We start from the raw sequence: 209,395 nt of genomic DNA, 5'->3' as shown, positions 1-209,395 counted from the left end.
CAGGACACGACATCTTCGCCGCATGCACGCCTGTGATCTTAGTTCATTAGCTATTACTGTATTGTAAGTTTTTACATATGGTATAACGCTGCACTGGTGCGGTGGTGTAGGTGCGGGGACTTTGTTCTGTAATTTTCCCTTCTGCGTGAGTTTCGTTGTTGAGGCGCAAGCCCCCCTTGGCCCCTCGGCGACTGAGCTTCTTCCTGTTTACTTCTTAATATTTTAACTATCTTGCTCGTTACAAAGTCCATATGTCATATTGGTTACCCGTCGTTTGTTAGTTTTATAGCGTGTATCTATATAAAATTACATATGTATTATAATCGATTACTGTCGTTATTCACCTAGAGTACAATAGCGATTGTTTATAAAACATAGTTGCTATTTGCTTAACATTATTAGAATCGCGCTGCTGCGAATATTCTTAGGTGTTTGTGTTATAACTATCTTAACAGATTTAGGGTATTTAATAATTTGATAATTCATAGCTTTAGAGCAGGTTTACATGTGTGCTTTTTGTATATAATTCTCTTCTGTAATTGTTAATTCTTATATTGATATAAATCGGCTTGGAAGCTTCTAGAACGTTTTCTTTATACTTGTTGGTTGCCTGTCATTGGGCGTTGCCACGTACGCATCTTTGAGTTTAGTGCGAGTTGATTTATCTTTGCTCGTTTTGCCGGTAAGTTTCCTAATGTATTCTCTAGGTGAAGCTCTGTATGGCTTCACATTGGAGATCTGCATTGCCTTCAAAACGTTGCGCGTGTTGCCTACAATACGGCGTTACGGAGGAAGGTATAGCTCATGCTGGATAATTAGTATTCACGGTTTTGAAGGTTTTGCAGTCTCTGGTTTTATGCGTTATTGCAGCAGTGCTATCTTTACATTATATTGGTTATACATTTATCTATGGTTATACAGTCTTCTATACTCCAGGCTATATGGTAAAGCGTAAGTTGCTTATAGTATAGCTCTCAGCTTCGAATGCACAAATGGCATTGTCGAGTGCTATATGATAATTGGATATAATCGTGTTAGTTAATTATAGTGTTAATATGATAGTGATATATAATAACGTATAATAATATTATAGCTCTCTGTAGTGCGAAGATCTCGTAACATGGTTTTTAAGCCTTGGTTAGTGAATTTCATAGTTAATTCCATCTAGGGATATTCCAAATAGTTAGACAGTTGTTTTAATTCCTTATGGTTACCAGATTCTCGTACTTCGAGTTTGGTTAGTTGATAAAAGTAACATGCAGTAATAATAGTCGATAAAACATACGGACGTTCCGGTCGGATGTTACACTACTGTCCCATGATACGGAAATGACACGCACGGAACGATCGCCGGCAAATTGCGATAGTTCCCTTTAGCGCTGAATTTGAAATGCGCTGTGATTGGGTGTCCGCACTTCCGGGCCTGTGCATTCCGTGTCATAGGAAACCCGATGCTGACAGAGACGGAATCGTATTACTCACACAAGCATATGTATTGTTTACATGCTTACGTTAGGCTGCAAATAAGAGGTTATGAATATGAATATTCTTGAATTATGGGTTAGAAATTGGGTAATATTAGGTCAAACGTGACGAAAGTTTTAATTATTTCCACTTCAACACAACTACAACGAACAATTAAATAAATGAATTTCGTATTCTGAAGAATTTTATACTTACAGGACCTGACGAATTCATTTTTGTCTTTTGTTACGCACCCACACTCACACAGATACAGATGACAGCACAAGCTGAGAAACCACGACACAGCCTCTCGCCGCTGTCATCCGTATAATCTCAGATCTCGTACTCTCGCACCTCTCGTTCTGGTTTCTCAGCTTCTGTTATCTGCTTCGCCAGCCATAGACACATACAACACGATTAGAAATGAAACAAAAGTCAAATAAATAAAGTTAGCCACGGTGCATGAATCAATGAACATTACTATACGTACACTTGGGGATATTGAATCTGAGACAGTGTTCCCAACCTTGACAGACTAAATTATGGTATCAGGGCCGTAAAATTATGGTACTAACAAGAAACTTATCGTACTTTTGTTTACTTTCAATAAAAACCACAAAAAACTTCAATTTATGCATTTTTTTGCCATGAATATCAATAAATCGGACTATAAAGTTTATTTACGTTACAGGTTGAAAGACTATCTGTCAGTACTAAGATAATATTTAGGGAGGTATGTTCTCCTCCAGATGGCGTGGTAGGTACCATCTTGGCTATCACCCTCTGGGGGCATGTGCCACAAGTAAGGGACCGGGATCCCGGTCCTGCTTGAACAGATCTCCCACAATATTATCTTATCATTACTTCGTTTCTCGCTAGTATCGCTGCAATTGTATGTAAAATGAACGTCTACACTCTCTCTTTCTTTTTCAACTTATACCATACATTTTTTTACAATTTGCATATGTTGTTTTCATTTGGTCTGACGAAAATTATCGTAGATTTGCATTATATTGTACAAGCGTTATGCTACATTGTACGTACACCAGAATGCTACATCTACGACAATTATGGTACAGTTGGTAACGTTGATCTGAGACGGTTTAATTTTTACACAAGACAGTTATATTGGCGACACAGAGAAACCTACAGCGCCATAGTCGGCTGAGCGCGAAACAAACTCAATCTTGATAAACATAACATAACCCATGACCGTCGAATCTAACCTTAAAATACCGCGGGGATCTGCCTCCTGACACTCACCACTGCTCGCGTTTTGTCCCCGTTTTTGGAGTTTACTCCTTAAGAAACGATTTGAGTTGTAGGACCCGGTACGGAAATTATATGAGGAGTAAAATCAAGTGTAACTCGAAAACTTGAGGCGTTATAGAAAGAGACAAACATATATATTGAACGTACAAAAGAATGAGATGAAATACATTACACAGCGTATCCTATACTTGGGGTCTCCTCTTTGTGCGGTGCTTTGTAGTCTCACTGTATAGTTCATTACCTCTGGTCTGAGAGGTGAATGTGTACGTATGTTTGTACGTGTGTTTGTGTGCATGCGTATGAATTTATAAGACGTGACGTTATCACGTCAAAATATTTGAAAATATGGAAAAAATTGATTTAGATGATAAAGAAGAAGAATCCGAAAAACACATGGATGCGGTTAATTGGTAAGCTTATCGTTTACATTTATGAATAATATACATTTCAAATACGAACAACCAGATCTTACATTTGGTGTTTTTATTATTTTTGATTAATTGATTTAATATATTTTATATTTATATGTATATTAATTTCATTACTTATATTAACCCTTAGCGGCACACATTTTTTCTCACTTACTATCGACTTGAATTTTGTAATCAAGGGTTTCTGGGGTCGCTGATTACGAATCTGCACTCAAAATTTGAAAATTCGAGATAGCGGATTCAATATGGCGGACCAAACGTGCAAGAACTCGTTTGACGAGAGCGAAAGTTGGTACGAAGGGGTTTTCAAGGTCGCTGATTACGAATCCGCACTCAAAAGTTGGAAATTCAAAATGGCGGATCCAATATGGCGGATCAAAACGTAAAAAGTCGTGTGACAAGAGCGAAAGTTGGTACTCGGGGATTTCGGGGTCGCTAATTACGAATCTGTACTCAAAAGTTGGCACTTGAAAGTTTTCGGAGTCGCCAATTACGAATCCGCACTCAAAAGTTAAAAATTCGAGATGGCGGATCCAATATAGCGGACCGAAAATGTAAAATGTCGTTTACCGGGAACGAAAGTTGGTACTCAGGGCTTTTTGCGGTCACTTATTACGAATATGCACTCAAAATTTGGAAATTTTTGAAGTAATATAAATAATCCGAATAATTATAGATATATGTTTGATTCTCTTATCATTTTGGAAGATGCGTTCATTTACCCTCTTTTTCTATTCGATATATATCATAATTATCGTTCGTAAGGAGTAAACTCCAGTCGTGCGTCGGAGCTGACACACACACTTTTTTTTTTAGTTCCTCTACGTGGCGCTAGTAGACTTCTGACACGCTCGCTGCCCTCGATGACCGCGCGCAAGATTGTCAGACAACTACTAGCGCCACTAGTGGTGGAGATTGGCGGCAGAATCGAGGGACATTTTGCGAACCACTTTTAGCGGCGTGTGTTAAGGGGCTGGCGGGAATAATGATTTGCTGAATTGACACGTTAACAACGGTCATGGGTTATGTTATGTTTATTGGGATTGAGTTTGTTTCGCGCTCGGCCAACTAGGTAGGTTTCTCTGTATTGCCAATATAACTGTCTAGTGTTAAAAATTAGCCCTCTCAGATTCATTGTCCCCAAGCGTACGTATTATGTATGTATCTATGTGATCATTTTTTTTGTACAATGATTTGTTTGGAACGAGTTACCGGATGCGTTGACGGAAGAATACAAAGATAGTCACCATTATGGGCTTTCGTGTGACAACCGTAAATCGTCGCGCGCTTGCGCCCTCTGAGGTGTTACAACGGCAGAGTCGGGAACTTATTGCAGAACATCAGAGTTACCGATCACGACATGATGCTGGTTGCGATAACCGCGATAACCTTCCGAGCAGCCCCCTGACACTCGCCACTGCTCGCATACTAAAAAGTTGTACGCGTTTTGTCCCCGTTTTTAGTTCCTCTACGTGGCGCTAGTAGACTTCTGACACTCTCGCTGCCCTCGCTGACCGCGCGCAAGCATGTCAGACAACTACTAGCGCCACTAGTGGTGGAAATTGGCGGCAGAATCGAGGGACATTTTGCGAACCACTTTTAGCAGCGTGTGTCAGGGGGCTGCTTCCGAGTAACACAGTCTTCGTAATGGTAAGCCCAAGTCAATACTTAGCCTGTGTGTACTTACCGAGTTACAGCGTTACCGACTTGTCGGCCATGCAAGAAATTAATAATGAGATTAAGATTCTTCCAAAATTTGTAGCAAAAACGTGATTTAATTAAAGTATAGGTACCCGGGAAAAGAATGTATACGTGGATCATGAATAATAATATAATAGATCAGATGTCATAATGATGCAGAGACCAAAAAGTAAATATTCATATGCGATCTACATATAATATTGTTACAAAGGGTGAAATCACCCGTTTTGCCCCCTCTTTAATGATCTAGTAGTCATCATAGATAAAAGACGTTTATAAACCTCTTATGTCTTTCAAAAGAATAAGGTTGCTGCGTTAACCAAAATTATTGTAAAAACAGTCTTGTTTCAGACTTTAAACGAGAAACAAATATTACGCAATTGAAGCATTTTCACAACATTTTATTTACGCTCTTGATTTTTGACTTGATAATTAAACTCGCGGATCCATATTTATTTTCGTAACGTCAAAGAACGTTACAATATTAATATATGTGATGTCAAAAAAATTTGAGAGTAACTATTAACATATCATGGATGCGGTAATTTTGATTGAGATAAAATGAGATGCTCCGTATATGAGACAGTATTTAACGCAGTGTTCTGACTTAGAGGCCAAAAAAAGGTGATTGTCGGTGGTTTTATTTTAGATAAGGAAATAAAGAACGAAGCTTCTTAAAACTTCAGGTGTATTTTAACACATGTTTGACAGGTTCGAGCAAAAATTTCGTCACCAAATTGTTGCAAAACGGCACCGTTATTAATTAACCCGTTGATTGAAGAATATACGAGTATCTTTAGTCAACGGCTGACCATTAAAGGACCTCGCCGCTAGAGTCTGGAATCGGCCGGAAAGTTAGAGTGCGTATTACGTGTCTGAAATGTAAAAACTACAATTATTTTTAATTGCCACATGATTTAATTATCTATGTCCTAAAACAACCCGAAAAAGAACTGTGATATTATATTAATTGTCGAGCTCGAACGTAAAAAGTGACGATTTTTACAAAGAAAATTCTGAACGAAAAGTAACATGATTATTTTATTACATGAGTATATGTCAATTCAAAATAATTTTAGTTTTTACATTTCAGACACGAATTACGCACTTCATCTTTCCTGCTACTTCGAGATTCCAGCGGCGAGGCGCTTCAATAGTAAGCTAATAACTTCGCCATTTTGTGACAATTGATGATAAAAAAAATTTCTTGTAGATTCCAAATGTGAGTTAAAATACACTCGAAGATTTACGAATCATCGTTGTTTCTCTGCCTATCAAGAAAAAAAAAAATAGCCGACAATCACCTTTTCCCTTAAAAATTATCGTATTTATTGATATGTGTACTTTTTCCGATCTTTGGTTTGGCAGCACTTGAAGAACTCGGTTTTCACTTTGAACCGACATAGAAGTTATTTTTTCTCGATTATATGATTTTATTATTGACCTTTCTTTATTGTTACATAAATATTTAGGTATATGTATAGTTATTGATTGCTTTCAGTTTTCAACCATTTGTATACAACAATAGTGCAAAATAAATCATTATAATCAACTATTTTCATGTAAACCAATAATAAAAAGCACCCAGGTACCGAAAGGCGGCTATGGCCCTCAGTTTTTGGTGAGTCACCGAGCTGTTTACTTTGTCAGTGGACACGAGAGGCCCATGTGTGTCTACGGAAGTATAAAAACGTGAAATTTTTTTTGTTTGTGTGCATTATTTGGGACTTCAAAAATAAGTACAAGTTTGATATATAAATTACACGGGTCAACACAAAATTTTACCTAGACTTCAAAGTATTAAATTTCGATTCTTTAGTTCGTAATTAGACGAAAAAAAAATATATCGCATGAAAAAGTTTGCTTTTGTATTTAGGAGACCAATTGAACGATATTTTTCAAAATCTGTGGTTTCAATTATCAATTAAAGATGCAACCATTTGAATAAACATTTTTATTATTTTTATTAAGTTTTACTATCAAAATAAGTTACAAAAAAGTAGAAAATAATTCAAAAGTGCACGCTTTTACTTTTCTTTTATGTTCGTGAGTAATTTCTCTTGATAAACCCCAAATATAGTCTCCCATCATGTTTTCATTGTATTGGCCTCGATAACGTTGTTCGAAGCTGAAAATGTCCTGATGAAAACGTTCTCTTTGCTCTTCTGAATACGCTCCCACGTTGTTTTTAAATTTATCTAAATGAGCATGCAGCATATGTACTTTTAATGACATCCTGCAACCCATGGCCTTAAAATTTTTTAGCATATCCTCAAGTAGCTTTTTGTAGTTTTGAGCTTTGTTATTTCCCAAAAATCTAGAAACGACTACTTTGAAACTGTTCCAGCTCACTTTTTGAGTACGATTCAGCAACGTTGGAAATTTTTCATCGGCGAAAATCTGTCTGATTTGCGGACCAACAGAAACCCCAGCTTCAACCTTCGCTTCTGATAACTTCGGAAAAAATTTTCTCAAATATTTAAAAGCTTCCGACGTTTGATCCAGCTTTTTCACAAATTGTTTCATCAACCCCAACTTAATGTGCAAAGGCGGCATTAACACTTTTTCCACTTCAACAATCGACTCAAATTTTACATTTTGTTTTCCAACACAAAATTCTGTGTGAATAAGCATTCTTACTATTACTATTACAAAAGCAAACTTCATACCAGAAAAAGGTATTTTCTTTTTGCTTTTGTTCATAATTAACCAAAAAATCATAAAATAAACTTTAGGACGAAGAACAACATTTTTTTGTAGAGCCGTGTTATACTTATAAAAAAAATTGTACGTATAAAAAAAATTGTTTTCAACATTTTTTTCAATTTATAAAATTAGAGACGTGATGGATAGAACAGAGGTAGTACGACAGCAAATGTTGCAAGAAGCGCCTGAGGAGGATTTGTTTGGTGCTTGCTCCTCAGACGACGACGAGGACTACATAATTTCGCAATTTTCACTCGAAAAAATTGTACTTTTTCAATTATTCAAATAATTATACTTTTATAACAATTTCATAATGCTATATTTTTTTTCCTCATCTCCTATATGTCAAGTAACATATCGGGTATTATTACTTTCTTCAATTAATTTCATTAAAAGTTATGATTTTTTAAGTGAATTCGTGAATTTCTCGCATTTTGTTTCTATTTCCATTAATTAAATAACAATAATACAGATTGATTTTCATCCATAACCCAATGCATGCTCTCTTTCTACAGATCTCAAACTACTCTCTTGAATTTTTTCAGATTTTTTGAACAAGCCTATGTATGATAAAAAATGGTAGGACACCGAAGACCCATGTGTGTCTAGGGAGGTGCGCAAATTATAGTGTGTCTACGGAGGGTTGAGGAGTAAACTCCAAAAACCCAACTAAATTGATCCACCAACACCATAACATATTATTGGTGATGTCTATCTGTGCCTCTTGAAAAACATGTTGCACCATTTCCTAGTTTGACCTGAGTACGGCGCATAGGATGACAACATGGTTAAACACTGACAGGCTATTCCCGCCAGATCGAGTGAACCTTACGCATGTGACGTACGCCGGTGTGAAATTCGCTAGTTTTCGGAATGGCCGAATTACCTGTGACTCGCACAATTTCTCCCTCGTATTTGTCGCACGGACAACAATCTCGTGCCCCTCTCTTCGTCCCCCATCAATGGCTAGCGGAGGAGAGACGCAAAGCACATGGCATACGATGTATGCATGTATATTACATGTGTGCTGCGTCGCTTACACTGCTGTATATATCGTGACAAAGGGTGAAATCACCCGTTTTGCCCCCTTTTAATGATCTAGTAGTCATCATAGATAAAAGACGTTTATAAACCTCTTATGTCTTTAAAAAGAATAAGGTCGCTGTGTCAACCAACATTATTGTAAAAACAGTCTTGTTTCAGACTTAAAACGAGAAACACATATCTTGCAATTAAAGCTTTTTCACGACATTTTATTTACGCCTTTGATTTTGGCTTGGTAATCAAACTCACGGATCCATATTTATTTCCGTAACGGCTAAGATCATTACAATATATATCAGTGGTCGCTTATAATCGCGCAATTTCTCTCTCGCACCGGTCGCGCGGACAACAATCTTGTGCCTCTCTGTCTCTCCTTCGCGACAATTGGAAGAGCCGATGCACCCCCTTAATTAAATTGGTGGATCGATCCATGCTTTGAAAAAGAAACACAAAATTAAGAAATCAGAGTTTTTCAATTTACAGTTTTTGTGGTAATTGTTAGTGGAGTAGTCAATATCGACGTGATGTAAAAAACGCTTTGTAGTGTGGTTTCACGATAAAAAAACCTGACTTCCAATAAATTTTCAATTGAAATATGATACTGAAATTTCGTATCTTTTTGATTCAGGTAACTGTAAATTACCCATATAAAGTCATCAAACTATAAGTCAATAGATGTAGATAGATGGGACTACAAACTTCTTACGTAATTGATAAGGTTTCCCGTTATTTGAGAAAAATTGATTGAACTGAAATTCGAAGTGTCTTTGATATTGATCATCGGACATTTGACTCCTATAACCAAGAAACGTGCATGACAACGTATTACTGACAATGAGATATTTGCAAATTTTGTGAACTATGCAGCAAAAATCTTTCATCGTAACTTTAGCTCTTCCTAGCTGAAACAACTCCCATTCTCTTCTCAAGGTACTTTAAATTCAAAAGATATATTTATGAACGTGTACTGAAGTTCACGGTGTAGCATATTTTTTTTTTTTTTTGAAGTGAAAACTTCTTTAGCGGCACTTGGCACTTTTTTAGATAGGTACAAAATGTTAAATTCGCGTCAGATCCGTAGCCTGATCGAAAAAGCGTAAGACGGATGGAGAGAGGGTAATATCCCCCTCTCTTTCTACCGTACGGCGAAAATATATGCCTGTTCCGTCTGTCTCGTTTAAGTGGCGCTGGGCGCCTGCGCGTGTGTGTTTGTACTACAGCCTACTACGCGCATCCACAGATGGTGACTGCTGATGTGTCAATCTTTTGCATACTTGTGAAATTCTTGTATATGAAGTGCTTAAAAGATTAAAATGGAAGAAAGTGTATTTATTAACGAAAAAAGGGACGAAGAAATATCGAAAGAAATTAAGTGAGTACTTTATAAAAATATACATATGTACCTACACATTATAGATGTAATATTTGTAATATGTTGATACTTTATAGTGTTAACCTATATATACGCGCGACAAATTTTAGCGGCATATTTGAGGGAAATCGTTTCTTTTTTAATAATACATTAAAGCAATGCGCGCGTGACTTATTAGTTCTTGATATTAGGAGTATCAGTTGTGATACTGACCACATTGGCTTATCCAGTGCTTTGCTAAACGAGTGTAAACACGTGTATTACGTATAAAATCATAAAAAATACGATACCAAACAAATAATTTCAAATGAAAATAAATAAAATAAAATAATAAATAATATTCGTTCCTCAGAAAAACAAAAGAAAAAAAGGGATAAAAATCGAAAATATCAATGTGCATGGCGTCAGCGTAGAAAAAATTTGAAAAAAAAGATTCGAAGGAAGAAAAAGAAGAAGATAAAAGAAAAAGACATCGTGAAAATCAAAGGGCATATTATTTATGTAATATAAATTGTCATGTTTGTCTACGATAGCGCAATAAATGAATATTGTATTTTACCACATACATGATAGTACTTTTATACTGATTAATAAAACAATTCGTGCGAAATTATTCCCTAACGATTCCAACATTATCAAAAATGCACAACGTTGATGTTTAAGTTTTCATTTCTGCCGGCACTCCCGGAGTGCAACCCGTCCTTTTTTTTCTTTTAATTCACTGTAAAGTATATCTGCCATTGGTTTTTGTAAATCGTGCATGGCATCGATGCATTCTATTTCTTTAGGAGTCGGCGGATTTATAGTTGAAAAGCCATCAAAGAAATTTTCTAGTAAACTTTGGTCGCCGTGATTGATCTAACCCCAATGATGATGCGAAGGTATGCATTGTCCTTTCACTTACGATGAAAACATTATCGGTACTTAACAATAAATCTAAGAACAGCCGAAGCCAGTCAACAGATTTGGAAAGAGGTAGTTCTGCGCAGGTTCAAATAAATTGCAAATCACAGACTGCTTGGAGTCAATTATTACTTTATGAACTATTGTTGTACAAATGAGATATTTGCACATTCGCATTAGAGTGGTTCTTAATTTGGATACGGAGAACTTTTTATCGTTCTGCACCCTAACACTATACCCCATTCGTCGTTAACAATGTGTTTAGAATCTATCCCTGCTACAACAATTATGGTAATCAGAGCACCACCTAGCTTGAATTTTTCTTATCTAGGGTTGATATTTTGGGATTGCGAAATTTTACTTGTTTATTGGAAAATCTAAACAGATAGCAATTCATCACGTTTTTCAGATTCGGTATATTATGTAACAAATTTTGTGAGCATTTTTCGATAATCAATTTAAATTTTGCGATAATCACAAATTTTGATTTACCTGAAAATCAACCATTAATGGGGAAAATCCACGCCAATCCATGTAACACATTATTTTGTTATGATTTGAAACAGTCTTGGAACACAATTTTCTTACTTCAAATTAAAGCCCATTCTAATTTGCATACAATAGTAGTTATATAGCGGGCGTTCTGGCTCAAACTGACTTGCCGACCTCATAGGGTGCTGCAGGACGCGCCTCACCCGTGGTCGGTTTGTAACCGACTGAGCGTCAGTGTGTTACCGACCTAAGCTAACCTGACCCAACCAATGTAAACATCAAGATGACTGATCAGCCTGCAAGATGGCGGAGTAACCCGCAAGATGGTTGACTGACTTGCAAGATGGCTGACTGACCTGCAAGATGGCTGACCAGCCTGCAAGATGGCGGACGAGATGACGGAGCATGTAGTTGGTGTGTTACCGGCCTAAGCTAACCTGACCCAACCCAATCTAACCTAACCCAACCAATGTAAACAACAAGATGGCGGGAGCAGGATGGCTGACATGATATCGGAACAGGTTGCTAACCTAACCCAGCCCGGCCTAATTCGTGTGAACAACAACATGACGGGCAGGATTGCAAAGCAGGACGACAGGGCGGTATTGCAAAATGGCTGGCGGAATATACCGTTTCTAAAATAATATTTTCAGCATACTTCGAATACATTCTTTTGTACTAATTGACCAGATGGCGACACGCAATTAGATAGGCTGGGAATGTTGATGATGACCCGTAAACTTTCACGTGCAAGAATTTATTATGGAGGAGGGTGTGGTTGGTATATAAATCGCGAGCTTATTCAACATGCTATATTGTTTTCATAGTTTTCCTATTGTGAACTGCAGTATCCATAGTACGAGAAATTTATAAAATCTACATCGAACGTGATGGATCAAAATAAAATCAACCTCGTCTGTCGCCTTGAAACGTTACCCAATAAGAGAATATCGGATCTGGAGGTTGGGAAGGAGTACAACGTGACGGGGGTAAGGCGCGTCAATACTTAGTACGGCAGGAGTATTCTGCTCGCGCTAAATGAGCAATTCTAAATATTTTTACCCCCTAGAACCGTAAGTCTCATGGAAAATGATGTCGCGCAATTCAACGTAATGCAGAAGACGATAATCGAGGGCATTCTACGTATGAAATACCATGGGAGCGAATACAAAAAATTTGAAGTTTTGTGCGACGGATGAGCATAGTCAGCAAAAGCGTAACAAAAAGATATCCCAAGAATAGTATGCTCTCTCGGGGGAAATGTTAGCTATTAGTCGGTGTCGCTCATGGCTTGGAAACTTGTTTCCCCCCACACTTTTCATTGAAATTCCCGTAGCATTGGAAGTAAAAGCGAACGTAGCAGAAACCGAATCGTCAGTCTTGCATCAATATTCATACAAGAAAAATCAACACTGTTCCAACTTGCAATATGGAGATGATTATGGAAATTCAAAGTTTCGTTAGCCTCAACGATAAATTTATACCCAAGGAACTTTGCATCATGAACATAAACTCATCGGGTTTGAGTCGGATTCTCTTCAAACCACCGTACGCTTGGACAGATCTACCGACTGAACACTAAGTTACTAACGCTTGGCTAATACACGAACGTTTCAACGGGATACAACTGTGCCTTCGAAAATGTTCAGCGGTTGAAGAAGTGGTATGTCAAGGAGTGCACGGGGTCTCTCGCGAGAGAATCCGACTCAAACCCGATGAGTTTATGTTCATGATGCAAAGTTCCTTGGGTATAAATTTATCGTTGAGGCTAACGAAACTTTGAATTTCCATAATCATCTCCATATTGCAAGTTGGAACAGTGTTGATTTTTCTTGTATGAATATTGATGCAAGACTGACGATTCGGTTTCTGCTACGTTCGCTTTTACTTCCAATGCTACGGGAATTTCAATGAAAAGTGTGGGGGGAAACAAGTTTCCAAGCCATGAGCGACACCGACTAATAGCTAACATTTCCCCCGAGAGAGCATACTATTCTTGGGATATCTTTTTGTTACGCTTTTGCTGACTATGCTCATCCGTCGCACAAAACTTCAAATTTTTTGTATTCGCTCCCATGGTATTTCATACGTAGAATGCCCTCGATTATCGTCTTCTGCATTACGTTGAATTGCGCGACATCATTTTCCATGAGACTTACGGTTCTAGGGGGTAAAAATATTTAGAATTGCTCATTTAGCGCGAGCAGAATACTCCTGCCGTACTAAGTATTGACGCGCCTTACCCCCGTCACGTTGTACTCCTTCCCAACCTCCAGATCCGATATTCTCTTATTGGGTAACGTTTCAAGGCGACAGACGAGGTTGATTTTATTTTGATCCATCACGTTCGATGTAGATTTTATAAATTTCTCGTACTATGGATACTGCAGTTCACAATAGGAAAACTATGAAAACAATATAGCGTGTTGAATAAGCTCGCGATTTATATACCAACCACACCCTCCTCCATAATAAATTCTTGCACGTGAAAGTTTACGGGTCATCATCAACATTCCCAGCCTATCTAATTGCGGTGTCGCCATCTGGTCAATTAGTATAAAAGAATGTATTCGAAGTATGCTGAAAATATTATTTTTGAAACGGTATATTCCGCTAGCCATTTTGCAATACCACCCCGTCATCCTGCTTTGCAATCCTGTCTGTCATGTTGTTGTTTACACGAATTAGGCTGGGCTGGGTTAGGTTAGCAACCTGTTCCGATATCATGTCAGCCATCCTGCTCCCGCCATCTTGTTGTTTACATTGGTTGGGTTAGGTTAGATTGGATTGGGTCAGGTTAGCTTAGGCCGGTAACACACCGACTACAGGCTCCGTCATTTCGTCCGCCATCTTGCAGGCTGGTCAGCCATCTTGCAGGTCAGTCAGCTATCTTGCAAGTCAGTCAGCCATTTTGCGGGTTACTCCGCCATCTTGCAGGCTGGTCAGTCATCTTGCTGTTTACATTGGTTGGGTTAGGTTAGCTTAGGTTGGTAACACGCCGACGCTCGGTCAATAACAAGCCGACTACGGGTGAGGCGTGTCCTGCAGCACCCTATGAGGTCGGTAAGTCAGTTTAAGCCAGAACCCCCCTATATAACTACTCACAATATTTTACGCATACCTGTTGCAGCAAAGTAGCGATGCATAAGTTGAAACAAAAGTATTCCAAATCACCATCACATATGTACTCACACTCGCGTGCAATATTTACCTGTCCTTTCCACTTCAAATCTAACCGCTTGTCCGTGTCACGACTCAAAAAAGATCTGCTCTGTATCTATGTCTATTTTCTACTGTTGCGAAATCATGTCTGTCTATCATTTATGCGTTTTCTCGCCTTGTAAATAATCAGCTGCTCTCTCACGATATAGATCGTATCACTTTGTATCATCATCAATAAAGCATCCTTTATTGATAGTTAATCAGAATCAATTTTAATCTTCATCCCGCTTTCTCGCTATAGTCATCAATCAATAATTTGCGGATCTTACGTCAACGATCCAGTATCTTCTACTTCTTCTTCCCAGTGGCTATTCCCCAATCGAGGATGTGCCAAAGTACTCTTTAATTACCTCTGGTATCTCCAGGAGTTTCAAACGTGGGTTGACTTCATCCATATATATCCGGTTATGGTTGTTCCAAAGTGTCGTCTCTCCACTCATGGGTTTGTCTTGGTGAAGTTAGACTTGTGTGGTTGGGTTCGGAGTAAGATCGACGAAACACACAAAAAATAAAAAAAATAAAAACACATGGTTGCATTAATTATTTGAGAGACGTTGGTTGATTACAGGTTTAAATTGTTTTTGATAACAATTCGGCCAAAACTAGGATAACGTGTGTTGGATGTTTTAAGAATAACATTTGCAGATCAGAGCCGTAAATGATATTGTTTTTCCGAAAGAAATCTTTGAGTTTAACTCTAGGAAGATTAAAGTAGGGACATTCCCAAAATAGGTGGTTCGGTGATACGACAGGGTGACTGCACCGGCACGTCTGCGTAACCACCAAGCCCATTCTGGCTAGGTGCTCATTAGCATTAGTATGGTTTGTTTTTATCCAATTCATTTGTGCAATCTTCCTTCTATCGAGGATTAAGCCATTGAACCATGGCTGATTAGCAAATAGTCCCGCCACTGCACAGTAATTAACACCTTTATGGCGGCCTATGCCGAGGATGCTAGTTTGTGTTGATGACATCTTGGCGCTTTTTGAGAGATGTTTAATGTCAGCTCAAAATTTTGTATCGTCAAATTCGGTTGGCTGATCCCCTACCGACCTAGTGGCACGATCAGCTAATTCATTTCCTGATAGACCTATATGGGAAGGGATCTATACCAGGATGCACTGACCCCCGAATTCCTGTATTTGGAATAGTTTTTGTTTTGTGTTAATCAAGATTGGGTTAGTTCTATTTTTCATCAGGGGGTGTACCAGAGCTGCGATGACAGAGAGTCTGTGAGAATTCGAGTTTTGAAGTTCTGACCTTAATTAGGTCCAGAGCTTTGGAAATGCCTAGAGCCTCTCCCGAGAAAATTGAAGTTACCATTGAGACCATAAAGGAGAGGCCGTCCGTCGTCCGGGGGGACCACCGCTGCCGAAACTTTAGGTGGTGAAGAGATTTTGGAGCCGTCACAGTAAATTTGAAGAAAGTCTGGGAAGTCGGACTGACAGATCAACTTTAAACTTATGGAAGGAGATGGATCTTTTTTAATGCAAAATCCAGTGGAGTTGTTCGTGTCAATTCGATTAAAGATAGCCGGATATTCCAGGTCATAACAGGTGGGAATATTGGAGGATCTGATCCAAGACGCAGTGCTCCTTATCGAGGACCATATCTTGTAGACATAGGATCCCAGGTAGATGGGATTCTGCCCTTGCTTATCAAGCAAAATCTCCATTAGTTTGAGTTTGGGAATGACTAAATTGCCCTGACAAGAGTAGGTTCTGAAAATATGTACCTGTACCGATTCTAGTCTAGACAGATAGCATTTGGAGGCGTTACTAAAAAATTGGGCCCCCCAATCCAGGAGAGCTCTCACAAATCCCTTGAATACTATTAACATGGTTAAGGGATGGCCTCCCCATGTAAGACTCGAGATAGCCTTTAAAACTGAGACAGCTTGGATGGCTTTGGCCCTATTATATTCGATGTGAGTTGGCCAAAGGAGCTTCCTGTCCAGGTGAACGTCTAAGAATTTCACTGAAAGTCGATTGTGAATCGTGGAGTTGTTGAGTTGAATGCTGATTGGTAAGTTACCAAGAAGTCTCCTAGAGAACACGCAAAGTTGAGTCTTTTTTGCGTTAACCGTTAGGCTCTTGTGTAGGAGCCAGGGCTTTACGGAATCTAGGAAAGCTGAAATTTCATCTACGGCGGCCTGAAGTTCTCGGTGGGAGGAGTATATTGTCACATCGTCAGCGTATGTGAGAACTTTAGTATTTGAGCCTATATTATTAACCCTCCGCCGGCTATTCATGACGATGTGGTCATATCTGACTTTGGCACGTCCTGGTATCTCGGGAGGGGAAAGTGGATGTGGCTTGGGACCCGCACCCAAAAAAACTTCACGGCGTTATACGCTCATACGGGCAAGCACGGTAGTATGCGTCAGGACCTTGCGAAGTTACGACCGTTTGAATTTTAAACGTGAACGAATTCGTCACCGATAGCCGGCGGCGTCATTTTTTCGACTTTTGAGGTACGTATAAAATTCATATTTTTTCGTTGAAAATCAAAGCTTCCTCGAAATCCAGGAAAACGCCAGCAAGATATTCCTTTTTTATGAAGCTATTGTATATATCAGTTGCGAGAATGGTGATGTTGTCATTAACCGATTTTCCTCTTCTAAAGCCGAAAAAGCACTTCGGCAGTATATGACGGTTTCCTGTCCACCAAAGTAATCTGAAATTGACTATTCTCTCTAGAGTTTTATGAATGGTTCAGGAGCGGGAGATTGGTCTATATCCCTTAGATCCAGGTTTAGGCAAGAAACATACTATATAGTGAGACCAACCTACTGGGAATTTGCCCAACTTAAAAATTGGGTTGAAGAGGTAGAGCAGATAACTCAGCCCTTCCGGGGGGAAGTCGTCTGAGAATCTCGCTTGTGACTAAATCTATTCCCGGAGACGATCCAATTTTGGCAGCCTGTACTGACCAAGACAGCTCCTCTTGAGTAATGTCTGCGTCTAGTGTGTGATTGTGGTTTCCGAACTCTGTAAGAAAGTAGTTTTCGGATGCAAAAGGGACGGAGACCTTGCTGAATGCCGATGCTGTATCTTCATCGTCTGGATTCTAAGTGAGGACCGTCTTGGGAAGGTAGAACCTCCTTTTGAAGGCCTTGATTGACCCCCAGACCCTATCAAGGTCAGTCTACGGGCCAATCGAGGAGCAAAATTCTCTAAAACTGTTTCCTTTAGTTTCCCTAAGAAAATTTTTGACCTCTTTATCTATTTTATTGTATGCTTCTAGATTCTCCTCAGAGGAGTTGTTCCTGAAGCGCTTGGCCGCCAATCTTCTAGACGCCACCTTATTGGAGCAATCCTCAGTCCACTAGGAGGCAGCAGGAGGTGATCCTTTCCTCAAAGGAAAATCATGTGGGTACCTCCCTCCGGATGCCTGGAGGGAATCGTACATACATAGATTCAAAAAATTGATTATATAGCGAGTCTAAGTTGTTTGTCTCCCTGGATATACCTTTAAGCTTAAGGGTGAGGGATTTACTAAAGGTAGTCCATTCGACTTTGTTGAGGTCAAGTTTTTTCCTTCCTTGAAATCTATGGAGACTGACTCCGCCCCAGCAAGTGTGGGTGGGGATATGGTTGCTGCCTAATGGGTCTTCCGTTACTTGCTAGGAGATGCCCGTAAAAAGCGATACTGGGACAAAACTCAGGCCCGGGACACTGCGTTTGTTGGGTTCTGCGTGGATTCTAGTAGGTGATCTATCATTTAAGATGATGAGATCGTTATTTTGTAACGCGTCCAGTAAGAATTTCCCATCTTGGTTCGGAAGTTTACTCTCTCATGCAGAATGATGTGTGTTAAAGTCTCCGCAAACAAGGAGGTTTTCGAATTGAGTGAGGGTTGGAGAAGTTCCTTTCATTCTGCGCGCGTAAGGAATTTATTAGGAGGTCTGTATATGTTTAGGATATGCAAGTGTGTACCTGAAAGTTTAATTTGGACCATATCCCATTCCGGTTTTTCGGGCAGAGGGAGATGGTCCAGTCTTTGGTAGAATATTTGTTTTGAGATGAGGAAGGCCATACCACCACCCGAAGTGGTGGGCGGCCTGTCCCTCCTCAGCGTATTGAAGCCTTTACATATTGTATACTAGTAGTTAGTTGTCTGTCAGCCAAGTTTCTGTAAGGCAGATAATGTCGAAATCATAAATAAAACCTTCAAGCTCGTTGACCTTGCTAGTGATACTACGGCAATTCCACTGTAAAATGTTTAGAAAGAGTACAATTTCGAAAATTTTCACGTGAGTTAAAAAATTAACGACGGAGCCAGGAATCGAACCTGGTATCTGGAGATGCTTACTCCACTAGACCACCTAGCCGCCATAATGTAATGTATGATAATACACACACATTAATAGCCACATATAGATGTCTCATGTGCACATATCAACAAGTCACATACACAAGTCTTTAGATGTGCCTCTCGCGACGAATTTCAAATATATATGTAAAATGTTTAGATTGTTATTCATGTTGGCTGTGGCGTTGTCGCCTAAATAGCTCCTCTGAAGCTTTGATATTTGCTATAATTTGGTCGGAGATTGGGAATTCGTCTGCGGTTCTTTTACACATGAAGTTGGTGAAATCGCCCAGGAAGTTTCGAATTTCGATCTTCACCTAATCCCTCATTCTCATTTCGGATTCTGAGATAAATGGGATGTCCTGAGATATGTCGAGTAGGTACTCTATGGGGGAGTCAAATTCGTCAATTATCTCAACAGGAGTTAGTGTGGTTAAAATTTCACTCTCGACTGAGGAGGAGGTAAAGTTGCATATAGGCGTTACTCGGAGGAAGAGTGTTGGTCTGCTTGGCTACACTTTTCGTTGCACCCGCGCTGCTCCTATGTGCAGTTGTGGACTGACATCTGTTTGGATCGGATGTGGAGTGGAGAAAAAAGGGAGATACTCTTTACTGTTGAAGAGATTGGACTGAGCGGGGGGATGATTGAGTAGTTTGGATGGCATTACCAATTTGTCGAATTTGTCATGGACAACCTTTTTTCCCTTAATAAAGATTGGGCAATTTCTGTCCAAAGCCCTGTGTCTTCCCTCACAGTTCGCGCATCGAACATTCTGGGGGGACCCAGTAAATTCACACTGTCTCTGGTTGTGTAAGCCGCCGCAATTCACACATCTGCTCTTCCCGGGCACTGGGCTTCGACATGACCAAATCTCAGGCACTTCCTACACATTTTGACTGACGGTAGATATGGTATCACGTCTCTGATATTTAAGAAGATCGCTTGTCGGGAATGGTGACGCCACGAAAAAAAACTTCAATACGGGACGAATGTTCACGTCTAGTACCGCCATCTTCGTCCCTGAATATCCAGCGGATTCTCTCTATGTGCGGAAATTCTGCGCCTGTGTCTCCCAGAATGTCAAGGTTTTCAAGGATTTGGTCCTCTGTGAGGGATGGGTCCACGCCCCTGACTAAACCAACTTTGTAAATACATCCATCGAGTATATAAGCCCCAAGAGATGGATAACAGATTAATCCCTCGGTCGAAAAAAAATTAGCATCCTCGACATTGTTGAAGAAGACAAGTTGAAGAAGACAAGTTATGACAGATAATTCCGGAAGATTTGATGCTGGAGACGCCTTTTAGAAGGCCACTGCGCTTAATTGCTTTTGCGAAGCTCATAGGATGTATTTTACCAGCGTTGCCCCCTTGCCTGTCAAAAACTTAAACGAGAAGTGGGAAGCAATCTCCCTGTCTGTATGGTCAGAGCCCACAGGTAGCGGGGGGTCCTAGGGACATTTTCTGACAGTTACGATTGGTATTGCGTCGGCTGCTCAATTAGGCGGTAACTGCCAGCTGATAAAATTCGAACGACTTGACGCACGCGCATAAGGTGCGCACCTTCCTCATGGACACACAGTATATGTACGCGCGGACACAGCCTTATTACCCCGCCAAGCGCTGTTGGCGTGCTTCTTCACTCTCGCTAGCTTGCGTGGTTCGCACCTTAAAATCATAAACTTTGGCTTAAAATTACTTTGAAACGGTACGGTGGAGCGTACTAAACTTGTCAGCGAGGGTGGTTTCAGTCACCGTGTCCTTTATAACACACTCGGTTTTCATAATGATTCTAAGAAGCATGTTCAAGAAATTTACCAAAATGTCAATCTTGAGTATGTTGCCGGAGAATAAAGGATGAGAATCACGTGTTGAGAGTTGAAACATTGACGAGGAGTTTTTCGAGATTGGCATGGCCAAGCTCACTTGGAGTTCAAGTAAAATAATGTAATTGAAGAGAATATATTTTTTTAGAAGGATTGTAAGGATACGCATTTGGGGTAGAACTATCTTAAACATAAATTCCTATGTGTGAATATAGAAAGTGTTCTTCCTCTTCGAGACACAACTTGTAAGAATGTCTGCAAGTGTAAATTCCTATAGTACATAATATACGAGCTGATGTTTGAAGCGTTATTGCACATACGTAATTTAGCCCCCGTCGACGAAAAAATACACGTATTAGTCCAGTCATCTTAGTCAAAATAAGGTAAGAATCACGGGATTCGAGCTACCCAGCTGTATACTTGTATAAACTTTTATTTTGACATCCTAAAACCTGTCTCAAAACCTACATATTGTAAGGTGTCCGCGTCTGTCAAAAATTAAGGTCAAAGGTCACAAAAATCGATTTTTTGGACATTTTCTGCAAATATCTCGTTTCCTTTGGGGTTTACGCTATTTGTATTCCTTACAGAGATAGAGGGCACTGAGCGCGCAGTGTTTAACTATGTAGCGTATCATTTAAGGTCAACCGGCAGTCCCGATCAAAAACACGCCTCATAAAGTTTACAAATTATTGAGAAATATATAATTATTAATAATTTTAATTTTTTTAAATATTACATTATAATTAATAACTTTTTTCATTAATTCATAAGCTATCTATTCAATAACATTTATAACTTATAACCTATTCATGTTATTAAAAAATTATCAAGGCAAATACTTTAATTACATTTTAATTATATTCTCATTTACACTAATTACATTTTAAGCAGAAAATAATTTAGTACATCTTCTTTGAAACCGCAAACTTTTAAATTCTTTCATAACGTTAAAAATTGTACCTGGGAATTATACGGACCCCTATTATACAGTACAAACCTTTCTATTTATAGCCAGTAGGGACAGATGTTCAACTGTATTGTATAGTTACGACCGTCTTCTTTTTCAAGGACCCACTTTCTACTAACTTCGGTTATTCGTTAGTTTAGAATCGTATCTTGGTAACTACGGACGTAATATTTCAAGAATTATGGCTGATTTGTGTTTTATTTCTATTTGTAATAACTCAGATTCGGAAGGTGAATCATTAGTTGAAGTAGTGCACGGTTTAAAGACTTTGAGAAATGCAAGTATCGAAAGAAACGATGGTCTCAGTGATCGTTTAAAATCTGTAACCTCTGTAAAAGTGCATGAAAACTTCCGAAGTGTTTACATTAGTAAATACTGTATTCAAGCGGCAAAACATCTGTACCACGTAAAAGACGAAGTGAAGCGTTTGATTTGGAGAATCTGTGTTTATTTTGTCGTGAAACAGCTGATGAGACTGCAGAGATAATGAAAAAAGAAAAGTACAAACGCAAAATAAAAAAATTGCGCACTCTTGACTTTAAAGAATCTATTATCAAAAAAGCAGAAGAACGTGGTGATGATTTCGGAGAAATAGTAAAAAGTTGTGTACTTTTTCATCATGATTTGATTGCTGTTGAAGCTAAATACCATGCTCCTTGCTTCACAAATTTCTCAAATAAAGTATCATCATCATCGCCTCATCAGGAACCTCGTCAAGATAATCAAGTTACAGAAGCTATGCTTGAGATTTTTAATTACGTAGAAAATAATAACGATTCACAATTCACACTAAAAGAGCTTAAAGATGTCTTGACAGGGTATGTACCACATGATAAAGCTATTATTTCAAGACTACAACAGAAGTACTTAACCGATATAATAATTACGAAGAAAGTAGGTGCTTTTACTATCATTTCTTTTCGTGATGCACACGCCAATATTTTATCGAAAGCTTGGTACAATAGTAAAAAAATAGATCCCAAAGCAGAAAGGCTGAGAATTGTAGAAGCTGCTGCCGCTATTATCAGAGAAGATATCCGATCATCCGTGGTTGAGACCAAAACTTATCCACCTCCCAGTAAGATGTTGGATGATGTTAATCAAGAAATACCAAAAACTTTATTGCATTTCTTAGAAGAAGTCATCGTCAAAAACAGGAAGGGAAAGGTTGATCATCTGAAAACAAAATGCACTTTAATAAGTCACGCAATAATGGCTGCCATACGGGAACGTTCTTGACGAAGAAGAAAATCAAAATTTGAACTTATAAATGGATGGAATTTAATTTTTTTAATAAAAACATTGATTTGAAATTTATTTCTTTTTTGTTTAGTTATTTAAGTTATTAGTATAGCTTTTATTAGAATTAAAATATAATTTAAGTATTTCCCTTAATAACTTTCTGAGTACACAAGCAGGTAAGTGTGATCAAATACATTGATACTTAATTAACAATAGATAAGCAATGAAAAAAGTTATTAATTATAATGTAATATTTAAAAAAAATTAAAATTATTAATAATTATATATTTCTCAATAATTTATAAACTTTATGAGGCGTGTTTTTGATGGGGACTACCGGTTGACCTTAAATGATACTCTACATAGTTAAACACTGCGCGCTCAGTGCCCTCTATCTCGAAAACGATTCAACGTATAAAAAAACTTTTGAGACAAAAGTTGTAGAAAATTTTATAGAGCTATCAGACGAAGCTGAATATTTAGAAGAATGAAATAAAAATGAACACCTTATTTAGTTCATTGAGATTTCAGTAAACAGTACTGCACGTGCACAATACTTATCTCCTTCGGAGGATATGTTCATATTGAATAAAGGAAGAGCGCTCGCGTGTAAGAATGGCGAATCTCGATCCAGAGATAAGGTATTAGACCCCTGTACTCAGGCCCGAATCCAGGACAGATTTTCGGGGGGGGGGTAGATAAGTGCGGTAAAAGGGGGAGGGGAGGGGGTACAAATGAAAAGAATAATCATGAATGTTTAAGCTCATGATATATTTGAAACTTCATTTCACAAAAGTAATATAATATACGTAACATAGTGATTTTCAGAGGTATATTTTATTTACATATATTATTCAATAATAATACCATTTTTAAGTTAATCAGGTACAATATATTATAACACTTTGAATGTTTTGTACTTGCACAGCATATATATAACAAAAGTTATTCATCAAGAAAATAAAAGAGATTATGTTATATGAAAATAGAATATTTTAAACATTTAACTTTTAAAATTATACATAAAAATATGTGTAATAAAATCACCAGTTCATTTTATTTACAACTTAAATTCTAGTCTGTGTTCTCTAATCTGAGCATACATATCAATAACATTTTTCATGTCTATTATGTGGTCATAGTTAATGCCAGGTGCATCAGTGCAACTCCTGTTAAGCGATCTCGGCCCATTGGAGATCTCAACCATGATTTTAGTAATCGAAGGCAACTAAAATACGCTCTGCAGTGGCATTAGAAATCGGAATTGTTGCAAAAAGTCGTTAAAAAAAGTGTATGTAAGGGTGAGTGTGTTTATCACACATGGATAGCAAATCTAATATTGTTTGCAACCCTGAGTTATTTTCTCTTGATATATTAATTTCCCAACATTCCAATTTTGTTGCGAGCTTCCTTTTAAGCTTATCAGCGGACTGATTGAAAAATTAAACGTACATTGATGAAATGCATGGAAATTCCGGTTGGTTTTGATTGATTGAGATTAATTCTGATTAATTCAGAATAATTTCCGTCCATTCTGCTTAATTCAAATCAATTCAAATTACTTTGAATTCTTCAAATATTTGTTTTTAATTTTATTCAATACAATTAAACCATGTAATGCAATTCACTTCCAGTAAATTTTTATTAATCCGTGTTAATTTGAGATAAATTGACATGCCATTAACAATTCGCTTTTATTCATTAATATTATTTTTTTATAATTAAAACAAGTTGAATGGTTATTTCTTGTAATGAACTTACGAAAAAGTAATGCCAGCATTCATGCTATTTAAATTGAAAATTAAAATAAAAAAAGAAAAGTTTTTTTCTATACCTAATTGATCATTTGAATGAAAAATCGATTATTATGGAAGCCTAAAAAAACTATTACTCACCTACAATTTTCGAATTTGCATTCTCTACGAATTTTTCTCGCGTAAAAATATGACTTCTTTATATCTATTTGATATTCGGCCGGGTCCGGTCTAAATGACTTAATACAGGAGTGTAATGAGTTACACTTACAAACAAGCCACGATTACACACTGTCTCCAAATATGCCTCTTGCGACGAATCCTTTAACTTCTACAGATACACGGCACACGAACCAAAACAAATTTCGAATACAGGTGATGAGAGAAATTAATGACATTGTAGTCAGGCGGCTAGGTGTTCTAGTGGAGTAAGTCTCCGGTAAAACAACTCTAGACACCAGGTTCGATTCCTGGCTCCGTCCTTAATTTTTCAAGTCACCTAAAATATTCGAATTTGCATTCTACATCAATTACTGTTGAATATGGAATTTTTGCTGTGCTTAGTGGGGGTACAGCGTGAGTCAGTTAGGATTGAGCGCTCGAATAGGTAAGATGTGTTATGTTTTACGCTTTTCTTTCTACTGGCGCGTTGCGATTGCACCATCTTTTCCGTGTTCGTTCGTGTGTGTCGAATTTCTTTGTCCGCGTAGTTTTAAGGTTCGGGCGGGTCTAGGTTGGTTGTGGGGGCACGGTTCAGCCTCCGGTGATCTGAGGTTATCCGTTCCCGGGGCGAGCATCGACGCGGTGACAGATCTCTTACCCGAGCACCTCAGCGTTGGATCCCCGAGACGTCGGGACCGCTGTTTGCAAGGCTGTGGGCCATCTGGGACGCTCCCCGTTACCCCGCTTCCACGTGACCGTCGGAAGTTGCGGCGTTTTTACTTATCTGTATTTGGTAAGCTAGTTTTATGTTGTTGAATGATCATTCCATTTAATTGATAAGCAACGCACCTGCTAATTTATTGCTCTGTACTCTATCCATTTGATTTGTGTCTAATAAATATTTGATTTGCTTCGGCTTTTCCCTCTATCCCGCGAGAATTTTTATGCCGAAGCAAGCATCCTTTATTTCTCGTGAAATTGTGGGCTTTATTCATTCGCCCTCTCACTCACTCATCCCATCTCGATTAGTGTTAGAGAGAACTCTTATTAATGATTAAACATCCGCCATCAGCCAGTGATAGTCTTGACGTTCTTGTGATACGTATAAGATACGTATCCCATATACATTAACAACCGGGTTACGATTATACGTGAATCGGAGTGACGTACTTACAACCTATAAATATGACTGATATACTCATACAAATATCCGTCTCAAAAAACTTCCGACAATACCTGCTAGACTCGGTTAATAAACGTCAAAAATAATGTTTACGTGGCGAACATTCTGAAGAGTGTTATCAGTGCTTGATGAACGTTTTCTAAACTTATGGTTTATACTCTTTCTCACCGTTTATCATACTATCGTGTGTTTATTGGGATCAACCTCCTACTTTCAGTCCACCTTAGTCTCGTTGTCACCAACACTCCGCTTTCACAAATAACCTAGAAAGCAAGTATTCCGATTGAATCTACGGGATAAGCCGATATTTCAGGTTCCCTAAATATCTGTACTCCAGGTTATTGACTATAGGAGTTAACGAGATATGAGTGGAAAAATCAATTAACGCGTAGTTATACGTATTCGTACGCCAAATGCGGTAAACGTTACAGAAACAGGCCAGCAGGATTGCTATTTTATAGTCTGCCATTAAATGACCCTGCCCGTGTGTTAACATGGCTAATAAATATCGGTGTGTCTCATTTAGCTGAGAAAACCGAGGTATTCGATCGAAATCGAATCTGCAGTATGCATTTTGATCGCGATGCTTTCTTGCCAACCGGTCGACTGAAAAGTTACGCAATCCCGATTCCGTTCAAGCCACGTCCGACCGCGAGTAACAGCACAAAACCTGCTGCTGTCTTCCGCGCAAAACGGTGGGCACGTCGGGCCAAGTCTTACCTTCAGGACATAAAAGACCAGGATCGCAAAATCGCTCAGCGTCGGAAAAGGAATGAGACGCTGTAAGCTAAGTTAATCGCGACCAAAACTAATTGTAAGCTTCGGCGTTGCGAAGATAAGTTGCAGGAAGGCAAACTTTCTGATAATAATCTTATTGTCGCCATAAGACAAAGGCTCGAAGGTTTCGTGCTGACCTTCGTACTGATGCAGTTGTTTCATGTATCAGGCGCGTCCTATTCAAGTGTTACGTCCGGCGTATTACTTCGGCGTACCTTTTTCGAAATCACAATATAACTAGGACTCTCAACACGTGAAGTGTTTTTTTTCAAAATTCCAGTTCAACGCTGTAACGAAAGCTACGGCCATAGATAACATTAAAATCTCGTATAGCCTAAACCGGCGAGTTCCACCCCTCCTGGCAAAAGTCACGTAGAGACCAATAATGATCCCTAGTATAATGTTCAACTTTGTTTCTTATAACTGGTACCAAGAACTGAGACGAGGGACTGCTGAATTAGCATCAGCAGCGCTCAGCCTGGAAATACCTCTCTTTTTAAGCCAAAATTATCATAAATAATTAGGATAATCCATTAACTTTAGAACCACCAAATTAAAATAAATTATCTGTTAAGATGTACGGATGAATGCGTGAGGATTATACTAATATACTTTTTGTCAACATCTTAAACGTATGGGCGACGAGATTGAGAATAGTCAGAACACCGTCGAAGCACTCGGAGTAACGCTGACCATGTGGATTCTCGCACTGGGAGGTCGCCCTCGCACCTCATTGGCTAATTACCGTTACAACTTACTGCAACTGCAGCTTCTTGGATCCTCAGACCCAAGAAGCCTTGTCTTTCGTCTGTCAAGTCGCGAAGTGCGTGGACGTCAACCCGTATTAGCCGTCTCGAGCAATAGTAGTGTTGGAAAATCTTCATTGGACCGGCCTAAAGTCTCGCACTAATTCGTTAAAACCCAGCATTCAGTTTATTCTTTCAACTGCAAGGACTCACTACCTCCTACGTTTCAATCTTTACTGTTCTTTACTAAATCTCATTATTTCGCAGTAGTATACCAAGGGGGGTTCTGAGTACAAACACCTTCTTTACCGACCGAGCCGCTCCGCGCTCGGCGGACGAAGAAGCGATCGAGTACGGTGGGAAGATTTGGAATCAGTTTTCGAGAGGAGAATTCGTAATCCGTCACCCACTTTTTGAAATTGTTGAAATTTGACTGTCAACGATTTCAGAATTCCAATTGTAGTCAAAATTCTTGTCTTCTCCCCGATCGTTGAGGCATTGTTGTTGCGTAAGATTGTATTCAAAAGCCTGATATTTTGGATTCCGAATCGAATCCATTTCTGAATCTCTGCTGTTGATGATGATTTGTCCAAGATCTTGTACGCCGATTCCATAATATCAATCAATCTCAAACACTTCGCGGATTCCATCTTGAGCTTTTTCCTCACGTATACTTGACAAGTTGTGACTTAATGATCGTTTGCAGTGATGAGCGTCCTTTTTATAGGGCAGCTGTACGTATGTTTGTGTATGCGCGCGCACCTTTTGGCATTCCCAGAGCGATAGTAACCCAACACCGCAGATCCATGGCTTTGAATGTACCGCGGCTATCGGTCGACCTTGTATATCAAACCGACATCCGATTTTGGAATGTCACGTGGTTGATAACGTGGGAAAGCAATGTGGGGGTGGTTGATGTTACACATCAGCAGTCCTACCGTGGGAAAAGAATGCGGGACGGTAAAAAAGTTTTCGCCCCTGCTGCGCCCTCAAGCCGGTACGGCAGACTGTGACGTCATCGCGGAAAAGGGTTTGAGTCTGGGGAGAATGTCGCAAGTCGGTACGGCAGACTGTGGCGTCATCGCGGAAAAGGGTTTGCGTCTGGGCTGCGCGGAGCGGCTCGGTCGGTAAAGAAGGTATTTGCACTCAGAACCCCCCTTGGTATACTACTTTTCGCGAATAGACATTTTTATAATTATTCCATTTTCGCTGATTAAATCAAGTTCTGCCCTGATTCAAAACAAAATCAGGTAATACTAAGTACTTATAATAATAATCATATAAATTATCATTCTAATTAATCGTTTCAATCATTTTCAATCTATAATATGGGGCTTTCCACGTCAGATCGACCTACCCAAAAACCTGACTCTCTTCGAATTTGTTTAAACTTCGTGAAAACTTTCTGTAACTCGAGATGGTTTGTGATTTTTTTAGATTTTTACTCGACGACGTTAGCATTCGGTATAATGTGTGCGGAAATTGGAAACGTCCGAAGTGTAATTAAGTATTACTCGAAAACTATTGATTGTATAAAAAAAAGTTGCGTACGAAAAAGTTTTAGTTTTGAGTGAACTTCAACAACAAATTATGCAAAAAGTTGTCGGGATCGCCGATAGCCCGTAAAAGCTCAAAGAATATTAGTTTTTGAGATTTGTTAAAAGCGGCATATTTTTTCCGACCAAAATTTCAGAAGATGTTCGTTTCTTACTGTTCGAAAACTTCTGTAAACTTCATCATAGGCCGGGATCTGGTTTCCAATCTATAGCTTTGTTACGTCTGTGGATGTCGTTTATTCCCGAGCGGTAAGGAACAAACGGATTCGCCTTCGCCTTTACGTCCGAAGACAATCAGAACTTGGGATAGGGTTGAATAATTTACAATTGGTGAGAAAAGTTATACGTAAGGTTGTTGAGTGTTGGAAAAAGACTTGATCGTATCGAACGCTGAAATAGGAATGCCATGAGGTCAAGAGGATTAGATGTAAGGTGTGCAAAATGGTGGAGAATAGAAGTAGTACAGTCGGCAAAAGGCGAGTGGCATGAGCCAGAATGGAAATAGGAGGACAGGAATGAGATCATAGGGTTACTGTAAGGATTGTGCGAGAGTGACGATATGAGGGAGACGTGTGGCGATACGCCGGACGTAACAGCCCCCCCCCCCCGCCCTCCTTGAAGGAAACATTCGTTGAGGTATGGCGAGCGAATGTTTAGAATGAGAAGTAGAAGGGGATTGGATAGCCGGAAAGGATTGACGTCACTGGTTATAATGTGTTGTACATAACTTTGTAATGTGTTTGCTTTACAGTGAGTGAGTGAAGCTTACACTTGCGTGTGTCATCGTATCATTATAGATAATTAAGATGGTTCATGATATGCATATGTGAAAGATGTGAGTAAAATAATTTGAGAATGTATGATTATAAAGTGAATATGTTTATAGCGATTCAGTTTGAAACGTTGGATATTGAATGATACCTGGATATGACAATAGATGTGTTCTTACGAGTATGTAGTTACATAGCGAATTAAATTTAAAGATTATTCGAAATATTTACCAGTACGAATTAGATATTTGAGAATTAATTCATGTGTGTTTACAAATTGGGTTTATACTAAAGGAAGGCAATGCAAATATTTATTGAACATGAGCTTAACCTAGGTATAGGTTGTGTGACATGGTACTACCAAATGCACGTCACAATAAGCCCCAAATAAGCGGAGCGGGGCCGAACAGTGCCGCGCTCCGCGCTCCCACGAAATAACCCGAAACCGTGTGGCTTGATCACGCGGGCGAACACTCTAATATCGGCGACGAAAGAGAACGGACAACCCCTACGAAAGCGAGAATCGAGAGAGAGAGAAAAAGACACGAGGAGAACAACGACTTGAAACTACAACCGGACTACGACGCAACACCTAGGTGCATCCACGAGCTGATAAAACGTTAGACGCAGCTTTTGAAAAACGATCTGCCGATCCAGTCGACACTCCTTTTCCCAAGAACCATTCCTTTCCACACCCACACACACCTACCCACCCCCGATAATTGTAGGTATAATTAATCTTAAGCGTTGAACGCTGATCGACCAGGGTGTGACTGGTTGCCACGCGGGATTATACATTTTGTTACCCTAGATTTAAGCTTGCTTGTTCTACAATATTCTACAAGATGATTCTACAATGAACAATGATTCTACAAGATTCACAAAGTTTTACCTCTAAACATCGAGTCTCACTCTCGCTCACAACCCCGTGTCTCGTCTTCTTCATCCTCATTCCCTACACTCGTTTCGTGCAAGGCTTACGCTCCGTCACAAATTGGTTGGATTGTCATTTTAGCGTTATTATGATGATGAATATTCGGTATAGAAGGTAGTATATACATGGTTTGATGGTACATGGAATGATTTTACGATTGAGCACCTAGGGCTATTGCGCGTTTACGCGGGTTAGTATACTTATTTCTAGTTTACAATGTTTCTTAAAACTACCAAGAGAATTTAAGGGGTTTTGTAGGCAGTGTAGGATTTATTTTATTTGATGCAGGTATGGTTGGAGTTGGCTTACGTGCTAAGTATATGGTAATGTAAATTTTTAAATAGGAGCGTAAATGCATGGCAAATATTGTCGTATAAGAGCCGGAGGTTGGCTAAAGACGACAACGCGGTATATGCTATGCACTGTGGCACAGTAGCCATAGTGGTGAGGTGTTAAGGTCAGTCAAGCATCCCGTAATCTAACCACGGAGAACGTGCAAGGTCGTCGTTAGCCGATAGCGCTAGCCTGGCCGGGGATTGAGAGTAGGGCCTTGGTTTTTGAGACTATTGGGTAAGCTCAATGTTTTCAGGAAACATGTAAGAATGTGAGATAATGGGTACAGCAGGTCTGGTGAAATGGCGGGGCTGCGATTGCCTTGGTTTCGAATTTTTGTGGCATTTACATGCGACACACAATTTCAGGATATTGGGGAACAACGAAAATTTTTAGATCACGTATAAGGAGGCAAAAGCGATAAGGGGCATACGGGCGTAGGTAAGGTTGTTCGTGAGGAGGTATGTACCTTGACGCGCGCGATGGCGAGTACTGATGTCAGCGGCTTGTCTCTCTATCTCGCGAAAAGTTATACCAGTGGCGGCTAAGTCATGGATGTTAACATGCGAGGTCTTCCTGAATTGAGGAATAGATACCATTGATAGATTGGTCGAAGTGTTTGAATTGAGATTTTTGTAGATTGCTTGCACATCAAGATGGAAGTCAGGAATATATGAGTTGGATTCGATTGATTGGAAACGTCTGCTAGTCGTCAGAGTCGTCTTTCCAGTCTGTCCAGTGCACGTGTTATTAAGACGTGTGGTGCCGGCGTCTGAAATCAGGACGCGGTATGTGAAGTCGTTGGGACATAAGATATGTAGCGTTCTGTTTTGGAAACAGAATAGATTCATGAATTCAAGTTGGTCAATGCAGTCCACTACGTGCTCATGTCGAAGTTTGTGGTTGCTAATTGCGAAAGATTCAAGTATAGGTCTACTTCGCAAAGTTTATGGTTTTCGGTATGGAACAGAGGGTGGTTTAGTCTGCATATGTGGATGTTTTGAGTTTGGATGCACTTTGAAAAGCTGAGTTCCGATAATTGGAGGTACGATGCGCGGTTGAGGGCTACCGCTACGTAGTCGCTTGCGGGCTGTATTAAGGTAGTAGTCCGGTGTGACGACCGAAATTTAGACGTTTTTTCATGATTTTTTTTTAAAAAGTAAATAAAATGCTATCGTTTTAAAGTTTTTACATGTTTTTATTGGTGTTTTGAAGTATATAAAAAAATTTTTTTAGAGTTAATTTTACAATAATTTGTTTAAAATTTTTGACGTCAATATGGAGTCCTCAAAGAAAAGATGAGTTGGTTCGGGGAAACACACAGCCTTCCAAGGTCATCTGAAATAAAAAATTCAAAGAGATTATTATTCTGTAGACTTCATTTTAGGTCCCGAACCTTAAATATACATAAAAATAAAAAAACAAAAACAAAATGGCGGACTTGTGAAAAAAGTTCTCAAAATATAATTTTTTTTCTTCATAAATTGTTTAAATAAAATAGTTTATAATTAAAAAATTAAATGTTTTAAAGGTTCGGCATCTAGATATGTGTGTCTAGAATAACGGGTTAAATTTTTAGCTAAATCGGTTGAATAGTTTTGAGTCAGTGATTCCCCGAACTTTCGAAAACATGGTTTTGAGAAAAACGCTTTTAAAGTTTTGACAACAGATTTTTTTCAATAAAATTATACTTACATTAATCAGCTATGCCTGGTGCATAGAGCAGTCCTTCCGTTTCCTCAAAGTTGTCATTTTCAGCAGCTTTTAGAGCTCTACGTAAAGTTCTGGCTTCTTTGGAGTTGGCTTTTTAAGCACAATATTAGCAACAGATTTGACAGCGACGCTTTCATACACACGCTTTCATACACACTACGGCGCGCTCTCTTATTTTAGCTATAACTTTAAGAATAATTAAAATTTATGTCTGAAATTTTTATAGCATATTTTTAAGATGTTTTTCTTCCGAAAAATGTAAAAAAAAAAAAATCGATTTTTTGAACCCGTCACACCGGGCTACTACCTTAACGCGAATTTGCTATCTCCCGAGTCGTATATTTGTTTTGCAGGTATTGAAAGTAGGTGATGAAGGTTAAAAGCGTCATTATTTAATAACGGGGTAGTTATGACGTAAATCAGTCTTGGTTCGATGTAAGCAATGTCCGAGCTCGACATTCTAATCAGTTCTTCAGGGTAGGTGGCGTCCATAGGTATTGGTAATTCAAGTTGGGAATTGAAATTTTGAATGCGTTGGAAACTGGATATGATCTGTGTGGGGACAGGACCTTTGGGTAAGCGATAAAATTTTATGCGAACAAGATGGCGTCAACTAGGTTATTTAGATGTATTTCGAACTCGTTCATGTATACATCTAGCTCGACTAGACGGTTAATGAGAGCTATTGCGAATTTGTTATTTGATATTTGAGCTTTAGAAGTAATTCCCTGGTTCGTAAGTATCATGAGTACATCGTCATCGTTACGACCATGCTGTATAATGTTATCGGGTTTATTTTTATACATTCCGAGAGTTGACTGTACAACGTGTTTATGTTTGTTAAATAGTGTCGCTAAGTGTTTTGTGTCATTATATAAGTTGTCAATTAGATCGTTTAAGTATTGTCCGTCTTCTGCGTCTAGCGTCCTGAAAAGTGATTTTGTGATCGCGCCTATGAAGTTTACGGCACCTCGTTTGTTGCGATGTGTTACGAGTTTAGCCAATTATGCATGGGATTTGCTGTTGAAGCGGTGGCCTATCAATTCTTTTATGTGAGGTATTTCCTGGACGAATTTAATCTCTGAGTCAACATGCGTATATGGTCACCTGTGTTGCAATGATTCTGTGTTGCGGTACATTTATTACGAATTACGTCTAAATATTCGGAGATGCGATCCAGTTCCTGGAACATTTTACTGAGGTCAATAAAGTTGATCATTCTCCATTCCTTGTTAAAGGTCCGAAGGTTTCTTAGTTGTTCGAAATAGATACCCGGATTTGTTTCGATTCGCTTCATGGAGTATGGTACTGAGTTATCAGTGCATTTATCAGTCATGAAGGACCTGTAATAATACGTTATGAAAATACGGTCTGATTAGGATTCGGTCAACCAATCAATTGTGGAGCTGTCAATTACTACATTATCGATGTTTGGTTGTTCATGATGCAGTGTCGTGAAATAATATTTTGGGAGTAGGATGTGCGCGACGTGGCGGGGCGATTTTAGAATCGAGAGTCGGGCTTGATTTACAGTAACGTCAGTGTGCTGTATTAAGTTTATTCACGTGGACTACTTTTGTCTTGTTATTCGGAAAATATATTTCGCCATTGATGTCGTTGACGATACGTTTTATCTAGTACGGTCCTTTGTAATCGTCTCAGAGTTTCGTTTTGGTCTCATTGAGTAGGTAAGCTTGTTGACCGAGAACGAAGGTACGAGGGCGGGAATGCCTGTCATAGTATGTGTCAGATTTGTGTTTCGCTGCTGCAGGGTTTGCTGTAGCTCGTCTGCGGAGCTGTCGTAAGAAATTACCGGTGGAGGTGACGGAGGGGGACAGAACGAGTGATTGGAAGGTGAGAAGGGTGGATTGTAAGAGCGTCTCTTGGCAGGGAGAGGGAATGGCGGTGGGTCTGACTTACAAAAGGTCAAGGAAAGTTCTAATTTGGCAGATTTGTAAAGTTCGGTGTCCTAATTAATATTCCGAGTTTGCGACCTTGAGCGACCGCCGCTCGCGCCACCATATTGGAAAAATGGTACCAAAAACCATTTTTTCGAGAATATCTTCTCTTCAGTGCCACCTAGGTCAAAAATAGTTATTAGAAAAATCATAGAGCATGCAATTTCCTGCAACTTTTGTATGAAATATTTTTTAATCAGATGAATAGTTCACGAGTCACAGCGGAGTCAAACTCAGCACATTTCTATAATTTGCAAAATCGCTACATTTTTTCTCGAACTTTCAGTAAATACCGATTATTTAATACGTACTATCGTTTTTTACTCATTTCCGCACCACCATGAGGTAGAGTGAGAGGCGCGTTTTTTTTTTTTTAATGTGGTATCCCCAGTAGGCCTAATCCACGATTCATTATTTACTCATGTCTTTTCTTCCGTTTCGATGCCCTAGATGGTCCAGGCTCGCTCATATCAATAGCTTCTTGCGAATTTATTCCCTCCTCTTCCGAGTTTTCATCTTCGTTGTCTTCTCCGATTTCCTGTGCCAATAATTTCGCAACGTTCAGGTCTCTATTCACGTCGTCGACGTTGTCTTCTTCTTCTTCTCCTCCTGAGTCCGCAAAAATATCTGCGCTGTTTTCACACGCGTCTCCGTGACAGCATGTGCAGATAACAGAACATTTCAAGCCCGTTTTCCTACACCCACATGCTCAACCGCACCCCTTCTCAACAACTCGTCGTCGTTCTTCCTATGGATCGGTTTTCTTGCTTTCGTTCCACGAGTTTGTAAGAATTTTAAATCCTGTGTTCAAAAAGCAGACAGCCGTGGGTCTTGAGGCTGTTGTTGCTATAACAATGTCGTCGCCATATTTTTGAAGTAACCTTGACTTCACTGTTCTGTTATCCGGGCGGTAATCTCCTTCGATTTGATTCATCAGCTCGTCAATAGAGAACTGGCATTCTCGGAGTTCTCTTCGAGATAAGAATAGATAGCTTCCATTGCTTCATCTACATTTGTAGCTGGTCGATAACCTCTTTTTTTTCCAGATGGTGGCGGGCAGTAAAATTTTTTCATGCAGGAATTATGATATTTAGCAGCGACCGCGACTAAATCGGAAACGTGTTGAACGCGATCAATTATTGTTTCACCCCATGCATCACTCCGGTTTCGAGCTAATGTTAAAATGCTGTCTTTTATTGAAAGTTTCTGAACATTATAAATTATCTCTCGGTCACACAAGCGAGTGCTTCATTATAAATTCATCGGTTATTTTTTCATTGCATAAAAAACAATGTTCCTTGAAATTGAACGTTGGCACAACCGACCTTAATGATGTTGACGGTGACGGCGAGGGAGCAACTTGGCTTCCTCGACGTATCGATGCAGCAATTAATTTCTCGTTTGTGTATTGTTTTCGGCAGGTGTCGTGCACAGCCACAGAATTCAAGTTTCTTAAAAAACCTTCACTTTTACCGTCATTTCGTTTCACACTTGAATCGCGGAAAGTCTTTAAGCCTCTTTCTTTCACAGTCACCACAGCACCTTCATTCAAACTTTTTTCGCACACAAAACAAATATCTCCTGGAGCAGCCATAATGGATATACTCAGCTTGGCGTCTACCATGATACTAACACACTAACGTATTTTCCCCGAGCATGGACAGCAGATGTTCGTAAAGATTGGGGTCAGAGAGAAGGGTCTTTTGTATTGGCCCCAACCGTAAGAATTTCTGACCTGCTTTAGATGACCTGCGAAGCTGTTGGATCGACTTCATTCCGAGCGGTGCCGGATGAACTGTTGTTTTTCAGATCGTAATGTTAATGTCAGAGCATTGAATATATAATGGATCACGCGGCTACGGATCTCCAATCTAGTTTTTCCAGTCCGCAGCCTAGTCTTGCAATTGATATGGATTTTATCTTGTTTTCCAGCAAAATATTCTTCAAATTGGACAGGGTTTGGAGGAGGTCTTCTGGAGTGGGTTTGTCATAATATTTTGCTTTAATTACCAAGTTGTATATGTACCTATCACCGTGTGGAGTCGGAATGACGTTGGTAACTGCCGGGGAAAATTCGTTTAGTTGGGTTCGGTTTAAGATTTTTCGTTGCGCTAATTTTAAAGCAACACTTTGCGATAATTTGCAATCAGCTGATGTGCAGTGGGCTAAGTTGTCGTTCTAGTCGAATAAGTCGGCATTTATTTCGTTGATATTGACGTCGCGTCTTAACGGCTGGTACCGTTCGTCTAGCAAGAAGTCGGCGTATGTGGTGTATTATAGTATTTTGATTTAGAACATCTGGACAGTCGTTCGTCTGAGTCTGCGTCATAGCCTTCTGAGTCGGAGTCAGGTGTCATCAGGTCATCGGAATTGTCAGGTATTTCAGCCTGGTGTGCTAAGTTCGGTCTTTTATGCGCTTCCGAGTTACTGGAGGTATAAATTTCTCGACTACGTTTGACTGCGGGATCGCGGGAGCTGTGTTGCGGGTAGAGGACTGACAACATGAGTGCATCGTCGTCAGAAGATTCGTTGCCTGAAAATCGGAAGATTCTGCAATAACTGTAGGTTGTGGGTTGCTCCGTTTCTTACGAGGAACCGGATTGCCTGATTCGTCGATATTCAATCGAGTTCGTCGAAGGTATTGGTGTGCGTCTTTCTGTCTTTTGAAAGTCTTGTCGGTTGCAGTGTTTAATTGCGTAAGATCGGATTGGTCAAGTGTTGGTACTTGAAAAACTTGCTGAGATGTGTTGTGAAAGGATCTAAAGTTACTTGATGTAAGGTGTGCAACTACGTCAGAGTCAGTAAGATCGTAGTTGCGTACGTGTAATATGTCAGCTGATCTGGTAGCGTCAGAGGTACAGTCGTGAAGGAAATTTTCGAACGTGAGGGGTTTTGTTTCGCGACAGGCATTTAAAGGTGTGACCCCCTTGAGAGGCCCATCTTGCTGAGTAGGGATGTTATCTGGGATCATATGAAACGTGTGGCTGTTTTCATTGGTGTGAGTTTGGGTCTTAGAAATTGTGTCCATTGTCTAGATGGTAATACCGGTAGGGGGTAGGGGGTAGTCGTTTTTTTTTTGTTGTACGCGGTACTTTTGGTCTATCAACGCTATTTTTTTCTAGATTTATGTCGGCACCTGTATCAACTATGAATGTCGAATTCTCGTATAGTTTAGGGGCATTAATTTGAATCACTGGTGGTTTATCGTCTATTGATCTTGTGATGAGGACATGATTTGATGCACTGAACGCTGATTGTTGGTGCCGCCGGGAGAACGCACGGGCGCCGTTAGAGTTTAAGGAGTGTTCGGTCATTTTCTGATCATTGTCGCGGTTTGAAATACGGTTGGCATTATTATAGGCGCGAATTCTACATTTGTCAATTACATGTCCGAACCTTCTGCAGTAATTACAATAATGTTGTTGACTACGGTCTTGTCTATAAGTATCGGTAAATCTGCAGTCTCTGTGTGAATGAACGGTTAGTTTACATTTTATGCAGAATTCTTTGGAAACGTGGCGACATTTCGCGGCCGAGTGAATTGAATGGCTACAAGATTACCAAACTATGCCAGGCTGGTCACTGGTTTGGTTTTCGGATGTTGCTAGTTCGTATGTAGCCGGCGCGAGGGACGGAGGAGAGTAAGGTAATTGGATTGCAGTGGACAGCAGAAACGGAGATGGCAGGGAGGTGGTGGGTGATGGTAATTCTGAGGGTAAAGATGATGTCGGAGGTAGAGATGCAGATGGAAGGGAAGAGGCCGGTGACGGCCACAGAGGAGGAAGATTGGCCGTACAGGGCTGACTAGCACTTGATAGTCCCCGCCTCATCAATTCACGGTCTTCACCGAAAGCAATTTCTATTGCGCCTCTGAGTGTGGTTAGTTAACCGATCTACTCTCCCGCCAAAAACTAGAACACTCTTGTATAAACCTTGCTTTATGCTGCCTCCCATAAGTGTAATATACATGTCGCTTATACCGTTAGGAGTCTGGAAAGCTTGTTTGAGAATTTTAATACTATCATCTACCGTGGTGAACTCTTTGCCATGTAATACTGTTTCTGCATCTCCCGTCATTTTGAACAAGATCTTTTTCGCAAATATTTGTTTTCCATTCGGTTTTACGAGTGAGTTCGCATGTTGTATTGTGAGGACAAAGTTGTATATTGGGATGTAATGCCCATTGAAGGGCTGAACCCATTGCATAGCGTCTTTGGCTAATACGTATGACATGTTATCGTCTTGGGTGTCAGACACCGTACTTAATTGGTTTTTAGAGATTTTGCGTCAGTGAGAAACGTAGGTCAAATTAACAAGATAGATTATAATAAACTTACAGGTGGATGCAGAATGAGATCACAAAAAAACATATGGTCCACTGGCTGTGAGGCTTGTAGATTGCTGGTGTAGCTGTCCTGGGGTTAGTGCGAAGTGGTGTCTCAGGTATGCGGTGTCGAATCGTCGATGAAGCAGAGGTAGACGTCATGAGTTAGTTCGTGGAAGATGGGTGCCTCAATGGGTCTCGTACTTGGTGCTCGATTGATTCGTATTGTATCGTGCTTGGCTAGCGATAGTACCTATGTTGAGTATGCATCAAGCTGCGATGATGACGTGATAAGGTTCTTTGCTTGTTGTCAACTAGTTGGTTATTCACGTAGTCACGCCGGGAGATTTTCAACTGTTGCTGTTGTTGATGTCGGTCGTTTTGATGTCATTTTCGAATATCTCGAGTGCTTATCGGCCTGTTGTCTGCCAATTGACGTGTATTTGGTAATAAGTCCCGTAAGATTTGATTACGATGACATAGGTTCCGGAAACCGAAGACCACCGCTGGCCACCAAGGTTACGTCCGTGGACGTCGTGTATTCCCGAGCGGTAAGGAATAAACGGGTTCGACTTCGCTTTTACGTCCGGGGACAACCACAAGTTGGAATAAGGGTTGAATAACCGTTTGGATGTTCGAGATGTCAACTATATATTTGTTTGAAGAATTTGTGGAATAGTTTAAACGGAGTGTGTAGTTCACAATATCGGTAAGGTAAGTTATACGTGAGATTCTTGAGTGTTGAAATAGAATTGATCGTGTCGAACGTTGGAATATGAATGAATACTGAGGTGAAGAGGAGTAGACGTAAGGTGCGCAAAATAGTGGGAAATAGAATTAGCAGTCAGCAAAAAGCAAGTGGCGTGAGCCAAAATGGAAATAGAAGGACAGTAATGAGATAATAAGGTTACTGTGAGGATTGTGGGAGAGTGACGAGATTAGGGAGACGTATGGCGATACGCCGGGCGTAACAAACTTTGAGAAAAAAAATGTGATTGTTTGAAAAAAATTCAATCACGTTAATTTTATGCCCAAAATCCCCAGGCACTGTGAAACTAAGTAATTACTAGAGACCGGAGGCTTTTAACGGTGTATAAGAAAATAATACAAATTTTAAAGACGTTTTGTTTCGCAGTTTTATCTCTCTACATAATAATTGCTCCTATTTCTGATAAATAATTTTTTTTATACGCCCTTATGGCATCTCGAATGCAATATTAATTTAAAACAAAATAAATAATTTGTGAAAATGATGCTATTTTCCAAAGCTCCCTTACTTCCACGGACTGCCGCGCGTGCTAACTAACACTGCCTCGGTACCCTGTAATTCCCCCTCCCGTGTTCTTTCCGCTATAGCGTGCATCTGATTGGCTACTTATTTTCATTAGTGACTAATCATCTATGGGTCAGATGCAAAAATGGCAGAGGAGTTTTCGTTTCAGAATTTTATTTCCTATTGTTACGTCCGGCGTGTTGCTCGGGCGTACCTTTTTCGAAATCACAATATAACTAGGACTCACGTGAAGTGTTTTATAAATTCCCTTTCAATGCTGTAACGAAAGCTACAGCCATAGATAACATTAAAATATCGTATTGCCTAAACCGGCGAGTTCCACCCCTCCTGGCAAAAGTCACGTAGAGACCAACAATGATCCCTAGTATAATGTTCAACTTTGTTTCTTATAATTGGTACCAAGAATTGAGACAAGGGACTGCTGAATTAGCATCAGCAGCGCTCAGCATGGAAATATCTCTCTTTTTAAGTCAAAATTATCATCAATAATTAGGATAAACCACTACCTTTGGAACCACCAAATTAAAATAGATTATCTGTTAAGATGTGTGGATGAATGCGTGAGAATTATCTTAGGATACTTTTTGTCAACATCTTACACGTGTAAGTAACGAGATTGAGAATCGTCGGAACACCGTCGAAGAGCACGAAGTAACGCTGACCGTGTAGATTTGGGCGCCAGGAGGTTACCCTCGCACTTCATTGGCTAATTACCGTTGTAACTTATTTCAACTGCAGCTCCTTGGACTCTCAGGCCCAAAAAGCCATGTCTTTCGTCTGTCAAGTCGCGAAGTGCGTGGACGTGTACTCGGATTAGCTCTCTCGAGCAAGAGTAGCGTTGGGAAATCTTAGTTGTGACCGGCCTAAAGTCCCGCGCTAATTCGTCAAAACCGAGCATTCAGTTATTCTGTTAGCTGCAAAAGACTCACTATCTTCTACATTCCCGTCTTTACTGTTCTTTACTAAATCTCATTATTTCGCGAATAGAAATTTTTATGCCATTCCATTTTCCTCAATTAAGTCAAGTTCGGCCCTGATTCAAATAGAATCAGGTAATATTAAGTGCTTATAATAATAACCACCTACATTATCATCTTTAATTAATAATCGTTAAAATCATTTTCAATATATATATAAGCCGTGAGTGAATCAAATTGACTGTTTCAAACAATAGCTTTCGATAGTAGAGTACCGTTCTAAATTCACAAAGACTAAGTGCCCGACGTTCATCATCGTTCGGATTCATCAACCCTTCCGATCTCAAGGTGAGGCTTTGCCCCAGAATTCTACGGACACCGACCTACATGACCGACGGCTCTCAATCTCGCCGAACTTCGCAACTAAAGATAAGTTAATTCGAGTAGTCTTCTTGAACATCATTCCAAATTTTGCATAATGTCTTATTAAACAAAAACAAGTGGCAAGCTTCACTAGCCACTGTCGAACATCGAGTATTGTTTTCTGAGAGTATCAATATAGGTTTTCTCATAGAGTTCCATAGCAAAGTTGAGCAAGATGGAATTGGCGCCTAGCTCCAGATAATAACCTTGGCTATTCAGAGAGACACGCTCCTGTCTACAGCTCGGCCCCCAAATCATATTTTTGCAAGCTCAAGTCAGAGCTAAATAACGCATATAATTCTACGGATCGACTGATCCGTAGCGTAGAATTGGATTACTAACATAAGTTACATTCAATCTAAAGAGAGAGATACCGTATAATAATAACTGACCAGAAGTAGAAATAATAGTCGTTCAGGATAGATGTTTTTGACGAGCATTATATTTAGTTATATGTTATTCATGTATTATTAAAATAACCCTACGTTTTGAAAGAAGCGTAAGCGATCGGATTCAACTAGTTCTACAGCTTCTCTGTATTTGAATATGAATTCGTCCGTCGCGACGCGTCGCGTTATCTATATTTAAATTCAGACATTTTATGATTATTTGGTTTTTCTTTTATATTTTGAATTTTATGTTGAACGATAACCTATCCCATTCCACCATAAATTAGCCTCAGCCATTTAAACAACTCTCACAGACCTATATAGGACTAGGCAACAACGTACCCACATTACCGGCTTATCGAGAGGTAAGTCTTTCTTAGTTTTAATTTTTATTCATTGTCGTTACGTGGGAGCATCTTTGATTATTCATTAATCATTAACCACCATCGCTCTGTACACTCTCACCCCCACGTAACACTATCAAATGTAAAAAATCTGACCATTTCTTTATAGACACCCTGTATATAGGAAAGAAGTTCGTGACCAGGAGGTAGATTGAAGATGAAAGGTTCGTCGAAATTCCGGTTAGGAAGAAGAAGAATTTAATAGTTGAAAGACGTGAATATAAAAAATCGACGTTTCGGCCGGGCCCTGCCGACCATCCTCAGGAATAAAATCTAAATAATTAACAAAAAATAGGATGCTTCAACACAACAATTCAGAGTTGAGAGCATGGAATATGTTTAAAATACAATATTTGTTGTTTTACAGAATTAAGTGAAAATTAAACAGTTGCACGAAACTGTCAAAGTGACAGTTTTAGGTTACGTGTCAAAATTTTGAAGATAGGTTAATCAGAGGAAAAATGGTTTATGAGAAATGAAAATATGTCAGAAAATGCTTATTAATAATTTGGAAAATGGAAATGGGAAAAGATTGATTAATTTTGAAAAGATTACTCACAAAAAATGACGACCAGTACATGCTTAGGTGTTGTTAGTAGTACAGCATTTCGGACGGAAGTGAAGGTTAGCGGGTATCGATCCGTAAATCTATGTTGTTGATCACGTGTGAACTTGATCTATGTTCGAAAGTCATGGAGTACAAAGGCAGTGACCAATCGGAGTAAGGGGCGCCAATGATTTGAAAACACGATAATGTAAACTAGAGAATGTTAGAGTATAGGTGGCTAAGATGTTCAATATCTGTACGTTTGTTAACAGAGTTCCTTTTGTTCTTAAAGATATGTATCATTTCTTTGATGATGCGTTTATACCAGTTCGGTTCTGTAGCAAGGGTTATAGAGTTGTTAAAATCGAAATTGTGACCTAGGGTCAAAGAGTGATCTGCTAAAGCGCATCTGTCAGTGACATGGCATTTGATATTAGAACGATGACCAGAAATTCTATTTTTTAGGTGTTGTGACGTTTGTCCAATATAACTCATGCTACAGTCTCGACATGGTATTTTATATACACAGTTGATTTTCTCTAAATTAGGAGTAACAGATTTAAGATGAGAAAAAAGAGACAGTTTGGTAGTATTAGATATTTTAAAAGTAATTTCAATTCCCTCGTCATTAAGAATTTTTTTGATTTGGCTAGATAGATTTTCTATATACGGTATAGAGATAGAGTTTTTAAATTTATCATTAACATCAGTTGGATTGTTGGAGTCTACATTCCAATCAATCGAGTTGTACATTTTTTCTACTCTATACTTTTTGATATCATTGATGAATTTGATAGGGTAGCCATTGGCAGTAAGAGTTGTTTCTACAAGTTTTAAATTCTTTTTAAGGAATTGAGGGTTTGATATTCTAAGGCAGCGATCGAACAAGGATATGGCGACAGATTTTTTGTGTTTGATGGGATGGTGTGAGTTGAAATGAATGTATCTCCCAGACCAGGTTGGTTTATGGTGCCAATCTAAGATTATGGTGTCATTGTGGTTGATTACCATAGTGTCTAAAAAACTGATTTTACCATCTTTTTCCAACTCGAAGGTGAATTGGATACGTGGGTGAAAGTTGTTAAATTTATTAAGAAGGAGTTGTAGATTTTCGTTTTTGACACACGTTAAAATATCATCGACGTACCGATAGTAAAAAGGTAGGCTGAAGGGAAGATTTGAAATGATTTTTTTTCAAAATGTTCGAGTACCAGATTCGCTACTACTGGGCTAATCGGTGAGCCCATTGCTACGCCAAAAATTTGTTGGTAGAAATTATCTTTGTAGGCGAAATAGCATGAATCTAAACACAGTTTGGTGGCGGCTAGGAATTCTTTTTTATTAATGTTAGTGTGACATTTCAAATTGGGCCAGTTTTTACTGATGATCGATATTGCTAGTTTAGTTGGAATGTTGGTAAACAGTGATTTGACATCTAAGGATACTAACAGGTGATCAGGCGGAATTGTTTTTCCCCTGATTTTGTTTACAAAGGACCAAGTGTCCTTGATGTGATAGTCTGATGTACCTGTTATGTTTGATAAGACACAAGAACAAAATCTCGAAATTTTATAGGTGGGGGAATTGATGTTAGAAACAATCGGTCTGAGAGGAACAGTTTCTTTATGAATTTTTGGTAGAAAATAAATTTTGGGAGGAAGAGAGTTATATGTTTTGAGGTGTTTAGCCGAATTGGAATCTATAAATTTTTTCTGTTGCCATAGACTTATCATATCGTTGACTTGTTTTTGTACTTTTAAAGTGGGATCACGAGAGATAAGATTATAGGTAGTCGAATCATTAAGGATATCTTGGCATTTTTGTTCAAACTCCATCTTTTCCATGACGACTGTAATGTTACCTTTGTCGGCATCGGTGACCACTAGGTGGTTATTTTGTTTTAAAAATTCTTTGGTATGTTTAACCTTGGAAGTTATTTCAAAGTGAGAAGTGGGAGGATTTTTGCCAAGTTTGTTGCCAATGAGTTGGCTAATATTTGATCTTACTTTATCTTTGGTGATTCCACTTTTGTTAAAAAGAGCTAATTCTACGCTGCTTACAATATCATCAATAGGTAAATTAATATTATTAAATGGTAAACCATGATTAGGACCGAGTGATAAGGTATCCTTAATTTCAGAAGGTAACTCTGTCTTAGATAGGTTAACTAACCAATTATTATTGTGAAACTCTTTAGGAGTATGTATAGATTTAAGTTTGTTAAATTTTCTAATATTATCTGTCTTAATAGCATTAAATAAACGATTGGCCTTATTTATATCCAAGTTGAAGTTTTTATAATCCAAGTTTGTGAAATGGTTCGAAAAGAAAAAGTTGATATTATTATTAAGTTCTTGGATTAACAGCCTTTCCTGTCGATAACATGTTTCAGATTATGTATTTAGATTTTATTCCTGAGGATGGTCGGCAGGGCCCGGCCGAAACGTCCATTTTTTATATTCACGTCTTTCAACTATTAAATTCTTCTTCTTCCTGACCGGAATTTCGACGAACCTTTCATCTTCACACCCTGTATATTCAAACAGTTGCAGTCAATCAGTGGAAACTCAGCGACCTCGGCTGATGTGGCCCCGAGTGGCTGGGGACCGAAAAATAGCCCGAAAAAAAGGAAGTCAAACTAGACATGACAGAAACAAAGGCGTCAGCAGTTCTCGTGAGTGTGAAAATTGAGACGTTTGAAGTGCTACGAAAATTTTCCTCAATTTTCAAGTTGCAGTGAGTTATAGCTTTCGATCATGCAGAAAATGTAATTGTAAAAAGGACGAAGCGCGAACGCTCTTTGACCGAGTTTCATTCAATACAGCATGGAGAGTAAGTGATCGAAATTAGCAAGCTAGCGTCTCTTCCCTATAAAAAATATCCTACACAAATCTCGCTGTCGGATTATGTGTGACATTTGTGACTGAATTCTATTCCCCTTTTGTGTACGACCCGTGTCGTACCGGTGTTACTGCCGTCAACGATTTCGTTCAGATTCCGTCTGCAAAATTTTTCATCTTCGGCTTCTGGCGGTCTCTGTTCGGGAGTTTCCGGAATATGCCAGGAATTTATTTCGCCCGGGATTGTGTCGTATTCTGTTCGTGAATGTCGCGCATCCAGATCGTGTAGCACGATTCCTGTCGGACCGTATACGGAATATGGCAGGAATTTTGTTAGCGCGGGATCGCGTCGGATTCTGTTCGGTAAAATGACGCATCTGGATCGTCCTGGTCGTGTACCGCGATTCCTGTCGGGTCGTGTACGGAATATGCCAGGAATTCCTTTCGCGCGGGATTGTGTCGGATTGTGTTCGTGAAAGTCACGCATCCGGATCGTGTGCCGGCCATTCCTGTCGGATCGTGTACGGGATACGGCGGTATACCTACGTGGTCGTATCCTACCCGGTTCTGTCGAGTACGTTACCGCCCCGCATTCGGATTGTCATGCAAATATTGCGCAACGATTATATATGTATTTATATGTTTATTCAAACAGAGAATTGAGTGATAATTGATAACAACAAATGGTAAGAGGAAGCGTTAACGTTATATTATATTTAATTAGACGTGCGTTACGCCTGGAAGCAGCATTGAGACTGATCACACGGCCTCTCGCCGGGCTCGGCGACAGTGCATATGAAGTGCATAATCGCGTAATTTGAGCACTGCTGCCGATAAGAAAGCCAAGCGCATAAGGCGGGCTACGCTGCATGATAAATTTTGTACTCATCTAAATGATCCCCGGCATGTTCCTACGAGAGGATATAAACTGTTACATTCCATTAGAAATGTTCCAGCTCCATCACATCCCCCGACGAAGACAAAGGCGCGTCTCTGCGGCTTCTGATTTCTCGTAGGATTCTTTCGTTACGTTTAGCCTGTGTCTCAATCCTGCGTTTTAATTTCCTTCGTTCTACTACTTCCAAAGCAGAGGGATTCCTTTGGCAACAATATCCGGCGAACGCCGAAATATAGGTTGGTATATTAAATTTCCACAGCAAGAGTAGAATAGACAAGACGGATATCGTTCCAGAAACGGCAGCTATTGATGGGATCCCTATACCTTTGAAGTTAGCCCATGTATTGTTGACCCGAAGGGTCGCTTCGTTATTCGCGAGGACACTCTCAAGGTCTAAAATGGCTTGTCCTTGATCCTTGAGGGTATCCAAGTTAATCACGTGATGCAATACAATTTCCCGGCCTGTTACAAATTTGTTTAGCGGGGAAATGGTATCTGCATGTATTTCTGTTAATTGAAAAGTCACATGTTCTACGATTAATTTGACTCGCGTTTTCAAAGTTTGAAGTTCGCAGCTCTGATTCGTGGTTATCAGGGATGGCTTGGTGATTTGAATAATAAAAGTCTGCATTGAAGCGCATGTTATGGTTACCTCAATTGGCTTCGAAGGTAAGATTATTTGCGATCCCTGCGTTCTTATGTAAGCAATATCTGTGACGAGAAAACGACTCAGAGTGCATCCTCGTGGTATGGGATCAGTTATTTTCTCACAAAGTTCAATAGTATCGTTGCGATGTCCCACATCGCGGTAATCACCAATGAAATAATCGGTTATCTGTTTCAGTTGAGAAAATGTGACTTCTCTTATAAAATTCTTATGTACTAATTTCAAAGCATATGTTGGGTTAAGCGTTACATAAGTGTGATTTATTCTTACGGGTACCGGGGTATTCTGAATTATTACCCAAGGTTCCTTTTCTAAGTAAGGCACTGTGAGTATATAGATAAGTTTGCCTTTATCTGTGGTTATAGTTAAATCACTTATTTTAATAAACTTCTCGTAATTTTCCTCTTTAACAGGTATTAGTGTCTTTTTGTCATTGGCGTCGAAAGCTTGAAGAGCTGTCATAAGCTCCTTTGGAGTAAAAAGGGTGTTATCGATGATACCATGCCTTCCTAATAGCACGGCAGTCATTACCAGGTCGATTAGTCGATGCAGTTCCTTAATTTCAAATAAACTTAGAGTTATAGCTTCCATGTATTCCTGATAAGCAAGCGTTTCGTTACCTTTTATTTTTAATGATTCTAATTGTCCCCATACAGTTTCCAATGAGTGTTTAAGTTTGAGCTGATTTGTATTAAAGATATTAATTTGGACTTGATTGATGTGCAAGGACTTGGTTACAACAAGATTTAGAGTGTCCGTTACATGTTTTAGTGAGGCTAGATTCCCATTAATTATTTCCAAATCATCCGCGTCAGCAGTTCCATAGATTGATTTTTGGATTGTTCCTAAAAAGTTAAACATTCCTCTTTTCGATCTGATGTTTGGCGTGAGATAAGATTTCCTTAGGGGATACATTTCATTTGCCAGGCCCGTCAGAAGGACATGTTTTCCAAATACCGCCACAGCTTCGCGCGAGGCTTCGTAAGTAACATCGCTCGACGCGAGCGCTTTCAGAGTACTTGTTTTGGTTCCGTGGGATTGAGATTCCCTTAATTTAGAGGGGCGGCGCGTCATTTGAAGAATAGGCGCACCCAAGTCTAAAATGACTTCCAAAATATTCTTGTGTGACGAGGCACGGGCAAATTCTAAATCTAAAGCGTCCAGGGCGGACTGGGCGAGGGATCGCTGACCAGGGTTCCAATGGTCCAGATAGGTATCCCGTATCGTCTGGAGGCCTCCAAGTTTGTCGTGAATGTCGAGTAATGGTTTGGTGAACCCACTTGCGTCAATGGATTGGAATATCTTCCATCTTTCCTGGTACATGTATACTTTGTCCACTTCCTCCTGGAGTAAAGTCCCATTGATAACTGAGACATCGAAGTAGGCTAGGGACAGACTGCTATACCTATAACAAAAGAAACTAAGACTCTATTCCGTGGAGATCCAATCGTTACCCTGAACCCGTTTTAGTTTAATTCTAGGGATTGGATCGTTTTCCCTTGGTCCGGTGTCGTATTCGTAGTACGGTTTGGTATTATTCAGATGGGTCTTCCAATAAGACGGTGTGGAATCATCCGCGGTTTTCTTGTAAGTGATATTTCCTTTTTGTTCGTTGATCTCGACGACGACGAATGGTCCATTCCAAATCCTTTCCAAGGCGTTCTGTCGCGTATGGTTCTTGATCATTACTTTATCTCCCACTTGATATAAAAGAGTTTGTCGTCGTGTTCTTTGGTCCACTTGTTTTTGGTTTTGCTCTTTGGATTTGGTAAGCCAGACCAGAGCTTTCTCGAACCGTTCCTCCCATTTTCGTATCCACAAAATTTTCTTACTAATCACGGTTTCCAATCGGTTTTCGCGGAAACCGTCAGGATTGTTGGCTTCGTGACAGATCATGAGGTTGTGAGGCGTTTCACCTGTTGATTGATGAACGGAAGTGTTATAGGCACGTGCCATTTCTATTAAAACCTTGTCCCAAGTGTGTATTCTCTCTTTGCAGGCAGTTCGAATATAGTCTTTCAAGACACTATGCATTCGTTCTATAGAGCCGTTCGACTGCGGGTCATATGCAGTTGTGGTGATATGTTTGATATTATAGTGTTCGAGAAAGGAATCGGTCAGCTCGTTACAAAACTCCTTTCCCATGTCCGTCAGGATTACTTTGGGGCACCCGAAGTTACCTATCCAGTACTCTGATAGAGCCTTGATAACTTCTGTCGCGGTTTTGTTCGTAAGTGGGGCACATTTAATGAATTTAGTTATTGAATCCTGCATCGTGAGGATATATCGGTGTTTATTCCAAGATTCGACCGGAGGTCCGACGATATCTATTGAAATTTGATCGTTAGGTTTTTCAGCAAAGGTTTCGAAAAGAATAGCGGGTGATTTCATATGTATCCTTTCCTTTTTATACATCTGACACGTGGGGCATGCCTGGATAAAGGAATTGATATCATTCTCCATACGTGACCATACGGCCGTTTCTTTTACTCGGTCAATTGTTTTTGCTAGGCCGAAGTGTCCATTGATGTCGTTGTGAGCGCTGGCCATGATTTCTTTCTGTTGCTGTTTGTTAGGCACATCCTTTCCTGTCAAGCAAAATGATATGTCTGCACCTGAGTCCTGACGTATCCTCTTGAGATCTTCGATGATCGAATTGGTTTCTTCTTTGGTGGTTTTCTTAGGGTCAATCCAGAAGTATATTTTTTCGTACCTTTTCAGATGAATGTAGTTTCTGAGTTTCTCACGTCTATCAGTCTGATTCTTTGGTATAATCAGGGTGTTGTCGGAGGCATCCTTTTCTTCTAGGGTAATCTTCACCCATTTGCCGTCCTCCCATTTTCGATTTCGGTTGGGATCGAGTTTCATGTGAGATTTTGTCCTGCCTGTTGTGGGTGACAATCTCTCGATGTCAATGTGGCGTGCGGCAATACGGTGGACCCACTTGGGATTCCTATCAATGGGTGTGATTTCATATAGTCCCTTTTCCAATTTGGTGAGTTTTCCGAAGATCTCTTCCTTTGTGCGAAAGACTCTAGATAACTCATCCGCTACTACGTTACTTCTTCTCGAAACATGTTCTATCAGGAATGAGTATTCCTCCAATCTTAGTCTCCAACGCAGCAGGCGTTGACTGGGGTGTACGCAATTTTTCAGCCATACGAGTGCACGATGATCGGTGCGGATGATGAAGGGTTTATCTGGTGTATTGAGCAAATATACTCTTAGTCTCTTGACGGCCCATACAACAGCAAGCATCTCCTTCTCTGTCGTGCTGTAATTCCTTTCCGCATCATTCAGGGTTCGAGATAAGAAATATATGGGGTGGCCGTCTTGAGATAGTACCGCTCCGATTCCATCGTTTGACGCGTCGGTGGTTACGACGTATTGTTTAGCTGGGTCTGATCTCACAAGTATGGGTGGTGTGACCAACTTTTCTTTCAGGGTTTCGAAGGCTTCTTGGCAGGCTGCTGACCAATCCCATGGGGTGTCCTTTCTTGTTAACCTTGTTAATGGTTTCGCTAACATTGAATAGTTTTGTATGAACTTTCGGTAATACCCCGTCAAACCAAGGAAGGATCGAATCGTCTTAACGTTGACTGGAACGGGTAATTGTTGTATCGCTCTGGTCTTTTCCGGATCTGGTTTGCTTCCTTCGTCAGTGATGACATATCCGAAGTATCTCACTGCAGTTTTCATGAAGGCGCACTTCTCTGGCTGGAGTTTCAAGTTACATTGTCTTAAACGCTGAAATACGGTTCTTACATTTCGATGGTGTTCTTCCTCCGTTTCACCAAAAATTATTACGTCATCAATGTAGACGCAACAGATCTTCTGATTCAATCCTCTCAGCGCATCGTTCATCATGCGTTGGAAGGTCGCAGGAGCGTTCTGTAATCCGAAAGGCATTCGTTGGTATTCGAAATGCCCGTCGGGGGTTGAGAAGGCAGTATATTTCTTGGAGTCAGTAGCCATGTTGATCTGGTGGAAACCTGCGGCCATGTCGACAGTAGTAAAGAACTTGGCCCTTCCCATGTGATCGAGTAAATCCTCGATTATTGGTATCGGATAAGAATCCTGAACGGTAAGTTCATTAATCTTCCTGAAATCGATCACAATTCTATACTTGGGTTTTCCGTCGGGGCCCGGTTTTTTGGGTACAACCCAAACTGGCGAGTTGTATGGCGACTCGGATTCCGTTATTATTCCTTGTTTCAACATTTTTTCTACTCCCTCTTTTACAACCTGCTGGTGCAGCTGTGGAGCACGGAAACTTTTCACATTTACAATGCGTTGGGGGTCTGACAACTCGATGCGATGTTCAGTCATTGAAGTTCCATTGACTATGTCTTCCTCCTGTAAGGCAAAGATATCGCTGAAATCCTGAAGAATACTCCAAATTTCTTTCTGGTACTCCTCCGGTAGGTGTTTCAAGTCGACAGTATGTTGGAGCGCCTGCTCTCTTTCATCACGTGGTTGTTGCCATACACCCGGGGTTGACATACTCTTCACTCGGTGGACTTGGACGTTCTCCAGCCCGAGCTCGATATCTTCGTCTTCAGCGGTGGTGATGATTCCATAAGCCGTACCATGATTGTTCGTGCGTACAATCTGCACCGGGATATTTTCCATAGGTATTCCGTCTTTATAGACCATGCGTAACATGAGATCGAGATTCTTTTCGTCGGTATCGATGGCAATTTTGTTCACCGAATTTGGTTTAAATCGAATTTTTCGGTCGCTACTAAGGTGGTGTATCTTATTCTTCAGGGTGAGCGTCGAGGCATTCAACTGGAAATCTCGCCTCCTCATAAACGGGTTTCCCATGATTCCATCTTCTTCGTCAGGCAGATAATCGTCTGGTATAATGACGAATTCGTCCTTTAGCCCCATGTGACTTATGACAGCAATTTCATTCGCGGAATTTAGCGCTTTGCCAGTCTTAAAGGAAATTTTGCGTTTGATAATTGGACAAATTTGTTTATCCGATGGATAAATAACCTTCCGTTTTATGAGGTTTATTGATGCACCTGTATCGACCATAAGGGCTACTCCTTGCTTTGTTTCTCCAAATTTTATTACAGCGCACTGTAGTAACCCCTGTGAAACTGAACATACACGGGCTCCTGTTGGCACTCGTCCTCTAGTTCGTCCTCCTGTCCCTTTATTTCCTCTTCCTCTGACTGGAGTTCCTCTGACGTGCAATTGACTTGGTCGTTGGGCGGTTTGTCTTTGAGGCTGGCGTTTTGAAAATTTGCGTCTCGCTTATTGCTGTTAGTATTACGGCGTTGATCGTTTTGTGGTCGGCGCGGAGCGTAGCAGTTCCGGCTGTAGTGTCCTCTGGTTCCGCAATTATGACATACTGCTTGTTGTTCATGGGCGGTCCGATGTGTGTTACAGGTGTGGCATTCACATCTCTGGAGTTCTTTATCTCCGTCTTGTTCCGCTTCATCGTGGTGGTGGACAGACGCTGGTGGTCGAGGAGTTGACCTTGGCGAGTTCGTCGAGGTTCTTTGTTGTACCTGGAATCTTCGCGTATCTGATGCGCTGCCTGGCCCGTAAATTTGGGACTTGTTCCAAAACGTGGGTTTCGAGGCTGTGTCGTTACTGTTCATCAGCTGTTGTTGATGCATTCGGAAATTCAATTCCTCGCCTTCGGCTTCTTTCGCGGCCTTCTGGGCTTCTAGTAACTTGAAGTACTGACGGTTTTTGACTTGATGGAATATCCTCGGATTAAGTCCGTACAGATAGTACTGGCACACTCTATTTTCGAGGTCTTGAAGATTAGGATCGATGTTCGCTCGTAGTTGTTGATTCGAGAAGGCAGCTACGAGGTCTTGGTAGATCTGATTGAATTTGAGATTGTAGGCGTCCACAGTGTCGCCCTTTTGGCCTGTTCTGCCAAGCTCCATTTCCAATGTGGTGGCACTTTTCTCGACAATAACGGCTGATCTTATGACTTCGAGTAAAGTTGGGATTGTACGAGGTCTCCTCTGGTTGATGGTCTTCTGAAGAGCTCCTCCTGTCTTCAAGCTGATTACCATGCTCAAAAACGGGAAACGTTGGGTTGGCATAACTACCATATCGGCGGCCTTTACTTGCATGATCCAAGCGTGTACGTCTTCGCCTGCTTTTCCTTCCAGTCTGCAATCAATCATCTTGATGGCTTGAAACGCGGGTAGGAAATCTTGGATGGCATAGGGCTCGTCCGCTGGGCGATTTGGTTCTCCGGGGTATCTTCCGGCAGCATCGGGGCGTAGGCTGACATCATTCAAGTAAGCTTCTGTTCGTACATACGGGCCTGGGTCTCTTGGATTCCGAGGGGGAAGCATGTCTCGGGGTGGCGCAGTTGCCGGTAGTTGAATTCTTGTTTGGTTTCTTCGCGCGAGTTCTTCAATGTTCCTCATTATCTCTTGCTGTTGGCGTAAAGCTTCGGGATCACTCAGCAACTGGGACATACTGAACGTCACAGTGTCCGGACGACGATGTGGTAAAGTAGCAGACATTTCCAAGGCTCTTCGAAGTTCATCCTCTTCTTGCTGTTCTAGACGACGACGCGGGACGTTGTTACGGGTATTGCTACCAGTACCTTGTGGGATTTCGGGATCCGTCGGACCATTAGGCCACTGTGGACTAGGCCTTGGTGTAAGGCGTACGTTCGGCATCCGTGATAAACGTCGGCTTTCCTCGAGAACGCGTTGCAGTGTCGAATCCGTATCCGACAAGATATCATGGTTTACATTGGCTCGCGCGGTGGAGAATCGGTCGTTTTCTAATGAGCGATTTTGGTGAAGGATCGGTATTGGCATCGCATTTATACCTTGATGGTCCGAGTCTGAATTGGCTGCGGAGCCCACCTCATTGATGCGCGGTGTCGGTGGCAGCAATCGGTTTTGAGCGAGCCCGTATAATGCCGAGTAACGTGGTGGGTTTGTTATGGTTGAGGGAGCTATCTGAGTAGGACCTTCCACCTCTGATTCAACGAGACGCGCGGTATCTAGTTGAATTCGCGGTATCGCTCCGGTATGGTTTCCGGGCGGTCTCAAAATATTAGAAACATTCGGATCATCGCTAGTTGTTAAGCGATAATAGTTATTGATTGCTTCTCGATTGGTATTACTATTTGCAAGAGCTTCCTCTTGACGGTTTTCTTCGGTTAATTGGTTATTCGGTTGTTGCATTTCCTGAAACATTTGGTTGGTGACGCTTTCAAGCGTGACTTCGGGACGCGGAACTGTTTCAGAGTTTCGATTTATTTCTACATTATTGCGACGAATGAAGTCGTGTTCACGGCGTTCTTGATTTCTCAATTGAATAAAACGGGTAACCTCTTCTATAGGCAAATCTTCGCGGCGAGCAAGTTGACGCGCAGTTAACCTCTCTCCGTTTAATTGCTCTAGACCAAGACGGGATCTGCCTATTGCAGTTAAATCATTACGTTCGGTGGCTTCTTGTAGCCTATTCACAAGCTGAGTCATTTGGTTCGTCAAATCGCAAAATCTCTCTTCAAACCGGGATTCAGAAGTGACGGATTGTCCATCTTCCGTAGTCTCAACAATAGTGGGAGGTACTGCCGATCTCCGGTCATTGTTTTCGTTCACGTCCATTGTGAATTTATTTTTTTTTTTTTTAAATTTACCTTGAGTCAAGCTTTGACTTTATTTATTTGAATGATTCAAGTTTGACCATCAAATTCTTAGTTTCGATCACAATTTGTCCTCCGATAAGTTTATGGTGACTCGAGTAAGTAACAAAATGCTTGTACTTACGCTAGGAGTAGCCAAATTGAGGTGCGAAGCATCACACTCGAAGATCGTGGTAGCCGTCGGTACGAGGCTTCGATTTCCTGGAGTCTCTGACAGGCACCGGGGGCAAGAATATAAGAGCGGTTCGAGTCTGAGTGTCCTTATTCTCACTTCACTTCACTTAGATGGTTTAAACGCGAAGTTTATTGTATCTAAGGAGTGCAGAATTTTATACTTGCTTCCTTTCCAATGAATACACAAGTTCACTATGGGAATTGTCCAGTGTAGAATCAGGCGGTCTACACTCAGTCTCTGGTTATCAAGCGGTCTACACGCAGTCCTTGATTGTCTACGCAAGGCGGCCTTTCACTCTATCCCTTGCTACGTACAATTCGTAATAATTACTTATAAACGCGTAGCCGAAGGTTCGCGCGTGAATTTATTGGGCTTATGCACTCACTTCCAAAGTTCGTCACTATGATCCGGCCGTTTGATACGCGCGCCGCGTTCGTTGGTTTAAACCGGATCCTGGCAAGATCGCCAAATTTGTCATGCAAATATTGCGCAACGATTATATATGTATTTATATGTTTATTCAAACAGAGAATTGAGTGATAATTGATAACAACAAATGGTAAGAGGAAACGTTAACGTTATATTATATTTAATTAGACGTGCGTTACGCCTGGAAGCAGCATTGAGACTGATCACACGGCCTCTCGCCGGGCTCGGCGACAGTGCATATGAAGTGCATAATCGCGTAATTTGAGCACTGCTGCCGATAAAAAAGCCAAGCGCATAAGGCGGGCTACGCTGCATGATAAATTTTGTACTCATCTAAATGATCCCCGGCATGTTCCTACGAGAGGATATAAACTGTTGCATTTCTGTTTTGTGTTTCGCTGGGTTCTCTGGGGGTAGAATAAAGGAGGCGACACGTGCGTGCGGTTCGAGTGTGCTCGATGGGAATGCCGTGGGCCGGCCAACGCCCTAGCGCCTAGTGACCCTTTTGTATACCAGGTGGCGCTCGAGCTCCGGTCCCACAACAATTTCATTAGAAATGTTCCAGCTCCATCACAGGATTGTATCCGGTGCGAATCTGGAAATGGGGTGGGATATGGTATACAAGTAGGTTATAATATTGCGCACGATATACATGATTGGCGTAACACGTATACAAAATATTTATTAAGATTACACATTCCCCGAATGTCGATACAGCTGCACAATAATCTTTGCATATATCAGTCTTAACGACAACAGTACTACATCAGTCTAATTACTGCAAACACCGAAGGTCTATAACATTACGACTCAAAATTGCTTATTACAGTATTATCACATATATGAAGTCACGTATATATCTAACAAAACACCATAAACCTTTCTCCGAATCGTTACAAAGAAATGTGAAACATTCATCTTTCAACTCGTGTGTAAAAATATTAATATGTAAAACTTCATATAAGGTTAATTTGTACGGATATTAATACTGAACGTAATCATAAAGATCTGATTAAAACTACAATAACACAATATATTTCTTCAATATCATTATCAGCTGTCTTTCGATTACCATATGATTTGCAACATTTCACATTAAACTAAAAGTATCGCCGTACAGGCATTTCAAACAACAACAACCCCGTATAAAAAATCCGATACAGACTGTCGGATCTCTGTCGGATTCGACACAATTCGACACAGATCCGCTACATTTTGTACGTGTGCCGGAATTTTTATACAGCGAAACAGCTTGACGTTACGAAAAAAAAACACGCACATTGTTTATTATGTTCGGCGACACTTTCGCATATTTCCTGTACCGACGCGTCCAGCATTGTTGTGACTAACGCAACAACGCCTGTAACGGCACGCTCGACCGCCTTTTGTACCGTCCTTGTTGACTGATCGTCGTCGGCCATTTTGTGATGTACCCACGCCGCGCATACCCGAAAACGAATCCTAATTTATCTCGGCAATCCTTGTGAAATTGCAGATATACTTTATCGTATTGCGCGCATACACCTCTTAGCTTGTTAACAATCTAAACCGTGTGTTTTTATGTTCAATCACAAATCACACCGAAACCAAGATAATAACCGCCGCGTTCCCCACGCGCTACACCACGCCACGCCGTACCGTACGAATCTCGATAATAAGCCTTTGCAACGGCCGGGGTGATGCCAGCGTGACAACTACACTGTAAATAACCCGCCCGCACCGGTTTACAGAACGATTGATCAAGTTTTTCTACAAACACTCGCAATTTTTTGCAAAATCACCGCTGTATGTAACCGGCCACTGCCGTCGACGCACGACGCGAAGTATGTCTAGACGCAGCCGCTCATGTTTCGATCGCCACGCCTCAAACAGGCTACTTGCGTACCGTGGCCAGAGAGCCTGCAGCGCGTATGTACCGCGCCCGGTAAAGGCACAAAATGGCGGTTGAGCGGTACGTGGTGTACGTTAAGCGTTCGAGCATGGAGACTAGAGTAAAGTCTCCATGTGTACGGGGTTAACATTCGTGCGGCCATTTCAAAGGCGGATGCTTACGCAATTTTGTAATATAGATGTAGTGACTCGCGTATTTGTAAGAGAGCATTTTTCACTCGACCTGTTTACGTTTGGTATTAGCGACAGAAGTGTGTGCGGTGTCGTTATATGTATATTGACTGTTGTTTGCTGTTTCTTCCCTGCTGACGGTATCCGACAGAAATGTGTCTGATCTTTGTCTAAATCGACACATTTCAGACACAATTTCCGAAGCGGTCCGGAATACGCTAGACAAGGACAGAAGATCGTGTACGGATCCTAGTCGGACCTGTCGTGAACGAAGTCGGCACGCGGCTCGACGCCCGAAATTTTTTAAAGTCCAAATCATCAAGTCTGTCGGACCGTGTCCGGTTTCTGTTTCCGCGCCCTTATTATTCTCAAGTTCTTAATCCAAATCATCGAGTCTGTCGGAACGTGTCAGGTTTCCACTCCCGCGTCTCGATTATTTTCAACTTTTTAGTCCAGATCGTCCAGTCTGTCGGAACGTATCCGGTTTCCGTTACCGCGGCTCGATGACCCTAAATTTTTCCAAGTCCAAATTATTGAGTCTGTCGGAACGTGTTCGGTTTCAGTTTCCGCGTATCGACGACCACAATTTTCTAAGTCCGAATTATCGAGTCTGTCGGAACGTGTCCGGTTTCCGTTTCCGCGTCTCGTCGACTAAATTTTTCCAAGTCCGAATCATCGAGTCTGTCAGAACGTGTCGGGTGGGTGCAAGTTAGATTGAGGGAATAGGTCGTTTATTAACACACATCATAATTAAACAAATCAGATCATACGTTTATTATCGTTATACTAGGCTTGTTACAATAAGTATCGGTGTCATTCATTAAATATACATATGTTTACGCACAAGAACCAATTGGTATATAATAATGTTTTAAGAAACAATAAGCAACAGTCAATATATAACGACACCGAAAACACTCCTGTCGCCAATACCAAACGGATACACGCTGGAATCGTCTGTGTGAATGCCTTTGTCAGCAGCTGCCTCCTTCGAATCAATTGTAACCGTCCGCACGAGTTTTCACTTTCACTTCGCTTTGTTTGCGCTGTATGGACGCGCCGACGTACCGATCAACCGCCATTTTGTGTCCTTACCAGGAGCGATACATACACGCTGCAGGCTCTCTGGCCACGGTACGCAAGTAGCCCGTTTGAGGCGTGGCGATCGAAACACGAGCGGCTGCGTCTAGACATACTTCGCGTCGTGCGTCGGCGGCAGTGGCCGGTTACATACAGCGGTGATTTTGCAAAAAATTGCGAGTGTTTGTAGAAAAACTTGATCAATCGTTCTGTAAACCGGTGCGGGCGGGTTATTTACAGTGTAGTTGTCACGCTGGCATCACCCCGGCCGTTGCAAAGGCTTATTATCGAGATTCGTACGGTACGGCGTGGCGTGGTGTAGCGCGTGGGGAACGCGGCGGTTATTATCTTGGTTTCGGTGTGATTTGTGATTGAACATAAAAAAACACGGTTTGGATTGTTAACAAGCTAAGAGGTGTATGTGCGCAATACGATAAAGTATATCAGCAATTTCACAAGGATTGCCGAGATAAATTAGGATTCGTTTTCGGGTACGCGCGGCGTGGGTACATCACAAGATGGCCGACGACGATCAGTCAACAAGGACGGTACAAAAGGCGGTCGAGCGTGCCGTTACAGGCGTTGTGGCGTTAGTCACAACAATGCTGGATATATGGATAATAAACAATGTGCGTGTTTAAGACTTTTTCAAGTGATGATTTTGATACGAGTTTAATGATTAAAGTTCAACATATTTGATTTCATTATTCGTAACGTCGAGTTGTTTGTTGTTTGAAATGCCTGCATAGAGTAAAAAAAATCCGACACAATTTGTCGGATCTCTGTCGGATACGACACAATAGGACACAGATCCGCAACAAAACGTCGTATCCGACAGAGATCCGACAGATTTCTGTCGGATTTTTTTAGCAGGGTTATTCCATTGTCGACGGTGAAAGACTTATCCGAGTTGGCTGACGATAGTCAAAGGCCGATATTCCGAAAGCTCGAAAACATCCGATAATATTGCCATCTCGACACTACATAACGATCATTAAGAAGCTGATCATTAAGAAAGGACACGTCCGGCTGCAGCAGTGTGGTTCGGAGAACTTATTGTGTTCGCTACGATCCAAATACTGGATATTGAGTGGTAGAAGAGAAGCAAGGAAGGTCAAGAGTAGTTACTTTCAATGCTTCCGAAGTAAACCAAAGATTCCAGAAGTCATGATGGGAGATCGACCGAGCGAGCGTGTTCATAGATACCTAAGACCGTTCACTACGACAGGCGTAGATTATGTAAGGCCACTGCAAGTACGAGAAAATCGTCGACGTGGTAGAGTTCACTCTTCAAAGGCGAGGATCGCTGTGTTCACCTATTTCGCTATAAAGGCAATTCATTTGGAACTCCTCACAGAGTTAACGACAGAAGCGTTTTTGGCAGGTCCACGGAGGTTTGTTGCTCGCAGAGACATTTGCTCGAAAATTATCTCCGACAACGGTACTAATTTTGTTGGAGCAGCGCAACAATTGAAAAAAGTATTCGAGTTTTTGAAAAACGAAAACAATGTGATATCAAAGCATCTCTCTCGACAAAAAACTGACTGGAAGTTCATTCCACCCAAAACACCGCATTTTGGTGGTTTGTGGAGGACGGCCGTCAAAGCGACAAAACGATATTTAAAGACGGTTACGAAGGGCATGGTTCCCACGTTCAAGGAATATTACACTCTCTTAGTCGAAATTGAATCAATCTCTAGCTTCTGACCATCGACTCCAATATCCAATGATCCTAACGACTTGACAGCTTTAACTCCAACCCATTCCCTCATAGGGGACACACTCGTTTTACCCGCACAGCATAACTTATTGAGCGCGTGAGTTGTTGCAATGGGAACACCTGCAAAAAGTACGTTAGCACTTATGGAAGCGTTGGCACTAAGAGTATTATTAGCAACAACTGCAAAAACAAAACAAATGGTGGACAAATGGCGGAAACTTCGAGACTGTAACACTATTCCTACTAAAAGAGAACCATGTCTCACCACTTCGATGGAATCTTGTGCGCGTAGAAACAGGGTGGCGACAGTCAAAACTGTAGAAGGAAGCTTTAAGCGGCCAAGAAGCTCTGTTCGCTACCGTTTGAAGAAAATTAATTATAAGCGAAAATATTCTAATTTTCATTTAATTTTATACTTGTAAGTTTGTCGCCTGGTCACCCAAACTTATCCGCGGAAACAACAGACACGCCGAACGGGTTGCGGGAGGGGGAGTTAATAGTGGACACCGCGGAGCCCTCGCCTCGGACAGTGAATGGAGTGGGCTACAGGCGCTCGCCTGTTCACTAGCATTATAGTGAATGCTCCGTAGTGTATATTGTATATTGTTGTTCATTGTTGTAAAATTTATTAAGCCTGTATTTTCAATCATCAAAACCGACATTGTTGTTCATTTAGGTAATTAAGAACTGCACAATAAGTGTTATTATTATTTATGTAATTATTTGTGATTGGTGGTAATATAATGTTTTAGTGTCGTTTTCTACCTCAACACAAGTCGTTGGGACTCCGGAATTATTATTTCCGCACCCTTTTTTAAGTTATAAGAACCTTTATTTTTATGTTTATGCCAACGAGGTTGAAGTTTTGTTTGTTTTAAAGACGCTTAGCTTGGTTGAAGAAGACAAAATTGATACAACACTTGTTTCAATTAATGTGCATTACTATTGAAAGAGTATCTTTGACGGGGGGCGGCGTGTCGGCGAGTCCAGCGCCTCTCCTGGGAAAAAAGGTAGTGTAAGAACAAGATGACAGGAAGGAGGATGTAATTGATTGAAGTCTCTTATATATTTAATCAAAATTCAGTGTACATCAACCCGAACAGTTGTTCTGAGGCAGTATAGTTACGAAACGCAAAACAATACTTGCAGGGGTTCAAGAAGACAATGATATGATCTCAAAAATATGGAAAGAAACTTTTTTTTGAAATGGCTTTGCAAATTTGAGATTATTCAGGGAGTCTTTGGACGAGTATTTTCAATACGAATTGAGAGATTTAAAATAAGCTAGTACTTTGCTCGGTGTTTCTCGGCTTGTTCCTGGAAGTACGGAAATCAATTGCGTTTTAACTACGGTTCGAAGTTGCAGAATACATAAAGGCGTGGTGTCCACGCCTTCGGACCGTGGACAAATTTATTTTATTTATTTTATTTTATTTAATAATTACTTACATTTAAGCACAGAACTTGTGGCTAGCTAATTTTGCACGAAGGAGAGGATTCTAATTCTACGGAACGGGCGGAAAAATGGTAAGCTCGTGTTCAATGTGAACAATAATTTTTATTATTTGCGTATATACAATGTGTGTACGCATCGACGATTGTGTATACAATACCCACGAGTCAAGCTCGCGACCGGGGCATATCGTCGATGATACGGGGCTTACATCGTTAGGTTTACATTGTGTGGTCGAAGGCTTCGACGCTCAGCACGATGTTTAAATTAAAGAATAAATTTACATTTTATCACGCATATAGAATACCACGGAGATCCTTAAGGCGTGAACACGTGGGAAAATTATTCATAGAGCTCAAACTCCAGAAACCGTCGATTCTCATTATACCAGACAGCTGTACAAAATATTACGTTCTCATATACCAAACCCACAGGTATCATGTAAACTGTTCAACATAGCGACTTAACCGTAATAATGACTTTTGTGTAGCTGAAGAGGAAACCAATATTGCACCTTGTATAGTTGAAGGAAATCATACTTGAATGATCAACAATCATCACCAAAATCAGATCCAACACTAAATTGTGTTTGTTCTGTGGGATACGGAGGTTCGTTAAAGGATACAATTCACATTTTGTTTCATTAACCTGGTATAAAAAATAAGCGTGTTTGGTGAGACAACAATAGACTGGATCGTTGACGTAGGATCCGCGAATTAGTGATGAATGACTATAGCGAGGAAGCGGGATGACGATTGAAATGGATTGTGTTTAATTATCAATAAAGGATACTTTATTTGAGGAAGATACAAAGCGATACGATCTGTATCGCAAGAGAATAGAACGAACACTCAGGATTTACAAAGCGAGAATATACATAGATGATATGCAGACATGATTTCGCAACAGTAGATAATAGGACAAAAGATACAGAGCTGATTTGTTTTGAGTCGCGACACGGGCAAGCGGCTCGATTTGAGGTAGAGAGGACAGGTAAATATTGCACGCGAGGGTGAGTACATATGTGAGGATGATTTCAAATGGCAAGTGAAATGCGAATATGATGAGTGCGAAATACTTTGGTTTAAACTTATACGTTGCTACTTTGCCGAAACAAAGGTTTACGGTTTATTCAGTATTCATAAATGGAAACTATAGTTGTAGATTACTAATATTACCCTCCTTCTGAATTTATGGATCACTTATTAATATATTAATTTTGTATTCCGATGTTCTGCACATAAATTTGCCCTTGTTATAGTGGTGAAAAATATCGTAGAAAACTGTTTTTCCGGTTTATTTTCAGATATTCAAATGATTCCGTCACAAAAGTCGCAACTAATCCTTAACAATCCTTATCAATCAGTATGTAGGTACCCATACCAATCAATATAATGATTTTCGATATTTCAGAATATAAAAATGATATAGTATTAGTAACTGAAGGTGCGACTGTAACTGCTGGGATTTCAACCTCAGGTGCAGGTAAATTTATAGATTAAAAAAATATATATATTGTAACGTTTTAGGCGTTACGTTAATAAAATATGGATCCGCGAGTTTACTTATTATCGAATCAAAAGAAATCAAGAGCGTAAATAGAATATCGTGAAAAATGCTTTTAATGCAAGATACGTGTTTCTTGTTTAAAGTCTGAAACAAGACTGTTTTTACAATAATATCGGTTGGCGCAGCAACCTTATTCTTTTTAAAGACATAAGAGGTTTATAAACGTCTTTTATCTATGCTGACTACTAGATCATTAAAGAGGGGGCAAAACGGGTGATTTCACCCTTTGTAACACTACTCCCCCCCGAGGAAAAGAGTCGTCCCGACTCGGGAAAGATAAAACAATTTCAAAAATAGTCTAGTAGTCAGTGCTCAAAGGTGAGTTGGAGCTGTGGCTCTAAAAATTTAAGAACTCCCTTTTTTACTATCTGGCATTTGCCCACAGTCTCAAGGTAAACCACAGAAAACCTTGAGCAGATAGTTGAGCGTTAAATAATCTCAAAAATTTATGTGCCATGTTTTATAAAGGTTAGTGTTATTAAGTGTTATGTGGCTTCATGAATTCAAAGTTATCCGCAACGGCCCAGATTGATGTCGGGAAGAAATTCAATCTTCTTCATGAAGGATCATTCCGAAACAGGTTCAGATGAAAACATCGAACCGGAAACCGACAATTCCAGGACCAAATAAGATGAAAACAGACTTCTCTTCATAGGAAATAAGGAAATCGTGGGGTGACTTCTTTAGAAATAGTTCACCCTAGAGTTTTGGAAGGACAAATGTGAGTGATGGTATAACAATTCAAATTCACTAAGTGAATTTGGGAGAATACTTGAATAAAATAAATTGAATATGTATTCAAAAGAAAAGAAACGATCTTATCTGAATTATTTCTGCGTCCTTCTTCAAAATAAGATCGCCAGTCATCCTCAGGAATCGGGGAAGATTGGAAGGAAAAGGCTGTGTCAAATAACCTGAAAAAATGCTCACAAAAACTGACACTTAAGGTTAATAAAATGTGAAAATCAAGCAATCGCTCATCGACCTCGAAAAATAATCGTGGCTCTTTTCACATTAATAAACCAAAGCCTATCCAACACAAAACTCGATTCCAGAAAAGAAGTTTCTAGAAAGAAACAACCGAAGAAAACAAATCTCAAATTGATTAGCAACGCAGAAATAACAAATCATTACAAGAAAAGTAGTCATTGAAGACAATCCTTATACAATTCCGCCGAACCACTCAAAAGCACACATCATGAACCCAAACTCAAAAGAACATATTTCCCTAAATGCGGGAGCATTATCACGCAAATGTCTCCCGGGTAATATCGAAGATCTCTCAGAAAAAGAAATCTGTGATTTTCTTGATTCAAAATGGGAAGAAATGTCATGTGGCAAGTTAGAAGGATTTCAAGAAAAAGGCAGAACGGATTATTCTTGCGAATCTTGCTTCATCCTCCAGTAAGTTCATCATATCGAATAACACAAATAAATTATAAAAAAAAAAAAAAAAAAATAAAAACATTTTTTTTTAAACAGCTCAGAACCCAAATTACTGGACCATATAATATCCTTTCACCTCACATTCCACGAAGAAAAGGCTAAATGTTGGATCTGTGGCCGAAGTCTGTTCATTGCAAAAAGAGGGACGAGTGGGTGCAATGAATGCGAAAAAGTGAAAGAGGAAATTAAAAAAATTAAAAATGTTACTCGTTACTTTCTTTTTTAATTATATTGATTGTTAAAATTAGAATAAAGTTTCTTATTGAATAAATCTCTTAAACGCCAAACAAGAAATTTCTCTAGCCTTGTCCGTGTGTCATTGCAAAACAAAAACTAGAATAAACTTGGTCGGCTGTGGATTCTGCATTGATAACCAAAACAGGAGCCGATCAAGAAGAAAAGGTTTGTTTTACTAGCCAATCTTCATGAACCTCATGGATAGTTCTGAGCAGCTCTAAAGAAATATTCGATTCTTCCTCACGAGAACGGGAACTAACTCGAGCAAAAGAAGTTTCTGGGGAAACTCGCAAATAAACAATCAAATCTACTCTGAGCTCAGACGAGCGAATGAGAAGATCAAAATTTTTTGTCAATAAATGAGATTCGAAGTCGCGAAAATTACCTAACCTTCGACGAGCTTCTACAAAACAATTGCTACTGAATATCGATCTTTCCATCACCTTTACAGGCAATGAAGTCGTCTGCAGATGTCTGTCTAACATAACCATTTGAGCGAAATGCTGAAAATAATAGCAATAACGATCTGGTGAATAAGAATTCTCGACCTCGTATGTAATATATTGTAGTATTGGTGATCGGTCAAATAAGAAAACGTAATTTTAGTTAACGTTTCGACCCGAATATGGGCCCTCCTCAGAACGATTTATTTAAAAACTGTCAAAAAAACAAACAAAAGGAAAATAGGACTTAATCAGATAAAATTGGTACTAATAGTAATCGGACACAAATATTGCAGATGTAACATTCTCAGAGACAATAAACATTGTTGATAGTAAGACCTTATGAATAATTGTGATAAGGATGTTTTTTGGTGTTATTTACCTTTTAAGTTAAGTAAGTGTAATAAGATGTAGTCGATTTCACCATTACAATTGGCGGAAACAGTGTTCTTTTTAGTGACGGTAGACAATGTCACTCTTCCAGTAGTTTTTTTAGTAGGAGTTAAAGGTTGGTTGTCATTTATTTAAAAAAATTAAAGAACTATGTTTTTTTCACAGTCAATATGTCATAGTGTTAAAAGGTTATTAAAGAAGGTCAATTAGCAATGAAATTAATTCACAGGTGTCAATTAAGTGGAGGTAAGCTCTTTATAATTAAAATCTACATGTCTAACGAAATATTGTTGGTTGAACCAATTGGGACAACAGGTGAATAACGACTGATGGGGGAAAACAAAATAATCCAGAGTGAAGGTGAACATATTATAAACATTATACAGAAAAAAAGATAAATATTTGGTACGAAAGGTTATGTAGAAAGAACTGTAAAAGGAGACTAAATAATAATTTTTTTTAAAAAAATAAAAAAATTAGTTTAGGTTAAACATTGTTTGTTGTGTGGGCAGAGATTAGAGGTTTGTAAATATTGCTTAAATGTTCAACGTCTTGTCTGAGATTTACCGTATTGGTATGACCTACAATGTTGCACATTTCTAAAAGCAATCTTCTGTAATAATTTTGTTCTTCACAAAGGATGTTTGTGTTGTCAAAATTGAAAGTGTGTTGTTTATCAATCCTATGTTTCGTTAGAGCTGTATGCCGTTCATCTGTCTCATGTATATTACGTTGGTGTTCCCTAATTCTGGTGTTGAGATGTCGACCCGTTTGACCTATGTAGACTTGATTACAGTCCTTACAAGGTATTTTATACACTATATTTGAACGTTTGCATATGGGGATCTTATCCTTACCGGTATCAAAAACAAGTTTTAGGTCTTTTGAATTTTTACCAACAAAATTTACATTATATTTATCGAATAAACGATTGAGTGACTCGAATAGGCCGGCTACATATGGAACGGGGATATATGTAGTAGCCGGTCTATTGTTATCTTCGACAGGAGCAGAGTCAATATTATGGTCAAGTATGTTGTTGATGTAGGAGCGTCTCTTATTAATTTGTTTTTGTAATAGTCCATGAGGGTAATCATTAGATCTTAGTACATTGTATATGAGCTCCAAGTTTTTTTCCTGGAACTCTGTACTAGCAAGTTTTATAGCTCTATCAACAAGGCTAATAATGGTGCCTATTTTGTAGGACAAAGGATGGTGAGAGTTGAAATTCAGGTATCTCTGTGACCATGTTTTTTTGTGAAACCAATCTGTCTTTATATTATTATTGCTGTGTATCAGCAAAACGTCTAAGAAACTGATGGTATTGTTCATTTCTATTTCGATAGTGAATTGTATTCTAGGATGATACCCGTTAAAAATATTAAGAATGTGATGTATTTTTTCATTTGGAACGGCAGTAAGAATATCATCCACATATCGAAAGTAGAACGGCAAATTAAAACCTAGATCGTTTATGCAAGAGGTTTCAAGGTCTTCCATGACGAGGTCTGACAAGATTGGGGAAAGGGGAGATCCCATAGGTAAACCAAATTGTTGTGCATAGGTCTCGTTATTAAATTTAAAAATTGCGGAGTCAAAGCATATTTTTAAGGCTTTTTCTAGTTCAATCCTAGGGATTGGGATCTTATTTTCTAGAGTAGCCCAACGGTTGTTTATTGCACGTAGTGCGAGAACTGTAGGAACATTCGTAAACAAAGAGATTACATCTAAAGATATTAACGTGTAATTGTCCGGGATAATCAATGTCTTAATTTTATCGACTAATAAAAAACTATCTTTTACTCTCGAGATGGGAGGTTTAATATTAGTGGTGAGCCATGAATTGATAGTTTTGGCTAAGGTATATGTCGGGCTATTAACAAAAGAGACAATTGATCTTAAAGGGACATCCTCTTTATGAATTTTTGGAAGCCCATATGCGCGTGGAGGGACACTATTGTACGTGGAAATGTTTCGATGTAGATTTTTTGTTATAAGTTTAGAGGTAAACCAATTATAGCTGAGCTTATTCACCCTGTTTTGTAGGGAATTACACAGATCATATCTAGAAACTCTATACGTAGTGGTGTCAGAAAGCTGTTGTCTCATTTTTTTCATTATACATGTCTTTGTACATAGCAACGGACGTATTACCTTTGTCGGCTTTTAAAAACATTATTTCCGGGTTATTTTTTTTAAAATTCATGGTCTCACGGATTTTTTGATCGGTGACATAATTATTTAAGTTGTTTTTGGGGTACTTAGGGAAACAAAGTACACGGTTGGTAAAATCGGATCTGGCTTGGTTTCTTAACTCATTAGGAAAACTTGTGATTTTTTCTTCAAAATTTGAAATAAGGTTGAAGACAGGAAGATCACGTTTGTTATATGTGCGACCGAAATTTTGACCTAATTGTACTATTTCCGTGACGTTTTCTGGAATAGGAGTATCAGTTAGATTAATTAGCCAATTTTTTTTGGTAGTTTGTCCAATTGAATAAAATTTTTTTTGTTTGTTCAAAGATTTTTTTAGAGCAAGTAAGTTTGTGAATTTTTTGATATTCTTGTTCTTTATGGTAATAAATTTGTTGTTGAGCATCCGATTTTGTGATTCGAAAAATTTGTTTCCCAAAGTACTACCAAGTTTTAAATTAATTATTTCAGAGAGGTAACTCATAGTTCTTTCGGAATTGATGATGTATGTGTGTAGATCATTGATTTCTAGTTTCAAAAGAGAACTTTGGAACTCAGTTGCGAGTTGTATAGCTTTTGTTCTTGATTTTGGCAAATTAAAAAAAAATGTTGTCTAAGGTATTATTAGAGAATTTTAGGTGCTTGGGTGTTATTCTTCCATTCTTACAGCGCAGTAGGAAGATACGGTGGTTCTTCATCCTATTCAATTTATCAGCTGTCTTGATCCAGCGTCGTAAGTGACCAGCTGTAGTTTTTCCATGTATACGTTCGATGTTTTGAATAAAACCCATTATAGTTCTCTGAAGTAATCCAATTTGTAGATATGATGAATAAGAATTCTCGACCTCGTATGTAATATATTGTAGTATTGGTGATCGGTCAAATAAGAAAACGTAATTTTAGTTAACGTTTCGACCCGAATATGGGCCCTCCTCAGAACGATTTATTTAAAAACTGTCAAAAAAACAAACAAAAGGAAAATAGGACTTAATCAGATAAAATTGGTACTAATAGTAATCGGACACAAATATTGCAGATGTAACATTCTCAGAGACAATAAACATTGTTGATAGTAAGACCTTATGAATAATTGTGATAAGGATGTTTTTTGGTGTTATTTACCTTTTAAGTTAAGTAAGTGTAATAAGATGTAGTCGATTTCACCATTACAATTGGCGGAAACAGTGTTCTTTTTAGTGACGGTAGACAATGTCACTCTTCCAGTAGTTTTTTTAGTAGGAGTTAAAGGTTGGTTGTCATTTATTTAAAAAAATTAAAGAACTATGTTTTTTTCACAGTCAATATGTCATAGTGTTAAAAGGTTATTAAAGAAGGTCAATTAGCAATGAAATTAATTCACAGGTGTCAATTAAGTGGAGGTAAGCTCTTTATAATTAAAATCTACATGTCTAACGAAATATTGTTGGTTGAACCAATTGGGACAACAGGTGAATAACGACTGATGGGGGAAAACAAAATAATCCAGAGTGAAGGTGAACATATTATAAACATTATACAGAAAAAAAGATAAATATTTGGTACGAAAGGTTATGTAGAAAGAACTGTAAAAGGAGACTAAATAATAATTTTTTTTAAAAAAATAAAAAAATTAGTTTAGGTTAAACATTGTTTGTTGTGTGGGCAGAGATTAGAGGTTTGTAAATATTGCTTAAATGTTCAACGTCTTGTCTGAGATTTACCGTATTGGTATGACCTACAATGTTGCACATTTCTAAAAGCAATCTTCTGTAATAATTTTGTTCTTCACAAAGGATGTTTGTGTTGTCAAAATTGAAAGTGTGTTGTTTATCAATCCTATGTTTCGTTAGAGCTGTATGCCGTTCATCTGTCTCATGTATATTACGTTGGTGTTCCCTAATTCTGGTGTTGAGATGTCGACCCGTTTGACCTATGTAGACTTGATTACAGTCCTTACAAGGTATTTTATACACTATATTTGAACGTTTGCATATGGGGATCTTATCCTTACCGGTATCAAAAACAAGTTTTAGGTCTTTTGAATTTTTACCAACAAAATTTACATTATATTTATCGAATAAACGATTGAGTGACTCGAATAGGCCGGCTACATATGGAATGGGGATATATGTAGTAGCCGGTCTATTGTTATCTTCGACAGGAGCAGAGTCAATATTATGGTCAAGTATGTTGTTGATGTAGGAGCGTCTCTTATTAATTTGTTTTTGTAATAGTCCATGAGGGTAATCATTAGATCTTAGTACATTGTATATGAGCTCCAAGTTTTTTTCCTGGAACTCTGTACTAGCAAGTTTTATAGCTCTATCAACAAGGCTAATAATGGTGCCTATTTTGTAGGACAAAGGATGGTGAGAGTTGAAATTCAGGTATCTCTGTGACCATGTTTTTTTGTGAAACCAATCTGTCTTTATATTATTATTGCTGTGTATCAGCAAAACGTCTAAGAAACTGATGGTATTGTTCATTTCTATTTCGATAGTGAATTGTATTCTAGGATGATACCCGTTAAAAATATTAAGAATGTGATGTATTTTTTCATTTGGAACGGCAGTAAGAATATCATCCACATATCGAAAGTAGAACGGCAAATTAAAACCTAGATCGTTTATGCAAGAGGTTTCAAGGTCTTCCATGACGAGGTCTGACAAGATTGGGGAAAGGGGAGATCCCATAGGTAAACCAAATTGTTGTGCATAGGTCTCGTTATTAAATTTAAAAATTGCGGAGTCAAAGCATATTTTTAAGGCTTTTTCTAGTTCAATCCTAGGGATTGGGATCTTATTTTCTAGAGTAGCCCAACGGTTGTTTATTGCACGTAGTGCGAGAACTGTAGGAACATTCGTAAACAAAGAGATTACATCTAAAGATATTAACGTGTAATTGTCCGGGATAATCAATGTCTTAATTTTATCGACTAATAAAAAACTATCTTTTACTCTCGAGATGGGAGGTTTAATATTAGTGGTGAGCCATGAATTGATAGTTTTGGCTAAGGTATATGTCGGGCTATTAACAAAAGAGACAATTGATCTTAAAGGGACATCCTCTTTATGAATTTTTGGAAGCCCATATGCGCGTGGAGGGACACTATTGTACGTGGAAATGTTTCGATGTAGATTTTTTGTTATAAGTTTAGAGGTAAACCAATTATAGCTGAGCTTATTCACCCTGTTTTGTAGGGAATTACACAGATCATATCTAGAAACTCTATACGTAGTGGTGTCAGAAAGCTGTTGTCTCATTTTTTTCATTATACATGTCTTTGTACATAGCAACGGACGTATTACCTTTGTCGGCTTTTAAAAACATTATTTCCGGGTTATTTTTTTTAAAATTCATGGTCTCACGGATTTTTTGATCGGTGACATAATTATTTAAGTTGTTTTTGGGGTACTTAGGGAAACAAAGTACACGGTTGGTAAAATCGGATCTGGCTTGGTTTCTTAACTCATTAGGAAAACTTGTGATTTTTTCTTCAAAATTTGAAATAAGGTTGAAGACAGGAAGATCACGTTTGTTATATGTGCGACCGAAATTTTGACCTAATTGTACTATTTCCGTGACGTTTTCTGGAATAGGAGTATCAGTTAGATTAATTAGCCAATTTTTTTTGGTAGTTTGTCCAATTGAATAAAATTTTTTTTGTTTGTTCAAAGATTTTTTTAGAGCAAGTAAGTTTGTGAATTTTTTGATATTCTTGTTCTTTATGGTAATAAATTTGTTGTTGAGCATCCGATTTTGTGATTCGAAAAATTTGTTTCCCAAAGTACTACCAAGTTTTAAATTAATTATTTCAGAGAGGTAACTCATAGTTCTTTCGGAATTGATGATGTATGTGTGTAGATCATTGATTTCTAGTTTCAAAAGAGAACTTTGGAACTCAGTTGCGAGTTGTATAGCTTTTGTTCTTGATTTTGGCAAATTAAAAAAAAATGTTGTCTAAGGTATTATTAGAGAATTTTAGGTGCTTGGGTGTTATTCTTCCATTCTTACAGCGCAGTAGGAAGATACGGTGGTTCTTCATCCTATTCAATTTATCAGCTGTCTTGATCCAGCGTCGTAAGTGACCAGCTGTAGTTTTTCCATGTATACGTTCGATGTTTTGAATAAAACCCATTATAGTTCTCTGAAGTAATCCAATTTGTAGATATGATGAATAAGAATTCTCGACCTCGTATGTAATATATTGTAGTATTGGTGATCGGTCAAATAAGAAAACGTAATTTTAGTTAACGTTTCGACCCGAATATGGGCCCTCCTCAGAACGATTTATTTAAAAACTGTCAAAAAAACAAACAAAAGGAAAATAGGACTTAATCAGATAAAATTGGTACTAATAGTAATCGGACACAAATATTGCAGATGTAACATTCTCAGAGACAATAAACATTGTTGATAGTAAGACCTTATGAATAATTGTGATAAGGATGTTTTTTGGTGTTATTTACCTTTTAAGTTAAGTAAGTGTAATAAGATGTAGTCGATTTCACCATTACAATTGGCGGAAACAGTGTTCTTTTTAGTGACGGTAGACAATGTCACTCTTCCAGTAGTTTTTTTAGTAGGAGTTAAAGGTTGGTTGTCATTTATTTAAAAAAATTAAAGAACTATGTTTTTTTCACAGTCAATATGTCATAGTGTTAAAAGGTTATTAAAGAAGGTCAATTAGCAATGAAATTAATTCACAGGTGTCAATTAAGTGGAGGTAAGCTCTTTATAATTAAAATCTACATGTCTAACGAAATATTGTTGGTTGAACCAATTGGGACAACAGGTGAATAACGACTGATGGGGGAAAACAAAATAATCCAGAGTGAAGGTGAACATATTATAAACATTATACAGAAAAAAAGATAAATATTTGGTACGAAAGGTTATGTAGAAAGAACTGTAAAAGGAGACTAAATAATAATTTTTTTTAAAAAAATAAAAAAATTAGTTTAGGTTAAACATTGTTTGTTGTGTGGGCAGAGATTAGAGGTTTGTAAATATTGCTTAAATGTTCAACGTCTTGTCTGAGATTTACCGTATTGGTATGACCTACAATGTTGCACATTTCTAAAAGCAATCTTCTGTAATAATTTTGTTCTTCACAAAGGATGTTTGTGTTGTCAAAATTGAAAGTGTGTTGTTTATCAATCCTATGTTTCGTTAGAGCTGTATGCCGTTCATCTGTCTCATGTATATTACGTTGGTGTTCCCTAATTCTGGTGTTGAGATGTCGACCCGTTTGACCTATGTAGACTTGATTACAGTCCTTACAAGGTATTTTATACACTATATTTGAACGTTTGCATATGGGGATCTTATCCTTACCGGTATCAAAAACAAGTTTTAGGTCTTTTGAATTTTTACCAACAAAATTTACATTATATTTATCGAATAAACGATTGAGTGACTCGAATAGGCCGGCTACATATGGAATGGGGATATATGTAGTAGCCGGTCTATTGTTATCTTCGACAGGAGCAGAGTCAATATTATGGTCAAGTATGTTGTTGATGTAGGAGCGTCTCTTATTAATTTGTTTTTGTAATAGTCCATGAGGGTAATCATTAGATCTTAGTACATTGTATATGAGCTCCAAGTTTTTTTCCTGGAACTCTGTACTAGCAAGTTTTATAGCTCTATCAACAAGGCTAATAATGGTGCCTATTTTGTAGGACAAAGGATGGTGAGAGTTGAAATTCAGGTATCTCTGTGACCATGTTTTTTTGTGAAACCAATCTGTCTTTATATTATTATTGCTGTGTATCAGCAAAACGTCTAAGAAACTGATGGTATTGTTCATTTCTATTTCGATAGTGAATTGTATTCTAGGATGATACCCGTTAAAAATATTAAGAATGTGATGTATTTTTTCATTTGGAACGGCAGTAAGAATATCATCCACATATCGAAAGTAGAACGGCAAATTAAAACCTAGATCGTTTATGCAAGAGGTTTCAAGGTCTTCCATGACGAGGTCTGACAAGATTGGGGAAAGGGGAGATCCCATAGGTAAACCAAATTGTTGTGCATAGGTCTCGTTATTAAATTTAAAAATTGCGGAGTCAAAGCATATTTTTAAGGCTTTTTCTAGTTCAATCCTAGGGATTGGGATCTTATTTTCTAGAGTAGCCCAACGGTTGTTTATTGCACGTAGTGCGAGAACTGTAGGAACATTCGTAAACAAAGAGATTACATCTAAAGATATTAACGTGTAATTGTCCGGGATAATCAATGTCTTAATTTTATCGACTAATAAAAAACTATCTTTTACTCTCGAGATGGGAGGTTTAATATTAGTGGTGAGCCATGAATTGATAGTTTTGGCTAAGGTATATGTCGGGCTATTAACAAAAGAGACAATTGATCTTAAAGGGACATCCTCTTTATGAATTTTTGGAAGCCCATATGCGCGTGGAGGGACACTATTGTACGTGGAAATGTTTCGATGTAGATTTTTTGTTATAAGTTTAGAGGTAAACCAATTATAGCTGAGCTTATTCACCCTGTTTTGTAGGGAATTACACAGATCATATCTAGAAACTCTATACGTAGTGGTGTCAGAAAGCTGTTGTCTCATTTTTTTCATTATACATGTCTTTGTACATAGCAACGGACGTATTACCTTTGTCGGCTTTTAAAAACATTATTTCCGGGTTATTTTTTTTAAAATTCATGGTCTCACGGATTTTTTGATCGGTGACATAATTATTTAAGTTGTTTTTGGGGTACTTAGGGAAACAAAGTACACGGTTGGTAAAATCGGATCTGGCTTGGTTTCTTAACTCATTAGGAAAACTTGTGATTTTTTCTTCAAAATTTGAAATAAGGTTGAAGACAGGAAGATCACGTTTGTTATATGTGCGACCGAAATTTTGACCTAATTGTACTATTTCCGTGACGTTTTCTGGAATAGGAGTATCAGTTAGATTAATTAGCCAATTTTTTTTGGTAGTTTGTCCAATTGAATAAAATTTTTTTTGTTTGTTCAAAGATTTTTTTAGAGCAAGTAAGTTTGTGAATTTTTTGATATTCTTGTTCTTTATGGTAATAAATTTGTTGTTGAGCATCCGATTTTGTGATTCGAAAAATTTGTTTCCCAAAGTACTACCAAGTTTTAAATTAATTATTTCAGAGAGGTAACTCATAGTTCTTTCGGAATTGATGATGTATGTGTGTAGATCATTGATTTCTAGTTTCAAAAGAGAACTTTGGAACTCAGTTGCGAGTTGTATAGCTTTTGTTCTTGATTTTGGCAAATTAAAAAAAAATGTTGTCTAAGGTATTATTAGAGAATTTTAGGTGCTTGGGTGTTATTCTTCCATTCTTACAGCGCAGTAGGAAGATACGGTGGTTCTTCATCCTATTCAATTTATCAGCTGTCTTGATCCAGCGTCGTAAGTGACCAGCTGTAGTTTTTCCATGTATACGTTCGATGTTTTGAATAAAACCCATTATAGTTCTCTGAAGTAATCCAATTTGTAGATATGATGAATAAGAATTCTCGACCTCGTATGTAATATATTGTAGTATTGGTGATCGGTCAAATAAGAAAACGTAATTTTAGTTAACGTTTCGACCCGAATATGGGCCCTCCTCAGAACGATTTATTTAAAAACTGTCAAAAAAACAAACAAAAGGAAAATAGGACTTAATCAGATAAAATTGGTACTAATAGTAATCGGACACAAATATTGCAGATGTAACATTCTCAGAGACAATAAACATTGTTGATAGTAAGACCTTATGAATAATTGTGATAAGGATGTTTTTTGGTGTTATTTACCTTTTAAGTTAAGTAAGTGTAATAAGATGTAGTCGATTTCACCATTACAATTGGCGGAAACAGTGTTCTTTTTAGTGACGGTAGACAATGTCACTCTTCCAGTAGTTTTTTTAGTAGGAGTTAAAGGTTGGTTGTCATTTATTTAAAAAAATTAAAGAACTATGTTTTTTTCACAGTCAATATGTCATAGTGTTAAAAGGTTATTAAAGAAGGTCAATTAGCAATGAAATTAATTCACAGGTGTCAATTAAGTGGAGGTAAGCTCTTTATAATTAAAATCTACATGTCTAACGAAATATTGTTGGTTGAACCAATTGGGACAACAGGTGAATAACGACTGATGGGGGAAAACAAAATAATCCAGAGTGAAGGTGAACATATTATAAACATTATACAGAAAAAAAGATAAATATTTGGTACGAAAGGTTATGTAGAAAGAATTGTAAAAGGAGACTAAATAATAATTTTTTTTAAAAAAATAAAAAAATTAGTTTAGGTTAAACATTGTTTGTTGTGTGGGCAGAGATTAGAGGTTTGTAAATATTGCTTAAATGTTCAACGTCTTGTCTGAGATTTACCGTATTGGTATGACCTACAATGTTGCACATTTCTAAAAGCAATCTTCTGTAATAATTTTGTTCTTCACAAAGGATGTTTGTGTTGTCAAAATTGAAAGTGTGTTGTTTATCAATCCTATGTTTCGTTAGAGCTGTATGCCGTTCATCTGTCTCATGTATATTACGTTGGTGTTCCCTAATTCTGGTGTTGAGATGTCGACCCGTTTGACCTATGTAGACTTGATTACAGTCCTTACAAGGTATTTTATACACTATATTTGAACGTTTGCATATGGGGATCTTATCCTTACCGGTATCAAAAACAAGTTTTAGGTCTTTTGAATTTTTACCAACAAAATTTACATTATATTTATCGAATAAACGATTGAGTGACTCGAATAGGCCGGCTACATATGGAATGGGGATATATGTAGTAGCCGGTCTATTGTTATCTTCGACAGGAGCAGAGTCAATATTATGGTCAAGTATGTTGTTGATGTAGGAGCGTCTCTTATTAATTTGTTTTTGTAATAGTCCATGAGGGTAATCATTAGATCTTAGTACATTGTATATGAGCTCCAAGTTTTTTTCCTGGAACTCTGTACTAGCAAGTTTTATAGCTCTATCAACAAGGCTAATAATGGTGCCTATTTTGTAGGACAAAGGATGGTGAGAGTTGAAATTCAAGTATCTCTGTGACCATGTTTTTTTGTGAAACCAATCTGTCTTTATATTATTATTGCTGTGTATCAGCAAAACGTCTAAGAAACTGATGGTATTGTTCATTTCTATTTCGATAGTGAATTGTATTCTAGGATGATACCCGTTAAAAATATTAAGAATGTGATGTATTTTTTCATTTGGAACGGCAGTAAGAATATCATCCACATATCGAAAGTAGAACGGCAAATTAAAACCTAGATCGTTTATGCAAGAGGTTTCAAGGTCTTCCATGACGAGGTCTGACAAGATTGGGGAAAGGGGAGATCCCATAGGTAAACCAAATTGTTGTGCATAGGTCTCGTTATTAAATTTAAAAATTGCGGAGTCAAAGCATATTTTTAAGGCTTTTTCTAGTTCAATCCTAGGGATTGGGATCTTATTTTCTAGAGTAGCCCAACGGTTGTTTATTGCACGTAGTGCGAGAACTGTAGGAACATTCGTAAACAAAGAGATTACATCTAAAGATATTAACGTGTAATTGTCCGGGATAATCAATGTCTTAATTTTATCGACTAATAAAAAACTATCTTTTACTCTCGAGATGGGAGGTTTAATATTAGTGGTGAGCCATGAATTGATAGTTTTGGCTAAGGTATATGTCGGGCTATTAACAAAAGAGACAATTGATCTTAAAGGGACATCCTCTTTATGAATTTTTGGAAGCCCATATGCGCGTGGAGGGACACTATTGTACGTGGAAATGTTTCGATGTAGATTTTTTGTTATAAGTTTAGAGGTAAACCAATTATAGCTGAGCTTATTCACCCTGTTTTGTAGGGAATTACACAGATCATATCTAGAAACTCTATACGTAGTGGTGTCAGAAAGCTGTTGTCTCATTTTTTTCATTATACATGTCTTTGTACATAGCAACGGACGTATTACCTTTGTCGGCTTTTAAAAACATTATTTCCGGGTTATTTTTTTTAAAATTCATGGTCTCACGGATTTTTTGATCGGTGACATAATTATTTAAGTTGTTTTTGGGGTACTTAGGGAAACAAAGTACACGGTTGGTAAAATCGGATCTGGCTTGGTTTCTTAACTCATTAGGAAAACTTGTGATTTTTTCTTCAAAATTTGAAATAAGGTTGAAGACAGGAAGATCACGTTTGTTATATGTGCGACCGAAATTTTGACCTAATTGTACTATTTCCGTGACGTTTTCTGGAATAGGAGTATCAGTTAGATTAATTAGCCAATTTTTTTTGGTAGTTTGTCCAATTGAATAAAATTTTTTTTGTTTGTTCAAAGATTTTTTTAGAGCAAGTAAGTTTGTGAATTTTTTGATATTCTTGTTCTTTATGGTAATAAATTTGTTGTTGAGCATCCGATTTTGTGATTCGAAAAATTTGTTTCCCAAAGTACTACCAAGTTTTAAATTAATTATTTCAGAGAGGTAACTCATAGTTCTTTCGGAATTGATGATGTATGTGTGTAGATCATTGATTTCTAGTTTCAAAAGAGAACTTTGGAACTCAGTTGCGAGTTGTATAGCTTTTGTTCTTGATTTTGGCAAATTAAAAAAAAATGTTGTCTAAGGTATTATTAGAGAATTTTAGGTGCTTGGGTGTTATTCTTCCATTCTTACAGCGCAGTAGGAAGATACGGTGGTTCTTCATCCTATTCAATTTATCAGCTGTCTTGATCCAGCGTCGTAAGTGACCAGCTGTAGTTTTTCCATGTATACGTTCGATGTTTTGAATAAAACCCATTATAGTTCTCTGAAGTAATCCAATTTGTAGATATGATGAATAAGAATTCTCGACCTCGTATGTAATATATTGTAGTATTGGTGATCGGTCAAATAAGAAAACGTAATTTTAGTTAACGTTTCGACCCGAATATGGGCCCTCCTCAGAACGATTTATTTAAAAACTGTCAAAAAAACAAACAAAAGGAAAATAGGACTTAATCAGATAAAATTGGTACTAATAGTAATCGGACACAAATATTGCAGATGTAACATTCTCAGAGACAATAAACATTGTTGATAGTAAGACCTTATGAATAATTGTGATAAGGATGTTTTTTGGTGTTATTTACCTTTTAAGTTAAGTAAGTGTAATAAGATGTAGTCGATTTCACCATTACAATTGGCGGAAACAGTGTTCTTTTTAGTGACGGTAGACAATGTCACTCTTCCAGTAGTTTTTTTAGTAGGAGTTAAAGGTTGGTTGTCATTTATTTAAAAAAATTAAAGAACTATGTTTTTTTCACAGTCAATATGTCATAGTGTTAAAAGGTTATTAAAGAAGGTCAATTAGCAATGAAATTAATTCACAGGTGTCAATTAAGTGGAGGTAAGCTCTTTATAATTAAAATCTACATGTCTAACGAAATATTGTTGGTTGAACCAATTGGGACAACAGGTGAATAACGACTGATGGGGGAAAACAAAATAATCCAGAGTGAAGGTGAACATATTATAAACATTATACAGAAAAAAAGATAAATATTTGGTACGAAAGGTTATGTAGAAAGAACTGTAAAAGGAGACTAAATAATAATTTTTTTTAAAAAAATAAAAAAATTAGTTTAGGTTAAACATTGTTTGTTGTGTGGGCAGAGATTAGAGGTTTGTAAATATTGCTTAAATGTTCAACGTCTTGTCTGAGATTTACCGTATTGGTATGACCTACAATGTTGCACATTTCTAAAAGCAATCTTCTGTAATAATTTTGTTCTTCACAAAGGATGTTTGTGTTGTCAAAATTGAAAGTGTGTTGTTTATCAATCCTATGTTTCGTTAGAGCTGTATGCCGTTCATCTGTCTCATGTATATTACGTTGGTGTTCCCTAATTCTGGTGTTGAGATGTCGACCCGTTTGACCTATGTAGACTTGATTACAGTCCTTACAAGGTATTTTATACACTATATTTGAACGTTTGCATATGGGGATCTTATCCTTACCGGTATCAAAAACAAGTTTTAGGTCTTTTGAATTTTTACCAACAAAATTTACATTATATTTATCGAATAAACGATTGAGTGACTCGAATAGGCCGGCTACATATGGAATGGGGATATATGTAGTAGCCGGTCTATTGTTATCTTCGACAGGAGCAGAGTCAATATTATGGTCAAGTATGTTGTTGATGTAGGAGCGTCTCTTATTAATTTGTTTTTGTAATAGTCCATGAGGGTAATCATTAGATCTTAGTACATTGTATATGAGCTCCAAGTTTTTTTCCTGGAACTCTGTACTAGCAAGTTTTATAGCTCTATCAACAAGGCTAATAATGGTGCCTATTTTGTAGGACAAAGGATGGTGAGAGTTGAAATTCAGGTATCTCTGTGACCATGTTTTTTTGTGAAACCAATCTGTCTTTATATTATTATTGCTGTGTATCAGCAAAACGTCTAAGAAACTGATGGTATTGTTCATTTCTATTTCGATAGTGAATTGTATTCTAGGATGATACCCGTTAAAAATATTAAGAATGTGATGTATTTTTTCATTTGGAACGGCAGTAAGAATATCATCCACATATCGAAAGTAGAACGGCAAATTAAAACCTAGATCGTTTATGCAAGAGGTTTCAAGGTCTTCCATGACGAGGTCTGACAAGATTGGGGAAAGGGGAGATCCCATAGGTAAACCAAATTGTTGTGCATAGGTCTCGTTATTAAATTTAAAAATTGCGGAGTCAAAGCATATTTTTAAGGCTTTTTCTAGTTCAATCCTAGGGATTGGGATCTTATTTTCTAGAGTAGCCCAACGGTTGTTTATTGCACGTAGTGCGAGAACTGTAGGAACATTCGTAAACAAAGAGATTACATCTAAAGATATTAACGTGTAATTGTCCGGGATAATCAATGTCTTAATTTTATCGACTAATAAAAAACTATCTTTTACTCTCGAGATGGGAGGTTTAATATTAGTGGTGAGCCATGAATTGATAGTTTTGGCTAAGGTATATGTCGGGCTATTAACAAAAGAGACAATTGATCTTAAAGGGACATCCTCTTTATGAATTTTTGGAAGCCCATATGCGCGTGGAGGGACACTATTGTACGTGGAAATGTTTCGATGTAGATTTTTTGTTATAAGTTTAGAGGTAAACCAATTATAGCTGAGCTTATTCACCCTGTTTTGTAGGGAATTACACAGATCATATCTAGAAACTCTATACGTAGTGGTGTCAGAAAGCTGTTGTCTCATTTTTTTCATTATACATGTCTTTGTACATAGCAACGGACGTATTACCTTTGTCGGCTTTTAAAAACATTATTTCCGGGTTATTTTTTTTAAAATTCATGGTCTCACGGATTTTTTGATCGGTGACATAATTATTTAAGTTGTTTTTGGGGTACTTAGGGAAACAAAGTACACGGTTGGTAAAATCGGATCTGGCTTGGTTTCTTAACTCATTAGGAAAACTTGTGATTTTTTCTTCAAAATTTGAAATAAGGTTGAAGACAGGAAGATCACGTTTGTTATATGTGCGACCGAAATTTTGACCTAATTGTACTATTTCCGTGACGTTTTCTGGAATAGGAGTATCAGTTAGATTAATTAGCCAATTTTTTTTGGTAGTTTGTCCAATTGAATAAAATTTTTTTTGTTTGTTCAAAGATTTTTTTAGAGCAAGTAAGTTTGTGAATTTTTTGATATTCTTGTTCTTTATGGTAATAAATTTGTTGTTGAGCATCCGATTTTGTGATTCGAAAAATTTGTTTCCCAAAGTACTACCAAGTTTTAAATTAATTATTTCAGAGAGGTAACTCATAGTTCTTTCGGAATTGATGATGTATGTGTGTAGATCATTGATTTCTAGTTTCAAAAGAGAACTTTGGAACTCAGTTGCGAGTTGTATAGCTTTTGTTCTTGATTTTGGCAAATTAAAAAAAAATGTTGTCTAAGGTATTATTAGAGAATTTTAGGTGCTTGGGTGTTATTCTTCCATTCTTACAGCGCAGTAGGAAGATACGGTGGTTCTTCATCCTATTCAATTTATCAGCTGTCTTGATCCAGCGTCGTAAGTGACCAGCTGTAGTTTTTCCATGTATACGTTCGATGTTTTGAATAAAACCCATTATAGTTCTCTGAAGTAATCCAATTTGTAGATATGATGAATAAGAATTCTCGACCTCGTATGTAATATATTGTAGTATTGGTGATCGGTCAAATAAGAAAACGTAATTTTAGTTAACGTTTCGACCCGAATATGGGCCCTCCTCAGAACGATTTATTTAAAAACTGTCAAAAAAACAAACAAAAGGAAAATAGGACTTAATCAGATAAAATTGGTACTAATAGTAATCGGACACAAATATTGCAGATGTAACATTCTCAGAGACAATAAACATTGTTGATAGTAAGACCTTATGAATAATTGTGATAAGGATGTTTTTTGGTGTTATTTACCTTTTAAGTTAAGTAAGTGTAATAAGATGTAGTCGATTTCACCATTACAATTGGCGGAAACAGTGTTCTTTTTAGTGACGGTAGACAATGTCACTCTTCCAGTAGTTTTTTTAGTAGGAGTTAAAGGTTGGTTGTCATTTATTAAAAAAAAAAGAACTATGTTTTTTTCACAGTCAATATGTCATAGTGTTAAAAGGTTATTAAAGAAGGTCAATTAGCAATGAAATTAATTCACAGGTGTCAATTAAGTGGAGGTAAGCTCTTTATAATTAAAATCTACATGTCTAACGAAATATTGTTGGTTGAACCAATTGGGACAACAGGTGAATAACGACTGATGGGGGAAAACAAAATAATCCAGAGTGTAGGTGAACATATTATAAACATTATACAGAAAAAAAGGTAAATATTTGGTACGAAAGGTTATGTAGAAAGAACTGTAAAAGGAGACTAGATAATAATTTTTTTTTTTTTTTAAAATAAAAAAATTAGTTTAGGTTAAACAATGTTTGTTGTGTGGGCAGAGATTAGAGGTTTGTGAATATTGCTTAAATGTTCAACGTCTTGTCTGAGATTTACCGTATTGGTATGACCTACAATGTTGCACATTTCTAAAAGCAATCTTCTGTAATAATTTTGTTCTTCACAAAGGATGTTTGTGTTGTCAAAATTGAAAGTGTGTTGTTTATCAATCCTATGTTTCGTTAGAGCTGTATGCCGTTCATCTGTCTCATGTATATTACGTTGGTGTTCCCTAATTCTGGTGTTGAGATGTCGACCCGTTTGACCTATGTAGACTTGATTACGGTCCTTACAAGGTATTTTATACACTATATTTGAACGTTTGCCTATGGGGATCTTATCCTTACCGGTATCAAAAACAAGTTTTAGGTCTTTTGAATTTTTACCAACAAAATTTACATTATATTTATCGAATAAACGATTGAGTGACTCGAATAGGCCGGCTACATATGGAATGGGGATATATGTAGTAGCCGGTCTATTGTTATCTTCGACAGGAGCAGAGTCAATATTATGGTCAAGTATGTTGTTGATGTAGGAGCGTCTCTTATTAATTTGTTTTTGTAATAGTCCATGAGGGTAATCATTAGATCTTAGTACATCGTATATGAGCTCCAAGTTTTTTTCCTGGAACTCTGTACTAGCAAGTTTTATAGCTCTATCAACAAGGCTAATAATGGTGCCTATTTTGTAGGACAAAGGATGGTGAGAGTTGAAATTCAAGTATCTCTGTGACCATGTTTTTTTGTGAAACCAATCTGTCTTTATATTATTATTGCTGTGTATCAGCAAACCGTCTAAGAAACTGATGGTATTGTTCATTTCTATTTCGATAGTGAATTGTATTCTAGGATGATACCCGTTAAAAATATTAAGAATGTGATGTATTTTTTCATTTGGAACGGCAGTAAGAATATCATCCACATATCGAAAGTAGAACGGCAAATTAAAACCTAGATCGTTTATGCAAGAGGTTTCAAGGTCTTCCATGACGAGGTCTGACAAGATTGGGGAAAGGGGAGATCCCATAGGTAAACCAAATTGTTGTGCATAGGTCTCGTTATTAAATTTAAAAATTGCGGAGTCAAAGCATATTTTTGAGGCTTTTTCTAGTTCAATCCTAGGGATTGGGATCTTATTTTCTAGAGTAGCCCAACGGTTGTTTATTGCACGTAGTGCGAGAACTGTAGGAACATTCGTAAACAAAGAGATTACATCTAAAGATATTAACGTGTAACACAACTTTGTTTTGTTTTGTAACGTGTTACACGTTAATATCTTTAGATGTAATCTCTTTGTTTACGAATGTTCCTACAGTTCTCGCACTACGTGCAATAAACAACCGTTGGGCTACTCTAGAAAATAAGATCCCAATCCCTAGGATTGAACTAGAAAAAGCCTCAAAAATATGCTTTGACTCCGCAATTTTTAAATTTAATAACGAGACCTATGCACAACAATTTGGTTTACCTATGGGATCTCCCCTTTCCCCAATCTTGTCAGACCTCGTCATGGAAGACCTTGAAACCTCTTGCATAAACGATCTAGGTTTTAATATGCCGTTCTACTTTGGATATGTGGATGATATTCTTACTGCCGTTCCAAATGAAAAAATACATCACATTCTTAATATTTTCAACGGGTATCATCCTAGAATACAATTCACTATCGAAATAGAAATGAACAAAACCATCAGTTTCTTAGACGTTTTGCTGATACACAGCAATAATAATATAAAGACAGATTGGTTTCACAAAAAAACATGGTCACAGAGATACTTGAATTTCAACTCTCACCATCCTTTGTCCTACAAAATAGGCACCATTATTAGCCTTGTTGAAAGAGCTATAAAACTTGCTAGTACAGAGTTCCAGGAAAAAAACTTGGAGCTCATATACAATGTACTAAGATCTAATGATTACCCTCATGGACTATTACAAAAACTAATTAATAAGAGACGCTCCTACATCAACAACATACTTGACCATAATATTGACTCTGCTCCTGTCGAAGATAACAATAGACCGGCTACTACATATATCCCCATTCCATATGTAGCCGGCCTATTCGAGTCACTCAATCGTTTATTCGATCAATATAATGTAAATTTTGTTGGTAAAAATTCAAAAGACCTAAAACTTGTTTTTGATACCGGTAAGGATAAGATCCCCATAGGCAAACGTTCAAATATAGTGTCTAAAATACCTTGTAAGGACCGTAATCAAGTCTACATAGGTCAAACGGGTCGACATCTCAACACCAGAATTAGGGAACACCAACGTAATATACATGAGACAGATGAACGGCATACAGCTCTAACGAAACATAGGATTGATAAACAACACACTTTCAATTTTGACAACACAAACATCCTTTGTGAAGAACAAAATTATTACAGAAGATTGCTTTTAGAAATGTGCAACATTGTAGGTCATACCAATACGGTAAATCTCAGACAAGACGTTAAACATTTAAGCAATATTTACAAACCTCTAATCTCTGCCCACACAACAAACATTGTTTAACCTAAACTAATTTTTTTATTTTTAAAAAAAAAAAAAATTATTATCTAGTCTCCTTTTACAGTTCTTTCTACATAACCTTTCGTACCAAATATTTATCTTTTTTTCTGTATAATGTTTATAATATGTTCACCTTCACTCTGGATTATTTTGTTTTCCCCCATCAGTCGTTATTTACCTGTTGTCCCAATTGGTTCAACCAACAATATTTCGTTAGACATGTAGATTTTAATTATAAAGAGCTTACCTCCACTTAATTGACACCTGTGAATTAATTCCATTGCTAATTGACCTTCTTTAATAACCTTCTAACACTATGACATATTGACTGTGAAAAAAACATAGTTCTTTAATTTTTTTAAATAAATGACAACCAACCTTTAACTCCTACTGAAAAAACTACTGGAAGAGTGACATTGTCTACCGTCACTAAAAAGAACACTGTTTCCGCCAATTGTAATGGTGAAATCGACTACATCTTATTACACTTACTTAACTTAAAAGGTAAATAACACCAAAAAACATCCTTATCACAATTATTCATAAGGTCCTACTATCAACAATGTTTATTGTCTCTGAGAATGTTACATCTGCAATATTTGTGTCCGATTACTATTAGTACCAATTTTATGTGATTAAGTCCTATTTTCCTTTTGTTTGTTTTTTTGACAGTTTTTAAATAAATCGTTCTGAGGAGGGCCCATATTCGGGTCGAAACGTTAACTAAAATTACGTTTTCTTATTTGACCGATCACCAATACTACAATATATTACATACGAGGTCGAGAATTCTTATTCATCATATCTACAAATTGGATTACTTCAGAGAACTATAATGGGTTTTATTCAAAACATCGAACGTATACATGGAAAAACTACAGCTGGTCACTTACGACGCTGGATCAAGACAGCTGATAAATTGAATAGGATGAAGAACCACCGTATCTTCCTACTGCGCTGTAAGAATGGAAGAATAACACCCAAGCACCTAAAATTCTCTAATAATACCTTAGACAACATTTTTTTTTAATTTGCCAAAATCAAGAACAAAAGCTATACAACTCGCAACTGAGTTCCAAAGTTCTCTTTTGAAACTAGAAATCAATGATCTACACACATACATCATCAATTCCGAAAGAACTATGAGTTACCTCTCTGAAATAATTAATTTAAAACTTGGTAGTACTTTGGGAAACAAATTTTTCGAATCACAAAATCGGATGCTCAACAACAAATTTATTACCATAAAGAACAAGAATATCAAAAAATTCACAAACTTACTTGCTCTAAAAAAATCTTTGAACAAACAAAAAAAATTTTATTCAATTGGACAAACTACCAAAAAAAATTGGCTAATTAATCTAACTGATACTCCTATTCCAGAAAACGTCACGGAAATAGTACAATTAGGTCAAAATTTCGGTCGCACATATAACAAACGTGATCTTCCTGTCTTCAACCTTATTTCAAATTTTGAAGAAAAAATCACAAGTTTTCCTAATGAGTTAAGAAACCAAGCCAGATCCGATTTTACCAACCGTGTACTTTGTTTCCCTAAGTACCCCAAAAACAACTTAAATGATTATGTCACCGATCAAAAAATCCGTGAGACCATGAATTTTAAAAAAAATAACCCGGAAATAATGTTTTGAAAAGCCGACAAAGGTAATACGTCCGTTGCTATGTACAAAGACATGTATAATGAAAAAATGAGACAACAGCTTTCTGACACCACTACGTATAGAGTTTCTAGATATGATCTGTGTAATTCCCTACAAAACAGGGTGAATAAGCTCAGCTATAATTGGTTTACCTCTAAACTTATAACAAAAAATCTACATCGAAACATTTCCACGTACAATAGTGTCCCTCCACGCGCATATGGGCTTCCAAAAATTCATAAAGAGGATGTCCCTTTAAGATTAATTGTCTCTTTTGTTAATAGCCCGACATATACCTTAGCCAAAACTATCAATTCATGGCTCACCACTAATATTAAACCTCCCATCTCGAGAGTAAAAGATAGTTTTTTATTAGTCGATAAAATTAAGACATTGATTATCCCGGACAATTACAGGTTAATATCTTTAGATGTAATCTCTTTGTTTACGAATGTTCCTACAGTTCTCGCACTACGTGCAATAAACAACCGTTGGGCTACTCTAGAAAATAAGATCCCAATCCCTAGGATTGAACTAGAAAAAGCCTCAAAAATATGCTTTGACTCCGCAATTTTTAAATTTAATAACGAGACCTATGCACAACAATTTGGTTTACCTATGGGATCTCCCCTTTCCCCAATCTTGTCAGACCTCGTCATGGAAGACCTTGAAACCTCTTGCATAAACGATCTAGGTTTTAATTTGCCGTTCTACTTTGGATATGTGGATGATATTCTTACTGCCGTTCCAAATGAAAAAATACATCACATTCTTAATATTTTTAACGGGTATCATCCTAGAATACAATTCACTATCGAAATAGAAATGAACAATACCATCAGTTTCTTAGACGTTTTGCTGATACACAGCAATAATAATATAAAGACAGATTGGTTTCACAAAAAAACATGGTCACAGAGATACTTGAATTTCAACTCTCACCATCCTTTGTCCTACAAAATAGGCACCATTATTAGCCTTGTTGATAGAGCTATAAAACTTGCTAGTACAGAGTTCCAGGAAAAAAACTTGGAGCTCATATACAATGTACTAAGATCTAATGATTACCCTCATGGACTATTACAAAAACAAATTAATAAGAGACGCTCCTACATCAACAACATACTTGACCATAATATTGACTCTGCTCCTGTCGAAGATAACAATAGACCGGCTACTACATATATCCCCATTCCATATGTAGCCGGCCTATTCGAGTCACTCAATCGTTTATTCGATGAATATAATGTAAATTTTGTCGGTAAAAATTCAAAAGACCTAAAACTTGTTTTTGATACCGGTAAGGATAAGATCCCCATAGGCAAACGTTCAAATATAGTGTATAAAATACCTTGTAAGGACCGTAATCAAGTCTACATAGGTCAAACGGGTCGACATCTCAACACCAGAAATAGGGAACACCAACGTAATATACATGAGACAGATGAACGGCATACAGCTCTAACGAAACATAGGATTGATAAACAACACACTTTCAATTTTGACAACACAAACATCCTTTGTGAAGAACAAAATTATTACAGAAGATTGCTTTTAGAAATGTGCAACATTGTAGGTCATACCAATACGGTAAATCTCAGACAAGACGTTGAACATTCAAGCAATATTTACAAACCTCTAATCTCTGCCCACACAACAAACATTGTTTAACCTAAACTAATTTTTTTATTTTTTAAAAAAAAAAAAATTATTATTTAGTCTCCTTTTACAGTTCTTTCTACATAACCTTTCGTACCAAATATTTATCTTTTTTTCTGTATAATGTTTATAATATGTTCACCTTCACTCTGGATTATTTTGTTTTCCCCCATCAGTCGTTATTTACCTGTTGTCCCAATTGGTTCAACCAACAATATTTCGTTAGACATGTAGATTTTAATTATAAAGAGCTTACCTCCACTTAATTGACACCTGTGAATTAATTTCATTGCTAATTGACCTTCTTTAATAACCTTCTAACACTATGACATATTGACTGTGAAAAAAACATAGTTCTTTAATTTTTTTAAATAAATGACAACCAACCTTTAACTCCTACTAAAAAAACTACTGGAAGAGTGACATTGTCTACCGTCACTAAAAAGAACACTGTTTCCGCCAATTGTAATGGTGAAATCGACTACATCTTATTACACTTACTTAACTTAAAAGGTAAATAACACCAAAAAACATCCTTATCACAATTATTCATAAGGTCTTACTATCAACAATGTTTATTGTCTCTGAGAATGTTACATCTGCAATATTTGTGTCCGATTACTATTAGTACCAATTTTATCTGATTAAGTCCTATTTTCCTTTTGTTTGTTTTTTTGACAGTTTTTAAATAAATCGTTCTGAGGAGGGCCCATATTCGGGTCGAAACGTTAACTAAAATTACGTTTTCTTATTTGACCGATCACCAATACTACAATAAATAACGATCTGGGTTCTGATACATCAAATCTAAAAGATTAATTCCAGCTACATTTCGATATTCCTCAAGAGGTTCTAAAAGTGTACAGACCTGGCGATCTGCTAAAAACCTCTTGGTGAAAGTTGTTTTTCCGCATCCGATATTTCCTTCAATAATAATCGTAAGCGGTCGAGTTTTACTCAAATGAATTCCGAAAGGTAAATTCTTCTCCCAATTGATGATCGACTGTAAAGAAGGCCAAATCGATCATAGTCGTCAAGGGTGTTCGCGTGAAGATCTAACCTCGAAGGATGTCCCTGGTCTTGGAGAGATTGTTCCAGGTTGATGCTCTTCAAAAGGAGCAAGACGATCCAAGTGAACCACTTTCTGACGCGAATGAGGAGATCTTCGGATTCTATAAACAACATCATTTATCCGGTTAACCACAAAGTAAGGGCCTTCCCAATTTCTTTTTAGCTTTGGACATCGTCCTTTCTGTCTTCGAGGTTGAAAGAGCCAGACAGAATCTCCAGGATTAAATTTTAAATCTCTGGCTCGAATATCATAACGAGTTTTCAATTTATCTGAAGCCATAGAAATTCTATTCCTAGCAAAGTGATGAATTTCTTCTAAACGTTGTTGTAATGAAAAGGCATAATCTGTTTGATGCTGTCTTTGCACAGGAACAGGGCCTTTCTCTAAATCTGACGGAAGTCGAAGATTTCTTCCAGTAAGCATGAGGGCTGGCGTCTGTTTCGTCGTCTCATGAATTGCAGATCTGTAAGATAAGAGAAAGAAAGGGATCCAGGAGTCCCAGTCTCTCTGATTCTGCTCTACGAATGACGACAAATACTGTAAAAAAGTCCGATTCAGACGCTCTATCATGCCGTCAGATTGCGGATGCAAAGGAGTTGTACGAGTTTTTCTAACCCCTAAAATCTGAGTAACCTCTTTCATTAAGGTTGACTCAAAATTTCCGCCTTGATCAGTATGAAGTTCTAGAGGAACTCCGTGTCTACAAATAAATTCTTTAACGAATGCCTGTGCTACAGTAGAGGCTTCTTGATCAGCGAGAGGGACCACTTCTGGCCACTTAGTAAAATAATCAGATTAACCAGAAACCTCTTTATCCTTTAAAACCGCCAATTTTTGACGGAAAGATTCCATGGGCAGATTATGAACGTCAGTTTAATACGATTGCTAAACATAATCAGTGGGACTCCGCCATGAGGGCCCATTAATAGATACTGATATAATTGCTCCTATCAATTTGTGTACATGAGTTGCTCACCTCGCCCAACCCTCAGTGTATAACCACATTATATGGTCTGATTTGGATTGCTTCTCAAATAGTGGGTGTTTCAGTATTCCAAAATGTTGAATATGATGAAGTATAAACAATTATTGTCGTGATTAATTTTATTAAAGTATCATATAGGATTACAATATTTATTTAGACTACAACAAAAAGTCACATTTCTTCATCCATAAATCTGCAATCTTGCAGAACTGTGTCACGATTACTATTCTGTTTTTCGATTCCACCTGCAAATTTAGACTTGAGAATGATCGTTGGAGATCAACTGAACTCGGGAACAGGATATAACGCAGTTTGCATCAACTGCGTTCGCGAAGTACCGCCAATTCATGCGTGTAAACGACTCACCGATAGCGAGTGTGACGTTACTGTGCACGCTACTTCGATTAATTTTTGTTGCAACTGAAAATTCATGTTACTATTGATCATTCAAATGGAAATTACCGTTAGAGATTTTCAACAATATTGAAAATAGTGAGACTAAAGTACAGATGCTATCTTTTATGGTTACCTAGATTCTTTTATCAATAAAGTAAGTGATCAATTGAAATATTACCTTTCACATTCATTTTGTATGCTCCTTTCGCATAGGTGTATCATGTCTAACTGAAGAAGTACACAGAGGCCAAAACGCTTTTCAGGTCGAACGTACCTTGTACCGGGACTTGTTTTAAGACATTGTTCAATTTTAATTTCTCAGATGCTGGTACAGACTCGTCATCACGTAACTCGCTAAAAATATGAAAAAAGTTTACGGTTTCGTATTTGTATAATATTTGAAACGAATTGAAACATTTTTTCTCTATGATGGTGGTCAATTCTAAGGTCATAGCTATAATTATCTGTTCGGAGGTGTTGACTATAAGGTTTTGTTACTTACTACAGAAGTTGACTATTGAAGGATTACATGAAATTTAGTGAGGGGTTTTTGGTATTTCACCCGTGTGTACGATATATATTTTCGGAAATTGAGGTTGAAGACTATTATCACTAGAGGCAAACTTTGAGATTCATGCATATTTGTTGGTAGAAATTTCTAAAATAAATTAAATTGATAGATTTTACGAACGTGTAACAAAATCACCAGTAATCAACCATAGTAGAACAAATATTGAAAAATTAATTTTTTTTTCAAGCCTCTTTATTGCTGAATAAGTTCCAACTAGCGACTAAATTTACCCCCGAAAGGTGCTAAACTTTGTTCAAATAAAAGTATACGGTATAATTCAATAAAAGTGTTAGAATATGATAAGATTTATCCAAATTATCAATTTTAGAGTTGATTGCTCTTTTCTAAAAACATTAGTGCGTGTGGCTACTACTATGGATAGAAAAAGGACGTGTTTATATGTAAACATGGCGATAAAGAATGGTTGAAGAAATGTTTTTTGAATTAAATAAATCTTATGTAATTCAACAAAAAAAAAAAAGTTATTAGAACAATTATACCGGTTATTGAGTGCAAACACATTCATTTGAATCGACAAGATATTTTGTTCGTCATCTTAACACACCACAGTTGGTAAATTCAACAAATTTTTTTTACGTGTAACTGCTAGTTTCAGTAGCTGTTTTTAAGGTTTATTCAAATAATCCACTTTCAAGTTATTTGACTATAGCTTGGCCAGTATACTGGCCATGCGGCGGCCTAAAGGTTAAAAAAAAACCTATTGTACGTGTGAGAATAATGTCAAAATATATGCAATACTGTATAATGTTCTGTACTGCATCGTATTATCTAATAGTACTGTACCATTATCCAAACTTTCGTTAAAGTAATTATGGTTATACTTTGCAATTATGCATAAGAGGAGCCGAGTATCCAACGTCAGGGTGGCCACTCAATTTGGTTTAAAAAATTACCCAACTTTTCCTCGTTTTCCTTACCAGAAATATACGTTTTCCACTTTATCCGAAAGAAAACGTTTGCGTGGCCGACTACTAGTACAGTTACCCAACAATACAAGATCATACAAACCTTTCTTTGTAACCGAATCTTTCAACAAGGAAATTTGAAAGATTTTGTAGAATTGGTTCAGAGTGCAGTGCCACAAACTGTTCACGACAAATCTGAAATCAAATTATTTTTCGTATGTATCAAACAGTCAGTAACAATGTAACGCGCTCAAGGCAATTGATACACAGGCTTTAAATCACTCTCAACACACAAAATACTTAATCACTCTGAGAACGTTACTTCGATTTTTTTTTTATAACATCGAAAAAAATGATTACTTTTGTAATACCACTAGAGTTCAGCAACTCATAAATGACCCTGTAGAAATGTCACTACATAACGCATTCCTAGAATTTATTGCTTGCCATCATCATAATGTAGACCAGTGTTTTTCAACCCTATTGAATTCTCGACCCCTTTACAAGTACAAAAAATCTGGCAACCCCCAAGCTCCATAAAAAAAACTATGTTAGTGACTTCAGAAGCGACGCATTTAATTTTCCATGGTAAACATAAAAACTACGAAGAGAAATAGGCTCCAATTAGAAAAAGATTTGATTATTTACGTCTCAAAAATACAGCTACGATTCGACAATTTATTAAAAAATGTTTTATTTTTATTGTAGTGTAAGACCTACAACCCTTGCCTTTTACTTTTATCTGGCTTGCAACCGCGACCTCCCTAGGACGCGCGACCCACAGGTTGAAAAACACTGAATATAGATATTGGGAATGTTTTGACTACATTTCAGAAATTATAACTGTGCGATTGATCAATTAATCGTAGTCTTCTGTTAATTATTTTTCCAATTAGTCGATCAATAAAAATTTGGCTTAATCGATTAGGGGAAAAAATAAATAACTGGAGTCTACGAGTAATCACACAGGCGTACTAGAAGTATTTCGGAGCATTGTGTACGATCCATAAAATTTGTTGAGTTCATTACTTTCCGCAACGAAGAATGGAGGCCTATAGAAGCGTACGGCTTATGGGCCGCTTGAAGCAAAACTTTCTGCGACTCGTAAATCCGTATGATGGCTCTACCGTCGGTCGACAGTAGAGCCATCCGACGCTCGCCTTACGAAGCTCGTGCTCTCGGCGATTTGTGCTCGGCGTGGAGCCGCGCTGCTACATCGACTCTCCCCTTATTTCTCCGCTTCTCCTACAGCACCGATTTTTTTTTCTTTTTTTCAATACATCAAATGATAGTATCTACACGCAATTAATAAATTGTGTGCAGATACTGACATTCGATTGAATAAAAAAAAAAAGTAAAAAACGAAGAAAAATCTATAAAGAAATACCAGGAGATTCGAACTCACAAAACGCCGTATGGTTTCACAAGTTCGAGCAAGGTTCACGAAATCCATAAAAATATAGTACTATCTCTATTATGTATTCAGAAAAGCTGAAGCAAAAATTGCAGTGCATGAATCGGCTGTCTCGGATATAAGAGTCTCACAGCCCTCGAGAATGTACTTGTTATTACATAAAATAAAAATAATAAATGCTTAAATCGGCAAAAGTATGACAGACATCATACCGGCCCCCCACTCTGGGTTCATTATTGATCGGGCGCGAGAGAGAACGCACCATGGCTCCAAACGAGAGCGAGAGAGTTAACACGATCACCCCAACTCGCCGGTCGGAGCCAACACACCGACACTGTACGCATTAGTATAGAGCGCTGTACGTGAGCCACACAAGCAAAGGCGCCACTAACGACGCCTAGCTGTTGGGGTGCTCGCCCCATAGCTCGCCCGAGCACCCCAACTTTTCTTGCTTCAAATAACCTGCAGGCCGTAGGCTTCTATAGGACGCCATCTTCGTTGCTTTCCGCCAATTGGTGACCACTTTCCAAAGTATTCTCACGAATATAACATAAATTCATTATTAGGAACACAAAAATGTGTTTACTTATAATAAACACTACAGTCTCCTTCAGGTGAGTGTAAAGTTCTAAGGCTCACGCAAGTTAAAAAGAGTTTATTTACATTAGTTCCTTAGTAAAATGATTCGAAGATATTTCCAAACTGATTTAAAAAAATCTGAAAACCAAATTGTTAACGGTGTCTTTCGGATAGTCGTATATGCGATAGAAAAAGATGCAATGTGACCGGAAGCTGGCACTTTTTTCTTCTAACCAGCAGTCTCGTGAATAATGGGTAAGATCAGTTCTGATTCACAATCCATTCTGTAGATCATTGGTAGCAATGGTATTACATAAGTATAGTATTGTTTAGAATTGAGGAAAGGTGGGAGAACGAGAGACCACTCATCCGTATTTCGTCGGCTAAGAGGAAGAAGATGCTTCGGCTTTGATTTGAAATAAACTGATGTTTTGCGAGCGACTTTATTTTCCATAATTTTGATTCAGCAGCACGCGCGGAAAATATGAATTGTTAGTTTAATTACATGAAGAAATCGCTTTCAAATAACTGTATATTTTCATTTTGTGTATTAATTAAATTCTTATTCTTCGACTAAGTTATAGGATGGAATCATTGAAATGAGATCACGTGCGATTCAGGATGTTATCGCAAAAAAGTCAAATTGATTTGTTGACATTTTCATTTTTATCATTATATATGTATTGTAACGTGGCATTTCGATAGTCCGTTACAAACAGCTCTCTGAATCCTAGACGGTATCAACATTTCGGGGTTTCCGGTATCAAGTAGCGAGGCATTAACAAAAGAGCGCCAGAACTGAAGTCACGCATCCGAAATTCCGAGAGGCGACACTGTACCGAGTAGCGAATAAGATATTTTAGGCTTTTTGTTTTTTTGTTTCCGAGAACGGCATCAAGCAGGATGTCAACAACGAATTCGAGGAAATTACGGAGTGGAGGAATAACGACTATTTCCAAGGAAGGATGTCAAGGCTGCGGAGGGGAACCAACGAAGATCCCTACATCGTGAGAATCCAAGACGAACGCGATTCCCGCCGTTCGAGTAACGGCTTACTGAATAACGAATAGCCATTTTGGATTTGCATTTTCGAAAAGTACTTGAAATTTGTTTGCCGATTCTTTCGCTTCGCGACCGTAGCCTGAGTTGTGCATTATGGAGTTGTGTAAATTTTGCTGTGTTGAGAATGTTGAGTAGTCACGGTTTTGAGTTGCGTCGTTTTCGTTTTAAATTTTCGTACAGCCCGAATTCCGCTGTACAGGGTCGAGTCGCGGTATCGTGTTTTTCAGTGTCACCTCTCGTGTCGGTCGCGAATTGCCGAAATGGAGTGTTGAAATTAACGAATATCGTTTTTGAGGACGTTGACAAAATTTGAGTTCGGATGCGTTGCGATTGCGTTTAGTCGAGTTGACGTTTAGTTGAGTTTGAGTTGAATTAAGATTGCGTTTTCGTTGTCTGGAGTTGCGATCGTGCAGATTTCGTTCAAGTTGATTTGAGTACCACTGAGATTGTGTTTAATCTCATTATGATTTCGTGATGTTGAATCGAGTACAGGATAATATTTAGGACAGTTTAGATTGAGTAAAGAATAAAATAAGGTTTATCTTAATTCAAGTTGTCGAATTTAGATTTAAGTCATCCCGCAGTCATCCCGAAGCTCCGAGTCGCGGGTGATATTGACAACGTCATCTGTTTGGTAACCTGGCGACGCACCGTCGAGAAATTAGTTATAGTTTCGGTTTCGTAGCAATTATTGCGGTAGCTTGCATATGGCTAGGTTTCGAATTGGAAGTTGCGCATTTGAGGTTTACCCCTCCCCTTTCCGCGGTACTGAGCTACCGAGCATATTAACTGAGGTTTAGCGAAGGTGAAAATTTCGAGGCGTGTTGACCACGCCAGGCACCGAACAAAATCTCGCGATATCTTTTGTGAGATCTAATTTTTTCCATCTTACATCGCGGGCTGCCGAATTATTGTGCGCGCAGTAAGTTCTCGGTCACTTCGCTGGGTGGCTGCGGTGCAGCGTTATTTTAGAGTTATTTTCAAGATGTAGGACACGATTGAAGAATCTGAAAAAAATACTGTACCTTCACAAGGCCTGCTCAAAGCGATAAGTGAAGTTTCAGGAATGTGTTTTTCACCGTTTTTTTATTACAGAGATTCAAAATAACGGTTACGCACCATGAGAGGGCACATAAATGATAATAATTACATAACTTGCTACTTATTTTAAAATAAAAACACATTCTTGAAACTTCACTTATCGCTTTGAGCAGGCCTTGTGAAGGTACAGTATTTTTTTCAGATTCTTCAATCATGTCCTACATCGTGAAAATGACTCTAAAATAACGCTGCGACGCCGCCGCGGGGTAGCGGTGGACGGCAACCGGCCGCCCGCCATTACGTAGAGACTCGGTGCGCCGCAATTTCATGCGCATCGACACCTTTAATCATTTTTTACTCGAAAACGAAGAAAAACACCCCTCTGGAATTAATTCACAGGTTGTAGTACAGTTCAAGGAACATGTCGGAATTTTAAAAATTAATTGTTGAATAAACAATTGATAACAACTTTTTTTTACCATTTCGTATTTTTTTTTAAATTCTATGGAGCTTTCCGCGTAATTTAAAAAAAAAAATATATTGTATCTAATTTTTTGCCAAAGTTATGAATTTTTGAAAAAAATGGGAGTCTAATTTGTTATTGTTAATAAAAAATCGAATTTTGCATTATGAGATTCGCGCTTTGGCACACAAATCTAACTCCCCCTACACAATCCACATGCCAAATTAAAAAAATATCTGAGAGATGACTGATCCGGTTGACGCGGAATAGCCCTGAATTGAATTAAATGGTAGTTACAGGCAGCTTTGGGATTTAAAAATTTACACAGAACTTCAGAATTGACAGAATGTAACATAACTTAAGAAAATATTCATGCAATACAGAATCGTAACTGTCATCTGCTGTCATCGAGCTTATACACGTATTGGAAGCATTCCAATGCTCGCATGCCTGAGTGGCAAAGACAGTAAAGGTAATACCAGTACACCCTGTCTCTCTTGCTCTGTGCCGTGATTGGTTAAGGGTGCGCCCTCTACCAGTTGGTGAGTTCTGATGTCGCCCATCCGCACGTGTTTCACAAATTATACTTTTGAGACAACTGTGAACGAAAATTTGATTTTAGAAGCACTGAAGGTGCTACTAATGGCGTATAAAATTGTGGCTGGGTCTTAAGCTCAATGGCACAGTGCGAAAAACAGATAGAGTCTCCAATTGGTTACACTAATAGACACTGATTGTGAGTATACACGGAAACCGTGCACTGTTATACTTGTGTGCTGTGCTACTTGTGATGTCGGATACACTTCGGTTGCATCATGTTTTGCTGGTAATATTGGTAAAAGAATGGTGCCAGATTTTTGCCCTGAGTATAGGAGCTCATGTCAGTGCTGTGTAAATACGGCAATTTTCATGACCAAAGTTCCGATTGAATTTGAAGTATACTGCAAGGTAGTAGAGTGGAGTTATTGTAGAACAAATTGTTGTATACTAAATTAATTGTATTTTTTAGGTCTTTATAGAAGTAAATGCGACAAAAAATGCTACCGTACTAAAATCGTTACTACCTAGCAATACACCACGAGTTCCATCGTGACTTCAGTCATAGGGGTCGCCGTATACACCGTACTGATCCAAGCTCCTGCACTAGGAGCAAAAATCTTGCACCGTTCTTGCACCAATCTTTTGAGCGAAACGTAGTGCGTACAAAGTGTATCCAGCACTACAAATAACACAAAATACGAATAAAAATTAGTGGACAACTTCAGTGTACACCTGTTGTACACTGGTGTAACCAGTTGAAAACGGTACGAGTTATTTGAAAGCGAGTATGCACACAATTGAAATGCTATATTTCACACATTTAAGTTTCCTTTGGCGTAAGCGCACTTCCAAATTAAGTTACCTAACCCTAATCTAACGCGATGTCAATGGTATTCTTTATCCCTCCTCAAATCAAACGTTTCTTTAAAATTAAAAAAACGCGGGAAGTGATTACAGCGCTTGCCTTGGCTCATGCTGCGTTCATACTAGAACTCGTGTGATAGCAACACTTTCCTTCGCCTCGTGCCACGTACTTCGCACTCGTATCCGTGTCGACATAACTTTCGCGGCCCACGTTGCGAACTTTACACTCATCGGAAATTTTTAATACCCATGAAGCGAGCATGAAGTACCACTTACCAACCTGGGCCACGTGAGCAGGAGTAGAAGTGAGCTGACACCAAACTTTTTGTCCCTGTGACGTCATGCCTTTTACTCCTTCGGGAGTAGAAGTGAGACTTTACGCCCGCTCAATAGGTTTAAAAAACGTCATATTTATAGCAACCATTCAAATATTACGCCTCGCCGTTTTTAGTCTGGACCCCCCACTTCACATAGCACCGCGCAGTTCTTTTTTTACATCTTTCTCGATGTAATGTGATTTATTTTGTTCTCGTCCGCCCCTCTTCCCTCCTTCGTACAATTTGAAATTGGTTAAGAGTATTACAGACAATATTAATTGTCCGATCTAAAAACCAATAAATGTGCATAAAAAAGAGTGTGACATGACCCTAAAAATGTAACTCCCTCCCAACCCCCTGAGAGCACGACGTAATATTTGAATGTCCCCGTACCTGAGTTATATAAATTGTCGATGATCTCTCTCCCTAGCAGTATAATATACTATTTTAAACTAATAACTTTTTTTTCAGTGATTAAAAAATATTTTTGTTTTTTGCGTTATCTTATTGATTCTCTAAATGAAAATGAAAAAATTTCATCTTTAATAGAGATAATTGCATGGTAAACTATCTTTCGCCTTATCGAGATGACTTTTGTACAGGAATCTTATCTTCATTTAAATAATAATACTTATAATCTTGTACAACACTGAGGACCACATTTGCAACTGCATTGGACAATTGAAAGCTGCCATTGAAGAGTTTCTACTATTATTTTTTCAACATGGAATCTAATGTTGCGAGAATGCAGCATCATTTATAATTCTTCCGTGATTGCATATACATTTTATTTGTCCATACCTTATTCATTACAGGGACTGTGCAAGCATGAGTCCAGAAACAGTCATGCACAGACACGAAAGTGATTCCAGCGTGTTCACAATGCACACTTGTCAACATCATGTGACAAGAGTCTAGCGAATGAATGAAATTAGGTGGAAATGCGTTCTTTTGTTTCATTACATTCGGTTTACTGCAACACACAAAAAAACGTTATTAGCAAGTTTCAGGTTCAACATTCGTGTTCTCACATTAAGTAATGTTCATAGATGTCAAAATAAATGTATGTGTATGTAATAGGTTCTGATGGTTTTATGAATAACCTACGAAAGTAACTTTCCTTTTTTTGTTCTATTTGAATTTGCAATAATTGAATTGGCAGACAATGCATTTACAACAAAAATAGTTTACTGTCTACAAACTTTACTAGCAACAACATTAGATTTACTGTCTACAGTAATGAAATTTGACGTAAATCAATCCAGCTTTTCAATGAAATTGTCAGCATAATGTTTTTGCTGTTGCTGAAGCTCCATTCAAAAATAAAGTTCGCATGTGAAAGAATCAGACTTTTTTGCACGAAAAATGATGAATTATTTTTTTCAAGAAAGGTACTGCTGCAAATACAAAGGTAAAAATTAGATCAAAAAATTGATCAATGTGTGTCTCGTAAGCGGTGATGTCAAGAAGTCTGAAATTCGGACTGTTTTCACATCTTAAGTTGTTCGGTAATATGATAACTTATTAAAATTGCAGACAAATCGAAGTGATAGTAATTGATTGTTTGCTTATGATTGGAGGAAGTCATTCTGATCGTAGGTAGTTATTCGGTGATTGACTTAATGAATTATTTCACTTACGTGAACATATCCATAATTAAATGTGCATCAGGTCTCTGGGCTTGATAATTTGTGTAGCCTTTACTGTAAGGTTGTACAACGGGAAGCCCCAAAGGTGTAACCCACTCCACATTCTCTGCGCATACAAGGGCGATATAACGGGCACAATCCGTCAACCAATCTTGAATTAATTTTGTGCTAGTAAACATTTCTCTCAAGCTGTTAAACGTCTTGATCACTAAATAACTACTTCCTCGCCACAAATATTCTTCGGAGAATTCAATTTCTGTAAAAAAGCAATTAAAGTAATGAATAAAATCAGGAAAGGTAAATGAATTTTCTATACAAATGTACATGATTTACGTACACAAAAATTGTTGATTTGTGACAAAACTTAAAATTCTATATCTTTGAAATCGAAAGGTGATATGTGGTTTTTACGATTTACCGTTTTATCCCTTTCTTAAGTGTATAAAACCTAAATCTTACGAATGGAGGTTCATTTTCTTTCAATTCTTGAAGCACTGGTATACCTAATCACAAGAATCCCGCAATAATCTTGTAGAAATTGGGTTTCAATGAAACCGTCTGGATTGTTTATATGTTGTAGATCATGCAATTCTGGAAAAAAGTCTTCATAGGCTCAACTTTCCGCTATGAATAGTTTGGGCGTTAGAAAAATCTTCATCCTATGCCCAGTATTCCTTTTTGCAAAAAACAAAAAAACTAACAGAAAAAAAAATAGTTATTTCTAATAAATGAAACTTATGCACGTAACCGGACATTGCCACTTCAAGTCTATGGACTCATCCCCTCCTCCAACCTCAATGATTTTACCTGTAGATGACGTTATCTGGTGGGACCTGGTGCAATTTTGACTCTTCGATAAGAAAATGGAGATGAACCCCCCCCTCAATTTATTTGAATCGCGGTGACGTTTTTTATGCTCTTTGATCTCCACTTTCCCATCTGAAAACGAAAAACACCTATTTGCATCAGGTCCCCCCAGATAACGTCATCTATAGGTAAGATCATTGGGGTGAGAGGAGGGAATGAGTCCATAGACGTAAAGTGGCCATATCCGGTTACGTGCATAAGTTTCATTTATTAGAAGCAACCACTTTTTTCAAGTTTTTTTTTCTTTTGCAAAGAGGAATACTGGATATAGGATGAAGATTTTTGTAACGCACAAATTATTCATAGCTGAGAGTCGAGCCTATGGAGAATTTTTTCCAGAATTCCACGATCTACAACATATAAACAATCCAGAAGATTTCACTAAAACCCAATTCCCACAAGATTATTGCAGGGTTCTCTGACAGACGCTTACGCTCAATAAGTTACAAATATATCACGAGTCCAATAAGGAATCCTGATTACTACATGACGTAAGCTATGTAAAAGACTAGACCAATTACTTTATTCATACATATTTTTCTAAAGCACAGAATGTAAGAACTTCTATTGAAGTCTTGTATCATACGATTGGTATAGATACAGATTGCTGTAATATGACAAATTGAAAAATTTCAGATGCTCAATTTGTGATTAAGGGGGTACATACACCTAGGTTGGTAAAAAAAAATCGATATTTTAAAAAGGGGCTTATTCGAAAGTACTATCCTCTGAGTGTCTAACTTGGAGATTTTATAATTAAATTCGCAGTAATGTCGAAGTTATTGCGTTTTGTAACGGAACCGGTCAGCATCGACGACGGCACCAAAATACGGAAGAATGAAGTTGACACACCAAAAAAAAAAAAAGATCTCATGAAGCGTCGACATCTTCGAAAAATTTTCCGCCATATGGCGCAGGAATCGACTATTTCATGAAAGTTTGAAATAATCCAGTTATTTCATTGTGATCGTACTGTGGAAACTGTATTCAAAACTTCAAATGCGCTCTTCTCGAAACAGGGTTTTAAAATCGGTACCAGAAATATCTCCACGACTACTGGACTGATCGGGATCTAATTTTGCACAATTATGTTTCATACAATAATCTATCACTTGTCGAACCATTTTTCAATGCCTGGCATAGATTTTTTTTCGTCATAAGTAATGAACAATTTTGAGGCGAAACGTCCTCTTTTTTATTACAAAGACGACCATTATCCGAAAAATTGAATTTTTTTCTTTTTCAGATAAAATATAGCGAAGGCACATCTGGTACCGCAGTCGCTAGCAACAAAAACACGTCCCAGAAAAACGACTGCAACTTGTTTACCGTTTGAAATTTTCGAACCAAATTTTCACACAATATAGATAAACTCATACTTCAAAAGATATATAAATGGTTGTTCAATAAAACTGAGTTATAAAACGTATAAAATGTATAAGCACGAAACAAATTTTTAAACATAACCCTAGCTTTAGGCATCCCAGGTGTATGTAACCCATTTTTCGGCCATTACTATGTAAAAAATATGTGCGACTATAAAATGTATCTATACAGTTTCAAGACAGCGAACAACTCACTAGTTACTAATTGTTAGATGGTGCTCCGTAGCGATTCTTTATGAAAATTAGCAGACCACTTCCTTGCCTTTACACTTTATACGTATTATAATGTGGCATTTTTCATGCTCGTTATAAACGGCTCTCCGAACCCTAGGCGAAACCCAAAATTAGAGAAATAGCGGTAATGATTGTAAAATAATTAAAAAAGAGACACATGGCGGAGACACCATCACGCCTATGAAGGATTCTTTATGAACCGGGCCACTTTTATTTTTCAACCTCTCCAATTTTTTTCAGAATCCGCAAGTTTGAAATATTAGTCAAAAGGAACGTTTATGATTTTTTATAGATTTTTTATGGGGTCCGTTCAGGATTTTCAATTTTTCATTATGAACACTATATCTCCAAAAATATTCATCGAACAAAAAAAACATAAAAATAAAAACTTTTTTTTTCCGCTTTATCGAAAAAAATCAACATCATAATTTTTTTGCATAAGGAAAATTGAAATTTGGCAAAAAAATGAGAATAACATTTTTTTAAACCTAATAACATACTTTCGATTTCGGTAGAAATTTTACAGGATGTCTGTCATCGGGTAAAGAGTCTGCGAAAAAAATTTCAGAATGGTACCAGCAATGGTTAGGATAAAAAAAAATAAAAACCCTGCGAAATCTCATAATAATCTCATTGTATACATGATCACTTGATGTGGGTTCTGGATGTCTTCGTTTCAGTCTTCCTATATCTATGATTTCAATTTCTGACTTACAGCCTTCTGTTACTTCTTCGATAGAAGTCAGTTGGAATGTTTTCGCTATCGCTTTTCTACACTGAAAGAAATTTTATTGTGATATTTGCTTTTCCCCATACACAAAAGTACAATAAAATATAGCATTTTAGGGACAATCGCGGTACAGTCGTGAAAAGTACAATAGTGAGTAACGAAATGCACAACATTTATAACAATGTTTCAAAGATCATATAGTAATTCTTGCTTGTCAAGATAATATTAATATATGAGCGAAGCCGCCAAATCGAGACGACGTTTTGGATAACCCATTCATGGAACTTTTTGAAATAATTCCAGGATGTAGTCCTCGATAATTGACATGTACATCATTTTTTTTAGATTTTTTCCTCCATTATTATTTCGGCTGCAATTATACGGGACATTTCATCACATTTAATTTTTTTTTTTCTTCGTTCAACTTTTCGGTATTTTATAGGAAAATAAAAATATTATTAAGAATGCTTGTTTTTAAGAAATTTTCTCAGCTTTTCGAAAACAATATTGATTTTTTTCTCGAACTTGCATAAAGCTCTCAAAATTGAGTTTCAAATGTGAAAAGTTGCTTTTATGGTATTGCGTGTTACGTCCTCCAGACTTCTTATTCCTTTCCCACACTCTTAGTTACCTTACGCTCTGTAGTCTACTCTTATCGTCCGCGAGTCAGCAGATTCTTCTGTAACTCGCGGCTAGCTTGCCTTCTACATCCCGCTAAACTCGGTAGATCCATCCTAGCGCTCAAGCAAGACACCTATCCCTCTAAACCAAAACCATACCTTTTTCCCTCGACCGACTCCGTTGCATTGACTACTAATAAACAATCATATATTTCGAATCGTTTACCTTCCCTTAATACCGATCCCGTTCTGTTCCATTCACTTCCTGCATTGGGAGTAGTAGCACGCGAGTGCATAGTCCACGTGAACGGACCCTATAATAGCCAAATAATACCTTGGCTGGGCGTGGAGTAAGCTCCGATTACCGCTCATCGGAGCCTACGCATTCTACTACGTGCGCATGGATTGACATTTTTTTCAATATTTTTTTCCGAAAGCTGAGAAAATTTCACTAAACATATGTCAAATTCAAGTTGGGTTCTCTGTAAATACGGCGAAAATCAATAAAAATGCAGAAATTGAATTATTTAGAAGTTTTATTTTTATGCATATTTGAAAATTGAAAATTAATGGATTCTTTTACAATCCACATAAGCTGTTAATCATTCAAGGTTTTTTCCGTCTGTTACATAGAAATACAATGTGATCATATGTTACCAATAACCCGCATCGGAAAATTGTTATTTGATTATTTATAAAATTTAAAAAAAATTACAATTTTTAAGAATACAGTTTTGAATTATTTAACAATCAATTTTCTATTAACGTATCATAATATTCTCGTTCGTTTGTTATTTCTGTTGAATTTATTTCGTTTTCTTGATAAAAAAAATTCCCTTTAGTCAAAAAGATTTATTACTTTAGTGATGGAGCGCCTCAGCAGTTTAAGAATAAAAACGCATTTACAAAGGGCATAGCCGGATAAGCAGGTCGAATCGGCCCCCGCTGAATTTTTTGTCGGTACTTCAGGGATCAATTTGGACCCAAATGAAAATAATTCAGTGAAAATTTCAGCTATTAATCTTAAACGGTTTCCGAGTAATTGAAAAAAAACCTATTTTTTAGTATTTATTTTTTTTTTAATAGTAAAATTAAAAATTTTTTTTTGCTGATTTTTTTTTGACCACTTACGAGTAAAAGCTGTGAAAAAATTTTTTTTTTATGATTTCTAGACTAATAGCCGATTTTTAAACTAAAAAACAAAATTACAATTATTTTTTTTTATGCCTATTTTAAAACATGCAATCACCAAATTTGGACAGAATACGTCTTTTATACCCCTCTGTACTCAGGAATTTTTTCAATTTTTTTGGTTTGGTGCAACGTCATGAAAAAAATTAAAAACCAATTTTTTGTTAATTATTTTATATTTCAACTGCTTAGAACACTACTTACAACTAATTATAAAATGTATTTATTCATAAAAATATTCATCAAAAACGTAAGTGGTCATCAAAATATTTGTTAATATTTTCGTCAATCTTCATCACTGTCTTCATTAATAACTACACAGCGCCCGGTATTATTGAAAATGCGACTTTTTGCATATTTTACTGACAGGATCATACTAGCTTTCTCAAGCAGTGTCATACTTAGCTGAGATGATGGATGAAGATAATAATATAAGCCTTCAGTACGTAAGATCGGCTGAAAACATTCTTAGATTTCAAGTAAGATCTCGGCATATTAATGCAAAAACATATCGCTGCTTCATTGAGTATCATCGTGGCAAAAATGGAGTTAACGGAATTTCTCGATATTGCTGTGATTGTGCCAACGGTCGGCGTACAGTTGGTTGTTGTTCGCATGTAGCAGCTATTATTTATTACCTATCACATGCTAGATATTTATCGAGAATTGTAAGACCAGCAGAAATTTTAAGTCGCATTTTCAATAATACCGGGCGCTGTGTAGTTATTAATGAAGAGTGTGATGAAGATTGACGAAAATATTAACAAATATTTTGATGACCACTTACGTTTTTGATGAATATTTTTATGAATAAATACATTTTATAATTAGTTGTAAGTAGTGTTCTAAGCAGTTGAAATATAAAATAATTAACAAAAAATTGGTTTTTAATTTTTTTCATGACGTTGCACCAAACCAAAAAAATTGAAAAAATTCCTGAGTACAGAGGGGTATAAAAGACGTATGATGAGTAAGAATTCTCGACCTCGTATGTAATATATTATGTTATTGGTGATCGGTCAATTAAGAAAACGTAATTTTAGTTAACGTTTCGACCCGGATATGGGCCCTCCTTAGAACGATTTATTTAAAAACTGTCAAAAAAACAAACAAAAGGAAAATAGGACTTAAAAAATTAACAATGGTACTAATAGTAATCGGACATAAATATTGCAGAAGTAACATTCCCAGAGACAATAAACATTGTTGATAGTAAGAACCTTATGAATAATTATGATAAGGATGTTTTTTGATGTTATTTACCTTTTGAGTTAAGTAGGTGTAATAAGATGTAGTCTATTTCACAATAACAATTGGCGGAAACTGTGTTCTTTTTAGTGACGGTAGACAATGTCAATCTTCCAGTTGTTTTTTTTGTAGGAGTTAAAGGTTGGTAGTCATTTATTTAAAAGATTAAAGAACTATGTTTTTTTTCCACAGTCAATATGTCATAGTGTTAAAAGGTTATTGAAAAAAGTCAATTAACAATGAAATTAATTCACAGATGTCAATTAGGTGGAGGTAAGATCTTTATAATTACATCCTACATGTCTAACGAAATATTGTTGGTTGAACCAATTGGTCCAACAGGTGAATAACGACTGATGGGGGAAAACACAATAGTCCAGAGTGAAGGTGAACATATTATAAACATTATACAGAAAAAACAATAAATATTTGGAACGAAAGGTTATGTAGAATGAACTGTAAATGGGACCTAAATAATAATTTTTTTAAATATATATAAAAAAATAAAAAAAAATTAGTTAAGGTTAAACAATATTTGTTGTGTGGGCAGAGATTAGAGGTTTGTAAATATTGCTTAAATGTTCAACGTCTTGTCTGAGATTTACCGTATTGGTATGACCTACAATGTTGCACATTTCTAAAAGCAATCTTCTGTAATAATTTTGTTCTTCACAAAGGATGTTTGTGTTGTCAAAATTGAAAGTGTGTTGTTTATCAATCCGATGTTTCGTTAGAGCTGTGTGCCGTTCATCTGTCTCATGTATATTACGTTGGTGTTCCCTAATTCTGGTGTTGAGATGTCGACCCGTTTGACCTATGTAGACTTGATTACAGTCATTGCAAGGTATTTTATACACTATATTTGAACGTTTGCCTATGGGGATCTTATCCTTACCGGTATCAAGAACAAATTTCAGGTCTTTTGAATTTCTACCAACAAACTTCACATTATATTTATCGAATAAACGATTGAGTGACTCGAATAGGCCGGTTACATATGGAATGGGGATATATGTAGTAGCCGGTCTATTGTTATCTTCGACAGGAGCAGAGTCAATATTATGGTCAAGTATGTTGTTGATGTAGGAGCGTCTCTTATTGATTTGTTTTTGTAAAAGTCCATGAGGGTAATCATTAGATCTTAGTACATTATATATGAGCACCAAGTTTTTTTCTTGGAACTCTGTACTAGCAAGTTTTATAGCTCTATCCACAAGGCTGATGATGGTGCCTATTTTGTAGGACAAAGGATGGTGAGAGTTGAAATTCAAGTATCTTTGTGACCAAGTTTTTTTGTGATACCAATCTGTCTTTATATTATTATTGCTGTGAATCAACAAAACATCTAAGAAACTGATGGTATTGTTCTCTTCTGTTTCGATAGTGAACTGTATTCTAGGATGATACCCATTAAAAATATTAAGAATGTGATGTATTTTTTCATTTGGAACGGCCGTAAGAATATCATCCACATATCGAAAGTAGAACGGCAAATTAAAACCAAGATCATTTATGCAAGAGGTTTCAAGGTCTTCCATGACCAGGTCTGACAAGATTGGGGAAAGGGGAGATCCCATAGGTAAACCAAATTGTTGTGCATAGGTCTCGTTATTAAATTTAAAAATTGCTGAGTCAAAACATATTTTTAAGGCTTTTTTCTAGTTCAATCCTAGGGATTGGGATTTTATTTTCTAGAGTAGCCCAACGATTGTTAATTGCACGTAGTGCGAGAACAGTAGGAACATTCGTAAACAAAGAAATAACATCTAAGGATATTAACGTGTAATTGTCCGGGATAATCAATGTCTTAATTTTATCGACTAATAAAAAAAACTATCTTTAACTCTCGAGATGGGAGGTTTAATATTAGTAGTGAGCCATGAATTGATAGTTTTGGCTAGGTTATATGTCGGGCTATTAACAAAAGAGACAATTAACCTTAAGGGGACATCCTCTTTATGGATTTTTGGAAGCCCATATGCACGTGGAGGGACACTATTGTACGTAGAAATGTTTCGATGTAGATTTTTTGTTATGAGTTTAGAAGTAAACCAATTAAAGCTGAGCTTATTCACCCTGTTTTGTAGGGAATTACACAAATCATATCTAGAAACTCTATACGTAGTGGTGTCAGAAAGCTGTTGTCTCATTTTTTTATTATACTCGTCTTTGTACATAGCAACGGACGTATTACCTTTGTCAGCTTTTAAAAACATTATTTCCGGGTTATTTTTTTTAAAATTCATGGTCTCACGGATTTTTTGATCGGTGACATAATTATTCAAGTTGTTTTTTTTTTTTTTTTTTTTCCCCAATCTTGTCAGACCTGGTCATGGAAGACCTTGAAACCTCTTGCATAAATGATCTTGGTTTTAATTTGCCGTTCTACTTTCGATATGTGGATGATATTCTTACGGCCGTTCCAAATGAAAAAATACATCACATTCTTAATATTTTTAATGGGTATCATCCTAGAATACAGTTCACTATCGAAACAGAAGAGAACAATACCATCAGTTTCTTAGATGTTTTGTTGATTCACAGCAATAATAATATAAAGACAGATTGGTATCACAAAAAAACTTGGTCACAAAGATACTTGAATTTCAACTCTCACCATCCTTTGTCCTACAAAATAGGCACCATCATCAGCCTTGTGGATAGAGCTATAAAACTTGCTAGTACAGAGTTCCAAGAAAAAAACTTGGTGCTCATATATAATGTACTAAGATCTAATGATTACCCTCATGGACTTTTACAAAAACAAATCAATAAGAGACGCTCCTACATCAACAACATACTTGACCATAATATTGACTCTGCTCCTGTCGAAGATAACAATAGACCGGCTACTACATATATCCCCATTCCATATGTAACCGGCCTATTCGAGTCACTCAATCGTTTATTCGATAAATATAATGTGAAGTTTGTTGGTAGAAATTCAAAAGACCTGAAATTTGTTTTTGATACCGGTAAGGATAAGATCCCCATAGGCAAACGTTCAAATATAGTGTATAAAATACCTTGCAATGACTGTAATCAAGTCTACATAGGTCAAACGGGTCGACATCTCAACACCAGAATTAGGGAACACCAACGTAATATACATGAGACAGATGAACGGCACACAGCTCTAACGATACATCGGATTGATAAACAACACACTTTCAATTTTGACAACACAAACATCCTTTGTGAAGAACAAAATTATTACAGAAGATTGCTTTTAGAAATGTGCAACATTGTAGGTCATACCAATACGGTAAATCTCAGACAAGACGTTGAACATTTAAGCAATATTTACAAACCTCTAATCTCTGCCCACACAACAAATATTGTTTAACCTTAACTAATTTTTTTTTATTTTTTTATATATATTTAAAAAAATTATTATTTAGGTCCCATTTACAGTTCATTCTACATAACCTTTCGTTCCAAATATTTATTGTTTTTTCTGTATAATGTTTATAATATGTTCACCTTCACTCTGGACTATTGTGTTTTCCCCCATCAGTCGTTATTCACCTGTTGGACCAATTGGTTCAACCAACAATATTTCGTTAGACATGTAGGATGTAATTATAAAGATCTTACCTCCACCTAATTGACATCTGTGAATTAATTTCATTGTTAATTGACTTTTTTCAATAACCTTTTAACACTATGACATATTGACTGTGGAAAAAAAACATAGTTCTTTAATCTTTTAAATAAATGACTACCAACCTTTAACTCCTACAAAAAAAACAACTGGAAGATTGACATTGTCTACCGTCACTAAAAAGAACACAGTTTCCGCCAATTGTTATTGTGAAATAGACTACATCTTATTACACCTACTTAACTCAAAAGGTAAATAACATCAAAAAACATCCTTATCATAATTATTCATAAGGTTCTTACTATCAACAATGTTTATTGTCTCTGGGAATGTTACTTCTGCAATATTTATGTCCGATTACTATTAGTACCATTGTTAATTTTTTAAGTCCTATTTTCCTTTTGTTTGTTTTTTTGACAGTTTTTAAATAAATCGTTCTGAGGAGGGCCCATATCCGGGTCGAAACGTTAACTAAAATTACGTTTTCTTAATTGACCGATCACCAATAACATAATATATATATATATATATAAAAGACGTATTCTGTCCAAATTTGGTGATTGCATGTTTTAAAATAGGCATAAAAAAAATAATTGTAATTTTGTTTTTTAGTTTAAAAATCGGCTATTAGTCTAGAAATCATAAAAAAAAAATTTTTTCACAGCTTTTACTCGTAAGTGGTCAAAAAAAAATCAGCAAAAAAAAATTTTTAATTTTACTATTAAAAAAAAAATAAATACTAAAAAATAGGTTTTTTTTCAATTACTCGGAAACCGTTTAAGATTAATAGCTGAAATTTTCACTGAATTATTTTCATTTGGGTCCAAATTGATCCCTGAAGTACCGACAAAAAATTCAGCGGGGGCCGATTCGACCTGCTTATCCGGCTATGCCCTTTGTGTTATCATCAGAATGACTTTGATATCGAGGCTGTTTGGAATTTTTTTGCGACCTCGCATGGCAAGGGACCGTGTGATGGTTTGGCAGGGACAATCAAGCAAAATGCGAGAAAAAAATCGTTACAAATGGGCACGGAAGAACAAATTCTTACACCATATGGCTTGTTTAAGTGGGCAACTCAAGGTCTGCCACATATTGATTTTGTGTTTATCGACAATACGGAATATTTGAATTCAAAACCTTTATTAGATAAACGAGCATCTTACTCAAAAACAGTGAAAGGGACTCATGCGCTGCATTATGTTTCACCGATTCCTAACAACCTAGGTTCCGTTACAGTTAAGCCTGTATCGAATTCGTCAAATTCTTCAATCGTGCAAGTTTTCAAGATGTAAATGAAAATTGTTTTGCTCACCGCAAAATTAAAAAGATTCGATTTAACTGATCGAATATGTTTAAAAATATTAAAGCCTTATTTCTGATGTCATTATCCACGTGTGTAAATTGATTGAGAAATGATGATACTATATCTTAGAACTACAAAAAATAATTTTTTTTTGAATGTTGTAAATAATCGAATAACTATTTTCCGATGCGGGTTATTGGTAACATATGATTACATTGTATTTCTATGTAAAAGACGGAAAAAACCTTGAATGATCAATAGTTTTCAATTTTTAAATATGCATAAAAATAAAAATTCTAAATAATTGAATTTCTGCATTTTTATTGATTTTCGCCGTATTTACAGAGAACCCAACTTGAATTTGACATATGTTTAGTGAAATTTTCTCAGCTTTCGGAAGAAAATATTGAAAAAATGTCAATCCATGCGCAATACCATAAAAACAGCTTTTCACATTTGAAACTCAACTTTGAGAACTTTATGCAAGTTCGAGAAAAAGATCAATATTATTTTCGAAAACCTGAGAAAATTTCCTAAAAACAAGCATTCTTAATAATATTTTTATTTTCCTATAAAATACCGAAAAGTTGAACGAAGAAAAAAAAAAAAACTAAATGTGATGAAATGTCCCGTATAATTGCAGCCGAAATAATGGAGGAAAAAATTTTAAAAAAATTATGTACATGTCAATTATCGAGGACTACATCCTGGAACTATTTCAAAAAGTTCCATGAATGGGTTATCCAAAATGTCGTCTCCATTTGGCGCTTTCGCTCATATATAGAAATAGTATAATGTCATATTATTCTAGGAATATTTATGATTGTACCTCGTTTGTCCCTAAAATGCTATGCGGAAAACCAAATATTGCAATAAAATTTCTTTCAGTGTATGCCAGCGAAAGTAGGGGAGAAACGTTTCAAGATTATGCTTCTACAGCTGCCTGTCAGTCAAAAGTCTATTAGCTTCGGTAGAGCTTTTGAACACAACCTCGACTCTGTTTATACCATTCATGGAACCTTTTTTTTCTAATTTCTAGTATAGATTTGTATAAATAGCATGCTCCCTAGTTTGTATTCGTTCAGTTCGTATTGTTCATTTTGATTTTTCTTACTCATATTCCGTACGGACCTTTGTTGTTGTCCTCATAGCAGTCTACTTATTGGCGTTCGTTTATTTTTAGATCTCGACCTTGACTTTGTTTCTCTGAATCTGTTATGGCAGGAAACTGGCTATTTGGCTTAGTATGGGATTTCCATGGGTAAAATTACTTTCCAAGGGTACATTTTTAAATAATTTTTTGCATCGTTACTGTTCAAGTCGCTTGCCGAGTGTTTCGTTTTATTTTGTGTCATATCTACTTCCATTTCTTCTGACGGTCATTCCCCGTTCGCTGACTGTTCTCCCTCCATGATTCCCTCTCCACCTGTTAGAATGTTAGAAGTTCGCAGGTTTGTTTTCTTAAATCATACAGCACTCTTTCACCAAGCAAACAAGTAGACAATTGTAATTCAAATTCACCTCACCATTTTAAAGAATGGGGTGAAAAGGAAAAAATCTATCTCTATACACTCCATTTTCTTTTCAATATTTTTCTGAAAGAATCGAAGAACTTCTCATCGTCAATCTCCTAGTGTTTAATGTTCGTACTCGAGTTAATTATTAAGATATGTAGCACCATGTGGCGCCATCTATCGACCTGGTTGGTAGCTAGCGGGCTCTAGAGAGCCGTCTCCGCGAGAGACGCCAGTTATTCCGGCTTCGCGCGAAGAGAACACTGACATATGTACTCAAGTTTTCTCAGTAAATTGTATTTATTATTAAATCTCAATAAAACACAGCATTTTCGTAATCCACCTCATTACTGACGAACCTACTCGAAGTAGTCGTTACAGATACTCTTTGTTGCGAATAGCAAGCTTCTTTCGTAGAAGCAACGAAGACGGAGTCCTGCAAGCTATTTGAAGCAACAACAGTTGGGATGCTCGAACGAGCTATCACTCTAACAACTAGTCGTCGCTAGTGGCGCCGCTGCTTGTGTGGCTTACGTACAGCACTCTATGGGGCATTCCACGTTAAGTTAGCCACCTCCAGACCTCAGTACCTTCGGTTTTATTTTTCTTCTAGAATTTTATTATACTATGTGAGAGTAATGTGCCTGTTTTATTTCCCAGTTTTTCGAGCCGCCGTTTCCGAGTTCTTGCACGCCCAAATTTTACAATATTCGAAATCCACGAATTTTTGATTTACGATATCTCCAAATTGAAAAGTCCCATCAACAAAAACAAGGAGGTGTTTGGATTTGTCTTGAATCTAACTTTTTGGAAAAAAAAATGTTTCAAAAATTTTTCGCAACGTTTAGGCTGTCGTAACTAAGGCTCAAAGGAAAATATCCAAATTTTGTGAATTATGGAATTTTTCAAAATTTTCAATAATTTTTTTTTGGATTCTACGTATTTTTTTTTTACAGATAACAATGTTCCGTCCAAGATGGAAAATTCGATTCCCAGTTTCTATAAAATAAATAAACAACAAATGTGTACGAGTAATTCTACTACATCTACGAAACAACTAAATCTATGGAATTACTTGGGGCATTGTAAGCAAGAAAATAGAAACTAATATGCTAAAATAATATTCTCGTAATTATACTTGGTTGATAAGAGCCCGAATTATGTTTCTTCTTTTACATATTAGTATCCAGTCCGTAGTCTAAAGAGTGGTTCGAATTCAAACCGCAAGGTAGCGGATCGTACGATATATATTTGCACGCAGCCATGAAGATGAAGTCCTATAGAAATTGGGATGCTCGAACCTGTTATCACCCCAACAGCCAGGTGCCCCTAGCAGCACCTTTAATGAACTTTGTAAGGGAAGCGTCGGATGGCTCTACTGTCGACCAACGGTATTGTTCAATTGGGAAAACGGTCCGTCAACGAAGATGGAGTGCTATGAAAACGTACGGCTTATAGGCCGCATGAAGCAAAGCTATCCGCGATTTCCAAGTCCGTAAGATGGCTCTACCGATGGACTTTTTTTTTTAAATAAGTTTTATTAAGAATAGAAACACTTCAGCGTTGGTTTCATTCAAATCCACCAAGCGCAGCAAGAAATCAGGAGGGTTGTTTTCACCACTCTAAACCGTTTATTAGCAGATAAGATAATTTTATTCCGTATTTCTCCCAAGATCTTTCGAACTTCCGTTATGTGTGACCTGACATTTGTCTTCGCGGTTTGCCAGCCTTTCTTTATATTCTTGAATGCTAGAATGAGTTTCCCATTGTTTGCAAGCAGCACATTTGAGTGATTTTATGATAATATCAACCACTTGTCCTATGTTGGGCCCAATGCGCGATGCGATATATTCACACTTCTGATAGGAAATTTTGATTTGAAAGCCGATCCACGTGTATAGTATCTTTCGAAATCGACGTTGTCTTCGCACTCTCTTTACATTTCACAAGTGAGGAAATATCAGTAAAATCGATAATAAAGTTTATCATCTCATATCCAATTTCGTTATTCACTACAAAAAATCAGCAATGCTCGTCAATTTCTTTCATGATGCAAAAGTTTACCATCGCTATCCTGACTCGTTATGTTCGTTTCTAACTTCACTTTCTGCAATTACATACTGATTGCCAACAAATTTTCGTTTTCGAAGACTCTCCCCTGGAATTTTCATGCCAAGCCTGGTTTCTCGTTCACTCACTTCAAAAATAAATTTCACTCCGTACTGTTTGCAGTTCAAAAGCCTACTTTAAACTAATGGAAACTCCAAAATTTCGATGCATTTATGTGCATAAGGAAAAACTTCTATTTCATATGCACTACGATACCTGTTCATTGCAAGTGGTAAATAAGTTTCAATTCTTGGAATTACTTAGGTAATTTAATAAGCCGAATTTTAATCGGAGGATGAGTCACTGTAATTTAATTAAGAATTAAAAAAGAACTAATTTAGTTAAGAAACAAAAATTAAAAACGGGTCAAATTTCATTTTTATAGTTTTTCTTTTATCGCCATTATATTCCTCGCAAAAAATTGCTTACGAAATAAATTTACCCTCCTACTAACACTAAGGTGTCACGTACCTGAGAACTTCAGTGTGCACGCTCCTTTTACAGGGCTTTAAAAGCAGCCAAAATACCAGAAATGCTTCAGCTTACGGTCAAAGTGCGACGTGATCGTACCTCAAACACGTACCACAAAGTGGCTCTAGATCGTCATAACACCAAATAGTTTACTTTGTTTTCCTATTCTTAATTATCATACCCCATTGTTTTTGTTAAAAGCTTTGCTGCGTGTTCGATTGATAAATTTTGTCACGTTTCGATGGAATCGTGTCGATCAATTGTGGATTACTCTTTACCCACGGACCCCGATAATCCGATATATCAAATTAAATTTTACTTAGTGATTCCAATGTTCTCGGTTCAAATTGTTTACTAAGATTTAAAATTACGTAATAAGTAGTTAAAGAGATAGGTATTTGCATCTCGCAAGGGTTGGTTGATTATTGTTACAACCACACGAGTCAGTTACCGTTACGGTTCTTCGTATTCAAATGTTATGTGCAAGTAGTAAAATATAATTGACGCACCTTTCAGTTGTCTAGCGATTTGTAGTCTGGCACCAAATCGTGTTACACCATACACAGTAGTCATGACAGTTTGTTTGATGACTTTTCTTTTAATTAACCCATCTAGAACTTGTGCTATTTTCACTCCATTTTCCGCATCTTTTTGTCTCTCTTTTTCAACCTAAGCAAATGTATAACTAATGAAAAATATCTTAGATTATTATTGTAGTAATTAAACTACGATCAATAAATATTATTACCAGGGCAGCAACGGAGCTGTAGACATCTTGAGGTTTCGGCCGTGGAACAAGGTTAACACTTTCAGCTCCTTGTTCATCTCTTCCAAGTGCTGCATAATGTTGCAATCCGTTACAACTGCCATCTTGATGTACGGGAAAGTGACTAATATATTCAGACGGCTTTGGCGACTTCACAGCATTGGCTATTTCAAAACAAGCAGCTAACGTTTGCCACGGCTCTTCAGATTCTTGCCACCACTTCTCACCCTAAGATGAAGTGATATTGTCAATATGAGTCTCAGATTATTATAAAATAACTCAGGTATTCGAAGTGAAGTCAGTCACACTTGGATTCATTGGTCCATTCATATTCCATTCAATTGAACCTCACGAGAAACTAGCGTCATTACTTCTAAAAGAAGCCAGAGCTGCTAACGAAAATGAAAATCGACGACAGAACATCTTTTCGATTTGAAACAGATAAAAGAATACTTTACAGTCCAGGGTAGACTGTTGAACGGAAGTATTATAAATATACAGATTTTAGAAATAAAATCAATTATTGACTTTTGTGTCCACTGTATTAGATCCATTACTTTGAACTTTGAATTTTTAACCTTAGATTTGAAATAAACGACCCAACAAACAGTTATCGCACGAGTACATAACTCACAGAAAATATTTTAATGTGGTGAGGGGGCCTTATCAAAACGGTATGAAAAAAATGTTTTTTTGTTTTATTCAAGACATCAATAATAATATACAAAAACGTTGTGATTTGTTTTTTTTTTCGCAAAATAAAAAAAAAAGCTTGAAAGTTCAGCTGTCACGTCGGAATACCCCTTTAAAGATAACTAATGGATCGTTTGACTTAAAAAATGTTATGCACTGTTACATCCGGTGTACTGCAACACGTCTTTTCCATCTTTTGTAACCCCCTCTTACCTCTACTTGCCAACTCGTCTACATTCCTCGTAATAACGTCATAGTCTTTACCCTGTTGTATTACTTCTATTTAACCTCACGCCACCTGTAATCGCGCCTACTGCACTATTTCTATTTTCCAGTATTCTGGATTCTGCCACGTTTTTTACAATCATACTCTTTGTCCTAAGACCACTTGAATTTTAACTTTCATTACGTAGACTTCTAATACATCTTCCATCAAGTATACGTCTAATCCATTCCCAACAAGTCAACTTCCATTCCAACATTCATAACTAATTCCAATAAGCCATCATACACTCGAATATAATTTTCCTCGCGTCAATTTTTACTCTTTTCTACATTCCCTAACTCGAGAGCAGCGACGAGATCAAACTCAAAGCTATCCGAAATAACATCTTGGTTGAGTATAGAGACGCATTGACTTACTAAATTCTAATAATTTCTTACCCATTCAAAATTTTGTTACTTTGTTCTATTTTATATTTTTTGTAGCTAAACGTAACGCTTGCAGATTTGCCTGCCAATTACAGAAATTTTTTATACGGTAGTCTGCAGGAAGGTATAGAATACACACAATACATATATGAATTTTGTTTACAATTCAAGAATTTTGAAGCTCCTTCATAGGTAAATAAATATGCATTAAGCAGTTTATAACAGAAACTCGAATGGTTATTTTTAAATTCCAAGAACGACGTCCAAAACAGTGTTCCAAACAGGATTACGGGTACGATCGGTTACAGTGCAGAAACTATACGCGCATACTTTATGCGCGCGACACTTACCGCGCAAGTACAATTCAGCGACTTATAGAAATAGACTGTGCGGTTTTACGGGGCTGCTGAAGCCCAAACCAAAGGACAGAGATAGCTCTGGGACCGGCCCGCTCTATATTATACGATCGAATTAGTGTGGAGCCGCTGCCAGGCGAGGAATGCGGTAAAGCAAGCGGGGAAGTATATTTTTATAAGTCTACGTTTTTCCCGGGCCAAGTCACCGATTAGAATGTGAGGGCCAGCCCCAGCAGTTGCCCTCTCTCTCTCTTATACCGTTTCATTGTCAGCTCGGTGCACAGACCGCGCAGCTGTCACTATAGTCTAAGAGCTGGTGAATTTTTTAGTTACGTCGTTTTATAAACAATATTTTCCATCTTGTCGTACTCTCTTAACATAGCTGATAATTGATTGGGAAGTCTGCCTGGCCTCCAGTACTGGAGAACGCGGTGGGAGGGGCGCAGAGGGTTACAAAAATCAATTGAAAAACGTCATTTCATAAGCGCTAATTTTTTGTGTGGTAGCAGGGAATGATATTTTGAGTTGAATAGTAAAAATGGCAGACACCTCGGTCGCTGGAAAAATGGCGGCAGACAACAATAAAGACACGCGAAAATGTATCTAACTTACGTCATACTGTAAGGGTTGGAACAAAAATAAACTTTTACAGGAAGTCATCCAAATTCTATATACGAAAGGCAGACAAATATCTTGACCCGAACACCGTGGCAGACAACGAAAAACACCGGTAAATCCGCGCAGATTTGGAAGCGGGCGCTATAGTTATTTTCGATTACCAGAATTTTATTTAGTTACATACATTTTCGCGCGTCTTTATTGTTGTCTGTCGCCATTTTTCCAGCGACCGAGGTGTCTGCCATTTTTACTATTCAACTCAAAATATCATTCCCTGCTACCACACAAAAAATTAGCGCTATGAAATGACGTTTTTCAATTGATTTTTTTAACCATTTTGCGCCCTTCCCACCGCATTCTCCAGTACTGGAGGCCAGGCAGACTTCCGAATCAATTATCAGCTATGTTAAGAGAGTATGATAAGATGGAAAATTTTGTTTATAAAATGACGTAACTAAAAAGTTCGCCAGCTCTCCGTCTACTATAAGGCTATGGTACAATTACTGCGCAGCTTTTATCCGCCCTGAATCATCACGCGCAATTCATATTCCGCGCAAAAGCAATTACAACACAAATCATACAAATTTGTCGATAGTCATACAGATTAGTGGATGATAAAATGCCTTGGTAAATTCAGCGAAAAAGAATCAATATATTATTATAACGCAAAATTTTACTCGGTATTGTGGCAGATTCCCCGCAGGTAACTGATCGCGATTTCGTTGTATCGCATAACAACTTTCAATCGTGCGGAAAAAGATCAAATTTTTTTTTTTATGCACTTCTTTACTGCGAACATGTACCAGACGAAGACCAGTAAGAATTTACTGTTGCTTCAAACCATCGCTAAATTTCCAAATTGTTGAATGCGCTGCGCCTGGTAACCGATTGAACGTGTTGTTCCATGGTTCCGCGAAATTATTTGTCTTATGAAGATCGGCTTCGACAGTTTGATACTGAGTACCCTAACACGGTGCTGTTATTCCGGTTTTACTATGGCCGAAATAGTAATACCGGATTTAAAAATGCATGTAAATTTGTTATATCCGGGGTAATGCGCCATTTACACGCATTTTTAAATCTGACATTACTATGTCGACCACAGCAAAACCGGAATAACAGCGCCGTGTAAGCGTACTCACTGATTCCAGATGTTTGTAGGGTATAATGGCTGATGGTGTCACCCACTACCCATCGAGTGTCCAATCCACATGTTATCGATATAATAGTGGATGTCATACAACTCTTCGACATGTATAACGTAGAAATTAGAGTTTACTAATTCGATAACTTTCCGATAACGACTGCATTGACATTACTACAGAAATTTGCAACAACGTTCTATGGTAATTCCGTTGTTTCACAAGCAACCTTTTTAATATTGTCCAATACTTTGCACGCAGCCGCATCAGCAGTGTTTAGAAGTTGATTCTGAGTGCTCTATGAGTGATGATGCTATAGTTAAGGAGCTGGCTGCCAAAATTTCTAAATGATTTGCTCGTCTGGCAGACATTATTAATGTCAATTTTTGTACCATGAGAAACATTGAGGACCGCGTCTGCCACCTTGACAGGCCTGCGTTGTCTATTGACAGGGCTTAAAAAAATTGAAAAAAAAAGGTTTGCTAAATCATTTGTTCGTGTCTGCCTCTTGGACTGATGGTCAAAATCATCCTGAAAACGATCAAAATCCAGAGGCAGACATCCAGACCTCTGACTTTTGTAGTAGTAAATTTTTGAAGTTTTTTTTATGATTTAAAAAAGTGTACATGAAATTGTTACGGGGTAAAATGCGTAGGCTCCGATGAGCGGTAATCGGAGCTTACTCCACGCCCAGCCAAGGTGTTATTTGGCTATTATAGGGTCCGTTCACGTGGACTATGCACTCGCGTGCTACTACTCCCAATGCAGGAAGTGAATGGAACAGAACGGGATCGGTATTAAGGGAAGGTAAACGATTTGAAATATATGATTGTTTATTAGTAGTCAATGCAACGGAGTCGGTCGAGGGAAAAAGGTATGGTTTTGGTTCAGAGGGATAGGTGTCTTGCTTGAGCGCTAGGATGGATCTACCGAGTTTAGCGGGATGTAGAAGGCAAGCTAGCCGCGAGTTACAGAAGAATCTGCTGACTCGCGGACGATAAGAGTAGACTACAGAGCGTAAGGTAACTAAGAGTGTGGGAAAGGAATATGAAGTCTGGAGGAGGTAACAAAATGTTCACTCGGCAGACTTGAATTGTTCGATTAAAAACAATGTGAAGGGCCACAGAAAAATGGTCTGCCACCATGGTAGCGCGAGTTGTCAATTGACAGCGCTTTAAAAATGTAAAAAAAAAGTGTGCTAGATCATTCGTTCGTGTCTGCTTCTTGGATTGATGCTCAGAATCGTCCTCAAAACGTTGAAAATCCAGAGGCAGACATCCAGACCCCTGATTTTCCAAAGGCAGACCATTTGAATATAATTTTTTTTTTTAACTCTACGCTTGCGCCAAGCCACAAGTAAAAAATTCTGCGCCTACAAAATGTTAATGAAAATAATTAATGTTACATACAAGCAATTGATAGGAACAATTTTAAAAACGTATTTCAAATATTCGCGTTCTAAATCTGTTACCTGCCGTCCCGCAGGTATAAAATGAACTGTATAGTTTGTCTTTCTTTCTTGGAGAGAAGAAAGTGAGAACGTTATAACTCCGTAGAGAGTTAGGGCGTACCTATACATTATAGATATATGTGTAGGTATACACCTATACATATATAATAAATTTTTGAATAATTATTTGTTTAAACAATTTCTTAATTACTTTTGGGCAATATTATTATTGATGGTTTTTGTTCATAGCATGCCGAATGTTGCTGAATTTTTTCAGATTTTTATTAAGTAACAAAGTACAAAAAGTCTGATCGTATACAATTTTTGGCTGGGACGATCCATGACATACATCCTTAAATTTATTTGTGTCTTCTGTTGTGTTACTTCTGACGTTGTAATAAACTGTTTTTTTTTCTTCTTTTTATTGGATCCAATAAAAAACACTGAACAATATAATAATACTAAAACTATTATTACCAACAATAAATAGCCGTAATACCCACTTTCCCTTGATTCTGCGTGGACTTCAAAAAATGGTACACCTCAAAATCAGTGACCAAAATGTCTGCCAACTTTTTTTTGTATTCGGGTAGTCCTATTGAATCGAATGGACGCAACTAGAACGACGAACAAATCATTTAGTAGAGCTTTTACATTTTTACAACTACGTCCCGTGATAATGCAGGGCCCTGCATGTCTGCCTCTGGATTTTCAACGTTTTGAGGATGATTCTGACCATCAGTCTTAGAGGCAGACACGAACACATGATTTAGTGCCCTTTTTTTTTCATTTTTGAAGCGCTGTAACTCAAAAACGCAGGGACGTAGGACCTTAATTAACTGAACCTAATCGATTTGTATTGATCTGAACTTTCATCCCTATCGATGTGAAAGACAAACAAATCATTTACTAAAATGGCAGCCAGCTCCTTAACTACTAAGTTTTCTTCTGCGGGCGCACGAATACACATCATATTTAATGCACTGACATACCGTTTACCCTCGTATTCTTTGTCTCGACGATACAGATATCCTTCGAAACTGGTTAAAATGTTGCCAAAGGCATTGCGGTGTATTGATCAGACACTTCCGTATTCAAGTGCTTGTCTTCGAACGTATCCGAGTGAACAATTTCATGACAATATGAGATTATACATGATTAAGAACATACGAAAACAACATATATGTCGTAGATACATGTTTGAAATTTACGTTGACCAATGAGTTTGAGAATTTCAATCAACGGGAAAAGTTGCGCGATTTATAATTATTTAGCAATAGTAAATATTTTTGTATATTCATTGAAATTGTATTGTGAGTACGAATTGTAAAACTATAATCTTATTATTGAGTTTCTGGTGACCGTATTATCTATCATGCTCGTGTGAACTGTACAATGCATTAATAATCAAATGAAGTACATAGTTTGGTGTAGTAGGTAGGTCGTCCGACTAGTAATCCGAAAGTTGCGAGCAAACAACGGGGTTTGAGCCCCGGTTAGGAAAAAATAATGCGATAGGTTTTCTAATCGATCTAAAATGCGCTTTCATAGATTGTAAGGAATGATAAGTTGTTAAGATGTTGTCTGTGCTCACAAAAAATTAATAACCAATTATACACCCGTTCCACATCTATTTTTTCCTCATCCATTAAATTTGCAATCCATAATTGTAAAAATAATACCCAGATTTATTGAAATTACGGCACTAATACTAGTAAGTTTGCGGTAATGTTACGGTCAATTCAAAAAATTAGTTCTCGAAGAATACTTGAAAAAATTAGAGTAAATTTACTCTTCCATAAGAGGATAAAACTTCCATTACAATTTTAGCACATTTCCATCAAACATTTTTAACAGTGTAGATTGTAGGTAATTGCTGTTGCGTGGTTGAATTTTGCGCGTAAACGGACTTGCGCGGTGATGGCTGCAGCTCGGAAACCGTTTTCGCGATCGCGTCATCACGCTAAAAATGAATATTATACGCCCGGTAAATTTTTGCACGATAAAAGTCGGTCCCCAGAAATACCGCATTTATTATCTCTCAGCCCGAATCAGGAGGTGGCTAAATTATCATTCAGTTTTTAAATACTATTTCTAAACCTAACCAAATCTTAAGATTACTTCAAGCACTCTCTCAATAGTGCCGCTACGGTACAAAAGGAGAAGCGGTTTTGCGCTAATTGGAGGACCCGCGAGCGTGCGAGATATTGCATTTTATGCGCCGCACCATTGAGAGTTACGCTTGACAGAAAAAATTGGTCTAGGGAGGGGTGGGGGACCGCAACCAAGTATGAAAGTAGAGAAGTGGTACTGTTGAGGGAGTGCACTGTACCTATACATTTTACAAGGTTCATATTTGTTCTCACCAAACATAAACGCATGGCAGGGAAAATTGATGTTTCGAATAACAACAGCTCTGACAAACCAAAGTACTGGGTTTGAAACTTCTCAAAACCAAAACTCGAAACGTTTCGGAAATTCAAAAGTGCAACTGTCACAAATACGCAACTTCCAAAATAGAATCTTGAATTGTCTAAACCCTAACTAACAGATCTACTGTACCACACAATTCTAAAAATACCTTCATATTATAGCTACCAAATACAGGCTGGCTATTTCAGAATTTGACTTTTCGAGACTAAGTGATATCAGAGCTAAATTTTTCGAAAATTTGCACATTTGGGATTTCGCACCTTCAGGGCTTGGGGGGTCGGTGTTTCAGAGAACTGACGTTTGGGAACGTCGCTATAGTAAATTCAAACTTTATTTTATAGAACTTGAATCTCACCACTGCTGGTCTAAAATTTTTATAGGAAATTAAAATAACTTACCGTAAACGGGTTTTCTGCACTGTCTAAAATTTTTGGTAACAGCTCATTTGCATATTTCAGTCGCTCGTCATTAGATTCTCTTTTCTTAAGTCCTGTTATATTGATAATATGGATCTTTAGCCAATCAAGCCCATCTGGACCTAAGGGTTTTCCTAAAGCAAAGACCATCAAGGAACGTGCCAAGTCAGAACCCAAATGATTCAGATGTGGAGGGACTGGATATACACGTCCTCTGAAATCTAAACTGTGTGGTAACCAAAATACTTGGCCCCTGAACTGCAACAGAGTAAAACGTTCAAATTTAAGTGAACAATAAGTAGTAATGCAGCACATAGCAAATGTGTTGCGCATTTCTCTCCAGGATTGATCACATTATCAAACAAAACAGTCCAGTTTCGAATATACATTTATTCAACTTTTTTTTATTTAGAGGAAGTGCACTTCCTATAGTTTGCCTGATATGGTGTGTATTTTTTTCAGATAGCAGCACTAATTCGAACTAAAACTTCGTAGTTACAGATTTTTTGTTAACATTATCACTCTTGCAATAAAATATATAGTGAGCATGTGTCCGAAGCACATATATTTTAAATAAAGAAGCTACCCTGTTGGCCTACTCAAATAGTCTTTGTTCAAGTCAATTACGTTTTTTTCTCAGCATGTGTTTTTAATAGCTATTTCAAATGACACCGTTTTCATTTAATTCTCATTGCGCTATCCAAACTTTTTGGAATCTCCAGGGAAGGGGTGCTCCCCCCCCCTGCCGATGTCCTTAAAAGAGAAAATAGTTTCTTACGTGATTAGCCAAGGACAGTTTGTAAAGAGTATCACACCAGAGAGAGTACATATCTGATCTTTTCTGCCTTTCCTTCAGTCGGGCTTTCGAAGCCTTGACTCGTTCTTCCTTTGATGCATTCGCATCAACCGTTACAGTTGGGACTACGGGAGACTGTGGTTCTGGAATATCTAATTTTTTTGATCCGCCATTCTGGAATACCTGGAAAAATTGGGCAATTGAATGCGAACGCGTTGAAACTGCAAATATATCAATAAACGCTTACCTTCACAGCGATGTCCAAAACAGGTTGGTTTATTCTCCAGGGTATACTACCCAGTTGATTCAAACAATCTAGAACAGGGTATATCTGCTGTTGTGGTATACTTTGGAGTATTCGCCATTGCTGAACCTAAACTCAGAACCAATTATATTCCTTATTTTTATTACTTTATTTACAGTCCGAATGTCGCCTTGTCCATAGGACAAATACTATCATAATCGCATTTCTTAATGAAAGATATTTAACAATTTTGTGCTCAAGATATAAAAAATTAAGTGGCCTGTGAAAATCTACAACTTACAGCTTGGTAAGGCAGTCTTATAATTTTTTGACCAGCTACCAAGTATCCTCCATGGTGGACAGTATGCCAGGGTACTGGTGGAATCACCGATGGTACATCTGTGGTATCAAAATCCAAGGTATCGAGCTGCGCTTGTTTGTATATTCGTGACAAGACTGGATGCGGTTTTATCTACAGTATTAAATGTTTTATTTATAAACGTGATCAAGCTTCGTAGGATTCTCTGTACAACGTAAGTTATATGAATATTCAGTAGATTCACTTACCTCTTGCGTAATTACGTATCGAGTGTTTCTAAAGACAGTGTAAAACGCAGGCAAATATCTTTCAGTTTTACTTTTGTTTTTTATACAATTGACATCAATTTTGATATCCCTCAAAATGATGTCATACAAAAATCGACCGAGACTTCCAAAAACAGTTGATGGCCACTCTGTAATTTGTATGTCTGTGGTCGGGCCACTGTGTATTTCTTCATGGAGGAGATTTTGCCAGATAGATCGTGTATTCATTCCGTTGTATCCGTTTAAATACCGATCACAATATTTTCCGTATATTCGGAATATCTTTTTACTCACGCCGTATCTTGACTTCATTTCAATCTAATACGAGATTAATCACAAATTTAATTAGTGATTTATGCGTCGAAAATAATTTGATGCTACGCACTATTGATGAAAATTTTTAGTTGGAACAATACAACTTATACGTTGAAAGCACAAGCCAGGTAATAGGAATATCATTACCTCATATTTTCTAAATATATTGTGGCCAAGATTTCGAGTCAGCGTGTTTAAAGAAGGGCTGAACATTTCGGAACCAGTAGCTAATCGTTTAATTTCTTTTGCAATAACATCAATGTAATGATGCTCATCCAAAACTTTTAGGTAGGGATATATATTTATTGGCCGTTGCAGACTTTCTCCTGTGGTGCATTGCTTTTTCAAAATATCCAGATCTCTTTGAAAGGATTCTGCAATGATACGTCTCCACATCTTCTCAGACTCCATGACTTTCTTTCTCTGTCCATAAAAATACAAATAAATATTATATAAATTTTCATGGAAGTGATTGTTACAGGAAGCTAGAATACCTTTAATTATAAAATTGAACTAGAATTATCGGATGTGCTACAGCTGAGATGAAAGCAGACCATTAAAAGGATTGTCTTCAACTCAATGTCCGAGATTTGATTTTTCATACCTGTTGGTAGTGTGCGAAGTGCCTAATTCACGCATTTCGACGCGCAGTGTACGATGCGAAAATGGGGGTACGAAAATCCGCACAAAGAGCAGATCGAGGATAGGGGATCTCTACGTGACGAATATTGTTGCATCAAAAACTTTACACTTACACGGACCGAGCGTGAGTACAACTAGCGCCACGAATGGTCAAATTTATCCCTATTGATGGGACTTACACGTCCGGTAGTTACTTATCATAATTTAAAAAAAAAAAATCAAAAATTTATGTATAAAAAATGCTTTCTCCCAGTGTAAGAAAAGTGAAGGTTAATTGTTGCGCTACCAGTTGTTATAATAGTCTCAGAAATACCGAGTAAACCGTTATTTAATATCCCTATGCGATAGGGCGATTCATAACGATTGATCACTTTCGTGCCATGGCGTAGCAACGGTAATTTATAATTTTGCTGAGCCATTGGATTGGACAGGGCAAAATGCCCATCGGTTGGGACAAATACGGTCGATTTGGCGCTGTCGTCAATTTCGCGCACAGTCTCTATACCGATCTTTCGAGTTTAGTCTTAGTAGTCAAGTTATTCTGTCCGAAAAAAGACAAAAAAATGTGAGTGAACAGAACAGGCTGATCGTTATATATTGTGTAGAGGGGGCTTAGAAAGATTCCCAAGATGTTCTGTGTGCTTTCTCCACCATATTGAAAAAAAGGTAAATTTTCTTTTTTTGCGATAACTCGATCCCCGTCGTGATACAATAATTTACATCGGATACTTTTTGGTTACTTTTTTACGCTCTACAATTAGAGCGTAAAATTGAGAGATTGAAACTTAGCATTCCATTTTTTCTCCTTTCTCGTGATACATATCGAAAAAATGTCTCTTATCAAATTTGTACAGCAAGCTAAGTTCTACAATGTCATTTTTTTCTTCTAGATCAGTATTACCACTTTTAGCGTACTGCAAAGGCGGCAAGTTTTATAGCTCGCACGATGATCTGAATCGCCGATCATCTCATGACGACCACCTTCGGTAGATTTGTAACTTTAGCATGTCAATCTTCATGCAATTTTATGAGACACGTAGCCTTGCGTTTTGACGAAAAACGAATTCTTACTTTTGTTTCGTCATTTTGAAATTTGCAAGTTAATCGTGTAAAAAATTCATGTCTTCAACTTGGCGCTATTTCGTCCCCAATCATCCAATGCAACGATTTTTTTTTTTTTTAAATTGCTGTATTTCATAAGTTTCAAGCTTGTTGCTAGTAAACTGTGATTCAGTGGAAATTCTCTGAAATGGAAGATAAAGACTGAATAAGTAAATTTTTCTTGAAATAGAGTTTTCCAAAAACGTCACCTTCGATCATCGCAAAAATTTCATGTGTTTTCCAGCACCCAAAAAGCAATCTTTCTGCCAAGTGGCAACATGCCATCTTCCCTATCACGTGAGTTCCAGCCTCGCGATGAAAAATGCAAATTTTTCACGTTTTAGCGTTATATCCGTAGCGTGCAAGCTGAAATCCTGTTACAGATGTTTTTGACTCATATAAGTCATAATCAATGTAGCAAGTAGTTAAGTAAAATAAATATCTTTTCATTCCAAAATTTTACATTTCAAATAATTTAAACGTATAAAATTACTATACTAAAAAGAAAAGATTGAACCATTCGTGATTATTTCTTTTTCTCAATAACTTTATTAGTTTAATATTCAATTCGATTTATTTATTAAATTTTGCTCTCACAATGAAGTCAGTACACATGTTTAGGTGTTCTATTTAGTACAGGTGAATTCGGAGGTGGAGAAGATGTTTTACAATTATGACGTGTTCACTTGTAGCCACTCGTTCGCAAATTTTGACCTTAATTCTAAAGCACGCACCATATACAGTGCTAGTTTGAGCAGCTCTTGTGTTGAGTCGTTGTAGTGAAGGTTTCGCCAAAAGTCGTTTTCACCCATTATTTCGCTTTTAACATAATAAAATTCCGACCTTAGACTATTGCGGCAAGGGCAATACATTTCACTGTGACAAAACTCACAATCCGACGTTAGCGAAAATCTGTGAATCTTTTGATTGAAGATTACTCTTCTCATGGTACTGTTTATTAAACGTACTTGTGTGATCATCCTTGTTTTTAGTAAGAGTATTTTTTCATTCAGAAGTTTGAGTGGTATTTTTTAAGGATGATATCTTAATTCTACATCATTTTTTGTATACTTTTAGATATATGTTTTTCTTCGATATTATTTTTTACAAAAAAGTCATTAAGGGCCTAGCCAGGGTTGCATATGAAATATGCCCCTGAACCAATTTGGATTTGCTATACGCCACATTTTAAGGCTACCTCAAAAACTTGGTTCACCCAAACTTGAAACCTTTATCTTTATTATTATAATGGAAACTCCGAATAACGTGGATTTCAGTTTGTTCGCGATTCCCACACGATTTCGAGTTTAAAAAATATGAAAAAAATTTGAGCTCTGGCGGATATCAACATAAACTCGAGAATTTTGTCGCGCCAAACTCAAACTGTGAAAAATCTTTTCAGGTTTAAATTGTCGATCTGTTATTGAGTTTGAAAAATGACTAACCTCTTTTTCTCACAGTTTGCACATTGGGTCATTCTTCATTTTCTGCAATTTTTTCAGAATTTCGGTAAGGTGCGTCATTGTTAAAAAATTCAAAAATTCATTTTTCAATAGTTTTTGAGGGAAAAGTAACTTAATTTCAATTGAATCATCGGGGACATATTTCCGTGATCGAATAATTCCTCGACATAGTTGAAAATACTCCCTTATTTACTGAATCAGTGAACAAATTCGTTTCTGATTTTATAATATTGTTGCTTTAATAATTTTTCATCTATTTAAGAAGTATATCAAACGGATTCGAAATTACATAATATAAAAACTGTGTACAACATAATTTATTCAGTCTTCATCATTATCATCATTGATAACAGGACTGACCTGCTCGGTTTCGAAAATTCTACTCAATGCCTTTGCAGGCCTTATAATTTTCGCGATATCGAGCATTAGATAAATAATAAATTGTTGCTGGTACCTGTGAACAACACCCAACGATACGACTCCCGTTTGCACATTCACGATAATAGCGCTTCATGCTATCGTGTCGATTTGAGTTGGGCACATAATCGATGTAGCATCGATAAGTTTTACTGTTTATGTGTCGCAATTTGACTTTGATTTTCAGTACATTGCCCTTTTCTTATATATTTTAAAATTACGAAAACAAAATGTTTTTTTTTTTTATAAAAGTACACTTGTCTACATTTGTTTATGTACACTATGACCTACTCACTCTAGTGCATATTTTCACCGCTAGGTGCAATTTCTTAAGCCACGCCTCTGCCAGAGATCCCAATATCGCATAAAACCACACGAAACAATTAAGTCCCTGACGGCCACGCATAAACTGTTAATTGTCTTGAATATCAACCACCAGATAGCGCATCAAGAGAATTTATAAAATGAATAAACAAGTATGAAAATTTATAAAGCTTGATCTTTGTCAGTCGGTAGGAAAACTATCTTACCGGCGGGGCGGCATGGGCATAATCTAGATGGAACTCAAATCCTTTCAAATAAAAACAAATAATAAAAAAATAAACAGAATCGAATTTAATACAGGAAGGTTCGCTTCGTGTAGCACTATAGAGCAATCATTGTCAAATAAGTCATCGGCAACGACTCCAAAGACTCCACATATTTAAGGATTTCCCTAAAAAATGACTGAAAATCGGGTTTTGATTTTTTTAACAATGGCGCACCTTTCCGAAAAATCTGAACAAATGATAGGAAAGCAAGTATGACGCCATCTACATACTGTGAAAAAAAGAAGTTAGTCACTCTGTAAACTCAGTAGATCGACAATTTAAACCTAAAATGATTTTTCACAGCTCGAGTTTGGCACAAAAAATTTCACGAGTATGTATATCGATATCCGCTAGATCTCAAATTTTTTTCACATTTTTCAAAGTACAAATGGCGTAGGAATCCCGAAAAAACCGAAATCCACGTTATTCTGAGTTTCCAGCATAATAATGAAGATAGAGGTTTTAATTCTTCTAGTCCGACCGTTGTTGTGTCAACTTCTCTAACGGTCATCTAAATTCAATGTCATGCCTTCCTTGCCATTAATTTTGCTCCATGATGTGTACTTGGGAGTTACGTATTACACTGTACAATGTAATAGTGTATTTTAAAATTTTATCCTACAAAACTGTTTCATCGGCATGTTCCACATCATGCTTTTTTATCCAAAAAATTCTTGCAGCAGATTATCATATTAAAAAAAATGCGTTCTGAGGAGGGCCCCCACCTGGGCCGAAATGTTAACAAATTGACGTCTGTGTCATTGACCTTCAGATCCAAGAAATAAATATTTATTCGTCATCATCGAGGTCAAGACAATCATATACATAGAGGTTTTAAATTTGGGCGACCAGGTTTTTGAGGTTGCTCTAAAATGTGGCGTATAGCAAATCCACATAGGTTCAAGCGTACATTTCATATGCAACCCCGGCTAGATCTTTTGGTTGACCCGATTTACTTGATGTTATTTTCGTTTTTATTTGCGATTTTTAGTAGGCGATCAAGGCAAATCTTGACATACTATGTTCGTTCATTTTATTGACTCTCTGAAACCAAGCTAGGCTGTTCCTCATTGCGTTCCACGAGATCGAGGTGGCGCTCGTTTCAATTCTAATCACGTAATTAGAAGAGCAGTTTGGAAGGTGAAGTACTTTTGTATAACATGAGAATTGTATTCGGTCAATATCTTTCAAGTACCGAAGGTCCCAGATTTCCATCCCGTAAAGAAGACCGCTTGTCACTAGTGCTAGAAAGGTTTCGTGTTTCAGGTGGTCGATTTTACAAAGTTTATAATATTTAGTGCGCTTGACATGACGGCTGGAGTGCTACTAACTGTTTTTTCTTTATTTTTGAGTAACACGCCAGATGTAGAAAAAGTGAGCCCGAGATAACTGAAGTAATTAACAGTTTCTATCTCTTAGTCATCACAGTAGAAGTTACTTGCGCTTTAAACCGACCATTATGAGAAATGAGGGTTTTTGATTTACTAAAGTTTGTTACGAGGTTGTTTTCTCTGCAATACGCTTTCAAAATTCTAATCTTTTTCTTCAAGTCTGGGACTGAATCAGATAGCACGACGATATCGTCTGCGTAAGTCATGCAAAATATTTAATTAGCCTGATTGATTGATATACCGCGAGCACAGTTTTTGTAAAAGAATTTTTTTAAGTCACTTAGGAATAGGGAGAAAAATTGTGGGCTTAATATTTCACCTTGGAGAACTCCCTCCGTTACATCGAACCTTATCGACGTACCATTGGGAGTTCTGTTTGCCTGGTTGTATAAGCTTTGGAATATTCTAAAGAATTTCACACTCACTCCTATCTTGAACAGTTTCATCCATAACAGCTTGTGCTTGACCGAATCGTATGCTTTAATTTTGGCCACGACAAAACAGAAGAATTTTTCGCTTGCCTGGCTTAGGCTTATTTGAATAATCGAGTTTACGGGGAAGACGTTGTCGATACAACATAGTCTTATGAAGATGGATTGTGCGCTCTGTTCTCCGAGCTGAACTCTGAAGACGTGACAAGACGGAGAGAACAATAGCTGCGGGAATTTCCTCTCACTGAAATCGATGAGTTTGCAGGGGAAACACATAGTTATACAAATATACCCTGCTTGCCTTATCGCTTTGGCCGCCTGGCTGCTGCTCCCTACCTTTTTGATCATTCAACATAAAGAGGACTCCGACAGAACTAGCTCTGTCTTTCGGTCTTGGCTTTTGGTAAATGGTAAGTACGGTGTTGCCGTCTGGTGGTAGAAATTGAAACTACTCAAATTGGGTCAGCTGTCACGAACAGCTTATGCATAATAAAAAAATACTGAACTTGTATTTAATTATTTAAACCTTATTGGGTATTATTTGCACTTATTATTGATTTTGTATTTTTTCTATTAAGTGAACAAATTCGATACCACGATGGAAAATACCGTAGATACTACGGGAGCGCGATTTTCTCCAAAAGAAAATAAAAGCAAAATGTTTTGCTGTGTTTATGGGTGCAGTAGTAAGTCTTGTAAAACCTCAGATGTTCGGTTTCATTATTTTCAAAAACAAAATAAAAATTTTGTCAACATTAAAAATGCTTTTGGAGTTGATGAAAAAATTGACTGTAGAAAAATATGGCCACGAGTTTTAAAAATAGGCAAAGACATTACAGATTACATGCAAGTTTGTTCATTGCATTTTAAAAAGTCTGATTATTTTTTACCAGGTAATTATATTTATTTTTCGGCTACATTATTTGATATTAATTTTTTTATTTCTTGAAATAAACTCAAAACATTATTTTGTTATGCAGATTTAGGTTCTAAAGGTAAAAGACGTTTTGAAACAAAACGCAGTACATTCTTGCAATTTGCGTCGTAATGATAAAAAAACAGAATGGATTGAAATTAAAAATAATGACAGAGAGGCAAGAAGATTATGAAGAGATAAAATATTTTCAACCAATCAACCTGCTTGTTTTACAAAATCGGATGCATCAACTAATTCAACTAATCTTAATTCGACTTATGAATCCGATGATCAGAGAAATCTTTGCCAGTTTTAGCTATCACTGTAGTTATTTCATGAGGGTTTCCTCGAGTTTTTGATGATTGCAAACAATAAAACAGTAATTCATAGTATTCATTATTTTCATTTAATATTCCCGTATAAATTAAATGATTAGAATTAACGATTTGCTCTCCTTCAATAAAGTTCCGCCTTTTCGGTGTAGAACCCAAATGAACCAAAATTTCACACAACGACAAAAACATTGTTCTTATTGGTCTTGTAAAAATATGCTGTAAATTTTTTTACATTATTCGACTCACTGAATTATACGTCAGTGTATAAATGCATTTGTATCTTGATGGCTACTTCGTGACCACTGGTCCATCAACTGACCCGAATTCACTAGTTCAATCTTTCGCCACCAGTTGGCGTAGGTACAACTCCCAGTTACCATTAGCCGCCCCGCAAGACCGTACAGTCTATCACTATAAGTCTATACTATACAAGTTCTTCCTTTGCGGAACACAGTGGGACGAAGTCCTGAAAAACCGGATCAACTTCTATTTTCAAATATAAAGTACCATTTTGCACCATTTTGTCCAATGACCCAATTTGAGGGTTTTAGGTCTATTTTTTTTAGTCTAGTCTATTAGCTTATGAAATTTACAAAATTCGGCTGCTCCCACCTGCTCCTTTGGCTGTAACGATTTTTGTTCGTAATTCGTGCACAGCTTGAGGGGGTACGCAGCATGTTACGGCAGGTTTTCAGTACGTACAATAGGAGACTAAAAACCAGCTCGGTTATTTTATATTCGCATTGTTTATAGTAAATGTTATTAATAATTTGTGTTCAAGGTTTCTTGAGAAGCAGCATATGTATTATTGTTTTATCTGTCAAAAATTATATGAATAAATATTACGGCCACGTGTTTTTGTGACCTTAATATTGGAGAACAAACTTACAAATAAAATGAAAATCGCTATAGAAAAGCGTAGTTTATCAAATGAGTTAGATAGTACTTTATTCACTATGACTTACGTTAAATATTTGAAGTTTTCATATGAAAATCAGTTTTAAATTCTCTGTGGATTTGCTAGAAGGTCTAGTATGGAAGCATTACTCTATATACGGAAAGAGGTTTTGAACATGGTGAAAGAACATTTGAAGAATAGATTGCCGCTTTATTGGAACATCTTGAGTTGCAAGTCGCGAGGAGAGTGAGCGTTCGGTTTTTATATCGAACGATATAAAGCAATCCTTTTTAATGTTATTTAACACAATGAAAACAATGTGGCAATCGGTCTGTAGAGAAAAAAATAAGTTTCACAAGAAATATAAGTCGTGGCTTAATGTGCACGTGTCCTTTCCCGCACCTGCTACTTCTCAGGAGACATCGACCAATAAGAGTGATTGCCCTTCCAAGGAGTTTGAGTTACCAAGTGAGAGATGGAAACGGACGAGAACTGAAGCAGTCCGTGCAATGTTGACTACAAACGAGTCTCCATATGCTGTTCAATGAGCCTTCGCTCCTCCGGACAATTAAATACATCGAACGTTATGAAGAATGCAACACTGACGAGTCGAACAAGAGCTTCAAGTACCGAAAGGCTTTGGAAACAACATCCGAAACTACATCATCCGCAGATGTTACACTTTTCTATTTGGTGAACCGTAAAATGTCAAAGAGTGACTATCGAGAACTGAGATCTCTGAGGCATTGGGCAGCATCACGAAAATTTCCGTGGCAAAAAAAAAAAATCTGTGTTATTCACTCCGTACGGCTATGAGTATTACAGAGAGCGAAGCAGAGGTTCAGCTACAGGCTTTACTGAACCAAATAGTTCAGCGTATTATAGTACTTCAACGTGAAATTATTTCGAGTACAGCGGACGAAAATGTTAAGAAAATATCCCTTACATGTAAATGCGTCTGCGAAGGAAGCCCTGGACAAAGTGTATATAAAAAAAAGTTTCACGACGACAACAATCCGACTCAAGTGTGTTTTTCACTTCAGTCGTGCAATTACAACTCGTGTCTGTCGATGACAAATCGAATGCAAAAATTGTGATGTCGCACAATCCTAGGCCTTTGTCTCCTCCATTCTGTAGACCGCTAAGATTACAGTTTTTGCACGAAAACATAGAATCGATTGTAAACGAAGAACGTACATCAAAGATCAGATAAAGACACTTGTCCCTTGTGAAACAGTACTAAATTAGAACGGAATTTCAGTTGAATATAAATTGGGTTAGCGATGATCGATGGGAAACTTTGCACCGCATTGACATCTTCGAGTTCTTCTTCTTCACTCTATGTTGCTACTTATGTGGAGCTACATCTTAAGATTTTATTAAGATTGACGCTTTTCTACAAAGAAAAGTCAACGAGGCCAATTTCAGGTTTGGACTATATATGTTACATGGGTGGATACGGTTTTTCGAATTTCGTTTGCAATTGTCCTAGAAACTGAAAATTTAAAAATCGCAAGCACATACTAAAGAAGAAAAACGAATTGTACAAGAGACCAAGAGCATTATTAAAAAGGCCTTCCGTACCAAATTAGGACTAATCGTTGATTATTTGAAGCCTGGATTCGGCAGTACCAATGATAGCAGTGTACAGCTCGGTGCTTTTTAGAAAATTTAACTGTGTTTGCCATGATAACGGGGGTCAACGAAAATTTAATCAAACGATTTTACGTTATTCTGTAAGCTATTTCAAGCGGCCATGAGATGAATAATGACAAATTTTCAGAATATGCGGATGAAACTGCGCGACTATTTGCTGAACTATATCCGTGGTATTCTCAGTGCACAAAGTTCTAATTCATGGTGCATAAATAATAGATAATCCATTATTATCCATCGGCCAGCTATCCAAACATGTTCAAAAAACTAAAAACAAAGACATCAAAAGTATTCGAGAAAATTTATCACGAAAGTGTTCAAGATCCAAAGCAATAGAAGGTGTTTTCAACTGGCTCATGGTATAACATCTTATCCATACATTTCAAGTTTCCGTAAATTACCCGAGAAAAAACGCGCAGTTTATCTATAGTAGTTGTAGAATTGTTAATCTCAACGTTACGTCTTTCAGACTATAGATTCTTTTCCGACACTCTTACAATCACATCACCTCAGTGCTTTAGTTTGCATCAGCGGAATGCTTCCTACTTCTGCACTGCAGCTAGCCACTGCTTCGCATGCTTCCCCCCATATACGCACACACAAGTCATTCTTCATTCGGCCAACTTCTGAATTTACCTCTCTTCCCTTTTTCCTCCTTCACGTCTTCTCATTGCAGTTTCCATATCTTTGACAATGAATCAATTATACACTCAATCATTCAACTCCTTAATGCAAGTTCCTCACATTTTCTCTGATCCTCGGATGCGGTCATCGATGGCCGTTCGTCGTGATCACTATTATAAACCTCGTAACACCAATGTCAATTACTACAAAAACTGATTCTGGTTTTGACGACGATTTTGACGAGGAAATTGTATTGCATTAATTAACTTAATAATAATTGTAACTTTTCACGATGTTTTTGCTAAAAGAGAAATGCGTTTTTCGTTTGTGTATCTAAATTTTTTTCAAGTATTGACGAATTGAATTGACCGCTACGGTCCCACCTTTTAAAAAATCACCTCAGAGCTCTGATATTGAACTAAGGCCTCTGAAAATACGTATCTAGGGGTTTTTTGAGTCGCTGATCACGAATATGAGGTCAGATTTTGAAAATTCAAAATGGTGGGTCCGCTATAGTCGATCCAATTGAGCAATGTGACAATAAAAATTTCAATCTTACTTTATCAGGAATATTCTTTCAAATATACATTAGAAATAAATATTTCAGTTAATTTGAGATGAAATTTGAGATAATTGAAATCCGTAGTTCCTTATCATTATCATTGATAGATATATGTGCGTGCGTGCGTCATAATAGGGATATTGAAAAAAAAACAATAAAAAAACACAAAAAACAGAAAAAGCAACAAAAAACAAACAAAAAAGTGGAACTAGATGCTCTCCACGTCCTCGTCATTAGTTCCGGGTAGGACTAAGAGAGAGACACGAATATAGACAAAGAAAGATAAGATGGCATTTGCCATCTTGGATTTAGAAATCATAAAGTTATGACTTCAGATTCGTGATCAGCCATTCCAAAATCCCCCAAATGACTAAATTCAGGCCAAAATATTGAGCAGAAGGATATAAGATATAAAACTTGACGTCCACCATATCGGATCCGCCATTTTGAATTTTGAAAATCTAATGTCAGATTCGTAATCAGCGACCCTGAAAACCCCTGAGTACAAAGTTTTAGAAGAATTAATAAGTATTTGGAATTTCGCGTCCGCCATATTGGATCCGCCATTTTGAATTTTGAAAATCTAATGCTGGATTCGTAATTAGCGACCCCGAAAACCTCCGAGTACCAATTTTCATCGAAATCGGTGCAGATGAAAAATGCATGACTGAAAGGGTTAAGCCACATAACATTCGTCATTATCTTGGTAATAAGATTTTGGAAAATGTTGACCTTGAATTTGCGATCATTAACCTCAATAACACCCTTGTACCTATTATCTTTGAAATCTGACGTAATTCTTTCGGATATGTACACTACATTAGGTCTATCATTTTATTTGCAGTATTTTTGACCTCGGATTCGTTATCACCGACCTCGAAAGCCCCTGTAAACTAGACTTTGTTTGAATCGAAGTTCATTTGAGGTTTCCTCTCCTTTTTCAGGATTTCGTTCCATTTTGCGGAAGCCTGCTTGGACTTCTGATATTGCTTCGGTATTTTCGGCCCATTTCTCCAAACGGACCTGTATCTATTCTGAGTCAAAAGATCACTGCACCTACGAACGTTGATTAGAATGAGGCGAAACGATGCGTACGATACTTGAAGAAAACAGTGGATTACGAATTAAAATTGAGCAACGGGGATCAAAATTCTAAAGAACTGATCGGATTTGCGGATGCGAACTGGGCAGAAGACAGAGATGATCGCAAATCAAATAGTGGACACATCTTCAAACTCAACGGTGGAATCATCAGCTAGAATTGCAGAAAACAGAGTTGTGTGGCGTTATCATCCACAGAAGCTGAGTTCGTGGCACTAGCCGAAGCATGTCAGCAGGTAACTTGGATTCGCAGAATACTAACGGATTTTGGAGAGCCTCAAAAGAATCCGACAATTATAAACGAAGATAACCAAAGTTGCCTGAATAATCGGAGAATTCCCACTGAATCACAGTGAATCCTAGAAACGAGCTTAAAGCTTCTAAAATACAGTAAATTTTTATAAAAAATCGTTGTAAATGTATGATTGAAAATGGCGACAGTTTGAGGCGAACATATATTTTTTATGCTCGGAAAAACACAACTTTCATGAAAATTTCAAAATGGCGAAACAAAGGTAAAAATTCGTTTTTCGTCAAAACGCATGAATAAGTGTCTCATGAAATCGCTTCAAGATTGAAATGCCAGTTACAAATCGATCGAAGGCGGTCACCATAGAAGGATTGGTGAATGCATTTTGGGCTTTCAACGTCAGATCGACCTGACCAAAAGCCTGACCCTCTTCGAATTTTTTTAAACTCCGCGAAAACTTCTGTTACTTGTCGAGAGTGTTTGTGATTTTTTAAAGATTTTTATTCGACGAAGCTTAGACATCAGCATTCGGTATAATATGTGCGGAAATCGGAAACGTCCGAAGTGTAATGAGGTATTACTCGAAAACTATTGATAACCGAATGATAACGTCTAAGCATCGTCGAATAAAAATCTAAAAAAAGAATCACAAACACTCTCGACAAGTACCTAACAGAAAGTTTTCATGAAGTTTAATAAGATTCGAAGAGGGTCAGGCTTTTGGTCAGGTCGATCTGACGTGGAAAGCCCCATATGCACTGGGCCAGAGGTATGTTGTAACAGGTTTAACGTTCTAGATAAAATTATTAAAATCTCATCTCTCTATCTAATAAAAAAGTTCTGAACAAATGAAAAAGAAGTAGCAACAGGTGAAAAAGATTGTAATAACAATAGTATAAAAAATATTATAATAACAATAGTATAAAAAGATTATTATAACAATAGTATACGCATGAAGTTGGCGGTGGAGTGAGATGCCGAAAACAAAACAAAAAGCATCTAGCAAACAAAACTTCCTTTGACAGCTGCCATCGGCTGTTTATGACAGTCTTGGACAAACATCTTTATAGGTATCTGTTTCTGACACGCAAAAAATAAACATGCAAACGAGAATTATCAAGATGATTCCCAACAGGAATTGCCTTTTTCGCGCGCTTGCGTATTGTGTATACGACACTCAAGATCGACACGCAGAGGTGAGACTGAGTATGGTTTCAAATATATCATACTGGCAAACATGTCAGTAGAAGTAATGAAACGGAACTCGAGGAGAGTTATATCAGAGAAGAAATAGGTTTTTTCGGATCCTGTAAATCCTTGATTCGGTTAACCACTAAGTAAGGGCCTTCCCAGTTTCTTTGTAGTTTCGGACATGGTCCTTTCTGTCTTCGAGGTTGAAAGAGCCAGACAGAATCTCTGGGATTAAATTTCATATCCCTGGCTCGAATATCATAACGAGTTTATAATTTGTCTGAAGCCATAGAAATTCTACTTATAGCAAAGCTATGAATTTCTTCTACTATGGGGAAAATAATAACTATAGCAAAATAAGTCGCCAAATGCAATTGGGGATGCATGGTATCGGGGGTTTTGTACATGTGAGTGGATTCGTTTACGAAAACAATCTGAGCAGACCTGCATAGAGAGCCAATAGCAATGTCGGGTTGATTGGAAACAACCGATCAACAGTTGCAGACCTGTCATCAAATCAGCATAAATAAATTCACCTGTCTAACAGACACTGTATAAGGAAATAGTGAGGCGCGTAGTGCCGAGGTGGGGTTGGCGCGCGAAGCGCGCAGGGGCGAAGCCCTAGTAGAATATAAATAAATAAAACAGTAAAATGATGAATCATGCGATGTATCACGTTTACTTGTTGAAGACGGATCATATGAATACAAGGCTAAATAAAATAAGATAATCTCTTTATTATCTATCGATCGACGAATTAAGAATCCAAAGTAAGCCGTAATAACATCACGGCTGGATGTGGATGCGATCCTTGATAGCCGCTCGTTATGATCACCATCATTCACGCCGTAGCAGTTTCAAGGAGCATTATATTGCTTTTTTTAATTCTCTAAATGCGAATTTATTTTGAAAATTTTTTTCAATAAATCTGAAAGTTTCAAACAAAATCTGAAGTAGAATTTATTTTCACAAAAATCTTAAAATTAGGTGTAAATTGGATTAAAAAAAAAAGAACAAAAATGTTGATTGAAAAATTCTGCTAGTAATAGGGTAGAAGATACCGCGAGCTAGAGTATGAAAACAACGAAAAAATCTTTAAATTAGGTATAAATTTTTTTCAAAAAATTTTCATTCAGAGTATCGAAAGAGGAACAAGAATCTTGCTTAAATCGATTATTCCGGAGTGATACTTTAGGATGTAAGGCGACTCACAGAATTAATTACGCGACAAAAACCTTGAATATTGATTGAACTTTTTTTATTCCATGATTTGAGAGCCAAGAAATACAGAGAAGTCTTGTTGGACATTTGAGTTTCCGAATTATATTTTCTATGTTATGGCTGGCCAAAAATTGTAAGTGCAGATGTTGAAATTTTAGGGATTATACAATTGTAATATTTTAAATTGTGTTTCCCAATCGGGTATGAAGGTGGAACGTTGTAATTTGATGTGTTTTGAAAAATAAAAATGATATAATGAATGTTCAGATTGAGACAATATTCGCTACCTAGCTTGTTGATATGTCTCTTCTCCACGACTTTAATACTGAACGACTAGATTCTGCGAATACGATGCACTATTAGTGGTAATTGTCATCTAACAAAAACAAAAAAAAAATTGTAGGTATTAGCACACTCTATAAGTTTGATAAAAGCATTGTTCCGATATGTATCACGAGAAAGTTGAAAAAATGGAAAGACCAGTTCTCTTCATTTTTCTCAATTGCTTTCGATATTTCAACAATCAACAGTAAGTGAAAAATGTATAGAACCTCAATTGTAGAACGTAAAAAAAGCAATAAAAAAGTATGTAGTGAAAATTCTTGTATCCCCTCGGGGTGCCGAGTTATAGCAAAAAAAAATGTAGCCACTTTTTCAAGATGGCGGAGACAGCACATAGGAAATGTTGGTCGACAATTTGAGTCTAAGCACCCCCCCCCCCCCCCCCCAAATCCCATATGTTATATAATAATCAGCCTGTTCGGTTCATTTGGTTTTTGAAATGTATATAAATTACTGGAATTTTGGACTACATGGAGATATGAGCTGTGCCAGGCTTCAAGGTCATCCGGGCAGATACTGCAATCGCTAGAAAAACAAAGACGTCAGTTCGACTCTGCAAGTGATACACGCGACACATCGTATTTTTGTAAACACGTGCGTATAGGTCTGTTTTGTGAGTGGTCAGAGATAAATGCCATGACAAGCCCTAAAAATTAGCTTTTGAAATCGAAGCTATTATACCGGAAGACGTGCTCGAAGTAGTAAATGATACACACTGGAGTCATTTCCGGTGAAATCTAAGCGTCCGCGTCCATACAGTGAATTTAAAAGTTGGAGGAAACGAAAAAAGACGTCTCCACTCTCTAAAAACAATTGGAAAAATTTTGTAGTAATTTTAATAGTATTTTTTTGCGACCGGACCCCCAACGGGGGTTCTGCCTCCTGCGCCCTCACCAGGGGCGACACCCCTAAACCCCTACCGCACCCCGCCTCTCTTATACTTATATATACATTACACTTATATCACAATATTTCTTTCATGGAGACTAGAGGTAAGGAGGCCGAACGCATATGGCGGAATTGTCGAAAAGTGGATCGTGAAAGTGATGAAAGATCTTGTAGTTCGGGATGTATCCGCAAGCGATACCAGCGCCTGGTTACGAATAGGATACATACGTATTAAATCGACGATTCAAAATCACCGCGCTGACGGAGCCCGCAGTGGTAGCGCCGCCACGCGGGTACAATCCGTGGATCGTTCATCACTTTCACAGTCCATTTTGCCAGCATTGCGTTCGGCCTCCTTACCTCTAGTCGCCATGATTTCTTTTTTGACTCTAGCTTCCTACCGGTTACAATTTTGCACACTGAGTTAAAAAAAAGTAGTATACGATACATGTGTGTACACGTAATCTTCGTGCAATAATCAATTCACGTACTTCGCGCACTTGTATTGTAGTGTACTATGTTATTTTATCGAATAACTTTACGATTATATTAAACATAGAAAATGAATTTCTCACAATCACATAACTATGTATCACGAGTTTTCAGTGAAGGATCTCGACGCGAACGTTGTTTTACCGACAATCTACCGGCAACAGATAGATAACCGAAATTACATCTAATGTATTTTTTTTATCACCTGCATAGGAAGTTCGACTCGAGAAAATTCAAAGCGTAGAAGTCTAAACTAAACGTAGACGTGTTGCTGCAATACAGCGGACGCGATCGTAGTCACGACTCATCACGTCAGATGGTGCTAGTTACACCGGTTTAGCTCAGAAAACTGTTAGGAAAATACCATTTACTAACAGTTGTGTGATATCTCTGAACAGTTTGTGAACTGTGGGAAATCGTGTATTTCGCGCGTCGGCCACAGCGCGCGAAGACGAACTTCCCCGGAAGTATTACACAAAATAGAATACGATATGCGTGCGCGTGTGTGACCCTCGCACTTGCTTTTTGTTACCCTTGCTTCGCTCTGTCGACAACCTATACTTGTGCAAGAATCACATACTTTGCGCACTTTTATCGTATCATACTATACTCATTGTGAAATTTACCGAAAACTCCTTGTGTGCATCAATATACATATGTAGACGTTCAAGGAAAATCCTCCATTCGTTTATACAGTACTGTAATATTGTATCAAGTGGTGCTGTGTAGAATAGAGTATATATTCGGATCAGAAAGGGAAAAAATATCAAAAACGCCAGGTAACGTTAAAGGGGAACGCACAGCATTAAGATAACAAAAGCTGCAGTGCCCTAGACAAAAACCCTGGTCGATTTCGACATTGACGACGTATATATCTCCAAATATCGAACTCCACGTATCTCAAACCCAAAAACCGGGAAGTAACGGTCCCATTCTACACACAATTCTGAACAAAAACTCTCAAATGCATTTTCATTTGAGGCAGGAATAAAGAAATGGCACGGATTCTACGAAATCGCAGCAGTAAATTCGTAGAATTAATGCCATTTCTTTATTGCTGTGCCAAATGAAAATATTTTGGAGTGTTCTTGTTCAGAATTGCGTATAGAATGAGGGTGTTAAGCCCTTTTTTGCGTTTGAGATATATCGACTTCGATACTTGGAGATATGTAAATCAACGTCGAAATCGACTAGGCCACCCCTTAATATTATTTCATGTAAAATAAATATGTTTAATAACTGACTTACACAAAGTAAAACTGTTGGTGAGGGTTCGGCATTTGTGGCGATGCTTTTCAGAGTAACATGACCAAGTGATTCAAGTTCCATTTGACGTCTAGCCATTTCAGACAATTCCGGTACTGAAAACAATCCTTTGGCTGGCGTAGTCTGCTGACTATCAGTCTTTGATATTTCATCGAGTAGATGGTTTGCGTAAGAAGTATTTGATTTTGTATATATTGGTTCGAAATCTGGGTTCAAGATGCGAATTCCTCGAAGAACCATTTCTCGTTGATCGTTTATGAATACTGATTTGTCCAAAACATCATTGAAACTGATATGCCGTGCTGCCATATCTGATGAGATAGACTCCAGGTAACCTAAAGTGACATGTAATTGTTATATCAGCGGTAAGGACAATGCAACAATTGAGAAGATTCATTTCATACTACTGTGAATTTCGTCATAAACTTCGATAATTTCAAAAGAAATCGTCGATCCAATCATACTCTAAAATCTTTTCTCTAGCAATTACATTATTTTTTAGTTAAGGATGAATGAGCCCAACTGTTGGAATGAAAATTGGGAAAAGAGATAAGGCACCGTTCAAATATTAAGTAACGCCAATTTTTTAAAGTAATTACGCATCGTTAGTGATATCAGCAATTTACTGTCTACCAAAACATAAAATCGATCAAAATAAGTTCAGCACATTTTTCAATACACTGGGAGATATATTTATAGCTGGTAGAGATTATAATGCCAAACATGCATGGTAGGGGTCAAGGTCAAATACTCCAACGCCAAAGGGTGAATAACTTTACGTATCTATTCAAGCTAATAATCGCAAAGCAATATCAGCCAGAGAACCAACGTACTGGCCATCTGACTTAGGTAAAAAACCATACTTGATCGACTTTGCAATAGTTGGAGGTATCAAATGTAATTATATCACGGCTGAATCTTTTCTGGAATGGTAAGATGACATTCACCGGTTATTATTGAGTTGAATCGTAAATACTGGAAATAAGGAAATCAAATCAACTTTATAACAAAAAACGGACTCGATAAAATACAGGGAAATTATAGATAATAACCTTTTATGTAATATTCCACTCAACACAGCCGATGATACAGAAAATGCTATCGACCATTTTAACATATTATTACACACAGCTGTTTCTGAAGCTACACTAACCCTCGAACAACGATATTGTACCCGAAAAATACAAAACTTCATAAGAGATACAATACAAGAGAAGAGAGAATTGAAAAAGATTTGGCAAGAAACAAGGTCAAAACATGCAAAAACTGATCTCGTTAGAGCAATCAAAAATTTTAAAATACTACTTCATAGAGGTAAGAACAACAGTATTCAAGAATATCTGAGTAAATTATCGTCAACAAAAGCAGCAGATTATTCGTTATGGAGAGCAACTAAAAAACTCAGTAGACCACAAAAATTTATGGAGCCAATAAAATGCCATAATGGTAAATGATCTGGATCAAGTGAAGAGAAGGCATAATGTTTCGCTGAAAATCTATCTCAGGTCTTTGAGGCACCAATCCAGGAAGTTACAGATGAAGAAGAAGAAAATCCATTACACGAATATACTACTTATAGGTACTCAAGATAAGACACCAATAAAAAGCGTCAAAGTTGAGGAAGTAATCAATATTATAAAAACACTTACATAAGTACAGGAAGTTTCCTGGTTATGACCAAATAAATGGAATAATGTGAAAAGTCGTGCCACTAAAAGCGATGGGATTCATAACTATACTAGTCAATGCTTGTTTTCGATTGTATGACTTTCCTAATCAATATAAAGTTGTTCAAATAATTGTTGTTCCTAAGCCGGGTAAGGAGCCTGGATCGATAACACCTTATCGACCTATAAGCTTCTAGCCTATATTGGCAAAAGTCATAAGATAAAATATTTTTAAAAAGATTAAACGAAGTTATTACTGGTAAAAAATTGATTCCTGATCACCAATTTGGTTTTCGCAACCATTGAACAGAATTACTGCAAAAATAAGAGATGCATTAGAAAACAAAATGTACTGCAATGCTGCTTTTCTAGATGTGGCTCAGGCATTCGGTAAAGTTTGGCACAAAGGTTTATTAATTAAGAAAGAATGTAAATTCGAAAAATTGGTGGTTTCGAAAAATTAACGACGAAGCCAGGACTCGAACCTGGCGTCTAGAGATGCTTGACCGGAGCCTTACTCCACTAGACCACCTAGCCGCCCTGACTCTGTTATCGTTAATTTCTCTCATCACCAGTGAATTCGAATTTGTTTTCCTGTGCCCGGTTTATGTGTGAATAAGAAGTTTCTTCTCTTCAAGCACTGTGTATATGGAGGACTATAATGTGTAGATGTTGTGTTTACCCTTTTGAATCCTTGCTTCCGATGAGAAGCCACGTAAGACAAGCAAAGCCGTCTAATGAATGATATGCGGATGTGCAAATCATTTTTTTACGAGAAGAATATTGTTGAAAGAATGTAAATTCGAAAAATTGGTGATTTCGAAAAATTATTTTATTAATTAAGCTTAAAAAATATTATTCGGAGCCTTTCCTTCTCTTTCTTGAATTCTATCTATTAAATCGAACATTCTAAGTGAAGATAAACGATGAAATAACTGAACTATTTCAAATCAAGGCAAGAATACCCCAATGTAGTGTTCTTGGTCCAATATTGTATTTATTATATACTGCAGACATACCAACCTCAGATGATATAAACACTGCTACGTACGCAGATGACACAGCAGTACTCTGTTGCCAGCAAACTGAAATTTTAACTACAAACAAAATGCAAGGCTAGCTGAATAAACTAGAAGACTGACTGAAATTATGGAGAATCAGAGTAAACGAAGAAAAATCAAACCATATCATATTCACAATAAGGAAAACAATAAAACTATCAATATTTATTACTAAAAAAATCATTCCACATTAAATATCTGGGAATCTACGTGGATCAGAAATTAACATGGAGACCTCATATACCTATGGACTAAACGAAAACAATTGAATTCGAAATTTCGAAAAATATATTGGCTACTAGGTAGAAGATCAGAAATCACACTTAAAAACAAAATCTTACTGTATAAAAGTGTACTCAAGCCAGTTTGGACGTATGTCATTCAACTGTGGGAATCTACATATAATTCAAATATTGAAATCTTGGAAAGATTTCAAGCGAAAGTACCGAGAGTACCAATAAATGGTCCATGTTTCCTGACGAATCAGATAATCAGAAAAGACTTGGGAATACCTACAGTAAAAGAAGCGAGTAAGATATTTCGAGAAATATAAGGAGAAACTAGAAATACATCCGAACGAATTAGCAACATATCTACTTACTGAAATAATCAATGTTACAAAACTGAAGAAATACAAGATATTGAAATAATTAAATAATTATTCCTTGAAAATACAACTAATAACTCAATATTTAAATAAAATTATACGTATATAAATTTTGAAGGAACACGGACCACTGGGAAAGAGTTCACATGATACCATGTCATTATTTTATACATACTTCTTATTGTCAACAGAGACAGATTGTAGTAAAATAAAGGATAGAAAAAGAAAACATTGAAAGTTTATAATAATACAGAGAGATGTACTTCAAAATGGAAAATAAGGGAAAGCCAAAATAACTGAAAAAGTAATTGCAAATATGGGAGAAAAGTGCTACTTTTGTCTTAAAGATGAGGGAAACAAATAAAGAGGGAATAATATGCCACTTTCGTTCCGTTTTCAGGTAAAAAAAAGTGAACATTATGGTTGTGTCGAAAATAAATACATTTTGAGCGTATACATCACCGCAAATTCCATGTAACTTTAAAGCAACGTACGATTGGTATCCTCGGATTGCGAGGATTACGTAATATTTTAACGGCGCTATTTCCCCGTTCAAAAAATCTTCACCAGTGCCGTTTACGTCAATAATATTGAACGCAAAAGAAAAAACATTCTTACCATGTAACAGAAATGCATATAAGTAAATTCTAATAACACAAACTTAGGTATAAACAATATCAGGAAAGTATTTATTATTAGCACATTCGAAATTAGTAAACTCTGGTGTTTTTGATCCAATTTCAATATTTCTTTCTCTCGAAAAATTCTCAAGTACTCTTTAGAATGATCTGTCACCGAAGAATACAACTCAGCAATAAAAAGTCAAGCTATTATTCATATTTTTTATTTTCTGAGTTCAATTTTCAGAAAATCATAGTATATAATTGTATTATTTTAAGGGAACCCAACAAATTTTAAGATTTTGTGATTTTCCATGATACATTGTTAGATGTGCACTAAATACAGGTACCTCTAAAGTTTAAACAAAAAAAATTTTAACATCTCCCTGATTTAGGGATATACCCTATATATGTCTTCCACCCTGTATAACGGTGGAATACAGCGAGTCAAACTTGTGAAACGATTGAGTAATTACCTTGGTGATTTTGATGGTCTGCGATACGCCCCACACATTCGAATACAGCAGCGTACGTTTGTGAATTGGTCTTCAACGAATCCTGAGCTATGATTCGCAAAAACACTTTCAACTTCTCTAGGTTACCGACTGACGCAAATCCATGTAATATAGTGTTGTAGTGAACAATATTAAGACCTCTAAGTACATACTTCAAGTACTTTCCTCGTTTTCTATACCATAATAATGTGCGTGATGCTTCGGATGTCAATCCACAGTTGACGCAAACGTTCAGATATGCATGCAGGTTGCGTTCAAAACTCGTTTTTTTACCCAGCTCTTCTAATTCCTTAATTTTCATTTTCATATTCTCGTCTTTGTTGTGTCCATCGGTGTGAGCTTTTGATTTTTTCTCTTTCTTCCTGTTATTTCAACAAATTTCGAGTGAAACAGAACATACTTATCAAAACACGAATATAGAATAGATTAAATAAACATTCAATATTTAGAGTAAAGAGCATAAATCTTTGCTTTTATGAATAGTAGTACATAATGCAAATATATGAGAATAATACACTTATTAGGGTGGTCCTTGAAAAGGTCATTTTTCAATTTCGACTGTCCTATTCCCCAAGTCGGTTTCAAATCATTCAAAAAAAATTCCCAAATCATTTCAGATTTTTACCTCAACTCTAACCCTTCCCGCCAACGGGATGGCTTTCCCCATTTAAAATACACGTGTTTCTGACACATTCTCAGTACATATTTTGATGTATTAGTAATAATGTTCGAAAAAATCTGTAACTGCGAGGTTTTAGTGGGCATTAGTGCTACTACCTGAGAAAAAAGTCTCATCATTATACCAGGCAATCTCAACAAATAATTCAAGAATAATTTTTCAATTTTTCCAGATTTTTACCTCAACTCTAACCCCTGCCACCAACAGGATGGATTTCCTCATTTAAAGAAAGTTTTTCCGTAAAAAACCGAAAGTCAATTTTTCGGTTAATTTTTACGAATATTTCACCGAACGCTGCCCTCAAAATATACATGTTTCGGACACATTCTCCGTATATATTTCATCGTGAGAGTAATAATGTTCAAAAAAATCTGTAACTGCGAAGTTCTAGTGGGCGATAGTGCTAATATCTGAGAAAAAAGTCACATCATCATATCAGGCAATCGCGACCAATTGTACACCCATGAAATGTGATTTGTTTTTATAATTATTTAGAGGAAGTGCAATTCGTCTAGATTGTCTGGTAGGGTGATTTGAATTTTTCTCAGATAGTAGCACTTATACTCAGTAAAACCTCGCAGTCACAGATTTTTTTGAACATTATTACTCTTACAATGAAATATATATGAAGGATGTATCTGAAACATGTGTATTTTAAATGAGGAAATCCATCCCGATGGCGGCAGGGATAAAAGTTGAGGTGAAAATCTGAAAAAATGGAGGAATTATTTGGAACCGAATTGGGAGGTACGACAGTCAAAATTCAATCCTGACCTTTCCAAGGACCACTCTAATATGTATAACATAGGGCAGTTCAAAAAATATGACAATCTAATTTTTTTCATGCACGCGTCTTGAGAGTTTCAAGATGTAAAATGAATGCCGGGGTCGCAAGGAAGACGTATACAATCAACTTTTAGAGGTCGTGAGTGAGAAGTTCGTCGGGGAAGGTCAATTATTGATGGAAGTAAAACCGTTAGGATTCTTTTGGTGATGTATAATATTTTTTTTAATGTAAGTTTCCTTTCTTCAACTTTGATTATAAAATTAAATATAAATTCTCAATATATTTATACTCTATGAACACCTACTAAAGTCTTTGTAATTATATAAATTGTTTCTTCCAATAAATAGCCTGATGATGGCTGGCTGGGCCCAGCCGTAAAGTCGCCAAAAGAATCTTAACGGTTTTACTCACATCAAAAACTGGCATTCCCCGACCAGCTTCTCACTCACGAAAAATGACATTTAACGCATTTCATATTTTATCTCAAGACTCGATTGACGGATCCTTATGAAGAAAATTATGAATATCCATTACCAAAAGACCATTTACGTGAATTAATTTGGACGCGAAGGACCACTCCCAAGGTGCCGAAAAACATTAATTTGAGTTAGAAATTGTAATATTTTGAAATCGAGTGGGTGTAACAAACATTTTTTTTCTTCATTTCATTGCTTTAGGTGTAGGTATAGTACCCCCACGAATTATTACAGATTTTTGTGAGTGGTGCGCCACGTCGGAAATTGCGATTTTTGCACATTTTTGCCATTCTTTTACTATTTTGACCATGTCTTCAGGAAAATTTGACTGAATATCCTTGGAATTTCGAGATTACACTTTCAAGTAATAATATGCTTAACATCCAGCCTCGTCACCTTGCATTTATATGAGAGCTTTGAGTCGGTGAAATGTCTTATGTCTAGGGTGAAAATTACATTTTTGTTCCAGTTTATTAACAACTCAAAGTAAATTAAGATGGGAATACCGATATTTCTTTTCTACTTGCACTTATTAACACCATTAATCGCAGCAGCTTGTCCCTACGTGCACCCGCTCCTTGAGAAATCAATACAATATAAATAACATTTATCACAGAAAATCCTATTCTAGACAAAAAAAAAAAAGAAGAAAAAGAAGAAGAAGAAAGAACGTCTCTATGCAAACCGTTCACAATCTGTTCCACGAATGGATTTGTTATAGATGTTCCGCAGAGTTTATGAACTTTGGGTCTATTATGCAAACTATGTTCTTTGCCTCTCCACCGCCGATTTGACGAGCTGTCCTATGTCGTTGGGTTTTCAGCGTATTCGAACCGTCCTTTCTTTCGTAGTATTGCCTTAGGCACTTGCTCGTGAAGAGCAGGACTATGGCCGTGCTGCGTGTAGGCCGTGTCCACGAAGAAAACCTTTCGAGCTCGGGCAGTCCAGCAGCTGGGCCTTCGACACAGCAGCCAATAAACTCCGATACTATGGTTCTTGTTTCAGGTTTTTTCAGGCGCGTCAGCTTCGTCTACTGATGTTTGCTTCGGTCCATGTTCAGGCGGCATTTCGGCAGGCGGTGTGAGACGACAGCTTGGTATTAGTACGCAAATCTCTTTCGACTCTGTATGGTGATTTCCAATTCATTTTGAACCACGGTCGTCAACCGGCCAGCTATTAGCGCGGCCTGTAGCTCTAGACGTGGAATGGAGAGCACCTTTATCGTAGAGACAAGATCTTCGCTTGCCACTGATTTAACGTCTACGCGGCCATTGAGGTATTGAATCCTATGGTAAATCATGGCTGCGTAGGCTAATTTGCTGGCATCACAAACCACGTGGAGATTGTTCTTGCATACCTCCACATTACAGATCAGGTGGCAACGCGGTATTTCCACCTTTTTAATGGATGGAAGGTCATCAATCCACCTTTTCCAACTTGCGAAATCGGCGTCACCCAAATCCTCCTCTAATTTAATTCTACTGCGACAGACAGCCTAGCGGGTTGAAGACAGACATGAAAATTTGTAGCATCTCGCGTTTTGTGGGCCTCTTTTCAGTTGTGAATAATTTAGTGGGTATCATCGTAAAATCGGTCTCGAAACCCAACATATCCGTTCGTGGGTCCCAAGTTAAGCTTGGCACTCTTTCACAATGATACCGGTGTTCCTTTGCCGTGAGATTGACCGTCTCCTTTACGCGATCATGTGGCGATATGTTTTTCGAGACTACCTCACGGTTACTCACGTCCTGGTAGCTGCAACAGCCAAATCGTCCCACTAAAAAAAACCGAACGGGAGATTTTCTTACTTTTTTATCACTAATTTATTACTACAATACTAAATTTATTATCCCTACTAGTTCAGCGTAAGCGTCTTGTGGCGTGGCATTGGTCGAAGCTGCACCAGCCATATCGTAACTTGCCTATATTTCACACCATCAAGGTGTACCTTACGTCAAAATATTTTACTTTTTTATTACTTTTTGAGAATATCAACCTAACATAAGGAATGCTAACCCATAAGGGGGTCAAGAACCCTTATTCCCTAATTCCATAAATAAATCATCTTTCAGGCTAAGTACTAACAGAAATTGATTGCTCTTAAGATCTTTCAAGTTTCAAAAACCAAAGCACCTTTTGCCTAGGAGTACGTAGTTGTGTCGAGATGCATTTTCGGCCGTTTGGGGTGCAGTGGGTTGTGGTAATAAAATGACTGACCTCAAAAACTTCCGTTTTCACCCAATTCGTTTAACATCTTGCGCGACTGATACATTTTACCCACCTATAGAGATCTTCCAAGTTTCAGAAACCTAAGCACCCTTTTCCTAGGAGTGCCAGGAAGCATTTCTGCAAGTTTGGGGTGCAGTGGATTGTGCTAATACAATGACTGACCCCAATAACATCCGTTTTCACCCGATTCCGTAGACATCTAGCGCAACTGATATTTTTTACCCACCTATGGAGATCTCTCAAGTTTCAGAAACCAAAGCACCTCTTTCCCAGGAGTACTCAGTTGTGCCGGAAAGCATTTTTGCATGTTTGGGGTGCAGCGGGTTGTGGTAATAAAATGACTGACCCCAATAACATCCGTTTTCACCCGATTCCGTTCCCAAAGGGTACTTTGGTTTTTGAAACTGGAAAGATCTTCAGAGGTGGGTAAAATATATCAGTCGCGCGAGATGTCGACGGAATTCGGTGGAACCGGACATTGTCGGGGCACGTTTTTTATTACCGCATCCTGCTGCACCCCCAATATCTCAAAATGTCTCAGTGCACATAACTGTATGCCTGCAGGTGCGAACAAACGTCGAATGCAATCAATTGATTTACTCATGGAATTAGGGAATAAGGGTTGTTTACCACCTTATGGGTTCGCATTCCTTATGTTAGATTGATATCCTCAAAAAGTAATAAAAAAGTAAAAAATTGTGACAGGGTACACCTTGATGGTGTGAAATATAGGTAAGTTACGATATGGCCGATGCAGCTTCGACCAATGCCACGCCACAAGACGGTTACGCTGAACTAGTAGGGGTAATAAATTTAGTATTGTGGTAATAAATTAGTCATAAAAAAGTAAGAAAATCTTCAGCCTGGTTTTTTTTAATGGGCTGATTTGGCTGGTGCAGCTACCAAGACATCGGTTACTCGCCCAGCTATGCATTTTAAACCGGGCTGAGTCGTTGATTTTGATGACGTCCCTGGCCAATGCGATCGTCTCTTCTATTGTGTCAACGCTGTCCAAATAGTCGTCCATGTAAAGTTTCGCTTCAACAGCTGCTGTCCCCTTTGGTCTTTCATTCGCGAATTCGTCCGCATTTTTATTGTTGACGTAAAGTGCTGTTGACGGAGAAGATTTTACTCCGAAGATCAGCGACTTCATACGGTTATGAGCTTGCCATAGGAATCGTTGGACGTGTTGATCCTCTGGTCGTATTTTTACATGTAAAAACATATCTCGCACGTCTCCCTTTAGCGCTACTGATCTTTGCCTGAATCGTAGCAGCACGCTAAAGAGAGACGGGTGTAAGTTTGGGCCCGGCAGCAGCCGGTCGTTTATCCACACGCCCTGTGATCGGGCGGCAGCGTCGAGCACTAATCTAAATTTGCCTGATTTATTCGGATTCTTGACCCCGAAATGCGGCAGATACCAGGTTGTCTTCGGGTCACCCTCCAGCTTGTCTACCAGTAGAGCGTACGCACGGTCGATGAGTTTCTGCATTTCAGCGTAGTACGCCTCCGCGTAAGTCTTATCTTTGCCCAGTTTCCTCTCTAAGGTCATGAGCCTGTTATACGCGTTTTATCTGCTGGGTGGTAGCGAGGTAAAATCGCTTTTTCATAGTAGCCCGGTTTCCCAGCCGTTCGGTATACCGCGTGTCAAAGTTTCTATTAGCTGGATCACGCGTTCGTCTCATCGGTTGATTCTGTCTAACCGCATTATTCCCAGCGATTTCAATTGAAAACTTGACTTTACTAATTCGTGTACGCGGTTATCATCCATGTTGTCTGACGCAAGGGAATCTGTTCGCAAGCCCGCCTAGCGTCATTACGCACCCGGATGGTGCTCCTCTGTTGCGTCTATGGGGGGCTCCGTGTAGCGTCCAACTCAATAGTGTCTAGGAGAGCCCCAATGAGTTGTTCCTCGAAACTTGAATATCTCTGGTGACTGTAAGAGGCCAATTGTCTTGGCCTATAAGTATTGCCAGGGTGACGTTATCGTAGAAGTCTAGTATGACGCCGCCCAGGGTAATATCCTTTGCATCTTCCGATAGTAGGCTTTGACGCAGTAACGAGAGATTGGTGACTGTTCTCGCTCCCTTCAACGTGTAAATTTCTTTCTGCCATTTACCACGGACCTCCAGGCTCACGGACTCACTTGTGGGATCTCTTGTTTGTACTTCAACCACTCCACTTAGCGTTATTCTAATTCGTCGACCCGTCACGCCGACACTGCGCGCAATCGCGGCGTCGATCAACGTTATGGTAGACCCTTCATCCATAAGCGCGTAAGTCAGTTTTTTTATTGATAGGGCCGATCAATGTTACTGGGAGTATTTTTAATAATTCTCTTCCTGACTCCATCACGTACATGTTGCGTACGCGTTCTAGTCACATGTCCTGTGCCTCCCCAACTCTGGAACTTGTCGACCTTGCCCTCCTTACTGTCTACCGCTCGAGTAACCTTCTTATGCAATAGGTTGCGGTCTGGTTTTCGGCAGTTACTTATGTTGCATCTTACCTTTGCAATTTTTTTTAGCATGGCCGCTCGATGGGCACCTGAAGCAGAGTTTCACGACCCATTTTCACCTATCCCCGACCGATACTCTCGCAGAATTTCTGCAGTTTGCTATGCCATGCTCCAATTTATCGCAAACCACACATGGGCTCGTCGGAATCGCAATTCCTCGTGATTCGACGGTATTGGATCCATGCGCGTCGCTTTTGCTCGCTTCTAAATTTAAATGCAATACCGATAGCGCGCGTCGCATCGGGCCTTTACGCCCACAACTTGCCCTTGTTGCCCTGTTTTCTTTGACATTTCGACTCGCAACGCTTCTCGAAACTCTCGTGCCAGCTCTGTACGCCATCTCTATCTCCCGCCGTAGGAACTGAGATATTGTAATGAGTCAGGGCTTCTCTAACGGTGAAGTACTCACATATCGATTGTAAAATAGCGTCAACGGGTGTAGCATTTTATCAACTATTTTCTGCGCTAGCTCGGGGCTATGAAAATAACCGATGTAATTGACGGCCCTGATAGACACCACACAGTCTTCTACCCTGGTCGACAACTCGAAGATATCTCCAGATTTCGTTCCAATTTTGTGTACGGCCCTCATATCCTCAATGATCTGTTGCACTATCCTGTCCGGGTTCCCGTATTTCATCTCTAAGAGCTTCATTAAGGGCTTGGCGCTCGCGGCCGTTAACATAAGCAAGGAAGATTGAGTCACATAGAAACGTACGGCCTGCAGGCTATTTGAAGCAAGAAAAGTTGGGGTGCTCGGACGACCTATCACCCCAACAGCTAGGTGTCGCTAGTGGCGCCTTTGCTTGTGTGGCTCACGTACAGCGCTCTATACTAATGCGTACAGTGTCGGTGTGTTGGCTCCGACCGGCGAGTTGGGGTGATCGTGCTAACTCTCTATTGTCGACCGACGGTAGAGCCATCTTACGGATTTACGAGTCGCGGAAAGTTTTGCTTCAAGCGGCCCATAAGCCGTACGCTTCTATGTGACTCGATCTTCGTTGACATAAGCGACTTTACTGTTGTCATCGCTGTTCCCTTCAGGCAATCGTATGATCGGATGATGTTTTCGGCATCGGTATATCCGCCGAGTTGGATCGACAAATCGAAGGTGTGTTTGAATCTGAGCCTCTCGCGAATCTCAACTGAAGATCGGTGGCGATTTAACGGTTGACAATCTGTGTATAGCTTGGTCCGAAATCGTGGGATTCGTATACTGATCCCGTGTTTCCCCACCGTTGCTGGCGCGCTTTGCTCCGATACAGCTGGTGTCCCTGCCTTGCTATGGCGGTCGTCTTCGTTCGCGTCGTCCAAGGTCATGTACAGTGGGCTCGAGCTCACATGATTGCCCGTCGGACCCCGCGTTGCTAGGTTTCCGCTACAACTTGACTTAGCATCTCCCTCCAATAGCTCCGCCAAGCCTCTATCATCCAGCTCGAGCTTAAGTCGTTCTCTCTTATCGATGGCTCTGCGTTTGATAGATAAGCGTTGTTCTGATGCGTCTAGCTTCAGCCGTCGTTTACAAGCCATTTCTGGAATCACACTTGTAGCGCGCAATTCACGTGGTGTAACGACAATAAGCGGTTGATGTCCGATCTAGGGGTTGCTCCCTTCTCGATGAAGTTGGTTCTGGCCTAAACGATGCTCGACGACCTCGTTATGCCCTTCTATTGACAGGTCCATGGGCGCTGGATTTATTTCCTCCGCCGCTATGCTGTCACGCTCGTTGTCTTCCCTGTCTCGAGCGCGCCTTTGAGGGTGAAGCTGTGTCGGGTCAGTCACGTTTTCCCAGTTTCTTTTGTCCATTTCGCGAGCTGGGAGTCGTCGCACCATTCGGCCGCGCGGCCATACGCGCACTCGCGCAGGTGGTCGGTCACGCGGACGTCCACGCACCATGGTTTATCCGAGAACTTAGTGCTGGTCTCGTTTGAAGCACTGCACAATTATCCGACTCACACGCTTCGCACCCTTACCGTTCTGAATTATTTCTATAATTTCCCGGGTTTCGACACCACTTTGTTAATGGGTGTATCTGTTGCTCCGAGTACCGCGCACAGCGATTTGTTGCGCAGGGTGATAATTGTGCAATGCTCTCGCGCCGAGCGCTCCGATCTTCACTTTGATCGCTTCGATTGCCGGTGGCGCCCTCTAAGTACGAGACAGAATTGTCGCGCGTTTATCACATTTCGATAGTGTATGTATGTAGTTTATTCTTCCGACATATCGATCGAGGCAATCTCGCTCTTTATGATACAAAGTTGATTGTATACGTCTTCCTTACGGCTGTGGCAAACATTTTACATCTTGAAAATTTCAAAAGGCGTTCGCGAAAAAAAATTGGAAGGTGGTGCTTTTTTCAAACAGCCTAATATACTCGTAAGATTTTATTGCTGCAGTTGTAAGTATGAATCGTAAAATTTGAAGTTGCAATCATCTTATAACTAATTTTATGCCTACGTCTATGTACAATAGACCTGTCCTTAAGAAGGGCAAAATCGAATTTTAATGGTCTTACCCCCCAAATTGGTTCGAAATAATTCAAAAAAAATGTCCGAATTTTTGAAAAATTTTCCCTACATATTTACCCACGCCTAGAAAGCCTTACTTTTTCCCATAAGAAAAGCATTGGTTTTTAGGATTTTTAATCGTTTCTTTACCGCTGCCGTAATTATCAGCTAAAAAATCGCAAATGCTTAGAAAATGTTGAGAGTTATGTTGCCTTTTTGTCCAATTTTTTGGAATTCGATACAAGCATTTTTGGGCTAGATCGATCGACTCTTTTCCGCGTTTTTAGAGAATAAAGATGTGATCGATCTAGCCCAGAAATGCTTGTATCAAATTCCAAAAAATTGGACAAAATGGTAACATAACTGTCAACATTTTCTGAGAATTTGCGATTTTTTAGCTGATAATTACGGCAGCGGTAAAAAAACTATTAAAAATCCCGAATAACCAATGCTTTTCTTATGGGAAAAAGTAAGGCTTCCTAGGCGTGGGTAAATATGGAGAGAAAATTTTTTAAAAATTCGGACATTTTTTTTTGAATTATTTCGAACCAATTTGGGGGGTAAGGCCATTAAAATTCGATTTTGCCCTTCTTAAGGACAGGTCTAATATACAACCTCCTTTCTTGAGAAGGTTTGGCTTGGCTAGTCACGATCAGTATGAATTTTTTGAGTTCGCTTGGATCTGGGTTTCACAGAACATTTAGTGTATTGAAGTTTTCGTTTGTGACTTTCCTATGAATAAAACTCAAATTTTTTTTGTGTGTAAATCGCATTTCACGATGACCGGCAATAAATTGTTGATCTTATTACAGAATTCACAGTGGTTCTCATTCTGTACCGCATATTTTTCCGCATTTATAATTATCCGAAAGTTTGTAATATTCAGCAACCTAAATTGAGTAGCAGGTCTGTACGCATCAAACGGTATTATTTGCTTTGAGTCGTTCCGGGTGTCCTCTATTAGTCATGAATCTGGGTAAAGTATTAGAAAAGTGGAGTGAGTCCCTAGGGTTTTCTCCGTCGATTTCGTACAGGTGATTCGCATACGACTTACACAAAACATCTTTATGCGCTTTTAGTAGATTGTCAAAAATGCCTGCTTTTCATAACGGTTCGAAGAAGGTTGGCTTGATTTGTTGATAGCAGTTATATTTTATTAACTTTGAATCATTATTCCTAATGGACATTGTTTTATAAAACCAATATTAGGGTATCGAACATCAGGTATTTTCAAAATATTAATTACCCAGTTTATGACTTGCTTGAGGACTGTGACAATAATTTATTATTCACAGCAATTATTAAACAACTAGAGGCAATTCTTGAATAACAAAAACGAGTGAATTGTGTGTGACGAAAAGGAGATCCCAGTGAAAATTAAGTGAACAAAAGTTGATATACTCTCTTCCACTATATATTCATACTTACTTTTTCGATTTCGTCGCATTGCTAGGTTGAGAATCGGTAGTGCTTCTGTCTACTGCATCTTGAGAATAATCTTCTAATGTGGTTAACACCAATGCATTCTTGATCAGCATAGTTTGATCCGAGGAACCGTATACCATATGGTCCTCTTCAATATCGTCGTTATGCAAATTACTTTGATAGCCTGAATCCTGTGGTGTAGATCAGATATGTTTGTAAATTTCACAAGTAAGACACTGGTAAATAACAGAAGGTATCGTCAAAAATAGTCTGACACATGAATAATTAGACAAAAGAAACCTAGTGAATTACTTGGATTGATTTTCATCCTTTAGACGGTGTAAAACTATTGTAGACACTCCGATTTCAATTTTACTGATGCATATTTTTGTGGACGTAAAACATTACTAGTGTTAGTGTTTGCGATTTGAGGTCGATAAAGTGGACTGTGATGAATCGATATATTGTGGAAAAGTTTCGAAAATTAAAATCTAAAGTTGAATTTGAAAACAAAAGGACTATCATGTTTCACTCGAAATGAGCAACAAAATTAAAAACAGATTGTGGAAGCTACGTTAATTTTGATCAATAGTTCATTTGATGTGACATAAAAGTTGTTAGTCAAAGACTAGAATATTACAGACTTAACCCTTACTTGCCACACTTTTGTAGAATCACGTACTTGCCAGACTGAGGTGCTTCACACCCCGCCGACAAAAATTGTTATAAAAAAACTGTTGAACAGTTGGCTGGGGATTTTATCACGAGATAATTGTACACTGAGTATTTATCAAAGTATCATATTAATAAGCTACGAAGATCTCTTTGAAAATTCAAAAACAGAAAATAATGGAATCATCATTAAGAGCTTACTTATTTGCGTCTCATTTTAAATCGCTTTGAGCAATGGATCCAATTATTCAGAAGACCATTTTGTAAACGGTTAAATATAGTAGAGTGTCGATTAGATTATCTGATTGGGACCGGGTACCATTTGGATAACCGAACAGCGATATTCCGTGTGAAAGAGGTGCGCAAGAATATGAGGTTTGCTCTTCGAATTCGAAAAACTGAACGTCGAACTCATTAACCTTTAGACCGCCGGTGATTTTATTGTATATTCAAATATGTATACCTACATTTATATTATTTGACTACAGCTTGTCCAGTATACTAGCCAAGAGGCGGCTTCAAAGTTAAGAACGTAAATTAAGAAATAAAATGTAAAATTCAATGCCGGGGCGCGTTCTTTTACGGCTTTGTGACGTGAAGAAATGAAACAGAAGAGTGAAGACTAGATGGTAAATGCAAGCGAGGGTGTACGTCGGGCATATCGGAAATCATTACATTACAAGATGTAAGGTGTCAATTTGCCTATTCCAATTTTCCAAAATTCTAACTTTCACCGACAGCCTAAACCGAATAAAAAATCCATATGTTCGAATAACTAATCACTTCGAAAAACGGGATAAGCCAAGTCATCATGCCGATAACACCAATTAACATGAAAGAGTCTGGATTCTAAATGTAAAATTTTGACTTCTTCCACATAACTTATAGAAGAATAAATAGTTCCATTAGAAGATGTTTGCTTTTATAGAAAACCGAAACGATATTTTGGGTTTTACGAAAATTGAACAATTGAACAAAATTCAGTTTCGCATTTAAATATTTCAATTAAAGTGATTTAAGTGCGAAACTGAAGTTTGTTCATTTGTTATTTACAATAAATGTTTGAGAAAATAGATAATTTTTCTTAAACTCTGAAATATTGTTCTGGTTTATATGATACAAAAGCAAACTATATAATAAAACTATTTCGTCTTTTATTAGTTGGGTCGAAGAAATTAGACATCTAGAACCCAGACTCAAAATTCCTGTTGACCAGTGTTATTTACATCAATGTAAAAAAGACAAAAGCAAACTTTCTAAGTCATAAATGAAGATTTTGGTGATTATTCGATGTGTAAAATCATAATTTAGTTATTTAAATATTAATTGAATTTTTTTTTTCGACCTATGTAATCGATGTTGGGATAATCGACGTTCTATTGTATGTTTCGGTATTTGTTGATCATAACACAGTTCAACAAAATAAAAAAAAATTTTAGCCGTCGCTGTTTTTTCCATGAATTTTAGTGTTTTTGAGAACGTAGAATTTACTAATAAAATCATGGTAATATAAGATTGGCTCTAGTTTATATGTTATTGTAGTATTGTAAGGGGGGGAGGGGGTAGTTTCTGTAAGTTTTGCAAATAAAAAACGGAAAGTAGATAACGGAAGGAGAAACGATATCAGGGTCGATGTGATAGTCACATGATGGCAGATTACTGCACCTCCGTTAAGCTGGTTATGCCAATATAGCATAACAGGTACATATAAATTGGAAAATTAGTTGTTAATTAAACGCTTTTCAACTACAGAAAAAAATGTTTCGCTTCACCCCTTTTTGAAAAAAACGCAACTGATCCAGTTTACTTTTAAGGTAGCATCGCCACGTATTGAAAATAGTGCAGGTTAAGCTGAATTCAAAAAATTCCAACGCAAGCTTTATTCGCTAATTAATAGCTGTGCTGTTAATTGCGATCAGTTTCGTCTCCCTAAAACCACCCTTACCCCTGATGTTCTACCACCCGCAACCAATCCATTACGCAAAACTTTTTGTACGTACGTAAATTTGTTGATATATCCACGCTTAAATTATTCGTTGATTAATCGCTGCGAATAGACGTTAGTCCCATTTTCCAGGAACCACCCCCTCGCCGAATATTTCACCCCCAGCCTCGAAAAATCAAACTGTTCACACGACGACCAGAAATTCGACGCGTGAATTATTCACTGAGTAGTCGGTGCTAATAGATGTTAGTTCCACTTGCCTGAAATCACCCCCTCCCCGCATGTTCCGCCCCTGACGTCGAACAACCAAACTGATCACGCGACGGTCAAAAATTTTTAATTTTATCGATATAGCCGATCAAACAGTACTTACACTGAGAGACCATCTGTGTGAATAAACGGTAAAAATACATTAAAGTTTAGTATGTTTTCAGTAGAACGTAGAGAAATCCAGATTTTTGTTCGAAAAATGCGTGTGCTGCATACTAATGGGTAAAATTGACATCTTCCTTTGAATTAATGAAAAAACCGTTTCAATGTTTAATATAAAATGTGGTAATATTTGACACGCGGCATATCAAAGTTACATAGCCACTGGAAAACACAAGTGATGTAGTAAATATAAATTAAACAGCGTTTAATTAGCGACTAACTTTCCGATTTGTATCTACTTGTTATGCTATATTGGCATAACCAGCTTAACGGACGAGATTACAGCTATATCAAGCTGGAACCGAAACGCCAAAAACAACGGACGCGGAGAATAATTTCGAAAAAATGTTGAGGTCGGAATTAGAGACTAATTAAAAGCTCATTAAGTGCCCTATCTTCAAATTAATTGTTCCACGTATGAACTGAAATGATACTCTGTTTTTTTTGTGCTTCACAACAGGTAAACATGAGCCGTTTGCATTTGCGGCATATTAAACAACTTAAAACTTTATAATACCCAAAATACTGAAAAATATCTCCTCGTTTCTTGAGCTCTCAGCTATAACTGAAAGTCGTAATAGTATTAAGCAATCAATTTTACAATGATTTTCCAGTTTAGGGGTGGTTTCCCCCTCTTGGAGGTGGAGCATTTAATTCGCACGGGCAGTATACCAAGAGCCTTGAACCCTTTGAGGGGTACTAGGAGTATACTTCCAACCTATTTTATTTTCGTTTTTTTTTATTTCTTCGATGTTTCGTGGCTTTAACCTGTAGGTACTAAGGCATTTTTTAGACTTAGGTTGGTAAATAATCTAACTATTATGAAGAATTACGCCACTGACTAGTTTTTTTGATGCTTATAAACAATCAATTAAAAAAAATCAATATCTTCTGAAAAAATCGGCTATTGGTAAACGGATAGAGCTAGAGCTCTGAAAATTTATAAGTCTTTTCTATGCCTAGTACTATTATACATATTTTTTTCAAATTTTTTGATAGGCCGATTTTTTCTAAAAAAAAAAAATTCAATTTTGGTTAACCCCAAAACCCAATAATCAAATTTGACATACCCATGTTTTACGGTGCGCTGAGTACGTAAATAATATAATTGGCAAAACACAAGGCAAATGACGAATGATTCCATATTCCACCACTAGGTGGTGAATACGAACCCGCAATCAAAAATTAACTCTTGAATACTTACAACTAGAGCTATTGTCGCACAGAACTTTGTCTTTTCTTTACGTTTTTTCCATTTGAGTGGAAAAATGAGAAATCATAACAAAACAAAAAAATTACAGAAATAAAAAAAAAAACAAGAAAAAAAATATTTAAAAAAAAACCAAACAAAAACCTAGTTTCTTCCCACGTCCACGTCGTTAGTTCTGGGTCACGCTGAGAGGGAGAGTAAGCGCCATATTTCATTTTTTATTTAGGACTTTGAAAATAATAGGCGCTATCTTGGATCCAACATCTTGAATGTTGCTGCTAATTTCATGTCAGATTTGTAATTAGCGACTCCAAAAACCCCCGCATATAAAATATCGCATAAATCGGTTCATTTTTTTAAATTTTGTCCGCCATCTTGGATCCGCCATCTCGAATTTCGCAAATCTAACGTCAGATTCGCAATCAGCGGTCCCAATAACCCCCGTGTATCAAATTTGGCATATACCGGTTGGTTTTGTAAAATTTCGTCTGCAATCTTGAATTTCGCAAATCCAACCTCAGATTCGTAATCAGCGACTCCAAAAACCCTTTAGATCACTTTGACTTTGATGATTGGATTTTTTTGTTAAATGTGCCCCTCAAAGGGTTAACTTTCGAGTAATTTTGACGTCTATAGAAACTTGTTCCGTCAAAGAGTTGCGACGATTTTTCGAGTTCGAGAGATGTTCTCACCTAGGGGTGCCTTACAATAAATGTTTTAAACATGGATTCTTTGCGCCTTTAATTCTGGCGTGAAGAGTTTTTAGAAATTTCTCTTAGGTCGCGTGGTTTTTGGCGTAACGGTTTCAGGTTTATCTAGAGCTGATACCGCCACAGGTTTTTAAAAAAAAATGGAGAACATTTAATTCGAAAATAGAGCATGTAATTAGACATTAATTAAACCATAATTATTCCGTAGGAGATTTATCGGTTTTCGAATGAGGCAGTTCCAGCTTGATATAGCTGGACTCTACAGAGACATAGTTCCCAAAAATCTTAGAGAGCAGTGTTGGGCGTTTTTTTTTAATTCATTATATTCTAATTACAAATTACAAATATAATTAGTATCGATTTTTCTTCTAATTGCAAATATAATTACTCTCGCTTTTGTTCGAATTAAAAATTACAAATGTAATTGATATCGACTTCCCTTCTAATGACAAATTACAAATGCAAATAACAACGATTTTGCTTCTAATTACAAATTAGAAATGTAATTATTGTTACGTCCGGCATATCGCCACACGTCACCCTCATCTCATCACTCTCCCACGATCCTTATCATCATCTCATTCTTGTCCTCCAATTTCTATTCTGACTTATGCCACTCGCTTTTTGTCGACTCTGCTACTTCTGTTCCCCAACATTTGCGCACCTTCCGTCTACTTTGCTCTTACCTCAGTATTGTTCCTATTCCAACGTTCGAAACGATTAAGTCTATTTCAACACTCAACAACCTCACGTATAACTTTTCTTCCCGATATTGTGAACTACACACTGCGTTCAAACTATTTCACAAATTCTTCAAACTAATATATAGTTGATAGCTCAAACATCCCAACCGTTATTCAACCCTATCCCAAGTTCTGGTTGTCCCCGGACGTAAAGGCGAAGGCAAACCCGTTTGTTCCTTACCGCTCGGGAATAAACGACGTCCACGGAAGTAACATTAGTATCGATTTTTCTTCTAATTACACATCCTAAATGTAATTAGAATAGTTTTTTTTCTGATTACAAATATATTAGCATTGATTTTTCTCACAATAACAAATTACCAATGCAATTAGTAATTTCGATGTAATTAATTGCACAAAGTAATCAGTAGGGCCTAACACTGTATAAGAGAAGTACCTGAAAAGTGTCATATATTATATATTTATTTCACTTTTGCCTGAATAAATTAAGCATAACTAAAGCCAATGATACTATTTTTTTTTTTTTAACTTGAGATATTTAAAAAACTTGACTTTTTCATCTAAGTATCGCGTTTTTGAGTCATACATGAAAATATCGATAGAATAAATAACTAGAGCCAATTTCGAAAAAATACGCCTACTCCTAAGGTCGTTGACATCAAATCTTCCTAAGACCAACTCAAATATCAAAGACAACAAAATCACTGTTGATCAGTGTAATAAAAATCGATGCAATGTTGTAAGACTAATTATTCCACGATGCCAATCCATCTAAAGAAAAAAAAAATGTTTCAGTGAATTTGTAGACTATACGTGTTGTTGTAGGATCTTGGAAATGTAGGTCATTAATTTAACAACAAGTTTTTGCTGTTAACGTTTCGACTCTGATTGGAGTCATCCTCAGGATAATTTAATGCATCTATTGAAAACATCTGATTGTAATACATTGTTGGTACCGGGTCGGAACAACATTATGATATATAATAAGAAATTACAATAATAATAAAATTAACAATGAACTATGTATATAGAAACAAAGGGACACTAACCTTATATAAAGTAGTCAAATTTTATAAACAGTGAGAAGTAATTTGATGAACTAATAACGCAGTTATAATGTTTATTGTCACTTTTTTCTTACATTCTTTATCTCCTGTCTCCATGTTTTATTGATAGTTAAAAGGCGATCTGGTCAAAAGTAGTTGCCACAGAGAAAGATGGGCTTTGTTCATAACATTTCTTTGATTCATGGCGTTACCACGACGAAATTACTCAGAAGATGGATGTCCACTTCAAAGAAACTGATAGAAATGAAGAATAGAAGGATCTTTTTACCTACGTGTAAGAAAAAAGACCTGTTGCCTACACATTTGAAATTCTCAAAATTTTATCTTATTAGGTTAGGTTTCATTTCATGTATTTATAAACATAAATTCAAATGCAATCTACGTAGTTTTCAATTAAGTATTTTAAATCTAGAAATAAGCGACACTCACTCCACTATCATTAAAACACAAAGAACACTTGACAACCTAGATAAAACAATTAGAGGAAAAAAATTACCGTTAGACATGATCAATGAGTTCTATAGTTCACAAAATCGCAGCTTAGAAAAACAATTCCAAAGAATGAAAGCTTCTAACATTAAAAAGTTGAAAAATCTCTTACAGTCAAAATCAAACTCAGAAAGAAAACTAAACAGCTCTGACAAATCAAAATGGTTCGTAAACTTAACGAATGTCACTATACCTCCACAAGTTATTGAAACTATAAGTTTGGGACCAAAACATGGAATTTCCATAAAAACCAATGCAATACCTACATCTAATCTCATAGCTGATTTTGAATCTTACGCTCATAAAATTCCTTTTGAGTCACGCAATCGAGCTAGAATTGATTTTTCTAATAAAATTTCCAACTTTAAACACAATCCACGAATAACAGGTAAATTCAACACCAAAGCACTCAACGCTATTAAAGACTTCCGAGCTTCTCACCCTGGTCTGTTGGTCTTAAAAGTTGACAAAGGTAACGCAACGGTTTGTATTACTCGTAATGACTACCGAATGAAAATGTCACAACAACTATCAGAGGAAAACACGTATAAAATTGTCAAACATGACCTCACGTACACATTACAACAATGGGTTAACACACTAATTAATAGTTGGCAACAAAAAAATTTAATCACCAGACAAGTCAAACGTAGTATCTACACCAACAACAGTGTGCCACCTAGAGCTTATGGCTTACCTAAAATTCACAAAATTGATGTCCCGGTGAGAGTTATAGTGTCTTTTTTAGATAGTCCAACTTACAAATTATCCAAAACTTTAAACTCATGGATAAAAATGGGCCTAAAAAGACCACCTTCACATGTAATAAACAGCTTTAATATGGTCAACTCCATCAAGGGATTCAAATTACCACCAAATTACAGTTTAGTGTCCCTAGATGTAATATCACTCTACACTAATATACCGTTGAACTTGGTTATTGATTTGATAAAAAAACGTTGGCGTGAACTATCACCGAACATTCCTGTACCACTTGAACAATTTCTTTTAGCTTTAAACATATGTTTTGATGCTTCTCTTTTCAAATTCGACGATAAGATATTTTCTCAAATTTTTGGATTACCAATGGGCTCTCCCTTATCCCCAATACTAGCAGACATGGTCATGGATGAACTTGAAGACCACTGCACAAAAAAACTGCCGTTCTCGTTACCGTTTTACCTTAGATATGTGGATGACATATTAACAGCAGTTCCTGAAGATTAGATCCCACAACTATTGAAAATCTTCAACAGCTTTCATCCAAGATTACAATTCACAATAGAAATTGAACTTGATAACAAAAGTAACTTCTTGGATGTAACAATCATCAACAACTCGTACATCATTGACACCGATTGGTTCCACAAAATCACGTGGTCCGAACGGTATTTGAACTTCTATTCACATTATCCCAGATAGTACAAAATCGGCACAATAATTAATCTAGTTGATAGGGGAATAAGATTAGCCAACAATTGTTATCGCGAAAAAAATCTCAAATTAATCAAAGATGTCTTAATTAAGAATGATTATCCGCCGGGCCTGTTACATAGAATCACCAATCAAAGGTACAAAAAAAACTGTGAACAAGACAACAATAACTCCTTAAACCCAACAAATAAAGACAACTTAACCTTTATTTCTATCCCATACGTTAAAGGTTTGTTTGAATCACTAAACAGAACGTTTAAAAAATACAACGTACAATTTGTAGGAAAAAATTTCAACGACTTAAGCTTGTTTTTTGATACAGGGAAAGATAAATTACCACTGGAAAAACAATCAAACTTAGTATATAAAATCTGTTGCAAAGATTGCAAAAAGCCATACATTGGCCAAACTAGCCGTTGCGTAATGTAAGAATCAATGAACATAAAAACAACTTCAAAGATTCAGACGACCACTATACGGCTTTAACAAAACATGCAATGTCCTTAAACCACCATTTTGACTTTGATAATGCTAAGATATTACATAAAGAACCTCGATATTAAAATAGACTAGTGTTAGAAATGTGTAACATCGCCAATCATACCAATTTTGTCAATCTTAGACAAGACATTGAAAAATTAAGCGGAATTTATATTAAATTAATCAAGGATATGAAGGCTTAGGCAGTTCAACGACCTCTTCATCATATGGTTAAGAACGACCTTCTCAATTATCTCACACGGTTACACCTCTAATCACTCCTCTTTCTTATCTATGTTCAATCGGCGTAAGAAACGGTTTATTTTATTTACTCATATCCTTCAACTTTCTGTCGTCAATATTTATAACAGAATGTTGTTGTATTTGAAAAATTGATTGTTTATATTTTAATCATCAACAAGGTATTCGTACGACCTTCTTATTTGTGTGATGTGAACGACCTCCCACTTAGCTCACACGTTTATATACATATTTGTTTACTTTCTTCTTTTCATCCACACTCATTCTCCACAAGCAAAGGGTTTATATTCCACCCACCCACTGTCTCCAACCCCTCTCAGTAACGATCTTTAGACAGAGTAGTTGCCTTTTGACCAGATCGCCTTTTAACTATCAATAAAACATAGAGACAGGACATAAAGAAAGTGAGAAAAAAGTGACAATAAACATCATAACTGCGTTATTATTTCATCAAATTACTTCTCACTGTTTATAAAATTTGACTACTTTATATAAGGTTAGTGTCCCTTTGTTTCTATATACATAGTTCATTGTTAATTTTATTATTATTCTAATTTCTTATTATATATCATAATGTTGTTCCGACCCGGTACCAACAATGTATTACAATCAGATGTTTTCAATAGATGCATTAAATTATCCTGAGGATGACTCCAATCAGAGTCGAAACGTTGACAGCAAAAACTTGTTAAATTAATGACCTACATTTCCAAGATCCTACAAAAACACGAATACTACAAGGTCAAGATCATTTTTTCAAATTTGTAGACTATAGTCTTCGAAATGAAACCAGCCATCGTAGTTTGGAACTCAACGACCGTATTGAGTTTTTTACTATTTTGAAGCGACTTGAAATCGACTCAGCATCGACAGCTGAAATTTTAATTATAATTTTAGTATTTTTATTTTTTTTTACATTGAATGAGATCGTTTTAGCTTAAAATTATAATAATTTAACGAGTACTCAATGTGCGACTAACTCGTAAAGAAAATGAATAAAATGTATCGATTTTTAAACAGCCAACCTTCATAATGAAGACACGATTGATCATCTGCCCAAAAAGTTTTTTGCGTAGACATAGACAGTTTTCATTTGTTTGGAATCAACGAAGGTGTTACTTTCTGACAACTAATTGCTATATGCAGGTGTATAAAAAGTGGAAATACCTCGGATTCTTTTTGCTCCATGTCTTGCTTACATTCTGCATCAACTGTCTTGGAACTCGGTAGTTTATTTAAACTGTTGATTTTGTGAACTTGATCCAATCTGATCTCAGGCTCATTAGCAAGTTTTGATACACTGACAGCGTTCAACTTTTGGACGGTAGCTTTTGTATTCGTTGTTTTCTGACCGGATACTGCAATAATAAAATCATGTAAATCATTATCTGACTCCTCTAGAACAAGTTCTGAAAATTCACACTCGTGAGTTTAATCAAAATTTCAATTAATTAATTGATTGGTACTTTGAATTAATAGTTTTTTTCAACGAATTGATTAATCGACCCTTTCAACTTATCATTTCTATATCGATAGCTAAATCGGTTGATTAGATAAACAGTTAATGATGAACAGACCTAACGCGAAATATAGCTCACGTCTGTAATGTTAGCAGAACCATGTTGGAAAAATCGAGCATTACAGATACCATAATTAGGTGCTCTTTAGGTGCTAATTATTTGCCCTAATAAAAAAATAGGTGCTCGATTCGTTACCTATAAGAAAAGAATTTTCACTCTTAAAAATTAGGTGCTCGATTCCGTTACTGATGAAAAAGAATTTTCATTCTGAGCTGCTGACGAAATGTCATGCTGGCGGCGCATATTCTAAAAACGCGGAATATTGGCTATGGAAAAAATTGCTTTACGCAAGAATTAGGTGCTCTTTAGATGCTAATTAGGTGTCCTATTCAAAAATTAAGTGCCCGAATTCATTATCTTAAAAAGTATATATCCACTTCGAAAAATCGTCAAATAATGGCGGTAGAAAAAAATTGGTCTACTCAGGAATTGGGTGCTCTTTAGGTTCTGATTGCGTATACTATTAAAAAATTAGGTGCCCCATTTTCTATCAATCACAATTGTTGTTTACGTACGGTTGCTAACGTAGAGTCACCCGCCTGGTGTTTTTTTTTTTTTTTTGGTGACTTTTCACACAGAAAACTGCTGTGAAAAATATTCAATTTTTAGACAGTTTTGAATTATTTAATTTCGAAATAATGAAGGTATCTCAATATCCATATTCTCGTTTCTTCGATTGATCATTTGAAGCTTAGGTAAAAAGTTGCAAATCTCAAACTCAATTTTCATAACTTTTAAAACGTTTTTTGACAGATTAAAGTGTGTTTCAGACCAGTCATCCAAGCAGCTTCTTACTAATGATTTGACCAAATCGGATAACTCATTTTTTTGTTTGTTTTGTTGAATATTTCCCAAAAAATATAAAATTTGAGAATATTGATGTGCGCTGGGCTGAATCCAACGGCAAGTTATTAAATAAATTCCACTAGTACAAAACTAAAGTTTTCCAATCAGTTTAATTGAAATAATTCCGAAATAAGGGCTGTAAGCATAAAAATGTACACGTTTCTTGTTTGCTACGAAATTTCCTACAAGATGAAATGATTTCCAAACTGATAATTTCAAAATTAGAGACGAAAAATCGTTTTTTTAGCGGCTTTGAAACAATATTCAATTTCAAGAGATGGTTTTGAAAATCGTGGATTGAGTGGTTCATTCCATCCCTAATCTATTTCCAAACCCCCATCCTTCTGCGTTTATTAGGTTGTGCAAAATGGGAGTTTGAACAAAAAAATTCAAATTTTCCAATCCGAGTTCCAGCATGAACGGGCATCTCCATATAGGTCCTGATTTCTTGACCTGGAGTAAAACATCCAAATTTTTATAAATCGCCATGAAAATGATTTTTTCTGATATGTATTATCATTTTTGATTTTTTGAAAAATTTAATTTTTGTAAATCCTTGAATATTTCTGTTGCCTTTAGGAGTACAGAAATTTGAGGGTCATATATGGATAGTGTTCGGTCGAACGAATAATCAGAGGTGCCCAGGCACGAATGGTCGCTCACGCGTGTATATACGAACACATGCGTCGCGCGGCCATAGACTTATAAGATAAACTGCGCGCTCTTATGAGCCGTTTGAAGACTCTCTCTGTTTTGTCTTGCATGTGTTTAGACGAGCATGAAGGAGGAGGGAATAGCGCGGGCCCGGCCGCGTCAGTCAAGTAGTCGAGCGACTCGGGGTCAGTCGTTCATTCTTTTTGGTTTTCTTTTCTCTGTGCGTTTCCGGAGAGATGGATAAATCTAAGGGGTCTCACTGCAATTCGATCGGTACTCGAATCTTGTGGTGTCTTGTATCTTCAAATCCTTCCTGATTGTTGCATGCTGGGGAGCCGGAATAACCTCGTAAGTACACTAACAACAAGCGCGGTACGTCCCACCAGGCACACCGGCGCAGCCCGGTTGTACCAATGAGCAAGCGCAATGCTTGACGCAAGTAATCTACCGATTGCTTGTACATACTTGGATTCACACAAGGTAATCCTTCCGGTACACCGAATCAAGCGGTGATACCTGAGCACAAGCGCAATGCTTATACGAAGTCGCCAGCGACTTCATTTACCACGATTATACTGCACGAAACTGTCAAGACGCCCAGCGCAACTATATATAAATATAGAGATTCAATTCGGATGTTTCAAACGAAACCAGCAACCAATACAACTACACACACACATATATATATAATGTCTCATAATCGTAGATTTCACCTCCGAAATAATTCAGTGTGCGAAATATATTTCATATGATAAATATCCTATACACATTGTAAATTCAACATTTGCGAGGGGTTTTTTCTCTGAGGTTCATACCTCAAAGATTTTTCTCTCTGAGCCATAATAAAACATAGAACTGATGGCTCAAAATACGTGTTTATTTCATTTATTCCTATTCCCTAGATCCTTGTTTTCTAGAGTTGGAAATCGTGACCAAATTAAAAAATACGCGGCCTCGTTTTTATTAAAGAGGACGCGCCCCACGAAACAGATAGAGTTCAGAATCCCGCTTATTTTGAGAACAATACAAACATTATACCTCCGTAAAGCTGGCCTCTCCCACTTACTCAAAAGAATTTGAAAAAATCATAGATTAAAGAGTTATTTACGAGCTCTGCAATGCCTCAAACCGCGATTTTTAAACTTGATCCTGTTACGAGAAAATCAATTTTGGAAAATGGGGGGACCAGCTTACCGGAAAGCTTGCCCCCCTCCCCCCAAGAGTAAAAAAATGTTGTCAATAATTTTGGCCACGTGAGAATGAGGACGTAATTAGGAGCTCCTGATATACGTTGGATACAATGTCGTGGACACAACCCCTATAGATGTATCCACGCCCAATCGCGATGGTAGGAGAGAAAAAAGATATTCAAAATGATGAGTACTAGCATGTTGTGCGACTTGTAAAAAAGAATTCACTACGTTGAATTTTCAGGTTAGTTTTTTGATGATCGGAAACAAATCGGAACAGGGGGTGTTTCGGGGGCAGTAGGTCAAAAATCAAATCATACATATCCTGTTAGCTCTTAATTCGCTGAACATTTTGCCGTAAAAAAAAATTCACTGCGATGAATTTGAAGGATTTTTTTTTAATTATTTACTAAGGATTGAAAATCAAAAATTGTTACGCGCTGTTATTTAAAAGCTCTTAAATAAATAACAATTTTTTCCAGAGCCAATATTCCGCGTTTTTAGATCCTGCGCTGTTAGTATGACATGCATCAGCAGCTCAGAGTGTAAATTCTTTTTTATCGGTAACAGAATCGAGCACCTAATTTTTAAATAGGGCACCTAATTAGTTCCTAAAGACCAACTAATTCCTGCGTAAGGTTCGATTGACAAAAAAATCGAAAACAACCTAATAGGAAATATGTTTAATCATCCATGAAATCGATTGCAGGTATTTGCACAAACGGATGTATATGTGTATTTGTGCGAGGACGAGTTTTTTGTAAGCACGAATCCAGGTGAATGACTTGACCGATTTGACGAAAACTGGAGACAGAAAATTGAAGTATTCTAATCATAAGCTGACCACCACACAAAAATTGATTCGGATTAAAATAGGGATTTAGCGCTCATTAGCTGCTGATATGTTTCCCCATTCCCGAGTTTGTTCCTCGAACCACTTCGACAGAATCGATGGCGATGCCAGGTAAGATAAATCGAGCATAGCATTATGAATTTTGCACCAATATTTTTTATATCTGACACTGTATTTTTGGGAATTTTTTCAGATTTTTCGATTACGGCCATCGAGGTGTTCCAAAAAAAAAAATTTTTAAATTCATGACGCGCTCAAATTTCATTGAAAAATCTGAAAACAATTGTAATTGCTTGATAGAGTGAGAGTAATGATAGGAAAAATCGGGAACCAGATTTGAGGAGTCGAGGGTCAGACCGAGGTCGAAATGGTATGGAATACCTCGTATATATGTCAGAGAAAGACCGGATGACACTCTCAAACTACGTGTTTGGCGTGTGGAACGCATTTTGAACCACCGTTTATTAACAAGACAAAACTGGAAACTTCAACTGACAGAACTTTTGAAAGAGATTCAATATTTTAAATATTTGATCGACACGTCAATTCAATTCCGGGCTTGCTTGTTTTACTCAATCTTCGTTCCTCTTTTTGTTAATACAGCAGCCCTTCGGAACAATAGAAAACAACGACGGACGGCAACTCCATTATTTCGTTATCCTCGACATATGGTGGTCGTTAAATGTAACATCATGTTGGATGGTCATAAATCAGCTCCGAAACTAGAAAAAAAATGTCTAATTTTTTTAGATTTTTATTTCCAGTCCCTACTGTGCCGGCATCATCATCATCATTTTCTTTTAAATTATAAAAATAGGGTATTTTACGATTTCCGGGATCTCGCCTATTCATAGCAGTTTCGGATAGGAAATTTCCTCAGGATTACGGCAGTTTCAGCCGGGCGCGTCTCCACCTAGCGAATCGGAGAATGCTCGCTGTTCTTAGTTTTCTAGGAGCAGAGGGTAGGAGTGAAATAAAATAGCTCCCGCGGACAAAACTCCCCTGTAAAGGGTGTGTCATTTCTAACTGACCCGACACGATGATCGGTCTCTGCTGTAACCCACTGGGAGTGTCCGTACCCTGTGTCGATTATTTCCGACGATGCAGGCCACGGCTGATGTGAGCTTGCTCTGCCGACGTGTGAATTACAGCAGCAGATCAGGAGCCAGTCACCTCGGACCTTGATCAGGAATTACGCAGTGAGTGCAGACATCGAAATCTGCACCGCCCCGAGCGAGTCCAGTCCGTACGTGTATCCCGGGACTGGCTAAGTGTTGACTAGGCCCCAGAGTACTGAGGTCTGAGTAATATCTCCGAGGGTGTACCCGTTCCTAGTTATAGCAACCCGCTCCTCTCCGTACGATGCGCTGGTAAAAATAAAGTATGAGCACATTAAAGGAAATATATAAGAGTCAAAACGGGCCTCATGTCCAACAAGCAGCGATTGAAACAAGCGCTGAGATGAAGAGGAAGCAAGCGCTGGAACGCTTTGAAAAGCTGACCAACGAGTTACAGGAGTTCGTCCAATCAAAGGTCAATATCCACAAGGAGATAAAGACCAAAACAACCGGTGTAGCTAACGCCCTTTAAAGGTTCATTAATCTTGATGATGATTGGCAGGAAGTACAACGGCGCGCTTCCCGTGTTACACCGGAGAGAACAGACGCCTCAGCACTACCACCTAGCCAATTAGCCATTGGCGTAGTGGAAAAAATGGATACTAGAGCTGAAGGCGATGACAGTGAATCCAACGCCGGAGATACAAGCGATACCAGGTCTGGAAAAAGGAAAGAGCGAAATTCTCCTGATTCAACAGACAAGCAGGCGAAAAAAAAGAAGTACTCAGGAAAAAATCCTCCTTAAAACGAGGTTCTGAAAAACGTTGGACAGCAGAAGGCGTTTGCCTGGCAAGTAGTCCAAACAAGGAAGGTCAAGAAGAAACAAAACAAGGAACAGGCTCCAAAGCAGCACACCTAGCGACCACCAAAGGAGGACCCGCCGGTTATATGCCGAGAACACCGCGGAAATTCACCCGACCTGATGCACTGATCATCCGTCCAGTTGAAAAGGATAAGTATACCGAGATACTCCGCCGGATCAAAAAGGAAGTTCATGGTGACGAGGTCTGTTCCACGGTAGAGAAGATCAACAGGACCAGGACTGGTGACGTGCTATCACGCTTTCAAAGAAGAGCACCGACAAAGGCCAGGCCTTGCAGAGGGCTATTGAAGGGGTCCTAAAACAGGATGCCAAAGTCATAAGGCAGGGGCCTCGAGACGATCTTGATATCCGGGACCTGGACGACACTACGACAAGGGAGGACATACAGACAGTTTTGCAAAAGATAGGTGCAGAGAACTGCGAGATACCACTTGCGGCAATCAAGATCCGTAAGGCCTATAGAGGTACTCAAACTGCCTTAGTAACACTGGCAGTACCAACAGCTCAGAAGGTACTTGGCGAGCATGGCAAGATCAGGATTGGTTGGGTCAATTGCCGAGTAAGATCAGTGAAGAGACCCACGCAATGCTACAAATGGTGCCACTTCAGGCATGTTGGGGCCCAATGTAACAGCAAGGCAGACAGGTCAAGAATGCATTAAATGCGGACAAGATGGTCACAAAGTAGCTGATTGTAAGAACTCAGCTAGATGTGCACTATGTGCTGAACATCACGGCATAGAGAATACCGCCCACCATGCCGGCACTAGTAGATGCCCGGTATTCAAAGAGGCACATCTGAAGATGCAAAACAGACGAGCATGAAGATATTACAGCTAAACCTCAATCACTGTGAGGCTGCGCACGACTTGCCCACGCAGACTATGCGCGAACTAAAGCTAGATCTAGTACTTATAGCAGAGCCATACGAACACCTGAGCACCCAACCTTGGGAATCGGACAGCACCGCAAAGGCTGTCATCTGGTCTTGTGAAAAATTTCCATTCCAAAGTGCGGTCAATAATGGAGAAGCTGGTTTTGTAGCAGCATGGGTGGACGGTATTTGTTTCTACAGTTGCTATGCACCGCCTAGTCTCACGGCTGAACAATATGCAGATTTCCTTGATCGACTAACGGAAGATGCGAGACAGTACTCTCCCGTAGCAATAGCCGGCGATTTCAATTCCTGGGCGGCAGACTGGGGAAGCAAGGTCACTGATGCACGGGGAAAAGCACTACTCGAGGCTATGGCTACACTTGATGTGGTCCTACTCAACATCGGAGATACACCAACGTACACTAAAGGAGAAGCAAGCTCAATTGTCGATCTTACATTTATTAGCAGCAGTTTAACTAGAGGAAGCTATTGTTGGAAAGTAATGGACACCTATACAGCCAGCGACCATAGGTCAATACTCTAGGAAATATCGACTGGCCAGAATCCCAGAAGAGCAAATAGGCAAACCAACACAGTTAGGTGGAAAGTGAAATTTTTTGACTCAGGTGCCTTGGTAGTGGCCTTAGACAGCGACCCGATCACCACTGGAAGTGCTGAGGAGAAGACGAAGGAACTAATGAGAAGAGTTTCCCAGGCTTGCGACGCTACCATGCCTCGGAAACGTGGCATGAATCAAAGACCTTCGATGCACTGGTGGAACGACACCATTAGCGTTCTTCACTCAGAGTGTCTCAAAAAAAGAAGACTATCCCAGCGTGCCTATCGACGACCTAGCTCTGCAAAGCTGGTTGCAGAGTACAAAAAGGCACGTCGGAATTTTAACAAGGCCATCAAAGACAGCAAGAGACATTGCTGGAAGGAGCTCATCGACGAAGTGGAAAAGGACCCATGGGGAAGACCGTATAAAGTGGTAATTTCCCACCTGAAACGCCAGCCAATACCGTCACCTACATGCCCGATACTCTTACAGAGGATCGTTTCTGCGTTGTTTCTACAACAACGTGAGTTTAGCTATCCACTAGTGCAGTGTGAGGAAGAAGACATTCCACCTGTCACTTATGAAAAACTGATGGAAGCCTGTAATCGTGTTGGGAATAACAAAGCGCCGGAATTGGACGGAATCCCAAATATAGCGCTGAAAACAGCTATCAAAGCAGCGCCAGCATTATTCCTAGAGACTTACAACGCATGCCTTGATGAAGGAACCTACCCCAGAAAGTGAAAGCAACAACGACTTGTACTGCTTCCTAAAGGGAAGAAGCCACCAGATGAACCGTCATCTTACCGACCACTCTGCATGTTGGACACAGCAGGTAAGATACTAGAACGCATAATCCACCAGAGAATCGAAGCAGTGGTCGAGCCTCTCCTGGCGCCTAACCAATGTGGATTCCGAAAAGGACGATCAACCCTAGACGCTATCAATCTTGCCGCCAACAGAGCCAGGGATGCGATCGGAGGGAAAAGATGGAAAGGAGGTACGAAGAAGTACTGCTTCGTGGCTACACTTGACATCAAGAAAGCCTTCAACTCCGCTAACTGGGACTGCATCATGCGGGCCCTCGAAGAGAAGAACGTACCGGGATACCTGCGCAGGATAGTAGCTAGCTACTTTGGAAATAGGGTCCTGAAATATGACACGGAGAATGGCCCAAAGCAGTATGATATTACTGGAGGTGTACCATAGGGCTCAGTTCTGGGACTTTTGTTACGGAACATTATGTATGATGGCCTACTGAGACTGACATTACCAACGAATGTCGAGCTGGTGGCATATGCAGATGACGTAGCTGTGGTGATCGTCGCTAAGCACTTTGAGGAAATAAACCTGGCATTCGACATCACGTTCAGACGAATAAACCAATGGATGGACACGGTGAAGTTGCAACTAGCCAAACACAAGACCGAAGCAGTGCTCATCACCAGTAGAAAAACAGTGGAAACGATCAGTTTGGAAGTTGGAGAGCAAGAAATCACATCGCAACCGTACATCCAGTACCTGGGAGTGATGCTTGATGCCCGACTCAACTTCAAGCAGCAAGTAGAACACGTGAGTTCCAAAGCATCAGTCGTGAGAGCAAGCTTATCACGGTTGATGCCGAATGTTGGAGGTCCGAAGCAGAGTAAGAGGTTGTTCTTCCTCTAGAGCACAACTGTAAGAATGTCTGTAAGTGTGTTTACAGTTTGGAATCTTACGCTTCTGATGCGAAGCCCGTAAGACAGTCAATGACCGTCTAGTAAGATTCCAAAATGTAAACACACTTACAGACATTCTTACAGTTGTGCTCTAGAGGAAGAACACTTTCTATTCACACATACAACAGCACAAGAAAACAAATTTGAACTAACTGGTGGTGAGAGGAATTAACGACATCAGAGTCAGGGCGGCTAGGTGGTCTAGTGGAGTAAGGCTCCGGTAAAGCATCGCTAGATACCAGGTTCGATTCCTGGCTCCGTCGTTAATTTTTCGAATTTACCAGTTTTTCAAATTTATATCTTCAACGATGAAAAGTCCTCGTGATTAATGATAATGCATATCCGCATTTCAATTATTAGACGGTCATTGACTGTCTTACGGGCTTCGCATCAGAAGCGTAAGATTCCAAAATGTAAACACACTTACAGACATTCTTACAGTTGTGCTCTAGAGGAAGAACACTTTCTATTCACACATACAACAGCACAAGAAAACAAATTTGAACTAACTGGTGATGAGAGGAATTAACGACATCAGAGTCAGGGCGGCTAAGTGGTCTAGTGGAGTAAGGCTCCGGTAAAGCATCGCTAGATACCAGGTTCGATTCCTGGCTCCGTCGTTAATTTTTCGAATTTACCAGTTTTTCAAATTTATGTCTTCAACAATGAAAAGTCCTCGTGATTAATGATAATGCATATCCGCATTTCAATTATTAGACGGTCATTGACTGTCTTACGGACTTCGCATCAGAAGCGTAAGATTCCAAAATGTAAACACACTTACAGACATTCTTACAGTTGTGCTCTAGAGGAAGAACACTTTCTATTCACACATACAACAGCACAAGAAAACAAATTTGAACTAACTGGTGGTGAGAGGAATTAACGACATCAGAGTCAGGGCGGCTAGGTGGTCTAGTGGAGTAAGGCTCCGGTAAAGCATCGCTAGATACCAGGTTCGATTCCTGGCTCCGTCGTAAATTTTTCGAATTTACCAGTTTTTCAAATTTATATCTTCAACAGAGTAAGAGGTTATTGCTGTCATCAGTGATCACATCAGTGCTGACCTATGGGATACCTGTTTGGGCGGATGCCTTAGGAACCCAAGAATCGTGAAGGAAAGCAGCACCAATACATCGCTTGAGTGCTCTGAGAGTCGCCAGTGCTTTCCGCACAGTTTTTGAGGATGCGGTGTGCGTTATTGCTGGAGCTCTGCCTATTAAAGTCCTAGCGGAGGAAAGACGGACCCTTTACCAACGAAGGGGGTCAACTACACTGAGCCCTGATGAACTAAGAACAAAAGAACGGCAACATAACATCGCTCGATGGCATTCGCAGGGGGATGCCGCAATAAACGGTAGGTGGACGCACCGTCTCATTCCAAGGATCGACGCTTGGCTGAACCGGAATCACGGTGAGGTCAACGACTATCTAACGCAGATGTTGTCAGAATACGGCTGCTTTCGAGCATATCTTCACTGCTTTAAGCACGATGATTTTCCGGAGTGTCCGACCTGTCCAGGAGTCCCTGAAGACGCGCAGCACGTGTTTTTTGTGTGCTCCTGTTTCACTATGCTGCGAGATGACTTGGGACCTGTCCTCGAACAGTGAATTCAACCTGAGACATTAGTAAGTGCGATGCTTACATCGAAGGACGCCTGGAATGCGACCAGCGCATTTGTGACGGAAGTGCTCAAAGACCTGCGCTCCACGGAAAGAGAGAGCCAAAACAGTTATGCCTAGAAAATAGAAGCAATGACTTCAACAATTAGAAGAAAGAGCGAGAGCTAGATCCTCTCCCTGTGAAGTAATGCCTAACGGCGGTTTCCGCGGGGATTGAGAGGCCAGAGACAGATGACGGTTTTAGTCGGTATTAATATCTTGAGTCCAACATACCGGACGAAACACTTAGCCTGATGATACGTAAAAGTATTTTCCAAACCTCTATATTAAAAAAAAAAAAAAAAACACACACACACACACACACACACACACACACGCCCACGCCCGCACGCACGCACGCACACGCACACACAATGATGTCACCGTAGCTGAATCCATAACTATCCGAGATTCTATTATTTTTCCGAGTTTATAACGCGCCGAATGTACGACGAATAATAATTATACATTCTACAAAATAATATGGCGTTGTTTTGACTAACAAAAAGTGATACAAAAGAGAAATAACATAAAAATAAATTTGGTTCAAACGTGAAGCTGTCCTGGCTTATTTATTATTGCCTTTTTTCCCGCTTTTTTTAATCTATTGATGAATTTAGTCGCTTTGACTCGAAATTATCGTGTATACTATTCTCCTCCTCTTGAGTCAGGCGGGTGCTTTACCTCGGCTGCTCTACTCTTGCAACTATATCTGACAATGAGTCAGGCGGCGCTATGCTCGACACTGCTCCTAACGTCCGTCTATTGAGCCAGGTCCGGTCTTTACTGGAACACTGCTGATCGGTGCTGCTCAGCGTGGTCCTTATACCGTGTGTCCATGAGGAAAGTGCGCACCTTATGCGCGTGCGTCAAGTCGTTCGAATTTTACTGACTAACAGTTAACGCCTGATTGAGCAGCCGACGCAATACCAATAGCAACTCTCAGAAAATGGTCAGAGCCCACAGGTAGTGGGGGGTCCTAGGGACATTTTCTGACAGTCGCGATTGGTATCGCGTCGGCTGCTCAATCAAGCGGTAACTATCAGTCAATAAAATTTGAACGACTTGACGCACGCGCATACCTTATGCGCACTTTCCTCATGGACACACGGTAGTAGATATACAAGGCCGGTTCTGGATAGAAACACCTTCTTTACCGACCAAGCCGACCAGTCCGCCTATACATATATGTAAGGAAAATCGTGCTCATCGAGCGGGGATCGATAACCGCATTACCGAGCGCACTCCGTGAATCCTCAGGCGTTCGAGCGGTCCCCGTGGATCCTCGATCGTTCGACCGAGAATCCTGGCGTGTGTCTGGTTTCGAGAGCTTCCGGAAGGTTCGAGAAGATTCTCACGGCGACGTTGAATTTGAGACAAACAATTCTCGGAATCGTCCGACGAAAACAATACTCGGAATCGTCCGACGGTGAGCGGCATGCGGTCAAAGGATTTCGGTGCGACGTTGAATTTGAGACAAACAATTCTCGGAATCGTCCGACGAGTTTCGACTTGACGGCGAGCGGCCTGCGGACAACGGATTGCGGTGCGACGTTGAATTCTGGAAGGTTCTGAAATAAACTCTTAACTAGCGGGACAGAGGTTCTGAATAAACGGTTGTTATTGACGATGCAAAATATTTTATTGAAAAAAACAACTCAAGATTACAGTTTTACATGAAATTCGTAATGCTAATGTATGAGTGTTCTTACTCAACGGTATCGCACCCATGCTTTAGGCAATGAGAATGAATAACTGTTCGAGGAGATACCGATTGTCTTTTGTGTTTGAGTAAAAAATTTCGCAGTAACAATACGATTTGGGCTGCACAGTTTGGACGTAATATAGCGTGATGCGTACAGTTTGAATTCGTGTCCGACATTTTATTCAACTTCTGCAACGACGGACAACCCAAATCCATCATTTCAACGACTTCAACTTTTTTACCCAGAAATTTCTGCAGCCAACTTTTCTTCTCCAAACCTTTTACGTAAACTGTTGAAGCCTCACGCAGCGACATACATTCGATGGTGAAGTCGAGCTTCTCGAAAGGTAAATCACCACCTTCCCAGGATAGTCCATGATAATTCCGTGACAGCCACAAATTTTCGCTTTTGAACGGAGCGAGTAAACAATTCCAATCGTACGGAGGTTCGAAGAGAAAAATTGACGGGTTGGTCTCTTCGTCGAGTGACACAACTGCCAACTCTTTTGGTGTAAAACCGGGACCCGGTCTTCTGAATCCTTGTACGTCGACTATGAACTCCATCGTGAAAAAAATACTGAATCGATTGTCACAACGTTCAAGGTTTTTATACCAATTTTCTCACCCCACCACTCAGCGGGTTATATTCAATTATACGATCATGTAAAATCAAGCAGTAGGCAGATGTACCGGTAGGAAAGTTATTCTTCACCTCAAATTCGATACGAATATCTACCGGTCCAGATTTCAGAGCCTCGTTTTGTTTCGAACAGTCGATGAAAATCAAAGGTTCGTACTGTAGAAATTCGCTCTTCGTCAACAGAGGCTCGGGTTCTTTGCCGTAATAGGTGGCTTGAAAGTTTGCGTACATCTCGTACAGTAATGCAAAGCGATTGTGACTCATGTCCAAGTTCAGGTTACCGTACGGATAATACTCGGAATTCAAGAAGAGCTTGACGTCAGTAATGTTACAGTGATCAAGATGACTGGCATTTTTGCCGGCTTTGTTTTTTCGATTCGTTTGAAAACCGAGCATGACAAATCGCGGTTTTTCCAAATGGGTGGACGTTTTCACAGTCCAAACGTGTTTCGTGGTTGCCGGTAGCAAAGGATATTCGTACAACTCCCAACTGCGGAAGCTCATGGAGACTGGTGTATCTTTCTCAATGAAATTCAACAGTGCGATTTTTCGTTGATCCGAGAGCTTCACGTAGGGTACTAACCATTCCACCTGATCGATCACGATTCTAAAGTCTTCGTCTTGATTTTGAACGATGGCATTCAAATCACTTTTTGATCTTGTAAGAATCAGCTCGTGTTTCGCGTTAACGACGATCTTGCGATAGTCTTCAGCGAAGCCCAATATCATGCACAAGGGAATAACTACGTCAAAGTTACCATCGGCATCAGTTAATTTTTTCGTTTCCTGAACATCGAGCCATCCAGCATTTTCCATAAGCCAACTTTGACCAGGGTTGAGCGAAGCGAAACCTTTCAGCAGGCTGGTCAGACCAACTTTTTTACATTTATCAATCTCTACGGCGTTGAGTTCGTACCGTACATCTTCGAACAAATGGCAGATGGCGTTATTGACCAAAGTTGTGATCGCTGCTGCGGTGCCGTCCGATTTGAGCAATTTTTCAGAGATATGCAGCGAACTCTTGCTCGGTAATACGCATAAATCCTGATGCTGAACGGTGATGCGAATCTCATCGCTGTTGTTGAAAGTTGACGATGCGTACGGTTTGTGTGCGTGTATTTCTTGGTGTGCGATTGATTCGTCAAAGACGACAGGTGTTTGAATGCTCAAGATTTCCTCCTCCATGGTACGTAGCATACAACGAAACAGCAGAATCGCAGTTTTATTTGTCGGAAATTCCTTTTCCAAAAGGTGTCAGCTTTAGACCCAGAGCTATCAGGAACTCCACGTTTCGACGTGTTAGCGGTTCGGGAATCGATCGATGACTGACTTGATCGGGACATGCTGACTTACTGATATAACACTTTTTGGCCAATCTGTTATATACAATACCCATCTTTTATTGCGATTTGATGTGCAGTCTCACAGTTATAACTTCTCCGCGAAAATTAACCAGATCTCCGTCTTGATCGACTAACCGAAGCTGTACGTGATCTATGGTCTTGACGGTGATCTGGTTAATTTTCGCGGAGAAGTTATAACTGTGAGACTGCACATCAAATCGCAATAAAAGATGGGTATTGTATATAACAGATTGGCCAAAAAGTGTTATATCAGTAAGTCAGCATGTCCCGATCAAGTCAGTCATCGATCGATTCCCGAACCGCTAACACGTCGAAACGTGGAGTTCCTGATAGCTCTGGGTCTAAAGCTGACACCTTTTGGAAAAGGAATTTCCGACAAATAAAACTGCGATTCTGCTGTTTCGTTGTATGCTACGTACCATGGAGGAGGAAATCTTGAGCATTCAAACACCTGTCGTCTTTGACGAATCAATCGCACACCAAGAAATACACGCACACAAACCGTACGCATCGTCAACTTTCAACAACAGCGATGAGATTCGCATCACCGTTCAGCATCAGGATTTATGCGTATTACCGAGCAAGAGTTCGCTGCATATCTCTGAAAAATTGCTCAAATCGGACGGCACCGCAGCAGCGATCACAACTTTGGTCAATAACGCCATCTGCCATTTGTTCGAAGATGTACGGTACGAACTCAACGCCGTAGAGATTGATAAATGTAAAAAAGTTGGTCTGACCAGCCTGCTGAAAGGTTTCGCTTCGCTCAACCCTGGTCAAAGTTGGCTTATGGAAAATGCTGGATGGCTCGATGTTCAGGAAACGAAAAAATTAACTGATGCCGATGGTAACTTTGACGTAGTTATTCCCTTGTGCATGATATTGGGCTTCGCTGAAGACTATCGCAAGATCGTCGTTAACGCGAAACACGAGCTGATTCTTACAAGATCAAAAAGTGATTTGAATGCCATCGTTCAAAATCAAGACGAAGACTTTAGAATCGTGATCGATCAGGTGGAATGGTTAGTACCCTACGTGAAGCTCTCGGATCAACGAAAAATCGCACTGTTGAATTTCATTGAGAAAGATACACCAGTCTCCATGAGCTTCCGCAGTTGGGAGTTGTACGAATATCCTTTGCTACCGGCAACCACGAAACACGTTTGGACTGTGAAAACGTCCACCCATTTGGAAAAACCGCGATTTGTCATGCTCGGTTTTCAAACGAATCGAAAAAACAAAGCCGGCAAAAATGCCAGTCATCTTGATCACTGTAACATTACTGACGTCAAGCTCTTCTTGAATTCCGAGTATTATCCGTACGGTAACCTGAACTTGGACATGAGTCACAATCGCTTTGCATTACTGTACGAGATGTACGCAAACTTTCAAGCCACCTATTACGGCAAAGAACCCGAGCCTCTGTTGACGAAGAGCGAATTTCTACAGTACGAACCTTTGATTTTCATCGACTGTTCGAAACAAAACGAGGCTCTGAAATCTGGACCGGTAGATATTCGTATCGAATTTGAGGTGAAGAATAACTTTCCTACCGGTACATCTGCCTACTGCTTGATTTTACATGATCGTATAATTGAATATAACCCGCTGAGTGGTGGGGTGAGAAAATTGGTATAAAAACCTTGAACGTTGTGACAATCGATTCAGTATTTTTTTCACGATGGAGTTCATAGTCGACGTACAAGGATTCAGAAGACCGGGTCCCGGTTTTACACCAAAAGAGTTGGCAGTTGTGTCACTCGACGAAGAGACCAACCCGTCAATTTTTCTCTTCGAACCTCCGTACGATTGGAATTGTTTACTCGCTCCGTTCAAAAGCGAAAATTTGTGGCTGTCACGGAATTATCATGGACTATCCTGGGAAGGTGGTGATTTACCTTTCGAGAAGCTCGACTTCACCATCGAATGTATGTCGCTGCGTGAGGCTTCAACAGTTTACGTAAAAGGTTTGGAGAAGAAAAGTTGGCTGCAGAAATTTCTGGGTAAAAAAGTTGAAGTCGTTGAAATGATGGATTTGGGTTGTCCGTCGTTGCAGAAGTTGAATAAAATGTCGGACACGAATTCAAACTGTACGCATCACGCTATATTACGTCCAAACTGTGCAGCCCAAATCGTATTGTTACTGCGAAATTTTTTACTCAAACACAAAAGACAATCGGTATCTCCTCGAACAGTTATTCATTCTCATTGCCTAAAGCATGGGTGCGATACCGTTGAGTAAGAACACTCATACATTAGCATTACGAATTTCATGTAAAACTGTAATCTTGAGTTGTTTTTTTCAATAAAATATTTTGCATCGTCAATAACAACCGTTTATTCAGAACCTCTGTCCCGCTAGTTAAGAGTTTATTTCAGAACCTTCCAGAATTCAACGTCGCACCGCAATCCGTTGTCCGCAGGCCGCTCGCCGTCAAGTCGAAACTCGTCGGACGATTCCGAGAATTGTTTGTCTCAAATTCAACGTCGCACCGAAATCCTTTGACCGCATGCCGCTCACCGTCGGACGATTCCGAGTATTGTTTTCGTCGGACGATTCCGAGAATTGTTTGTCTCAAATTCAACGTCGCCGTGAGAATCTTCTCGAACCTTCCGGAAGCTCTCGAAACCAGACACACGCCAGGATTCTCGGTCGAACGATCGAGGATCCACGGGGACCGCTCGAACGCCTGAGGATTCACGGAGTGCGCTCGGTAATGCGGTTATCGATCCCCGCTCGATGAGCACGATTTTCCTTACATATATGTATAGGCGGACTGGTCGGCTTGGTCGGTAAAGAAGGTGTTTCTATCCAGAACCGGCCTTGTATATCTACTCACGGTATACTCGGTCTATTATTCCTGTGTTGTCGCCTCGTCGTGTGTAGAAGTTATCCCGCTCATGTTAGGTTGGTTCTGCTATGTTGATCTATCATGCGTGTATTCGTTTACGTATACGAGTATGTCGTGTAACCGGTACGTTGCAGTATATATAATATGTAGATGCAGCCGTGATGGTATTACAGCCTATATTCGGTTCGTAACCTGTCGACCACGCATACGTAGGAAAGATAAGAGAAATGAAGGGAACTAATATTGAGGAGTTGAATAATTATTGAGATAATTGATTGATTGTGAAAGATCTGAAGAATACAATGAGAAGATGTGGAGGAATTAATTGTAGAAGGAAAAAGGCAAGAGATCAGTTTAGATTCGGAACGAGAGATGAATTTAGATGTTGGTCGAATAAAAGATGACTTGAGAGTGCGTATATGGACGAAAGGATATAAGAGGTTGACTAACAATAAGTTGGTTGGCTAGATGAAGTTACCTAACTAATGTTACTATAACCAAACATGCTTAGAACAAATCGTTACTTCGAACCTTTAGGAATGTCTGAAATTTAGTAAACCGTGATAAACATACCATACTCTTATTCTGAAAAAACCGACTTCTTGAAGTAAATTCAGCAGTAAAGGGAGCATTCTACTAACTTGGTATGGGACCCGAAGTAGTGAGATAATAATCAGAAGAGCATGCAGGATATGAGATAGCTGTGAGAGTGTGGGAACAAAATCTGAGCTCTGGAGAACTAACATGTATGATAGAGACAAAAAAAAGTTTGAAATTTTTTTTTGTAACAACTGCATGGGAAGTTCGACATCGCGCAAAATAAAGGGTGCGCGCTATGATACGCAAGTCGACAGATTCCACAACAGTTCCAAAACTGTTAGGTAATGTTGAAAAACTATGTGATAATGTTTATTCCCGCACACTAACCTGAGCAAATCAAACGTAAATTGGACATGATAAATCGTGACTACCATCACGTCTGCTGTAACTACGTTTACAATTTTCTCGAACTTCCCATTACAGGTGTTACAAAAAATAGTACACAATACGCGTGCGAGTACACGACCCTCGCACTCGTGTTTTTGTTACCCTCGCTTCGCTCGGCCAGCAAATTGTACTCGTGCAAGAATCACGTACTTCAATTCTGAGTACATAACTAGTTAGCACAAATTCAGCACAACTCAGCATGATCAGCACGATCGTAACAATTGTGAAATTTTGAAAGTGCTTGGCTGGGTGCTGATTATTTCGTTTTTTCTTATATTTTTTTCAGCATTTTTCCGGTACGTTCCGATTTTTTATAATTTTTTCGGATACACAGGGTACAGCACAAGTGCTGGGCTTATCAAATTATCAATTTTCTCGATTTTTTGATAAACCGTTGAAGTTAGGAGAGGCGGATCCACGGCACAAGTAAGCACAAGTCTAACATAACTCAGCACAATATTTATAATTATTATTTTCAAAAGTGCTGGGCCTCGCACACATTCTAACCTCGCGTTCATCTGCATCAGTGGAAAATAAAAGAAACACTGATGGATGTTTAATTTTTTTTTTTTTTTTTTTTGCGGAGCCCCCCTAAGCCCTCCACCGAGGGCTTCGCTTCCTGGACCCTTTTGGTTGCATTTTCAAACTTTCCTACCTATACTATTGAATTCTCCATATTCTATTCGCTCCGAGTTCGCTACCTAGCATAACCTAACAATATGTAATTCGTAATTTCAAACATGCGTTTTCACTCGTTTTCAATACATTTGTCGTAGAAAATATCGTATGCACCATGGGAAGGAAGTATTTCTTGTTTCGCACGATATTCGCAGAACGAGTTGTGAGTCGAGGACGCGATCAGCGCTCGACAAAAAACGCCCTCTTCCTTCCCTAGACGCATAATATACTTTTATATTATTTTCATGAAAAACAAAAGTTATAATTTTTTTTTTAATTAATAAATAAAATCAAAGCAATATGATCCTTTATTCAGAAAAAGTAATAAAGAGGAAAAAGTATAGGTTTTTCGGTGAAACATTGAGAATCGATTCATTGTCTGTAGAATCGCAAGTTCAAATTACATGTGACGTGAGAATTTTTCATGCCCATCATTTGGTTGTAAAAGCTTGTAAGATTCAGACTTTTTCATCTTACATTTCCGAAATCGTCGCGGGAGCTTGGCGAACAGACCGATAGACCGACAGACACACGGACATTTCTCTAAAAACTTGTTTTTCGGATTCTAGAGGTTCGAAAACGTAAAGATTCGGCGAAATTAGAAAAAGTGATTTTAGACCGAAACCAATACTTTTCTTACATCACAAAGGTGATGAAAGGTAAAAACCGTCATATATATCGCTAATATTTGTCGCATTTCTTTGTTTATTACAACGATTTTTTCCTTATTACCATAAAACAACAAGACAGCTAATTTAATTGTAATTTAAACTGCTAATTTTCAACTCAACAGCCATTTTATAAATGTAAATATACACAATAACAATTTGATGATATCGTTTTCATGATTTAAGGGGGGAGACCCAGTAAGCATTTTGAAAAAATCGATTTTTTTTCCATTTTCTAAAAGTACAATATTTCAAGAGTATTTTCCGAATAATTACATGCAAATTGGACCGTTATTCGCGAAGATATATAAATTTGAGGGGCGCCGTGTCTGACAAAGCTAACCGGCGCTCCCTCGAAAATACTCGAGAGGCAAGGGTAGCTCGTCGTCAACGAAAAATTGCTGCAGATGCAGCTAACAAAGCGGAGGAATGCGCAGTATATGGCCCAGAAATAGACGATTCAATGAAAGTCACAAAATAAATTTTTATATCTGCATGCAAATCGTACTCAAGACTTTAAACGCGTTTTTCTCGAAACCATGTTTTCGACGTCGATGATCACTGTAACTCGAGAACGACTTTACCGATCGGTTTGAAATTTGTCTCACTTATTATATACATACTTGTCCTTTGTATGAACGAAGGATTTTTTTTTCTGGACAATTATTTTTTTTTATAGCCAAAAATGTGAGTGAAGTTTTGGTCAAAACAACACTTTTGACTTTCAACGTCCGCTATTTTCTGAAAAATTGAAATTTTTCGAAACCATTCGTTCATGTGGAGCATCATATCATTAACTAAAGATCCCCCCCTCTTTTGTTGGATTCAGATGATCCATTATAGCGCGAGAGTGATCACCGCAATACCCTTTTTTTGCAGACGTCTCGTCCATTGCCTTCTACCGGCTTATTTTTAAATATTTGACTTTGAAACAATTGTAATGTGTACTTTAAATATACATCTTTCATATGAAAAAACTGTTGTTATAAATTATTTTGTCGTTTGGCCAAAAAAAAATTCGGAAACAAAGCCTTTTTTTGGGGCGTTCCAACTGGGTCTCCCCCCTTAACGTACTCATTAAGAAACTGAAAAGGTTTATCCAGTCAAACAACACTATCATTTTATGATTATTAATTAATCAATTCTTCATTTCTTTTTGATTTCGATAAGTTCTTTTATCATGAGCGGCGTTTTTCAACGAGAATGGTTCAAAACATAACGTTGAAGTTCGCAAGGTTAAAATAACGAAATATTGAAGAAAAATCATTATTCACAGATTCAGAAATATTTTAAAGCAGACAAGTTAGCAAATTATGAGTATTTTTTACTTCAGTGTAGCAAAATAATAATGTTTCCCAAAAATACATCGTTACACAAGTGTTACAAACTTCACTATCATTTAAACACATGGTTCTTTTGAAACGTTTCTTTGGCTTGACGAGTGGAAATTTTTGAAGTCATAACAAATTTTCATAGTAGTGATAAAATTATTAATTCAGAAAAGGCTATGAATAGGAATGAAGGTCCAATAGGAAACTTACCTTCCAGGAGCTCTGCATACTTTTTCTTCTTATGTTTAATCTTCTTTGGCGTTGTTTTATCCGCAGTTGCCGTATTTGTACTTGTCGTTCGACGATGAAGAGAACCATTTCTGAAATCTGTCCAAAAAATATTCAAATGTTTTACATATGTAGCATTTCAAGTTTAGTAGACTACGTTTTCGAATGATCACCACCGATTTCAACCTTTACGGATGATCAGCTATTAAATGCCACTTGTGTATGTAAGTCTCTGAACCAAGCTAACGAACACTGCGATTTCGCTGCCTGTCTACCGAGGGTAACAGAAATGCCTGTATTCCTTCAGAATACCCAGGACATACGTTATGCACATTTTTAGATTTCTTTAAAAATTAAAAGAAAAAATTTCAGAATGGGTTGACTACTTAAAGAAAGAAAACTTTAAAGACAGCATTTTTGAGTATCACTTTGATGTTAGGTAGAAATATGAATAATGGGTTAAAAGTCTGTAAAATTAACTACAAGAATTATTGTAAACAATTGAGCATTCCACAATGAACAACTGAGAAGACGTGATAGCTGCGGAAGAAAATTGTTAAATATGAATGATCAAAAATCTAGTTTGAATATATGCGCCAAAAAAGAGCAAGTTTAGCCTTGTGCGATACATATTGATCGAGTACCTGCTTACCCTCACTTTTCGATCTAATTGTAAGTAGCAGCGTCGCCAACCCTAAAGAAATTTCCTTGGATCGAAAAAAATTAGAGTCCGTTCAAAGATAAAATAAAATTTGTTTTCTTATTAAAAAATATTGTAGTTTAGGCCGAAATCTAGATAAAACAGAAGATCTCTGACGAAATCTCAAGACTGATAGCAAAATATCTAAAAATCAAAACAACAGACTAAAAGTCAACCAATTGTGAGGTTCCTCAGAAAATATTCACCAATTAGATAGCGCCTGCAATTTTCAAACGCACTTATTTGACAAGTTAGTAATTGAAAATAAAAACATATTATACAAGTAAAAGTTCCTAATATCGGTATATTTACAATTCAGATTGTTGTAGGATATAAACCTTTCTGTGTTACCTCGTTCGGTAATTATCATTATATATTTATAGCAAAGTTTTCTACGTTATAAAGCGAAAAAACTGAAGTATATCATGTATTTCTGTATTTATTGAGTTTCAATACCGTCGAACATCACTGTTGAAAATGTGAAATATGAAGAGTTATTGTGGCACCAAGTAGAGCCATATCAAGCTGGAACCGCCACATTCGAAAATCGAAAAATTTCCTATGGAATAATTAAGGGCTAATTAGAGGCTAATTAAATGCTCTATTTTCGAATTAAATGCTCCGCGTTTTTTAAAAGAAACCTGTGGCGGTGCCAGCTTGACATAAACCTGGAACCGCCACACCGAAAAAAAACGAAAAACAGGTGAAATTTCGGAAAAGTGTTAGGGTCATAATTAAAAGCTAATTAAAGGCTCTTGGAATTGCTCATCTTTAAATTAATTGCTCGGCGTTTTTTAAAAGAAACCTGTGGCGGTGCCAGCTCGATATAAACCAGACTTGAAAAAAAACGGGAACGAGGTCAAATTTCGAAAAAGTGTGAGGGTCATAATTAAAGGCTAATTAAAGGCTCCCGGAAAACCACCCGCTCGAATTAAGTGCTCCACCCCCGGGGGTGGAAACCACCAAAAAACTCGAAAAATCGGTGTAACTCTCGGACGCAACAACTTACAGAGTTCGTATGCACGTCAAAATGACTCCAGAATTAAAGGCTCCCGGAAAACCACCCGCTCGAATTAAGTGCTCCACCCCCGAGGGGTGGAAACCACCAAAAAACTCGAAAAATCGGTGTGACTCTCGAACGCAACAACTTACAGAGTTCGTACGCACGTCAAAATGACTCTAGAATTAAAGGCTCCCGGAAAACCACCCGCTCGAATTAAGTGCTCCACCCCCGAGGGGTGGAAACCACCAAAAAACTCGAAAAATCGGTGTAACTCTCGGACGCAACAACTTACAGAGTTCGTACGCACGTCAAAATGACTCCAGAATTAAAGGCTCCCGGAAAACCACCCGCTCGAATTAAGTGCTCCACCCCCGAGGGGTGGAAACCACCCAAAAACTAGAAAAATCCGTGTAACTCTCGGACGCAACAACTTACAGAGTTCGTACGCACGTCAAAATGACTCCAGAACCCCGGGGGTGGAGCACTTAATTCGAGCGGGTGGTTTTCCGGGAGCCTTTAATTATGACCCTCACACTTTTTCGAAATTTGACCTCGTTCCCGTTTTTTTTCAAGTCTGGTTTATATCGAGCTGGCACCGCCACAGGTTTTTTTTAAAAAACGCCGAGCAATTAATTTAAAGATGAGCAATTCCAAGAGCCTTTAATTAGCCTTTAATTATGACCCTAACACTTTTCCGAAATTTCACCTGTTTTCCGTTTTTTTTCGGTGTGGCGGTTCCAGGTTTATGTCAAGCTGGCACCGCCACAGGTTTCTTTTAAAAAACGCGGAGCATTTAATTCGAAAATAGAGCATTTAATTAGCCTCTAATTAGCCCTTAATTATTCCATAGGAAATTTTTCGATTTTCGAATGTGGCGGTTCCAGCTTGATATGGCTACCAAGTAGACATCTGAAGAATTATTGTAGTGCCATCTAAATAAGGAATCTAAAGAAATGTTTGGGAGCCATTTAAAGCTACTGGAGCTTATGAAGTAGCTTATAGAAGTCTAGCTCAACCTCAAGCTGAGGGAGAACGATCTACACGGATCAAAAAGGAATTATCAGCTCAGAAGATTATTGCTACCAGTGTTGAGGATTCGCAATTGCTGCATATCATGAAAAGTAGATTGCCGGCAGAAATGTGGAGCAAACTTCATAGTATATGTATATGAACAGCAGAATCAGACCGGCATACATATGATGCACCAGAAGTAGTATCAAACAACGAAAGATCCGTCAGATAATATGGCAGTCCATATAGCAAAAATTGAAGTTTTGTTGCATAAACTCAAAGCATTAGGTGAAATCATTTCTGATTAAATGCTCATGACCAAAATTTTCATGACTTTACGTGCGTCTTTCAACTACTTCCTCACAGTGTGGGAGTCGACGGCTGAAGAACATCGCACGCTCAGTAATATGGCTCAAAGGCTGTTGGCAGAAGAGGTCAGAATGAACAATCAAGAGGAATCTGAGAGTCGAGCATTCGCTGCGTCAAAACAGACAGGCGGATCTGAAAGGTACCAATAACCTCGCCCCCAAAACGAAAGGACCAACAGAGATCGGAGCACAACCGCTTCAAAACGCAAACCAGGTACTTTTAATTATTGCAAAAAACCAGGACATAGGAAACAAGACTTTTTTAAATTGAAGAAAATAAATGAAATAACAGAAAAAGAAGAAGCTTTAATTGGCATGTCTTTTACTACGTTGCAAGCTGATAGCTCGAGAATATCGATCTGGTTTATAGACTCTAATGCGACTGATCATACGTGTAAACAGAAAACTTGGTTTGGTGGATACGAAGCATTTCAGGATCCATGGCCTATAAATCTAGGAAACGGGCAAACTATACAGGCGAATGGTAGAGAAACTATCAGTCTTAGCTTTTGATGGAAATTACTGGAATCCCTAGCACCCCAGGCTGGAGTGCCTCTTGTACTAGAATAACATTTTAACCTTTTTTCGACTGGAGCAGCTCTGGATAAAGAAATGCGACAAGTATCAGACGCAGAAAGCTGTGAGGGGTCTAACCGAATAAGCATGTCAAAAATGCCCCCGAATCTTTTCAGCTGGGAATAGGGGCAAAAGATATGTCATCCAAAGGAACACATTTCGGCGAAATTTGAACCTTCTAATGTTCCTATTTATTGCAGACTGTCAAGTAGTGCATTTTGGCGTTTTTCCTTTTTTTCTTCGACCTCATTGGAGCTATCGTACTAAAAAAAATCACAAACGCGGAACTGGTCAGAATACGTAAACAAAGTATTTTTTTAACCCATCTTCGCGTTAATTCCGAGTAGAAAAAAATGAAGAAGTTTTCTTTTCCTGTTTTCACTATGATAAAATAAACTTGCACCAATCATTATTTTTTAGAAAGAGTATGAGCTCAAAGTACAGAACCTCTAATTTTTTCAGATTTTTCGCATTGGTGCGCCATTGTCAACAAAAATAAGAACGGCATTTTTTACTATTTTTCCGGGGTTGTTCAGTATCTGGGTATTCTATGGTTGATTTATTTCACTTCCAGGCATGCTCCTCCAAATTTCCGGGATGAATTTTCGATTCAGAATCCTACGGCTTTGGAGCAATGCAGAGCAAGTTTTCACCTATCAAAAATAAGCTCCCCGTCAAGTTTTGGTTTACGTTTGAGCACTATTCATTTGACAGCATTGTGGTTTTGGAGCAATGTTCGGAACAACTAGAGCAGCTGAGAGCAACCGCGAAAAAATCACTTTTTTAAAAACGGGGGCTGGTGTGAAAAATGGTTTTTTTTATGTTTATTTGTTGAATTTTGGGTTTGCCGAAATACTTTTCTGGAGCAATATAGAGCAACTTCGGAGCAAACCAGTACAACTCTTTAAATTCGAAAATTTTGAAAATGGGCGGCTAACATCCCTTACTTGCCCAGAGGACTCCATGAAATGCAGGGCTCTAGGCTCAGCCCAGCGAGCCCATGCGAAAAAAGACCCTGTGCGACTTTTTAATACTTTGCATACATCTAAAATAGCATTAGAGAGAGCACTGTTCTCAGTATTCATTCAGACAGCAGTACCCGCAAAACACTACAGTTTTTCCATGCTTCTTGACTAAAAAAATGAGTAAATGATTTAATGAGAAGAATTTCACACACATGGGGGCCATTCAAGAATTAGCTAACTCATTTTTTGCAAATTTTTTCATTCTATCTTTAGTGATAACGATTGGTAAAATTTTCTTGTTTCGCACCTACGTAAAGCTGCCCCCCCCCCCCTACTTGCTCAGAAAAATTTGAAGAAATGGTCGATTGAAGAGCTATTTATGAGCTCTGTAATGCCGTGAATCGCGATTTTTTAACTCGTTTCTGTTACGAGAAAACCAATTTTGAAAAGTGGGGAGGCTTACCGAAAAGTTAGCCTCCCCAGAGTGAAAAAATTTTTTAGAATTATTTTGACCACGTGAGAATTAGGAACTAATTAGAAGCTCTTGATGTACGTTGGAAACAATGTCGTAACAACAACCCCTATGGATATATCCATGCCCAATCGCGATGAGAGGCAAGAAGAGAAAAAAAAATCGAAATGATGAGTACTGGCATTTTGCTTCATTTATTCATAGCTTTTAAATACCAACAGTGACAATTTCTGATTTTCAATCCGCCCCCCTTTCAAAATTGATTTTCTCGTAACAGAAACGAGCTCAATAATCGCGGTTTGCGGCATTGCAGAGCTTATAAATAGCTCTTTAATCTATGACTTTTTCAAATTTTCTTGAGCAGGTAGGGAGGCCAGCTTTATGGAGGTTTGTTTTGCCCACTACTGTTTTTTAACGTTAGGTAACGCTTCTGGAAAAGTTTATTGGCAAATCGATTCTTTATCTGGAAATGGTAGAAATGCGATTTATAGTCACATCCTGATCAATTTATCCCTACTTTATTAAATATTAATTATTATTAATTATTAATACACATTAATATGTTCAGTAAAACGTGAATTTTTTACTCATTGAGTATCAAATACATTATGTATTACCTTTCTTCGTAAATGCATACAATAAACATTATATTTGCTAACATATTATTGAGTCATTCGGGATTTTTTTTCGTTGATACATGCCTACTTTGGTGGGATACTTCCATATAATCATCGCCCAATGTTCCCCGGATATGTTCGAATCATGGCCGGCCGTCTAAATGTTAATAACATCTCCTTTTAGGGAAAATTTTTTATTTTTCTCAAGCTTTAAGTACGTACATCGAATTTCCTAGGTTAGCTAACGCTTGCCTGGAATGCCTACTACTATCGGGTAACATTTCATAACGTTTCTCTAAATGGCCTACCTCTGTTTTATCGTTACCCAATACTTGAATGGCCTTTAGTACGTATTATTAAAGAACGATATTGCATCGCAGTTGGATCTTTTGGATGAAATTTCTCCAGTACTGTTAATGCTCAAAAAACAATGATTCTGCATTTTTGAATAGCTGCTTGTAAATTAAAACTTTTAGTGCCTAAAGTTAATGACGTTCGATTCTCAGTTATTTTTTTCAGGCATATATAACAAGTCAACATTACGAAACATTGACACGTTATAACCCAGATTTTATAAAGTCAATTGTAGTTTTGTAAACATTATATACAAAGTGAAACGAAGGAAGCACAGTGGGCCATATTTGCTTCGACATTGAATAGTACTCAATACCTTAGTTGAAACAGATTCATCAAACTGAACTTGACTCCAGTTACTATGTAATTACATGTCTCTATCTATTAGTGCACTCTGATGTGTCTAAGAATCTCAAACAAAGCACCTGATAATGAACGATCAAATTTTGTATACAAATTAAAATCAAAGACAATTCAACACACCGGGTGAATATTAAACTTATGATAAAAAATAAGCGCGAGTTCTAATCAGGTAGTTAGGTTAGAATCGGTTGGTACATTCGGGAACTTTACAGATTCAAAGAGGGGTAAAAATACATTTCGAAATAGTTATTCAATTTAAATGTGAGTTAAAGAATGTGAAAATTGAAACATATATGCATGGAAACTCCAGGTTTATACGTACACGTGATTGGCTTCAGGTGATGAAAATTGCAGAACGAACAAACGTGATTATTTTGTTGTAAATTTATTTGCACTGTCGTGAGTGACAAGTTCTGTACAGGTATCGCATAACATCTCAAAAGCCTCAACATCTTACTACTGTGTGTTTAATTGTGTTTATTATTTATCAAATGAATAAACTGTTCATTATTAAAATCCACGTAGCAAACCGATCGACAACACGCACTGGTTACACACGTGCAGTAACCATTTTGAATCGTCCATAAACACCATCCCTGGCCATACGGAGATAGACTACGAGCTCTATGCACTAAGCTCAAACGGTCATAAGACAGAGAGATCAACAACTCCAAGCATCCTTCTCACTCTAATCGGTGACTTGGCGGGGAAAACACAAAGCTCCGATCCGACGGAGAGGACGAAGCGTAAGCTAGGCTTGATGGCGAGGGGTATGCGCCACGATCTTACAGGTATAGCTATCGGGCCAGAGTGACGACAGCGCCGCTGTAGCGGAACCCTTATTTCTCATGATTTCGCGGACACATCTTCAATACAGAGATTGGACTCTGTACTCTAGTCTCTATGATAACCACGAAGTAAGAGGGAATGATAACCATGTTCAAATAGAGTAGGAAGCAGGTTATGTTTGTGTCAACAACCTTCGGCACGCCAACGTATGCGTGATTAGACAAAACAACCAGACTCCCTAGTTGCTCTCTCTTTTCCTATCGCGTGCTGGTTTTCACTTATGTGCGCTCCTGTGGCTCACGCACTCATTCTTATATCTCTATGGATAGCACGTCGATATTGATGAGCTAAGTTTTGGGCGCCACGTTTAAATGATTCACTTTAGGCAGTATTAGTTTTTCGGTCAGATCGTTGCCATAAACTACTTCCTCGAACTGTATAGGTATGTACGAACACAGTTTCAATTCTTTTTGTATAAGAAACTGTACAGATAAGCACATTTTTTTTAAATCCAATTTTGTTGAATAGGTGCTGATTTGTTGCTATTTGTCGTTCGATGGAATGGAAAATATTCAATTTCGTTCGTTGAATGTAATTTTCCGAAGAATCACGGTATTCAGAGTTGGTAAAACTGGCCCTTGAAAGCAGATTCAGCTTCAAATTAATAATTCATTATGTTAAATAATGAGACATGGTACATTCAAATATACAAATCGATTACGTCTTCTACACAGAACATGAAAACAGTTTCTGTTGTGTACAGCAAATTCCCTCGTTCAACAGCTCCAGTTCAACCTGCTCCCGTTACGAAATACCTATAAAACATGTATGGTTAGAGGAATTAATTATTAGGTTTGGGTAACTGAAATTATTGGACCAAAAAAATTATACTGCAAACGTTTGCCTTATGCGAAAGAAAGAAACAACTACAATAAAGGAAAATACTAAAACATGACATTTAATACGTACACGGATGGAAAAAATTCGTTGATTCAACTAAATGAACGGTCACGGGGGTGAAATGAATATGTAATTATGTGAATTAAAAATCTGTTGGTCTAAGAAAATATTTAGTTGGACTATTTAAATCAACTACACATTTTGTTAGACCAGCAAATTTTGAATTGACACAATTAAATATTTATTTTGCCCCATGTCATTGCTCATTTAGTTGAATTAACGACTTTTTTCTCTCTGTGTACCTACTTTAACTAATATGTTGAAACATTTAAAGATGTGTGACAAAATTAACAACAATATGAACAACACCTTATGAACTCGAAATGACTAGGCATCTTTCTAACGAAATGACAAGACAACAAATCTAATAATATTATGACCAGCATCTTATACTACATGACTAAATATATTTCTTAAATAATGTTTTGTTCGAATAAACAAATAGCAATACTTAGATTAGTAACAGAGACAAAACCATCCATATCAAATAAAAGAAGAAGTGTTAGTTGGTAGTCTTGGGTATCGATCGATAGCTTCCTACTGCCCTCTAAAGAGCGTGAGCTTATTCAACTTATGCCTGTCGCTACGTGCAGTGTTTACAGATTGCTTCCCGATATAAAAAAGTTTGATTTTGACGTATTTACGTGCAACTGCGGTTGTTAAATGCACCAAATGGTTTTCCAGACCATTTGGTCATGGCAGTGATCATTGAGATAACGGAATAAAATATTCGTTTCTGTTAAATTAGCGAGAATGCAAGTTGTAAGGTAATCTTCTGAAAAAATCTTCTTTAAAAATTTCCACCGCTCTCTTTCAACGCAAACCGGATAACTCTTTCCGCTACACGACAAATCGTTGTTACGCTATCAGATGGATAGTGTAACACAACTCGACTTTTTAATGCAATCAGCTCACTTTGCGGATTAAAAACACTGCCGGACAGAGCACCCACGCAAAACTCGCAGATTATGACTTTGCTCAAATATTTAACCACAAAACCAGCTATATACACAATAATCCTGTCAGAAAATTCGGATATTGCTCTTATGTCTGGTAAATAAGAATGGTCATCAAACACGTTTGCTGTACTTTCTAGGTTTGAGATTGCGAGGCTACCGACCAGTTGAGCAATGGGATGGATGAATTAATTATATTCTCCGGCTTACAGGCAGATGGAACGTGCAAGATAGCGACGTTTTCCAATGGTATACAGTTTCCTGAATCCATTTCGTACATTTCGAAGTGTATCAGTATTTTTTTAAATGCTGCCTTAAATTGTCGAACGGTCGGGTTGTTATTATGCCCCCCATGCGATCGTATGCACCCAAAAAACAATTCCACGTGGTCCTGGCTCAACTTGTAAATGGGTATATGTGTCGGCACTTTAGCCTCTTCGCACAGTTCGTAGAACATACCTTTCAGGCTTTCAATGCAAATCAAAAAGCCCAAGAAGCCGGTTCGACATTGTGTTTTAACAATACTGAGTCCGGTGCCTTCTTCTTTCAAATTCAAGATGTAATTTCGACATTCATCCAGTTTGTTTACCACTTCGACTTATTTTCTAAATGGATTGGTTTCTTGAAATTATACTGTGCCGAATTCTTCGCATTAAATATATTGAAAAGATCATTGAACAGTTTCAGAAATTCTTCTGTGGCTGCTGATTTTTGAAAATAATCGAGCTTTAAAATAGTTCTACAAAATTCTATGCTATGAGCAAGAGATATGCTGAGAACTTGGGTGGCAAATTTGACTTTCATCTTTTGTTTGTAATACTCGATGTGACTTGATCGTAATTTATTTCCCAGATGAGCAGGCCTTGTTCCTGAATTTCATAAATTTTGGCAATGTAACCCCATAATATGGATTCACCGTTTCCGTTTAAGATTGTTATTCTCGAATCCCCGAGTACATTACGTATGAGCTTTATCATATGACCAGGATCAGGAATGATGTAAATTTTCTCCGAGGTCACGGGATGCAAAAAAACTGGTTGCAGGGAAGCTGGATCTGATCCGCATCCAAGTAGTTTTGCGATTGAAATATTTGCAGAAGCTCCGTCGAACTTTATCGATTTGACAGTGACATTACACTCTTGCAATAGAGTTAGGCACTCATTGATTAAGGTGGCCTTTTGATTTTGTAACAGTTGAATTTAGCCGCCAAAGCAGTGACTAGGAGACTCAGTAATAGGTAGGTCCGTAGGGAGGGGGGCTTTCACTTAAGCGGTTATATGACAGATGTATAGAATCGATCGGGAAGTGTAAGCGAGAGACGACGGATGGGCAATCGATCGAGAAGTGTAAGCGAGAGACGACGGATGAGCAATCGATCGAGAAGTGTAAGCGAGAGACGACGGGTAAGCAATCGATCGTCATCAGAGTGCGCTCTAAAATAAAGAAATCATAACGAACGAATTGATCCAACCGACGAAAAATGAAGTAAAACGCATACGGATTCTATTGCGAGAACGAAGGACTCTTAGCAGCGACCCATCTTTTACGGATTCCCGATCAAGGAAAAACCACCTAGATATGACGGACGAGGGGAGTCAAATTGGCCGGGCACGGAATTAGCGAGCGCAACTGAGGAAATGGAAACTGGGATTTGAAGAATATCCCCAAAGACACGCTTATGACAAGTTTTATATTCTGACCTGTACTATTTTATCTGTAATTTTACGAGTATGCCGTTTATGGAATTGTTATTGTCCTAGATGTCCGCCGTGCCCATTTTATTTATACAATTTATTCTCTCATATTTATACTTTTCTTTTATTCGGTTCCCATTTATAGATGCATGTCATTCGGTCATACCGACATCCGAAATTCCGTTTTAAATAAAAAAAAAAATAAATAACAATAAAAAGTAAATTGATAGCGGATGATTTTTGTTAATTGCGAGAGGCTCCGCAGTTGGAGTTAATCCTGGTCGAAGCAAACCGCGAAAACGAAAAGACCGTTACAATTTCCACTAATGTGATGAATAAGAATTCTCAACCTCGTATATAATCTATTATAGAATCTTGGTGATCGGTCAATTAAGTAAATAGGTTTTATTCATTGCTTTCTAAATTCAGTAGCGATATTTGGAAATAAGTTGTAAGTTGTTTGGCTTTGGTTTTTGATCTTGACAAGTTAAAATTAATACTATCAAAGGTAGTCTTTGAGAAATTTAAATGTTTAGGCATTATTCCTTGTTTCTTACATCGAAGAAGAAAGATCCTGTGGTTCTTCATCCTCGACATTTTTTCAGCTCTCCGGATCCAACAGCGTAGGTAATCAGCTGTAGCTTTCCCGTGTGTAAGCTCGATGTTGTAAATAAAGTCCATGTTCTCCGAAGTAATCCAATTTAAACTGATGAATAAGAATTCTCAACCTCGTATATAATCTATTATAGAATCTTGGTGATCGGTCAATTAAGTAAGCTTTACTTAATTGACCGATCACCAAGATTCTATAATAAATTTCCACTAATACCATTGGTTAGAAAAAAGTCAACAGGTAACTTCCACCAACTATTTACACCAACGAAGAGAAACTCTAGAGCATCTTTTGCAACAGTCCCATGATCGGTAGTAATATTTAGTTCCATATCTACATACCCGCTAAACTTTTGTCCATCGTACTCTATGTGTTGACGTATGGACATCTCGGCCAAAACAAGAGAGCCAATCAAAACATCATCGACTATTTTTGCACGTTCTTCGATAGCGTTCAGGCATTCGGTATAAAAGCCATGTTCACAATTGACAGATCGATACCACTTTGATCAGGTTTTTGGATGCGGCAAGCAGGAGTCAAATTTTTTACGTACGTAATTGTACACGCATGCAGAGTAATAATGAAGGGTTAGAGCGAATGCTCTTAGCTCAGGTGTGAATTATTTGGGTACTGTGGCATGCGTTGACTTTTTAACCACTCGTTTAAGCAGATCTGCATTTGATTTACCAATATCGATTAAAACATCCAGCTCCTGAAGATTGAGATCTTTTCGTTTTCCTAATTCACCCATCACATATCGTATGGTAGCAATGCGTTTCTTTGTCCGTTGTGCTGTTTCTTTTAGATGTTTGATCTCGTTTCGATGTGACTCCATCAGCTCTTTGATGATGTGACGTAGGCGTTCCTTTGTGGGAGAAGTTGCAATCAACGATTTCGATACCCACGTACCTTTATCGATACATCTTGGCGGTTGTGGCGTTTGACAAGATACATTTTTTTGCTTAAAATCCTTTGATGCTGAAAAGATGAAAGTTATGGAACGAATATTTGTATTAACAACGGTCCCATACATCTCAACAATTAGATATTGTCAGCATAGAATTCATATCAACTCACGGCTATCAATTCTCGGCCTTTTATTTGCCGGTTCACAAACTTGATCAATTGAAGATGAAGGTTCCGCTGCATCAAGGTGCAATGTGACTTCATCTGCGAGAAAAAATTCTATGCATTCAGAGCATTCGCGTTCTCTATCAACACTGCATGTCTCTTGCAAGACAGCATTGTCCTGAATGCAAACCTACATTAATAAATTATTTATATTCACATGCTGAAATATATTTGTATTCAAAAACTATGAATTGAACTCACATTTGGAACAGCATCATCTTTCAGCCTAACTTTGAAGGCAGATGTTCGATCGAATGATTCCGGTGAAAAATGACATGAACATAAGTAAGCATACTTTGGCACACTTGTGTTCGTCAACCCTATCGTATCAAGCCATATCCTACGCCTCTCAATATTTTTCGGAAAACTTGAATGAAGATAGGTACAGATACATTACTTGGTATCACAGCATTCACATTATTTACAGTTCCAGAAGCGTTACTTATACTTACAGGTGAAATGTAACCTTATTCTCTACTTCGACCTCACATTGTTTTTGTGATTTTGAGAAAGATCTGTTTTTGCAATTAGACGCTACACAATAAGGCATGTTGTATTATTCTGAATTCTCAGTGCGTGATCGGCTACCTTCTGACCTAACCTATACAATAATAATAAACAACTGCACGTGCGAACACATCCGTGTGCATCCGTGGTCCGTGGTGTAAGAATAAGAGGTGGTCCGACTGGCACTCGATTACTGTGATTTTGTCTTAGTACGATGGAAATCCGCCAGAGGTCTCATGCGTCGGTGAGGATAAGGGAAACAATAATGGTGGCGATCTAGCAGACCATGGGAGCTTTAAGCAACTGTAACATCCGACCGGAACGTCCGTATGTTTTATCGACTATTATTACTGCATGTTACTTTTATCAACTAACCAAACTAGAAGTACGAGAATCTTGTAACCATGCGGAATTAAAACAACTGTCTAACTATTTGGAATATCCCTAGATGGAAATAACTATGACATTCACTAACCAAAGCTTAAAAACCATGTTACGAGATCTTCGCACTACAAAGAGCTATAATATTATTATACGTTATTATATATCACTATCACATTAACACCATAATTAATTAACACGATTATATCCAATTATTATATAGCACTCGACGATGCCATTTGTGCATTCGGAGCTGAGAGCTATACTATAAGCAACTTACGCTTTACCATATAGCCTGGAGTATAGAAGACTGTAAAACCATAGATAAATGTATAACCAATATAATGTAAAGATAGCACTGCTGCTATAACCCATAAAACCAGAGACTGCAAAGCCGTCAAAATCGTGAATACTAATTATCCAGCATGAACTATACCTTCCTCCGTAACGCCGTATTGTAGGCAACACGCGCAACGTTTTGAAGGCAATGCAGATCTCTAATGTGGAGCCATACAGAGCTTCATCTGGAGAACACATTAGGAAACTTACCGACGAAACGATTGAAGGTAAATCAACTCGCAATAAACTCGAGATGCATACGTGACAACGCCCAATGACAGGCAACCAACAAATAGAAAGAGAACGTTCTGAAAGCTTCCAAGCCGATTTATATCAATAAAAGAATTATTAATTACGGAAGAGAATTATATACAAAAGCACACGTGTAAACCTGCTCTAAAACTATGGATCATCAAATTGTTAAATACCCTTAAGCTGTTGAGATAGTTATAACACGAACACCTAAGAATATTCGCAGCAGCGCGGATCTGATAATGTTAAGCAAATAGCAACTATGTTTCATAAACAATCGCTATTGTACTCCAGGTGAATAACGATAGTAATCGAATGTAATACATATGTAATTTTATATAGATACACGCTATAAAACTAACAAACGACGGGTAACCAATATGACATATGGGCTTTGTAACGAGCAGGATAGTAAATATATTGAAAAGTAAACAGGAACTAGAATTAAGCGCATCGTGACCCTGAAAAGGCACACGGCACTAACATGAAACATGAGTCACCACTAGCGCATACACACTGCGATTACCACATATTAGGAAATAGCTGCCGAAAGCACAAGACGGGAGAAGAAGCTCAGTAGCCAAGGGGCCAAGGGGGGCTTGCGCCTCGGCAACAAAGCTCACGCAGAATGGAAAATTACAGAACAAAGACCCGGCATCTACACCACCGCACCAGTGCACCGTTATACCATATGTAAAAACTTACAATATAGTAATAGCTAATGGATTAAGATCACAGGCGTGCATGCGGCGAAGATGTCGTGTCAGGATTAGAATTCCTAGAGAAAGGGGGAGGTGCGCAAAGGTGACAAAATCTAAAGAGGGGGATCGTTTTGCGCAACGATCGACCCCTATAAAAACGGCGACCGATCACCCGATCGTCCTCTTGGTTTCTACCACCAGATCCGTCATCTTGTTCCGGTAGAGTCTCGCGGTAAAATCCTTTCGCCTTTTGCATTAAAACTTTTCATACAACGTGACTCTGCCCGAAAGTCCAACGAGCTTTCAGCTCCATTTTGTCATATTTAGTTTAAGATCGTACACTATGAAACTCCGTTTTTGTGACTTGAAATATTGAACTTATGAAATAAATCGAAGTGAATCAAAGTATTCAAATATATTAGAAACAGTTATTCCGTTGAGATCTCTCACCAATCTACGCTGCAAGTCATCACATCTAGAGTATTCTCAAAAGGTAAGCCAACTAATTGAATCTTTGATCCAACAATTACTCCTTCTTCGATTCGTTCGATTGGAGCGACAGAATGCCCGTTGTCCGGTGTATTTCAATACTTAATCGGTAATTGGTGACCCACACTACTGATGTGAGTCTAACCGTAGCTGTGTGAATGATTCCGGTGTCTAGCATCTGGAAATTTCCACCAGGTACCGTAACGTCGTCACACATCGACACGGAACGACACAGAGCGACACAGTGTCGAACATGGTGCTTTCCGACAACGACACAGAACGACACAGTCGGACACAGCTGCGGAGCATGGCTGGACACTGTGTCGGATTCATTGCTGCCAATTTTTTAGTTAGAGATTCTATTTTCGACGCGTGGTATTGTTTACATTGATTCATTGAATGCAATGATAATCTACACGCATTTCACAAATTTTTGAAGTTATACTTCTTTAGGCGCCTTATGAAAAACTGATGAGAGTGAAATTTCAAGATGCGCGCGCATCACTGTAACACAAAATTAACAGGATGAAGTTGCCCACTCAACCGAATTCATCAAGTCTCGAAACAAGATGCGCGCGCATCACTGTGACACAAAATTAACAGGATGAAGTTGCCCACTCAACCGAATTCATTAAGTCTCGAAAAAAAGCTAATGTTGGTACGGTTGTCGCCTCTGATCACTGTTTTCATATTTATTTATAATATTTATCCACATGGTTTAAGTTTTTACAGTCACAGCACGTGTTTTTATTTTCATACAAGTGCGAATTGTATATGTGGCAATAAAATATATTCAGTAGTGATTTAAATCGAATATTTGGATTAATATTATTTACTATTTGTGAATATTAGTGAAAAAATTGTGCTAAAATACTTTTTCAAGTGCTCCGATATAATTGAGGTTAGTTATCCGTGTGTATTATTTATTGATATAAGTCAAAGTATCATTATTCGATATAATTAATACTGAACATTATTAAATTATCAATGTTGAGTATATGTTATTGGTTTTTTATTATTTACAAAACAAAGAAATAAATTTAATAGAACATTTAATAAAAAGTTCGCGACAAAAATTTAATAGATTATTTAAATATAATGTAAGACATCCGTTATTTGTTTTATCGTTTTTTAATGATGCCAAAGAAGTATAACATCTCACGCGCGTACATAAGTACACGCACCCACTTTTTTTTTCTCTCTCCTGGAGCGCTCAATGATCCTAGATTTTTCGTATAAGGCATGTGCGGACTCTAGTGACTGAATTAAGAACCTCGAAGCGTTCCAACAAGCACCAAGGCACAGTGCTCGACCGTGTAACACAGGGTATGTTCCGATCACTGATATATATATACACTGGATTGGATATTACCCATCGTTAGTCGTTTCATTTCGTTTCATTGAGTTTCGATTCACTCCCGTGCTTGAGAAGTTTTCACCAACGGTGCTAAAGAAGTTTTCACTTCAAAAATAGAGAGCAATTAAGAACAATACGAGAGCAATTTTTTGGCATAAATTTTTTTACGAAATACCAAGTCGCAGACTGTTTCATATAAGGATTTGGCTCGGATGAATCGGTTAAAGGACCAAACTGAGTCTGCGGGAAGAAAAGATATATTGTAAAGAGAATTATAATAACTGAAGTAAGATAAGAAAATTGAGGTAATTGGAAGAGTAGTCTTGGTGTTATAACATAGCGTGAGTAGTTCTGTATTGGAAGAATCCGAAAAGTAAAGAAACAGCGTTAGTTCGTTGTTGATTGAGGAGGTTTGTCCAGAAATGTAGGCACAAGTTGGTTAATTTTCAAAGGTAAGTAGACAATATCCAGACTTCAAGGAAATAGTACACATAATGGGTTTCATGAATGTAAGCGAACGATTCGTCTAGAGAAAAGAGTCGCGCTCTAGGCGCAGCGGACAAGATTGCACGAACTAGGCGCAATCAAGTACAGTGCATGAATTAAATGCTCTCAAGAAGGTTACACGAACTAGGTGCCTTGGATAGAGTGCAAGAACTAGATGCAATCAAGTACAGTGCATGAATTAAATGCTCTCAAGAAGGTTGCACGAACTAGGTGCATGAACAAAAACCAATGCACGAACTCGGCGCGGTAGAGTAAAAGAGAGTACTCATTGTCAACCTGTGATTTAACCAATATGGGTTCTTGTTACACTCGAAACTGATGTCAACTCGGCGGTGGTCAGACTAGAAGTGAGCGTCGATCCGCGGTGGCGCATTTGTAAGAAGTGGTTGGTCGTATCATCGAGCGTTCGGCAGTCGTTCGGTGACGTCACAATTCTGGGAATAGCGACTTGACAGATTATCTGCTCCCTTGCCAAATTATACTCTTAGGTGACCATTCACTCAGTGTAGGCGGAAGCGAATTCGACAGCGTAAATCCACACATACAGAAATTTATTAGTTCAATCATAATAGAAGAAAACATACAACTGTAAGGTTACTAAACACAGACCCATTTCACATAGGTTCAGACCCGGCATATTGTTATGAATAATAACCCAGAGTTATTAGTCTTTACATATCCTCAGTCGACGCTTTTGAGTCTATTCCTTGGTGATCGTGCAATATTTGTAAAGACCTAAGACATAATCTTTCACTTTTCACCTCAAAACTGGTATAAGTGCTGTTCACTTTAAGGGCTTCATTATTATTGTACTAATACATGATTGTAACATTGTTTGGATTAATGTATGGTACAATTGTTTCGCCTCAGGGAATCATG

The 209,395-nt window shown here is 38.0% G+C and overlaps 3 protein-coding genes across 17 annotated transcripts; 1 reads left to right on the top strand and 2 right to left on the bottom strand.

The window, feature by feature from the left end:
• Positions 1-59,458: 59,458 nt before the first annotated feature.
• Positions 59,459-60,647, top strand: LOC124299596 (uncharacterized). Its single transcript, XM_046752863.1, has 2 exons — positions 59,459-59,569; positions 59,865-60,647. The coding sequence occupies exons 1-2, from the start codon at positions 59,459-59,461 to the stop codon at positions 60,645-60,647; spliced, it is 894 nt and encodes a 297-aa protein (XP_046608819.1).
• A 1,554-nt stretch (positions 60,648-62,201) lies between these two features.
• On the bottom strand, positions 62,202-198,435 carry LOC124300714 (DNA-directed RNA polymerase, mitochondrial). 9 transcript variants are annotated; one of them, XR_006907298.1, is made up of 21 exons: positions 198,163-198,432; positions 191,394-191,510; positions 170,247-170,437; positions 159,679-159,866; positions 149,016-149,416; positions 144,567-144,919; positions 126,955-127,230; positions 126,475-126,810; positions 126,209-126,379; positions 125,911-126,036; positions 125,646-125,846; positions 124,850-125,125; positions 117,091-117,336; positions 116,852-117,011; positions 101,055-101,319; positions 100,216-100,387; positions 93,238-93,329; positions 91,816-91,991; positions 91,417-91,661; positions 62,594-62,761; positions 62,202-62,508 (listed from the first exon to the last, which is right to left on the bottom strand). XR_006907298.1 is itself a non-coding variant. In XM_046755029.1 (19 exons), exons 1-18 carry the CDS (start codon positions 198,290-198,292, stop codon positions 91,862-91,864), a joined length of 3,831 nt encoding a protein of 1,276 aa, XP_046610985.1. In that variant the 5' UTR covers positions 198,293-198,432; the 3' UTR covers positions 91,343-91,661; positions 91,816-91,861. The 9 variants fall into 9 exon arrangements, 2 of the variants coding, with proteins under 2 accessions (XP_046610985.1, XP_046610987.1); XR_006907299.1 differs by having other exon boundaries at positions 62,202-62,761; positions 91,417-91,677; XR_006907297.1 differs by having other exon boundaries at positions 62,202-62,761.
• Positions 198,436-199,278: 843 nt separating this feature from the next.
• LOC124300728 (THAP domain-containing protein 2-like) lies at positions 199,279-204,637 on the bottom strand. 7 transcript variants are annotated; one of them, XR_006907308.1, is made up of 6 exons: positions 204,436-204,637; positions 204,185-204,350; positions 203,930-204,113; positions 203,194-203,830; positions 202,797-202,945; positions 199,279-199,444 (listed from the first exon to the last, which is right to left on the bottom strand). XR_006907308.1 is itself a non-coding variant. In XM_046755062.1 (5 exons), the coding sequence occupies exons 1-5, from the start codon at positions 204,531-204,533 to the stop codon at positions 199,434-199,436; spliced, it is 750 nt and encodes a 249-aa protein (XP_046611018.1). In that variant the 5' UTR covers positions 204,534-204,637; the 3' UTR covers positions 199,279-199,433. The 7 variants fall into 7 exon arrangements, 2 of the variants coding, with proteins under 2 accessions (XP_046611018.1, XP_046611019.1); XR_006907309.1 differs by lacking the exon at positions 202,797-202,945; XM_046755062.1 differs by lacking the exon at positions 202,797-202,945 and having other exon boundaries at positions 203,540-203,830.
• Between the last annotated feature and the right edge of the window lie 4,758 nt (positions 204,638-209,395).

Source organism: Neodiprion virginianus, chromosome 3 (genome assembly GCF_021901495.1).
Source record: "Neodiprion virginianus isolate iyNeoVirg1 chromosome 3, iyNeoVirg1.1, whole genome shotgun sequence".
NCBI lineage: Eukaryota > Metazoa > Arthropoda > Insecta > Hymenoptera > Diprionidae > Neodiprion > Neodiprion virginianus.
This window is presented reverse-complemented; position numbering and strand designations above follow the sequence as displayed.

Excerpts from the sequence above, each read along its gene's own strand:
- LOC124299596 (XM_046752863.1), top strand. The coding sequence starts at position 59,459 with ATGGCCGACGACGATCAGTCAACAAGGACGGTACAAAAGGCGGTCGAG. Across the intron at positions 59,570-59,864 it reads ATATATGGATAATAAACAAT|TCAAAGGCCGATATTCCGAA; the intron begins GTGCGTGTTTAA and ends GGCTGACGATAG.
- LOC124300714 (XM_046755029.1), bottom strand. The coding sequence starts at position 198,292 with ATGTTGAGGCTTTTGAGATGTTATGCGATACCTGTACAGAACTTGTCA. Across the intron at positions 149,417-159,678 it reads AATGCGACGAAATCGAAAAA|GAAGAAAGAGAAAAAATCAA; the intron begins GTAAGTATGAAT and ends TTGAAATAACAG. Across the intron at positions 127,231-144,566 it reads CACCAACAGTTTTACTTTGT|AGAAAGAAAGTCATGGAGTC; the intron begins GTAAGTCAGTTA and ends TTTTATGGACAG.
- LOC124300728 (XM_046755062.1), bottom strand. The coding sequence starts at position 204,533 with ATGCCTTATTGTGTAGCGTCTAATTGCAAAAACAGATCTTTCTCAAAA. Across the intron at positions 204,351-204,435 it reads AATAAGGTTACATTTCACCT|TTTTCCGAAAAATATTGAGA; the intron begins GTAAGTATAAGT and ends TCTTCATTCAAG. Across the intron at positions 203,831-203,929 it reads AAGGCCGAGAATTGATAGCC|CATCAAAGGATTTTAAGCAA; the intron begins GTGAGTTGATAT and ends TCATCTTTTCAG.